The 288,358-nt window shown below is 40.9% G+C and overlaps 8 protein-coding genes and 1 long non-coding RNA gene across 27 annotated transcripts; 5 read left to right on the plus strand and 4 right to left on the minus strand.

Annotated features, from left to right (window-relative positions):
- Nucleotides 1-13,758: 13,758 nt before the first annotated feature.
- Nucleotides 13,759-83,663, plus strand: PPP1R13B (protein phosphatase 1 regulatory subunit 13B). 2 transcript variants are annotated; one of them, XM_053981668.1, is made up of 18 exons: nt 13,759-14,105; nt 39,328-39,475; nt 46,118-46,237; nt 47,724-47,791; nt 65,228-65,329; nt 66,350-66,524; nt 66,895-67,091; nt 68,803-68,967; nt 69,771-69,951; nt 71,625-71,783; nt 74,514-74,683; nt 75,535-76,036; nt 76,564-77,327; nt 78,875-79,012; nt 79,090-79,223; nt 79,944-80,110; nt 81,078-81,277; nt 82,139-83,663. In XM_053981668.1, exons 1-18 carry the CDS (start codon nt 14,097-14,099, stop codon nt 82,178-82,180), a joined length of 3,441 nt encoding a protein of 1,146 aa, XP_053837643.1. In that variant the 5' UTR covers nt 13,759-14,096; the 3' UTR covers nt 82,181-83,663. The 2 variants fall into 2 exon arrangements, with proteins under 2 accessions (XP_053837643.1, XP_053837644.1); XM_053981669.1 differs by lacking the exon at nt 71,625-71,783 and having other exon boundaries at nt 13,763-14,105.
- Nucleotides 83,664-83,962: 299 nt separating this feature from the next.
- On the minus strand, nt 83,963-97,556 carry ZFYVE21 (zinc finger FYVE-type containing 21). 4 transcript variants are annotated; one of them, XM_053981681.1, is made up of 8 exons: nt 92,094-92,617; nt 91,767-91,817; nt 90,286-90,454; nt 88,522-88,597; nt 88,057-88,148; nt 87,201-87,254; nt 85,587-85,729; nt 83,963-84,719 (listed from the first exon to the last, which is right to left on the minus strand). In XM_053981681.1, the coding sequence occupies exons 1-8, from the start codon at nt 92,247-92,249 to the stop codon at nt 84,684-84,686; spliced, it is 777 nt and encodes a 258-aa protein (XP_053837656.1). In that variant the 5' UTR covers nt 92,250-92,617; the 3' UTR covers nt 83,963-84,683. The 4 variants fall into 4 exon arrangements, with proteins under 4 accessions (XP_053837656.1, XP_053837657.1, XP_053837658.1 ...); XM_053981682.1 differs by lacking the exon at nt 92,094-92,617 and adding an exon at nt 97,294-97,556 and having other exon boundaries at nt 83,964-84,719; XM_053981683.1 differs by lacking the exon at nt 87,201-87,254 and having other exon boundaries at nt 83,965-84,719; nt 92,094-92,612.
- Nucleotides 97,557-98,049: 493 nt separating this feature from the next.
- On the plus strand, nt 98,050-108,040 carry XRCC3 (X-ray repair cross complementing 3). The gene is made up of 8 exons (XM_053981680.1): nt 98,050-98,452; nt 99,730-99,842; nt 100,150-100,287; nt 101,152-101,364; nt 103,870-104,024; nt 104,857-105,069; nt 106,166-106,212; nt 107,266-108,040. Exons 2-8 carry the CDS (start codon nt 99,788-99,790, stop codon nt 107,486-107,488), a joined length of 1,044 nt encoding a protein of 347 aa, XP_053837655.1. The 5' UTR covers nt 98,050-98,452; nt 99,730-99,787; the 3' UTR covers nt 107,489-108,040.
- Nucleotides 108,041-110,063: 2,023 nt separating this feature from the next.
- KLC1 (kinesin light chain 1) lies at nt 110,064-156,354 on the minus strand. 8 transcript variants are annotated; one of them, XM_053981676.1, is made up of 17 exons: nt 156,026-156,354; nt 155,418-155,494; nt 139,190-139,451; nt 135,790-136,020; nt 133,742-133,820; nt 131,663-131,888; nt 131,055-131,142; nt 130,298-130,399; nt 129,505-129,678; nt 129,261-129,360; nt 128,371-128,420; nt 128,215-128,282; nt 126,769-126,877; nt 125,383-125,544; nt 120,027-120,157; nt 115,408-115,474; nt 110,064-114,075 (listed from the first exon to the last, which is right to left on the minus strand). In XM_053981676.1, the coding sequence occupies exons 3-17, from the start codon at nt 139,448-139,450 to the stop codon at nt 114,010-114,012; spliced, it is 1,914 nt and encodes a 637-aa protein (XP_053837651.1). In that variant the 5' UTR covers nt 139,451; nt 155,418-155,494; nt 156,026-156,354; the 3' UTR covers nt 110,064-114,009. The 8 variants fall into 8 exon arrangements, with proteins under 8 accessions (XP_053837651.1, XP_053837650.1, XP_053837652.1 ...); XM_053981675.1 differs by lacking the exon at nt 155,418-155,494; XM_053981677.1 differs by lacking the exons at nt 155,418-155,494; nt 156,026-156,354 and adding an exon at nt 142,791-142,811.
- Nucleotides 156,355-167,411: 11,057 nt separating this feature from the next.
- Nucleotides 167,412-178,404, minus strand: LOC128809589 (cytochrome c oxidase assembly factor 8). Of its 2 annotated transcripts, none has more exons than XM_053981685.1 (5): nt 178,227-178,404; nt 177,110-177,307; nt 175,998-176,061; nt 173,938-174,028; nt 167,412-168,455 (listed from the first exon to the last, which is right to left on the minus strand). In XM_053981685.1, exons 1-5 carry the CDS (start codon nt 178,350-178,352, stop codon nt 168,194-168,196), a joined length of 741 nt encoding a protein of 246 aa, XP_053837660.1. In that variant the 5' UTR covers nt 178,353-178,404; the 3' UTR covers nt 167,412-168,193. The 2 variants fall into 2 exon arrangements, with proteins under 2 accessions (XP_053837660.1, XP_053837661.1); XM_053981686.1 differs by lacking the exon at nt 167,412-168,455 and adding an exon at nt 171,175-171,421.
- A 61-nt stretch (nt 178,405-178,465) lies between these two features.
- BAG5 (BAG cochaperone 5) lies at nt 178,466-183,880 on the plus strand. Of its 2 annotated transcripts, none has more exons than XM_053980950.1 (2): nt 178,466-178,541; nt 179,111-183,880. In XM_053980950.1, exon 2 carries the CDS (start codon nt 179,140-179,142, stop codon nt 180,490-180,492), a length of 1,353 nt encoding a protein of 450 aa, XP_053836925.1. In that variant the 5' UTR covers nt 178,466-178,541; nt 179,111-179,139; the 3' UTR covers nt 180,493-183,880. The 2 variants fall into 2 exon arrangements, with proteins under 2 accessions (XP_053836925.1, XP_053836924.1); XM_053980949.1 differs by lacking the exon at nt 178,466-178,541 and adding an exon at nt 178,590-178,731.
- Nucleotides 183,881-248,582: 64,702 nt separating this feature from the next.
- On the minus strand, nt 248,583-275,617 carry TRMT61A (tRNA methyltransferase 61A). Of its 4 annotated transcripts, XM_053979851.1 has the most exons (5): nt 275,292-275,617; nt 272,172-272,241; nt 268,175-268,539; nt 258,275-258,541; nt 248,583-249,988 (listed from the first exon to the last, which is right to left on the minus strand). In XM_053979851.1, exons 3-5 carry the CDS (start codon nt 268,503-268,505, stop codon nt 249,660-249,662), a joined length of 927 nt encoding a protein of 308 aa, XP_053835826.1. In that variant the 5' UTR covers nt 268,506-268,539; nt 272,172-272,241; nt 275,292-275,617; the 3' UTR covers nt 248,583-249,659. The 4 variants fall into 4 exon arrangements, with proteins under 4 accessions (XP_053835826.1, XP_053835827.1, XP_053835825.1 ...); XM_053979852.1 differs by lacking the exons at nt 272,172-272,241; nt 275,292-275,617 and adding an exon at nt 271,701-271,972; XM_053979850.1 differs by lacking the exons at nt 272,172-272,241; nt 275,292-275,617 and adding an exon at nt 271,156-271,239.
- Nucleotides 270,615-274,017, plus strand: LOC128808578 (uncharacterized). 2 transcript variants are annotated; one of them, XR_008437495.1, is made up of 4 exons: nt 270,615-270,985; nt 271,235-271,343; nt 272,009-272,184; nt 272,737-274,017. It is a non-coding gene; the product is annotated as an uncharacterized LOC128808578 (long non-coding RNA). The 2 variants fall into 2 exon arrangements; XR_008437494.1 differs by lacking the exon at nt 270,615-270,985 and having other exon boundaries at nt 271,256-271,343; nt 272,737-272,815; nt 273,698-274,017.
- Nucleotides 275,618-275,641: 24 nt separating the features above from the next.
- On the plus strand, nt 275,642-285,146 carry CKB (creatine kinase B). Of its 2 annotated transcripts, none has more exons than XM_053979848.1 (8): nt 275,642-275,751; nt 276,640-276,852; nt 277,973-278,127; nt 279,038-279,170; nt 280,022-280,193; nt 281,649-281,772; nt 282,464-282,653; nt 283,168-285,146. In XM_053979848.1, the coding sequence occupies exons 2-8, from the start codon at nt 276,660-276,662 to the stop codon at nt 283,344-283,346; spliced, it is 1,146 nt and encodes a 381-aa protein (XP_053835823.1). In that variant the 5' UTR covers nt 275,642-275,751; nt 276,640-276,659; the 3' UTR covers nt 283,347-285,146. The 2 variants fall into 2 exon arrangements, with proteins under 2 accessions (XP_053835823.1, XP_053835824.1); XM_053979849.1 differs by lacking the exon at nt 276,640-276,852 and adding an exon at nt 277,316-277,503 and having other exon boundaries at nt 275,673-275,751.
- Nucleotides 285,147-288,358: the final 3,212 nt, after the last annotated feature.

Consider the following 288,358-nt stretch of genomic DNA (forward strand, 5'->3'; position numbering starts at 1 on the left):
TGTGGATCTGCACATAAATAATCTTTTGTGTAGGTTTTAGGAGTAAAATGGAAATTCTATACCTTGACTGTGTGGGCGAGGATTTTTTTTCAAATAATAGTAACAACCATTTAATGTAATTACTGAAATCAGCATGATTTCAAGAGTACCTGCTATTTTAGCTATCAAGAAACTAAAAAGTATAAACTTGTGTTTTGAATTCGTATTTTTATAATGTAATATTTAGATATTTAGGGACAGTTTGTTCTGAATTCACACTGGAATTTATTTTTTCATGACCTGCTGCATCTTAGTTCACTTGCTGCAGCATGAGAGAGAACCCATTTGCTCACAGTTGAATTTGTACATGCAAACATTATTTACTTTTTGAAATGTGCAATTAGAGAAAATACTGCCTAGTAGACTTGGAATAATAGTGTAAATAAAGTCCAGTTCTGGAAGAACCATAACAAAACCAAGGAAGAATGGATGTTTGAGTGTAATAGGGCTTTAAAACTTGCAAAAGAGAAATTTTAATATTTGCTAAATTTACCTATGTACATATTCTGAGGGTATTATTTCATTTGAATAGCCAATCTTTGTGCTCAGATGTAAGTACAGTTGTCAGTTCTAGGACCTGCACTATATTCCTGAATTGATTTGCTTTACTGTTTGAACAGCCTAAATTGTGTCTTTGTTTCAGAGTCCTCTGGTTCTGGCCATCATTAAAGATCTCTTCTCTTCTTGGAATATGAATTTGGTGGTTCATCATTTCTGCTGCAAATGAAGGGAGTTACAACCATAGGGAAATAAATACTAGAACTGTACCTGATCCATCTGCTGTAATTGGAAAAAGAATAAATCCATTGAGCAACAAGTAATTAAAGATGTTGGACAATATGTGCTGGACTGCAGTGCTAACCTAATTTTTAGAATAAGCTTCTACAGTTCTAAGTACTATGTTAAACTTTTTCAACAGTACTTTAAAAGGGACCAAATCTTTATAACTAAACTTCATAATGGGATTCCATTCCTCCCTTCCCCCCCCCCCCCCAAATAATAGCTTTTTTGGCTATTAACTTTAAAAATGTCATTTAATAGGATGCCAAGTATGAGGACTTAATCCCCAGCTTTTTGTCATCTTGTGGTTCAGTAATCAAGGGTACCAAAATTAATTTTTAAATCTTACATTTTTAAAGAGTTAATAGTTCTGCAGGGTTTAAAAGCAAAAGTTACATTGTTATGAAAACACCATGCAAAATGTTTACAAATAAACATTTAAAAGGGCATGATTGACAACTATATTTTTTGTCTTTCATATTCAGTAGAGCTAAGGAATTATTCTGAAAGGCTTTTCCTTTAGTCACAAGTTTTGTAAAGGAATAAGTGATAACATGCCCATATCGTATAAGAAAATTGATATTACATGGACTTCCATTTGCCATTGGAGCTTACCTCAGAAAACCTCAGAATTTAAAGGGAATAATGAAATCACACACTGGCAGCAGTTGGTATGAGCACAAACATTTAACTGGCTTCAAAGAGTTTTCCCTTTTCCTGGAAGTGTAGAAGTAATACTTGTGTTATTAGGATGGGTATTAGTGTTTTTTTCAGATAGCTGTTAGAACTCCATAGCAAGTGTATTTTGGAGACTGAAGGAACATAGGCTATCTTATGAAAATCAGTGTTCAGAACTGTGCATACTGAATTCTGTACCAAGGATACATAGTGTGTAAAACCAAAACTGGACTTCATGTCATGTTTTGTTTAAATTTAGCCTAATCTGCCTTTGAGAAGATTAAGAGGCTTAAGTCATTTTAATGACTTAATGCTTACGTACATATTTTTAACTACTTCACTGAAACATCTTAAATCTTTCAGCTTGATTAAAGTTTTGCTTTTCAATGTCCTGACTGCAGTATCTGGCCATAGCTTAAATGTTTAGTATTTGAACACTCAGGAACTTGATAACCTTACCTGCTGATGGTAAACATTCCAAACACTGTTGCCTTTAATTTCTTCAAAATTTATACTTATGCTTAATAGCTTTACCTACTGAGTAGAGTAAAATCTACACTCTTACTTCTCTGAGAGCTTTTTTTTAAAGAAGGCAAGTTTAGCATCACTGGTTTGAAAAGATGACATCTGTCCCTCATGTATTTTTGATATTTATTCCACCTTCCACAGTTTTCTTTGTTACACCTTTCCTTGATCTGTTTTAGCTGATTTCTTTAAGCATTTTTATATGGGTTTTTCTGTTTCCTCACCACAGAAAAATGAATGAGAAATCGAAAGAACTCCTAGATTTTTTTACATAAAATCAAAAGCATCCAAGAGAAGGGAATAGAGAATAAAAACTAGAAGAAAATGTAACTTAAATGAACAGATATTAAGCCAGTGGTAATTACAGGGTGGGTGAGTTGTGGTATACTTAATAAGCAGTTCAGATTGAAAATTTATGCCAAGTAAGGAGCTATAAGAGCATTTGTAATGCAAATTTATGATCACTAAGTTATAGTTCCTAAGATACCACACATACTTCAAATGACCTGCTTTAGCAATTTTCAATTACATAGCTCAGGCAGACATCAGTAAAAAAATACTAATTGCTGCAGGATTTGCTTCACCTTAGCCAGACCATTGTCACTGAGGTACATCAACATACTCTTCTGATCTCCTGGGTTGGAAGGCAAGAAGAGCTGCTGCTGACCTGCCCTTGGAGCGCACTTCACTGCACTTCTAGGTAAACTTCACCTGCTTCAAGTCTTAACACTTCTTTCTATCTGACTTGCTTTATTTTCTAGTAGGGAAGGAAAGAACATATGGGCAGCAGTGTCTGCATTATAAAAATGATAATTTCTACTGAAACAATGCCATATGCAACTGGTTCTTCCATTGTTGCTTCTCTGTCAGGAATTTCTATTAAGGCTACAGAATATTCCCTGCTTTGTGATACTTAACACAAATACCTGCAAAAGATAGAGGAAGTAAGACTGGTGTTTATCTTTAAATAGATGTTTTGTTTTGTTTTTTTACTTGAGTAGCATATAGAAAGAGGAAATTCAGTCAGTGGCTTGACTCGAAAGCAGAAATCAACACACCCATAACATGTAACACCTGTAGTACTCTCTCTATACTTCCTGCTTCTCTATGCTGAAGTAATGTAAAACACAAGAGAGGAAAGCAAACTAAGGCATTGTAAGAGCCATTTCATATCTACAGAGAGGTGTGGAAAGAGTAATCAATTTTCATTGCAGCACTAGCACCTGGAGCATAGCCCTAGGTAGACAAACATTTCAAGGAGTACCCACCCTTGAAGTGAATACTCTTTAGAATATGTGCCTTTCTTACTTTTTAGTAATTTAGCTAAGGTGATTTCTAAAGCTAACTTAAAAATATTTTCTTGTTCCAGGTAAGTGTCTAAACAGACAATACTCAGCTCCTGAACAAACCCATTTGCTATGCAAATGACTATGTAAGATCAGGACATTAATCCATGGATGTAATATTCATCATGATTCACAACTAAACACTGGTGAGGGATATGCTTACTGCACATTGATGGATCATGTTGCTTTCCTTTAGCTGCTGCCTCTTTATATTGCTGACATTTCTAAAACAGGATTACATTTAAACTTTATGTAGTAAAATAGTTAAGTAACTGCATTCTTAATTTGTTGCCTGCGATGAGGCATCAGCAGTGACAAAACCTGTTCACTACCTTTACCATGTTAGTGGAACAACAAACATCTTCAGGTGTTGAAGAACCTCATCCAATTACTGCAGCATCCTTTTGACTAAGTTTTGTTGTGGCACTGGTAACTTTTTTTTATAATCAATACAGAACTTGAAAGCTCAGCAGTAGGAAACTGTATTAATGATGACAATGCTAATGCAAGATGTCTTCTTACAGTACAAGTACTTCTGTATTTGCCCCTCCATGCTGGGTCTTACAACTGGGATTACATTTTGGAGCTTGGAAATTCTTAGAACATTTCAAGTTCTGTCCTACAACTGGGAATCTCACAGTTTCTCCTGCATGCTAATAAAGTATGATAGAATACTCTAGGGGAGCAGCAAAATAGAGTCAGAGCCAAGGAAACATTAGTCACAAGGCCCAACCTACTTAACCTCCTTAATGGCTAACTTGGGAACAACCCAAATGTGTATTCATGTTAATTTAGAGGATGAGTAAAGCTGCAGGAAATGATCCAAAGTAACTAAAACAGCTGAACAGGTCTCCTGTTTATCTGAGTCATGATAGCAATTCAGTGTTTGTAGTCCAAACGCCGATACAGAGCTGGTATGTGCATGTGTCTTGTACTTTGAGTCCTTAAGGAAGGAACAGTATCAGGTGCTTGTCAGACACAGGTGGTTGTGTGTGACATCACCACCAGCTGGCTGAACTGCAACAGAGGAAATCAATGTGTGAAACCTCCATTGTTTCATTCAAAGAAATCTGTGGAATTACTGGGAAGGAAAGAATAGTGAGATGGAGAGTCCCTGAGGCATTAAATACATTAGTTAACAATTTGTTAAATGGAGGAACAAGAAGTGACACGATAGCGCTTGAACAGCAAACTCTTCAAACTATAATTCCATGACCTTTAGCAACTAACATTTAGCAGCTAATATTTTTAAGAACATAAAGCTACATGGCTGATTTGGTAATTTATTAAAATCTTGTAAATAAGACAGTCTTATGTAGTCTACTTCACTGCTGCAGGCAAAGGTACTTGGAAACAATTATTCTGTCCTAACCCAAAACGAACTGACTACCACAAGAATGGATGATTTAGAGGTTTTAATTAAATTCTGTCTTTGGTTGTGGTTTAACAGTATGAGTACTCTTCGCAGCTACACCAGCTTCTGGAGTTTGCACTCTTACACTGCAGTGCTTTGCTTCTCATAGTTGTGTTGTTACAGTTATTTGTGAATCAGATCAGGTGATTTTTTCATAATTTTATGGGGTTTTCCCCCTCTAACACAACAAGCTCATTTTAATTTGGACCCATCTGACTCCATTTACAGCAAAGCTGTTTTATAACTAGGTGATAGCACAGCAGTTGGGGGGGGGGAAGGGGGGTTGCAGAAAAAGGGCAGAAGAATCAGAATTTCTATCCTGCCATTTACTCAGCCAAGTTCCCTAAGTCATCGTGTCCCTCATAACAAGGCAATGCAAGTTTCCTCCTTGTCTGCAGCTCCGCACATGATCAAAGCACTGTCTCTCCTGGAAGAACTGTCATCAGTGTCAACAGTTGGAGCAACAAAAAGAAAGCACAACTCCACCCTGAATAGAAATCAGGAATGACAGCTTGTGCTCCAGCAAAGGCAGAGCCTTGCTTCCTTCCTCTGGGACAGCGCATTGCTTTCTCGAGTTTATACTATCACTTAATTAATTGGGACAAATGGACAAACAGATAGGGAACAGGGAGAACTGCTGGATGATGACATCCTAATGCTCAGTACTAGCAGGAAGAATACTTTTACTTATAAATGATAAAATTGGTAGTGGTTCATCAGATTATGTTATTGGTTGTCATCAAATGAAAATACGCTTAATTATTATGACCTTCTTAAAGGATTGTAAGGGAATGGTTTTTAATTGATGTGACCTTTAACTTTTATATCCATATCATGACAGTACCTTCAGTGATCTGCTGGGAGAAACAATAGAGATTTCTTCAGAGCTAATGAAGTGTGTTTGGTAGGAAATGATAATGGGGATTATGTGGGTGGTAGAACTAAGAGCTGTATACTGAATGAATCCCATCTGTGGTGACTGCTGCCTACGCAGATTTTTTTTCTGCAGTATTAGTTGTAGTCTTCATTTCTTGTTTTAACCTGTTGTGTTTAGCATGCTTTTGATAATATTAAGAATTGTTGCAATTAAGGGGGAATTCTTTAGGTATGAAGTAGAAACTGTTGTGAGGTATTTCATATGGAATGCTATGTAAACAAGCAAACTGGCAACAACTAAACTGAAAAGAAGCAGAGTATTATGGGAGGAAAAAGGAGGGATTAATAAAGTGGACTAGAATGTGAACAGGCATTTGATAGAGGACCAAGAATACAGGGACCTACCTCCCTTTTGGGAGCATTCACTTTTATAATTAACTCTATTGTTTATTTTGTACATATATATGTGTCTCAAGCTATCCTTTTTTCAGCACTCCATTATTGACTCCATACTCATGATGCTTCAGGTATACCTTTTAATTTAGTGCAGTTGTAGAGAGAAATAGTCTTGCTTAAATTCTCTTAAACCTGACATTACAATTCTCTCCTTATACCCCTGATGTTGTATTCCACATATCACATACAGCTTGAAAAGAAAATTCTTCTGGTCTCAGTTAGGATCTCTAGACACTTCTTTAAAATAATTAGCTAAAATTTAAATTCTGCATTTCTTTCAGTAAGCTAAGAATTTGAGTCATACCAGTTTTAACAAAGGACCTGACTCTTGGTTTAAGTAAACACCAAGACATAATACTGTTCGGCATACTTTGATTTAAGTAATTCCTTTGGAGTAATGCAACTAGAAAAGGAATCTTGCAAAAAATATTTTTACTTTACTTTCAAATTATGTATTCTTATTAATGCTAACTATCATACCTCTTTTTAAATTAAGGCTAGTACATTAAATATATACTCACACCTTTCTAGAAGGAAGAAAAGCAGAAGGCAAGAAAAAAATGTTTCCCATAGGAAAATGGAATAAATAGAAAAAAAGATTACAGTACCTTGTACCTTTCTACAGAATAGAAATACTGGTTTTGAATTTGAGACATAAACAGTAGACAAACTTTAAAGTAGTATCTAATCATCCCCCAGCAAGTAGGTTATAATTGGGTGTACTCCTCCGTGATGAACACACTCCTTTCCAGCCTTCTAAATATTCTCAGGTTCAGCTGCATATAATGGTATCTTCTTTGAATAAGTCAACCTAAAATAGATTCTAAATACATACCAGTGATACATTTTCTTCTGTCACTATTTCAGGAGCTTTTCACTGAATATTTTCAATAAGTTTCCATCAATGCCCTACACAATTCATCTGCTTCTACTATTGACATTCTTCTGTTTATGCAGCTAAGGACTGTAGTAAACCTTGTTGTAGCATCACAGTAGTTAAACAAAAAAAAGTTATTCAGAAATTTATTTCTGGTAGATTACAAAACAGGGCACTTGGAAACAGAATCAACTTGTCTCATTAATATTCTCTGGACTAGAATATTGTTGCTTTAAGTAGAAAAAGAATATTTACAGAAACAGAAGGGATGAACTTTAATCATCAATAAGGCACAAACCCATTATTTTCATAGCATACAAAAATCATAATTGCAAATGTTAGATTACATCTGCTGGTCAGATTACCTGAGTGCAGATATTCTTCTAAAATGCACTACTAAAATAGTGTTTGTGACTGAAAAACTCAGATTCACAATAAATTGTATATACCTGTATAGAAGACAGCCATGCTCTGACAATTTTTGGTAATCAAAAGCTCAAAAAGTGGTAATTTAAGGTGGTGTTTATATATATATACACATATCTATATGTGTATCTCTATATAGATACATATGTGAGAGAGAGTGCAGAATTGTTTTCCACAGAGATGCATGTTAAATCAGAACCTCTTGCACATCTGCAATGGTGTTTTATTTAACAGATTTAATACTCTTAGTCTCTTGAGAGGAGTTACCTTGTGTATTCTAATCTGTAAAATTTATCATAAGTACATACACAAAAAAAGGTAAAGAATGTTATTTCCAGTAGTGTGGTCTTAATAATGTAGTTGTTTGAATACTAAGTAGAAACAGATAAGGGTTTATTTTAAATGAACATTTCATTGGGTTTATAATTTTTTCCCCTACTCCACATGAGCATTCTTCTGCTCAGAGGCATGTTTTCCTCTCTAAGCCTCCTTTGCACATCACTTTGTCAGTAATTACTAGAAAATACCTTTCAGTACATCCCAGACTTCATAACTGAGCAGAGGATTTTGCCAATCTGCCCTTCCAAGCTGCAGCCCTTCAAATTCACACATGACCAGGTTCAACAGCAGGAAGCAGGAGCTTCATTACATGATACCCCCTTCATGTTAGTTCTTTCTAGATTTATTTACCTCAAGAAAGGTAACTAAGAAAAGGACAAATTCTAGTAGGAGATGCACATTTCAAATTAGGAATTACTGGATTTGAATATTGCAGTAATACAAATATAATATGAAGACAAACCTGCATCTGCTACAGCAGTAAACAAAAGAAAGGAGGTTGGTTTCAATTATATTAAATAAGTAGCTGGCCATCTAAAACAAAGGAATGATGTGGTTAATAGAAAAGTTGAAGACTAAAAACCCAAAATTTTTGCAGCATGAGGGAAAAACTGATCATGTATCACAGAATTCTGCATTAGACTTTTAGCTGAAAGAGAAAGTATTTGAAATCTCTTCACACAGAAAGTGCAAAAAACACTTAAGAGTTTAAGTGTAAAAAACACTTAAGTGTTTTTTTTTTTAAGTGTAAAAACCACTTAACTAAGTAATGGAAGAGATACGTAAGAACAATTTTAGTCTTACAGTAACAAATTAAAAAGCTGGGCTCAACCTTAAAACATGGCCCATCATTTTCCCCTCACATTAACCAAGTGGTACACCCAAAACACAGTAGCACATAAATAAAGGAGGAGTAAAGAGTGAAGGATTTACTGTCCCTAATTAATGTTTCAACTAATGACCTATCATCTGGCTCATCTCAGATACTTGCACTCATCATGGGCATCTTGAAAATGTCAAGAAAAAGGATTTTTATAAAGAAACATCCTGAGAGCTCAAATGGCTATAAAGCCTAAAAGTACAAGCAGAGAGAAATCTGCTAGGACATTGAAGTTTTTGTTTTCTCTACCTCTTAGCATATGGTTAATGACTTCCTTATTATAAATTACAGAGGAGCAGAACAAGATTTTCCATCTATAAAGATGGTGACATGTCATCTTACAGGACTGTGTCTTCTGCGGCTACAATATAAACCAATACCTTTTAGTGCAGTAATTTTATGAGAGTGGACAGCAACATAGTCCCAATGAGACCACAGCATTTTCAACTAAGTACGTGCTTTTGCATCATGTGTATTGGATTAAGTACACAATTTCTGTTATTGTTTAAAGAAATTATCTCTAATCCACCAAATGCAGGGCTGGAACACATGACATGCCAGACACCCAAATCCCAGGAAGTGCACACAGCTATGCTACACACACACACAATGCTTCACTCCTGCTTTAATTGTTACACTTCTCAGAATGATGCACCAAGTGCTGGGCTAGGGAAACTTCAGATCATGAATCACCTAGTCCAGCATACATTACTTTAGAATATTACAAGGCAGTGATGAAAAAGTATCTTTCTCCTGTTCACGTGTCTTAAATACTGTATACCAAACAGACATCAAAGTGTTTCCTTTAGGTTATTATTTGTAGTTTATTTATCTCTGAACAGGTTTGGTGGGGTTTGAAATGCCTTGGCTGTATGTGAATTCAAGCATGGCAGCATATGACTATTGTTCAGTAGGAACACTTTATTGCTGCAGCCTTAGGAAGTCAGCATGATTCTGGAATGAAAGGCTACTTAAGGCCACAGTAACAAATTAATATATCTTTACGTACACACTCTTACTTTACATCGTATTTCAGTAAAGATTTTAGGCTCCTGCTGTGAAACTCCCCATGAAACATTCAGTCTTTTGTTTGTATCATCTGTTACACAGTACTGCACTGTAGCCACCCCATGAACTGCCTGGCAAGTTAGCAGTACTTCTGTCATTCAGCTTCTTAAATTGCCTACCTACTCAGAGTGAGTTCCTCCTGCATTATAGCAAATGTAAAATAAAATTTTTGAAAGGAGAGTTGTATTCTGTAATAAAGTAATCCACTTACTCATTTAGCAAAGAGACATAATTTTCTTTAAATACATGAAAAAACCCTAGTGCTCCTACCCATACTCACTTTCAGAGATTTTATTCTGCCAGTTACGAGGGAACCCATCTGAACTGTAGCCATCCAAAAGTCTCCCCAATCAGAGCTAGTCATCCAGGCTCCATCCTAAATCAATACAGAGATAGGCACCTTCAAAGACCAAGAGATTTAGATAGTGGGATGAGTATCTCGACGTGAATGAATTACCTGCAGAACTGCCTCTCTCCCCTCCCTGTCCCGATTTATCTGTAGGAGCAGCCTCAATGAGTGATTGAAATGACACACCTAACTCCTACCTTAGTAAAGTTGGATCAGATGGATCCCACCCTAAATGTTTGACCTCTGACACTGTTGCTGGCTATAAATAGCAGTATCTGTTATTTAAAATAATACCACATGCAAAGAAAAAAGTGTTACATTAATTCAAAATTACTTTCCTGTGACACCTCCAAAGCGTGAAAACATTTTCCTATGCTCTGGAAAAGCATCTTAATAAATGAATGCAAAACTGGAGAACACTTGGATCTCAAAAGGTAGTAAAGCTCATTTTCCTCCTTTTGTCTATGCAGAGAAAAGAAGTAGGAGAGATTCAGACATATTAGTTTTTAAAATTTCAACAACATCTAAATTTGAAAATCCTGCTACAAGATACTTAGAAAACACAAGTAGCATTCAGAATTTCTGCAGGTGTGCTCCTGAAAATTTTATTAGTCTGCCACCTTTATCTTTGGGAATCTCTGCTTATCCTAAGAAAAATAACGATCAAATAAGAGGCCTGGCAATTTATTAACAGAAGTTAATAAATTGGTTTATTTTTCCAATAAACCTAGGTTAAATACACACCATGTTTTGGTCATTTTTTTCTATGTACCCATGAATGCCAAATATTTTAGCAAAACACTGAATGACAGTTTATGCATTTCAATCAAATTTCTAGGTAAATACGACTTCTGCACATCTCAAAAACTCACCATACCATAACCAATAAGCAGTAATTCTTCATTTTTTTAATGTATTATGAGTTCAAAAATATGTGTTAAGCTACAGTGGTTTCAATTTGTAAAGTTAAATAGAATTGCTGAGGTTTTTTAAGAACCAAGAGGAGAATAAAAGATACTTGTATAACATGTTTTAATATTTACACCAACAAATAAGCAGAAACCCTTTCCTTTAGAAAGAGGTCGACAAAATTAGAACATCTTTAACAAAGGAAGCGGATTTGGAAGCAAATAATTTGGGTTTAGTACCTCTGGCTTTATCTGCTTCCATAACCAAATACTCTTCCCTTATCTTCTTAGGCATTCTCCAAATCCTGACTGCTTTCATGCAACCTCAGTTATCCAAGAAAGGCAACTGAGTTGTAGATATCACTGGCCCCTTGGGCCAAGCACCATAATTTCTACAAAACTGGACCAGTCATTTGGTATGGAAATGCATGGACAATGGGGGAAAAAATTATATAAGTGATCATTTTTCTGCTCACAGTAAACAGATTTCTGGTTATAAGTTGGAATCAGAAAATTTTATAAAGGCTGCTTTGTCTCTTGACTGCTAAGAGAGTGGTTCCCAAAAAGATTTTTCTGTGGGAGAAGTGTTAAATAACATCCCATGCTGCAGGTAGAATTTTAAGTATTATAATTGGTAAATATTGGTTAATATTGTTTTTTCTGCCCGCATTTCTATAGAAAAATTAAGATGGAAAGAATTGAGACAAGTGATGTTTTCAAGGGAAGCAGAAATGGGAATAGGAGCAGACTTGCATATAAAGTACTTACTCTACCTTTTGAAGACATTTCCTCCTAGCCTTCAGTATCCAGTCTGTCTGGTTGCTGCACTGGCTGAACCTTCATCTGCCAAAAGCAACACAATGACAAACTTTTATACTACAGGCCATTATTCCAACAGAGGAGTTGCGTGGAGGAGTGTCTGCATCCCCAGCAATTGTCTATATCATATTCTCCCACTTTTCATTTTGTAGGTATTCCTGCTGTTGCAATGGAAAAGTAACAGTGGGATAATATTGACAGTATTTTATTATTATTATTATTCATTGAATGCAGGGAAATGTCAGCTATCAAGTATACCTGGAAAAAAATTATATACCATTGTTTTAAGAATTGCTGGCAATGAAAATTAACGTAGTCAATGAGAAAGACTAATTTTTATAGAACAAATGTGACAAAAGGTGCACAAATTTTGGTGTTAGAATTTTAGAATTTCTGATTTTAAAATTAGAATTACTCTAAGTAGTGAGAAGACAAGTAAATTTCTATTCACTCCTATTATTTTGTTGATTAAAATTCAATGTATTTGATGAAGATAAATCACTCCCCCCCTTTTTTAAGATAGATCACTATGAGCATTTTAGAGCCTGTTTTATTCAAGCCAGCCTAGTTGCAGGGTTAATACTCTTCTGAGTAGATCTTGGAGTTCTCTATGGGGTTTGAGTAACCTATTTCCAAAGCTCCATGTGTGTGGTGGAATCACAGTCTACAAGATCCTGAGGATGATATTAGTGTGATTGCCAGCAAGTAGCACTCCCACTGGTACTTGCAAAATAACGTTAAACTGGCAAAGTACTATCTTGTGATGCTAATAGATTTTCCTTTTAGGACTATTTTAGTAAAAGAGGCAGAGGCTTTGACCTGTCAAAAAGCTGACACCAGAGCCTGCAAATGCACTGAGAAGGATACACAGTGAAATCTTAAGCATGTATATATAAAGATAATTGACACAATTATCTGTTACAGATTCTTACATGAATAGGTTATGATTACCATACAGGCTCATACATTGAGATTATTATGCTATTACCACTTACCCTCAAAGACTTACACAAACGTTATCTAAGCTTCTCAAAAACTTGCCAAGTTAACTTTTTTTTTACGTTCCTAGCTGAGATCTGTCACGGTGTTCTGCAAATAAAGTAACAAAGACTGGAAACCAGCCATTTTTCAGAAACAGTTGAAGCACTGGGTAGGTCCGTGTATACTGTAGATTAGAATTTAAGACTCACAGCAATATGAAATTTGTCTACATCGCATGTGGTGCAGTACTAACATATGGTGATGTTTTGACTTCTAGATGAGCTTGGCTTCTTCCAAGCTGTTAAGTTTCATTTTGCTGTTGTAACTCTACAGAATGAGAGACTAGAAAATGAAGGAAACTGAACCTTACTTTCAAACACGAGACCAGATCTCATGAGTCTGACATCAGGACAATACCTTCCCCTCCTGCAGCTAAGCAGAGTTTAGTACATCAGACAGATTTCACAAGGAAGGGACGGTGGAGGGAAGGTGACGCTAGGCATGACGCTATCCAAGGTGTGTTTCCGACCAGGACAAGTTGTCAGGAAGCGACCTCAACTCAGAGGCACGGGAGACCACCGACCCCCGTGTTACCGCCCAGCTCCCCCCGCACGCCCAGCGGGCCGCGGGCAGCCACAGCGGTGGGGCCGGGGCGAGCGGAGCCCTCCCGCATTCCCCGCATTCCGGGGGGAGAGAGCGCCCGGGGCCGCTGCCCCTTCCTCCACCGATGGAGCCGCGGGCCGCGGGCGATGGGCCGCGGGCAGCCCGCCCAGAGGAGGCGGCGCCCGCCGGGGCCCTGCCCGAGGGCAGGGCAGCAGAGCGCCGGGAGGAGGAGGCCGGGTGGGGGAGAACCGGCGTGGCAAACCTCACGCTCGGCACGGCACCACGGGAGCGAGAGGGTCCCGGCGGGGACGGGAGGCGGGCGCGGGTGCCGGTCCCGCATTCCCGGCCCGGCCCCGCCGTCACGTGCGGGCCCGCAGCGCCTCCCCGCGCGGCCCCGCCCCGGCAAGGAGGCGGTGGCGGGGGTTAACCCGTGGCGGGGCGGCGCGGGCGGAGCAGAGCAGAGCGGAGCAGAGCAGAGCAGAGCAGAGCAGGAAGCGCCCGGGGAAGGAGGCGGGAGAGGCGGCCGCGCTCCGGAGGAGGAGGAAGGGGGTTGGGAGCCCGGCCGCCGTCGCCGCCTTCGCCTCTTCCTTCCGCCCGCTGCGCGGAGCGAGGCGCGCGGGAGGCACCTGTCACAGCCGTCAGGGCGAGCGCGGCGTCCTCCGCGGTGAGAGGCGGCGGCGGCAGGAGAGGCCCGGCACAGCTCAGCGGCCCGGCGCGGAGAAGGCTGCGGAGATGATGCCGGTGAGTGAGAACGAGGAGAGTTCGCGTCGTCGCTCCCCGGCCTGGCGCCGCGCTGCCGGGCGCTGGGACGCCTCGCCGTTTCCTGCGGGGCTGCCGGCGGCGAATGGAGTGCGCGGCGCCGCCGTCATCCCCGGGCCAGCCGGGACACAGGGCTGCGGGGCTGCGGAGACATCGGCGGGCTCCGCGCCGGGGGTGGGGCCGCGGGTCATCGCCGTCCCCGGCTGGGGGGGGGGGGGGCACGACCTGCCCCCGCCCCTCCACCCGCGAGGGCTGCACCGGCCGTGACAGGTCGGGGGCCGCGTCCCCCCGGGCTGTGGCGGAGCGGCGCCTCACGCACCCCGGCGGGGAGCGCGGGGGTCGCCTCCGGGTCGCTGCCGGCCGCCGAGGCCCGCCGTGGGGCGTGGGGGGTGCGTTATGTTTGGGTGAGTGGGTGTGCGGGCGGTGTGTCTGTTTGTTCCGGGGTTTTCCACCCAAATCCCGATCCCTCGCCGTCCGGGTGTGGGGAAGGGCTGAACCGTCCCGGGGCAGGCGGCTCCGGCCCTCCTGCCGGGGTCAAGCGAGCGCAGGCTGCAGCACCGTGTCAGCCTGGCTCCCTCCTCGGTTCCTGTCACCGCTTTTGTGAAGCCGTCGCTTATTTATCGAAGACAAACCCTTTCATTTTCCTGCAAACAACCTTGATTGTCTTCTGTGACAGAATCCCTGTCCGTTTCCTGTCCCTCGCTTCCCTCCCTTGTCGCTGTGGGGTGATGCAGTGGTCAGAAGAGAGTTGTTCCTGATGACTGTTCGTTTTATGACAAGATCCTCTGGGACGGAGTAATAAACAATCACATTCCTTTTGTTGATTTCTTTCAAACTCTATTTGATCTCAAATGTGGCTTTATGAGATACTCCAATATAAGGGACTGTCTCCCATGGTTTTTCTAATTCTAGTAGAAATTAGCTTTTTATTTACAGTTCCTCTGCAGTGTTTGCAGCCGAAGCACTGCAGCAGAATGTTTCTCTGTCAGAACATTGAAGACGTCTTTTACAAGATTTTATTGCTCTAAATTTGTTTCGTGACTGAGAGGAGAAAATAAATAGCTCAAACTGGGTGTAAAATTTCAGATTGAAGAGGGCAGGTAGTGTTTAAAAGCCTTTTTAACATCTTGTGCACTTTAACTTCCAGCTGCTGGGTGCCAAAATACTCTATTGATACGGATGAGAATGGCAGTGCACTGGGCGTGTTAGAAACCAACAACAAAGTTCGTGGAGTTAGGCTTGTGCCATGAACTTCTGGATGTTAGCATGTAGAAACAAAAACAAGGTGACAGCTTCATCTTCCATCTCAGCTTGGGTTTTGCTTTACATTCATGAAATTCCTATTGAAAACCCAGCATGCCAATGACATGCTAAGTCAGAACAAATGTATTTGCTCCCCATTACTAACCCATGTGTGGGTTTCAAGTTAATGTCATAACTTGGGTAGTACAGGGATTGACTTCTTCGAAAGTTTCTTCTTACCTATTTGAGTGTTTCTGCCAGTGTCTTGTGTTGCCTTCTTGCTTGTTCAGATGTGGTGGTTGTTTATATTTATTGGAAGGTGGTTGAAGATTCAGACTTTTTACTATGTTTTTGAAACACACTTCAAAGCATTTTTAACTGACGGATGAATTTTAATAAAAACAAATTACCTTGCTACAGGGGTAGTAGTGTTACAGATTAGAGCTTACTGAGTCCAAGTCCTAAAATAATAAATATTTCATTTTTCTAAAGCCATTTTAGATGCTGTTATGGACAGTCTATTAGTCAGGAATATGTATATTTAAATAAATATGTATATTTAAATGGACTTGTGACAGTACCTTCAGTCTTCCAGTTTTTCATCCCAGCTAGACTACAAGGGTGAAAAAACCCAACTCCATTTACTGGACTCATCAATATATAATATCCAAATAATGTGAACATAATGGCTGTAGAACAGGATCAAGTGTTTTAGGTTTTTACTCTTTTTTTTTGTATTCTGAGAATGGAAAAGTTAGTGATCTAACTTTTTACCTTAGAGAATTTCTTGACTTCATATTCATGGAAGCTTCTTTTTTTCCCCTAACCTGTTGGGATTTTGTTTGTGGGTATTTTGGGCTTTAAGTTTTTTTATATAATTAGCAAAAGCCATAAACTAGCAAGAGGAGAGATTTTAATAACTTCTAGACTTACCTCCTTTTTCCAACAGTTCATCACTATAGTTTTGCGTCGACAAATTAAAATTAAATGTTAAACTTTTGTAGTTTCTTAAGATTCACATTTATTAGACTTGCAGTAATTGATTTGGGCCACTTTTGTATTGGTAATTTTTTTGGCATTTGTACAACCATTTTTAAGAGTGAAGTAGTGTCTGAAGTCCCTGTTTTTCTCCTTTGGTGTCTGTTGTGATTTTTTTTTTTCTCCCCTCACATGGGGAACAGTGTTACTTCTCAGAGGTTTTTATCAATTACAGTTCCTTTTGTGAGTGGGATACTTCCCACTCTGTTCTTCACCATCCTTTTCTTAGAAGGATTTTATTAATTATCTTTTTTCATATTGCTTATTCTGGTTCTGAAAAAATACAGAATAACTGTTCTTGGTCCTGAACACAGTTGGGCTTGAAGAAGATTTAATGATTTAGGCTACAGTTTTGTCACCTGGGTTTTTTTTTCCCTTTGCTTTGCTGACAAGATATATCAATCATAAAGCCTTTCATTGCCTTCAGGAGATAAGGGCTATGTGTATGATGAGCTTATGATGCTACACTGAATATCACCTCTGCTAAGTATTCCTATAAGTATGCCTTGATTAGAGGGATATTTTTTCACTGAAAAGTAAAGGTTAGTATTTCTTGCATTCTTTCAATAAAGTGTGCAAACATAGAACTATGTGTATCCCTTCAAAGAGGAAATCTTTCGGGTTAAAACAACCACAGTTATATTTATTTGCAAAATTATTGTGGATAAAGCTCCTTTTTCAGCCATAAAATCTATAACCTGATTGGAGGAACCTAGTTATGTATATTTTTGTCTATTTGCCCCGATAGAGAGACTTTTTTTGTGGTACTGTAGAGTTTGTGTTTGAAAGTGTGTTGGAAACTTTTCCTTAAATAATGCAATTAATGCTTTTTTTTTCTTGCATTATAGTTCCAGAATTACCTCTTTTGTCAAGTATTAGGGTGTGCACAAGAAAAAAGTCACTTATGAGGAGCTCGGTTTTCCCACTTATAAAGAAATACAGTGCAATAAGAAACTGACAGGTTGGAGAAGCGTGTAACACTTTCCTTTTTTTGGCCTTAATTTTGGGTATAATTCTTTCCTAGCATGTGAGGTAACACCACACTAAAGAACTGTGTAGAGTTCCTATACCATCAGTAACATGAGAAGACAGGTGATGGTGGGTGCTGTGTGAGAAATTGTGATGGGTTGAATCTTTCAGGAGGAAGAGTTGGTATTGCATGTTCACCTAGCAGAGCTTTTCTGGTTTTGCCTTTAACTCATGAATATCAGTGAGGCTGCAGCTGTCATTGACGTTTTTGAAAGTGACTGGGAGGAACATTATGGGACTGTGTGTGAGGCTTAGAGTTGCTGGACACGTTTGTGTGTAGGATCAGGTAGTAGTGATGGTTGTTTTCACAGAAGGGAGAGTGAAAAGTTTGGAGTGCTTAGTGGGTTTATTTTTTTTTTTTCTAGTTAATTCTGTGGGACACTGCAAGTCTTCTCTGAAGATGCCCATAACTAATGCATATTTTATGTTAGACTAGAGAATTTATATGGAAATTCCTGACCTATGAAGATGAATACTATGACTGATAAAATACAAAGCAAAGATGGATATCTGCAGGAGTTATTTTTCAATTAAGCTGGTAAATTAAGAAAAAGTGGGGGGTTTGGTGGACTTCTTGTTGTTTGGTTGGGTGATTGGATTTTTTTTCATTTGTTTTAAAATGAGTAGGCACTTGCCCTGTGTTTGGTCTAAAACATTTCCCAAAAAGTCCAAAGTGGGCATTATTTATTGTATTGCTGATAATTTAAAACCAAAATATTCTTAAATCAGTGTCCCCTTTTCTCTTTCCATAGGAAGGTTGCTACTGATATAATTAAATATTGTAGATGAAGATGTGTCACTTTAATACACTTAAATCAATATTATGAATTTTCATTATATTAATATGAGCAATTTTCAGTGATGAGATAAAACATATTGTGATTAATTCAGAACTGTATAGTTCTCAGCAATACTGATATCCTTATTTGCTGAATAAATCTGAACTGACTGTAGAGAATAATTTGCATGTTTATCAGCCATTATTAATGGAGTTATTTATTGCAACAAAGCTTAAAGGCCATTTCATGTTTTTTTGGATCACGTCACTATTTTTTTAGGTTGACAGAATATGGCCTGTTCTGTGGTAAAAATAAGTTCATCAGCTTCACCATGTCAACAAATGTACTATACACATGCTAGTCTGATAATAGAATATTTAAATATATTTATTAGATATGTCTATTGAAATGTATGAGAATTTTGAGGGAAAGGATGCTCTCTCATATGTTAACATAGAAGAGTTTTGTCCATTGCAGATTTCAAAGAAAATAACTATTTGTTTGACAACAAAATTCCATTCCACCAGACTGATTTTTCTAACAAAAGCATAATTTCATATGAAATACATTATTTAAAAAAACCTTGCTTATTCACATATTTATATTTAGATGCATACAGCTGTGGAGCAACCCCCATTTTGCCAAGAGTTGTCCACAGACAGAAAAAAGGCAGTGTTTTTTTGTAAAGAATTTGAAGTCTAAAGCTTGGTATTAAAATCAGTGCTTATGTTTATTATCTTCTTAAATTTCTGGGGGAGGAGGTTTGATAATTTTTTTTTGTATTTGTAAACTGTAAGCATCTTTAAAAATAAAAAATCTTTGCTGAGAACAGAGATTTGAAGAAGAAAACAAATTATTGCCTGATTCGGGGGATGGGGGGGAAGGCATCTTGCTCCCTTTGCCTCATGACTCACTGTTGGAATTTACAAGTCTTATGTGTTTGTCTAAATTAAAAGCTTAGTATTACCATACATTAATTAGTTGTACAAGATAGCTCAAAATACTTAACCTCTTAAATCAGTGTGCTAGACTGGGATATAGGAAGTTCATTCCTGGGTTTTTATCAGACCCCACAGAAGGAGATTTTATAATTTTCTTCTTAAATTGAAAAATTGTATTATTAGGTGATCCAAAATATCTTTGAAATCTTCTGCGTGTATGAACTGTTTTTCTTTCAGCCTTGAATTTGGTGTCTCATTTGTTCTTAAATTGTGGTAAGATTTTTAAATAAACAAATATTCTAAGATACTAATTTTAACACTTCAGGCTGGTACGTTTTTCTGAGAGTTTGGAAATCTGCCATTATCATCTATTAAACTTGAAAGCATGTAATAATCTTGAATGTGTTGGGCAATTTATCAGTGGAGTGTGCTCAATGTTTTGAGGTTCTGGAAGCAATTTTTTTATGACAGACAATAATAGATTATATTGTGCAATAATAGACACCATCTTTCAGAAGCAGATTTGTGTGTCAAAGGCAACAATGGTACCTGGAGGACAAAGCATAAATTCTGCAATAATTCAAAAGACCAGCAGGAATATGAGCTGCTTAGAGGAGGAACAAAAAATGTTTTGAACTTCAAATTTCAGTCACTTTACCTGGGTTTCAGGTTGCCCTGTTATTTTTCTTAGATCGTGCTTGGAAGCAAGTACATGTGCTGTATTGGAGAGCAGGTTTATCACTGTGGTGCAGTAGGATGTCGGAGCAGCTGAATTCCTTTCTGGGCTGAGGTTTCACAATAGGGATGAGCTGGGTTAACCATTTCCTGCAGCTCTGGAAGAGGCTGCTTCCTCTTCCTTGCTGCCCATTCCCACCATCGGCTGTGCACAGACTGCACTGCTTGTCTCAGTAAATCCAGCTCACTAAAAATGTAACAACAGCTGTATCCAAAGAACATTGAAGAGATTGATGTACACGTGTGTGTCTTTGTAAGTGTGTACTTGCACGCGTGTGTGTGTATTGCATTGACTGTTGTCTTGTCCAGGTTGGTATGGGAGGGAGCAGACTGCTTGGCTAAAATTGATAACAGAGAAGGGGATGGGCAAGTGGAATCTCTCTCTTCAAGTATTTTTGTTTATTCAGTTTAGTTTATTGTGGAGCTCTACCCCAGGCAATGTATTTTGAACAGGTGAGTAGAGCAGTGAGGTGAAACTAAAGTCTCTGCAGTGCAGTAATGTTGTTACTTCAGAGATAAGTTATGGTTTCACCAGTTTCCACATCTTTATTGCATACCCAGTAACACTTTACATTTTCTCTGAAATGGGAAAAAGTAAGGGATATTGTTTTTTTGGTTAAAATATGTGGTCTTTGAGGAAATCTTGAGAAACAAATATAAAGTTGGGACACAAAAAAAAGGAAAACCAATAAAACTTAACTGGCAGTTGCTAGTCTATCATCATTTCCCACCCCTCACATTGCAGTAGTGCATTCCTTCTGATTTCTGCCCATTATTTCCTTATTCTCTAGATTCATAGTGTATTCTAGCCTAGTTCTTTGCTAGTAGAAGTACAATTAAGATTTTTTAGTTTCCAGTTCACTGCTTTGCTTAGCAGCAGAATTCTATTTATGTGTGAAGAGTGTAGCTATAAAATACTTTATTTAAGGAATTCCAACTGCAGCAGGAAGCAACCTCATCTAAACTTGCATATGTTGCAGACACTGTATTTAACCCATGTATCCTTATGTTTGTTTGACAAAAGGATTTCAGTGTTCGCATGATTAAACTTTTGTTTATAAATTGGGAATGGGGGAAGAAACTGAGGCTTCAGTTTTGTGTAGGTGAAATGGATGTAACTGCAGGGGTTGCTGAAGTCCTGCATCCCTGCTGCCCCCTCCCTTGTATTGGCTCTCTCTGGTATTTATCTGTTTCTGTATTGAGCTGTTTGCAAACTCAGCAGGAAGTTGTTTGTCTTTACTTTTTTTTTTTTATTATTCCTTTGGAGGTTTTTTTGTTTTTTTTTTTTTATTCCTTTGTTTCTCTTTTTTTTTTTCTTTTCCCTGCCAGGATACTTCTCTGCCATCTGAGCACACTGAAACTGACTCAGTGCAGGGTCAGATAAGCACTGGAAGCAGCCCAAGAAAGGGCAGAAGTGTGTAGATTGCAGGAAGGATGTTATCAGTTTTATCAGTTTAGGTTTGGATCTTGTAGCCTGAAATGACTTCATGGTGGTCAATGAATATGGATGGGGAGATGGATTCATACCAAAAGCATCTAGATCTACGTCCAAGAATGGCAAAGAACATAACTTCCCTGCTTGCTGAAGTCAGAACAAGTAAACAGTGAGTTTCTAAGGTCTCTGCCAGGCTAATCTAGGAGAGTCTCTCCAGTCCCAAATCCCATGCTCAGAAACACAATGCATTGACTACCATTTGAATTAATTCTGTGTTCTAATCTCTTGGGATCCAGTTGGACACTGGGACACCAGTAAGCCTTGTTCTTCTTGAGTCCAGAATGTGTCTGTCCAGACCTGCTAAGGTGAATAGCTGAGAATTGTTGAGAGTTTCTGTATTAGATGAAAAAAGTAGACAGAGCTGCATTAACATGTGGAGAAAAATCTTGCCTGCATTGCTCTCTGGTGTTCAAAGGGAAAGAAACAGAGTGCTTTGAGACTGGCAAGGTTACCACAGCTATTAAGTACAGGCTTACCTGCATAATTTTTTTTTGTTTGTTTCTCTAAGAAGCTAGGTAAAGTCTTATTTTATAGTAACAGGTACAGTTTAAGTTGAGAAGACATACTTTGAATGCATTTTTGCATGAGAAAATCCTTTTCTAATCCTGTTTTCTAATGCAATTTGTCTAATTTATGTTTCAAGACAGTGCTGCAACTGTTGGTATTCTTACTGCTGCTCTGCAGATGATACTTTCAACATACTAATGGTACCTTCAACATAATTCAACTTTTTTTTTTTTCTTACCACCTCCTCCTCCTCCCCCCATGCTTACTACTTTATAAACAAACACACTTCAGAAAGTGTATCTGAGTATTTTCTGAAATCTTAACCAGGGTTACATCAAATCTTAATCAGGGTGGTGGTCAAAATCTGTGCTGAATTAATTCTACCTAGGCAGAAGGGTTTTCAAATTACTTAAATCCCAAACATTGTCATAATATGTCTTTGATAAGTGTTACTAATATCTCAGCCACTTCCTTTGAAAGATAAAATGTAAGGAGAATATTTTCATATTGTTATGGTATAATTGTTGTCTGTAAAATGGTTGGCAGGCTGTTAGTGTTTTACAGAGAGAATAATGTGATAGCCAGAGCATAAACCATGTGATGGTATGGACAGCATAGGAAACTAGTATCCCTAACAAGTTTAAACAGTTCAACCAGTGGTTATTTGACTGAAGCTGACAGTTTAACTAACTTGTTTGGGCATCTGAGAAAGCATCTGTGAAGCCTTTGCTTACAAATCCTACAAGACCATTTTTATACTGCATGGGTATGTTAGATACGTAACTTATTCAAATACACATGTCAAAGTAGTCAAACCTAGTTCTTAGTGTTAAAGTTGCTATTCAGATCTATCCACAGAGAAGTGGTTAGATTCTACTGCTGTGTATTTAAAATTCAAGTTCTTGGAATTGAAATTTTGAATGATTTTTCTGGCTAGTGAACAGGTTAATTACTATTCAGGCACCAAACAGTTGGACTGTAGGTATGTTTTGGGAGATGACTGAGTTCTTGAAACAGTGTCTTGTAAAAATAAACTATGAAACTCTTCCCTGTGTGCAGCTTCATCTCTGTATGCAGCTCTGAATGTCTCAGCATGCCTGATGCTTAATTTCCTAATGTACTGTTTTATTGTCCCAAGTCATCTAAGTTGCAGTCAATTTTAGCTGCAAGTCTGAATCACATACTTCTGATTGCGGAAAAAAGATCTGTAATGGTTGACCTCCTTTACACTTCCAAATCCTGTCAGGATCAATGCAATTATTTAAAAACCATATCACATGGATTTGAGTCTATTTTAGCCCATGCCACTTGGAAATCTTTTCAGTCCTTCTGAACAGTTTTTTTGGTCTACCAATAGTACAGTGTAGCTGTCATTTTATTGTTACTTATTAACACTTCAGCAAGGGTGTGTTGGATATGGGAAGGTGCTATACATATCCAAGCTTTACACTCAAACAAATAAATTTCAAGTCTTGTTTGCAGTGCTCTCTTCCTGCCAAATTCCTGACTGCAGTACTTTATGTTTACCTTTTTCCCCCAGCCGCAGATGGTGGAGAGCAATAGTATTTGTTTTTGTCAAAGTGATAGGAGGTAAAGTTGTGAAGGAGGTTAAATCAGTTTAAATTCTGAATTAGAAACTGTTCTGCTTACCCCAGTGTGATTTTTAAATCCAATTCAATACTTACATTGGAATAATTTTAATTTATATATCAAGTATTTTAGTTCTGCTCATTTTTAGCTAAACATAAAGTACTTTTTAATTGGATCCACTTTCATGTGTATTAACCTGTAGAATATTTTGGCAGAGGAAATCTTATGTTTATGGTTCAAAATTATAACCTGAAAAAGCACTTTAAGGGACATAGAAGACAGAGGATTTACTGTACAATGTTTCTAATATGGTATTTTTGTGTTTCTGGGCGTTTTATAACATTCAACCTGACAAATCTGTGATTTGAGTCTTCAAGGCATTACTGGATTACCCCCATTTGCTGCTGCTCCCTTCCCCCAGCCATCTGAAACTACCAAATACTGCTCGGTTCTCTCTCTCAGTTCTGAAGAACTGAGAAGCTTTGACACAAAATTACAAGGAAGCTTGATCTGGAGTGTGCATGTAGTTGCCCTTATCTTTTCCGAGCAGGAAAAAGCTTTTGGTCAGCTTTCCCTTATTATCTCTCTAATGATTTAGAAATCTTTCCAGCACTTTTGTTTGTTTCAACAGCCTCTTTTCTTCCAGTGCCCAGGGATGAGTGTTCTGATGTATCTGAATTTGTCTTCCTCCCCCCACCCACACCTGAAGTGGGGACCAAAGTCTGTCAGTGATTCTTCTTGTTAAGTAGTGCAGTTTTCCTGTGAGACAAGATGTGTTCAAATCATGTAGATCTGTATGTTTTTATACATCAGTATCTGTAGTCATACTGGAATAAGCAGTCTGATTGCCTGTGGGCTTACGGGTGCCACCATGTTTCTAACATCTTTTGAAGAGCAGATTGTAAAATCCCTTCCATTCATTCCAGCCTCATATGGGAAAAAGGAAAAACCCCAAAGCTCATTCTCTGTGTAGGTTATTGAGTGTACAGTTGTTAGTGTAATCATCATGTTTTTACCTCGTGCAATAGGCTTAAGAAATGCATAAACTTGGTTGTCAGTTTACTGAAGTGGAAGTGATATATAAACCTAGGTACCTGTCTCATTAAGTGTTATTAATTTATAATCTGTGAAAATACTAATTTTGTTGTTATTGTTTATGGGTTTTGTTTTTATGATTGTTTGTTTGTTTTACTTTTCACAGTATGATCTATGGATTTTTGATTGATCCTACTATAGAAACAGAAAGAATACATAGAAAAAACCTCAAGATGTTTGGATTTTTTAAGTCTTGGATGGAAATTATAAGAAGTTAATTTTCATCTGGATATAATATAAAGGTGTCTGTTTAGATTAATTTTCCACAAATGTGGAAAAGCGTAGCTTAGAGAGCCTCTGTGCAATCATGCATATTTGTAGTTAAGCATGTTTAAATAAATTGTACATTTGCACATTTGGCATTTACAGCATGGCTTATATAGACAGAGGAGAGAAGTGACAATAGTGAAAGAGTAAAATAGGCTGGCAAAGTGACAGAAAACTTATTAAAACAAATAAGCCTTAATTTAAAGTTATTGCTACCCTGCATACAGTATGGTGTTATATTCCTTCTGAACTCTTGCTTTTCTTCTAACTTGTTCATTACTTCACTAAGTGTTCTTAGCTGATCACACCTATCAGTTTTCATGTATAGCTTTATATTCAGTAGTTTTCCATTTTGTGTAGGCGTTTGATGCAAAGTTGTATACATTTTAGAGAATTAGACTTTTGAATTTTCTTTATATCCTTTTTTCCTGTGTCATTCCATGTAGTTTTCAGAGATCATGAGTGTGTTAGTATTGAAGTGCTTTAGTGGGATCACAGGCTGCAATTACTTTTCTGCTGAGTGATTTACATAGACTGCAGGTGTAGAGATTTGCTACATATGAGCTTTGTCATACAGGGCAAGACTTCTTGGATCTTACATGGATTTTTTTTTGCATTTAATGTAGGAAAACAGCTTAAGACAGTGAAATAGTGCATGTATCTTACCTCCTTCATTTAGAACATTCAAAACTTCTTGACATTTTAGTAAGGAAAATCCCCTTCTTTCTTTAATTTAGGATTTTGAGGCTGATACATTAAGCAACCAGAGACTAGTATTCTTATCTCTCTACATATACCCTAGATTTGTATTTACCTGTCTGACAGTAACAGTTCTAAAGCAGCCAAATGCCTGCACTGGATCAGGTACTCGGTGTGGAGATGATACTTTCATAGAACATAAGGGGCTACTCTGTGTTTGTGTTGGTTTTATTTTTTATCTGATTTAACAAATTAGATGTTTTCAGTTATTTCAGAAGGGAACTACAGGATGAAAAGGAAATCCAGTGACACATGTTTATTTTAGTTCCTATTCTTCTTTTGAAAGAACCCAGTTATCCAATAGATACAGCAGGCTTTAGTGTTTTCTTCCCATATACTGCTGGTCTGTATGTCCTGTATGTCTGTCTTGCCTTCCTAAGTAAGGCTTTTATATGTTTGGGGGTCAGTTTAGAAGAATTCAGACCATAGCCATGGTTGAAAGAGTGGCACAGTATGTGTTAAAACAGGCCCAGTTTTTCTTCTCAAATATTTATTCATGTGATAGTTTGTTTTTCTGGCAGATCAAGACACAATCTAGTTTGGAGAACAACCAGATTAGATTTTTTCCATCCTTCCTAAAGCAAAACAACCTTTCCCTTTTAAGAAATAACCTTGAGTTTCTCATTTATTTAAAATGTTCTTAGTTGTTAACAGGTTAATATTTTTTAAAGTTGCAGCCTTTTAAACATCTGACACTATTCTACCAATGATATTCTCAATAAATCTCTCAACGTGGTACATGTTTGTTGGGCAGGAAGGAAGAATACTGCATGGGATCAGAATGTTTTTGTTAGTGACAAAATGCGTTATGGGAGGACAGTCCTGATTCTGAATGTCAAAGCACATCAAATAAAGTACCTCATTAGCTTTGCCTGCTCTGCTGCTGTGGGTAGGGAAGGGTGAAGAAAAAATGGTGTGGCTTACAAGCAAAGTTGAGAGCTCCATACTTTTCTGTTCTTGCACTTAATGTGCAATGTGCTACACAAAATGTGGCTTGTAGCTCTGAGAGAGATGGGCTGTCTGGTTCTGCTGGTATTTCATAGTGTGGGTCAGTTTGTTTGCATTAGTTTTGTTTTGTTTTTACCCTTGGGTCCCTCCTCTCTTCATTTGCTCTAGGAAGGGAGTGGATCAGGCTGCAGAACTATGCTTTGCTCCTGCAGTTGTGGAGTAAGGGCTGAATGCTCTTTTGGTGCTGTGGCACTGCCTGTTCCCCACGCCCGATCCTGTACAGTGCTGACAGGAAGATGATAAACATTTGCTGTCCCTTGACATGAGGAGACAGTCAGAAACATAGTTTACAGTTTATATTCTCTGCTGCTTGAATTATGTCCAGCAAGAAGACAGACTTTGCCAAGAATGGAGTAGTGCCTGAACTAAAGTATTTTTAGGCATAAATATATGGTGGTGTTGTTTTTAAGCTGGTTGTTCCATTTAAAAATTCTTTTGATTTAAGAAAACATGTAATGGAAATGTGTTTTGACAATTGTTAGGATCATTTGTTCTTAGGACTTCTGCTCCTATCATTGCCCCTTCAACAGGAAAATCACTTCTGTGTCTTTTGAGACAGTCTTATGTATAAATTTATTTAAGAGAAATACTTACTGTTTGTCACTATTATAATAGCAACAAAGACTACTATTGCACAGTGAGAGGATAGCAGAACTCCCGCACTGCAACCTTGCCTAATTAGGTGAAACTTGATCTAGCCTATCTTGTTCCTGTCACAACTGTGGCCTGTCTTGTTTCTTTAGAACATCTTATCACTGCTCGTCATTACTGCCTGAATTCATGTGCCAATAGACCAAAAATACTCCATTTAAGTAGTTTTTCACTGTAGTTGTTGCACAGAAACTGTTATTAGGTTTTAGCTTTACATAACGTTTTTATATTCACTGCAATTTACAACTGTCCACATGAAGAATATTTTAAGGATGGTTCTTCAAAATATTGTAAAAGCATCAAAAGGGAAATCTTGGCTACTGAAAAAGACTGGACTTAAATCTAAACAGTGGACCAAGGACAGAATTATAAAAAAGAAGGTGGGACAACATTGGTTTTTTGTTTATTTGCTGTAATCTTAAGCAGTTTTGGATTTCTTTTTGTAAAACCAAACAGTGACTATTTATAATGGATTCGAGTGTGTGTATGTGTGTGATTTTTTTACTCAAACATGAGGAATTTCTGCCTTATTTGAGTTTCTTCTGTGTATAAAATGCCTGAAAGTTTTAGTTTTACCTTGCATAGCTTGATTTATTATTATTAGTTTTTGATTCAACCAAAGTGGACTTCCAAGTATAAAACAATAGCTTTAATTTTTAAATCTGCCACCTTAAAACTAAAGAAATGTTTTGGAAAGAGTTATTCCACTCTGATGGAGGGAAAATTCTGCTGGCTTGCCTGTTGAATCCCCAAGGATGTATTCACTTTTCATTTACTATTTTTTTACTAAGCCAGATAACATCTTTACATCTAAGATTGAATGGCTGGTATTCCCTGAAAGCAATGTACTAAACAATCAGTATTTTGTTAATACTTCCTGCTTAGTGGAAGAAAGCTATGGTAGTACTTTCTGCATTCATACTACTGAAAATAAAGGAGAAAGAATAGTGCTGGTTCCATTTACAGCACTACGTATGGTTGTGTGTCTATAGATTTTGTAGAAATTGTTTCTTGTTTGTAAAATGATTAAATTTTCATCAGTGCTGCAAATCACCTTTATTATTTGACAAAAAGCATGATCTTTAGTAAAAATACCATATTGATTGGCTTTGGTTTGGTTTGTGGTTTAGATTTTTTTTGTTTGATGGGGTGTCTTTTTCATATTTTGTTGAACTGTTTGTAAAAGAAAAGATACAAATGCCTGTCTTTGTATCGTATGCTTTTTCAATGGGATGATTTTTCAATGCAGTAGGTAGGTCAAGCTTTTCTGGAATTCAGTGGATTTTGGATGACTTTGCTGTAGCTGTTGTGACAAGGTCGAACACAAGACCATAGAAACATCAGCACCTCCCTGTCCTTAACCTTGGCCAAAGTATTTTTTAATAATTTGAGAACATTTGGTTCTATGGTACAAATTCAATGGGACACTTCTGTTAGATGCGGATTTTGAAAATTGTTTTCTTTCAGGAAAATTGACTGAAACCTTCACACTGAGCTCTGCTCTTCACCTTTGCCTGGTGTTGTCAGACTGAGCTTTCTTTCCAAGTAAATTGCAGTGTTGCCAATTCCAATATGCAAAAAAGCTTGAATGGGACTTTCCTCCATATCCCCACCTAGTAAAAGTAAAATATTACATTTTTTGTCTTTCTTGTCTATCCTCTGCTTCTCAAGTCTTGGTGGAGGGTGTCCTTTTGTGTGGAGTTTGGGGTTCAGGGGGGTTTATGTGTGTGTGGTTTTTTTCTGGTTTGGGTTTGCAAGTGGGGGTTTTTTGTGTTTGCGTTTGTGTGTGGTTCTTTGGTTTGGGTAGGGGTGGTTTTTTTTAAACCTTTCATTTTAGTGAACAAAACTTTTTTTTTTCCCCTAACTTTCCAGCTGAGATTATTATGTAATAAAAGGATCTCTGAAGCTGAGTCATCTTGAATTCATTTAGTTTTGGTTTTAATTTATTGCCTGTGTGTACTGCAAATTTTACAGCACTGCAGTTATGTTGTTCTTCAGGCACATCTTCCATTAATGATTTGGAGAATAAAATATTTAAGAGTATTTTTAACATGTTATTCATATCTCATCAGTTGATGAAATGGAATGGGCAGCTTATACTTTAGGACTGTTTTAGCAAGCTTGTGATGCATCTGAGGTGTGGCATACTGGTTGCCATGTCAGATATGAAAGATTTAGATCTCTGAATATTAGAACTAAGTGATATATGGGATGTTGTACAATGAGATGCAGTTGTAGTGCCACAGTGGTTCCTCCATCCTTTTCCTGAGGTGCTATGAGGCCACACCTGACCTTGTACTGGGGGTCCCCACATAAAACTGAACCGTTTGGTTTGGAGGACCCTGACCTGAAGACGTGAAGAATAGTGAACTATGAGCGTCATGTTCATGTTTTATTAAATAGAGCTGGTGGGGTTTATGGACAATTGGAAAGATCACTGCACCAGTGCAGCCTTGTTTTGATCTGGAGTCTTGCTGTCCTCCAACCTTTTGACCTTTCCTTTGTATTAGTAATATTTTGTGTATTTGCAAATGCAGCAACTGCTGCAGTTTTCTGAGAGTGTAGTAGGAATCCATTGTTTAAGAAATTCTCATATTTATAGGCCTTATCAACTTCCAAAATCCTTTGTTATATGTGGGCTATTTGCTAGTTTCTTAAATAGATTAATTTTTTTTTTTACTTTTTAATTAATCAGCATAAAATTTTGATAGCTGATTTTATTGGTTTGTTTCAAGGTGCTTTAGATAAATCTCATTGAAATTAGGCAGGTAATACTAGATGAAGTTTGTCATTCGAAGATTCACAGAAAAAAAACCATTCCAGAATATAAGAAAGGGTATCCTTTCTTATGAATGAAGACAGCAAGTATAAAAAAAACCTCTGGAACTTCTTCAGAGCTGCTTGATTTGAAGATCAGTCTTCTGCTCTTGGTTGATAAGACTCATTTGCAATAATCCCATAAGAAATCATACAATGTGAATTTTCAAGGTGAGAACTTAAGTATTGAATCGTCGTGAACATTGTAAGCATCAACTGATCAGAAAATCTTTCAAGACAAGTCTCCAGCTTCCACCATTTAATAATAATTGTGTATATCCTGAAAAGATAGCGTAGAGCCCACTGTCTTCTAAACAATGAAAGAAAGCAAAATTTCAGAGCCTTGTTTTGGGGATAATAAAAGTCCATTTTTAATCTATGTTGCCTGATGGAGAAATGTTATCAGCCAGAACTTGTTAGCGTACCTAGAATTATCCCTGTGTTCAAAAGTCTCTTACGTGGTAACCGGTGTCTTGACAGTCCTTTGGTAGAATTATTTGCGTCAGGGAGCAGCAACAAGATCTCTTGCTGTTCTTCCAGATGTAGCAATTTAGGAATCAAGCCAAAAGATAATATGATGCAGGGATGTTGAACTCATTCTGTAGCAAGTGCCAAATTATATTTTCCACTAGAAAACATCACAAGAGGCATGTTTTATAGATTTCTTTAACTTCAGGCTGTGTTGCTTTAGCTGATGATGATAAATATTGCACTTGGACAGATATTCTTCTAAAATAGCAGTTCTATATGTAATGCAATCTCTTTGTTTTTTTCTGTTGTCCTGTTTAAGCTATACTCACTTTCCCCTGCTGTAGTCACACGTTTACTGCCCACCTTTTAAATTTTATGTAAACCTCTGCTCCTGCTTGATTTTAGCAGAACTGTCTGAATCTAAAACAAGGCATTTCAATGTTTTAACAAATAACAAACAGCTTCCCTAAAGATAATGTTCGGAGATCTGGCAGTGGTTCCATTCCCATGGATTGACTCTGACTTCTTATATAGCAAAAATGTAGCCTAAAATCTGATGCAAGATTATAATGCCTAAATGATGTCACTCTTCTGTCCTAGGCAGATACTAGAAACATAACATTTGTTAGGTCAGTTGTTTTTTTAGCCCTGTTGATATCTTGCTTCTCACAGCCTGTAGTCTGTGGGTTGTTTTTGTTGTTTACACAAGTGAACTCTTAGTTGCTATTGTTTTCAGTAGGTATTGTTTTCCTAGAGCTCTGAAAGTCTTTCAGTTAACTGCTGTGTACCTTTCATTTAACAGTTTGTGGATCTGGCTTGCTGATGATAGTTGCTGTCTCCTTCCTTTAACAAAAATGCTGACTTATTTCCCTGCCACTGCAGGAGTAAGGGGCTTCAGATTCCAGACCTACAATGATGCTGTAGCTCTTTTTCTGTCAAAGAAAAGAAAGTGTCCTAAGTATCCCCTCAGCAAATAACTACCAGATAGGTGAAGGTTTTGGACACCTACTGTTGCATATGACAGCTTGTGAAGGGGGCAAAGGCAAAATCCTGGAAGTCCTGAGAGGAAATCTCTGTGGTTCTGTCAGTTCTTTAAGCCTTCACAACATGTAGGCCCTAAACAAGATTTCCCTACATTTTTATAAGATTTTTCTTTTAAATCTTTACTTCTACGTTTTTAAAAGAGGAGTTAAACTCCTCTATAAGAGGAGTTAAATACTTAATTAAAATTACTCCTGTGCTTCAGCAAAAGAAGTAATTTTATGCACAACTATTGTCTGACAAGTTCCTGGCTGTGATTTCTGTGGGCAGGTTGTCTAGTGCAGAGCATGGTGAAGGTGGATCTCAACATGGATCCAATTTTTTTCTCAGTGATTGCAAAATAGCAGGTTAATGTAAATAGCGTATGAGCTGATGCAAAAAAAAAAAGCTTTTGTGAGATAAGTATACTGAAGTACATTTAGGCAACATGGACTTTTCAAATTTGATCAAAATCAAAAATATTGACCATAAATAATATGACCTTGTTCATATTTTTGAGTAACCTCATGAATGCTTGAGTTTACCAGTAGTAAAGTTTAAGGTTTTAATGTTTATTAGTAACCCATAACTGAATTACATTTTTTGTGTCTGAGATTCACTCCCAGTCTTGTGGATTCTTTTGCAGGCCATATGGAGGCAGTTGGCTTCAAATTTCAAAGTATAGTAAGAAACGATTGGTTTCACAAGTCTACATTTTGGCAGAAAATTTTGCTCATTTTTTTATTCTGTGCAAGCTGAAGTCTGTTGGTTGCACTGCCTTTGTGAATTTTAGTAATACAGTCAAAAGCATCACTGGGCTTTAAATTTTGTCCTGAACTCTTAAGTTTACACAGTGTGATGTGAGTAGGATGTGAGGAAAGCTGTTTAGAAATATGGAAATTGATTGCAGTAATTTCTCACCCCAAATATGGGGAATGGATACAAGAAGATTTTAGAGGAAAGAAATCCTCTAGTGAAAACCACAGTAATTGATAGTAAATTTGCTGTATGTCCTGATGCATTAATTTGAATTAAGGCTCATAAGCATGCTGCAAGAAATTCTTCAACAGATTTATTTTTAAAAATAACAGCTTCATTCTGAAGATAAATAATTATTGGAAAAGCATGCTGGTGAATAACTTGTTGATTAGATGGATTTGAAATGTTTCTTATTAATATAGAGAAGTTAAATTGTTTGATCTTACTACTATTTTTCTGGGGTTTCCACATAATAACATCAGAGATTTATTTGGGATTTGTTTCTTCTGAAATCGCAGTAGTATAAAGAAATACTCATAACTTGAGTCAAGAGAGGATCCTTAGGTGGCTTTAATTCAAACAGCTCTGTGGTTATAATTTCATAGTCTGTGGTTTTTTTAAAATGTAATTGCTTAAAGTTTTACCTAATTAAGTCTGTAATTATAAAAAGGGCTGTGTTCCTACTGCAACAAAAATTAAAACTCCACTTTAATGCTTGAAATGTACAACTACAATTTCTACAAGTGTAGCTGATGGAAATTTTATATAATAGCATGAATCCCAGGCAAGCAAACTTGCATGAGATATTTGATAACTTGTAACTTTTTTCCTGACCATTCTACATGCAAAGTTGTGCATATTAATAGATCTCATCACCAAATGGATGATTTTTGTAAGTATTCACACTTTGCCTCTTATTCTGTAATTTTTCTAGTAGCTGAAATCCTAGTCTTACTCAAAGTTCTTATTTGATTGATGGGACGATGGCATTTCAGTAAGATATGGGTTTGGAATTTCCACTCAAAACTCTATTGTAGCAGCAAACTCCTGGGACTCCTGAGTTAGCAAAATGAAGGACAAAAGTTGTTAAAATTCTTGGGACATGCTGAGGTCTCTGCTATTCTAGAGAGATTCACTTTGAACAAGTCTTGTCTTCACTGATTGTTCTGATCTTGCAGTTGTAGGCACTGCTAAAAGCTCTGAAATGGCAAAGCACTGCTAGGTCATGAATGAATGTTTAGGAACTCTTTGTTAGGGGAAAATGCATGGTGAGAAGATAATGCCTTCCAGTTCCTGTGAAACAGAAGGATTAAAGTTGACATTTCTATCAGAAATTGTTTTGTACTTTAACTTCATTGTGTGTCAGCCTTGTATTTGAAATGTCTGTTCAGTGATCTGCTAGAAGAGAAGAGAAGGGTTTTTTGTTTGGTTTTTTTTCTTGTTCATTTGCACAGTGAAGTTCTAGGCTGGTTTAAAGATGGAAAAAAAAAGGCAAAGGGAGAGTCTAATATGACTAAACAGTAGTATGTGACTATAGCCATATTAAATATCTGGTGTTTTTTTAAATTGCAGTCATATGTTTGATAATTCTTAAATTGACAAAAGTTTAAAAAAAATTATCTATTATCTGCTCTATCTTTAATATCATGTAGACGACTTTCTAAATTTGAGTCGTAAGAGTAATAGCACAAAGAGAAAAATTAATGGTTTTCATTTTCTTGGGATGTAGGGGTGTTTCTCCTTAACCTTTGGTTTTTGCTGGAGTGATCTTGCTTCTAAACTTTCCTATAGGTGTCTTTCTTTTTTAAATTTTGGACATAAAATTGCATGCAGGAAAAGTAATGATCCTCAGATCAGTTTTTGCCAGGAACTCCGGTGTTGTTCGGAAACATGGGTTTAAAGTTAAAAAATGGTTATACAGAAAATAAAAGGCCAACTGAATAGTTCGCCATTTTCAGCCACAGGACTCACTTCCTTTTTTTGTAGTAGAATATGCCAATATTGCTGTAAGAAAATAATCTTAAACTTGTTTTCAGTTCTAATGTTTCAGCATGTCCTGAAATAGTATTGTCTGATTCCTTTCTGATAGCTTAAATACCTCAATTTGGTGTGAGTAGGACATCAGGAAATGCCTACTTATATGGACTTATATGGACAGCTGCCTGACATCGTAAATTAGCTTGGGCATCAGGCGATGGAGGTATGGGTGTACAGTTTATTTCTTCTCAATCTGCAGTGTTTTGGGTCTTGGTAGCATGAGGTAATAGTTGAGAGACAGGTAGTTCTTATCTCCACAAAATTGTTAAAGAGGATTTACTTAACTGTATGCTTTTTTTATTCACTGGCTGAAGATGAACAAGAGGTTGGGTTTTTTTCAGTAAGATTGTAGAAAAATGGTGAGGCAATGACTTTGTTCAGCAGTTAGAATTTTCTAGACCACACCTTAACTAAGAAGCAACATGCTATATCAGCTGCTTTTGGGGTGGCAATCTAGTTTTATTCCAGTCATAAGTAATTGCACACTGTACTAGGGGAGTGTTACTTAAATAGCAAAACACAAGTAGTGAGGTCAAGGTGCATTCTAGGACAGCCAGACCAAGCTCATTTAGAAGAAAGGCCATCAGACCCATTTGAAAGATGATTTGTTTCGGCATAGTTGTGTGTAAGGCATTTAATTGTGACTAGTGAGATGTCTGCTGTGGTAGACAAGTTGAATGTATCTCTGGCACAGCTCTTGGAATCTTGGTTAGGGATAAGAAAAGGATGAACTGGATGGTTACAGAAGTCTAAGGAGACAAAACAATATTTATCACCTCACTGGCAGCACTGTTCAGCATATTAATGACTTAGACTTGTGTCTGATGTTTCTAGCCAGAACAGCAGAGGAGGATTTCCAAGGAAAATAATGAGGTTGCTTTGCAGATACATGTAAGGCATGGGGGACAGCACTGAAGAAACCATAAAACCACCTGTTTATGTTAAACACATGGAGAGTAGAAACAGGTGTAAAGGGCCAATTTGACATAAATGTCTTGATAGAGAGTGAAAAGTGATAAGAAAGAAGATTGAAAGTGAAAACAAATAAATAGTGCTTATCAGGACTGATACAGAAAGGCAGCTGGGTAAAGGCTATAGGCATGAAGGGTGATTTTTGTTGTGTTAGATGCCATGAGTGAGAAAGGCACAGCAGCAAAAAGTTGGAAAACGTTTTTTGCAAGTTTGTAAACTGACAGCATTAGCTCTGGACCACTTTATGGAAAAAAAACACCTTTCTCTGTTCTACATATGGTACAGGAAAAGTAGAGATCTAAGACTGAGGAAATGGTTTCTGTCAATGTCTATACTGCAGCTCAGGGTGATTAGGTACCTGTGTGTTATGATGAATGAAATCTAGGGAATCATTGGAGAAACATGGCTAAGGACAGTGTTACAGTCTTGCAGAACTTGAATTGACAGCTAGGCATTCATAAGAGCCAATTGAAGCTTGCCAATATTTCAGTTTCCTTAGCAGGAGATCAGGTCTACATAGATAAAACTATCATCTGTGTGAGTGATGCCTATTGAAATTTTTGTAGGTAACATTATTCAACTGTAGAAAGAAGTGAGATAGTAAGCATGGAAAATGTTCTTGTAGGTTTATCCCTGTTTCTGTCTCCTTGAGAAACTGCAGGGATGATGAAAAGTGTCTTTTAAATAATAGATAAAGTATGGTTTGAAGAGGAAATGGATGAAGGGGAGAGACCATACTAAGAGGAATGTGTGCAAGTGTTAGACAGGGATCTGTTGGACAGAGAAGATTCGGGTAGAATACTGATTCCAAGTCCTAGGAGGAGGTCATCTATCAGCTGGGAAGTGAGATGACAGTAGTTTGGAAGCCAGCTTGGGAGGTTTGCTGTAGCTTATTTGGTGTGAAAAACACCTGAAGTGTAATGGGATACACTTGAGTTTGCATGAAGGTTAAAAAAGAATAATAAACCAGAGTGAAAAGAAATGAGAATTTGTGAAAATTGGAATCAAACCATTGGTTTGGTAGCAGGAGCCATAGAGGGGAGTAATAGGTAATACCCATGTGTGTGCTGAGAAGGAAGAAGTGTAAGGTTTGGAGCTTGATGTTCATTGTGGAAAAAAGACATGATTTAGAATCCCTGAGGTGATTTGCTCATGAGTGTTAGGTTGATCCTGTTGTGTGACATTGTGTTCACATATTAAAAACTGTGAATTGGGAGATGATCAAAGAAATGCTACAATGGTTATGGTCACAATTTTATAAGATGGGTTTTGTTCAGTTGCTTGTATTTAGAAATAATTTAAAATGAGAAATAAAACTTTATCAGTTCTTTCGTGTCCTAATCTTTGGTGAAGAATGTTTTTTTCATGTAACTGGTTTACTTCAGTGTGTATGCTTGGGCATTTTACGTGTGTGCTTTGCTTTTGTTCCTCAGCAGCAAATTTCCAGTCTCCATCAATGCTTATTTGTATTTTATCATCATGTAGTACCTCTGATTCTTACCCATTCCCACCACAAACAGGGACAGGTATGAGAATGACTTGAAATTGTAACTAATATTTCCATATATAGATATAATTAACATTGTAATAATGTTCAATATTCTGAGTCTTGCTGTGTATGTTTGAGGATATTTGTTTTGCAGCACAGTGTTTCAGTTCCTTTAGTATTACTCAACCTGTTACAAACAAATCCTTACTTAATCAAGTTTCCTTGAAGAGTGTTATGCCAATTGTTGGCTGCAGCACCTTGCTTCCTCATTAGTGAGATACCTTTCCCTGGGCTGAAACTGTGCCACCCAGCTTTGCAGAGGACAATACTGCTGCCCTCTGAGCTGAGGGAGTCAAGTGGTGTGATTGAGGTACAGCAAACTTTGTCCTGGTATTGCCACAGGGACTGTGAGTTCGTGTAGTGCTTGAGATTGGAATTTATGGAGAAGTGACGGAGATAAATAGGATAACTCACATCTACAAGGCTTTCTTTCTCTTTCAGTTTGTCTGCAGAAGCAGATATATAATCTTGAAGACATAAAGCAAGTTTTCTGGGCTAGTGTTACTTTTACAGCAATAAGGAAATCAAAACCTGGAAACCATGTAAAGTCATATGATAAGACATTCTGTATATCCTTTCATACCAAGAAAACAGGTCTTCCACACATATAAGGCAGTAAAGCAAGGGTCTCTTGGTATTCTCAAAAAGTTTCAAAAGTTGGGGTTTTGTTCTGAAACTGCTATTGAGTGCTATGGGGGAACTGTTTGGAATACTGGCACTAACAGCTTTGTTAACCTGGTGTTGTTTAATTTAAGTTACTTAATTTACTTACATATTGCACGTTCTTTAAATTTAACTGTGGAGGGAAAAAGAGGAAAAAAAGTGTTTTCTCTTTCCCCTGTGGCTAGAAGAACTAGGGGGTTTAAATGGTGGTAAGGAAAACTTTAACTAGACTTTAAGAAACTTCCTCTTGCAACAGGAATCCCTGGATTTCTGGGGTGGATGGCTTAGGGAAGTGGTGGAATTTCCATCATGAAAGGCTTTTCAAAACAGGTTAGACAAGCATCTCTGCAGAATAATGCAAGTGTAGTTTATCCTGCCTGAGGCCAAGAGACTGCATTAGATGACCTCTTAAGGTTTCTTCTAAGCCTTTTGTTTTATGTTCATATATGTGACTCTTTCTTCTTAAATACGAGGTCAAATTCCACTAGTAGATTCAACATCAGTCACTTGTTATATAGCCATAGTCACTGAATATTGATACTGTCTGAATCTTCTCTTGGAGGAACAATAATGTTTTGAGCTGTTTACAGTGGGTGGTTACAGGCACTTTCATTATTATCTGTTGGCTGCATCCTGTAGCTTCTTCTAGCTTGTATTATAGCTTTTACCATGGCTTCCTTTATGCTGCTGTTGGAAAAGCTCAGGGGTGAGTTCTGGTATATTTTCAGTTCTGGTTGACTGCTTCTTGTGTTGAAGTGTAGGTACTTGAAAACTTCAGGACACAGCATGCAAACTTGGCAGGCTGAGGGAAAGTAGAAACCTGGACTGAAATAGCCTGGAGGACTGACGAGACTGAGAGCTTGTAGCCTGGGCTTTCTTGGAATTTGTCCTGTGTCTATTTCTAAAGTAGACAGACTGCTCTTACTCAGTATCTAGTGTTACTAATGTCAGTCTCCAGTCTGGCTGATGAATGTGTCCCACAGATAAAAGTATTATGAATGTTTTTAGGAGTTGCCTATGGAAATTGGAGCACAAGTTTTATTTACCTGGAGAGTGCTTATTTAATGAAGAGCTGTTATTAGGCTCAATATGTGACGCCACATTTTATTTATGGGAAAGATCTAGCAGAACTTTCATTGCAGGTAAAGTTACTAACTTGATAATAAAGACACTTTATAAGTGTCTTTAGGGACACTTACTGTTATGGTATTTTTTGCCTTCTAAAACACGATGTTCTTCTCTCTTTTCCATCCACTGTTTACAGAACAGTGTTGTCAGTACAGATGGGAGTTAAGGTACAGAGAGAATGTATATAAAATTATTCATTTAATTTTAAGCAGGAGCTTAGGGTAAGGTGTCTTTCAGAGTATTTAGTGCATTTTAGGGATACTTGTCTTTTGAGTACATCCTGAAGCTTCTGGTTACTTTGCCAAAGTGTGAATTTATTTTCAACATTTAAATGCTATGATTTCAAGCATCTAACACAGCTGAAACTTGTTCCTTCCTTCCCAACCTTATTTTCAGACAGAACTAAAGCATTTCAACTGAAGCTTTTATTAAAAAAAAAAAGTCAATTCAATGTACTGTCAAAAAAAAAGAACACAAAGGACTAAATCTTTGTCAAAGTTACAGGAAACTGAAAACAACTTTGGAATGTGGTAACCAATCCTAGGCATACATTTCCATTACAAAGGGGAAAAAAATTTACCCATAATCTTATTTTTGTCTCTCTTTTTTTTTTTTTCTAATATTCTGCTACTTTTCTTCTTATGTCTTTTAGATGATATTAACTGTGTTTCTGAGCAACAATGAACAGATTCTGACAGAAGTTCCAATTACACCAGAAACAACTTGTCGCGATGTAGTGGAGTTCTGCAAAGAGCCTGGAGAAGGAAGCTGCCATCTGGCTGAAGTATGGCGTGGAAATGGTAAGTAAAATGTTCACTGGAAATGGATTTTAATATGTGCACCAATTATAAAAAAAGAGTGACTTCTCAATACTAATTATTTCAATTACATATTGTACTTTTTTTTTTTTCTTCTAGTCTAGTAGACTTTGACACAAAGGATGGTAATTCAAATAACTGTAGAGATTAATGTAATTCTTGACTCTTTTCTGTTTTCTTCCTCAGCATGAAGCATTTGATAAAATGCATGTGTAAGGCCTGTTAGTGCTCTGTATTTGTTTTTCTAATAGGATGGAGGGTGTTTAAATGACAGCAGGGAATCTCGTGGTGAAGTTTTTGCAGTCAGTGGGTGCAGATCACCACCTGCATTCTTTCCAGTCCTATTTCCTCACTGCTAGCATGTGAACACTAGCTGAAATTTAAGAAAGGGTATAGATTTTTTTTTTCCTTCTGTATCATGAATAGCAGATGCTCTGCAGACAGTGTTATGGCAGAATGGGACATAGTTAGTATCTCTCATCTATTAGTAAACATTTCTTCTCAAAGATTTGCCAGCCTCTCTTGGAGCAGGTAGTAGTGTCCATATCCTATTTGTGTTGCAATCATTATTTCACAGAATCATGAGGCAGGCAGTTGTTTTCAGGAATGTGTCAAAAGCCATTCATGGTAGATGGCATTTTTAAATGGATTCTTGTAGTTGCATGTAGTACAAACCTCCAGGTTATCGTTTATCAATGAATGGATGGAAGTACAGTTGGTGGATGGGATAACAGACATGTTCATAGAATCATGGAATAGGACCGTGGAAGGGTTGGGATTGGGAGGGACCTTACAGATCATCTAGTTCCAATCCCCCATTCTTATCTCTTAGTTAATTAAGTGACCCCTATTTAATGTAATTTGTTCTGTATAAAGGCTGATGAGGTCATAACTTGATACTGAATTCCTAAATTTTGTATAGAGGTGTTTTATTTTGATTGGGGCCTGTTTTGCCAGACAAACACAACAGGCATTACTCAGATGCCTTTGGAAGTTTTACATAGTGGCAGTCCAGAATATTTTCTTCGTACAAAAACTATGCTTCTTCTTTTTCTAAACTGTTCTAAGACTTTGTAAAAGGAAAAGGTACCTGAAGAAGTAATTTCCTACCTGAGTGGAAACTCAGAGTTTAGGCAAGAGTGAACTGGGGAAAGGTTAAGAATTGTATGCCTGCAATTCTAGGAACACTAATTCAGTACACAGTTAGAAAACTTGTCTTTAAGGATAGAACTTGAAGAATGGTTCAAACATCTTCAAATTGGAAATTTAGGTTATGGAGTCTATGATGCCAAGTGCATCACAGATTTCTAAAATGCATCTGCAGATTTCAACTACACTCAGATATTCCTAATATTTTCCAATCCCTTGTCAGTGAAAGTGTCATATGTAATATTATTTATTCTTTTGCTTTCACAATACTTTGAAGGTGTACTTCTTAAAAACTGTAGGAAAGAATGTTGTCAGCTAGCTTTAAAAGGTGACTGGAAACTGGAAAAGTGATCTACAGCATCTTCCTGGAACGCTTAAACCTTGCAAACCTTGGACCTTAGAAGCACAAGTTTTCTATGATAACTTTTAAGATTGAGAAAATATTTTATCTGTGGGTGTAATACTTTATTTCTCAAAGTGTTAGATATTGAAAGCTACAAGCTTCTATAAAGTGGGAAATAGAGTTTATCCATCAAGTTGCAATGGTGAGATAAAGACTCTGAGACTAAATTTTGTGTATCTGCCCTGAGAATTATCTTTCTTTGATCCCCTGAAAGTCAGTGGAGATCTGGATATTACTGTAAATAGAATGAGGAGATGTCTGCTTTTAGTTGGTTGTTTTCTGTTAATTCTGTTAAATTTCTGTTAATCTCACTCAGTTTTCTGAAGTGGAGATCTACGTACAGACACTTAGGTGAAGGAGCAGAGACCTGCGCAGAGCTTCTACCTGTTGTTAGCTCTGAGCTTCTGGTAAAACTCACATGAAGGTGCTTTCACAAAGGTAGCTTTACTTGCTAAATTCCAAGGTGATAACTGTATAGATCTATTCTACTGAAGGTGTAGCATGGAAAATACTGAAGAGAATCAAAGAAGAAATAAAACACTGGCTTATGTTTCTGGGTCTTTGACCTGTAGTGTCAGCAAAAATGATATCCTGCACATTGGTTTTAAGGCTCTCTGATGGGACTTTCAGCACAAATGTTCATTTTATTGTTCTTAAATATAGGATGGTGTTAGAAAATCTGTGACCTCAGCTTCTTGACCCAAAGTCTAGGGCACATAAATTTCTCAGTGGAACGACCTGGGCATATATATGATAATTTTTTCTTCTGCTTCTTCTGAGAGCTAAATTTAACTTTTTCCACTGAGATTTTTAAAAATAATTTTGCCTGGAGTGGAGATCTGATGTAGAAAACAAGAGTCTGAACAGTTACATGTGACAGTTACAACAACAAACTTTAAACTATGGTTCTGAGTGGGAAGTGTGAGGCAATTTGCAGTAAAACTGCTGCATGTTGTGCTAGATATTTTATCTCTTTTATTACACTGTCTCTGATCCCTCACCCTTATCCTCAAGAGATCTGCAAGTGTTCTTTCAGAGGACATTTTGGAAAGTAAAATTCAAAACAAAAGTTAATACAGCAAATCATGGGCTGAAAATATACGTTAGATTTAGTCACACAGTGTGAGTGGTCTGTTTTCCTGGCAGTCTCTCCCTGTGGCACAAATGACAAATTACACCTCCCTCCATAAGAGAGAGTCTGCCTGGCCTCTTGTGAATGTGCTGAACTCCTCTGCTCTACAGGTAGCCACAGCTTCTTTTAGGTTGCCCAGCTGAATAATGCATGTCTATTCGAATTCAAAGCACTGGGGCTTGTGGACTGTAATCTTATCATCAGGTACAAATAACAGTTTGCATGCCCAAAAGCCTTTCTAAACTGTATTGCTATAACAAAATACTGTCTCTTTTAATAGTCTTCCTGTTTTGAATGTGTATGTACAAGTAGATGACAAATACTTGATTTTATTTTTAGAGGATAAGAGACCAATTTTCTTCCAGAAAAATCCAAAAATTAATAAATCAAAAAATTATGTAAGATTTCTACAGTGCAGAGGACGATTACAATAGCTTAGCTGTTGGAAAACGTACTGGTTTATTTATTATTGTAGCTTTCATTTCTTTGCTTTTGTGTGACAAAGAAATGGCTGAGGGCTTCACAAGAGTTGTAAAATAGTTTAGATGTTGATTGCATTGGAGTCAAGAAACTGATTCTTCTCAGAGCTGCATGGCCTAAGCATTTAATTTATTCACATTTGGTTTTGGTATTTCATTCTCTGTTCCCTCTCCTTTCCAGTTTCTTGAGATGAAAAAGTAGATGAAAAATCCAATTTGTGCCTGATATATCCTGATATATCCTGATCCTTTGTCAGTTTGAAGCTTACTCTTTTGGCAAGGATTTCTCATTCCATAACAGGAGACAAAACCAGAACGTTCTTCCTCATTCCCCTGTTATTGCAAATAGCAGTCAGTAAGGAGTGTCAAAGACAGGTGTGATGCCAGGAACTTGTAGTATGTTTCAAGATAATTGATTACAACCTTTAAATCCACCCAGTACTGAATTTTTCAGTTCATTTACACCTGGAATGCCCTTCAGCAAATGGTCATAATAGGTATTCCTCAGTGTGGTGGTAACATAGGAGGCAAGAGAGTGTAAAAGAAAGAGTTTCTTACTCTGAGTGTAAGCAAAGCTGAACAGGGAAAAACTCATTCCAGATATCACAGCAAACCCCCCTATGGAGAAAATCCATTTTATTTTATTCTGGTTTCAAGTAGAGGAGGCATAAATGTGTTTATTTCACATAGCAGGATCCTTGAAATCAGGATAAAAACAGATTTTGAAGACTGAAACTTACTTTTAAGTAGTGTAACTCCAGCAGAAGAATTTTGCAACTCTTTTCTGAAACATTGGTGCAGTATCTGTGTTTCAGATTTACAGGGTGTTTTGTTTTGGAATACTTAAAACTAGCCTATCCTCTCATTTCTCAAAAACATTTTAGAATCTTGATCCAACTTAAAATCTAAGGCAGCTTTTTCTGTTAATATTTATGTATGCATTTATCATACTGCTTTGTTATTCATGAAAACAAATGTTCTCTAGATAATTTTTGATATGCTGCTAAAGTATAGGAATCCAGCCTTTTTATTATTGCTCTACATCCATTTTCCTATTTAACTTTTTCTTCATATTCTCAGAATGCTCTCTTCTATTTAAATTTTTTTTTAATTAAAATTAAAGTTTGAAATAGTTTAGAGAAACTGGATACTGACAAATATTTCTGAAGCTATAACAACCAGGAAAGATTTAACTGTAGTGTTTCTCTTTGTTTTGATTTGATTTGGTTTTGGTTCTTAAAGAACAGGGATTTTCAGAAAATACCTCTTGTACTATTATACTACAAATATAAAATAATGCTTTCTTATAGCAATTCTTATGTATTTAAGGGATTTAAACTGTAGGAAGGAATGGTGATTTCAGTTCTAACCATGTCTTGTGTTGTTAATGTCCATTTCTTCTTCCTCTTTGTTTCCTGAACTTGTTTCATGTAGCCAGGTTGTACAGAATGGTTTGTGCTGCTCCACCTTTCTTTTCATTGTTTCAGTGATGTTGGTGATGCTGTTACTACTTTAATCTGTTTTCTGTCTACTTCAGGATAACATCCCAAACTGGTTTTGTGAAAGAACTGCTAAACCAGTAGAAAATGTCTTTGCCATTTTTTTCCATTGTCATTGTCTGAAAAATATTAGTCTTAATTATTGAAGGTGCATTATGTAAATGACACCTCTTACTTTGACTAGCTCCTGGGATCAGGCCTTACTTTTATTGGGAGACCAGCTCAACCAGGAGTGAAGCTGCAGCTACTCCTCACCATTCCATAATTAGTTCATCCCTGTTACAGCTGGGTTTGCCTAGCAATTTTTCTGTTTGGGAGAAATTCCTAAAGATTCATATCTTGTGTTCTAAAGTCTCTGAACTAAACCACTTAAATATTTTTATGTTCAGTGATCTTTAGAAGACTCATGCTGCAATTTTAGTGGATATGCTTCAAAGCACTTGAAACCTTACTTTACTTTAGGAGTTGAAAAACCTGAAAATCATGCTTTTAAAATTCTTTTTCAAGAACTAAGTAGTAATAAGCTACTGACCTTATTCTTGCATGCTTAAACGTTATTGACAATGTTTCTGTGTTACCACTTGAGCGAGGAACAGGAAGAAGTGAAGCAAATAATCTATTTTTTAAATGTAGTTGTTGGTTTGGTTTAGGGGAGTTGGGTTTTTTGGGGCAGGGTTTTTTTTTAAGAAAGATAAGTAACCAGTCACCTGATGAATATGATTAGCTTGTGGTTTGAATGACTCTTCCCACTGAAAGCAGCTAGATCTAGCTGTAGCTAATCACATACCTACTTGACATGACATATTTTGACAAAAGTTTGTTGTATTAAAGTCATTGTAAAACAATTGATTAAAATGTATTGGTTTTTAACAATTAAGTATCCTAAGAGCATCAAGACGTGTACATCTGTGTAGTTCATAATGTATATTAATTTAGGTAAATTTCATTACATAAAGGTATATTTGTGAATTGGTTTGCCCAAGCCTTTCCCAAGATTTCTCTTACATCTTTGAATCATTTTGTCCTCTCATGTCAGGTGAGTGAAGTATGAAATGGATAACAAACTTAGTGGTACTTTTCCCGGTAGGAGATAGTGTGGTTTGGGTTTTGGAGGCTGAAAGTATTTTGCTTTTGCCAACAAAGTACAGTATATAATATAATCAAATTTTATTCTGGTTAGGAGATTTATTTTGGTACCTTAGCTAGTCTAGTATTAGATTCTAAAATAGGGATTTTATTATCTTAATAAAAACACCTGATAAAAAATGCAAATGTAATTATGGAAGCAGTGAAAAACTTGTCTTCTTAAACATATTTTCATTTTGAAACACTAAATATATCTTGTGCAATCTCTTACTAACAATATATATGATCAGTTTAGAAGAAATAATTACTGTATGCAAATATTTTCGTGGGGGAAAGAGAAGAGACTTACTGTTGCATAGAACTTAGTCTTTATTTGTTCAAAGAGTTGCTAGTAATTCCACATATACTGGAAATTAGTGTCTGGCAAAGTGTATTAGAGTGGGAGTACCTGCTCAAGTTCTTAGGAGATGAAATGTCAATATAATGTTAAGGCTTTTTGTCTGTGTGGAAACAGAGAGGTTCAATTTGAATGAATCATTTTAATAAGAGAACAAATTGCCCATTTGGTGGTGATGGGGAGCAAAGTTGCTATTTCCTAAATTAGGGTTCCTAAACACTGGTATGGATTTGCAAGCTGGTTCTGTAGTCCACTGGTTCTGCTCACTGTGGAGCAGTGATCTGTGTTACACTAACAGGCCAGCTTTTGATACCATACATCCAGTTGGTGCCTGTTTCTTGGACTTCGTGTAAGACAAAACAGATCATATAGATTGAATTGCTACCAAAAAGGACATTCTGACTATTAATAAGAGTTCTGTATAGTCCTGCTTGATTTTAAGGAGTTGTGATGAGGTTTTTTTGGTCTTGTACTTCTAGAGCGCCCCATTCCCTTTGATCACATGATGTATGACCACCTACAGAAGTGGGGGCCCCGCAGGGAAGAGGTGAAATTTTTTCTTCGTCATGAAGAGTCACCAGCTGAAAGCAATGAACAGAGTAAGTACATTTATCCTGTAGTGTTGTGACTGAAATAAGTTTTAAAAGATTTCTGAAGTCAGTTTGGTTTTCAGTTCATTCAGTGAACCTCTGTGGTTATATGTAAGACAACTTCCTTGTACCAAAGACATTTTGAACCTTGCTCAGGGGCCCCTTTATTCTTGTTCTTGTGCACCAATTCTCTTCTTTAGAATAATTTTTACCAGTCTGTTGAGTAATAGCAAGATCTGTTTGTGTTCTGCTTAATTTGGATCCAAAAAAGTTGGTGGATATTAAAGACTTGATGTAGTTTTTTCTTATTGAGAGAAAGTCCCTACATTTTGACAGGGTAGAATGGTTCTTTTTTCTTCTTTCAGTTTCACAGAGAAAGACTTGGTAAACTCCTTTGCCTCCTTTAAAAACTCAGATCTATTTTAGAGACATCAATGGCAGAGGTTTCAGTGCCTTTGCTTTCTCAGTACTTCATGTAGGTATATTTAATAGTTGTGAAAATTTGCATCTTGAAAAATCGCTAGTCTGCGTGGTTCTATAGGAGAAGTGTTTATATGAAACAGTGCCCTGTGAAGTGGAGTTTCTTAAAAGACTGGAATAAAAAACCAGAAGTGTTTTAGCTAACTTACTGGTGTAGACTGTGCTTAATCTATGAGAAGAGTTTTGAGGCTGTGAATTGTAGACTTAATGCCTGTCAGACTGTCTGAAGGACAGGAAAGGTGTCTCAGTGAGGTGTGTTTGCATGCCCAGATTATCCTGACTCATTCAACTAATCTGACTACTTTTAACAACAGGATTTCAAGTCTTTGCTGAGTCCTTACTGCTTTCAGCTGAGACTTCTTATTTTAAATGGTTCCTGTTTGTTTTGAATGCAGAAATAGCAGACCCAAAAATGTGTGAGGAAATTTTGTATTAATTAGGTACTTTGTAAAATAGTCTGTTATCCTTTGGGCAATACAAATATAAAGTATGTTAAGAAATTGAAGATACACCTAAAGCCAAAGAATTTCAATGTACAAGGAACGCATTGCTCCTGAACCATGCTTGCAAGGCTTTTGAATTCATCATTGAGCTATGGATAGATTTCTAGATTAAAGTTGTTTATAAGTCAGACATTAGAAGAGCTTCCTCTACTATATTAATTTATAATGTATTCAGTTGAAGCTACTGCTTCTTATGGACACAAAATATAAAACTTGAGTATATTGCGCTTCCTGACATTCTGCCTAAAGAGAAGTCAGGAAAATGGAGCTGCATGTCTGTACTTTTAACTGAGGAATTCTGTGAAGTAAAGGCTTTATTTCTGCTGATTCACTGCTTACAAAAAGTAACTTTACTAAGAAAAAGTTGGAACTAGCAGAATAAAAATTCACAGGTAAAAATTTGATACAAATTCTTGAACAGAATTCTCATAACATATGACAACAGACTCGAGAGTAAAATGCATTTGTGTTGAAAACTGAACTTTGAGCTAAGAGTGATGCTTTACTTTTAGGTGGACGTCAAGCCCAAAATCAAAGAAATGGTATAAATATACCTGTGGAGAAACGAACAGAGAATGGGGTAGGTAATAAATCTTAAAGGTTTGGATCAACACCACTCAATTATTTTGTGTTTTAAAAATTATTACTTTTCAAGGTGTGTTATGATGGGAACTGGGAAAAAATACATTAATCTTGGTTTTGTTTTGATTTTGTTAGCAAGTGAATGGGACAATGTGTCTTTTTCATCAATTACTCTGAATTTTCTGTCTAGGAGGAAATTACGTGATGTGAGAAGCCCCAGAGTCTTATTAATTCATGTTTTAATCTGTTGTATTCAATCTGTGTGAAGTAAAAACAAGCTACATTATTCTTTCACACTTAGATTGCCTGTTCATATATCTTTTCATTGATTTATCTTACTGATACCGATTCATGACATACTGTTATATGTTGAAATATGAGCATGTATCTATGAATTGGGATTTTTCAGATGCTGGTAGAAGAGCTTGCATACCCCTCAGAGCCATCACTTTATACTGTTTTTATGCACTTGATTAATTTCTACACATAGAGGTTTTTCAACTAATATATTATTAGGTTTCTAATTTAAAATGCAAATTACATACCATAGGCAACCTGTGATTCCTGGCTTGAACATTTCTTTTATACATAAACCATAGTATATCTCTTTCGAAATTAACATGGCATAAAAGCCTTCTACTCCTGAGCTGAAACTCTCCTTACTTTCTTCTCTCTTGTCTCATCTTCAATACTAATGAAGATTCTGCAAAGCATAGTCTGTTCTTGTTTGTTCAGGACCATTCTGCTGCCTTTACTAAGACACTCCTGCTATAGTTAGCTATGTTTAAACATTTTAAAATTTCTGTAAACACATTTGAACTCACCAGTTCATAGTTATATTGTCTCAATAAAGCACTGTCACTTTACAAATGTGCATATTGTTCTTTCTCAGAGTAAAATAATACTTAAAGTTTAAAAGTAAACAAATCAGTTTTTTCAGTCTGAGAATCTTAAAAACAATTGCGCAGATTCAACAGTTCTGTGCTTGTATATTGCCTGATAATTAACATTTAAAATTCACACGCTCTCCCATGTAGCAACAGAGTTGTTCAGTCAGTTTGCAGTTCTTTGCAGCTTGTTTTGTGTATGGCATGTGGACCTAGGGCAAGGAATTTTTTTCCCTATTCAAAACAGTTAATCATGTATTGCTTTCTGCGTTCCTTTTCTGTAGAGAACACTGGCTGATATCCTCTGCTGCATGGATCCGTTTATCCTGCTGCCATTGTCATATTGACAATGTAGTGAGATCATGGTGCTGTAAAGTGCTGGGGGAACATAACTCTTTTGTGACCTCCCCTGATCCACTCTTCCATGTGCGTTGTAGCTCAGATACTACATTTGAGATATAGTATATTTGGAAATTAGGACTGGCATGTACAGACTGCCTTACAGTCTCACTTCTTGGCATGGCCAAGCTTTATGATAGCATGGCTCTGTATTGAATTGAATTCGCTGGGAGTTTTATGGGTAAAGCTCAGACTTGATAACTTGAATAACACTTCTATCTTCATTCCATTCAGGACACTTCTTTTTCTTTTTTTTTTTTTTTAAATCCCAAAAGTTGGCCACAACATCAAAATTTATTGGGGAACTGATCACTTTAAAAAAGGACTTTTACCAGATTTAGGAAATAAAGTGTATTAAATACCAGGTTTATGAAAGTAGAAGAAAGACTAAAACCTGAGGGAGTTATAGTAATGTAAAACTGTAGTGGGTTTTATGGTAAAAATGGTACACATTAGGTTTTGGAAGTGTTTAAAACTAAGATTTTAAATTGTGCTAAGTTTTAAACCAGAGGGGGAGGGGGAAAAAGAGGTGGCTTCAGGATCAAGGATTTAATCAGCTTACACTTACATAATGCATTAGGCTTATTCATTGTTGCTGGCATGCTGAATGTTAGACTGGCCCTAAAATCAACACAAACCAATGGAACATTGAAGACAGCTCAGATTTTACCAAATACTCCGCATTCAGGTATATTTTTATTATGTGTACCTGTTTAAGGATGAAATAGTTGATTTTTTACTTAATATTGGGTAGAGCTGTAAGTGTGATATGCATAGAAAACTTTAAGATGAATGTTAATTTTATTGATTGAACTGATAATCTTGGAAAAAATTATGGGCAATCTATCCAGTTAAATTTAGGTGATTCTATTAATTGGCATTTTGTCATATGCAGTAAGTTTTTTTTGTTGTTGTTCTTTGAAATTATATGTGCTTGATCAGCAATTACTTAAAATAATGGTTAGCTTAAAATCACATTATGTTAATGCTTAAATTTCATTAGATTCTTTTTCAAGTTAAAAATTGAATAGGCTAAGTCTCTTTCAGCAGTGAAACATTTGTTGTAAAAGGAATAGTTACCTGTAAGTATTCATCTGGGAACTTTGCATTCTGCATAACAAAGTCTAAAGGAAAAACTCAATGAGGTTTTGTGGACTGACAAGTGCTCTTATTCCAGAGGTAACCTTTGGGGGTTTGCTTTTTGTTTACAACTTTCTTTCTTAAAGTGGAATTATGCTGTAGTCAGGACCTTATTTCTTTCTGCCAGTACACAAAGGTGCAGATGAGTGAAGATCAGACTTACATAACTAAACATTTCCTTTTGCCAGGGAGATTGGACAGTGTCTCAGGAGGGATTCTCTTCTCTGAGAACAGCTGCCTCTTCCTCTGCTTCCTTTCTTTAGCTTGTGTAACTGAGCCAATTGGATCTCAACGCAAGTTGTAACAAGGGGAATTCTAAATAAACAAGGGAAAAATGTTTTATCATTGAGAGTAACAGACATTGGAACAGACTGTTCAGCATCTGTGGAATTTTGATCTAGCTGAAGTAAAGTCCTGAGCAGTCTGAATTGCTCCAATCAGAGCTTATTGAGCCAGATGACTTCCAGAGGATCCTTTCTACCTAAATCATTCTTTGATTCTGTGATTGGTGGCCGTGAAACAGTGGTCATCCAAATGCTGGGTCTTGTTTGCTTTCAGATATCCTAGCATGATCCAAGCATCATTCCATAGCAGCAGCAGCGGTCTGTGAGCAGTGAGGCAGAGCAAATATAGGTGAAACCACTGGGGGTCAGTGGCAGACAGGAGAGGGACTGGGGAGCCCCATCCCGGTTGAGCTGCCAGCTCTCAGTTGGAGATGTGGATCAGATGCTGCTCTTCCAGAAAGAGCACGGACTGGATGATGACAGTTGTCCAGATGAAAAGGTAATCAGATAACCCAGAAATTTCTTGGACATGAGAAAACAGGAAAACAGATGCAGTTCAGAGTGGGAAAAAAAGGATGTGGTACAGGAACATGACAGAAGTCAAATGTATTGGACTGAATAAAAGTAGATTAGTATAATGAAAACAGTCTGTATATGAAGAAATACTCATTTGCTGTATTTACTTATAGATAAATAACAATATATTTTAAATATAAACTATTTTATATGTAATAATTTACTTGTGGAGAATAAAATCTCAGTTTGTGGTCTCTGGTGCCAATTTTTTAAACTTATTTTTGCTGTTTCTAAAATTGCTCCCCTAATTTAGAGAGAATCATATAAATAAGCCTTTTCCTTAATGGATATTGACTGAAGCCTTTGCCAAGAAATACAAAGTGGAACATCATTTTATCTCACTACAGAATTTGTGTTAACATTAGAATAAAGGAAATTTGTGTCGAGGAAGAAAACTTGACCATCACCCCAAACCAGAGACACACTCCTGCAAATTTTCTTAGTTTTGAAGCTGTTACCAGTAGATGAAGTTGAGTGTTAAAAGTTTTGTGCTGATTAGATAACAGAACTCATGCCCACTATTTCTGTTAAAGTGTCTCAAATCAGGCTTTTAGCAAAAATTGCAGCAGGTAGTCCAGCTGTTTTAGTACCAGGAGACTCTTACACTGAGAGAATTCGTAGGGAAATTCCATTAACAGATGAGTTAAAACTTCTACATACATGTATATACAAGGCAGTTTTTTGTAGCACTGATTTAATTTCAGAGAGCGTATGGTTGCTGATACAGCATGGATACCCTCTGAGCAGTCTGTATTCCACTCCATCATGACAGCAGGAAAGCTACACTACTTTTGAGTGCCTGTGGTGTGACTTGTCCCATTCTATGCTTAGAGATTAGATAGATTTACAAATGGGACCAAAATCCCTGAATAGAATTATATATTGTTCATTAGTTTTAACCATTTCATCCATATGAGTGTGACCAGATAAAAAGGCATTGAACATCTAATGTACATTTTGTTGTTGGGGGGCATTTACAAGTATTCTTGCACATACAAAATAATAAAAGTTCCTTAACCTGTCAGGTGAAGATATAACAAATCTAATTGTGAGGAAAAAGGCAAACAAGCCACATTTTTAACAGAAGTAATAAACTCAGATGAGAAATACACTATATGTACTTGCTTGAAGTTTCTCATTTGAACTATTGAAGGATAAAGAGCTTAGTCTGGATAGAAGTTGTTCTTCAAAGCTGAGCTGCAAATTCAATTTAATATAAGCTTGTAAGTATTAAGCACTCTGTTTATAACATTTAACAGTGTGCTTGGAAGGGGCTGCCATTCACATAAGACAGGTTATAATCAAATTTGTTTAAAATGAACAGAAAACGATGTCATTCTTGAAATTTAGATTCAGGAGTCTCATAGCAAAGTCAAAGCAAATAATTCCATTAAAAGATGATTTAAAACAATTTAGGCACAAACAATTCTAACAGTTTGCAGAAAAGTATTTTTTTCTGAAGAAATATTCATGTAAGCTTCCTGGAACCTTTTGACCTTCTAATAAAAGGGTAATTAAATCAGATTCAAGTTTTCACAGTTTTCTGTTGCAAATTTCTCTGTTGCTTTTGTTAAAGAGACAAAACTTTGTCTGCTTCTCCTACTGTCAGAGATGTTCCCTTTTATAAGGTATAGATTCTGAAAATTGTTTATCTGTTAAGAGAGGGAAACCTTGCTGCCCCTACAGCAACCTTTTGCACCATCAAATTCCTAATTCAGTTCCTAGGTCAGAGTTAATAGAGTTTGGATTCTCCACAGACTAATAGAGTTCTTTAAGTCTGTCTGAAGCATTTTCCAGACAGCTGGCAGTATGTTGCTCTTCAAAAAAAAAAAAAAAAAAACAAAAACCCCAACAAACAAACAAACAAACAAAAAAACAAAAAAAACAAAAAAAAAAAAAAAAAAAAAAAAAAAAAAAAAAAAAAAAAAAACCAACTAATCCAACTAAAGGATTTAAGGGAAAAAAATTAAATTAGGAAGCAGGAAAAAAAATTAAAGTCTAAAGCTAGTTTTAATGCATACAAATAGCTTTTGAATTCTTGCCAGACTAGAAATCCGAGTCTTTTCACACCTCAGTAAAGGATAGTTATATAGGGGAGCATCTCTAGAAGATTAATAATTGTGTGATCCCACAGAAAGAATTTGTGTGAAGCTGTAGGGAATTCAAATGCTATTGACCTCATACCTCCCTCTGAGGCCTTTTTAAAACCTTTTAGGCAGAATTACATCTTTCTTGGATTTGGAATGTCATAAAAACAGTGTTTTGACTTTTCCTGTGCAATCTCAAATATATTGCAGTCCATAATGGACAAAGTTACTATGTGTTTAGATTTTATGAGAATAATTTGATAAGTTTCATTGCATTTACTCTGTGATTATTTTCCTGTTACAATTTTAATTATGTTAGGATTAGTTTATGACTAATACTCACTTCTAACATCTGACTTAGTTTGGTTTGAGGAGTCTAAGGATTATTTGACTAGTTGGGACCAGGGAGCATTCAGGGAACCCACTTGGAACCTTGTGAAAGGACTGTTTTCTTCCATGTCTTCTCCATGTAGTTAGGTAATTTTTAATCTCTGTCGCTCTAGATACCAGATACCTGTCTTGATGGCTGTGGATATGGGAGACACAGTATACAGACTTGTATCATGCAGACATTTACACACACTTATTTGCAGTGTACAGATTTGTAGTTCTGCTGCTCCTCTGGGCATCAAAGAGAGTTCTGTTCAACAAATTACGGGAACTGAGTATGTGATTTTCTAGTTCAGAACAGATGTGTTCCCATTTTGCAGAGGAGAAAATACCTAAACTGCACCACTTACTGAATCTTTACCTCTAGTTCCTGTTTTTACAGGTCTAACTTTTCTTTTCCTCACTCATGGCTTTGCAGTTTTATAGCAATACTTAGCTGCAGATATCCATGGGAGGGGGAGGAGGAGAAGTCTGCATGTTTGTTTAATCTCTATTTATTTTCCTATCTTTTTGTTGTGGACATGGAACAATACAATTCACTCTTTTCCCTGGATTTCTAAATAAATGAAACATGTGAAGAATTGCTTTCAGTTGTCACTGCACATACAGATCCTGAGCTGCTTGGCTCTTATATAAAGTTAAAACAATTTAGAATGAGTGTTTCAGCTGATGTATAACATTACACACGTAAAGTCAAAGTAAACGTTACTTAAAGACTGGCTAATTTTCTGAAGTCTTGCTGTGCAGCCCTTACACCTGCACTGTACACTTCAATGCCCTTTGTCACAGCTGCATCCTTTTGCAGTCACATTAATATCATTTTTAGTTAAACCAAATATTTTAGTATCGAGTTATTTTAAGGAATGTGGGACTTGTCCTTTCCTTTATTTCTGTAGATCTTTATAGGAGATTGGTTATGAAATTCACTGCATGGCTCTGAGAGCTTAAATGTGAAAGTTTGAGAGTTTGGGCTGTTGCTCTGCTTCTGAACAGCTTTCAGTTCAGAGCAGGAGACTCTACTGGTCCATGCAAGGCCAGCTGTACATTTTCAGTCCACAGTTAGAGTTCTGTCTTTTATGTAGCTGTGTCATTTGCAGATCAGTGTTTTCTCTCATCTTTTCCATGGTCTCTGTGGTGTTTCTCCTGCAGTGCTGCTGTGGCCTCCTTTCTCTGACACACCTTTCCATGTTTACTGACTTGCTCATTTAGTTTCCTGTCCATCTTGCCTCTGGACACCAGGCATACCTATTTCCCACCTGCATGTTTTTCCCAGGCGAATGCACCTTTCTCTGTTGTTTCTGCAGCTGCCTCCAGATCTAATGGTTGCTAAGTTTGTTCCCCCTGCAGTCTTCCTCGGATCAAAGCCGAGAAAAATGAAAGTCCCTCTGGCTAATTTAGGAGCAAGGGAGTTAAACTTGTTCTTCTTCTCCTATTCCTAGTGGATGATCATAGTCTCCTGCTCATACCTTTACTTGCTTGCTAAAAATAAGCCTGTTCTTTATTCAGCTGGAATAGTCACTGTATTGTGCTTGAACATACAGTTCTTCAGTGTTCTTATGGAGACCCATTTGACTGGATCTCTTGTATAAGTGCAGTGAATTATGCTTGAATTACTTTCTTGAAAGAAGGAAGAGAGGGTGAACTTGTTTTCCTGAGTTTGACAAGGTAAATTACAGCTTTTAATATTTTGGGGTTTTATCTTCTACAGTATCCTGATTTGTAGATACATAAGAAATTGTTAATGGGGTTTAGTATTTTCTGTAATTTTTAATATTTAAAAATCCTTAGGTTTAGGTTTTGGCTTGTTCCAGTCTTCTCTGGCTTGCAGATTCTTGATTTATGCTATTGCACACATGCTTTAGCTTTATTGCTGGCTCATATATTCATCTTATTGCATGGAAGATGTAAGAAGAAGCTGAATTATGTAGGGAAAAGCAAATAGCAAACACTGGAAAGGTTATTTGCATAAGATTATGGTATCTATTCTGACTCTGCTGTTTGCCTTTTATCTTAGGCAGCCTCTGTTAATAAAGAAACTCTTTGTTAAGTTTCAGGTGGTGTGGTTTGCTGTCACTTTAAACAATAAAACTGCATACAAAATTCAATGATTTTTGTGATTTCTTTGGTATTCAGTTTTGGCCCAGCATTGGTAGTACTACAAAAATACAAAGGAACAAATAATCCATGTGTTTTTAAAGCTAAATTGGCTATAGTCTTACACTTTCAGTTTAACTTGATAACTGTGAAAGAACTGTATATTGCTCAACATTTTCCATTGAATATGAAAAGTGCAATGAATCAAGCTGATTATAGTTGACAGCTGGCTTGATCTTGCCGTGATTAGGTCTTTTACTGCTGGCAAAATCCACTAGCCTTTTCCGTTAGCTGATTGCTGATGAATGTAGAGACACAGCTTTTCATATCGATAAAGAGTTTGGGGAAACCTGCATCCCATATGGAATAAGATTAAAAGGCATCCTACCTAGTATTGATTGCACTGAGCCAAACAGCCATGCAGGAACTCATTAGATGTGCAGGGTTGTTGTTTTGGCTTGCTCACAACAAACTGTTAAACCAGTAGTGTAGACAGAACATAGCAGAAAGATGGAGCTGAAGCATGTTGAAGCATCGGAAATGTTTACAGCTGACGGGCAGTGCTGCGAAATAAAGATGTGCTCTCTTGCAATTAGATGGGAAAATAGTGAACAGGTAATGGATTACTTTTCGAAATTTGTTTTGCACTTTGGGCATGTTATTTAAGTGCTGTGTAGCTTTTGCACTTCAATGTAAATGATTGTGGGTTTAGTTGTCACATGACCAGAACGCAGCCCAGCTCGGGTTTTGAAACACTTTATCTCCAAATTGAAATTTATCAGATTTTCTTACATGCATTTGCTATCTTTCCTACGTTTTAAGACTTTATGAAAAGCTCATTACTTCAAAATGTCATGGTCAACTTTTGCTTTTGACAGTTTGGTTTTATGGGAAGTACAAGTTGTACACTAAGGTCACAACACATCTCGCAGTTACAGGATACTTATTTTCAGTGCTTTTGTGTTTTAGAAATGTTTCATTATACTGTTCTCATATGAGCAGTATTACATCACAGAAAAACTTTGTATTGAAACAATTAAGGGCAGAATAAACACAGAATTGGTGCTAAACATATTATTCAGACTAACAATAACTGCATCTTAAGCATCCTTAGCAATCCTATCAGAATAAGCTGTTGCTTTTAGAAAAGACACAGAAAAATACAGTTCTAAGACCATTTCTAAAGGATCTAGACTGCGTATTTTCAGTGTGTACTGTAACTTGTCTATGACTCAAATCACTGTGAGTAAAAGGATTGGTGTTGTTAAAAGGTCTGAGATTTTGTGCACAACTGATATTTCAACAAGAATGCAGAATCTCTTTTAAGATTTTTTTTTTAGGAGTATGAGGTTGATGTTTAATTAAAAATCAGCTACTGGGTATTTTAGCCAAGACTAAAATTAATATATACATGCTTAAGATTTCTGTGGCTGTTTAAAAGTGGCTGCAAGGACAAGGAAGAAAGTAATGCTTTAAATAAACAAGTTTCAGATGCTACTTTGCTAGAAGTAATTTATAAGCAGACTATTTCAGATGTAGCAGATGTTCAATATATGCTTAAATCCATTTCTAATTTTGAAAATCTATTCTAACATGGTTTTCATTTTTGTTAAATTCTGTCTTTTCATAGCTGTTCTGCTTAAAATAGCAGCTTCACTAAGAAAGTAATATGGGAAAACAGGAAATCTGGAGTCTGTAGCTTGTACTGAGTAGACTTTAAACATTTTATCATGGAGTGACTCATAAGCATCAGCAAATTGGAGGAATTACTAACAAGACTGTAGATTGAGAGAGGTTAAGATTTTTATCAACTATAGATAATGTGACATTTTTCAGCAAACTGATGCAGTTGAAGCAACTTTATTGTAATAAACTCTTAGTGTATTTATTTGCATGATGCAATAATATTTTATAATAGGATTTTGGGGTAATTTTACCCCAAAATTTTACCCAAAATTTTACCCCAAAATTTTACCCAAATTTTACCCAATTCTGTTTGTGATGTTAATTGCAGGGTTATTTTATTATCATGAGATAGTACACACTAGGTAGATTTTCTTTAATTCCCAATGTTCTGGGTATCTTTTCTAGGTTTAATTAGCTTGTTCATTTCCATTAAGCTAAAAAAAGGCACGTGCTATTGTCATTGGATTCTTTAAAATGGATTTCTGCTATCGGCATGTTTCTGACCCAATTAAAAAAAAATGCAAGGCTGAGCTGTAGATAAAGCCACTAAACTGGAAATAACATCATCCATGTCGAGATCAGCAAAAACTCTATTTTAGTTTAAATAAAAACAGATACTTTCTTTTGTCTTTTTATAGCATTACACATAAGTTTAGACAAAGGATTTTCAAGTTGTTTGTTGTGTGTGTCACTAAGATCAGGTTTTATGGAAAATGTGGTCAAAAATCTGTTAAAAAACCTTGAATTTGATGATATATAGGGTCAATATATTTCAGAAATTTACAGAGGTCTGAATCACTAATCTTCAGCAGATGCTCCATCTCCTCCTATAGACCTCAGAGAGCAAAAGGAGGCCACATACTTTTCATATAAGACCTATCTGATGCAGGAGTGACTTAATAAACTCAGATATGTTCCCTTTCCCTCATCACTACTGTTGTGCCAAGGACAGGGTACCCAAGGTGTGTGTTGGATATTCTCACCAGCAACCCATAAAGCTTTGTTGCCAAGTGGGCTTTTTAGAGCATCCCCCAAACTTTGTTATTTTGAATGCAGCTCAAGGCAAAGATGGAACTTGTCTGGGCTTCTGCTGCTCATGTCCAAGTTAGCATTGGAGAATTAGGAAGTCTTTTGGTAGATTCAGAAGGCAAAGCAAGCTGTTCCTTTCTTTCCTGTTCTGGCAGTTTGGAGTTCTTCAGACAGAGTTGTTACTCCTTTGCTGTAAATGCCACACAGAGGAGGAAATGGGGGGATGGCCCACAGGGGTGACAGCTCCCTGGTTTGGAGAGGCTGGGAACTGTCAGAGCACTGATCCCTGTCTGGAATTCAGTGGCTGGAGAGCACTCCAACCTACCCCTTTTCATTTAATAGTTGTCATTCTGCTTAGCTCTGGGAAAATGCTCATTTATATAATGCACTTCACTCCCTTTTTGCCCACATGCTCGTATACCTAGTTCCAGATCTGCCAGTTCTGTTTGTCATGTAGCTCTGTAGATTTCTGGGATTTGACAGCTCTGCAAAGGTAAATCCCTTGTCTGGAGATAAGTTTTGTATTCGCTCCTGTGCCCTAGGAAGTAAGAGCAACTTAAAACTGCTGTGGATTATGGAAAGCTGTCTCTTTCACTATGTGCAGTAAAACCTAAGTGTTTATTGTGCATTTCCATGTAGCCATTTTAAGCCTTCTCAGGAGTAGCTTGCAGCATCTTTCTCACCTCTGCTGTGCTCTCCTATTAGGGTGGTGAAGACGTTTTATTTTTGCCATGGCAAAATTGCCATGGAAATTCTCCTCAATGAAGCCCACATGGGGGACGAAAATTCTTTCATGAGCTCAAAGTTGTTGCTTCTTGGAATTTTTCTCTCTTGCAGTTTCTGCCTCTAATAGTACTGTGGTTTTGGTTTGGTGATGGGTGTGTATCCCCACCCCCTCAGTCTTTGATATGCTAGTGTTGTCCCCATTCGGATAAAGAGTGTTTCTTTCACATTTTTTCTCCTTGAGGATATGGTTACTTTTACTATCACAAGAAGAAAGGTACAGATGACTTCAGAGAAGGATTTCTCTTTTGGTTTGGTTTTGTTGGGGTTTTTTTGGTTTGTTTTTTTTTTTGGGGGGGGTGGTTTTTTTTTGTTTTGTTCTTGGGTTTTTTGTTTGTTTGTTTTTTGTTTTTGCTATAAAGGTCATTTCACCAAAATCTTCCTTATTTGTGCAACAGTTTTAGACTGGCAGCCTATGTGAAGAGTAAACAGTGGAGCTGGGCTGCAGATGGGGTATCTGCTGCTTTATCTTCAGTAGCTGCTCTGTATTGACTTTTTAATAAAAGGGTTGAATATTGACAGAATGACAATATTGGTTTAATAAAGATGGTTAAAAGTAGTGCAATACAAGCAAAAACTTTCTGGGTCGCCATTTTGATGGCCAAAGCCAGAACCAGCTCTTTTGGGCTCCACAGTAGAAGCTAAGGCACAGACTTTTAAACCTGTGTGCTGGTTGTTCACATTTTAAGTGACATTGACCTTGGCAATTGGTGGTTTAACCTCAGATTAATTTCTGACTGTTACAAGAGAGGAACAGAGTGGTGGAACAAAGTACAAGAAGAGAAGTACTAAATGAGGGAGAAAGGATGGAGGTGATGGGGGTGAATGATAGGAAGAAGACTAGAAAACATGTGAGAGTTCATAGGACATGATTGAGTGTGCAAAAATATGCACAGGAGAAGGTGGAGCTTGGCCAGTTTCAGGAAGTTTGGTTACTTGAACCTGTGGTTCCTCATGCAGGGTTTTGCGAAGGGAACTTCAGAAGATTTGTGTGGGAGATGGGTGTGAACTAAAAAGAAGGAAGAAATAGATAAGGGATGTTAATGACATGGTGGTTCTTGCAAACTAGAAAAAGATCCGAAGAGATAGTATGCAGGAAATGATTAGTAAGTTCTTGTATTACTCTGCTTTTCTTTTTCAATTAGTTGGTTACATTATGCTTTACTGGCTGCTTGAGTGGCTGGGTGTTGCTGAACAAAGCATGAGACCACTAGTCCTTATGGTGATCTGTAAAGCTTTTGAATATTTGGTTTTTCCTTTAAAGCTCTTTTGAAATCATAACAGTGTGGATTTCAGTGTATGTTTGACAGTGTATGTTTCATTATTATTTTCAAAGTTCTTACTTGTGCAAGTTTAGAAAATTATCAGAAATAAGTATCTTCATGGGTTAAGCGTGGAGGCAAAAAAAAGGGCATAAAATCAGACCACATCCCAATTATCATATTTTAAAAAATAATCTATTCAAAAGGTTGATCTCATGGGGTTTTTATTTTAATATTGACATAATTAGATTCCTCTTAAAAGAGAGTTTTCTGTTGGGAGTAAAGGCAAAAAAACACTGGAATCTGCCCTTATTGCTTCCATCCCTTGACTGTAATACATCCTGCTTGTCAAAGAAATATTTTAAGTTCAGGTGCAATTTTTCATTTACCACTGTGAGTTGCCAAAGAGTAAGCAATTCATAATAGCCCAGAAGTATGTAGACTGAGGAGTTTGTGATATTAAACAGCATAGAAAGGAAGGAGAAATAAGAAAATAAATTTTTGGAGTGACAAGACTAATATGTAGAAATAAATATTAAAGGAGGTTTGTTTCCTTAATTAAATGCCTAAGGTATGATTTGTTTTGAGGCTGCTTGTAAACTGGTTCCCAAACTGTTTAATTACTATTGTACTATTCATCTCACCTGTCTCAAAAATATTAATCATCAAATGGTAAAATATTAGCTTATAGTAGGAGGGTGATGTCAGAAGCTGAAACTCGAGTTCATTACAAATTCTATCTTTCATCATGCCCTTTTAAAGTCCATGTTAAATAACATAAGTATAATTTTTTTAAGATCCCTGTCAATATTAAGAAATTGGTGAATATAGGTGTAAATTATTCTTGCCTACGTGAGACATACACGATACTTCCTCAGTGCCTAATAATGCAGTGTTTGCTCTATGGCATTTCATTTAGGAGTTCATCCCTGTGTAAATGCTGCTGTGAATCAATGAAAAGAAATTTACAATTCAGCAAAACTGTCTGCTTTGATGTATCACCATGTAGCAAATGAATCTGTGGAATCTGGAGGAGTAGGTATTTGTAGTGGCTTTTTAGTACCTCCTTCTGAATTCGGTTCTGTAGGAGGTCTGGTTCCCTTGCTGCAGGAGAAAGGAGGAGGTCTGCACCTTAAATGTGATAGGCTCGTGTTTGTTAGGAGAGGTGAGTGTCTTGACTTCGTGGATGGAATTGTTAATAACTACTAGGAACAGCACAAACGTAAGAATCTGAGGAACCAGCAACCTCATTAAAGAACTGAAACCGCAGCGCTGTCTTTGCCTGGCGTGGCCTGAGGTTCTGGAGAAGGACTGAGAGGCTTTTTTTCTGTGGTGGTGTTTGCATACAGATTATTACAAGCAGACTCAACTAATATGAAGTGCTCTGAAGTAATCAATTTAACTAGATCTCAACAAGAAGGATTCAGTGTTTTTCATGCTGCTTCAAAAATGAAGCTGTGCTGATTTGGAGACCTGAAACCAGCAGCAGTCTATCTGAAAAGAATTGATTTGCTGTATGAAGAGGACTTCTGCTTGCTCTGTTTGCTGCTTTTTGCCATGAGAATGAAAAGGAGAAAACTGCGAGTGAAGTTACAGGTTCAAGGCTGTGTTTCCTCAGCTGTCTATTTTTCGTTTTCCTAAGTACAGTGTAGCTCTTGAAGTGAAAGGGATACATATTGGTATTCAGTGAGGTGAACATTAAAAGATTTCTCATAGGGTGTTTATATTTAAATGGTTAATTATCACTGTTTCCCATGTTCTTGTGCTTTGCCATTTATGAAAGGCTTTTAGACATTAGACTTTATAAATGGAACATTTTACAGTAGTTAATAGCTTTTTTAAGGAAACGCTAATATCTGCATTAATCTTGTAATTATTCTTCTATATTTTACATGATACAAAATAATACAGTACCAGGCATTATGAGAGAGACTTGCAAATATGCCTGTTTAGAGCAGTAAAAATTCTGAGTTCTTGGATTAAACTGGGTTGGTTTTTTTGTTTTGTTTTGTTGTTTTTTGTTTTTTGTTTTTTTAGTTTCTGGTGCTTTTACAAAGCAGTTTCTTACTGTCATTGTGCTTTCCAGGCTACATTATCCATTTATAAAATACTTCATTTTCATGTGATGAAATGCCTTTTTTACTTTGAAATGCTTACAATCCCTATACAGATAGCACTTTTTGAGTCTGGATATATTTTTAACAAGATTACTTAGTGGAATAAAACATCTCTGTGTTTCTTGGACAGTGTTATACTCAAAATTTCTACTGGAAATACAATAGGCTATCAGTGTTTTTAACTTCAACTGGTAATGAAAGCAGAAAGAAAGGAAGCATTGGGAAAACTATGCGTAGTCTGATGCACATTGCATATTTCTGAAAAAGCACATATGTGTATTGAGAAAATACTATTAATTCACACACACTCCTCTTTTAACTTTGAAAATCAGAGATCCAGAGGGAAGCCATCATGCCATTCTGAGCCCCTTTTAAGAATTGCCTACAGAGCCCAGCAGAAGCAGATGTAGAAGTTTATGTTTTTCTGGCAGTTTTTCGTGCCAGCTGAAGTCAGCAGAGCCTGAATGTGTTTTGGGAGCAGCATCTGGTTTTCTGTTTTGTTTTCTTGTCTCAAGTAAGCACATTTTGGTTTGTGAATGGCACTTGTAGAAGCTTCCTTACTTTCTTAGCCAATTAGTGCCTTTTAGTCAGTAATTAATAATAAAATGTCTCTCGGTGGCCACAAGTACGTACAAGTTACTCGCCCTGAAAGAATATTGGGAAGGACTCTTTCTCTGCATAAGTCATGCTAATAAAAAAAGTACACACTAGTAAGTTCTAATTTTTCCTTGTGTCAAAATAGAAAATTATTATCTTGAGTGGACTTCACCTCTCTTAATTACTGCTCTACTCTAAACAATTTTCATTAATGTTGACTAGTAAGAGGAATTTCAGTTTTCATTTCCAGTAAGCATTATAATTTCACTTCTTAACTTACTCAGTGGGAAATGTTCAAACAGGGACAATAACTATCTAAACATTTTAGCTGACATGTCTATATCATGTGTCCAAGATGGAGCAGTTTTAAAAGTTAGTGAACCAAATCTGGCTCATTTTAATGATTGGTGTTTGTCTTATTTGAAGAATTATATGCAGCAATATGAAATATTAATTCAGGTAGAAAAAAAATCATTCAGTTACTTTAAAACAAATAGTATTTTAATTCCCTAAATGAAGCTTAAAGAAACAGTTCTGCATTGTGCATTGGTTGGAGAATTGATACTTAAGTAGGAGTTTGATGTAGAAATAAGTAAAAAGCCATTCAAAGTGCCTGAGATAATGTGGTGTCAAAAAGAAGTTTCTGAGAGTGAAGTACAAATACTGCCAGCTATACATGCTGGGTATCAGTAGGGTGGGCCCAGAAAAGCAGAGCAGCTAAATCAGTTTTCCTATGGGGTCAGGTGTGAGCAGATCCATAATCTGATGTGTGATCTCTTTTGGGCACTGGGGGGTTGTTTTGGTTTGGGTTTTTTGTGGCAAACCTCATTCCATTTTATAAGCATTTGAAACAATATTATTTAGCAATATATCCAAAATATTTAATTATCTTTTCTTTTTCATCAGTATTGACTGTTTTGTGGGTAGCAAGTGATGTAGTTTTTGTTTGGTTGACTAATAGTATAGTCATGTAATTTCGTGAAAAAATTGTTTACTGAATTATTAGTACAGCTTTTACATTGGTCCAATAAATTAACTTAATTACACGTAAACACTTTGAAACAGATGTTGGGCCGTTCTGAACTTTGCAGCATAATTTTTTTAAAGACTGGTATTTTCTTTCTGTGGAAATTCTGAAGTTGTGGTTAAACCCTGCAATTCTAAGGTTACGAGTTTTGGTTTTCTGAATAGAAAATGTCAGCTTCTGAAATTTTTCTTGATACATTGCACTCTCTTGAGATTGCATACAAAAAGTGTGGTTGAAGTAATTTGGTGTAAAAATGTAAATAATTGTTGATAGAATTATGGATATATTGAAACAATGTGTTCATGTTTTAAAACATACTAAATTTGGTCACACACATGGTATGAATTTTAAAGAATTTTCATCATTTGTGTCTCTATCCTAATTTTGTAGGTTCTGTTAGTTTTGAAATGCAAAAGGAGTGAGCCTTGCTAATACTTTACATTTCATTCAAAGTAATAGTCACTTACTTATCTGAAGAGGATCAGCTTTTCTTCACTTGTACAGACTGTTTTTCACAGATCCTTACTCTGAATGAGCCCAATATATCAGAATTTTCACCATCTCTGAATGTTATCTTAGTGACCCTTTATCTAAGGGTTCTCATATGGTCTTGTCTTGTGCTAGGTCAATAATGTGATCCAGCAGTTTAAGCTGCCAAGGCAGTTATGCTGAAAATATTAGGAAAGGAAAGCAGCTTCAGATTCTCCTACTGCCTAAATTCCTGCTTGCACACGTGTTACCATGTGCCTTACCGGGACTGTGTGCCAGTGCTACCAAACATCTGAACAGAGAGGAGTTAAATGTAGGATAAGGGCTCTTATTTTCTCTTGTTTGTTTTGTCTTTTAGTGTTCTCATTTCCATCCACTTTTCCACTTTTTACTTTTTCTGCCCCTCTGCATGGTCTGTGTCTCTCCTTTCTGCTCTGGTGTTCCTCACTCTTTCACAGGTGCCCATCATTCTTCCTCTGAGGACTTGGGAGGAGCCTTTAACCTTCCTCTGATAAGTGGGGGTTTAGGTTGTCTGGTCAGAATGCCCTGATACGCAACACATTCATGGAACATTTTCTGTTCTGCAGGTTGGGAATCCACGTGTTGAGCTCACTCTTTCTGAACTGCAAGATATGGCTGCCCGACAACAGCAACAGATTGAAAATCAACAGCAAATGTTGGTTGCTAAGGTAATAATTATATACAGACCCATTTTTTTCAATATTGCAAGCATAAGTTTCGTGGATAGAGAAAAACACACTTAGTCATTTCAGTTGAGCTCAAGAAATAGCTTGAGAAATCCATCATTTTACCAGAATAATCTTAGCCTAGGCAGTGCACAGTCTTCTGGCATAAATACTGCTAGAACTGCCTATGTAATGTGTCATTATAAAAATAATGCTAGGGTTTGTTTATCTCTCTTGTGTGGCCCCCTTCATGATCTGTAGCAGAACAGGCTTGACTCTGTGCTCATCTTTAGTGGCTCATTCAGTAGACTAATAGTGGGGTGAGGTAAGAATGTGCCAAATTCATAAAAATTTATGTATTGCATTTCCCAGTCTCAGAGACAGAAGAATCTAAGTCTGCAAGAGTGGGGAGGGGGTTTAATGGTTTTGACATTGTTGTTGATGTTGTTTGAAGTATTATGCAGCATGCCTTTGATGCTTGGAGTACCTAAGAGTCAACCTACTGATTCTTTTGTTCTTTCTTGATGGAAATAATAGTAAAAAATATATTTTTCCTTGTGTGGCCAGCAGAAGAACTATTATTTAGAAATTGAACATTTTCTTACAGCAGGTCATCTTGCTTAAAATGGTCTGTTGGACATACTTTGTCATCTTTAGGAAGCTGGGTAACAGATCTGGAAATTTATTTTGCCAACAGCAAGAAAACTGTTAATAGTGCCAGAGGAAGTGTCACAGATGTATTTGAATGAGTGTTCAGACTAGAGCTGTATTCGCATATATATGTAAATATGTTATTTTTTTGTCTAAAAAAACCCTTGAATCTCTGCTCTAAAACAGATTTGTTAATTGATGTTAAAGACTTTTTTCTAGGGCTGGTACATATTTCAATGAACTACAACATTTTCTGATTTGTGGAAGTAGAAAACCTGATCAAAATGATAGGGTTTTCTAAGTTAATGTGTTTGGGTTTTTTTTAAATAAATGAGAAACAGATTTGTCTTGTTTAAAACCTCCTTTTGTCAGGAACAACGTTTGCGTTATCTGAAGCAGCAAGAACGTCGCCAGCAGCAGTCTGTTTCTGAGAGTGAAAAGCTCCAAAAACTTAAAGAACGTGTTGAAACCCAAGAGACAAAGCTGAAAAAAATCCGTGCCATGAGAGGACAAGTGGACTACAGCAAGATGATGAATGGCAATTTGTGTATGTGGAATTCTTAATTTATTTACTGTTCACTGCATGACTAACAAATAATATATTTTAAGTCACTGTAGCATTGAAGCAGGTTTTCAGGTACAACGTTTTTTGTTTTATGGAGGTTCTGTGTGTCCGTGGCATTTGTATGCAACAGAACTTCTGGTTAGTTTTATGTAGTCAAACACAGTCAGAATAAATCTATTCTCCAACCATTAGGAAATCTTCTTATTGTTAGCAAATTTGCAGTACAAATATTTTATATGTATTTTAGATGTAAAGCTAGCATGGTGTGTTTATTAGTACTTGTAGAATTAAAAAATTAACAACTTCTGCTTTATTTAATTGGTTTTTGTTATTTTTGTCTTGTTAATTTTAGCAACTGAAATTGAGCATATAAGTGCCATGTTCCAGGAAAAGCAGCAGGAACTGCAGGCTGCAGTGTTAAAAGTGGATCAACTCACTCAGCAACTGGAGGATTTAAGGAAAGGGAAACTGAATGGATTTCAGTCTTACAATGGACAAATGACAGGGCCTGCAGCAGTAGAATTAAAAAAGTTGTATCAAGAGCTACAGGTAAGTAACAAAAACATTCTATTTGAATTACAACTGTAGATTTTAAAAGTTTTATTACTGCTCTTATGAGTGGCAATTTGTTTCTGTTACACCTTATGAAAGCAGTATGTTGGAATGCTGTTAATGTGTGAGGTTGTAGTTGGCATACAGACTTTTTTCAGAAAGAACTTCATTAGCTTTAAAAACTATTTTGTTTCTTATACACATAATGATGCAACGTGTGCAAGTGTTTTGAAGGGAGTTTCTCAGGCTCTAATACTGAAATACTGCAAGTCCACGTAATTTATTATTTGTTTTAATCTCTCAAAAAATTTTTGTGAAACTAATTTTGGTACTTTGCTATTTTGCACTGATCTGGGTATAGCAAGCTCACTTACATGTCATCTTAATTTGGAGACATGACTGTAATTTTAAAAGCATATTATAAAAATATAGCTATATTGTCTGATGTGAATAAACAAAATATATAGGAATTAAATAATACATTTTAATAGAGTACTTAAAAATGCAAGCTGCACTATATTCCCTGCACTAGATAGTGCAACATAGTTGTGGTATATTCACACAGTATTCCCTGCATCAATATTGTATATCTCCTGCAAGAACATTATTACATCTGTAGTGAAGTATCCAGTTTACATTGAAATTTTGTCAAATTGTGTGCTAATGTATCAGGACTTCGAAGGCTTTTTTTATTTACTCTTGTGCTTTATTGTGATCAAAGTAACAGCTCTAATATATTTAATATTTTAAAATTAATTTAAATTTCAAAATTAGTCTCATTTATTTAGATTAGCAAATACAGCATACAAATTAATCAATCCTGTTTTCATGCATTAGGAGTAAGTGTTCTTTTTTTTCTTCTTTTCACCCCTTCCGCATTTATATCTGCCTTTTGAGTCTTTTCTAAGAGCAATGATGCTCAATAGATGAAGATTTCTCTCTTGTGCTTTGCAATGATCCCATATGTGTTTATCAAGACTTAAATTTGCCTCAGGTGTTTTTTGCTTGTAACATTACCATGAAAATTGGAACAGTGAGACAATGTCTGAGTTATTGAAGGTGTGAAAAAATGCCAACAGCAGAGTAAGAGAAATAATTATAAAGAGTGTCATGGTTGATTTAAACCATAAAAGTAATCCACCTCATAATGTACTGGAAAACTGCTGTGAAGGTTTCAGTTTAATCCCCATGCAGAGAGGAAAATCTGTGCAGAGCCCCTGCACTAGCAGTTCAGTTAACACCCCTTCCAGACATCACAGAGTCTCATGTGGAACTGGAAACAGAATCAATAGCATAATTTCTGTTACAAGTTTTGTATCACTTAGTTTTCATGATAGACAAACTGTCTCGAGTAAGCATAACTTCAAACAACCATTTTCTTTGATTTAGTTCTTCACAGTACAGTTTTCTGAGATGTCTTTCTGACTTGTTCCTCAATCCATTTTCAGTAAATGGGATGCAGTCTGTATGTATTTAATGGGCATCCACTAGTTTTTTTTAGGATATTTTTTCACTAAGAGTTGTTTATGATTGCAAATGCTAACTTGACAGGATGTGTGGAAGCATAGAGACACCAGAACAAGTTGTTGATTCAAATTCCTTTGGGTTTTTTAACACTGCATTAAAAACCAACTTGCCAAAAACAAGAACAGAACAAGAACTGTCCTAACAAGTGGGGTCTTATTTGTTTTTTTGTTTGTTTTTGAAGATCCGTAACAGGCTTAACCAGGAGCAGAACTCCAAGCTCCAGCAGCAGAAAGAACTCCTGAACAAACGCAATATGGAGGTGGCCATGATGGACAAGAGAATCAACGAACTGCGCGAACGACTGTACAAGAAAAAAGTTGAGGCACGTCAAAAAGAAAACATTCCTGTAAGATAAACTGTTAAAAGGGCCACACTTCAGTTTATCAAGGGCCTATAAAAACTAAGTAGAATCTCCCTTTTTCTCACTCAAGTAATACAGTTACCTGTGATAAAAGTAGCAGGTCTCTTAAAACTATTTTAATGTTTCACATAGATATCCAAAAACTGTAAGACAGAATATGTTTCCTTTTATTTTTCTTTATGGCACAGACAATACTATATTAAAAATCAGAAAAGTTTATATTTCTAGGAAGGAAAGTATGACTATAGTGCTAAGTGTTTAAAAGTATGAATGCATTAAAAAACTGGGTTTTATAAAATACTTAGCTTCCAGTATGAAAAATGGATAAAAATATAAACAGTTTGATAAAGTTAAGCTTAATAGTTTCCTGGAGCTTCAGAAAGATTTTAAGAGATGAATTCTGGATTTCCATATGTATTCCTACCTGGAGGTACTGTTCTAAAAATCCCAACACATACATATTTGATCATTTAAGAAGTCATTTTAGACCATTTGCTTGAGAAAGGCACAGTGAAAGAGACCTTACAGAGATACAGGTATCTACAAGAGATGTATGTGCTGTGACTAAAAAATTTAATTTTTGAGGTGTTGATTTTAAGGAACAAAATTTGTGCTTTCTACCACGTTTTTTCCTCTTTTTGTAGAAGTGTAGAGTATGGTAACTTAATTATTGAGGTGTCCTAGCTACAGTGCATGATTCTAGATAATTAAGTTTAGACGTCCCTGTTCATGCAGGAAGGTCTGGATTAAATGGGCATTCACGTTTCAATTTGTCTGATCGTTTTCAGTTGAATCGCATTAATGGAACTTCATCGCCCCAGTCATCCCTGAGTGCTTCAGGAAGGGTGGCAGCAGTAGGACCTTACATCCAAGTTCCAAGTGCTGGCACTTACGCTGTACCAGTAGATCCAGTTAAGCCACAGTCTCTCACCATTGCTCCCAACTCAACACATGGAAGATCAAAATCTGGTAAGTACTTGTATGATGTTTATCAATGCATATGGTTTGAAAAGGGGCCATAAAGGAAAGGAGTAATCTTAAGAGACCCAGTGTTGGCATAATTGGTGTAGGGGAGGAGGCAAGTTTCAGATGTGTTAATACTGTTCTGTGAATTGGACATCAGTAATTTGATCTGTGGCATTTTTGTTTCTTTCCATGAATTTTTCTTAGGAAATTCAATGTTTTCTTTGAAATTTTATTGGCTGGTACATCCTCAGAAGGAGCACGTTTTCTTCACAGATTCTAGCTTGTGTCTTTAATAACTTTTTCAATTAGTTTGCGTGTTTGAATATAATAATGAAATCAACTTTGTGAAAAACTGTATTATAAATAACTATTTACAGTATGTTGCTTTTTGTCAAGTAAAACAAAACTAATGAGAATAATACTTCTCAGAAGAAGACTAAATAGGAAAATAGAATAAAACTATGAGAGGTTTTTGCTCCATCGGGGATGTGGGAATTTTTAGTCTTTGAAGCATTTCTGAAATGGAATAACCATAACATTGATGTTATTTACTTGTTTCTGCCCTATTTAGTGAAGAAGCTGCCCCTCCAGAACTCCCCACAACTTTGTGTCTGAAATTGGCTCCCATGCCTCCCACCATTAATAATTCCATCTAAAATTTTCAAATAGAATTATTATTTAATTTGTGCTGGAGGGTGAAGGAAACAGGTCATATTTGTGCCTTAACTTCTCAGTTCCAGCAAATCTCACCTGTATGTTCATACCATAGAAAAATCTTAATTCTTAAGAAATTATAAGCTAGGAAAATATACATAATACAAATAAAAATGCATGATCCCATTGGTCTCCTAGGAGAGATCGAAAAGGGGATAAGGAATTACTAGGAGACAAAAGCTGTTGCAATATTCACATACATTAAAGTACTTAAAACTGAATATTCCAGAAAAATTTGCATCATGATTTCCAGATGGAGAGGAAGAGATGGGAGAAGACAATCTGAACCTCTCTGTAGGGAAGGATGTCAGAAATGCCCTCTCCCCACCCCCCCAAAAAAGCCCTAAGGTCAGAAATTAAACTGGCCAAACAGAACTTAAAAATAAGACTCCAGCATTTCCCATTGATATTAGTGATTTAGCAATACCTTTATCAGCTAAAAGTATTCAAAATCTGTACAAACCCTATCCCTGTGGTTTTATGGAAAAGTCTCAAGAAGATGGAATGACTTAATTGTGGGGTTGAAGGTACAGATTTGCAACAGTTTTGTTTTCAGATTCATAGATCCTTCTTCCACATAGGGAAAAGGAAAGTTCCTAACTTTTAAGTTTAGCAACTAAAAACCACGATTTTGTAATATCAACCTCCCAAAACAAATGCACCCACTTCCAGACCTACCTCGAGACTTTTAATATTATAAAAGCAATTATTCTGCCTTAGGACTGACTTTGTATTTATTATTTTGAAGATACTTGAATGAAGTTCTGTAAAATAGATTCATGTAAGAAGCGTATATGCTCCTAGGAAGAAAAGAAATTGAGAATTTATTTCAACTGTCATGCTTTTATTTCTCATTATCTGAGTGTTCCTGTTCTGATATTCTCCATTGTCATTGTTATAATTTTTCCACCACTTTTTTTCTTTCTTTTTCTGTGTAACTGGATCTGCCTTGGTGTGTCCAGTAGAGACAGACTGTGGGTGTGTGAAAAAATCTCCAGACACCTGGAAGGTTTCTGATTTAGACATAATAGTGGATCCTATTCTGTCACCTCCCACTTCTCTTCAGTCTGCTGTTCACAATGTCATCCGCCTGGCACCTACTCTGTTTGACACCCAGCACTGTGAGTCTGTAGAAGATCTCTGGCTAGCTAAGAACTCAGTTTTTAATATGGTCATCTGAGCTCTTTCACACAGATGCATATTAAACAGCATCTTTAGAACTTGTGTTGTGGTCTGGCATGTAGATGATGCTGTTGAAATGTAAATTGATTAAGAAGTTGCTTTTCATCTTTGAAGGAAACAGATTTGCAGCAAATTCATCCCAGGAGTACTGAAGTAGTGTACTAGGGATGAGTTTTCTTCCCTAAAAAAACCTCAAAATTTTCTCAATGTTAGAAATTTCTGGCAATCACTAAAGTGTTTTAATATATTTTGGATTGGATAGATGTATAAAATACAGGCTTAGTTTGAGTTATTTTGTGGGAAACCTCAAGTTTCTGTTTTGCACTGACCCCAGAGTTGGGATAAAAGCTCACTCTGCCCAAGTCAATACCCAGAGTCTTGCTGCCTTCCATTGGACTTGGAGCATGCTTCAGTTGCTGTAGTAAGTAACCTGGATCCAGACCTACAAAAATTTTAGGGAAAGTCAGAGAAAATGCACAAAACCTTTTGTGTCTGTGTGTCACTGTCTTATTTATGTAAATGCACTATGGCCTGGTGAGAGCTGAAATACACTGGGAGTTACATTTACAGGCACAGGCAAGAGGGTGCATTTGGAGGGGTAGATGGAGCCAGTTGGCTGTGGGGTGGCTGAGAGCAGCAGCTGGGGTGGCCTTGTCAGGAGGGTGTTGGCATCAGATTCCCCTAGACCAGGTTGCTCAAAGCCTCATCCAGCCTGGCCTTGGACACCACCTCCAGGGATGGGACATCCACAGCTTCTCTGGACAACTTCTCTGGACAATTCACAGCAACGCTGGCCACTGACTCCCCACCCTCACAGTGTAGGTCAGAGAGAGGAGAGAGAGTCTGAATTTACTTCCAGTCTGTTACCTCAGAATCTGAGGATAAACATGCTGCTTACTATAAGTTTTTGTGTATCTGTCTTTCTAATAGAAGAGTGTTGAATTTGCAGGTAAGATGTTTAACTGTGTCATGTGTGTTGTTTCTGTAAGTGCTTTCCTCATAACTAAACTTACAGATCCAGATGCTTTCATGTTTAGCATGAATCAATTATAACACCTTTCACTGATCTTCAAAACAAAGGTTTCACTGAACTGTAACCTTACTGGAGGTATAGAATGTCTTGTGTATTTTGTACAGTAAGCATTAATTCAGTGCATAGTTGGAAAATTTGCCATTATTTAGGGCCTAACTGTTTAGACACCTTTTTGGACTCGCTCTTGATAACCAGATGATTAGAAAGAATAACAAACAAAACCCACAACATTTTCAGTTCTTGTATAATGCCAATATTAAAACTGGGCCTCATTACTTTACTTGCTGGCAGTTTGCAAGTGTGAAAAGTGATTTCTAGAATGTGTACTGTATTCTCAGTGTAAAAATAAACAAGTGTTAATCCTGTTTTAGAGATACTCAACAAAGAGGGTAAGGCTCGTGGATAGAAAGTAGAGTGGTGATGGAAAATTCACTCATGAGAATGTTCCTATGCAGCTTATTTTGACACTATCTACTACACTAGACAGAGAATTCTAGAAATAGTCCTGCTGATTCTGTTTTCTAGAGGCTTAGAACTGAAATAGGAAACTTGGCCTATAAATATCTGATTTTCATTTGATACTGTATTACTTTGGGGTCCAGAAATCTCACTGAATCTCCACAAATGCACAATCCCCCTCCATTTTAGCTCCTATCCTGTAGTAAAGTCAATTACATGTTACACATCACCTTTACGCATCTAAGGGATGGAGGAATGATCTCCTGTCTCCTTAGAGGAAGAGAGGCCTGAAGTTTAATCATTTAAAGGCAAATCAAATCCTTAGGATCTAACATAGGATTTATTCAGTTACTATGGACCATGTCTAATTATTGGCTACTTAAACTCTTTCGCTTACTTAGAGAACTGAAACTAAATAGTCTCACACAGTTAATAAAGTAACATCAATGCATCTAGGACTTCATTAAAGATTTGTTGCTTCAGTTTATGTGCAGCTATGCATGATTTTTTGCATATGATAAAGATAAAAGCCCATGACGTGTCTTGACACTGTGAGTTAAAGTTGTCAGCTGACTTTATAAATTTATTTAATATTAAGTCTCTGGGGCAATTCTAATCGGGTGAGTATGTTGAGGAAAAACAAAAGGTGTGTTAACCACCTCTTCCAGCAAAGGAATGTGTGCTTTTGTTCCACCCTGCTGTTGAAGGGAGTTTTTACATCCTGTTATGGGTGAATGAATCTGGTAACCATAGTTTAAATTTGGAGTAAGTCCACTCAGGGCTTACATAGACTTAACATTTACTGTAGTTTGACTTTGTCTCTGGATAGTACCCAAAGAATTGTGTTGATGAAGTGTTTCTGTACGGATTGTTACTCTGAATTTGTTAGCCTTTTAATAGCAGAATATGCAACACTCAAGCCAAAATTTTAATCACATTTTTTTCTGTAGAAGTTTTCAGGGCAATTTGAATGTTAAAGGGTCGTGAACAGCACATTCTATGCAGTGATTTGGCTTTCAGTATTGATTTCTGAATCAAATATTATAATGATTTATCTGACTTCTAGAATAAAATTAATCCCACTATAATCTAAGCTATTTTATTTCACATGTTATTTTGCTTGTTTGCAATGATAGTATGGATTATCTTAAATCTAGTATTTTTGTCTGTTTTCAAGCTAATGATGGAAATTGGCCGATACTTAAACAGAGCTCAGCCCCTGTGGTAAAACCCCCTCAGATCTCCAACACAGACTGGAAAGAATCAAGCATGGATACTGCTTTAAAACAAGGAACTATATCCAGCCAGCCTTTGCCAACTTCAGTATTAGGAAGTACTGATAAGCTGGTGGGTTTCATCTGTGATATGTTTATAGATCTGCTTTGCTGAAATTATGAACCTTTGGCTTTCATAGCTGAACTCACTTCAGTTAGATACACATTCCATTTCCCTGCTACTGTTTATTTAAAAAGTCATAAAGAAAATTATCTTTGTATTTCTTCTGTTCCTTTCTATTCTTATCACATTAAAATATGTGGGTTTGTTTCAACTTCAGTACTTTGTATTCCTTCCTGTTTTTTACATATCTAGTCTCCCCTTTTCCCTCTTTGCTTCTCATAATCCTCTCCCCCTCCTTCATATTTTTCTAATTCATATCTTCGTTAGTCTTTTTATTTTGTATAGATTATTACTTTGTCAGCATACTTTTTTTCTCACAAAAATCTCATAAAAGTCATTAAATCCATCCTTAAGTGAGACTACTAGTGGTATCTGTCTTCACTGTTGTGCTAGTACTTTATGAATTCTTTAGGACTATAATCTGTAAAGAATAAGGACTTGGTCTTTAAGTTGTTTTGGTAACCTCTGACAGTATGTGTTGTCAAGATCAGCTAGACACTGAGATCTGGAACCTAGAACAAGTTAATCAGGCTTTGCATGTATGTAAATAGTTTTTAATTGGTAGGAATGTGTTACAGCTGAAAGTACCTTTCAACAGTGGCCTTTGTCTGAGTTATGATGAGATCCTCAGATAAACTTGAGGTAGAATGATATCTAGTGATAAAGGAACATAAATTGTTTATGTTGACTCCTTTTCCGTCCCACAAGATTGCTACTATGCTATGTTGAAAAAGGAATGTTCTTGCTCAGATGTACTTTATTTAATTAAATGATATATATTATTTATTGTTCTTACACAGGGTCTTGACCTGGGGAAGGTGCCACCAACAGTTCCTGGTGTAAGCAAGCAGTTGCCTCAGAACTATGGGACCTATCCAAGCCCAGTTCCCTTAGGAACAGGTTCTACAAACTCTCTAGAAAGAAGGAAGGATGGCAGCCTGCCCAGACCTGGCACCAGTATAGCAAATCGGCAGAGACCGGTTCCGCTCCCGCCGCCCAGCAACGTGCACCAGCCCAGCTCTTCTCAGCAGATCCAGCAGAGAATTTCTGTCCCTCCCAGCCCCACGTATCAACCCTCTGGTCCCCCCTTGTTCCCAGGAGGAGAGGGCAGGCCAGAACTGCCTTTGACTGTGGCAATCAGACCTTTTCTCGCTGATAAAGGATCCAGACCTCAGTCTCCCAGAAAAGGGCCACAGACAGTGAACTCCAGTTCCATCTACTCAGTGTATCTTCAGCAAGCAACACCACCAAAGAATTACCAACAAGCTGTGTACAATACTTTAAATAAGTCGGTAAAAGCAGGTAGAATATATTTTGCTTTTTTTTTTAATTTGAAATACATTAAGATCTACTTGTTTGGCTTAGTTGACTTCCCATATCAGTTTGGAAAACTTGTCTAAATCTGTGAGGAAAGTAATTTTTGTGTATGCAGCATAGCAGAAAAATAATTCAATATATTTTTGAGATTATCAATAATTGATTTACCTTTTATTTTAAAACAATATGCAGTTGGAACAATAAATATAGCCTGGATACTTTATCAATACTTTGATAAATAAGTTGGAAAAACAGTGTCTAAATAAGAGAGTTTTGCTCCTCTTACTGTTTCCTCATGAGAGAGGAAAAATATTCCAGATGCTACTTGTAGCTTATAATTGTAAGCATCAGCATCACCAACAGGTAAGTATTTATTTCTGTTTTGACAGCCCACAGAACAATATTTTTTTTCTTTCTGTATTAGTGTCAAAGTAGCAATTGTTTATTTATGAATATTTTATTATGTAATTTAAGAACAGCTCTTCACTGTTTTCCATCTTTCTTTTCTTCAGTTTATGGAAAGCCTGTATTACAGTCTGGTTCAACCTCTCCCTCACCCTTGCCATTCCTTCATGGCTCTTTGCCTGCCCAGTCTCCCTCACAGCCACAGTCTCAGCCTCAGACCGAGGTCACTGAAAAAGATCAAGAGCTGGAAAATGCTCCACCACCCAGTGAAAACAGCAATGTGGAAAACATTCCCCGTCCTCTCAGTCCTACTAAGCTCACCCCTATTGTGCACTCACCCCTACGGTATCAGAGTGATGCTGACCTCGAGGCTCTGAGGAGAAAATTGGCCAATGCTCCGAGGCCGTTAAAGAAACGCAGCTCCATCACCGAGCCAGAGGGCCCGAGTGGACCAAATATACAAAAATTATTGTACCAGCGCTTTAATACACTGGCTGGAGGGATAGAAAGTGCTCCATTTTATCAGCCAAGCAATCCACAGGACTTCATAGGCAACTTAGCTGACGTTGATAACGGGAACGCCAGCACCAATGGCAATATTGAAGAGCCGATCCCCGTGCAACCTACGGTTCCTGTCCCTGATGAACCACCCCCTTCGTCAGATGCCAATGACAATGAGTTACCTTCTCCTGCTACCGAGGAGTTGATAAGCACTGAAACCACAAATCAAACACCTGAGACAACTGAAGACAACAACAACAACCTTTCTATAGTTCCTTCTACTGAGCAGTCACCCAGTCCCACACCAGAGGTCAGTTCTCCAGTAGAAGATGAAGCTCCTTTGCCACCACTTCCCCCTCCACTTCCTCCAGTAAGTAACAAAGCAAAAGAACAACTTTGTGAACTACAGAATTAGCTTTGTGCTTAAGCATAACTGGAACATGGTAAGCTTGTACTCAGTGGTATCTTTGCACTTGAAGTCTTATGATATTAAAAGGAAAGATAACTAGGGGAGTTCCAGGGAGAATCCTAATGGATTAGTTTCTTTATAACTCTAGCTGCTTAATAAGGAAAATACACAAATACGTACTGGTTGTGTATGTATTTTTCAACTTTTTGGAGATTCTTGCTGTAGAACTAATTTTGGAATTGGAGATTTCCATTATTTTAGTGTTTGTTTTTTTTTTTTTTTAATTTTTTCAGGCCTTCAGAGATAGCTTACCCTTACTTTCATACAAATAGTTATGTCAGTGGGAAGCTTTTTAATTTGCAGGCAAGCTGAAATGGCTGTTCTGGGGAAACTGCACTCCTTGTACCCTCTCAGAGTAGATGGACCAGGGTTAACTCCAGCAGCAGCACAGCTGGCTTGTGATAGCAGAAATGTTGTTCTAATGGGCTTGTCACATACTTTGAATTGTTTTCAAAGTCCATCCTCCAGCTGCACTAAAATCTTCTAAATACTTGTCATTACCAAAATCTACCACATTTGGAGGGAAAAATGGATTTTATTCTTTTTTGTTGTGATATTACTCACTCTTTGAAAGCAAGGATCATCCTCACTTTTAGATTTAGGTAGGAACCGTGCATTCTTCTGAGAATTTGACTGCAGTGTGCAGAAGGCTTTGTACGGTTTTCCATGAGCATAAGGGCCAGGAGACTTCTGGGAGAATGGGATATGCTAACTGATATTATTCATAATATAAAGGGTTTATTTTCCAAACTGAAATAGCCATCCTATATAGGACCATAAGTGAAAACAGATCCTACAGAGCTAGAGACTAAAAGCCTTCTATAAAAGCTGTAGTTAATAATAGATTATTTTTTCCACAGCAAGTGACAAGGACACGTGTAAGGGATTCAGAATATTCTCAAAACACATAGAAATGTGCTTCAGATCTTGAAAATACTGCTTCTGATTACACCTGCTAAAATGTCACATAAAATAGCTTCATGTTGTGTACTTTTCGTTCCTACAACAGAACTCCCAACTTGCCAGGTCTGACCTGCAACAGAGACTCCTGCTAATTCAAGGCATTGATTCCTCTAAGTACAGACTCTGGCTTAATTGTGTGGTGCTTTCCAGGCTAAGCAAAACTTTTCAGTGTGTTAGATAATTCACCAGTAATATGCACAGCTTATATTAGATACAATTAAGATGATGATGTTTAAAACACTGACTTTAGTACTTCATGCCTTGTACTCAATATCTTTAATTAGAAGCTTTGAAACTATATTGGCTTGCTTTTTCATTTTTTAACTGCATAAAATGTAGTTATTTATCAAGCCTTTTATTTAGAGACTTAAATAGAAATGATTTCATAGCTCTAAATATCATTTAGGAAGATGAGATTCATAAATGAATCATATTTTCCACTTGTACAACCTGAAATGATTCCTCCAACCTTCATCTTTACTCAGACAAAACGTACCAACTTGAAGAAACCCAACTCAGAAAGAACAGGCCATGGTTTGAGAGTGAAGTTCAATCCCTTGGCTCTCCTCCTAGATGCTTCTTTGGAGGGTGAATTTGATCTGGTACAACGAATCATATATGAGGTAAGCTTTTAAACAATGGCAACCCCATGCAGTATTCAGGAAAAAGAAAGTGCTAAACTATTTTATGTTTTCAACAGGTTGATGATCCCAGTAAACCAAATGATGAAGGCATTACACCTTTGCATAATGCAGTGTGTGCTGGTCATCACCACATTGTGAAATTCCTTCTTGATTTTGGTGTAAATGTAAATGCAGCAGATAGTGATGGGTGGTAAGTGTCAAGATTTTTAACCTAGTATCTGGGAGAAGCACCATTTAGATGCACATTCAAAATTTAATTGAAACCTTCAATTGTTCTGGGAACAATTTCCTTCCTCTTTATCCCCATCAAATGAGTACTCTCTAAGCTGTAGATGAATTCAAATGCAAGGTTACAGCATGTTCAGCTCCCAAGCAAGCACACTTAAACCATAAATTAGATTACGGTTTCTGGTAATTAGTAGTAGAGTTGCATTTCTTGTTGAGATGATGAAAGAATTAAACTATAAATAACAAATGACAGAAGTTATTTTGCTTAAGTTTCTTCATCATAGATACCACTACAGATGTTGGTGTTCTTGAAGAATCTCACCTTACAAGTAGCTGTAGCATTCCTGAAGTCTTTTTGGGGGGAGGAATGTGAATCCTCAACTTTGTTTTACTTTTCAGGCTTGCTTGTATTGGTAAATACTCTTTCACACCCAATAGCTTTGTAAGCTGTGAAAATTATTAGTTTTGCTATCATCTGTTTCATAATGCTTGGCTTTACTGGAGTCAGGTAAATCCTGAAATCCACCCTAGCTGCTTGACGGGTTTTAGACAATGCATACACATACTATAAACATAAAGAAAATTTTCCTTTTAAAATAGACAGGCTGTAAATGGCAAGATGAAAGTTAGGATTCATGGAAGCTTCTTTTTTCACATGTACATTTTTTTTGCTTTATTTCAGGACACCTTTGCATTGTGCAGCTTCTTGCAATAGTGTTCATCTCTGTAAACTACTGGTTGAATCTGGGGCAGCTATTTTTGCTTCAACTATAAGTGATATAGAAACTGCTGCAGACAAGTGTGAGGAGATGGAAGAAGGTTATATTCAGTGTTCCCAGTTTTTGTATGGTAAGCTGTAACACCAGCTCTTTCCTAAGATTTATCCTGATTTGTCCCTCTGATCTGTGTGAAACATCTGCTTAGGTCCCAGACTGGATCATGTGGCCCATCACGTCCCTGTGCTTTCAAAGTGCTAAAACCAGCATCACCTTTTCACTGTGATGTTGGTCTTAGTCCTTCTGGGTTTTGAATTACTTCACAGGCTCCTTCAAATGTTAAGATTTTAAAAGTTTTAATTTGGCTTCATTTCAAGGAAGTGCTTCTACAGGGAGGTTTTGACTGTAACAGTGAGTTGTCAAGTATTTTGACAGAGAGACTCCTAACTTCCAGATGCACAGGCTGTTGACTGAATTCTAATAGCAGGAACAGCCTTTTGTTTCCCATAAAATGCTGTTAAGAGTTGGTGTTTCCAAGGCATTTTGACAAGGCAGCATGTTTCTGTGTTGTGGTGCTGTGCTCTGATTTTCATCCCTATGCTGAAATTCAGAGCTGTTCTATTATCTGGGTACCTGAGATCTATACCCAAATTTCTAGCAGATCACATAAAGAAAGAAATACACTTTATGAATAATTAATTTACAGAAGATGCTTACTTACTAAAACATGTTTTTCAAGAAAAGCACTTCAACGGAGCAGAAAAATTTTTAATTTCCATCAGAGGATTTAAGCTTCATTAAGGCTCTGTCAGATCTGACATTGTGTGAGTTCCAAAAGCCTCAAGTGTCCCTGTAGAAAGCCTGCTGTAGGAAGCAGTTTCCACTGCATGTATAATAAAAAAGAAAAACCTCGTTCTCTAAACTATTCTGTAAGATTGTTTTATCATGCAGTTAAATTTCTGACAGCATTTCATCATGGAAGTGCTGAAAACTGTTCATGAAATGTTATTAACAGGAAACTAATACTGGGGCCTCGGTGTCAATAGTAAAAATCTCAGAGGGGAAAAAGAGGCTATTTTACCATCTGGTGTTGTTAACAGGAGTGCAGGAGAAGCTGGGAGTGATGAATAAAGGGGTGGTGTATGCTCTGTGGGATTATGAAGCCCAGAACAATGACGAGCTGTCATTCCACGAGGGCGATGCCATCACTATCCTGAGGCGCAAGGATGACAATGAAACGGAGTGGTGGTGGGCCCGCCTCAATGACAAGGAAGGCTATGTGCCTAAAAACCTCCTCGGGGTAAGTTCTTTCACCCTCTCCCTTCTATTTTTCACATGCACCTGGAGTAGGAACAGAAGGTGGATCTTTAGTCAGAATTCCTCTGTGCCCCATCCACAGCACTGTGAAGTAGTGTAAAGCACGTTATTCTCTCTGGCCTTTGTGCCATTATAAACAAACAGGAGAGGCTACTGTTAGGAGATTGGTGCTGGTTGTCATTAAGCAAGTTAGTAAATTTAATAGAGTTTATGCTTTAATGAGACTTTTTTTCTCCTCCTTGGCTAAAATATAGAGCGCTTATGGAAAATGTGGTGGCTCTATTAGGCAGCTTGAAGCTTTGGTTCAGAAAGTTCTTTGGGAAGGTTTTTAATACCTGGCACAAGATAAAAACATAGGTGTGTGTGTGACTTTAAAACAGGAAAGGGCCTTGAAGATGACAACTGTGGGCACATTGTTTATGCTGCTCAGAGAGATGGAACACTGTCAAGAGAGGCCAGGAATGTAAGGTGACTAAGTAGAGAGCTACTGAGGACAAAATGCATAAGAGAACCTTGCAGAGCAGGAAATAAGCTCTCTGGAGTGCTCAACAGGGAATTTTTGTACTTATGTAAAAGCATCCATTGTCTCTTCTGGATCTTGAGCTAAATGCACCATGTCATTTTCAGAGCAGCCATGTTGCTGCCATTAGCAGGAGTAAATCAGCCCTTTTCCTCCTGCTTCTTCTTTTTCAGGAGTGGCCTAAGAACACCCTCAAGCTTACAAAAACCCCACCCCCCAAAACACTTCATCACCGAGTTCTGCCTAATAAGTACCCCTTAGTTATAAATTATTTAAGTTGGCATTAACCTTGCAAAGCCTAATACTATTATTCTATTTTTTTAGTTATATCCACGAATAAAACCTCGACAACGAACCCTTGCTTGAACTCAGTTGTACAACAGTGCAGTACCATGCTGGTAACTGGAAACCTAGAACATACACTGGAGCCATCATTTTTGGTCATTTCACACAGAGAAATAAAACTATGATATTTAGTTTTAATGGTGCTTTCTCTTGTTAAATGGACAGCATCCACGATTTCCAAGATCTGCGGTTTGTAAATGAGGATTGTTTGTGTGACCCAGCACTGACGAGGAGAGCGACACCTCCGCTACCGCCAGTGTTGCGCCAGCTCTCGTCTAACGCGGTGTTTGAGTCAGAGTTCCGTGGTAGGAGCTTTCTTGTGTTCCGTGTTCAGAGGTGTCATTTGCGGAGTGCAGATGCACTGTCCAGTTTGCTCCAACCCCCCACAGCAACTGTCCCATGTCGGGATTTTGGGTATTTCTGTTCCATACCAGTGAATGTTGAGTTCTCATTACCCATCAACTCTTTGGGTTCTAGGACACAAGATCTTCACCTATTACATGCATAATTAAGTAGTTACCAAAGCTCAGTGAGGGCTAGGATTTTAGGTGGCAACACGGTAAACACTTAAATCCTAGTCTGGACAACCCCAACGAAAGCTTTACCTAGTCTAGCATCTTGCAGTATTTGCATTTAGAATCAAGCCAGAGAACTAACAAAAACCAACAGTATTTGTACACTTCTCAAAGTCCCTACACAATATTTCACTTGGTGTTTTATTTTCTTACTATTCAGCCTACATCACCGGTGTTACCTCTACGAATGTAAAGGTTCTCCTACTAACCCCCCGAGCTCATCCAGCCTGGACACAACAGTTAGTACTGAAGTTGCAGCAGCTTAAGGGATTTGTATGTCTGCAGGGATGAAAGTGCAATAGTTGAAAAGGGTAAGAGTCTGGTAAGGGTTATACTGTGTCACCTGAAGTCTGCCTGAGTCAGTCTAGAAGAAAATATGAAGGACTGGATAGAAGTAGAGAGAGTCATGTAGATGCCAAGTCAAGGAGAAGAAAGAAACAAGGTTTAGAGAAGGATTGAAGAAAGGCAATAGCTTATTTGAGGACAGTTTCTGTGGTTCTTGGCAGCCTTCAACTGCTGCCAAGGCAAGTTATGCAATAACCTGTTCCACTACATTGTAGTTTCAAGCAAAAAAGAAAAACCCCAAAACAGGCACTTCACTGGAATTGTACATGATTTTATATACCGAAAGTATATTTTGAATTTCCCATTATAAGTTTTAGCCATATTTCTTGTAATTTTCTCCCATTTAACAGTATGCAATTTGATTAACTCTTCATGTACAAGTTCTGTGTATAATTTATATATCCATTTCTGCAGTGCTGTAACTTGCTTTTACCACAGGTCAGCATTAACTGTATATATTGTGGTGAAAAGTGAAAGGGTATTATTGTTGAAGAATTTGCTACATGAATGTGATGATTTCAAGAGCCTATGATACACTAATTCAGAGAACATGTAAATGTGCACAATAAAGTACTGCTAAGGCATGGCTGCATTCTCCACTCTCTTTATAGAGGTCTCGACAGCAGATGTGGCTTTGGTCAGAGTCTGCATGGAAACACCAATTGTAGCTTGCCAAGGTTACAGCTGTCAAGCCATCTTTCCTCCTTGTTTTATCAGCTTCACTGAAGATGTGCTTACACACTAGTATCCCAGTATTCCAATTGGGACAAATCAGCTTAGAACTAAAATTAGTGTTTACTTTAGGAAAAGTGAAAATTTTCAGAGTTCAGGGACCATGGCGGCCATTACTATAGAAGTTGTATATTACAAAATTAAATAGCACCTCTTTTTTTAAATAAGTGAATTAATTTATTCATATTTGTACATTAAATTGTATACAATTTCAGGTAGCATAACAGATTAACAAAAGCTAGTTACCAAAAAAGAAAATACAAAACTAAAAATTATTCTGGAAGCTTATTACAGAAGTGAAGTTTCAAGGTCAAGTTCATGTAAGTCAATTCGGTGGTATTTGGTGAAATATTTAGATGTTTAAAATTAAATGTTTAAAAAAACTCATGTGATTTCTATAAAATCATATCTAAGGCAGATTTTTTTGTACATTGATTTTAAACATTTGGATAGAGGGAAAAACCTGAGATCTATACCCAAAAGCTATTCTCTGCAGAAGAGATATACACATTTGTTTGCTTCCTGTAGCAAACAGTATATATAATGGTTACTAAAAAAGTTGTGCTGTACATTAGCTGTAGTGCAGGTCACTTTCATATTAAGTGCCAGTAAAGGCTTAACAAAATATACAAAGTCTTAGAAGGTGAGGCTGTTTAAAGCATTAACTGTATACATATTGCACACTACCGTGAATACTCATGGTTCAAAAAAATACTCACATTGCATTTGCCAGTTCTTACATAATGAACCACACTGGAATGAGAGAGACAAGAACAGCAAATATTTCCAGCTATCAAATCAGCACAAAGTGAGAGGCAGGTCTGTGGAGGCTGGTGTCTGTGTGTGCCCTCAGGAGGCCACATCTGCAGTTCTCACTGGTCCCGAGACTCGTAGAGAAGTTTTGTTGCCTAACAGAAAGGGAAAATGTCAGTTTAAACTGAAGTTTCACTTGCAGCCACTTTATCTGCTTCCTACGCCTCCAAAAACCTCCTTTAAATCCAGGGCTTTCAATTCTTCTTATTTTTCTAATTTCCTAATTCTTCTCTATTTGTCTCCATCTGAGGCATGTACTAGCATCCAGGAAGTGCTGAATGCACTTGCATGGTGATAGGAAGTTTGAGCACACTGTGCTGAGTTGAGTAAAAGCTGGGGTAGGGGGACCTGGGGAGTTCTAAAATGGCAATAAAGCAGCAAAGAGCCACAAACCTGCCCATATACACTATAAATTACAGCAATCACCTGATCAGCAATCGATCAGGTGACTGATTTGAATGTAGCTTTAGTTTGTTTCCCACCATAACTCTGATTTAGGAAATATGAACCCTCAGTTTCATTACCCATGCAGGGCCTAGCACCAAAAAATTAAAGTCTTCCATTTCCAAAAATAAACAACTTCTTTCAACCTTCATGAAGTAGTAAAAACAATTAGCTGAACTTAGGGTCAAATGAGTATTTCATAGTGCTCATTCTTCAGCCAGTAACAAAATCCAAGTAAGTTTAAAGCCACATTCTTAGTTCTTTTCATCTAATAACATACATAAGATCTTGGGAAACCCTTCAGCGTGCATAAATTCTTCAGGTCTCTGAGCAGGAAGTTAAAGTCATGTTCATTACACCCAGCCATAGCTTCTGTTTTCTAAGCAACAAGGCCCTGAAGTCCTTGATAAAAAAAATAACAGAAGTACTCCTAAGGCTGAATGCTCTCTCTGGTGCTGCTAAACACCCTATATAAAGATTTTCTTCATCCTTGTCTAAGTTTTGGCTACTTTGCCTACCTTATGCATAGCTGCAAGCCAGGCTGCTGACAGCTTCTTGTTACAGCTGAAGTCTTCACCAGCAGTAAACTTCATCTGTGTCACCTCCTCCGACCCTGGTACCTTGTACTGCAGGATCATTCCTATGGCACGAGTGTTGCCTCCTGAAAAGAGAAATAACATCTGGAACAGCAGCAGGTTTTACCAACTAAGTAACACAACATTTTCCAGCTCATGAGTATGTTTGGAGAAATGTGCTCATTGCTCAGTTCAGAGCACAAGCAGCTGCTGGATCTGAGGAGCTCATGACCATGGCTCATAGTGCCAGGCAGTAGAACCTGCAGCCTCATATTGTTTCATTTTCTCTGCCAAGCACCAAGGCAGAACTTGAATCAGCCTTCAGGTAAAGCCACACACCTGGAACACCCTCGTTATTTATTATCACCATGGTAAGACATTGATACCACGGTTTCCTATGGTAGCCTGCAGTCTGTAGGCTTAGGGTCCAACCAAGCTGATGGCAAAGCAGGGTCCTGCTGGATACAGCTTGGCACAGCAGGCAGCAGTCCCTCCACACCTGGCAAAGTTTGGGAATGATGCTTACATAAGGCTAGAGAACAGCTGGCAATATCATTTACTTCCTGAAGGAAATTGCTGCCAAAGACTCTGCTCTGCCAAGAGCTCAATAAGCAAGGTGTTAGTATCTCTCTTGCTGAGGCTGCAGAGATGAAGATAAACCAAAGCAAAAATAGAGACATTTAACCAGAACTTTTAGAATGACACATTACTGTCATTACTTCCTGCAGCAGTGGAGCATAAACTAAGCCCTAGGAACACAGGACACTTCTTACACAGCTCTTTTTAGAAGTGTCTGCCTGAGAGGGCTCCTGGAGGCTGTTACTGCATTATCTGGGGAGCCAAAACAAATCACAATCTAAGCCAAACTCAATCTAGTTAGTGCTGTTAGTACACCTAACCCAATCAGAAGCCCACAGCAGGGTTTATAAAAGAGCTGTTTTCTACTCTCCTAGGATAAATGGAAATTCAACTTCATCAATTGCTTCTCTGCACCTACTGATCAGAATAATGGATTAAGGCTCTACTGAAGGATAAACCAGTGGAAATCACACACCTACAACCTTGATCAGTTTGCCCATGTCTGGCATTACTAAGACAGAATACACCTTGCATAACAAAGAGGCTTTTCTTTTCAAGTTGTGTAAAAGCAAGCCATTAATTAACAGTTTCAGTGCAAAGCCTTTCCAGACAGCACACAGGGAATATATTCATTTCTAGTATGCCAAATTCAGCAACTTGCTGAAGCAGGTGATCTGTAACATTGTGTACTACTGCAGATACCATTTCTCATCTTTCCTTCTCCCAGCATGGACAACAACACTTTGGTCTAAAGAAGGCTTTGAGTACCTTAGTTCTCCTCCAGAGTGTTACAAAACATTCACTCTTGGTTTATTAAACAGACATATGGGAAGGAACAGATACATGTCAGACTTATGAACATAACTCAAGTTGAACAGCAATTATGGATCAAGCAAATAATCAGCACTACAGAGAAAAAAAGAGGTGAGGGGGTCATGACATGCTTGGGTGAGTCATGCTGAAAGGCACTGCAGATACCTTCAGTAACAGGCTGGCTCTCCAGAAGGCTGGTGTAAGTGTGAGTATCTTTTTCTACCATCAAGAAGGAAGGCAGGCAGAAGAGAGATAAAGCAGTCAGAAGAGTAGTGAACAAGGAATTACAGGAGCATTAAGTGACTCAGCAATATACCTGGTTGATTTAAATACCAAGGTAAGTTTATTCAAGTTAACATGCTGTACTGACTGAATAATGCACAGATGGGCTGTGCAATTAGAAAAACCCAGCAGTGACAGAAGTGCTGATAAAGAACAATTATTGAAATTCCTGACCTTGTTTGTTCTCATTTCAGTCAATTCATATTCAGGTTCATCCTGAAATACTCTAAAATCTGGTAAGAGATGGGGCAGTAAGTTGCTGCACTCCAGTTTAGATGTTACCAGTTTCATTTGGCCACCCCTTCGTCTTGAATGAAATTAAGAAAGGATAGTTCAACTGTTTGCTCCCCCTCCCCCATTTCATTCTGTTAACAATGTACCAGTCAAGGCAAAATCCCAGCTGGATTCTGAAATGGAAGCTACCAAAGACTAACGGTTCCCTCCTATGAGCTCTTAAATCAGTAAATATTTGTACATACCCAAGGGAACAGGTACAACCACCCTTACTCAGGTTTATCAAGAGGCTCTTCCAGTTTAAGGCTGTAGGGGAACTTCTCAATCTTTAGGTGTTCCCCCAAATCCCAGCAGCCACCTGGGACAGGGTCTCACAAACTCTGCTCTATTCTGACAGCAGTTGTAACCAACACAGTTACACACTGAATGCACTGTCTAGCTCAATAACTGCAGCTTCATTTCTTTTTTTTTCTTAATAGTTCATTTATATTAAAAGAAAATTTACCTCCAGGAGTAAATCCCTCTGTAAGTATCTGAACAGTTGAAATCTGTATAATTTCAATTTCATAATGGCTGTCTCCATCCAAAATCAGGTATCTACATAATAGAAGAAAAAGGGTTTTTTCACTTTTTTTTCCCTACAATATCAATTCCAAATCAAAGGAAAAAAATAAAACAATCTCTCTGTGACACTGTTTTTGTGTTCTTTGGGGTGAGGAGGGATAGAAATCAAGCAGAAAATACTACTTTTAATTGAAATGTCACCCTTCCAAGACATTCTGATCCACACTGTTAGTAAATTCAAACAAACATTCCACTATTGTTGGATCTACCCTTTCAGACCGATTACTCTGTCCAACATCCTCAGGGCATGTTACTCTCCTATTTTTTTAGGCTATTATGTAAGAATAGAGCTGTAAGTACAACAATGCTATAGTTTACAAGTGCAGTTTCTATAAATCTTTCTCACCTCTGGTTGTTGGAAAGTCGACAAACCATGAGCTCAGATTTATCAGATGCTCCCAGAGTTACAAAGAATGTAGCACCTGGAAAGAAATGTTTTAGTATTCTAATACAGAATTCAAGAAGCAACATTCAAGTATCAGAAAGAACAGCTAACTTCTACTTACTAATACACTGAATTGAGTGACATAAGAATAACTGAAATATTAAACTGTTTAACATCAGCAAAACACTCAAGTATAAAAAGCTGATCTTTAATTATCATGTTCTGACTTACAGGACCTTTTATGCTATGCAATTTCTCCTATGTGAGAAATTTCTCCCATGTGCAGAAATGCAGATGATATCCAAGAGGAATCTTTTAAAAGTGAGAAGAGATTTGGAGGTGGCAAAGACAGGCAATTAAAGACCCTCTGTGATCACTGTAACACAAATTATTGTTTCTGTATTAAAAAAAAAAAAAACAATTTAATAGCAGGATGTGACCTTCAGTTCTATGCTTAAGAAACTGTAAAGACATCTTTTTTTCATTACTGAAGGCTGGCTCAGTCTTATTGTGAGGTCAATGAACTTCAGCCTTCATGTTGATTCTTCCCCTTCAAAACTGCTTTGGCAAGGGGAAAGTCACTGTTGCTACACTAGAGAAGTGACTCAGAACTCCAAGCAGCCCTACACGCCCGACCCCTTTGCTTCCTCCATGCCTCATGCTCCCTGTATTACCTAATCCCAACACTGCTGGCCTGGGAAATGAAGAAACTAACATCCAGCTCTGCCAAATGGTCTGCAGTCCATCTCCATAACATGAACCATGCAGCCTTGGTGTTTCACCTTGTTACTTCCCAGTTCACCCAGGCTCACAGACCCCGTGCTGCTGAAGTGAGACAGAGATTGCAGCACCAAGGCTGGAGAAGGACAGTACAGCCACCATCACCACCTCTCTGACCACGATCTGTGGCTCTACAGCAAGTCAGAACAACTTCAGAACATGAAAGCAAACAGGACAAGCTTTAAAAAAAAAGTCTTCAGTTTTAAAGATGTGATTTAAAAACTCATCTACGCCTTCATGGCAAAGCAGAGTGAAGAATGATTTATGTGCTCCAGGATGAACACACTCCCTTCTGAACCCAGGATCTCCCCAGGAACATCCATGGCCATCACATGTGGGGCTTAACTTGCCCATTATGCACATTGGCATCATGCTGAGAGATCATCAAAAAGGCACTGAAGGATCACAGACTTTTAAAAACTGAAGTTTCAACTTTCTTAATATAACCAGAACATGAATTACTGTATTGCATGAAGGTTTAAACCTATGGAAAGTTGAGTACTCTGCCATCAACCACAGCTGTAGGCCATGGACAAGATCAAAGCTCTCACATGAAGCTTGAAACAAGCACTATATCTTGTCTGAAAAGATTAAAATATTCTCTAAAGTATTTTTCATCCTTGTTTAATGTAACAGGAATATGGCTAAAAGATGCATTATTTCAAGGAAAATGCCAACTGCACACTCATCTGTTCTCACAGGTATGAAATATTTGTCATTAATTAAATCACTCTTCCTAAAGACCAAGAAGTACAAACTGAGGTGCAAACATTGCCTACAAAGTGTGAACCTCTCTCTAAATAAACCAGCAACACAAAATCATTAACTAAAAAACAAGAGGCGTGACAAAGAGGAGACAAAACCACAGCTTGGCTGGAGAAGAAGCACTGCTCTTGCTGCTCACTGCAATTTGAATAAATGCAAAGAGGAGCACTGGGTGCTTACCATTCATGAGCACTTTGAGCTGTCTGTCGTAGAACTCCGTCTCCTTCTGCGAGACCAGGGCGCACTCCGCACACTGGCGCACGGGGTCCACGAAGCACATGCGAGGCAGAGGCACTTTTTTACTGCAGCACTTGTCACAGAAACACTTCCCACACCTTCGGCAGTGATGCTAAGCACGAGAGAACACTGCCTTTACTTATTTACAAAGCAAATGGATAGGTTACTACAAGTTTCTCAGGTGTGAAATGTGCATGTTGAGGGACAGGTAGAAGAAATTAACTGCTACAGTGGCAGACAGGAAGCTCTTGAGGTTGAACACAAAATACTGAGTATAATATGAACAGCAGCACTCTAAGCCTTTGCTGGCACTCTGTAAAGATGCTTCTGGAGCAGAAAAGACAGGAAAGGGCTTCTCTGGTGTCCAGTAAATACTTCACCTTCCTGTCAATAAAAACCCATGAGAAGAGTGGTTTCCAGGTCCTTTCCCACTTCTGACAAAAGATCTTGGAGAACTTCAACTGAGGTTTCTGTTCTTCTTCAACTGAAAATATTATTCTTCTCTTTTTAAAACTTATTCTCAAGTTTCTCCCAAAGGAAAAGTATAAGAATCTTCACACTTAGAACCTAAAGCTTCTCCTTTTATCAGAAGTATCAGGCAGCACAGCACAAATCCAGTGAAGTTGTGAAACCAGAACGAGTAGTGCAGTTTCACAGCCCCTAAATCTGCAACCAGTGGCCTGTGCTCCAGATCACTGCTGGGGTGTGACAGTGCCAGTAGATCTTCCTGATGCAAGCTCTCATGACAGAACAAGTACTCCCAGGCAAGCAGGAACTCATCTGTGGCTCAAAGCAAGCCTGAAAGTTTGATACAAGGAACGGATAACACTGCACTTTTGGTCAGTGTTAGGCTTTCCTTCCTAATGTTCTGCAAAACTCTCTGGAGTACCTATTTCCTAAGGCTATCTCCAATTGCTTCCAACAGCTAACACAAGGGAAACCCAGCAGCTTGTCATCTGGTATAATATGAGTGTGTCTGGTTTAAAATTTCTCCTTCCCTCTCCCTCCAAACAATTAAATTAAAAAACATGGACTATGTCACTGCGCTACAAGTCACACTTCCACATTTTTCTTCGCTTTTGTAAGCCTGTGTTAACAAAGTGTCAATGTAATTATACAAAGGAATTATGTTCCCTCCTAAAAATCACTGCTGGCCTTCCTTGGGAGGGTACTTTGCAGAATTCTGCATGTCATATTCTGCACACCAGTCTGCATTCCACAGTGACCTCTTACCATTAATAAACAGAATTTAATGTTAGTGTTTTCTCTTCATCCAGTGAGTCTAATTATGTAGTTTACACTTTCTACTTTAATTGGAATTTCTCTCTTCCAAACTAAAGGCAAATCCTGGTTTACTTTTCAAAATATGTCAATTTTAGTATTTTGCAACATTTACGGCTTCATATTTCATTAATTTATCTTACCTTTCTAGTTATGAAGTCAAATTTTGTATCACACTGCATACATCTTGGGCACTGGAAAACAGTACAAACTAAGATTAGTCTACATTTTTTTTAAACCTTTAATTCTACCACCATATACAAAGAATGAGCTTTATATTATGCCCCATAAAGAAACACCTCCAACAAATTTCCATCCCTTATCTTTTCACTATGGATGGCTTTCATTTAATATTGATGTAGCAAAATAATGTCATCTCCATTTGCAAGACGAAAAAAAAGCTGCCAAACTTCCCCCTAATGAATAGTGCATCCTGCCAGCAGGCAAAACTACATCTCAGAACTACTTACCATTCTTGATAACGTTTGGCTATCCAGACAGTCCCATATTCCAGAGTCAACTGGTTTTCTGTAAGTTGTCCTCACTTGAATACGATGCTCTGCTGACTCGCCAAAACGTTGTTTACACAATTTAATGCTCTCAAGACTCACACATTTTCGAAACATGCTAAGAGATATTTGGTTTTCTTCCAAGCCACCAAGACCTAATGCTTATTCCAGCTACAAAAAGTCACTTCCTGAAATATCTCTTCCTAAAACAAACTTACACCCACACTCCTTTCAAAAAAGTGACAGAAAAAAACTGAAGGAGTTTCTCTCTTCCAACTAAGTAGAGTTTAAGGGGTGACAGTTTTGACTGTGTTAACGACCAGAAGTGATCAGTGACTGTTGGACAATCAAAATTTTCTGTACAGAAATTCACCTACCACAGGTCGATACCCAACCCTTAGGTCAGCGGATTTTCAACAAAACTTTACATATTTTTATCTACCATATCAAACCCCAGTGTCTGAGGCCTATAATACAATTCTTGCTATATTTACTTGCAAATATTAATGCAAAATTATGCCTGACATCTTACTCAGGAGAACATGGTTAGATCCTGTACTAGGTTTTATAACTCTATAAACCCAAACTCTTCAAGCCAGACTATCTCAGACTACAGCAGAATGTCCTCTTAACCACATGCCCTAAGCTGAGCAGGTGCTATTTGCTAAGCACACAGTAATCACCCTTTGCCTTTAATTAACATATTTCAATAATTAACCCTTTTTCTTCTATAAATCCCCTCAGGCTACAACAGCTTCTATTCAGGGACTTTTGCTCCAGCAGATGCTCAATCGCTGTCACAAGTTCAACATCTGCAGTCAAGAAAATATTACAGCAGCTAAATTAAAAATTCTCCAGAAATTTTTCATGTCCTTTTGAAGTGTAAGCTTGTTAACAATTGGCAATAGTTTATATGAAAGGCTCTGCTGTCTAAACAGACGTTTAACACATTAGACAGCAATGGCAGTCACTGCCGTGGAACGTAAACACCTACTTGCAGAATTTGTTACAACAAGCTGTTTCTAAATCCCACACAGAAGAGCACCACAAGTGTTCCTGAATTGTTTTAACTAACACTGAACTGAGGCATCCAAACACATCTTTTCACAATGGCTGCAGAAAAGGTTAATTCAATACTCACTGATAAGTAAGGTCTGCGTGAAGCAATTCCAGCATACACCAGGTTTCACCTCTGTAACAAGTAGAACTCTACAGCTAATATCATGTTCTGTTCTACCTTGTTTTAATTTTTGACATGTAGTTTAATAGCCTGCCTGGGAACTGGACCTGGCAATAATTTTGGTATGCCTTGAACTTACCCGAGTTGTAATTAATTTTCTTAATGAAAATATTTGGGATTTTTTCGTTGGGTTTTGGTGGTGGTGATGATTTTTTGGTTCGCCTGGACTGGATTTTTGGGGGGGGGGGGGGGGGGGCGTTATTTGGTTTTTGTCAAAATGCAAAAAGCACAAGTCACAAGCTAGAGGTGAAAAAAAAAATCAAACCCAAACTCCTCTACATAGATTTCATACAGAATGCTATGCTAAACATAAAAGTAGTTTTTAGGTAGGAACAAAATTATCCATCCTCGTATTTAACACAAACTACAGAAAAATATTTCTGAATGCCAGACCCATGATGATAGCCCTGCCTGATACAAACAGCAGTCCTAAATAAATCACAAGTCAAGTAGCACACGGTAGCTGGCATTGCAAAATGGGATTTTCCTAGGAAAATGTTCTGACACAAGCAAGCTCAAGATACTGTTCCTTTGAGGTATTTCTGCTTTAAGTAACCAGAACAGAGTGAACCATTTGCATAATGTCAACTTCTGCTTTGCCTGGGACAAGATATTTATTGAGAACATGTTGAAAGATGAATCCTTCCTATTCATCCATACACTGACATAATTAGAGAGCAACTTGCATTGAATTAAGTTTTATTGCTTGGAGGGGTTTTACCACATTAAAAAAGAAGGAAACACAATGTCCAAGTTACTTCTCATGTGTTCAAACAAAAAGATGTGAAGCAAGAAATTAAATAAGAATTCATGTCAGAAGTAAATTCATTTCACGTGCACTCAACCACCAATATCAATATCAAATTACTTCATCTAGAAAGAGGAAAATAGAAGAACATCCAACAGCTGTTGGATTTTGGCATTAATTTAAAAATACCAAGAGCTGGTTCACTGCAAACTTCTCGTGGGTTTGCTCAAGTGTGATAACTTATTTCCATAATCCCACAGATCCAGCCAGAGGTGAGAATCCCATCGATGGACAGGAATCTATAGTTACACTTCACATGCTTTATTTGCATAAATAGTAACAGAGTGGTTCTAGAAGTGATGCATGGGAACACCTGGCTGAGCTCCTTAACACAGTGAACCTGTGCAATCAAGGAAGTTCAGGAAATCCCACCTGAACACACCTGGCCAAAGCAGCTGAGAACAGAGGGGGAAAGGGCAGGATGCAAACACAGGGCAGACAGAGCTCAGGTGCTCTCTGACACTGCCTGAGCCTGGATTTTGCCAGGAGTCCAAGGGCAGCTCTGCCACACAACCAGTGCCCCTCCCAGAGCCTGAGCCAGGAGAGGAGCCAGGAGAGCTCAGTTCCCTCCTGCAGCCACCGAGGAGCCCAGGGAACCCTTCCACCACATCTGTCAGCTCCTCTGCAGCACACAATGTTCCTCAGCCACAGAAACATCTGGTACACAGCTGGATATCACAAGGTTTGGCCACCTCTGCAGGCAAACTGACACATTTTGCTCAATTTCCTTAAGAGAAATATCATCAATTAAGCTCTGCTGGTGATTAACAAAGAAATTCTGAGTCAGACAAGGCACATGCAGAGACCAACATTTTAAGCTCTGTCCTGATGCTCAGCACCGAATTTCATAAATCCCCCTCAACTCATTACCTGTATTACAAATAAGATTACTTTAAAAAGTAAAGTTTTTAGTAGTCCTGCTTCAGCCTTGCATTTCAAATTCCTCATGGTTACTGATATTTTAAGACTGCATAAACTTGTGATTAAAAAAATTTAAAACTTTTTGAAATTATATTTCAGTGCTGTATGAGCTGCACAAAACTACCAAATGCCATAATTCTTAGGTGGCCTTAATTTAAAAAAATAAGCCAATTGACTCTTCTTGCATAAGAAAAATAAAGCTACTGGATTTTGTGAGTGTTACTGGCTGCACAGCAAAAGCCAATGGATTTGAAAAGCCAGATCAGAATTTGCTAATACCACTCAAGGTCTTGTCTTGGACATAGACACTTCATTTTTAATTATGTCTGACATGGTAACAAGAGCAAGCATCCTCAACTAATCCACTGCCTAAGTAACTCTGTCTCTTTAAATTTAATTGTTCTTAACAAAAACATGGAATTTATAAGATACCTGGTGTATCACATACCTCCTATATTTAAGGGAAAAGCTTGTAACATGTTTGGCAATTGTTAACCAAAGGTATGTCAGAACTCTAATATACTTCCAGAAACTTAGCAAAATAACTAACCACAAAATAACAATTCATAATCTTAACCTTGCATTAACAAATGCATTTAAAATATTTACCTCTATCACACTTCCTCTCAACAGCAAATATCACAGAGCACATTCAGTCACAATCCAACACCCTCAGCCTATAGATCAGCAGACTACAGGGGAAAAGTTGAATTTTAAGGAGAATGAATACCAACAATAGAACTGTAATATAAAATTCAAACTAACAACACACATCAGACTGATGTATATAAAATATACAGACTTAATTCTCTATATATATCTAACTAGTTTAAACAGATTCTACCACAATCCCCAATCTTTAGCTGAATTAAGATGGTTGTGCATATTAAAAGTGCGTTAGAGGTACTTTGGTTTCCTTAATGAAACTGGTCTGCTATAATCACGGACTACCGAGAGGCTGAACTGCACTCCGAAGGTCAGGGACAAAAGCAATTTCAATTGTTACACGAACGAGATTCCCTGATGAGGACGGTGTCAGCAATCGGGTTTCCAGGTGAGTGCACGGGATGCAGCACACGGGAGGCAGCACGAAGGGAAAACCTTTGCACAAGAAGTGCTCGGAGCAGCACACACCCAGACCCCAGAGCACACCGGCCCCGCAAAGGACACTCCACTGAAGATTTATTTACCCTAGCCACGCTTCCCTAAGGCAGCAAAAGCTGCTGCTGATGGCCCGGAGGTTTTAATATGCATGGAAGAGACCAACTTGAGAAAATTCCCAGAAGATCCTGCAGCAGATCGCTTGTTCAGAATGAGCTGAACACTCACTCGCCAAAAAGGGCTGCTCTGGGCAAACCATCAAGCGACTTACGGCTCCCACCCTTTATAGCAGCAGAGACTGGCCTGAGCTGCACAAACTGTGCTGGCAGACCGAGCCTCCAGAATCATTATTATTATTATTATTATTTTACACAGAACATTCTGCCTTCAAGAGATACCAGGCAGAGGAAAAAGTTTTCTTCTTCATTCCTAACCAAAGGAGGACTCCGTGTTCCCGTACAGAACAGACCAAACACGTCCGTATCGGCTCTGTTGGATGAGTCCCCGCTTAAATTCACACTGGCTCATCTAAAATAAATCTTCATTCCGGTCACATTTAAATGCACTGGCGTGTGTCCACACCACAAAACGTTGGCAATAAATAAATAAAACAAACAATGGATTCTATGTTGTATGTGCATCTGGATGCAGCGACTGGCAACGATTAACTCTCATTACGTGAAATTAAAAATATCACCATCACATTGTTTGCTTAGTAAGTATTTAAAAGCAAAGTTGACTAAAACAGACTGAGTTGTTCGACAACTGCTTAACACTACGAACACCAGGAGCCAGAAGGGCTGTTCTAACTCAGCCTTATCGCTTCAATAATTTATGCAATTAGTTTTAAACGTACACGGCCTCCAGAACCACCTTTATAAGCATTTAAAGTAATACTGCACAGTTCGCTACACTTCTAATCACCAATCGCTGGCGAATTTTCGCGACGGGGCCGCACACCCCTGAAGAACGAGTGACAGCCCTATCCTCGCGTCCTTTAACCCATTAATCTAAGGGAAATAAAAAAGCGAAGGGAAAGGGGAACGGGAAGGAGGGAAAGGGAAGCGCGGCGCCCCTGCCCCCGGCGGTACCTCCTTGTCGGGCACCCAGGGCGGCTCGTCGAGGCCGAAGGGGCTGCGGGCGGCGCGGTGCTCGGGCACCATGCGCAGCCCGCTCGGGGAGCGCACCAGCTTCTTCGCGTCGCCGCCCGACATCTTCCCCCGCGCGCCGCCGCCGCCGCGGGACGGCCGCCGCCCCGCCCAATGGCTGCGCGGCGCTGCGCGACGGGCACGGCAGCCAACCAATGGGAAGCAGGGCGCTCAGGCCCCGCCCACACGCCCCGGGCCTGCCAGCCAGTCCCGTGTCCCTTGGCGTGCTAGTCCCGCCTCCTCCGTGCCCCGCAACCCGGAAGCGAAGGGCGCGGGCGCCACAGCCGCGTCCCCGAGTTCCAGGAAGCGGCACACCGAGCCGCGGGCCCTCGCGGCCACGAGGGGCGGCTCCGCTGAGAGCCCGCGGCCGCTGCCGCAGCGCCCGCCCGAGGCTCTGACCCCGCCCGGCCGCGCCGCTCCCGGCGGGGAGCGGGAGGGGAACGAGCGGCGCCCTGCCATTGGCTGTCCCGCCGGAGCAGTCACTGAAGGGAGCTTTGATTGGCCTGCGGCGGAGAAGCTGCTCGCTGATTGGCTGCGCAAGCGGCGGGGGATTCGTGAGGCGTGAGGGCCCTGTGGCGGCGCCGCGCTCCGTCCGTCCGGCTGTCTATCCGTGTGTCCGGCTGTCCGTCCGTGTGTCCGGCTGTCCGCCCGCGTGTCCGGCTGTCCACCCGTGTGTCCGGCTGTCCGCCCGTGTGTCCGGCTGTCCATCCGTGTGTCCGGCTGTCCATCCGTGTGTCCGGCTGTCCGCCCGCGTGTCCGGCTGTCCGCCCGCGTGTCCGGCTGTCCGCCCGCGTGTCCGGCTGTCCATCCGTGTGTCCGGCTGTCCGCCCGCGTGTCCGGCTGTCCATCCGTGTGTCCGGCTGTCCGTCCGTGTGTCCGGCTGTCCGCCCGTGTGTCCGGCTGTCCGTCCGTCCGGCTGTCCGCCCCTCGCTCCCTCCGGCCGTTGCCGGGTCCGTAGGACACCCCTGGCTGCACCGTGACCCGCTCCCGGTGTTTCGCTCTCTCCTGGGCCTCATCCGTGGAGCGGCTTCCTGTGAGCGGAGAGTGCGCAATGGTTTTGGAGCCCTTCAGTCAAGGGTCGTCGTAATCATGATTGATTTCAGTAAGTTTCGGCTTCTAAACCTTCTCAGAATGTTGTTTCAAATGGGTGTTACTTAAAAGTAACTTGCCTCTCTTAGATTTACTCTGTTATTAGCACCCATCACAACCTCTCCCCCCCATGCTGAAAAAGGGATTGTTCGTAAAGTCATGTATTCTCATATAACTCCTGGGTGTCTGCTGCAATCCTTCCTAAAGTTTGTCAGAATAATGCTAAGAACCTCTTCTAGGCAGCCATGGGGCTAAACTGTTGTGTTTCGGACCAAAGTATTAAAAGAGCTGTTTAATGTCCTTACAAGAAACAAATAGATTTTACCGATTTATATTAAATTTACTTTTAGCTAATAAATGTATATTTGAATGTCCAATGCATGAATAATCCTGGGTCATCCTAAATTGCTCGTGTGTGAGGTTTTTTCCTATTTGAAAATGAAAGCCTCGTGTGAAGACTGACAGGGTAGGAATAAATGACTGTCCAGCTGCCTTGTGAGCTGCAGACCAGAGCAAAAGCACTATGCAGAATTACAGGCAATTAAAACTCCCAATAGCTCTTAACTGCAGGATTATTGGTTGAATTCTTTAATAGGATAAATGTAAACAGCCATCAGAGAAAACTTCTGCCAAAGGGCTGGGTTAGAGAATAGCCAGGGTTGGAAGGGAGCTCTGGAGATCATCCAGCCCAATCCCCCTGCCAAGGCAGGCTCACCTAAAGCAGTGACACGGGAATGAGTCCAGGTGGGTTTGGAATGTCTGTTCCAGTGCTCTGCCAGCCTCCGTATAAGAGCTCTTCTTCATCTTGAGGTGAAGCTGAAGAGAGTTTGACACCATCCTCTTGGCACCCAGCTTTGGGATTGTGATGTGCATTGGTGAGATCCCCCCTCTGTCTTCTCTTCTCCAGACTCTCCTCATCAGAGAGATGCTCCAGACCCCTCAGCACCTTTGTGGCCTCTGCTGGGCCCTGTCCAGTAGCTCCTTGTCTTTCTTGTGCTGGGGAGCCCAGAACTGAACACAGCGCTCCAGATGTGGCCTCACTTGGGGCTGAGTAGAGGGGGAGGATCACCTCCCTCAGCCTGCTGGCCACATTCTTCTCATAGTAAAATAATATCAATATATAAAATAATAATAATAGCAATAATTCTCATAATAGCATAATAACCCCAGAATAATTGATACTTCTCTAAGATAGCTGATAAATACATTGTTAAAAATAGGGAAAAAAGTTCTGGAAACTTTTGACACTGATTTATTCCTATTTTTTCTTGCCTGTGTCTGTGATAAAAGCCACTTTAATCACAGATAATTATGGGATGTGCTGCTCACTGCTGTGCTGTGTCAGGAGATGAACTGGGACCAGTTTGACTTGAACCCTAAAACAATTGCTGCCCTGAAAAAAGGTAATTTAATTTGCCACTGTGTCACCACAGTGACATCCTTGACATAATTGTGTGTTTGTGGGTATAAGCAGACAGATGGACACTAACATTTTCGAACTGTAATTAAGTGTTTCATGAAGTTTTTTGAGTAATTAAAAGTGTTGGGTTTTGCCCAATAAATTTCCAAACAATTTTACGGCTTGTGTTGGTACATTCCACGTGAGTGTTGCCTGCACAGATAAACCTCAAGTAAATGAGAATTACAAATTGGGAAAACTTTGCTGTGTAAGACAGCCAAAAGTATTTATAAAAATTCCTCTTGTTTCAGCTGACATAAAATCAGTAAAAGAGATTTTAAACTTGTCTGGAGCAGACTTGCAGAGATTGATGAAGCTCTCCAGTGCAGACATCCAGTGCCTGCTGAAAACAGTCTCTCACACACTGAGGAGGAACAGCATGCTCACAGGTAATGCAGTCAGGGCATAAAAAGTCTTCTGTCTAAAGCTCAAAACAACTGTCACTGGGAGAAAATAGGGTTCTGGCTCCTTCATGACACAGAAATGTGGGTTTAAAATGAGACTGGAAAGAACAGCTCCCCTGGGGTAAATGGAAGTGAATGGGTGTCATTTTTCAGGATTGAGCCTGCTTGAAAAAGGACAAATGTTTCTCCAGTCTGAAACACTTAAATACAGGAACAAAATATTTCCTTTTTCTTTCACACTCTCTTCCCCTCTCTCACTACTCTCCTTTTGTACTAAGACTAGTTGAAAAATTTATATCATATATTAAAAGCATCATAAACTGATTTTTCATGAACACCTCCTTCTGAAACAAGCAGGACCTAATAGCTCCTTCTGTACAAATTCTTAATGACAACCCTGTATTTAAAATCTATTTTCTTGTGACTGTGTGTGTCTTCAGGCTTTGACCAGATCCCTGCTGTGCTGTTTTATACTCTGCTGTAGCTTTCTATTTCCATAATGGCTGTGCTTGAACTTTGCTGTTAAAATCCTCTCTGAGTGTAACTTTCCTCAGGGACACCTTAGAGGCAGAGCAAGGAAAAAAAGAGTTTGAGAGGAGGAAATAACTCGGTGTAAATTATCAGTCTTTATAGAGATACTCAGCAGAGGTCTGATGGGGAGAGAGATGTGGGGAAGACCAGGCTGAATTAGGGAAATTCTCCATCAACAAAGAAAGCATCCCTTGTAGGGATAAATCATGTATACAGCATCTATTTTGTATCATTGTGTGTTGGAAGAATAATAACTACCTTTTCCTTTTTTTTTTTTTTTTTAATCTTTAATAATTAAAAAACTCCCAAACCCTGCAGCACTTCAGCTCTACCAAGATAAAGATCATTTCACCTCCCAGCACCAGAAGCTGAGCCTGGGATGTTCAGTGCTAGACAACTTGTTAAAAGGTGGCATTCCTTTAGTGGGAATCACGGAGCTTGCTGGGGAGAGTTCTGCTGGGAAGACTCAGATTAGTTTACAGCTGTGCCTGTGTGTGCAGTATCCTTACAAGTATGGTGGATTAGAGTCTGGTAAGTGCTGAACTGTAAACTTGGATTCCTTTCCCATTTGAGGGAATGTACTGTCTCTGTCTTTAGGAACCTCATTAAAGCAGGTGCACATGTTCAGTGCATGTGTAACTTCAGTAGGAAGCCAGTTAGGGAGTGAGGTGTCTTTACAGAGAGAAAAGCTTGCTGTGCACGTCCTGCAGCACAGCATAACTTAATTCAAAATTACTGTTGGCTGTTGTTTGCCTGCCTGCCACTCTGGGTTAAACTAAAAACACTCTCAAACAATGTAAGAAAAGTGTTGCTGTCATGAGAGCTCATTGACTCCTCAGGTAACCACCTCAGCAGAACAGCTCAGCAGATAACTTTCTACAAACATCTTGGGTACATGGTATATATTCCCTAGCTGAGGATTTCAAATTTCAAAGATTATTTGTTTTGATAACAATAATTGTACTGATTTACAGAGTAAAATTGATAGAAATGTAATTGAAGAAAAGTAATATTGTTTTGTACCTGTGGTTTTCCTGGGTTTACCAAAGTATACAGGTTTATTCTTTTATTTGAGTATGTTTTTTTACCCTTCTGTCATATTAATCTAGCTCCTTTTTTTTTTTTTTTTTTTTTATTATTGCTGCCATAGAAAGGGAGGAAACCTGTGTCACTTCTGAGAATTCTGGTAGTCTGCCTTAGGTGTGTTTTGCCTGTGACCTTCCTGCTCCTTCCACACAGCACTGGCTTTATCTGGCTTTATCTTTCCCCTTTCTGGGGAAACTTAATAATTTCTTGAACTGTATCCACCCATGTGGAAAAATCATGGACTGTACAAATTAAGATCTTGCTTAAAGGGCTGTGAGTAGCCCATGGCTTACATTATATGATGCCATTAATCAGAGCAGAAGCAATTATATTTTGTTCTGTTCCGTTGTGTGCTGCTGCTAACTGCTGCACATACTTTGAATACAAACACATTTTTATCCATGCTCCAGCACTTCTTCCTGTTTGTGTTGAAATCAAAGAATAGAGGTACAGAGGAAGGTGCCCAACACCCTATTGGCACTCTTGTGTTGAGCCTCCCATGAGAAATACAGCAATTAAAGCTTAGGTTAAATGTGAGGAGTTTTAGCCTTTAGGAAACTTGAGGAGAACAGCAATGCTTAGAAACTCTCACAGAACTCTGCACTACCAGTGGAAGATTTTGCTACTGATTTAAAATTCTGGTGCATTGTATTTTTCTACTGATTAGAAACTTCCCTTCTCATAAGTGGTGATGTTGAAATACATTTCTTTAAAGTTACTTCATTAAATTTAGTGCTAGTCTTGTTTGTAATTCTCAGTGCAAGGAGGTTGGCAGCAAAGAAATCCTGAAAGTAAACAAAGGCCTCCTTTGCCTCCAGGATATCTTTCTGCTGTTCTAGGAATGTCAGTTGTGTTTGGTTGTGTTGGCTGAATTTATTTTATATGCCCATATTCATAAGTAATATGTTAACATAATGGGACAAATTAATATCCATATTGGAATTCAGAATTAGAAAATAATGTTTGCTACTGATTCCTGGTAACAACCTGGTTTTTTTTTGATGACAGATTATAATAATAGGAATCAAAACTTGTTATTTTTGAGGTTGAGGGGTTTTAGTGGGTTTTATTCCTGTTTGGTTGATTTTTGGTGGTATTTTTTTGTCAGCAACCAGCATAACACATTTATTGGCCTGAATAACAGATTTGATGAAATTGCTGATTTCTGTATGTGTGTTGTTGGACCTGTGACTGTGTTTTCAGTGTCCTGAATGTTGCAGTAACTCTGGATCAAAATACAGTTATTTAATCAATGGAGCATCAATCTATGTAGAAATGCAAATCTGCATCTGGAAGAACCCCAGTGACTATGAAATCTGAAGAAATGGACATTCCACACTTCTTAAGTAAACCAAGGAGAGGACAAGTGACATCCTGCTTAAGGGAGGTCTGGTTTTCAGAAAGCAGACCTGTGAGCCCAGAATTCATGGTAGAGAAATCCCTGTCTTTCAGCATTAAAGCAACACTGTGCAAAAGGCAGTGAGCTTAAGTAAGCATGGTAAGCATGGCCGGAATGTTTTACTTAGGAGCTGTTGTCTCAACACAAGTTAGCACATGTTTTTTAGCATGAAAATCACAGTGCTGTGTTTTGGATTTCTGACCGAAGCAGGCAGACTGTGCAGTGTCACTCTGTGGGTTGGATAACTGGTGATACTCCTGATCCCCAAGGGCAGGTGATCAGGTGCTCCACAGCTGTGCACAGAGAGTGTCACCCAGTGGACAGTACAAAATCCAGGTGTCCCAGCTGGTGCTGAAGAAAGGACCAGGCAACTGCAGGAGAGTCACAGAAGTGGGGTTTTTGTTCATCACTGATTCAACGTGGTTGCAAAATAACCAAACATGAATTTCCAGGTCTGTATGTGTAGCTTTTAAATGCAGAATGTGTGGTATAATTTGTGTGCTGTTTAGAAAACTGCATGTGTAAGAGCCCTGTGGTTTCCTTGGCTACAGGAGCTGTCTACATTTGTACAGAAGATGTGTTCCCAAGCAAACGTTTGCAGCAGCTCATAGATCAACAGCATAAGCTGCGTGCAGATGTTCCAGCTGAAATCATACAGAAGATCAGATTTGGAAACAGTATTTTTGTTGAGCAGGCAGCAGACCTGGTAAGTAGTAGCACAAAGAATGTTTCTAAGACTCTTGATCCATATGGATTTGAGGCAGTATTTTACTGTTAAGGGGTCATTAGTGGAAGAGCAGCACAGTTTGTAACTGGTTTGGAACAATTAATGATAGTCTCGTGTCCTGAGTGTTTCAGTGAGAACCACTCCTTTACCAGGCAGGCTGAGAAAGTTGGGGCTGTTCAGGAGAAGAAAAGGTTGTGTGGGGACCTCATAGGAGCCTTTCAGTGTCTGAAGGGGCTGCAGGGAAGCTGGAGAGGGACTCTCTGTCAGGACATGTAGACAGGGCAAGGGTACAAATTGAAAGAGGGAAATTTAGATATTAGGAAGAAATTCTTTACTGTGAGGGTGCTGAGATACTGGAAGAGGTTGCTCAGAGGAACTGTGGATGCCCCATCCCTGACAGTGTTTAAGGCCAGGCTGGATATGGCTCTGAGCAACCTGGTGTGGTGGGAGGTGTCCCTGCCTATGGCAGGGGGTTGGGAGTGGATGATTTTGAAGGTCCATTCCAACCCCTTAACATTATATTACTCTATGAAAACAGAACAGTTTAGGAGAGTAGTACTACACCCTTGAGATTTAAAAGTATCAGTGAAGTCAGAGCTGCAGATAAATGCAGGTTGCAGTTTTGTCTCTTCCGTCCTCTCCTCAGTAAAACCACCAGATATGGTTACTGGTGAGACTTAGAGATCCACCAGCTGCCTTCATGATTCAAAACTCCCTGAGCTCGTGCTGCAGTGGTGATTGCTGTAGTTCAGTCTCTTGATGTCCCAGCAGGGTTCTTCGCCCTTTGTCACTGTCCCTGTGTGTGTGGCAGGACACGTTCCAGCAGTGCATCACGAGGAGGCTGTCCCTGCTGCTGGCTCGGGGCATGGTGCGCCTCGTGGTCATCGACTCCATGGCCGCCCTGTTCCGCGGCGACTTCGGCCCTGCCGAGTCTGCTCTCAAGGCTCGCTACCTGCAGACCTTTGGGGCACAGCTTCACAGCTTGAGCACGAGGTTCAGGACTCCCATCGTGTGCATCAACCAGGTATGATATCAAATTGCTTCTTATTCTGTAGGGACTGTTTCATAAATGGCTGGAGGGTGATGGAACAGTCTGTGTAAATACAGATTTCATGGTTGTGTGTGTATTTACCACCGTCAGCTGGCTATTAATGACTGATGGAAACTGAAGCTTCCTTAAACTGATGTACTTTAATAAATGTTAACTACTCAAAGTTTATTATTTAAGCTTTTATAGGCTGTTAATGTTCTCAAAAGTTGTCCACTAAAGCTAACAAAAATAGGTATGTATAGCAACTGCACAGAGCATCAAAGCAAAATAACAGAGTTCTTTCTTATCACTGGCTTCAAATGCCGTTGTCAGGAGGATTGCTCTGGGAGCTCTGCAGGCAGTTATATTCCAGGAGACAGTGAAGCACCAGGGACTTTGCTGCATTTCTGTGGAACTCAGTTCTGTGGAACGCAGTTGCACTTTTGTGTAACTGCTGAGATTACTGAAGCACTAAAGTGCATGCACTGACTTGAGCTGGACCAAAACAAGCCCATAATGATATCAGTCACAAAGAGTATTTTTTTGAGAAAACAAGGCAAGACACTGCTCTTAGTCCACTCACAAATTGAAGGAGGATCAGAATGCCAGAGGTGAAGCATTCCAATGTCGCTTTGGGAAGGGGTAAGTCAATGTGCAGGCAGGCCACTGAGAAACTTCAAAGGTATTGAAATCATTGAGAACAGGGCACATTTGGGAGATCTGGGCTTTTGTACTTTTTATCTCCAGCTACATCACTGGAACAGTTTTGTGAATGTGGGGGGGTTTGTTTATGGTTTGGGTTTATTTTTTAACAAATAAAGCATCTAGTAGTAGTTTAATTAATGTAAGCTGTAGCTTGCTAAGTAGTTCTAACACTGTAAACTCAGCTTGTGATTCCCAAATCATTTAGTTTTAATGATTTTAGTTTTACATTTTAGTTTGCCTTGACAGGATAAGTGTTTTCTAACTTGGCTTAATATATGCTCTGATAATTTGGATTTTCTTGCCTTGGTTCCCTTCCCTGCACTCCTGCTTGCTGAATACAAACCCAGAACCCCAGGTCAGCTGCAAACCTGTTTTTGTGCTTCAGGTGACGGATGCAGTGAGTGAGTCGGAAGCTGCTCAGTGCAGTTGTAGGTGAGTCACCCACACAGAGTGACAATGTCAAACACAGCAGCTCTGAACCACTCTGATCTTTGTCACTCCAGGGTAAGCTACAAGATCATGTGAGGAGCACTGGGGCATTTACCCAGCAATGCTGGATTTGCTGGAGATCAGCACTAGCTCGTGCTCTGAAGGGGAAGAAACTGTCCTATACATTTACATCGCAATCCCTAATCACAAATTAGCAGGAAAAATTCCCTGGGGTTAATGGCTTGGGTACCTCCTGACACGAAGAGTATTTTTGCATCTTGTCTTGTCTTTGATGTAACTGCGTGCACCTTCTGTCTGCTTAAAAAATACAGCAACCAAACCCTAGCAGCTTTGTTAGTGAGCTAAGAAAAAACCCAAAATAGTATCTTCTGACACCAAGATATTAACAGGATTCAAATATATGTATTTGTTGTTTGAATCCTAACTATAACCTTGATGTACTGCATAAGTTGGGTGCTACATAAATGGGTGTCTGTGAGAAGTTCACTGTGTCCTTCAGATTCTGGAACTGACACAGAGAAAGGATAAGGTTCAATTATTATTTTTGCCTGGTTATCTTGTATTTCTTTTACTGGAGAAATTGCACTTTTTCCAGGAAAAAAAATTGTTTTAAACCTTAAGTTGAAAGTCACATATATGCAGTATTCTGTTTACTCAACATTTCTAAATAGACTTGCAAATGGAATCCAAGGCCAACAGTTACACACTTCAAATATTAAAAGTTCAACTATTTTCTCTTGTGGTTTTCCTGTTGCAAGAGAGGCCTGTCCAGATGGAGGTAGGTATTCCCCCTAGCTGTAGTTGAAAGAATGACAGCTGTTCTGTACAGAAGCACTTCTCCTCCAGCTTTTTCCTTGCCGCAGGGAGAACCTAAGTTTTGTGAGTAACCCCTGTCACCTCTGTCTTCAAAGACCTATAGTTTTCACTATATGTTAGAGAACCAGTAAATGATGCCTTCTAGTGCAGTTTTGTTACAACAGAAGGTATTTCATATGAAATCCATGCATGCAGAAATGTGTCACACTTCCCTTACAGGGTAGTGGGTAGCAGAGTCACTCCAGCACTTGGAATAACCTGGTCCAATCAGCTGCTGATGAGACTGATGGTCAGGCGGGTCTCACTGCCCGGACGCTCACCTGCAGCGGCGTCGCACTGCGCTGGAAGCACGAGGACTTTAAGTGTCGTTTTTGCTCCTCATCTCCCTCCATCCTTTTGCTACTATACAGTACAGCTGGAAGGGGTAAAAGGAATAAAGTAACACTTTTGCACAGTAAAGTGTCCTGCTCCAAAAATGTACCAGGACTCTGCTTCAGGAAGAATTACTGGTGAAATGCAATTCTTCCTAGATGAGAGAAATTGATGGTGAAGTATATGAACAATAGTATGGCTACATTTAGCCTTGTCTGCATTGTGAAAGATGATATTTTTACACTTGGATATTCAGCTTTTCCTTGTCAGATGAGTGTCCTGAAGGTTCTGAAGGAAAGGGAAGCTGTGGGCAGGGGGAGGTTGCACAGTAGAGTGGGATGTAGTAATCCCCATGATGGGGGAGACCTGATGTCTAATTTTCTTTTAACAGCATGCTCATCTAGAAACAGCATTTACTGTAGTTTTGTACCCTCTCTGTTTCCAGACCCAACAATACTTGAAATTCAGGCAGTTTATGTTGCCTGCTGGTGGTTCTGGGTCTCATGCTGCCAATGAAGGATAGCCATTCCTTGTCACAAAGCAGCTATCCTATTTTAAAACCATTTGCTATTAAGATTTTAAAGAAAACAATCCAATAAAGGTACTTTATTTTACCATCTTACTGTACGAATTAAAATTGCACTGCCTTTGTACTAGATGAGTGTATCTAGCTTCACAGCACTCTTAAATTTTTTTAATGGTTCATTTCCACTCTTTTGCTGCTTTCTAGTCCCTTCCCTTGATAGCAAAAGCCTCTTTAGTTTCTTTTATTTGAAGGACAGCAAACTACATCCCCCATCCCCTTGTTCTCTCTGCCCATTGCTGAAGCTGTGTAGCCTCAGGGCAAGGTCTTTGAGTTCTTCCTGATGCTCTTCCCTGCTCGGTGTTTTGCTGGATCAGCATTCTTCATGGGCTTCTGGATTGCTGCCTCTCATGTCCTGTGTCCCTGCTGCTGGGCTCTCAGCTCAGCTATGATCCTGAAGGGTACCTTCAGCTCTTTTCAGATGCTATTGCTCTTCTGAGGTGATTTTTGTTGTTCAGTTATAGCTTCATATGAGTTTTCTTCCCATCTTTTTGCTATTTGTCACATTTTTCTGCTGTCCTCAGACCACTGCCATGACATCCTCTCTTCCTATGTTCCGTGTGACAGCAAGCCAGGTGAAGCCAGAGGCCTCTGTTCTGTGGGTGCCTGCTCTCCTCAGTGAGTGATGCTCACTTGTATCACACACTCATCAAGCTCTCCTGTTTCCCCTCCTCCTGCTGCTGGCCAGACAAGAATTCCATGTGTTTCTGTGGAGTGACACTGCTCAGGTCTCTTTTGGCCAGGAACCCTATGTTTGTGAAACAGCTGCCTCCTCTGCCTTTCCCCAGACACACTCCTTCAGGACATTCATCCATTTTTCCATGTGGAAGCATGCAGCTGGGTAGCTGAAAGGGAAAGTTTTGTCTGGCTGTAAACTGCCTCAGCTGGAACTATGGCAGAAGATTTCCCAAGGGACAACTGAGTATGACTTAAGGAAAAGAGACCCTGTGTGACTGCCTGGGGAAGATCCAGAGTAGAACAGGCACAGCTTGAAGCTGAAGGAAGGAGATCATAAGCAAGCAGAAAGGATGAGTTGCTTTCAGTGCCTCCTGCAACCCCTTCAGATGTCTCAGGGGCCCTTGTGCAAATAGCCCAAGTTGTGTCTAAATCATCTTCCTAAAATGTCTTAATTCTCTGTATATGGAAGTGACCTCACAGCTTCTTTTAATAAAATCCAGCCATGAAGCTTAGAAGCCTTTGTGTACTCAGAGGAAAAAGAGAGAATGCCACAGCTCAGAGACAAGGCCACCTCCTCCTTCAAACCCTTACCTTCCTTGCCACCTCCCTAACAACTTCAATAAAGATCAACTAATGCAGCACAGGTAACACTCCAGTTCTCTTCTGTTCCTGCCCTGTGTATCTGGGCTGGAACTGCAGCCAAGGTAATGTTCATCCTCTTGTGCTGACTGGGAAAAGCAGCCACAGAGATGTAGCTGATTAATGGGAGTCATCAAACCCTACCTGGATACTCATTTACAGAAGAGCCTCATCAAATGCTGGGCTCCAATCCCAGGAGTATGCCTCACTTTGAGCCATGTCCAGAACAGTGTGAAATCTCCAAAGGCTCAGTCTGTAGTATTTTGATCACTCTTTTTTGCAACTTGCAACTGCTTGCTGAAATGGCCCCGAAGTGTTAAAAATCACAGATGGGTCTGCAATCAAAGTTCAAGTTTATCTGGTGAAAAACATTTTTACCCACAAACAGAAGTAACATTTTGCCTGCTCAAGTGTTCTGTAATTATCCCGTTGGTTTGTTGGTTATTTCTCTCCAGCCAAGTCAGAGTACATTACAGTTTGTCTCCTGGCTCATGAGCACACAAAAACCCTGAAATCTCAAATGCAGCTGAGCCCCACTGAGGCTCACAGCCAACACTCCATCACTCCAGTTCCTGCCCCAACCCTCAGTCCAACCCCCCAAGCACAGCCCAGGTTGTCCATCTGACCCAAGGGCAGCTTTGGGGCTGCAAACCCTCCCAGGAACTCAACACAGCACCTGTCCATTGAAGCCTTGTGTCAAAGTGTTGAAATGTGCATAAGTTTTAATAAATGCAATTTAAGAACCTTCCCTTTATAGAGCTTTATTCATCTTTGGGTTTCACAACTGTGATTTGTATTCTATACAAGAAAAAAAAGGAAGTCGTTTTTACAAAGAAGATTTACAGTCTAGAATGCATTAAGTCTTTAACCTGCAAGACTACTTAAACATTCTTCTACACTTGAAAAAGAAATCTTAAATGACACTTGAGAAACTATGGTTCCCTAAATATTTCTCATTTAAAAGCAGATGTAACCAAGGAAGTGTTGCAACTTCACTGTGAGCACAAGCACCCCCCCAGCGTGGGCCTTTGGACCTCTACCAGACCCCCACAGTCTGTTTGGCTTCTTGCTTTGTTGTTTCAGGTTTTTTTAACAACTGACCTTAACTATTCAGTATACTGGCACAATTGTGAATGGTTTTAGGGGAAAAAATAATCCAATGTAGATGTTTGAGATACTCCTCAATTCTAAATATTTACACACACACACCCCGTGTACTTCTGTAAATCGATGACAATGAAACTAAACTTGTCAGCATCACATCTGTTAACATTTATTCTCTCAGTACAGACTAACATGACCAAAAATGCCACTCAGCAGCCTCCAGACACAACGCGTTGTCTACGTAACAAAAACCAACTATCAACAACTACTGTAAACACAACTGTCAATGCAGCACTGCACACACCTTTGACTAGATATTTACAACAGAACCACACCATTTGCAAAATCTCTGAATTCAAATGATACAATTTAAGTACAAATACTTCTCAAGCTCCAAACCGTTTTAATTTACTGTGATGCAGGAGTGCTTGGGGGATGAAGGTGTCATTTACTGTAAGAAAAAGTACAAACTGTAGATAACTGACTCTTTTTGCATTGTGTAAGTGCAGACACACCACAACAGGTCAGTTACTCCTCCAGAAGAGGAGAAAATCATGAAACAATTACATTTTACAAGACTATTTAGTAAGATCTAAACTCAAGACCAAATATTACTAATATAGCACACAGCCAGAGACAGAAGGGCAACAGGGACCTTTCCATCAGTAACAATTCCATGTACGATTCATCCCACATCCTGCTGTACACCCAGACTCACCACTGGCTGTGGGAGAATCTGAGGCCTAACGTGGAGTCCTCGTGACATTTTTATTCGAGTTCACCCTTAAAATTTTAGTCAAGGACAAAAATGCCAGATTAAAACCACAACTGCACTACCAAGGTTGCAGTTCTCCTAACAAGGTATCTGTCAGTTTTGAAGGTCTTTTCCAGTTTTCTGTTTCATCAAGAGCTGTTGATTTAGTTTGGTGCTGAAGACACCCCAGAATCATACAACTGGATATTTTGGATATATTCTTTATGCAGATTCTTAGCTATAACTACAACCTTACAAAAGAAAAATCTAGAAAGAAAATCCTGTGTAAAAGTGAACTGAGAAGCCCATCTGAAATACAAATGTACATAAACCATGTCCTGACAGTAACTTATCCATGCTTCAAAAACAGGAAATGTTGACTTTAAGTTGGTTTTTGTTTCTTAGACGTTCTCAAACTGCTAACACTCACTGGCTCCTAACAGTAAGGACTTGGCTACATTCTCAAGGATTTATGGGTTAAAGAAGTCTTGAAATTTGTTTCTTCTCAGAAAAAAAAAAATGAACCTTATAAATATAAAAGTTATTTAATATGCATTAGCTCAACAACTTAACCTTCCATCACACTTTAAAATATTATATAAAGGATTAAAACATTCAGAAGCACAGTATTAGTAATGCCACCACCAGCAAGATCTTGACCAGGAAAATTCCCTCACTATCACCATCAACATATCACAGTCTTGCACTTTGAAACTTACTGTACATTGTCATTTGGCATGGTTACATAATTTATTGCTTATTTACACAGGGTTGGGGGTTTGAGAGGTTACAAAAAATCATTCCACTTCAAAGCTGAAAGATGAATGTGGGAATCACATCCTTCAGTTTAAGTAATTCCTTACTACCAAAACAGTTTTGTGTCTGAATAGTTCTGTGGGTATTTTTTGGAAGCCAGACTCCAAGTGGGGTGTGGGCTGCACACGGGCACCCCTGGCCTGGCAGCCTGACACAGTTCTTTCAGCAAATCCAGCTCAGTCTGCCTTTGTGCAGAGAGCCCAGTTAGCCAGCAGGGGCATAGAGCACGTTTTACTTTAGGGGGGAAAAAAGAAGTATATATATTACATATTTTTTTTAATATAAAAAGCTCTTAATAAAAAGATTAAAACTCAAGAGTCAATAGATATGAGATATGAGTATCTATTGTTAAGAAAACCGAGCAACAACCTGTTCCTGCTCGAGTTCATTAATGAATTGCACTATGTGCTAAAACTTCTACAAAATTATTAGCAGCATCATCTCTCACCATTCCTACACTGTCTCTAAAGCAGGTGCACCATGCACAGCTTCCTTTGCAGAGATGCTCAGACGGTACCTCCTGGTAAACATTGTTAAGTGCATTACACAGACAACTTCTGCATCAGTTACTGTAACCAACTTAAAACCAGGTGCAAACCCAGTCAAAAATTCCTACTAAGTACTAATTCTAATTACTTTTCACAGCCTGTTCAAATACTAAAACTTGCCTATGTTCCTATATTTTACCTTCTTCAGTTGGTGCTGACTTTGAATGAATTTTCCAGCTTTCCCCAAAGTTAATTTTGTTCGACATTTTTCAACTCACAACTATGACCACAAATACATTTTTACACACGCTGCTTGGTTTTTTTACTTTCTCATCCAACTTCACACAAATAGGAATTTTTATAAAAGATGAACAAAATTACAAGCTTTACAGAAAAGCAAAAGGAAATCCTAATGTCTGTAAAATCCTTAAAACACACATACATACTTTGTTCCAGCAGCAGTCCTGAATACAGACAGCATATATATATCAACCTGTAACGTGGGTATGTGGTCACACAGGTCACTTACAGCCATCGAGTGCTTCCACGAGGGCCCTCAGTTCCTTGCAGAGCAGCCACTCTGCAGTGTGACATCCTGGCATGCAGTGCCTGCTTCTGCTGTCACCAGCTGGTGTGGGAAAAGGCAGGTTTGGGATCAGCATATGGAAATGTTGAGCACTTTCAGCAAACAGAGAATGGTACTGTGAATTCCAGTGGACAAGCGAGGAAGTCAACCTGAGGCTCGATGCTCCCCTGAAAGCAGCAGCAGCTGCTCTGGGACAGTTGCAGTCCAAAAACTTGAGTATTCTTCAATCACACAAAGTAAAGGTTTTTTTCCATTTCTCCTGATGTAAACAAACCATCCTATATCCGTTGACTATTGTGCCCTAAGACTTACAATATCAGAAGTTATGGTCACAGGTGTTGCTATTCATTCTAAATGTAACTTACCCCCAGCCATCACTTCTGTAAGATTTAATAGCTCAGTCTAGTGGTTAAGTCAGTCATGTCTAAGTGCTGTTTTGCTAGCCAAGGCTTCTACCATTACAAGAATCAGCGGTGCAAGGGCAAACCCCACCACTACAGAATGCTTGAACTGGAATTTCTACAGTAATGCACATAAATTTATCCATTTCGCATTCCAGCACTGTATGTATTTACTGCCACACAGTTTGCTTATATTTTCCAACACTGTTGCATTTTGATATGCATTGAATGTGTTTGTTCTTTTACTCTTTTTTTGGCTGCTGTAACAGTCAGATCTATTAAAGAAATTTATGTAAGTAGCATGAACAGGGGCAGTGCAACGAGCAATATGTATCTATAGTTTTCCCTCAGAAGAAAACACTCACTAATGCTGTGTTTAAAATTGTCCCTATTTAAAAAGTAAAAACAGCAGTCCATTGGAAAAAAAACAACAACATCTACAAACTAGGTGTTCCTATAGACAAGGATGAGGAACCAAAGCTTTGAAGGTCTCAGTGCTTCTTTATTCACACAGGAATATTAGCTAGCTTCTGTCCCAAATCTCAATGCGCCAGATCAGAATGACTGACACTCAGAGCTCGCGAGTCTGTCAGACAATTATTTCGTTCCTGTGTGAAGGGGAAAAAAACAAACAAAGAAATTAAGCAGATGTTCAGATAGTTCAAGCAAACAAACAAAGTATCAGTTTTAACAAATGGGAGCATAAGGAACTACTGAGAACCATTCATGCTGGATACGGGGATGCTTTCCGGAGTCCAATAAACATCTTTTTCCCCAGTTTTTAACTAGCAATACTATAAAGTATACACACCTTTACAATCCAGCCTAAGTCTTCTCAGAAATGCAAGAGCCCATTTATGGGAATTGCCATGGGTATCGATAGAGGAGGGACCACAGAAGCTCACAAGAAGAAAGAACTGATTTTACTACTGTGTTGTACACACCAACAAAAAGCCCCTCCTCTGGAAGTGACACCAATTAAACACACACTGGGGATCCATCCAGTCAGAGGCAACTGGGACATGGCTCTTTGACACCCCTGGCACTGCTGCTGCAGAGAACTGTGCTTTACCCTGGACTTGTTTTGGCTGAACCTCACCGTGAGCAAAGTTTTGCTCACACTTCAACCAGAGAAAACTCTGCAGCACACTTGTTAGGGATCACACAGCTCCAACACCTTTACACCACTGAGGAGTACAAGAGCCACAGCTGGGGCTTTCCCGCTGCTGCTTTAGGTGATGAAGATCCTCACCTACAGTTTTGTTAGTAGAGAAGCAATTTTATCTTCCTAAAATTAGTAGCAGTTACTGTGTTAGTAAAACACACAGCGGTGTTTAGAATATTGCTCACTCATTTGACAATTTAAACAGTGATTTGTTAGGTAAAAACAGGCAATGAGGAGTAGCACTTGGGCACACCATGAACAGTTAAGCAAAATCAGGTTTTACGTTAGCAGAAGCACAACACAGATCAGACAAGCTCTTGAGACTGCTCCTGTGCCACCTCAGAAACAACTGAAGTGTTTATGGGCACCTGGTAACGTACAGCAGTTACAATGACAGGGCTCTTTGCAATAAATGGGCTGAAGTAAAAAAATATTGAAAATATTTGGCTTCAACAGTTCTTTCGTTTTTAAGTTACTTTTATAAGAATGTAATATTCCAGAAGTTTTCTATCCACTGTAATAGAAGTCCAAAGCCAGAGACTGCTTGGTATCATAAAAGCCAATGCTCTTTCCTGGTTAGACTTGAATCCTTTCTTAAAATTAATCATAATTCACAAGTGTCAGAGAATGCCTTATGCACAGCCTTCAAACACCTTACTGAAGTAGGATCTTACAATCACTGTGAGGTTGTTGGTTTATCATTTATCACACTCTTTTTTATCCCAAACCCTACTAAAAGTATTTATTTTTGTAAGAGTATTGTAGGGCTTCTTACTTGAAAATGATCTTCAGTAGCCTTGCCACCCATGTTAAGAACATTCAGAGAACTGGCACGCTTCATGCTGCAACCAGGACAGTGAACATGCAAGGATAAACCGATCAGAATGGCTGAAAACTACAGCTCTAAAAACACAAGTACAACAACGAGCAATGCACAGTCAAGGGAGTGGGATCAATGCCTCAAAACTGATCTGAGGCACAGCCTTTAAGGTAACAACTACAGAAGTTCAAATATATTTGCACTCACTTCTAATTACATATAAACCCCCCTGAAATGACAAGCTCCTTGCAGCTTAAACATTTCAGGCAACTGATTTAACTCAATATCTCCATTTTTAAAGCGCATCAAATTAATACAGCAACTTACACTGAGTTTCAATTAATTAGTTTTCAGGTTCAATTTTGTGTGGCTTCTTACAAAAGCATCAAAACATTCAAATAGTTTAGGAAAAAACATCTGAAACACCAGTTTGTTGTGTAGGCAGCATTTACCTTGAAAAGGCTACAACAAAAGTTAGTTTGGTACTTCTGCCTCATTTAGTTAAGTCTTCAGAATAAATTTTTAAAAGCATTTTAAAATGTTTTATTTTAAGTATTTCAAAGTGAAAGGAAATAAGATGGTTGCTGCTGTTAACTTTGGTTGTGCTTTTGGCTTTACAACACTCCAAGCAGGTATCAAGCACCCTGGAATACAGTATGGAAAGCAATGGGAGAGTAGAAAAAATTCATCACCTACCCAGGAGCTACTGACACTCAAAATATCACTGCATTAACTGCTCTATCTGCTGCTGTTTTAAATGAGGATTAATAATTTATCTACATTTCTCAAATATACACAAAATTTAACATAAAATATTTTCAAGTGTGCGGCATGAAATTCATGATCAGCCCTAAGATTCCTGTCATGGAATGTCTGATGTCTTTTACACCAGTGCCTGTCCATTCCTCAGCATATTCTGCATTTGCTCTAATTTTTCACAAGCTCTTTAACTATTTCAGAACTAAATGAGGGCTTTGAATACGTATTTGATGAACTGGTCACAAGACAATGAGCCCTAACCCTGCAGTGCTACCTGCAGCTTGGGACAACTGGCTAAAGCAAACTTTCCAATGCCTTCCAGTAACATGGAAAGGTTTATCCATACAGAGCAAGTTAGATATAAACCAGATTTCCTTTCTACTGAAGCAACACTGCTAACAGTCAAAGCACAAGTTTTAAATGCTTTGGTAAAGCAAAAGCTTAGGAGGACAATGAACCAAACCACGGGCCAGCAGGTGCCACACAGCACAGCCTGGCTGGGTCTCCCCAGCACTAAATCTGGGTGTTTCCAAAGCCAGAAGCACAGAGTTTAAAACATCTGACATGAATGTTAGCAACAACAAAGCGAGGACTCATGCATGGTGTACACCTCTCATTTATTCAAGGAAACAGGTACAACAGGGGTTATATATGGAAATCAAAGGAAGTTAATCTGTAAAACAAACAAAATGTTACAAAAAACTCTCCAAAAGAGCACAAAGGTTTATGGAAAACATTCCAAGGAAACAGAAAATCCAGCAGTAAAAGTTCACACATGTTCTTGCTAAAGTGCCTATTAAAAAAATATTCATACCTGAAATACTACTTTATTTGTAGGTTGGTTATTTGTTTGGGTTTGTTTAAATCAACATTTTTAAGAACTTTAAGTCTGGCAATTGTACTTTTAGTTCCCTCCACGTTACAAACATGACTCCACAAAGAACATGCAGACATTTTTTTTGGTGCGTAAATGATAGCAATAATGAAAGCTTGTTTTTTAGATTAGAAATCTTAACTGTTCTGCTGAGTGGTCAATATTTTTGAAGTGAAAAAATAACACTAATTAATCAAAGTTAAATTATTACAGAACTGAATTCTGAAACATGATGAAGAACTGATACCATCCTTCAGGTATTGCATGTTTCAAAGACCAGTTTTAAGATACTTATTTGTCAAAAAGGCATTTGCAGGATTGTGAACAAGCAATTTCCCTGATGAGTTTTCCATTTTATTCTCTTCAGCCTTCTGTATCAAGTAACAACATGGACACTAAGTCCTTCCTTCATCCTGTGAGTCATTGTTATTCAAGTATTTCTCAGTCAGTGCTCACACCAGCCCTGTCAATTCCTATTTAGAGAAGCAGAGTATAAACAAGAGGTGTAAATCAAGTTCAAAGTAAAGCCTTCCTCAAGACACAGGCAGGGAATGCCCTGTTAAGGAGGGAGGCACAGAAGTGTTCTAGCTAAAGCAGCTGCCTTCACAGCAAGGAAGATTTATATGTGTGTTATGTCTGTATTGAAATATTCAGTTATCAAACACACTAAAACCCTAAGGTCTGCATGGTAACAACTGAATATGCTTTTTGCTACACTTAGAGGAAGAAAAAGGAATTAATTCTATTCATTAAAGTTTCTTCATAAAATGAAATCAAAATTATTTCTTTGAATATCAGTATGTAAGTCATGCTTTACGACCTACAAAGCTGGTGTTTAATACCAGAAATCTCTGCATTTGCTATTAAAACCAACTAATATAAATCAGAATTTAAAAACTCTATTTATTTATTACAAGAACAGAAATTATATTTATTGTTCTATATACTGAAAGTGCCTATCTACAGAAAAGTCTGTCAATGTAATACTTATTGCAAGTTTTAAGAATAAATTATTCCTTGAGAACTGTGGTGACATCAAAAGGCAAGATGATTTTGTCAGAAAGGGAAAGCAAGGAAGATACTGCTTTGCTTTCAATTTTGTGTCACGTTAATGTCTTCATCTGAGGAAATCTGATCTGGTGCCACAGACCCCAGAGTGTAACTCATGATAGCGTGGGAAGAGGACTCTGGTCAGGTAACACAACTCAGGTGCAGACAGTAACAAGGCAGGTGAGCTCTCACAGGCACTGCAAAGCCTGTTTTAATCTTCAGTTTAATATAATCTTCCATTATATGTAAGCATAATTTTCTACATCTATTAACATGGAGTTACTTTATCTGCAGAAAGAGCTAGCTATAAATACTACAGAGAATAAGGAATAAACCTCCTGGCTTTTGTGAAACTGAAAGTCTTTCCATGTCTCACAAAAATGAGGAGAAAATGCAAATTTAGCTATGGATAAATGTATCTATTCATACAACAATATACCTGAACTATGATGTATGAACTCTGGACAGAATCAAATAGAAAACCAATGTATAAAACTGCTAATACTGAAGAAAAAGAAGGAAATCTCCCTTTTATTCTATTTTGGCTTGCCTTTGTTGTTTTCCCTAAAGCATTTTACATTTACACATTTCATTCTTCTAAACTCGTGCTTTCCATAGTTTATTCCCAACTTCTTATCTCAGTGGTAGTTCTTAATGATTGATCAATAAATGCAAAGGAATTTTGACCTTCAATTCTATTCAATGCTTTCAACACCAAGTGTTTGGCAGTGAAATTTTAAGTAACAACTCTAAAATTCATATCAGGCTGAATTTGAAACAGATATGCAAGTAAGCAAATTCTACATGTACTGCTGCTGTACTTCATGTTTTACAGCCATAAAAACAGTAAGACAAAACTTCAGTGGAGCACTTCCAGAAACACAGTGAGACCCTGCCTCCAGGTCACTGTCTTAAGTAATATCACCATCATCATCATCTACCTTACTCAGATTCAGCTGCTCCATCAGAAGCTATCCCACGTTCTCCAATATGGCTGTTTTAAAGCACAAGTTCACACTGTCAGTCTCCTGTCAACTAAATGAGTTCTAGTTTTTCACAACAAGGGCAAAAAGCCCTGTTAAATTGACTCCAATTGTGTTGGGGGTGAGAGGAACACCCAGAAGTGCCACTGTGAAAAGTAGTAGGTGCATTTTAACATTTCAACTTCTCTGCAGCAGCCATTAAGTGATGATTGATTTTATGGATTTATTAGAATTACTACATATATTCAAATCTATCATCATATTGTAAGTTGGGAAGAGTGAGCAGTCAGACTCAGGAAATGTGGATTTTTACCAGACTTCACTGGGGCCAAAATATTAGTAAGATGCATAACTAGGCTCAAGTTTTTCAACATTCTCCTCTGCTCTCTGACATCTGAGTTTTCCAAAAATAGAAACCAAGAGGGGCTTCACTTGGTAATTCTCTTTATGCTCACAGCAATATATAAAGCTATATCAAGAATATATCAAGATACTAAGCTATATCAAGAATGTTAGTTGCAGGTTTAGTGTATTCACGCTTTTACTGTAAAAACCAGTACATTTATTAGTCTCCACTGCTGTGTGAAAAGAATAATTTTGCAGGTAATTAATATGTATTAGTAGTTCTATGAAGCTTTTCTAATCTTCAAGTAGGTAAAGCAGCAAAAAGAAAAAAAAAATTTTCCATAGAGTTAATTCTTACAAGCAAATATAAATCCTCAGATGTTACAGAATTACAACGGAAGTTTAAGAAGTTATTTCCTATTTTATTTTTCTCTAAGATATAGCTGTGTATGATATGCAGTTAGCTAAGCAGGGAAGGGAACACTGCCCTAGGAGCTACCCTGGGCTCCAGTGGGGCACAGAGCGAGGGACAGCAGCACAGCCAAGAACAGAGAATGAATTACCCTGGGTTCTTTGGTTCACTGTCCCGGGAATTTCCTCCCTTCAGCTTCCTAACCAGCTTCTCGCTGCTGCGCCTAAGGGAAGCTCGGAGCTTGCTAAAGGAACCACTGCGCTTTAGAGATCCAGTGCCATCCTGAAAGAAATCGGATACATGTGAAACTGCAAGAGCCTGCTGCCCTCCCCCAAGCCTGGACTGAAAACATTTCAGTGATGAATTATTACTTTTTAATTGCTATTAATACTCATACTATATACATTTACCTAAACATGTAATACCATATAGCTACAACTTTACCAAAGCAAAAGAGTTCCTTCCAAGGTGTAAAAGAGATTTCTAAATGTGAAGGCATGCCCAAGCCACAATTCATCATTAATAAAACTCCACCACAGTAGTCCAACAATTCAGCACCACCATTTCATATGAGCACACCATGGTTAACAGAGTACAAGCCCCAAGCAAAAGCATTCCATCAGTCTAAGAAAAAACATGTTCCGTTCTTTCTAAATATCTACATTAGTTGCAAACATGTTTAATTAACCCTAAAATCCCTAAACAAAAATACTTCTGATCAGGAATACTTATACTCAAATTCCTGTGCTTTGTTTTTAATTTTTACCAAAAAAAAAGTAAACCACAATGAAATTAATTTTTCATATATTGCATTCATGTTTTACACTGCTGTGCTGACCCAGAAAAACTCGCAAGTGACTACAATTCTATTTTAAAATGGTTTTGCTCTTACAAAACCCCAAGAGTTTAGTAAGATTAGAAGTGACCACTTCCTACTCCACAGAAAACCTATGTGATTATTAAAGAAGAGCTGAAAAAGAAAAAAGCACTACTAAGCAAAGACAGACACCTGAGTTGGAGTGAGTTTATTAGAAGTTAGAAAGACAAATACACAAATCACTGAACACCAAGATTAGTAGAGAAAAGCATAATTGCCAAAATCTCACACAAAGACTAAACAGCAATGCTACTTTAGAATAATTGTAAGTGAAGACATCCAGAGTTCCATATTGATGTTAACCATATAATAGGTCTCTAAATACATTTTAAAGCACTTGGAGAACATGCTTTACTTTTACGGATTTGGTTTTTCTCCTGTAAAGATCACCATCATGCCATTTCAATAATACCTTGTGTGATACTTTTAACTACCTTTATTCCATAGTGAACAGCTATTTATAAAGGTCATTGTTACTTGTTTGGTTTTTTTACTAATGTATTACACAGCAAATGGTTGTAGTAACATTTGGTATGACTAGATACATATCTGGCAAAGCTACACAGGTACAGAAATAGAAAACCAAAAACGACACCAGCACTGAAGGAATGGCCAGTTTACAGGGAAGTGTAGCTCTGACAAGAATCTTAAGGGGTTTGCTAAAACACAGCAGTCAGTACTGAAGAGAGAAGTTAAAGCTTGAAGATGGTGCACGCCCGTCATGCAGGAGACAGTATAAGAATCACAAAAGGCATCTAGGCCTGTCAGAAATGGAGAGAGAAAAACTGAATCAAACTGTTGGGAAAAATTCAACAGTTTTCAATTTTGAACAATTAGTTTACAGTATTTCTAGGTCATGTTCAAAACTTTTTTTTTCCAGAGTAACTATGTGGACAGCCCTTAAGTACAAAGTGCAGGCCCTTGCAATTACCAGAACCTACATCTTTATGCAGTTTCACCTACACCACTGAGATGGGACTGACAAATGAGCATGACTGATGCTGTGCATTCAAGTTAGAATTTGTATAAAATACAAAACACCTTTAACAAGAAATAGCTTTGCTATTACATTTCATAAAAAAAAAAAAAAAGGATTCTTTTTCAGCTGACATTAACACAAATAAAAGGAAAAAAAAATAATAGAGCAAAGTGCATTCATTTCAGCTTTAACTTCTGTCAGGAATTTTCCTTGAAACAAAAGTGCAAGAAGAAAGAGGTCTTCACCTAACCTCCAGACAAAATTCTCATCATTCCCTTAAGGAACTCGAATCCAACTGGCCTGGGTCAGTTCACTTTCACAAGTATTTTTAGAACATATCTGTGTTTGTGTCTATATATATAATCCAAATGGGATTTTCTCTAATGCATTGAGGGGCAGCTGAAAAAATGCACCTTTAAAATAAACTGTAGCTCAACTTGCACACTTTTCATTCTTTGTGCAAGTACAGAGACTATTACTGAAAAGTTCATGATACCTGTCTTGAGAGCCTTTACCTCTAACAACTGGAATGAGCAGTAATTAAAATTATCCTTGGAAATGGCAAAATGCCTTGCTACCGAGTGATTAGAAGATCTAAATCTAACTGAGTATTTATGTTTCAAACCAAACTGTGTATGCTGTTTACACTTAAAAACAAACTTCAGCTTTGCAGGATTGAATAAACTGAAGTCTAAATTACAGCCAGGAGTATTAGATCAGTGAAAAGGCTAATTATTCCTGTGGTTTGCAATCAGGAATACTAGAGCAGTGAAAAGGATCCAAAGGCAAGACAAATTTGGTAGGTATGGAGTATAACTCTATACAGTAAGCCTAACTAGAAAAGTAGGAATAAGCAGACAAAGTTTTGGGTACTTCCAATCTAAAATAAAAATATCAAACTCCTAAGTTAAACACTGACTGCTTGATTAACCCAACATTTCTAAAACATGAGCTCAGGATTTAAAAAACTCCATTCCTGATTCCAGAGTAAACAAAAACCAAACTCATAAGCTGGTTTTATGGTGAAGTTTAATTGCCAATTTTTATGTCATTTAGAATGAGAATCACCTTATTACTGCTGCTTACCATCACCATCTCCTGTACTTTGTCTGCTACAGCATCCCTCTGTCTGGCACTTATTTAAACAAGAGTAACTCTCCAACTCTCCTCTATAGTAGTGAAATCCATAGTTTTCCCTTCACACCTGAAGTGCACTTACATGCCCAAAAGCCTGTCTCTCTGAAGCATATGGCTTAGAGTTATGGGAAGATAATTCCTCAAACTACAAACATCATAATAAGTAGCACAAAGATTTTCATCTGTCTCGCAGCAGGCTGCCAGATCAGTTTAAAAAAAATGCTAGTTACAGGCACTCACTGTTATTTTTTATATAAAAGTATAGTAAGAGATCCAAATCTTGGCCTTCCCCAATCTTGGCCTTACATTTTTAAGAACAAGTACTTCCTTGCATTTCAAGTATCTTCTGTTCACTTTAAGTCATGAACTTTAAAAGTGACGTGTAAAGATGCACTGTAACACCTCACTTAAATGTGTCTGTTTTAATAGTTACTGGCTGATTTACTTCAATAAATATTTCTGTTCTTTTTTAAGAGTGTAAGATACTACATCAAAGCCTACAATGCTTATTATGGATTACATTACATATGGAAGGCCCTTAATTACATCTTCTGACAGAATTTTGTTGAGTTTGTCCCTTTGCATTATCCACCTATTCTCTCAGAGTCAGCTTGACCACTTCAAAAGAATTTTAATGGAAAAGGCCTCTCTTCAGGCTCTGCAGACACAAATAAAAATCCTACAACACTTTATGAATCGGAGTATTTTGTCTGGAGGGAATACACAAGGGTAAAAAAAAAACTACAGAATATAAAGAAGAGGAAAGAACATCACTGAGATAGAAACACTTGCAGGGGGAGGGAGAGAGAGTTGCCCACTTCACGTAGAACATGTAATACAAAATACCTTCTCTTAAGAGAGGTGAAAAAAGAAATAACGAAGATGAGAATGAAGCAATGCCACTTCAGCACACTAAAAATGAAGTTTGCTTACCCTGAGATGTCAAAATTTAGTTTTTCAGACCAGCAAATTTTATCACTGAGTTTGATTCAAATATTGACCTAGAAATACTGTCTATTGCTTTTCCCCAGGAGGCCCTTTCCATCCAAACCCTGCATGCATTAATGTCTATAACAGAAACAAGTTTAATCCATTTAGAATATACAGTCATGCAAAGTGTAGTGAAAATTAAGGGAGGAGTACAGTACACAGTTCTAATGCTGAATGGGCAAAATGAGAATTAAAAAGAGAGTTATTCAACCTGACTTTGGCTTTATTAATGATGTAGTATTAATTCACAATAGATGCTGATTGACTGTCTTGGCACTGAGAACACCAATGCCAAGAAAACAGTAATAAAGAGACAAAAGCAAAGATGGAAAGAACATTCTCCTTTAAGACTAAAGCACTACATGTTTTCTTAAGGTTGCTTTGGAATGCTAAGCTTTGTCTCATGTGGCTTACAAAAAGATGGGGAGAAAAAGATTGCTATTGTAAGAGAAATGAAGCTTCAGAACATTCAATCTTGCAAAGTAGGCTACTTCCCCTCCCATACAGCAAAAGCAACACCACTTTTATAATCTAAGAGAGTATTTTCAGCAGAACTGCAGCTGGGAGTTAGTTAAGAGTGCAATATGTATCCCATTGCCATCAATGGGATAAAGCATGGGAAAGCTGGTGACAGAAGCAAACTATATAAGCCAGGTAATAACTGAAAGCTTGCACTGTCCTTCAAATTAAAGAAAAACAATGGTTAGAAAAATGCACATGTAATCACATTTTATATATATATATATATATATAAATAAAAAATGTATGTTTTTACTTTATGACAATCAGTGTAACAAAGTGAAGCCAATATATGGGAAACAAATAGGAACAAGCCCTGGCTCCAGACAAATTTTAATATGGGAAAGTCATGAAGTCACCATCACACTGTTATGTGATGGCACTGCCTCTTCAAATGGACTGTACAGCAGCTTGGAAAGCTGTGTTCCTTCCTCCAGCAAGCTTGGTAAGGAGGAGATTAGAATTATTTTAGTGTTAGACTGGTCATTTTAATTTACTCTGAAACTGCTAACTCTCGCTATATTTCCACAGCAAATGGTTTTTGTGATTCCAACTGATGGAGTATCTTTTAAATAGACATTTAAATTATAAGCAAATATGGCACCAAAAGGAAAAAAAGCAAAAGTGAGTTAATTGCAAGAATATTCTACCAGTAAAAATAAACCACTGACATGCAATTGTACACCAGACCACAACCAGGACACTCAATCAGCATTACACAACTTAGCCTTAGATACAACTGCTTGGGATTCTTGCAGAAATGTCACCATTTGGGACAGCAACAGAAAGGATGCCTTAAAATATTGTTTTAAAATATTATGAGGGTTTTAGCACTATGACAGACAAAATGTTATTCTTCATTTCTTAACTGAATCTGCAAAATTAAAAAATACAAGGTAGATCAAGCAGGAAACTCCTGAAAGCACAGCAGGCTGGTGAGTGGCAGCCCTAGTTGTTAGGTGATGACTGCCTAGGCTGTTCTGTCCAACTGTGTACTGTACTTACCCCGTTCCACTCTACGCTCATACTCACTTCCTCGCCGCCATCAGGGCCACTCTCGTACTTTACCACATCCACGTTGAGGCTCTCCCTGCTCCGCCGCTTCTCCATGCTCTCAGGGTCATTCAGCACCTCGGCCACTCTCTGTTTGTGAACATTGTCAAGACCCTGAGAATTTGATAGAATGGGAAGAGGCTTTATCTTGTTACAAGCTCTGTTAATCTACAACTTACACACGACAACTGCGCCGAGCAAGAAGTAAAACTGACCCACAATTCCATCACTCCAATTCTGCTTTCAGAGAGCAGCTGAGTTGCCCTTTCTAAATTGCACGGATCAAAACAGCATGAAGTAAACAGTTTAATAGTTTGAGAATTCACTGACTTGCCATTTTTTTCTTCCTTTCTCATCTCTTGTTTAAGCCTCGTTCGTGTCACTTATCTGAAGCAATCTGGCAACCAGCTAAATATTTAACCAATATATAGATCATGAACCATCAATGTAATTCTCAAGTTTTCTGCCCATCAAACGGTGGTATAGGATGCACAGTGAAATTCTAAAGCATCCTTAAAAACAGAGGCAGCAGCAAGCTTCTAGAAAAAAATACAAGTCTTACTTATTCTCATATTAAAAAATGAAATTAGAATTGAACATTTATGATGCTTCTTTACTTGTATTTTCTTACTTTGCTTTCCATTTTAACACCAACTGACAACCCATGTATTCTTGTCCAGTCTTAGACACTTTTAAAACTGTCTTATAAGTCACTTATCAAACTATCCAAAAGGGAAAGAAAAAATAAAAAGCCAATAAAACCTCCAACAAACCCAAACTCTCTTCTACTTTTTAAGAGAAGGGAGAAAGTGTTACTTGAACAGTAGATCCAAGTGCACAAAGAGACTACATTAAAAGGAAGTCCCCACTGAAACTGTAATATCTACCCCATTAGTTTACAGAAGTAACAAAAGGTTTCTGTTAGTCAGTTGTATGCAGCAACTGAACATTTTTCATTCTGACAGCTCCTTATTAAAAATAGAACAGCACAATTGGCAAAGGAGATTTCCAGCAGAACCTCCCCATTTTCCCCCAGCTACCGTCTGTTTCCCAGGACAAGCAGCCAATTAATTGAGGACTGCTGGCCAACACAATGTTTTCTGTCTTTCATTTTCCACATAATTTCACCCCTAGTTTGAATCATGTCCCCAGTACATGGTGCCACTGCCCTAACAATTAACCAAACTGCAAGTGTTAAGATGTATCAGTTTATCATCAGTTCAGTCTGAAATTAGAGGGCAACCAGGCACTGAAAGTTTCTATATTCTGCATACAGGAAGTTGAAAACCTGCATGACCACAATGCAGAAACATCATTAAGGTGAATTTTCATACTTGCCTGTTTACGAGATCTCATTGCTGCCTCTTCTAATGTTTCAGCAGCTTCAAATTTGCCCTGTCGTCTGTAAAGTGCCCCAAGGTTCTTTAAAGTAGTTGTTACTGTTGGACTATTGAAAGAAAAGAAAAACAACTCTATGTGGAACATATACTCACATAGCAAACTCTTCTAAACTAATAAAAGCTTAAATTAATATAGTGCTTATCATATTTTTGTAATAATTTATTCTTGCTTGAAATGCACTATACTGTACTTCATGTACACACAATAACCTGCTGGCCCCTTTCAAAGTGTATCAATGTCTTTGTGATTAGCTAACATCCCTGAAACTGAAATGACAAAACCTTGTGCTCCTCAGCTGCACCTCAAGGTGAAAATTTAGCTCTAGATGAGCATATCCAACTGAATAATTGCTGCTTCCAAAAAAAATGCTTATTCATGCATAGAGAGACCATTAGAGAGACCACATGTAGCATGTGTTAGTCACAAAAGCAATTAACAGCTTCTTTCATCAGCTTTTACTTAACACCTCTTTGCAGTTTCTACACATTCCAATGTGCTTGAACAACAAAAGCAAAAAACTTGCCCATTTCATTAACAAGTCTCACAAAAAAGACATTTTTGTTTCAATGGCACAGAATTAGCTCAATCATAGTATTTTTGAGCGAAGTTTTGCTCCACTAACAGAGAAAAGAACGTCTCGTGCATTAGAATGAACAAGTACACGCAAAACAAACCAATGAAATGTATTGTACACAGAACTCAGGATGGAGAAAGAAAGATATTTCAACAGTACAAGGGCTCTGATTCTTGTTAAACATGAGCATTCAAATACTGAATAAACAAAAAATCCTCATTGACTATCAGTACTAGTTGCAGGTTTTTTCATACACTGCACCACCTACATGTTAAAAAAGCTGCAGTAATGGAACAAAATTAGAGCAAACAAAAAACATTTCACCAACTACAATCCGAAGTTGAAATCCTTGTTTCTCTTCCTTCACTTTAAATACACATTGTCATTCACACAACTCATGTAATGCTTAGTTGTGGCAGTTTAGCTTTGTTTTCTTGTGCCAGCTAGGTAACTAAAGGTGCAGTTATTTGCAGTCTCATTTTTGGCCCTCTCCAGAGGCCTTGCAGGGGGCAGGGAGGGCAGAGGAGTGGTATAGAAGGAAAGGTGACCTACGCTGCCACCCGAAAGACTGCCAAGAACACAACTGGGGCAATTTTATGTCACTTACTGGATCTAACCAGCCTCGAGTAAAAGCAGCCTCAGGACTTGAAAACTGCTGTTGTATTCCTGAAAACCTTAGGCCTGGAATTTTTAATACTTTAGTTTTTATAGTCCTAACCAAGGAGTTGCTTCAGTTCCATTTTTAAAAATGCTTTAATCTGTGACACTGAGAATTAATGAGTTGTTTGTCCTGTGAAGAAGTTACTCACCTATCAACTTTGCAAGCTTTGTACCAGCCACCATATTCTCCAAAAGATGTGCCATCTTTTTGCTTTCCCTAGAACAAAGGTAGTGTTGAAAAAAAAATCTGATTTGCAACTTAAACAAATACAAGTTCCAAAAAAGATTTACGACAATGGTCTTACTTTGCATTCTTCCCTCTCTTCTGCATGCATCCAGATAGGCTTATTTTCATCTGGTGAGATAAGAAAAGTATTTTGTAGAAGAATAAAACTACAAGGTATTGATTGTTTGATTTTCACCACTCTGGAATGAAGCTGAGAACCAGGGAATTATACTATTGCCACCAAAAAACCCTTACTGTCCATACTACAAGCAGCAGATAAATAAAACATATACCTCTTTTACAGTTTTACAATTCTGTCTCTTTTTCTTATCTGAACTTAGAAACAGTTACTTCTGAGAAGCTTTGAAGTCAGTACATACTGCCACCCATTTGTCATGTGTCTAGTTCTGTGCTAGAAAACATGAATTGATTTCTTTTATCCTAACAACTACTTTGACATCTACTAAGTGGTGCATATGCTACTGTCATGGAATGCAGTGAAAATGCTTTACTGGGATTTTTAGTTTATAAAATGCACATTACTTCAATGTACAGTGTAATTTAACGGTATTTTCCCCATTCTTTAAATATGTTAATGGAGAGCTTACATTAACAATGTCTTTATTTATGTCACTAAAATCCTGCACTGACTTTTTCCTGTGACTGGAAAGTGATGTACATCTTTCTGCTTCTATCAAAATACCAAAGTTGGGTTTAGTGGGGTGTAAGATTAATTAGGCCACAAACAAAATCCATAAAACATAAACCCACTAAGTCTACTCATGTTTTTGAATCAAATGTTTGCTTTCTTATGATGAATATTACTTCCAACACATCTATCAGCTCACCTTTTAAATCCACCTAAAGTGGACAACAATTTTAATCAGGACACTATTGACTTCTTGCAAATTTTATTCCATAACTACAAAAATAAAACACAAATTCAAATCTAGGGACTCAGTTTCTTACCATCTACAGAGCCAAACTCCCGTTCGTGAGCACGAGTAAGAATCTCTTTGTATAAAGTTTCCGCTTGCTTAAACTTGCCCTGTTTTAGATAACAGGATGCCTAAAAACAAAATACCCCCCAAAAGATATCAGCACATTGCTTTATTTGTCTTTATAATAAACAAGAAATACAATATATTGCGCATAGAAGTGCATTTCAATTAATGAGAAATTTTGTCTCAGGTCTACTTTGGGAAAGGCTTACCAGATTGTTCTTCGTTTTTGCAACATTTGGATCATCTGGTCCCAGCTTAGTTTGGTAGATTTCAAGTGCCCTCTGATAGTAATATTCAACCTCCTCATATTTACCCTGGTTCTGGCATAGCAAAGCCAAGTTATTTAACTGCTTGGCAACATCAGGGTGATCCTTCCCCAGGACCTGAAAATGAAATACACTGAATTAAAACAGTCTCTAATCATCACATCAGGGTCTAGAAATAAATCATTTAGAAACATCCTGTTGGTTTTATTCCTCCTCAGTTCAACAAAAGCAAAAGCTGCATTTCAAAGATATGAATATGACTCAATTCTATCACAAACTGAGAATGATGCAGAACAATCTGGAATAAGAACAAAGTAAGTAGTAAAACGGTATTATATGGAGAGTGTTATATAAACCAGAAGATGCAGTCTCATGGGCTAAAATAAATATCCACATAGAGAATAATCAACTTAAAAATTTTAGCTAAGTTTCATTTTTTAATTCCAATGCTCTTGTCAAATCAAAGACTATTTAGCTATCAAAGGGGAAGGAAAAAGTTAAAGAAGGTTTCTCACAGAATACAAAATTTAGCATATACCCAGAGTGCTCCAGCAATTCCGTAGCACTACTGGAATTTCCTACTGTTTGGAATTTCAGACACTCCTAACTACCAGGCATTGTTAACTCTGGGGTTTATCTGACAGATCTACCCAACCAAAGCATAAAAAAGTAAGCATTTAACCTTGCTTTCTCCTTCACAAAGTCCCTTTAGAAGCTCTGTATTTGTCACTCATACCTTTTCTCTGATTTCCAGAGCTCGCTTACACAACGGTTCTGCTTCTTTGTACTTTCCCCTTTTACCATAGAGTACTGCAAGATTATTAAGAGTTGCTGCCACCTGTCAACAGCAGAGAAACATTAAGTGCACTGAAATCTGCTGATATACATACTTTACAAATGAGCACATCTGCAAGGCACTGATATTATCAAATTTTCCATGCACAGGATAGACCTCTTGAAATTTACAAGTGAAGAAGTAATTATTATTAAATGCATACATACACAACAGAGGAAAGAAAAACCTAAATCATTAAATAATTTTGCTTCCTTTGTGGAAATGTCATTTAATGCACACATCTTCACATGTTCTTCTCTTACAAAGGTACCTCTCACATCTACACTTTGAGCTGCCCTGCATCCCACAGGCCACGAAAGTATCACATGAATTTACCAAATGCTTAATTTACATTTCATTTACAAGCAGTAGTAAATGAAACAAGAAGTGCCCCTTCAATCTGAGTACAATAAAGTGATTTGAGTAAGCAATCTTTCTTCACAAATTGATTTCCCACAACAAATACAGGCAATCCAAAATCAACTATGGGCAAATTATTTATGGTGAAACAGCACTGAACAGAATGTGGCCTCCTACCTGTATTGTTTAAACACAAGACAGGTCTTAAAAACTTTCCTGTTGAGTTTGATATTAGAATTAGTTGAAAAAAAGTTGAGTGAAAACCAAACTAAAATTAGGCTATCGCATGTATACAAACCGCTGGATGATCTTTGCCCAAAGTCTTTTCACGGATGGCCAAGGCATCATTCAGGAGATTTGCTGCATCTTTGTATTTGTTCTGGTCTCTGAATTGTAAAGAGATGTAATTAACACTGGGGATTCAGGAATGAAAAATCATAAATATTAAGCTGAGTTCACTATTGACCTAAAGATGCTACTACAAAAGAAGAATAATTGAGAATATATTCAAAACTTAGGAAGCAGAACCCTGAAGCCTGTAACTGTAAATAGTTTAGCAGTTGAGGACTGTACTGAGCATGTACCATTTCTACAGTGATGTCCAATTTCTACCCCTAGATTACCCTGAAGTGCATAATCAAGACATGCCCCCTCAGTAGACAAAAAAAACCCAAGTATCAAAACCAGCTTCATTCCCAAAGCAAAGGTATAGGCAAAAATACAACAACTTGTTTGACTTTTAAGACTAAGGAGACATACAAATATTTTAGGAACTTCTTGAGGGTTCTAATAATAATTTTAAAAGGAAAATGGAACAGGGAAAAAATCCTAGTCTGAACGTTAAAAGGTTGGAGCCAAATACTAAGTTTCTATTTCACCGGTATTTATCTATGTCAGTATACAAACCTGTACACCAAAGCAAGTATGTTCAACATAGTGGCAACATCAGGATGGTCATGACCCGAAGTCTTCTCCAGATCTTCAAGAGCTTGTTTACAGAGAGGTACAGCAACCTCATATCTACCCTGGGAAGCATACTGGATAACAAGATTATGTAGGGTCCGTAATCTTGCTGGAATTTCATAGCCACCTTGTTGGGCAGCAGCTGCTGCACTGCTGTGCTGCTGTTGAACTGAAAAAAATCCACAAAATTTCAACGTGTATAAAAGATGACTCTAAATAAAACATCTCACATGAGTGCTCAGTGGCACAAAATGAGACTAACTGAATTTTATTTCTTCAATACACAGAATTAGCATTAGAACATACTTCATAGCAGTCAGGCTGTTTTCAACAGTGACAGTGGAAGTATGACTGTTTTATTCTTCATATCCTGTCCAGTATTGTATTACGATTATTTTTACAATTCTCATAGCTCAAAGGGCTAAATGTAATAAACTAACAAAGAAAGCAGGAAACCATTTTGGCTCAGCAAACCTTTCTCAAGATTATATAATAATTTTGCATTTACAAATATTGCTGTTTTCATATGGAAAGGAACACTAACATTCATAAGCTGAATACCTGCAGAAAAGCTTTTTCCCTTATTCTTCTTCTCTAAACACACAATTTTTTTTGTTTGCCTTTGTTTGCCAAGGAAATTCAAGGTTAGTACATAAAAGACTGAAACACCTTGGATGCCAGAAATAACAGCTGCAAGACAAAAAGCCCTGAGTCAAAGCCAACCTTTAAGTTTCACTCACTAACCCTCAAGCTTAGCTACTTATTTTCCAGTAGCTCCTAACCTTTGGTTGTTGCAACCCTCACTCTCCCACTGCCTCCAAAAATGTACTGCTCCTTTTCTCTTCACCTGACCAATTTCCAAGATTTAGAATATTCTGTCTTGCTCATTTTAATTAAACTCTAGAGAACAAGTTTATCATTCTCTGAGCCTGACTTTATTCTCTCCTTTCTATTAAGCAAAAATCACTCTCACAGAAAGTGGAAGCGTTTTTATGTCAGTGGGATCACACAAGTCCAAGTCTATCCTGTCACTGCCTGCCAAAGCACTGAAGAATTTCAGCATTTTTTGGAAGGTCAGAGAAATCAATGACATGTCAAGTTTGTGTTTGGTAAAGCAAAGTAAGGAAGCTTTGCCTCTCAACCTTCCTACTACAAAATTCTAGGGAAGCAAGGATGAGCTAGGAAAGAGCTCATGATCAACACTGACCCACTGCAAACTCTTCAAGCCTTCCCTTCAGTGCTGGCTGTGGATAGCTTCACTATGCTGACAAGAATGCAGTGTACCTTGTATGCACGCCCATAAAGGAAATCTGAAACTGCTGATTGCAAAGGTAGGTCCCTTCAGACATTTTCCCTCAAGTCATTTGTCCAGTAAGAACCATTCTGCTCCCACCACACTGCACTGACTCCACAACATCAACATGCTCTATGTTTACAAACATACAAAAAACACATCCCACTAAGCAGAGCTTACTTATCTACCAAGAGCTTTTTTCAATCACACTACCAAACATCTACCTCAAATTCCACAGCATATTCCTCACTCCTGCTCACCTGAAGACAAACAATGCTTCCACAATTAGTATTAAAACTAATGCAGACAACCTTAGCAAAGGACAAAAGACTATATGAAAAAGATTTCATACTGAAACCTGCCACAAAAATCTCAAATCAGATAATTAAAAAGGTCATTAACAGAATTCACTATCTGGTCAGAATCTGCCTCAGTCACTTGCAACTAACCATTCTGAGGCCCCAAAGAAGGATAATGGGAGAAATTCTGAATTTAAATCAGTCTGAACTTCACAGCAGCTATTAAACTCTTAAAAAACCTAGGCCCCAGTTCTGTACATAGCAATGTACAGAATGTATATCAATGACTGGATTCCTTATTCTAGCAGAGGCATTCACCACCCCAGCTGTGTTGCAGAGATCCCCAAGCATGGACACATTTTTGTAAAGTGCATCTTTATATTCTGCACTGCAGAAACACACCAACAATGTAATCTGAAGTACACTTACTTCCTTGTCCTTGGTCATCTTCATCATTGGGAAATAGATCATCCAAAGGCTCTTTGGTGGAATCCGTATCTTTATCCTCCTACAGAACAAGCCCAAACCCAACAAATTAAATCTAAGGCATAAGAGTACAGTCCAGTTAATCAGCAATGTTAAAGGAAAACCCCACATTCAGAATTAACAACATTTCTCACTGAAGTTTTATAAGTCTTGTATTTTAATGTATTTACACACTCTGTGCCAAAACAATACAGGAAACCTTCAGAAAGGCCAGGAATAGAAATGAGGTCTCCTAGATTTCAGTCTCAGTTTAAGCACACAAGAACACATTTGCCATTCTCACAAAAGCACTAGGTCTCATGAAAGTACCTACAGAAGAGTAAGCACTGTCCATGGTACCTGCTTTAGTCATACACAGTTATAGTTGGGTAAGGGAGAGGAATAGAGACCTCAATTTCTGAGTACTCAACTTCTGTACAAATGATAAGATCTTGCAATTATAATCTGGAAGGTTCAAAAATAAAATAAAAAATAAAAAAAACCAAAACAAGAACACTTGAAAGGAAGCTCATTTCCAATAGTTTCCATCTGGAACCATATTAATTTCTACACAATCCATCACTTAAAAATTATTTTAAGCATCCAAAGATCATTTCAAATGTAAAACAAAGAGACAGACCATCCTAAATGTTGAGCCTGCAAAATACAAATAGTTGAAGTTCCTAGAAATCATGAGCTCAGTAAGGAGAAAACTCAAGAGCCAGAACATGTTCTTACTTTTCTGGCTCTCCATTCAACAACTTTTTCCAACTGCTCCAAAAAGCCAACTGCTGCTGCTGGCATTCAAATTCAATTATGGCAGAGCAAGGGCACTGTAAAACCAGCAAATTGATGGGACTACATCTTAGATGAGACATTCATAATTTTAAATGTTGATTCCAACCTCATACTGAGCCTATACAACTAACTATTTCAAAGGCTAGAAACAGAGACTGTCCATATGGTTAGTAAAACTATAAGAGATGCTTGGCTTACTTTGACTCTATTTGTTATTAAACTTCAAATAATGGAGCAATTTAATTAATCTGCAGAGTACAGTCTGACAATACAGCACATCACAATCCCAATATTCTCTCCTCTGCCCCTTTTCTGAACAGGCTTCACTGGCAAATCCATCTACAAATACCAACAGCACTGAAAAATTCCAGGTGCAACTGACCAAAACCACTCTCACCACGTTAAAAAGAATTAGTCAAGCAGTCATTTAAGCATGACTAAATCACACCCATTTTCAACCATTAAAATTGCTGAAATAATTAGTTATGAAAAACTGCACTTTCCAAGACACCACTGAGAAGATCTGAAGACACAAAATTAGATCCTTCTCTATAGTGCCACCTAACCTAAGGAAGCAAAATTAAATTATAAAATGAAAGGCAAATAAATCAGAAGTCTTTTTAAGTAGCAAGTTTCTTCTGTAAATTAAGGTTGTGTCCATTTTCTCTCTGAACCTAAGAATACGTAACACAATGGGCTTGTATACAGGCAGATGATCACAGTAGATGGTCCTGAAAGGAGATTCAATAACATCTTACCCTTGTGTAAATTCTCAACAAATACAAAAGCTATACAGTGATTTCACAAGACAAAAATTAAGTATTTTTCCTGCAGTCAAAATAAGCTAAGTCCTCTAGGTATTTAAAATGTCTCACAGCTTAGATTTCTCACTTATTTTAACTGCTGAGTTTATAGAAGTGAGATTTTTGCTTTAGTCCAGTTCTTCACATTTTTAAGCTACTAAATGAGTATTTATCAATTCTGTTCCTCATGTATTTTATTATCTGCAGACAGTAAAATACATACTCTCTTAAAATAAGAATGAGCTCTCAGAATCATTCTGCAAACTATGTGACACTAGTAGAAGGTAGTATTTTAATGACAAATATATCTAAGGGACAAATAAAATGTATCTGTTATTTCTTGTTAAACAGGCAGATTACAACACATGTAAATGTAAGGTGCTTTTACTGTTTTACTATGGAGGTACTTACTGATGGTGAAATATCATCGTCGTATTTTTTTAATTGATTCATGAATTCTAGATGTTTCTTTTCCTCCTCCAGCTGAGCCACAGACTGCTCACTTTTCTGTAGTTTCTGCTGTGTATTGGCGAGTTCATCCCGCAGCCACTGATTCTCCTGGCATAGCCGGCGAACCTGAGCCCGCAATTTCTGCTTCTCTGATTCCACTGCATTTAAGTGATTTGACAAGGCCATCATTACCTGAAAAGCAGAATGTGTCACATGACATACCTCCCCTAGAATGCAGTCCTGTTCATAACATACAAGGCTTTCATTATTTAAACCTATGTCAGCTGTGAAATCTGATAAACATTCCCATTCCTCTTCTTTTTAGATATAGTTCTCATTTTCCTCTAAACCTTTTTACCATTTATAATGATTTGGGTTGGAAGGGTCCTCTAAGATCATCTCTTTCCAGCCCCCTGCCATGGGCAGGGGCACCTTTCCACTAGACCAGGTTGCTCAAAGCCCCATCCAACCTGGCCTTGAACACTGCCAGGGACAGGGCACATGTTCCACTACCTCACCACCCTCACAGGGAAGAATTTCTTCCTAAATCCAATCTAAACCTACTTTCTTTCAGTTTGAAGCCATTCTGCCTTGTCCTTTTACTACATGACCTTTGAAAGTCCCTCTTCAGCTCTCTTGTAACCCCTTCTAGCTCTGGAAGGGGCTCTAAGATTTCCCTGCAGCCTTCTCTTCTCCACCTTTCTCAGCCTGTCTCCAGAGCAGAGGTGCTGCAGCCCCCTCACTGTCATCATGTGCCTCCTCTGGACTTGCTCCAACAGGTCCATGTCCTTCCCTTGCTGGGGTCCCAACCTAGGAGAGCTCTTTACTAAATAATTGTTTTCCATGACGCTATCAGAAGTTAAAATTGTTTCAGAATTCCCTGAACATTAAATATAATCTTAAAATACATGAAAAGTTAGAACTAGATTACTGAACTGGAAATCTTTGTTCCATTAACATAAAATAGAGCAGTAATACTTTCAACTTGCAGAATCACAAAAACAACCTAAGAACTAACACAGAGTTCTAATTTAGCACCTTCCAGACAAAAAAGGGATTTGTATACATGCTTATAGCTCCAAAAGATGAACACCTCAGCATAATGGTAACACTTCAAAGGGATATTTATTTGACTGAGATCTGCATGTGCAACTTAACACACAGTTTATAGATGCACTTTATGCTACTAATCATACGCTTGAGAGTGCAGACTTTCAAACACAGTCACATTAATGGCAAAACATAGAACACCCATAAAAGCAGCTTACTTGGACTGGGGCTTTTTTTTTTTTTTTTCTGAGCAAAGTTAAATGAAAAAGGAGCTTATTAAGTGAAAGCCAAACACTACCAGCAGAAGATATTCTCCCTTCACTGTTTATGCAATCTCCCACTGACACATGTAGGACAGCTGGCAGCAGTCCCAAAATGCGCACCTTGCAAGAATGGACCACTGGTGAGAGTACAAATCTTTCAGATCTGTCAGACATCCCCAAGTTACCAGTATTTCATCTTCTCAAGTTCATGTTTTTTTTAAAAACAAAGTTATCTTTAAGTGGCTTTAAATTAAGTATTTCATGGGAAACAGATGGTATCCTTAGCTGAAATTTCAGGTATCAAAACAGTCATTAAAATATTTAGAAACTAATTTTTCCTATAAAGGTAAGGAAAACTCCAGGTATAATTTCCTAATACCAGTCCAAAACTCCAGACTTCAGCACCTAGCTATTTACGTATTTTTAATTACTTGGTCAATTCAAACAGTGGCATTTATATAATGAGAAAGCATATTTAGCAAAATTGTGATAATAGGGTCAACATATTCAAACACTGAAGAAGCTACAACGGCAAACTAAAATATTTTGTAGTCTTACTCACTAGAATTAACTAAAAGAAAAGTCTGATTACTTCTTCAGCAAACTTATTTTCATTTTCATGGAAATAACACATCACCAGACCTACATGCTTGCCACAAAAAACATCTATTTCTGTATCTTAAATTTAAAAATTAAAAAAAACCCCAAAACTACATTGTTACAACTCAAAGCATTCAGGAAGAGTAACCTTATCAGGTCTGAGAGCAGCAGTTTGAAGTGTAATTGGCTTCCTAACAAAGGCAGCAAATGCAGACTTTTTTGGCTCCTCACCACTACAGTTCACAAAGTACTACGGGAGGCAAACAAGGCAGGAACATCTGCATCTGAGGCTCCTGACAGAGTCAAGAATCAGAACTGGCTTCTCAGAGTCCTAATACTACATACAAGTTACTCCTTCACTTGCACATCTTCTACAAACAACCATTAACGGTAACTCAACTATTGCAATTTTACTCCGTGTATCTTCTAGCACTTTCCTCCTATACAAGGCATCAAAGTGTGTACAATGTATACACTAAGGTCTGACAGTTTGTCCAGGCCTTCTCTACATTCCCCTGTCTGATAACCCACATTTCATTCTCTCAGTCTCAATTCACCATGATCCAATGCACACAACTTCCAGATCACCACACAATAATAGCTCAATCCAGAAGAGAAGTCTGAGCAGCTACAGACCAACAGAAAGCCTTTTAATGTAGAACTAACTCATTGGCATTTTCAACTCATTTGCAAACACACTGCCATTTTACAGTGATGACTGTCATATCACATCATTTCAGGTTTTTGACTTAGTACAAAATATCATAAAGCTGTACTGTAAATATAGTCCTGACAACCCAATAAACATACAACTTTTCACTTATCTTCTGCAGATGCTATCTTCATTGACTTAAGTCCACAGAAATTAGCTCAGAGTCCTCTCTTTAATGCATCAGTCGAAGTTGTTCAGATTCTGTACTCAGGTCTTAAAATTTAAAATGCTTTTAGTTTCAATTTTGGTTTAGTAAAATGTTAAATAAACATTAGAGATTCTTAAGCTCTAAAAGCATCATGTCATACTATAAAAAAATCTGAGTCAAGGGAATATAAACATGCATTTAATGCTACACCAAAGCTCAAAGGCTGGAGCAAATACATTTATTATATGTGTGCTTGTTTGAGACCTTCCTGTGCCATCTTTTAGAGTTAAAATGCCACGGCTCAGTTCTTGAGCTGCTCGAACATTACCTGCCTAATGCCTGATGTGGAAAAGTCTAAACAGAAAATGTTACTGTCTCACTGATGTAAAGTGGAGCCCAGTCATGAGTTTCAGTGCTGTAACACTAACCCCATAATTAGTTCTGTAACACAGCACGATGTACAGTAACTACCTCTATTAATTACAGCATCTTTTGTTCATTATATCTAAGAATAATGTAAATGTCCCAACATATTACTAATATCTGGAGAGAAATGTCTGAAATGCTTCATTTTTACCACAACTTTACCTGTGCTTCACTAAGGCCAAGTTCCAGCATTTCCAGTGACTTTCGAATCATGTTTGATTTTTCTTCAACCAGATTAGTTTCATCATCTTTCTTCAAACATTTCAGTGTTTCAAGTAAGCTCTGTAAAATTGAATTGTGTTCATTCTTCAGTGCCTCTAGTCCATTAATCACTTGCTTCGTTTTGGCAATGATTTCATCTTGAGTAAGTTTCTCCAACTTCTCTTCCTTTAAATACACCATTGTGGACATGTTTTCATACATTCTGAAATGGAAGAGTATGCTAGTTAATACAAAAGGAAAAATAAAATAAGTATATAAGTCTGTAAGTGAATAAAGTCTGAAATGTATACTCAGAATTCAGTTATATTTGTGAACAACTTTTACAATGTTTCATGTCCTGAGTTTGAACAGTTTCAAGTTTTCCAGTTTCTATTTCCAGATTTAATATTAACACTCATAGATTTAATATTAACACTCATAGATAAACCAAAAAACAACACATAATGAAGCACAGACTATGACGTGGCATTAGAATTTGTAGCAACTGCTGAGGAACAGGGCTGCATCTCCAGGATTCTGGTTTGTGAGAAAGCAAAGGAGGTGGTGTATAAAACACATACTACAATAAATATAGCTATTTGCAGATGTCACTGTAGTTCTCTAAAAAAAAAAAAACCCACAAAATGGAGCTTGAGGAATTTGAAGAAATATCACCCAGCCTTCTGAAAGAGTTCATCAGTCAGTCATGAGAAAAGTCATCTTTCTCCTGTAAAAAGGTAACACCAGCCTCATCCTGTCCCAAGGACTACAAAAGCTCTTGCCACTATGTATTTTGAACATCACAACTACCCCTAGGACAACTTTAATTCATTATTTTAACTCTACACTTAACACATAGATATTCAATTGCCTACAGGTCTAGATGCAGCTGTTTGATGAAGATGCAACACCTGTCTCATGCCAGAAAAAACAGTTTGTATAGTACAACCCTTGCAGCAAGAATCATTCCACTGTGCTATTTTATCAGTATCTAATGCATTACACTAAAGATAGTATTTTTTCGATGTTTGTCAGCACGTCCACCAAATGCAAATGAAGACTCAAAAAAGTTTAGAAACTCACATACTCTAATTATCACACATGCTGTTACTGAACTGAGAAACAAGCTTATAAATGTAAAAATGTAGAGAGAAGACACACAAACCATTTGACCATTTTTAAATGTCACCAGAAAATGTTCTATAATGAAAATAAAGACTTGAGAAATTACTCCTCTATATCTCAGTTATTTAAATCTTTGAGTGAACCAGGAAGTATAGATTAGAATAAAATAGGAAAGATTTTTCAAAAGCAATAAATTATCCCATCTATGTGAAGACATCTGGGTAAGCATTGACAAACTAACATTTTAAATGAATTAAAACTGTATTAAAACTTTGTACTACAAAAGCTAGTCTATTTTTAGGAGAAAGCAAAAAAAAAAAAAATAGAACCACTTGAGTCTTGGATTAAAACTGCTGTAAGAAGATGCATATATACACATCATGACAAAAGCCAAAGGATGTGCTCTTATGCTTTTGTATTATATTAAAAATCAAAGGCTGTTCTTTCTGTTTATATGGACTCAAATTACCCTCTCTGTGATGATCTCCTGTAATACAATACCCAAAAGGCATAGTCATTTGTTACCAAACAAAAGCGGTAGATGACAATAGGGTTTTTTTGTAATAATCTATTGTCTGAAAACACAGAATTTGGGGAATCGTGAACTTGGTTTTACCCAGATTCAATACAGTAACTTCATATTCAAAAATAAATCAATATGAAACATATAAATCTGTATAAAGCAACTAATCTAGCATGGCATAAGAAATTAACCCATGAAGACCTGATGAGGAGAATGATATTTATACATTTCCCATTTCTAACCTGAGATCTATGACCCAGAATGCTTAAAGAGACAGTTTTAAAGTACAGACTCTCTGAAGTTGTGTAGGAAAATGAACTGCAATTTAACATGGACCAAATTTGCAAATAAATGCTTCTAACACACAGTCATATAAGAAATTGTTATGGATTATGCTAACTTCAGCACACAACTCAACCCTAAGTAGCCTTGGCACACTTTCACAGCCTCAGTTAACAATTTCCATCCTGAATGCACAGAACTGAACCTTTGATTATAAGGAAGTAAAACAAGCAGAGACATCTAATGAAGTGACTATTTGTGTATCTTATGTGAACACAGACAGCAGCAATTCCTTCTGCATGCCTCAATATTCTGTCATTTTACAGCAAAAATGAAAAGATGTTTGCATACATATATGTAATGCACACATAGATAGTCTTTTAAAAATTACACATTTTAAACACTTCAGTAGAAACAAAATTAATTCTAAGTTATGAATACAGATAAATTAACACCCATAAATTAACAGATAAATTAACAGGCCCATTGTACTGGCTGAATAAACTGAAGCTGCAACTAAGGATGGCTAAGCCAGCACAGCAGCTTTTGAAGAGAGGAAAAGCAGGTTAAAACACGATGGGGCAAAACCACACTTAACCCATCCCAGCAGCAGACCTGCTTTATGAATACATTCCTCCTGTCCCAATCCAGTGTGCCAGATTTTTTAGCTGCCTCATTCCAACCCAAATGTAGCTAAAAGCTTCCACTGCCTCTGCACTACCAGTACAAGGGACCTACTGGAGCTGGAGCCAAGCCAAAAGCTGCATCAAGACACAGACTGACATGGAGGTCCTTGCAGCCTGCCAGAGGGATTCTCAAGTCTCCTCTAGTGAACACTGTTAGAATCCCAATCTCTCCCGCTGACAGGAAAGGAATAAATCTTTTGGGATAAGTTTTGAGGGGTGTCTGCTGGTGTTCAGTTTTATAGATTGTGCTTGGTATAATAATTTAGAAAACAGGAGGATAACAAACATATAATTTGTCCTGCTATCAAATCTGACTCTTTGTTGGAGTAAAATTCATGAATAAATATCTAATAGCCTTTAAGGGTAATAAGTGAAGGTATGGCCCTTTCATGATTTTTTAAAAATGTATTTTAAAAAAGATCATTGCCTGTTCACCATATTTGAATACATAATCATGTAACTGGGGATGGCTTTGTAAAGGGCAAGGACTTGGATTCAATGATCCCTGTGAGTCCCTTCCAACTCAGCATATTCCGTGATTCTGTAAATTAGATTTGAATATCCTGAGGCAGCAAATGCCACACAGGAAGCAAACAAATGAAGTTTCTATGCAGGATGTATACAGAGGAAAGGAGACAAAACCTAGCCAGCCTTTCTATTGTCACTTCTCAAAAAATGTTAACCCTTTCTTCCTACACATTTTCCCTACAGAAAAAAAATGTAGGCAAAGGCTTCTCAAGCTCCTGTAAGCTTTGTCCTGCACTCCACTGCACTGCAGATTTTATCTGGGCAGGAATTCTAGATTCAAATACTAGTTTTTAGCTCAGTGTACAACTGAAAACAAAACAAAGATGTACAAAGGTTTATAAAACAGAATTTTGGATGAGGAAATAAATATGTAATGCAGCCAGAGTTACAGACTCACTAGCTGGCTTAAGAAATTTACCTATTAAGTATGTGTCTGTGTCAATCTTGAATATTATCCTCCTCCTTTGTTTGTGATAATATTGACTATGCTGAAGTCCAAAAGTCACTTAATGCTTTCCAGCTTCTAGAAAAATCAAGTCACTGCCTTAAAACACACAAAAAATAGTTAATTTTGACAGATCAACATAAGAAGCCCTGCAACACCTTCTACTAAAGAGGTTTCCACAACATTTTGTAACATAAGCTCAAAACAAAGAAATGGACTGAGAATAGCAAGAGTCTGAACCAAAGAAAGCAAAGCCACTGGGATAATCTCATCATATACAGACAACTTAAGTGTCTGTTATCTTTAATCAGTTTAAGTATTTTGTTATCCATAAAACTTTCAAACCTACTACACTAGTAATGCTGACATCACAGATTTCTGCCTAAATTCTTCCACAGACATGTGCATATTACAGCCAGCTACTAAGCTCTCCACCTCATATTTAAAGATCTCTTACAGAGCTTTTCCTACTCAGCTGCTTTTAAAGAAGAGTCGTTTTCCTGCAGATCACATCAAAATATTCTTGTGCCAAAACATGTCTGAATCCCTCTATGCATGAGAAAACTTATCAAGGAAGAATTTCATTCTAAAAACCCACAATTTTTTTTTTCCTTGAGTAAAGATTAGAATGGATCCTAAAAACAAATAAATAAAACCATTCTAATTTTTCTTCCTTGTTATGAATCCCTAAAGACTTCCCCTCTCTGTATTGATATTTTTATTATTTAATGGGTTTCAAGTACTAAAAGCTTGGAAGATAAATTTTTAATGTACTTCGCATCTGATGACAATTGTTGCAAAATACAATTTTAAATAAATAAATTATGAAACACCCAAGTCTAAACTGCTTTGCCAAGTGAAATTCTCCCTAAACATTTTCTCTGAATGTACAGCTAACAGGCAACATAGCTGAAAATGCAACAATAATGTGCTTGCATATAAAAAAGAGTAAATCATCTTCCCAACAGTAAAAGCTGCTGCAAGACTGGCTCAAGCCATACCTAGGGGCTCTGTCACCTACATGCACTGCAAATTCCACAAAGTTACAGTGAAAAGTTAAACTAATTTGATCTTTTTGTATCTCTAATAGGGACCTAACAGTTCACTGTTTCCTAACAATAATCAGTCTATTCAAGGCTTTTAACCCTAATTTCACTCTTAGTTCCTCCTAATTAAATAGCAAGGTTCAGCATCCTACATCTGCCATGTACTTGTTTCAATTTTGTATGAGCTGCAAATTACAAGTCATTAATTCCCTGCTCAGAGCAAGAACACGTCTCATTACATCATGGAAGGCACCATCTTCAAATACTACGAGCTAATCTTCATAATGTGGAAAACTGCCTGCTCAAACAACACTCAAAATATTACAGGCTGTTCCAAGCACAAAAAGAAACTGAGCAACAAAGGCAAGAGATGAAAAACAGTTTGGGAAGGACTGAGCAGTGTGTCAAACACTGTATTCGCCGCACCCCTCCTGCCGGCAGCTCAGCAACAGCAGAAATGACAAGGATGAATCACTCACAGATGCCTTTCATACGCTGAGAAAGGTATTTGTAAAGCACTCAGATAACAAACACTCAATTTGGACTATATTGCTGTTATGGTTTTCAGTCGGAATCTCCAAGTCTGAAAGAACAATGATTACCTGTTGTTTTATTCAAATTTAAGATGTTAAATTTCTCTTTACCTGCGAGACTGTTTCTGCTGTCACAAGTCATATCCTCATAAGGAATATTTATTATCTTTCCCTTTTTGTCTGATTTGCCTTCCTTTTACTTAAAATGATCCCTTACAGTGAGGAATTTTGTTCCAACATGATCTCTAAACTCCCAGAAGAAAGTAGCTTTTCCCTCTTGACATATTCAGGACTGCAGCTTTCCTGCCAGCGCTAGTCATCACTCTTCCCATCATCTATATTTGAATCTGCATAAAATAGAAAATCTGGAACTGCACCTGCAAACAGTGTCCTGGTGGAGGTCAGACTTAAGGCACACTGGCTGACCCAGTTCTATAAACAGAACACTGCTGCACTTCTGCACTGCCTCGGGTTTCCAAATGCGTGAGCTCAGAAAGCACCTTCAGCATTTAACACACAGGTACACGAGCTACCTTAAAAATAACTCGGTGAGGACAATTAGCAGCACATTCTGGAGGCTGTAAATCACTGACCAGATGCAGGTAAGAGCATGGGGTTGCACACAACCTAGCAACCAGTATTAAGCTACAGAGAAACTCCCCCTCCCCAAGTGGAGTAATTTTTTCTACCAATTACCAGATAGTATGCATATGAAATTTAAAAAAAAAGTCTTAATGTGCTCCTGCCAGCCTTCAATTCAGAGCTAGGCCTGAATGTAGAAATCTGCCCTACTACTAGGTTTAAAGTGAAGGTATGCTAGGTAAATAGTGTAAAAAGGACGTTTGTAGTCCTTTAATGTCAAGGGCACATATCTCAAGAAAAGCTCAGAATCACATCTGGAATTTGACCTACAGCCCTAACATCACAAAATGTCTGTGTTGGTAAGTAAACTGGACAAACACTCAATCTTTGCGAAGTTTTGACAGTTCTAAAGGCAAACCCAGAGGTTTTTGAAGAAATGCATGGGACATTAACAATAAGTAAAGGACAGATTGACTAAAAGGAGTAAAACAACAACAAAAAAAAAAGCCTTGAATACTGACAGAAATTTCCACATCTCCAACAAGGCTGCTGTTTTTCCCTTATGACTGCCAGGAGCAGCCTACTCTCCACATGGCAGCAGTGGGAATAGGCTGTGTGGCCTCATGTTCTACCCCTGCATCACAGCAGCATCCACCTCTGAAAAACACTGTCAGCCTCTAGGAAACCCCAATGGCTACCAATAAGCCCATGCACTGCATTAAACTATGTTTAAGTGAAGAGGATTATGTACTTGTTTAGCTGAAGAATACAGCCACTGTACATCTACCTTTATAAATCTTCAAATGCTTTAATGTTAGGGGCTGCTATTAAAAGAATTTAAAATCATACCTTTCAGGGGAAATCTTCAGATTCTTTGGAAAATGAAAAAATTATTACGGAGAAACGCAGACTAACAAACCATATTTGCACAAAAAAAAAGATATGATAGCAAAAATAGCTCCTATAAAACCCTAAGCAAGGGTGATGCTGACAATTCTCTTTGAGAAAGCACAAGCTAAGATGATTTGCACTGCTGAGAAAGTACAAGCTAGGAAGATTTGCTCTGCTGCAGAGTCCTTTGATTTAGATTTCTGAAGCATGCTACTTCAACACTAATGAACACTTTCTTAGAAATCATACCTGGATTCTTAAAGATAACAAATTTAACGCTATTTTGAAAAAATACTTTTGCATATTTCAAAGACAACTGGCAAAAATGCCTTGAGAGTTATTTCAACCCTCAGCCTTCTTTCTTCTGTAGCAAGCAAACTCTTCATGAAATTTATTACTTCCTGCTGAAATAGTTAATTGAGTTAAAAATCTGTATACAGTATAAAAGTATTCAGTAACACAAAAGCTTTCTTTAACTACATGGATTATTCTTCCTCTTAAAGAAAAGATTATGGTGTCAATCCCTTGACCGTACTGCACTAAATAAACACTGGCTACTAGCTAGCATTTCAATTATCATGATACAGCAAATCTGTATCCTTTTAACTGCAGACAATCCAGATGACCTGTCCATCTAATTCCAAAATCTCTTTTAGACTCAAACATATCTGGAATTCCATAATGCTGCAGGCCAAATCCCATCTTGCTTTTCCTGTTCACATACTGCAGCAGACTGAGACCCTCAGATGACGTGACTGCCCCTTACACATTATTATACCTATTCCAATTATTTGTGTGAAAGGAATCAAGGGAAAGTATCCTCTTTTTTGCATATCTCATCAACTGCATTTTACCTTTCCAAAGGCCTAAAAATATAGTGATTGAAACACAGACTAGCAACATATCCTAAAATCACTGTAGATTCTCTGAGAAGTGTTAGATACTACAATTGGTCTGGATGTATTACAAGCATGTAAGAGAAAATTTCATTCTCTGTATACATTCCCAAGCCCTTCCAATATCTCAGATTTCAAATTAAACTGGATGGATATTAAGACCCTTCTATGCATTTGTTATCACATCAAAGTTTACTCTTTGTCAAAGCTGAAACAAGTGCAAAAGAAATCTGACAGGTGTGTGTGCCTAAGGCAGTTCCCAGACCCAGTCAGGAGTCCAGAGGAACTACACTAAAACCCAAACTTTCAAGAAGGTACAGCTTATAAACCCTTTGTTAATCGAGGCTGCTATCATCTGTTACATGCTGGTGGTACATAACTTCCTTACTCAAAATCTGAAACAGCCCTGTGGCAAGATCCAAACCCCATTCTTTTCCAGAATAATAAAACTGAACACAACCTTCTTCTGCCATTTGGATTTTTCTTAATTTTAGTTATGTTCATGGAATCTCTGAAGGCAGGCAGACTGCAAATCTCCAGGCCTCCTACCCCTTGGAGCAAGGGAGTTGTCTCCCTTCTGTACCACTGTTGTGTCAACAGAAGCAGCGTCTGCAAAGCAAGCACTTCCTTAGCTTCTGTGAGCACTAATAAACACTTTCAGCCACCAATGCATCTTGAAGAAGGAGAGCTTTCTGCCTTCCCTAAAACACTGACACAACATACCAGTTTAGGCCACAGGAGATTTGCCTTCTGCATAGGACAACAAAGCCCACCTCGCTGGTTCACTTTAACAAAAAAGATCATGACTGTATTAAGAGCAGTTACATAAAGACAGAATAAACTTACTTAAATTTATCAGAAGGCAGAGATGTAACCACTTAAAAAGTAGTTATAATTACCTTTAATTATTAAGAAGTCTTGTCACAAGAATCAAAGATACATCAGGAAAAATCTAGGCTAATTGTTCAAAAATTGTATTGTTAGTTTAGCATTTTGTAGCTACAAAGAAATGCTTCATAAAATATCAACTTTAAGTAGATTGAAAGGAAACTTTGACTGTATTTTAAAATAAACACTGTCAAGAAAGTCTGAGTAACAGATCCATCATCACTATCAAATTACACAGTTTTTTTCCTCAATATTCCAAGAATCTGCATTGATTTCTGTGTGAAAATAGCACTTAGCTCTTCATGGACTGGCCACCTTGTGCAAACAGGTCTTCAATGAATTTTGATAAGTGTCTTGATAAGGCTGGTTCTTGCTGGTGTGAGAGACTTTGATACTGGAATAGGGTTAGAACACATAGGATAAGAGAGGAAATACAGTAAAAATCTACCTGTCTTACAATTTGAAGCTGCCTATAGTGTAGACAAAACATTTTTTCAGCTTGACTCTAGTTCTTTCATTTTGCATTGTTATTTTTGGACTTTATTGACTAATCAAAGTAAGCATCCATTTATGTTATCTATTTATCTAATCTCTAAACAGCACTTAAGTAGAAGCACAGGAATGTTCCCATCAAATCAGTCTTCCAGAATACATTAGAAACGCCATCAGCTTCCACTTACTAACATCAATTCTATTATCTTAACCAAATCTACCTTTTATAGCATACCCATAAAGCTCTAGAAAATGCATCCAGGAAGGGCAGAGAAGGCCACAACTTGCCTCATTTCACTGGATCTATGTGGGAAGCTCTGCTGACAATTTGCTGTGAGTACTGACTACAATGCTCTTACATGCTTGATGACATTGAAGAAAAGGGTTATTTGGACTGAAACAAGAAAAAAAAGCAATTTCTTCTGCAGACAAAAAAGGAACATCCACTAACATTGTTTCAGCACACAGCAGCCTTTAGGTTTAACAAATCCTTACATTGGGTTTTGAAGCTATTTAATAGTTTGCATTAAGATGCACAAACTGTGCAGTGTCCTTCTTCAAGCTTTAAGGAAAAGTCTTCCTCCTACTTATCCTTCAAATAATTAAAAAAAATGCAAAACCACTAACCCAATTCTTGCAAAAAGACCACAGAAAAAGTTTCACAATTAAACTGTTCAGGCATAATCCTTAATATTGAGAAAGAATTAATGCTAAGCCATTCAATATTACATCAAAATCAGTACTTTCAATGGCACCTACCAGTTATGAGAATATTTTTTTTTATATCTAACACATTTAAGCTCATAGAAAGCACAGCAAAGGATACAACCATCTACAGAAACAACCACATATCACTCACTGTTTCTTACCTACGACTGCAGAGAGATGACTTAGCTGTAAGGTTGGAAATCATTTCCTTGTTAAGTACTCCATAACCTGGAGGTTTTATTCTGATGTTCTGAACTCTCTTGGGCCAGGAGGTGCTGAGCAATAGAGCAGGCCCTAACCCAACACTTCACAAAGGCACCTTAACATTCTGTGCACTCACACCTGAGGACCAAACCATAGCTCCAACCCCTTCTCTAGTGATCCTTCACCTTCCTGATTTACCTTAGCTAGTGCTGGGCACAGAGTGTCCCTGAAATCCTCACTGTGGCTACACCACTCCCGTGACAGTTCCCCCCACCCTGCTGCAGCACACCGCTCTTCTGGTGGACTGACACAGAACAAGAGCACATACTAACTGAAACAAACACAGAAGCTCAGAGTTTCATTTGAATATTATTTTTTAAACCATCTCACTTGGATAATCTGTTTTGAAAGCATCCCCCTCCCGAGGATGGCAGAACAGTGGCCTCCTAAAACAACCATGCCATTAAAAGCACCGTATCATGCGCTTGCAAGCATTGCTCCATGTGCAGCCAGACTACAGGCTGCAAAACAAAAAAGGAAAAGAAAAACCAGAACCCAGCAAGCATATTTTCAAGCTATTTGTTATCCTAACAAATGGGTGTGGATCAAGATTCAATGGCCACACAAAGTACAAGCAGTCACTGTAATTCAAACCCCACCAACTGCTGCCTTCAAAAATGGGCTGTGCATCTTTGCTCTCCACCTGCATTCAGCACAAATTCCAAACCCAAGATATTTTTCCTTAGTTAAACAATGTATTCCAATAGCAATATTTTAAGTGTGGGCTAAAATCAACATCCAGAGTATAATTTTTTCTTAAAACTCCTCGGAGAGAAATAGATACTGGCTGAATAAAAAGTATTTAAAAGAAAAGTAATTGATTAATTAATCAGCCTTTATCTGTTTTCTGAACAATGGAAAGGAGATGTATTTAAGTAACAGCAAATTACTGAGACAAAGTCACGCTGTGGTGCCTCTTGTCTTTTTCAAAAGGTATAGAATGGGTAACATTCTTTAAAATTTGGACATCTGGCTATGACACCTATAAGTACCATAAAAAAACATTACATTTCATCTCTGTACAATTTCTTAAGCCCTTGGGAGTGCCTCCAGAATGCTCCCAGACCAGAATCTTATTAAGCAGTTTTGTTACATCCTCTCTGTTAAACACAATTCTGCCTTACCACAGCCATAGTCCTCAGGTTCACACATCTGATCTTCCCAATACACATCATTACTCAAAATTAACATGCCTTTCTGGGGATTCATTCCCTTATACCTCTAATAAGACCTCTAAGTCACTATCATGTAAGCTAACACACTGCCAGTCATCATCATGACTTCTGCACCCCTCCGTGTTTCAATACAGTAATACTCATTATACTGAATGCTACTATACTGAATTGGGCCACTACATCCAGGAAAATGGTAAATATAAACAACAGCACATTTTCCACACACCTTCTATGTCCAGAGGAATTGAGAGACAGAAACAGCCACTGAATCATCTGGTCTGGCTTCCTGCAAACACCAGACCATGAGCACACTTTCACTCAGCAAGGCTATGGCTAGACATCATAACCTGGTGATGCTCCTCACCCAGCCACACATTTCATTCGCATCCCTGTCCATAATAAATCAAAACAAAGGTATGTGCCTTTTACTGGATTATTTTACTGTCAGAAGTGAGGGGACAGAAAAGAAGTTTCTTTTCAGTTCAGGCCATAAACACAACCAAAATACACTTATTTCCCCAGGCTGCCATACAGCAAGCTGTGTTGATGGAATGAGGACAAGGGTAAAAGCAGCTGGACAGTGGAACTACATAAACCAGTACTGAGATTGAAGAACATTTCATCTACATCCTTAGAGTCCTATTCTGTCAACAGAAACATTATAGGAGGTTGTAGTCCCCCTCCTAGCTCAAAACTATAACCTCCCCTATGTCCTCACATATTACCAGCCCACTAGATGGATTATCTGACTACTCGGCCACTGTGAGGGAGAGATGAAACCACTTCTTTCGTCAACCCTCCTCCCTTTAAACACACACTAAATGTGACTGGGAGCTGGGGGAGAGCAGGGTGGAACATCCAGTTTAAGCACATGAACAAGTGAAACATTGAAGGTGGGGATATACTAAAATCCACTCAAGGCAAAGAGAGGAAGGACCATACAGTAACAGCAGCCAACAACAGAAATGGAAGCTGCTCAAGCCAAAAGAGAAAGACAAACTCTGGCTTTCCCACACTATTCAGGCTGACATTGTTTGATAAAGGAACATCCATAAAAGCACTTAATCTTAAAACAATATTCTGTTTAGAAAAACAAAAAGAAAGCAGCAGAACCACACCAACACACACTCTGCTCCTCCCTGCCAGTCCCTAATCTGTATGACATGGTTTGCAAATCATTCAGCTACTGTCAGCTGGAAGGAGCAAACTCAAGATACAGTGCAGGAATGCAGTTACTGCAATCCTTTACAAAGCTTAAAACCACCACCCTCTGCACTGAGGAATGGCTCACAAGTTCGAACCATAGCACACTGCCAGTAATCTTAATTTTTTGTTAACATTAACTACTACATACAAACACAGATAAGAATGAAGATGATCATTTATCTGGTAATCCTGAAAAATATATGTATTGTCCTTTAAAAAGACTAACTTGTAGATATAACTTTTTAAGTAGTATCAGAAAGTTGGTTTATGGCAGACATTTCTTGAACTTCTGAACATTAATAAGTGCAGTGTTAACTTTTCAAATGGTTTGCTGGGGTATATCCCATAGTAAATGCAATATAATTAGCCACCACCCCAACCCTACAGATATGTAAGGAAGCCAATACTACCCACTAGATTGGCAACATCCTTTGTTCTAATCACTCTAAAATTTAATAAAATCAGCTAGGTTTCTGACATAATCCCAGAAAGAAAATCTAAACACGATGAATTTGGTTTATGGTGGGTATTTACAAAATAATTAAAATATGAAACTGCTCACTTTTAAGTGTACCCACAAAAGATATTCTACTGCTTTCACTTGTAAGGAAGACTTGATACTGAGAAACCACGTACAAAATATACCCATTTAAGCAGACAACAGAGGGAAAGCATATTGGAAATACAAGATGGCATGATCCCATGTTTCCTCATTTTCAGCAAGAAACACTACCAATAATAAGTATTTGACAAACTAAATTCATTTTAACTCTACATACATGCCAAATGCCAAAATACAGCTTCCAGAGTAAAGATTGTTTCTTACTGCAGTTAAATAGCAGCATCCCTGGGAGATAAGCTGGATTCAAAGAAACAAACAGTGATTAAATCAACACACAGATACTATTACTTGCATCTGTTTTCGTAGCTGAATCTGAAGAAACTGTCAACTATCAGAGACTGTCTTTATACATTTAAAGAAATTAGCATCTCTAATGTTAACTGTGCTTTAGTGTTCATCCTTTGTTCACACTCCCAAATGTATTATGGGTACTAGAAGCATACATACAACCTTCAGTCCTCATGCTTGCCCTTTCAGTATGGCCTCTTATTATAAAGTATGTTAATTGTCTAGCACAAAAAAGCCCCATGTGTAGTGTCATTTCATGCCTCATGACTACAAAACACCTCATATAGAACCCTCTGGAAGTAATTCCTGTATCACTGAAAGCATCTGCAATTCTGGCTCTAATCCTCGTAATGAAGTGCCCAATTTAAATCCCGGAAGATGACGACAACAAATATCTCAGCAAATCCAAGTCAGAAAAAGGGCACCTTTCTCTGGTCAGGCTTTTATTTAGTAACTGTTCAAAGGAACCACACTTTCTTCTACATCCTCCTTTCAGAAAGGAAAATGTTTCACTAAATAAAACACTGGGAAGACTTTATTACCTCAAAAATACCTGAAACTGGCCCTGACTCAGGATAACTACTACAACCAATTCTATTTTGAAGTCAAATAGGATTTCTTTTTAGAGTGAACAAGGTGTCTCTGACTGGTACTTGGGTACAACAAATATATCTTAGACATTATGTTCATCATGCTTTTGCTTAAAGGAAAATCAGAGTTAACACTGAAAATAAATGTTTTCCTCAACTTTGGTCAAGGTAAATACTGTGTTCTTGTAAAACAATTAGAAATACTTTGGAAATATGAAATATTATGAAGGCTGAATTAAGAGAAAGCTTGTGGCTACCCACTTTATTGCGATGATGATTGAATTGGTGCATTTTTACAACAGTTGTGTCATACTGAACAGCACCCTGGAGGCACACTGACTACTAAGAATGTTAGTTTAACTAGACCTACCATGCTTGCCCCCATCACGATCTGTGACTCTGCTCTTCAACACTGAATACAAAAATACACTTTGCTTATTTATGAATTTACCCAAATTTCTGTATTTTTTACTCCTCTTATAGACACTTTATTTTACAAGTATTTGTACATTGAATGAGTTTTAAAATAATCATGAGCTATGCAGCTGGAGAGATGCTATTAATCCCAGAGTAAATTCAACTGCACGTCTGCCAGAGAAGTCAAACAGAAGAGATGAAAGAGTGGCTGCACAAGCCCACATTTCAAGAGAAACAGAAGATGCATTAAATGGACTCAGAACTGAATATAAGGCTACAGTATTTCCCCAAAGTCCCAATTAAATAAGAGACATATGCAGGTATGTATGCATACACAAAAAGATACAGAGAGAGAGATATGTGTACTGTATGAGCAGCACATGAGTGAGAGGTTTCTGACATTAGCATGGCAAGTTCTCCATAAACATAGGAAGCAGCAATTATCCTTATATGCCTTAAACATCTGTACAGTGTATTTTGTTCTATGTCAAAAACATTCAGATTGTGTTTGGGACTCCTGCATATTTAATTACAAATTATGTATGTGAGTCCTCTGTTGTATATTAAGAGACCTTTTAAAAGAATCCATTTCCATTAATAAGGCATTACTAACCATATCATAGGAATTTGACAAACCATGAGGCTACTTCACAGGACCTTTGGGGGGTAACTTTATTCCCTGTTTTAGCTATATATGGTAGCAAGTAAAGGGAATCTGTGCTGTTAGAATTTCTGATGACTGGAATTCTCCAGCTCCATCATCATCCTTCAGAAACATGAAGGTTGCCAAACTTGAACTGCAACATGATGCAGAAGCAATACTGCATTGATGAGCGAGTTTCAGGAACAGACAATTTACATTCCCTGCATTTACCCACATGCTTCTCCATTATGTGAAATGTCTACCTAAATGGAACAGTCAGAGTTCTCCATAGCTGTTCTAATTTAATGGAAAAGGTCTTCCTAAACCATGTGGTCACAAAAATAATTGTGCAAGTGACTTACAAGGTCTTCTGCTCAGCCTCACCAGATGGATCAGCTTTCTCTCTGCTGCCAGTAAATGCTGAATGTGTAACTTCCAATTGTATCTGTAATCCTAGGGTTATACATCCTCTATCATGTTTCGCTGAAGCTTTGGAATTTATATTCAATTAAGATAAAGCTATCTTCCAAAAGAGTTTTGAATCAACTGTGCACTCTAAAAGGTGCTGCTTTCAGTTTTGTAGGGCTTTTTTTTTTTTATCAAAATACTAAGCTGTCTAAAATCTCAACAGCTCCTCTTTAACTTCCAATGGACACCTTTTGTGCGTAAGTTTCCTATTTAAGTGATGAGCAAATGCAAAAGTGGAAGTGAAAGAGACAATTACTTTGCAGAGCAATTTTCGTTAAACCTTCTGTCAAGCACAACACAGCTAAAAATGAATTTTAACTGTTTTAGTTTCCTGTAGTTTTATGTCTAAACATGAAAGCATGTGATATGAATGACACTGGCTCACAATTTTGCTGTTGAAAGCAAACTATAAAAACAGACTTTTGCTTTTTCCTAGCCAGTTTTGTTTTCTGAGTCTGTATTCTGACTTCATGACCAGTATCTTGAGTACTGATACTACTTTTACATCATATCCATTAATAGAAATCACTTAATAGAAAAAAAAATATAAAAGGATTAAGAGCTCCATCATTGATTAGCCACCTTCAAAAGCCACACAAGAGAATTACACTAGGTGATGCCACCTTGGTCATTAAAATGTGCTTCAATATGCCTAGAACACAGAATTCAATAAAGTGTCAAGAAGTTTCCTTATTCTGATTACATACAACTGCTATGCAGATCTACAAATCTGGCATCTCGTTACTTAGAAATATCAGAAAGACGAAAGCAAAATGGGTAAGGTTTTAAAGTGTCCTTCTAATCAATCTCTGCTCTAAAGATACAGTTACTTATCAATTAAATAAATTCTGTATTTTTGCTAAGATTAACGTGTTTCTAACCAATGCTTGCCTTATTTTGGAGGTGCAGAAATCCAGGCAAGACCTAAGTCTATATGAATCGCCTCCGACTACGGCACGGCAGGTGACCTACAATGTATAAATCCGGTAACTATGTACAAAGCCCAAAGAAGACCTGTCCTAGCCTCGCCTTCCACCAGTTCCGACCTGGCAGCGGCACAGCCCCAAAGCCGGGGGGAGCGCAGACAAAGCGCCGCACGCCCGGAGCCGCAGGCCGAAGCCTCCCCAGCCCTCTCTGCCCGCTCCCTCCCAGGGCGGCGCCCGCCGCAGCACCGAGGGGAGCCGGGAGAGGAAACGGGGACAAAGCCGAGCCGATCTCCATCCCGAGGCACGTACCCCTGCCCGCAGCCGAGCGCTGAGTAGAACTGACAAAACGCCCAAAAACAGCCTCCCCAAAAAGCCACCCCGCCCTGGGCGCGGAAAGGACGGGGCCGGCTGTCAGCGGCGGCGCTGCGGGGGGACCGGGCGGCCCGCGCAGCCTTTTGTTGTTTGCGCAGCGGCGGATGAAAAGGAGAGGAACTGAACACCCCACGCACCCGCACCCAAACACACACACCCCGGGTCCCGGCCCGCCGGGCCCGGCCGGCTCCCCCCGCTCACCGCTCGGTGCTGCAGCTCGGGCGATGTGCGCAGCGCTCGCTGGGGCGGCGGGGGCCGCGCAGCCCGGGGCGGGGAGGCGGCCGGAGGAGGATGCCAGCGATGGGCGGGCGAAAGGGAGGAAGGAAAAGGGTTTTTTGGGGGGAGAGAGGACCGGAGAGAGGGAGGGAAGGCGAGAAAGAAGCGAGTCAGCACCACGGCGCACCCAGTGCTCTCCGCAAGGCGCTGGCAGGGCCGCGGTGGTCGGCGCCGGCGGAGCGGGCGCTGACAGCTGCCGGCAGCCGCCACCACCGCCCCGGCTGCTGCTGCTGCGGCTGCGGCCGCCGCCCCTGTCCCGCCCCGCGCTCCCCTCCCTCCTTCCCTCCCGCCCCGCCTGACATGGCGGCGCCCCCCCTTCTCCCACAAGCGCCCGCGCGCCCTTCTCTCCCAGCGCCCCCCCTCATGGCGCCGTCCCTCCCCGGGAGCGGGGAAGCGCCGCGCTGGATGCTCTGGGGGAGCTCAGGGCTTCAGGTGCATCCCCGAGGCTGCCAGTGCGGGCCACGCTAAACCTTGCTAAGATTTGCCTCGTCCGCCTCAAGTGGATGTCAGTGGAGAGCAGATCCCGGCGTTTCCTCAGGGCGCCTCGGTGACACTGGGGCGGTTTCGCTCCACTGCTGATGCTCTTGGCGCTGGTTTGACCCACTGTGGAAAGATGTTCAGGGTTATGGTGACTGCAGGACTCGTGAAACTGATGCCCCCATCTCAGTTGGATGCCACTGGGAAAATCTTCCTCTCCCTTTGAAAAGGACATTGGGGTGCTGGAGAGTGTCCAGCAAAGGGCAGCAAGGCTCGTGAAAGGTCTAGAAAACGTGTTTTATGAGGAATGGCTGAGGGACCTGAGTTGGTTTAGTTTCAAGAAGAGGAGGCTCAGGAGGAACCTCATCACTCTCTGGAATAGGTTGCCCAGGGAGGTGGTGGAGCCACCAGCCCAGAGGAGTTAAGAGGTACCAGGATGTGGCACTGGGCAATGTGGTTTAGTGGTCATGGGGGCACAGGGGCAGTGCTGGGTGGATGGTTGGACTGGATAATCTTGAGGGTCTCTTCCAACCATGACTTCATGAAATGCGCTTGAAAATCTCCGCAGTGTGCAGTGGCTCATGGAGCAATCCACAGAGAAATAAGCTGAAGAACAAGTTCTGTGTTGAAGGTTGCCCACCACATAGAGCTCAGTGAGTGTTGCCAATATATTTCAATGCTCTTGTCTTTGTTCTGCATGGAAGTGAAAGATCCCTGCTCTTACACAGGTTTATACATGAAAAGTAAGACTTCTGTGAGAACTCGGTGACACTTGTCACAAGAACTATTTCTTTGCAGCTTCCAATTTCATTCCCACTCTTGCTAGAGAGGAAGGAACAGCCACAGTATTTTCTTTGTGTTATTTTCCATTAGGTAGAAGTTAAGCCCAGAAAGGAAAGATGGAAGGAACTGAGGTATAAGATAGAAAAAAAATTAAAAGAACATTTTAAGAAAAAACAAACAACACAACAAAACCAAAAACCCAAAGAAACCAAACACCCAAAACACTAAATATTGCAAAGCTGTAAAATGTACACTGTAAATCATCGGGGATTAGTGACAACCTAACTTTATGAAAGAGTTGTATTGTGATGCATTATCACCTGAGCTCCACATAGAATAGAATAGCATTGTTCAGTGGGAGGGGACCTGCAATGACCATTTAGCCCCTGCAGTACGTACAGGGTATGAATCATAACCTAATAGAAGAACATAGAGGTATAGTGGTAAATCAATATATGCAGCCTCACATAGGTGGTAATGTTTAAAATATTCAAGGAAAGCAGAGCCTATATATGTTTGCCCTCATGTACAATGCTGAGCAAGTCTACAGAATAGCAGATGTGAGAACAAGAGTCGGGTGAGAAAGCAAAGCTCCTAAGAATAAGCAGAAAGTCGGAAGAGGAATCAAAGCTAATGTTGTCAAAGAGGCAGAAGAACAGGAAGAGTCAGAGAAGCCCATAAGAAACAAAGCAAAGTTAGGGGAACATGGATAGTCTTCAGACTGTAAATACAGAGAATCATTGCTGGATTGGAAAAGCTGAGCGAAATAAAGTATACTTACTGAATTCCACTCTCCGATTGATATCTTACACAGATCAAGCTGTCCAGCAAAACCCAGTTTTGATACAAGTATTTCCAAGCAGCACTTTCTTGCATTCTTCATCTCCATTTAAAACTTTTCTCTGTCAATTTTATATTAATGGTTTAATTAACCACATTCTAGTTTTAACAGGCAATACAATCTAATTATAACAATGTGAAATATCTCTTTGCACACTAATATGAAAGGAGAAAAAAGATTGAAGGGCATTCCTTTACAGAAACTACATTTTAAAGAGTTATGCCAATTGGTTCACAGGTTCAGATTATTCTCATGAATATGCAAGAGATTTAATTAAAAATAGAACATGCCCTAATTACATAATTATGCAAGAGAACTGATTCAAAGGAACCACTCCTGCCTTTTGAATAAACAATATTCATTGCTTTCTTCCTATCACACATTTGCTTTAAAAGATTTCCTGCAATTAGCTGCTTACCCCAGGGATGTGAGCATCTCTGAACGAAGCAACTACTCCAGCTATGACCCTGATTCATAATATGCTGGCTAATCAAGTATATGCATCCTGGCAATTTCCCACATAAACAGCACACACTATAAGCTCCCTCCTGCAGGAAGGTTGATTAGCTCAATGGAGCTATAGTGCAGTGTTACTCCTCTCTGTTTATGGCACACAGCAGAAGTTAGACACAGGAGAGACTTGGTGAAGATGATTTTTCCTCAAGCTACTGCCTGACCTGAAATATCCGAAGAGTTCCTCTTCATTTCGATCTTGTTTTTCCTGTCTCATCTACATGAGAATTATCCAGGTTCATCTAGCAGTAAAAACTATTCACTGCCCACATTTCCATTTTCTCTTAAGGAACTAGTTATGCTGCAAGCCCTGATTTTTTGATTAAATTATCGAGACATGCTGTCTCTAGTATATTACAAAATCACAGAGTCAATTAGGTTGGAAAAGACCTCTGAGATTATCAAGTCCAACCTATGACCTAACACCACCATGTCAACTAGACCATGGCACTAAGTGCCAGTCTTTGCTTAAACACCTCCAAGGATGGTGACTCCTATGATCCTTTGCCTATCACCGGCAAAGTCACCATGGTTTTCTGCAGACTCCTGAGTGCATACCAAAACAAAACCCCAAAACAAATTTATTTACAATGCTGGATTCTTTAGTCTCAATACACCAATTTCCCTCTACCCCCAGAAGAGAGAGGGAGGTTTGTAATTCACAGTGGGAGAGCAAAAAGCAAACAGTTCAACTAATGCAGCACAAAGCTCTGTGGTTTTTGAAGTGCAACAGTGTGAGAAATACACACAGTGAACTGAGGTCAGCTTAACTGACATCCACAAATGGGGCAAGCCTCTAAAGAAATTCAGGTTCACTTCATTTAAGAAGTGTGGGTCATTTTATTTTACAGTTTGTGATGGGTTGACAGTGGCCAAATGCCACCAGCACACCATTGTACTAAAAAAATACATCCTTCTTTCTTAGAGATCTTCCCACCAAAAGAGAACTTAATTTTTTTTCAATCTAATCTTATAGTTTATAAAATCTATGACATCATTTTAGAAATATGGCCACAATAAAGTACTATATTGGAGTAATTTCAACTGCTGCTAAAGTGCTATTTAAAAGCATCTTGGCAATAATAAATATTGAAAGGCCAGATTCAGCAACCTGTCTGGTTTTTCATCACAACCATTGACACTTGCATATGTTTTAGTTTGTATTTCCTACAAGAACATCCTTTATGGAAAAGAGGAGACATAAAAACCAGTGCTCAAGACTCAGAAATGTCAAGTACCCAGTCCTAGGCACAATTTTAGCCCAACTCTTTTGTTCGTATGTACAATTACTGCATGCAGAGCTACCTTTTGTCAGAGAATTCAGGCACTTTGGGGTAAAAGGAGTGTATTTTGCTTTGCTTGACTCATTGTCAAATGCCTGAACTTACCATTGGGAACCCACTGTCAGGCAAGGCATTAATTCTAAATAAAATAAACACTGATCATGATCCTGCTTCCCAAGTCAATAAGCTTTATTTACATGCAAGTGAATTCTCCTTTTTCAGAGTCACAAGGATTTCTAGGAAGCAGTAACAAATGGAAGCCAGTTTGCTTTTCCCTGCTGTTTTCTCTCCACAGAGAAATAACAAGGAAATAAAGCATGCAGTGTTAATTCAAGTCTTAACAGTTAATTTCTGTTGTATTTTTTAAAACGGAGCAGGATATACTTGCACTGGATATTTTGTTAACAAGATATTTTTTTAACTCTCAGTCATTACAGAGTTGTGCTGCTACTAAAGAACATAATATACTGAAATAAAGGTTTAAGCAGCACATTCAATTAGCTTTAAAACAGTTCTGTTATGAAAACCTCAGGTAATGCAGTTAAAATAACCACTGGAAAGCTAGAGAATTTGCATGTCAATATTAATGTGAACATAGAGGAAAATACTAGAAAGTTTCAGCAACACAGCTATATTTATATATCCCGACTTCCATTGTTATCTTCAAAGTAGTAAGTGATCAAGGAGCTAAGGATTCCACCCTTTGACAAGTTCTAATACTCTGTGCTATATGAGTTTACAGACATTATCAGTGTTCTCCAAGATCCTACTTTAAACATCAAAATTCTGAACGGGTTAAGGATTACAGAGGAGAGCTTGTGGTGATAATTAGACTTGTATTTTTACTCCTTGCATTCAAGGAGTAAGTTGCCACCTCTACGAGGGAATGTTTACACCACTACACTCACTATGCTCCACCAGCAATTTCTGTTCTGCCTTCTGTCATACCTCTCATTTCATTGAAAGATGAACCAACTTTCTTCCTCACTTGTTTCCATGCTCCATAGTTAGCTGATGGTTGACTACCAGCACCTTTCTGGCTTGGAATATTCTCTTCTCCATATTCACTCTGCATGACTTTTAGTGCTTATGCATGAATAAAGATAACATTTCATCTAGGTTCCTCCTTTCCTTCCTCCATACTTTCACTTCTCAGTGAGTTTATTCACCCCTGGGGTTTCAGTTGCTCATTCAAGGTTATGAGGATTATTAATCTCTGCATATGAGTCACAGGAAGTTACATTTATTTCTGTATTCACCTACCTCAGCCACTGAACCATTGCAGAAGTGTATTAGATCCCCCAGAGGAAATAAAAAACATGCTGTTGATGGAATATCACACTTGGCCACTACTGGAATAATAACATTGTCTGTGGTACAGTACTTCCTGTTCACCCTCCTATATCCTTACTTCCCAACTATGACTCAGCTCCCTTTTTTACCTTTATGTTAGGATAAGGCCTAGTATTGATGGGGAAAAAAGTTTATTCCACAAACACAACAAACAGACCCTTCCAAACACAAAATCATGTGTCTTTGTTCAAACCCAGGAACATGTAGGTAAAAGCAGGGGGAAAAAGGATCACCTTTACTGATTTCTAAGTGTCTGCTTTCTTACTGCTTCCCCTTCCCTTTCTTAGAACACCAGCTTTTAATTACCTATATGGTTTGTCAGCATTCCTTTAGAGCTCTGCTAATTCATCCAGTCTGGCTGCCAGATTACTTGCAATTAGATTAGGTGAGACTCTTTCCTTGGTAATTTCAGTAGTCATTGCAGGATCCTTAGCAAAGGAGACTTACTGATAACCTTTTATCATTAAATCCTCCAGAGTTTCATTATGAAAAATGCTTTTTCCTAAAAAAAAACCCAAAACAAAACAGCCAACCTGTGAGGGCTGTGAGGGCTGTAATTTCAGTGACACACTAGTGTAAATCTGGGATAATTTCATTAAGCAGTATGAAATTTTTCTTATTTTGTGAAGTGAATCTTTGAAAATGTAGGAAAATCACTAATTTTTTTTCCAATCAACATCAGGCAGAGGCATAGGCTAGAATATAAACTTGCCTCAGCACCAGGAAAACTGGTGCTTCCTCACACAGATATTGGAGATCTATTCTCTTTATTCTCACTGAAGTTCCTACATACATTTAGAGAAGAAGGAAGCTGTGATTTTTCAGATCTGTCTTTTATTAAAGCTTATGCATAAGCTAATCACAAGAAATGCTAATGCCAGTGTATGGCTGTATGTGACCTTTTCCAAGCAGAAATTTGCACCTACTGTTGAAAGAAAGACAACTAAATCTCTGAAGTCTAAAAGTCATTACAGGTAACCACCTAATCAGGTCTTTTTCTAAATGTAATTATCAAAGTCCACTGAAAACCAAGCAGGCATCTTGCCCTTCCTGCCCAAGACTCCTTCACTGAGCATTCTCAAGGGTAATATATACATACAGATATTGTGCCAAATTGTGTTATTTTTTCCCTGGCTCTTTTCCCTGGCTAGTGATTGGCCCCATTTCTCTATGTGTTTGCATTTTTAAGGAAGTCCTCACAGGTAACACTTCTTCTTTATATGTTTAATTAAATTATTGTAGAAAAAGAAGGGTCTTTCTTGCTTAACTCTCTTAGCTGGTTCTTCCTCCACTCACCTGTGTTGCAGAATCTGCACACCTTTCTCCCCTCATGACCATCAATTTGCTTGGCTAAACAAACCAAACTCTTAATATCTTTAAAAGAGATTCTACATCTCCCTGATTATTCAATTTGCCCTTCTCTGCTGTTCTTTGCTTCATCTTTCTTGAGCCTAAAGAGCTGCAGTTGTTTGTGCCATGGTCACTATCCAAAATGTTTGTTCCCAAGTCAGATTTACCAGTAAGTCTCCCTTACATTTGATGTATTCCTTTTCTGCACACAGTAATTGCCAAAATTCTATACCCTTTTCTTCCGTTAAATGATTTTCTCTCTTCCTTAGCTAATGCTTTTTATGGAATTATACCAAATTCACTTGGCATTCAAGGTTGATTGGAAATTCTCATTTTTTGTGGGAGGCCATTGTACATCCACTTTTCATTGTAGTTAGAGTTTGTCTTAAGTTTGTGTTAACAGGGTATTTCAGGGGCAGTACCCAGCTGCACTGGACTGGGGACTTCATGGTAATACAGTTTGCCCCAAGGGAAAGGGAAATGGAAATGCTTCTGCTGTGTGACAATAGTTTCTGTCGTTTCTGTGCCAATGACCAATTATGTCTGTACAGAAAATGGCTTCTCTGAATGTGCCTGTGGCAAGATGGATGGTAGACAGGACATGGGGCTGAGAAGGGCAGAGTCACTCTAAAAATCAATAGCAAACAGAACTGTCTGTGCTAGATATTTTGTTCCTCATCCTGTCTCCTGGGAAACTGAGCAGATGCAGGATAAGGACAGATGATCTCCCACCATGGGGCCCATCTCCAACCTAGCCTCCCCACACGCAGTGTACCCTCTGTATTTAGGGGATGTGAAAGGAGGCCTTAGAAAGTAGCCTTGTAGGTGTCTATTTCTGAAGAAAGCAATTCCTCCTGCATCTGTGTAGAGGTTTTTTATTGACCAGTATAGGTATTTAAAAAAAAAAAAAAAAAAAAAAAAACAAAAAAAAAAAAAAAAAAAAAAACACTGAGGGGATGAAATTAGTCTGCCAAGTTTGGAAGACACTGCTGCATCACATCATATTCTGAAGGTTTTCCTTGTGCCAAAGCCTAGATTCAATTTAGGTAATTTATGCAGCAACTGGCTAAGAAGGCTACCAACTTCATTGGTTTGTAGGTCATTACAGATATTCTGAGGCTACAATTTTACTTCAGAGGACAATTATAAATAAGAAATTAAAGCAGGACTCCTTGGCCTTTGACTTTGATGGCCAGCTGGGCATAGGAAAATTCACAGAGTACACCCTGTAGTAATTTCCTTGAAGGAAAAAATCCATGCTGCCATGGTTATCTATGACAGCATTGTCACCTAAAACACCTGGACAGTTGGAGGTATTTTGATTACAGAGAGCGGTTCACTCTGCCACACCAATTAACTACAGCCTCCTGGGAAAGTTCTGGGGAATTGCTGGAACATGCCATATGCAGTACTTTAGATTTTGAATCCATGTATTTTAACACAAGATTAATCCTTAATATCTAAAATAATTATTTTAATGAAAGCTCAATTTGAAATGTATTAAAATTGTTTCAAAGGCATATATAGAGCGGGTTTTTATCAAAGTCCACCTATGGAAGATAATGTAGCTGCAAACAGGAACTGACACATGCCTCAGTTAAAACTAAGACAAAGCTGGGAACAACTGATAAATATAAATTAGCCATGAAAGTGAAATGCACTGCCTACACAGTGTTACACTTCATATTACATGCTGAAGGGCCACAAAGTACACCATCACCATATGTTTGAAAGCTGCCATGATTCACACAGAAGAGGCTGATGAATAACTGTATCTTCCTTCCCCAGTGTATAACACTGACCAGAAATCTACCCTGTAAATGGTTCCATTGTGGGCAGCAGTTTAAAGTGCCCCACATCCTTGTAATTAACTACATAACTGTAAAATGGTGCTGCCAGGTTTATTGTGCACCAATGCAGAAATCACTCTAAATTCATTTAAAGGATGGTTCACACATTTGTCAGTTCCCATCCCACTCATTTTGCAGCCAAAAGAGGCTGGAATGCTGTGTTAACCATCTTTTTAATTAATTTCACTTTTTTTCTATCTCTTTTTATTTATGAATTCTGAATGAATAGTCATATGAACACTCATATGAATTTGGTTATGAATTTTTGGTTATGAATTCTGTTGGGTAGTGCCCAAAACCAAAGTCCATATTGTAAACAAGTGAGATTGCTTTTCTAATTTACATGTAAACATATAGTAGCTATGAATATGGAAATGACATTGTTAATTACATACAAAATTGAACATTGAGTGCTGGGTGGCTGTTTGATAATACCTGCAAATTATAGACTCAAGTCAGTAAGTTAGAAGCTGCTTTGTTCCTTTTAGACAAACTGTGAACCTCATGATTTAAAATCCTGAGAAAAATCTTCCTGAGATGGAAAAGTGCTCTGCACCGTGGCAGCTCTTCAGTCACATTGTCCCAGCACCAGCCAGTTTTACTCAGTCCTCTGGTACTCAGATTTAGGGCTGAGATACTGTGGTAACTTAGACATGCCCAGCAAGGCCTCAGGTGTCCCACTGAACAGACCCCTTTTTGCCCAGCAGCAGAAGCAGCACCAGGGGAGAGGCAGCAAACAAAATTAATTTAGAGCATCTCTTGTCAATTCAAGTTGCTCTATAATATCCTATGGCAGACCTGATTTTTTTTCTTTGAAGTGAGCTGGATTTCTTCCTTGGCACAAGTTGGCACCTGTGGCTATTTACTCATATGTCAGCTTAGTATTTTGTTCTGTTTTCCATGGTGGAATTTTTCATGAGGCCTGAGGAAAATGGAGGTTTTCCAGACATGACAGTAAAAGTGAAATGCTATTTTGGTAAATGCGAAAAGAAGATTGATAAATTCAGAAGACATTTTCTTACATATTCATTGTAACTTAGTTTCCATTTTTGTCTTCCATTCTTATAAAACCTCGAACAAATAAGTGTTTTCTCCTATTTATTGTAGAGCTACTAAGGTCAGAAATTACTTGACTTGGTTTGTTGCAGAATATTTATGCTGTGTCATACCAGCTAGTTTCTCTATGACACTCTATGATAATACAATCACTTGGAAAGCAATCAAGGCAGTCAGACCCTTTTGAAATTTGAAATTCATGGATTTTGTCTTCTTAAATAGCCTTAACTACAAAGTCTGTTTTGCAAAACAACACATACCCCCTCTGCTCTCTCCCAAGAATTTAATTATTTGAGTCATTCCAGGAATTAAAGTCTGTAGCTTTTCTGGAACCCTTTAAAAACAGCCAATGTATGCTACACCCCAATCATCATATAAGAATTTTTCCATGGCAAGGATTTCTTAAAATTTGTCAACAGGAAGTTCTTTTACAATGAGATATGAATAGTGACCTGAATTTCTTATGATTCCGAAACTTGTGTTTTGCCTGTTAATGTGTTTTGGCTCAGCTTATGAAAGTATCACAGCCAAGTCTGCAGCTGAATCATATCAGTGGGCTCTTTGGAGGCAGCGGTGTGAACAGAGCCCTGCTGAATGCCAGAAAGCCTTGATGGCAGGGGGGCTGCTGGAAAATCATGCCCCACATGGTCCATCACAGTAGCTTCACTGTGCCTTAGGCTGGTGCTAATTGCCTCCTGGCAGCCTCAGGAGATGCACAGAGACATTTTTGCTGCCTCCTGCTGTCTCAAGCAGTCACAACACACCTGGGATCACCCTAACGATGAGAACCTGCATACACCAGAAAGCAAAATCACTGTGCCTTTCCTTGCAAAATATAAGAAACTCAATTAAATGGGTATTTGAACTGCAAGCCACAAACACAAGCCAATGTATGAAATGGACCATGCCTTCAGAGCATTTACGTGGCTTCTAGAACTGATTTGGACTGTAGATAAGTCACTACATAGTAATACTTCTTCTGAGTAAGATCAGACTTGAAAAGGGATTATGTATTTTTCTGCCTTTATTATTTCTAGCCCAATGTACTACTCCTTGCATTTCCACAGCATCTGCTGTTTGAATATATCCGTCAACTAAATCTTACAATACTTGGGTAAATCTTAATCCATTAATGAATGCAAAGCCAAGGCACAAAGAAGTGAAATATATAATTGTGAATACTAATGAGTATGTGCTTCAAGATGATTACATTCCATGCACTTATAAACTCTTCTGAAGACATAAACTGCTAAGAAATAAAATGAGCTTCCCTTACTAAAATGTGTTTCCCTTACTAATTTTTTTTGAGAAATAAACTTGAATATTCAATTATGGGTTTATTATTCTGTGAATCAGTTTACAGTGATCAGTGGATATAATTTTTAGTATGAAAATGTTACTTGTGCATATTACAGTTCCAGGCATATATTATCCTTTCATGAAAACATTTCAATTTTCAAGTCTTTATGCAAAAGATTGGCCTGTGGGCTCTGCACAGGATATAAATTAAGTTCTTGTTTGGCTAAATATGATTACCCTGTAGGGTACCAATCTTGCTTAGTGACAGTGGAAGCTAAAAATTGCAAGCAGGACAGTCCACTTGAAATGGGGCCAGGAAGGGTCAGTTTCCAAACAGCAAATCTGAGGTTTGAACTAGATTTTAATATTATCCCTAAGAATGTTCAGTTAAATAGAAACTGTCTCCTCCATAGCTGCTATCATTGCTATTAAATATCATAAAGAATTTGAGAAAAGCTTATTTTTTTAAGTACAAATTTTTATTAATCATATGTAAAGATGCTGCAATCATTTTAACCCAGCCTTTAGTCAGTCTGCTGTATAATTCCCATTTGACACTTCCCCTTTCTCCTCTCATATTTTATCAAAATTAATGCTCCAGTAGAGAAATTCAGTGAATAGCAAAATGCCACGCAGACAATCAAAACAAAACTACCTCAAGTTAATACAAACTAAAACTATTTGAATATTACTAAAATACTGATGCTTTATTGTGGACATACTGAGCACTTGAGAGCGACTAAAAAGGCATATGCTGACAGTACTGAATATGAAAGACTGCTGTTCCTTCTGACAGGATTAGCTAAATACTTAAGTGATAAGAACACTCCCCTGTATTTTTCCTATACTCAGAAAACATGCACAGAAAAGTCACTCTTTGATCTATTTTACTAGCTTCAGTTACTGTAGCAGGCTTTTGTACACATAAAAATTTTATTTTTAGTAGTCTTTGGCATCTCCTTGGCTTTCCTTTGAAGTATAAAGGTTTTATGATCAATAATATGTAAAAGCAGCTGGTGTTATTGCAATTGTTCTGAGTCAAGGAAAAAAACAAAAGTAATGCAACACTGGTGAAAATTATATGGCTTTTGGCTGTTCAGAAAATGTAATTATCTCAGTAAATACATGTAGGTTTTAGTAATGAGATTCAAAATTTCAGACAGATTATTTTTAATAACATCTTTTCACAGTGGTTCTATTAGATATTTTAAGTCTATTTAAATCAGACCTCAACACTTACCTAATGGATAAATATCTCACTCCCTCAATAGGTTTTAGATGAAGGGACTCAGCACTCCACACTGAATCCTAATGAATTTGAAGGGGGAAAAGGATAAAACCAGGCCTGGAGATAGCCTGGGAGCAACACAGAGAGATGGTGTGCTGGGGAGGTCCTTCCATCTGTTATCTCATGGACACTGGGGATGAAGATCCATGTGGCAGCAGTGACACAAGGGATATTGATGTGTTGGAAACCACAGAAGTGCCTGAGAACGATCACATGGAAGGTCCTGCTTGACTGACCCAATGTCCTTCTGTGACAAGATGACCTGCAGAGAGGATGAGGGGAAGGCTGTGGATGTTGCCTTCTAGACTTCAGTAAAGCTTTGATAGTGTTTTCCACAGTATTCTCCTGGAGAAACTGGCTGCTCATAGCTTGGATGGGTGCACTTTTCACTGTTAAAAACTGTCTGCATGGCTGAGCCCAGAGTGCTGGTGGATGGTGCTGCATCCATTTAGCATCCAGTCACAAGCAGCATTCCCTAGGGTGCAGTGTTGGGGCCAGTTCTGTTTAGTATCTTTATCAATGACCAGGATGAGGGGATCAAGGACACTCAGTCTGCAGAAGACACCAAGCTGGGCAGGAGTGTGATCTGCTGGAGGGCAGGAGGGCTCTGAACAGGCTGGATTGATGGGCCAAAGCCAATGGTGTGAGGGTCAACGAGGACAAGCACAGGTCCTGTCAGTAGTGTCTGACCATGAGGCAAGAGTGTGCCCAGGTGGCCAAGGCCAGTGGCATCCTGGCCTGTGTCAGCAAAAGTGTGGCCAGCAGGACCAGGGCAGTGACCATTCCCCTGTACTCAGCACTGGTGAGGCCACACCTCAGCTGCTGTGTCCAGTTCTGGGCCCCTCAATTCAGGAAGGACAAGGAGGTTACTGCTGGAGTGTTACTGCTCTCTACAACTACCCCAGAGGAGGTTGTGGAGAGGTGAGAGTTGGGCTCTTCTCCCAAATCACAAGCAGAGGAAATGGCTGGAAGTTGCGCCAGGGGAAGTTGAGATATTAGGAAAAATTTCTTCACCAGAAGGGTTGTCAGGCAGCTGAACAGGCTGCTCAGGGACGTGGTTGAGTCACTGTCCCTGGAGGTATTTAAAAGACAAAGCAGCTCACATGCTAGCATGGTCCAGTGTATGCTGATACTGTTTTTGGGTGACGAGCACTAAAATTACATGTTCAGAAAAGAGTTTTAACTGTGAATTTACAGAAGCACAATCAAAACCTTCCATTTGAATTCCCACAGCTCCCCCATGCCAAATAACACATATCTGCATGATGAGGCACATTAACTCATCTGACATCGAACAGTTTTTTCCTTGGATTAGTTTGAGTAGTGAATCAATTTCCTGATCTGGTTCAGCAGGCAGACACAAAAATATCTGTGTTAATGGAAGCGAGCAGCTTAGAAAATGAAAATGCTTTTGATTGACCTCTACCCATTTAAAGCAAATGTGAAACTACCTTAGGGATGTTATACACAGGCTGTCAGAACATATGGCCATTAACCACCAGTCCACTGGGGCTCTGGTCTCTCCCTTTCTGGGATATTTTCTTGTATTATCCAATTACTCTTTTACATCAGAACTACCTATTAAAGTGTGCATTCCCATTGTGGTCAAAGCTTATATACTGTAAGATATAATTTACCATAAAGCCCTGAAGAATTATATTACATACCCACAGTAATCTATTTCAAAAATTTATTTTCCTAAACATGGCATTTTGTAAATGTTTAATAAGTATATAACCTTTACAGTACTGATGCAGTGTAACATTCACAAATATTTTGAAAGTGTTGGTTATTATCTCAGCAAACACCATTAATGACTGTTTTCATTTATTAATAACACATAAAATCACAATTCAGTGGCCACTTTAGCCCAAATAATATCATAGTTGTATGAAACACTGTGATCTGCTACTGCATCAGTAACATTTATTTCATTTTGCAGACAAATTATTATAGTTGATGTGGACAAAGCTCTTTTTGCTCCAATTGAAAAAGTCTGTGAGTAAACCATGTCATGTTTAGATATGAAAAATAGGTCAATGGCTACTGAGATGATGCTTCCAAAAGCAGAACCTTCCCTACAGCACAGCTTTAGGAAAACATTTCATCTGACAGCACACATTCTTTCTAACAGAATCCTCTTAGTAGGTACTGGAAAAAAAAAGTAATTTAAAGAGAGAAGATAGGGAGGAATGAGACTTCTTTTAAATTAAAAAATGGCATAGCATTTTAGGACTTCACTTGAACCAAGCTCCTTCCAATTGATGTTACCTACCTGGAGGCCACAAAAACAGCCCTCAGGCAAGTTGTTTTCAGTGCCTTGGAGAAGCTGGTGAGAACAGCACATTTTTTTGGAAGAAATGAACCAGGAGAAAGCAGTGCATACTTGTGTCATTCTTCATACAGGTGTTACCAGTTTCATCTTCTATCAAGATTAAATAACAGGCAGCACATTTGTTAAATTGCTCAGCAACTAAAACATTTACAAGCCATGGATCAGAGGAGCTCTTGTCCACGGGAGGCACATTTCTCTTAATTAAAAAAAAATCCAAGAAGATCCTATTGCATTAACACTTTATATGAACTCATATCTTAAATCTTTATCAAAAAATAGCAGATAATCACACTGAAGAAAGGATTATTCTAAAATGATTGTATATATACTCTCAAATAAAACTTGTTCCTTCACCCATATTGTATTACTTACAGATAGCTACTGCCCCAGACTGGCAGCTGCTGCAAAATGAGGCATTTTTGTCTTTATATACTAATATAGTTAGTGGAGACATCATTCTGAGACCAGAGTTCAGGTGCAGCACACAATGCCACATTATTTAGCAGCCATAACTCTATAGTAAAAACAGGACATTCATTACCTATTCCATCTGACAGGAACAAAGAAGAGCTTTTCTTCGTTGTGTTTCAGTGAGAAATATTTTAGATATTCTTGGAATAAAGGGTAAAGGAAATCAACATAGTGATTATAAATTAAGTGTTGACTTTTATTTACATAGTTTAACAAACAAATTCAAGTAATTATTGCATCAATCATTCAGATTTTGAATATTACTATGAACCACAAGTTTATAGCATATAGTGTTGCATTCTTCATGGAGCTGTGATTACCGTTCTACATTTTTCTTTCTCCGACGAAGCCACCTCAGAGCTCTCACCAGTGCTACTTGTCCCATGAGGAATGTGATCCTAAAGTTACGTTTATACCAATCTCTAGGATTCCAAAGCCAAGAAAATCATCAGCACACAGAACAACAACATGAAAAAGATACACAATTATATTAAAATATCCTTTGACATTGACAAATGATATTTCATTGATGACCTGCATTTTCTGTTCTTTGTGGTAACACTTTTCCTGCCTAATAAGAGTTAAATAACCTATGAAAAAGTCTATGTGGATATCCACATCCAGGAACAGATTACACCTGGATTACAGGGTTGCGACCGTATTTGAAATCCGTTGAGATAAAATAGTTAAAACCATGTCTCATGTTTCAGCAGTAAAGCAGATCACCAAGCTATCTGGACTACCTGCCAGTGCTGTGCTTCAGGTAAAATTTGTTTGTGTGTGGATGAAGATGCCTGTGTTAAAAAGGGTAGAGTTGGTCTCATACAAGGGTGGCAAAAAATAAAACCAAATCACACTTCAAAGGCTAATTATATAACCCAACATTACCCTTCTACTGCAGTATCTTTTAAAGATAATGCCCTTAATATTGTCAAAGTTACTCTTTATATCTTTAAATAATATTTATGAATCATGCATGGCTTCTGGAACCAATTAAAATTATTCACAGTATAGTCAGCATCAGCCCTTCTTAACCTCTGCAAACTTGCTTCAAGTTCTTTGCCCCTGTTACAAATTAAAGTAATATAATTTTTTTTTTGTAGTTTCTAACAAGGATCTCATTCCCATGTTGTAAAATGCTCACAAGAAGCAATAAGATATGAAGAATTCTGGAACCAGAACACTGGGATTTAGGTCTTCTCCTGAGATGTCTGGGGCAAACCTTGCATGCACAGATCTAACATAAGCCTGAGATACCAACCTCTCAGTGAGGATAGCAGCCAAATTCACACTGGCAGGCAGCACTGAGCTACTTCTTCAATTGTCATGTTAAATAAAGTATCATGCTAACATTGCAACTGTTTCTTTTCCCCTTTCACATTTAATTTCCTATATCCTTCTTGAATTTTTTTCCAAAATTAAATTATATTTCCAGTCTAAGTACCCCAAACTAAATATTCAAGGCATTGATGCACAGTCATTGCTTCAATTTTAGCTACATTTTAGAAGTTGCAACACTTCAGCTGCCAGTTTTCAGTCCAGCTGGCAATACTGCAAAAGAACATACAGCTAAATACATAAACAGATTTTTATAAATATGACCCTTCAAAATCAGACTGCCTATAAAAAGCTCTGCTGTTTTCAGGGCTGTGCAGTCCTACTACAACAATGCAGCCGACACAACCTGACTTTACAAGTCAGCAGCAAGGAAAGTCATGGTTAAGCACAAAGCCTGAATTATCTTCCCCTGAAGATGGGACACTATCCTGAGGTCACTGCAACAATGGCAACTGGTAACCAGTTCTAAGATGAACTATTTGCATTCCCACTTATCAATTATAGGCAATGTATTGACAGTCTTTTCACTAAAAACAATTTCTTACTTTGCATCTTTTCACACTGTTACTTTGAATTATGGTGAGGTTCCTCCTTGCCCTTCCATGGGCAAGATAAGATGTGTATATTTAAATATGTGTTAGTTAAATTGTTCTTACAGGATAGTATTTTATGGTTTATGCACAATACACACAAAGAAACTTAAGCCACCATTTGTTACAGATCAGTTGCAGTGATGGCAGAACTCTCACCAGCATTACCCCTTGAGGAACCAGTCACACCTGACACTTTTGAGCCTCCCAATCCAGTCCAGAGAGGAAACTGCAGTTGTGCTTTCACATTCAGTGGTCAGTATTCCTGGATTAAATGCTGTCTTCCTTCACTTTCTCATTCCTCCCTCATTTCTAGCCCTTTTTCAAGTGTGCACCACTACTTGCAAGGTATGTGTGTTTGCAAGTAATTTTTCAACCCTTTCAGATCCCAAATCCAGTTTTACTGAGTTGTTGTACACACAGTAACACTGAAACAATGCAGGAGATGCTGTGAAGAGTTGGATGTGGGTTTACCAAGCTGTAGCTGAGGTTCTACCCAGCAACAGGACAAGTGATCAGTTTATGCCTTGTCAAACTCAAAAGCTGATCACTTTTTTACTAGACACTTGCAAAATAACAGACCTAGGATTATTAAATATTACTCCCATTAAATGATTTTCCTTTGAGATAAATCACATTTACTTGACCTTATTTAACAGTCAGTTAGAATCTGTTATATAGAACTTCCAAGTGGTCTATTTGCATATTTATCAGTTTCAATTAGCAGCATGAAAAGACCTGTGCCCCAAGATAATAAAATGTGCCTGATCTTGTCTCTTTTAAGTCTCAGACTTGAGCTTATCTTTCCACTAAAACAACAATAAGCGGCAGAACTCAAATGATAATGCAGATTTGTCAAATGCTAATAACAGCATAAAAAAAATTCCAAAATTACAGGGGTTTGTGCTGTTTTACCAATTACAGAAAAAATGTTCAAATTTTACACTTGATCTTATACCTTTCACTTAGACTGTAATGTATATATGTCAACATAAATACCTTCTACATACCTGTTGTACTGCAAATGCTTTTTTAAATTTTTACTTAGAAAGTCCTTGTAAAAGTCAGCCATTTCTTCTGCATTCAGTGTTGCTTTTTGACCTGAAAATAGGTTTTGGTGTAAAAAAGTCAAGGCAATTCTTTGGATCAAAACACTGGTTTCAAATGCTAGGTCTAACTCCTTGCTCCTACAAGCTTTCTGTGTAAACCTCAACAAGTTAATATGCCTTTAACTTCCAACCTTTTAAAACTTATCTAGAGAGCACAGCAGATGAAAAACACTGATCATCTTGAAGCTGGTATAGTTCTTAAACCCCTATTACTTGTGGAAGTGATAAAGTTTATCAGCTCTTAGACTACTTAGGGAACCAGTGAACCCCTACGAAAATGTACACAGATCTAGAAGTATCTATCCTTTGAATAAAATAATTTCTCACAGGCTGAAGTCTAAAGAGCACCAATAAGGGCATTTAGTAACAATTTCACCCCCTAAAGCAAGTCCATAAATATCAAAAGAACACTATCCACAATTGACATGGTATTTTCAGATGTAATTCTTTTTATATTACTGTTAATAAATTTGAAGTAACTGCAGGCAAAAAGTTTATGTTCTGAGATGTCAGACTTCCAAATAATCTAGTAAGCAATTATTTTGAGAAGAAGCAAATACAAAAGATGATTTTGAATATATCACCCATAACCAGAATATAAAAGGTCCAGGAAGACCTGTGGCTACAGCACAAGATGTCTAATCCTGAGAACCAGCAAATATTCTCAATTCTACCAGACAATTCCTACACAACCCTTCTGGCACAAAATGTCCCTAAAATGACAGTCAAATTTCAATGCCCCAGGGAACATGGATATGATGAGGGAAATGGAATTGCAATATTCAACTTGTTACTGTTCCAAAATGCATTTTAAGGCTCTTGAGATTGACCACAGAAATGTAAATTATTGATTGGTTCTATTTGTCACTATTTTAAAAACTAATATACCACAATGTATTAACATACTATGGGATAAATTAACTATAAAATCATTTGAAGGCTGCCAGCTTAATACTTATAGTTAACTTGTTTCTTCATACTGGTATCAGCAAAACTGATTCATTACATAGGAAAGTAAGTTTCGTTCCAAACTTCGTTTGTTTTTATTTTTACAAACATTCACAGCTGTATTATAGAATAGCTGACCAAAGGCATGCAGCTGATTTAGATTTATTTTTAATGGAAGTATGTGGTCACTTTCCTCTAGAGATTAAAAGAAAAACAAAAAACCCAACAAAATAGGAATATAAAAAGTGGTTTTGAAACAACATAGATCTTAATTAAAATTACTCCTCAAGCACACACTGATCATCAGAATACAAACAGAAAAGAAAAATAATGGTCCGTGACATACAGAATGTCAAAGCAGATGCTTCACTGAACTCAAACAGATTATTATTCTGTGAACAAAGTGTTCAACCTCATACTACAACACCCGATTCACTATTATTATGAAGGCATTTTGCTTTCATTTTCACACAATGAATTAGAGGGACAACTATTTTACAGCAACTGTGCCCAGGCAGAGACAGGCAGATAGCAGCTGCCATCTCCCCAGAAGCTGCCTTACTCTCCCTCAAGGAAAGATATGGTATTCCATGGACCCACCATGGACCTGAAGCCAAAGACTGTGAATTTATCCACCCAACCATAACGTGCACTTGAGGCAAATGCTCTGTATGTTTATCTCAGCCAGCTCACTGGCTTAGGAGGTGTGAAAGTAAGAAGTCCTTTCCTCCTTAGGCTGCACTATTATTATATTACTGGGCTAGGATTTCAGCACATTCCCTCTGGCTGCGGGGAAGGAATTAGGGGGAGAACAGTGCAACAGATGATCTGACCCCCACATACACATCTCTGAAAAGCTTCTTGTCTCTTTTATTATCATACTCCTGAAAACACTTCTAAATCCTACCCCTAAGATTTACTTGTGGCAGAACACAAAGAGCATAAACTAACAAAATTCAAAGTTAAGCAAAATTCAGAATGCATCCTAAACTAGTAACAAAGATCTCACTAACCTGATTCATCTCTCATTTCCAGACCCTTGGCTTTCAGTCTTGAATAAATAAATTCTTCTTTTTCCTAAAACACGTTTTTCCACATTAGAATGGGATGTAGTCAGTCCTTGAAGTTAACCATTGTTTTTAATTACATAGCAATGTGGTGTTCAACACCCTTTGAAATAACTAGCAATACTTGTTACACTTGGAAGTGTCAACTAAACACTTTACTTAGTCCAGGGAGTTAGTTAAACTGGTCACTTAGCTCCTGCTACCTGCATGCATCAATTAATTAATGCAAGTGTCTTACTGATACTTATAAAACTGATTTGTGGAGTAAAGCTACAGCCAAACTTCAGTGCTGTTTGACAGGAGTCAAACTTTCAGTTTATTAAACAAATATGGAAATGTGCTGTACAATATAACAGAGATTTTGAGCATAGAGGAAAAGGTGCAGCCTAAAAAAAATTAGAACTATTTAGATGGAAGCATAATAATAATTTGTGTGTGAGTATTACGGACTAAAAAAACAGTTATGTGGTATTAAAAAAAAAAAAAAGCTTTTTTTTTTTCTGGGATCTTTGCAAGTTTTAAGAGGATATGATGTACAACATCATAAACAGTGGTGAATTACTGAACTGTTACTGTTCTTCCAAAAAATGCCACGTTGGTTGGGAGATGCTAAAATCAGGAAAGACACTCACTTTAGCCTTCCTAAGATATGCTGCCAATGAAATAGGACATATCATTTATTCTCATTTAGTCTTTGTAATTACAAATTTCTTTCACTTATGACAAGAGAAAAACCAGCCATGAAATCATTTTCCTCAGCTGCTCTAGTCACAGACAGGCCTTGCACGTAGGGCCGCTACAACTTTATACATTCAGTGCAAGACAGGAAAAAGGCAAATACTCTATGCCACTAGGCAGCAATAAAACGTGGGATTTTTAGTTTTGTGCACAATTTAAATAAATGAACGTCAAAACCATAATTTCCTCCGTGACCCCGAGCACATTAACAGCGGGCAGAACCGAGCGCCACCTCAGAGAGGCCGAGCCCCCCGGTTTCGGGCAGGCAGGCGGGCGCTGAGCAGCAGCAGCAGCCGCAGCGGGTGCGCGGCCGCGCTCACCTGGCGGAAGGCGCGGTTGTGCCGTGCCCAGAAGCGCTGGTTGCTGGCCTGGGCCTCCTGGCGCGCCTCCCGCAGCCGCCGCTCCAGCGCCGACTCCTCGGGGGGCACGTAGAAGATGACGGGGCGCAGGTTGGAGAGCTTGTCCGGGGGCCCGATCCAGTCGCTGTGCGAGTGCGCGGGGGGGCGGAAACCCGGGCCCTGCGAAACACGGACACAACGCGGGATCAGCACCGCTGCAGAGCTCCAGCTCGGAATAAATTCCCAAACGCCACGGAACCTTAAAGCATGCAAGCATAGCGAGTTCAGAAACAAAGCACATTTGTTTACTGTGACCAAAAACAATGGCGTACATTTACAATTTACTTTTACTTACAAATGCACTACAGAGAAGATACCGTTAACTCTTACCATGAGTATGAATCGTGAGATTTTTTTTTTGTTTTGTTTTGTTTTCATTTTTCTACCACTGATACTCTGTTAAAATATTTCACGGATGGAACTAGCAAGTATCCAAGTTTTTTACGATGCTGATCTCTGCCCTCTGGTGACCAGTGACAGCACCCCAGGGAACAGGGTGAAGCTGTGTCAGGGGAAGTTTAGGCTGGATATTAAAGGCTCTTCACCCAGAGGTGATGGTCAATGGAACAGACTCCCCAGGGATGGGATCACGGCCCCAAGCATGACAAGCTCAAGGAGCTTTTGGACAACTCTCTCAATGGTGCGATTCTTAGAGCTGCTCTTTCGGTGATCCTTGTGGGGGCGTTGAAACTCAGCATATTTTATAATTCTATGATTCTAAGTTTTCCTCAGTTCGGCGTTCTTTCTGCATCCATGTGCCAGCACACAGGCGTGTGCCTGCCCCAGCCGAGTTCGGGAACACCTGGCGCTAGCCCACAGCCCAGACCTCAGCGCCCCTCCAACAAACAACACCGGGAGCCTCGACAAACACATCAAAACCAGAGGCCGCGGGGACCCCGGTCTGTTACCGGCCACCCCCGCCCCGCCGGCGTTACCGGGAGGCAGCCGGAGCGCTCCCCATTCAGGGCTCCCCGGGGGCGGCGGCCCCGAGGCTTCCCCCTCGGCCCCCGCAGGAGCTGCCGCCCCCCGCCGGGTTTACCACGCTGTCCGGCCGCTCCCCGCGCTCAGCCGCGCGGCCGCTGCCGGAGGAGGCGGAGGAGGAAGCGGAGGAGAGGGGGCGGCGGCGGTAACAGCCACCGGCCCGCAGCACCCGGGCGGCCGCCATGGCCCGGCGCTTTACGACGCTGCCGCGCGGGGGCTGCGGGCGGGGCGGGGCCAGGTCGGGGCCGGGCCCGGGCCCGCCTCGGCCTCCGCCTCCCTCTGCGCGGCCGGGCCGGGCGGGGCTCGGGCGGTTCGCGGCGCTCGGCCCGTGGCGCAGCGCCGGGCCGGGCAGCGGCTCCTCGCCGGGCGGCGGGTGAGTGAGCGACTGGGGCGGGTCGCGGGCGCCGCGCGGGTTCGCTGCGGGGCCGGTGGGGACCAGCCTCCCGCAGGTGCCTCGGTGGTGGCCCGGTGTCATTTCCTCTTCGCGCTGCGCCGGGCCCCATCGCGGGGGAGGCGGGAGGTTGCGGCCATGGAGGGGGCGGCGAGTCCTGAGGGGCAGCAAGGTATGTGCGGGGAAGGAGCGCTGCCCTGCGGTTGTGGCGCCCGAGGGCGGTCGGGTTCGGCCGCTCTTCCCCCCTCGCTGCGGGTTCTCCCCTGGGCTGCGGGTGCCCTGTTTGTTCTGCGGCGGCTTCAGCTGCGGGGCGGAAGGCTGGGGGTGAACATCCTAGAGCTGGGCGTGTGGCAACTAAAGCGTCGCCCCTGCGGCCCGACCGGGAGAAAGGTGTAAAAAAATTAAAGGGTTGTGAAACATCAGCCAAGTGGTTTATTTGTATTGGTGAAGGTACTTAAAATAGCTGTAATGCTGAAATGCTTCAGAATGTAGAAGTTGTGAGGTGTCCTCGTGTAGCACTTAAGCAAGTCTTGTTATCGTTTTCCTTGTAGTTCATCTGAAGCAGGACGAGGGAAGAGGAATGGATATGGGTAACCAACACCCATCCATAAAACGGTTACATGAAATACAGAAAGAAGTCAAAGAGATTGAACAGCAAGTGGCTGTCTTCAGCGGTCTGTCTACCGACCGAGATTACAAGAAATTGGAAAGAAGCCTTACAAAACAGCTGTTTGAAATAGATTCTGTAGACACCGAAGGGAAGGGGGATATTCAGCAAGCCAGAAAGCGAGCTGCCCAGGAAACTGAGAGGCTGCTGAAGGAACTGGAACAAAATGCAAACCATCCGCGCAGACTGGAAATAGAGGCTTTATTCAAGGAGGCACAGTCACTTGTGGAACGCGAGATCACACCTTTTTACAAAGGAGGAAACTGTATAAGTGATGAATTTGAAGAAGGAATTCAGGACATTGTGCTGAGGCTTACCCAGGTGAAAACCGGAGGGAAAGTTTCTCTACGCAAAGCAAGATACCGCACTCTGACAAAGATATGTGCTGTTCAGGAGATTATAGAGAGTGGTGTAAAGCAACAGCTGTCCCTGCCACTCTCCAATGATGCTCATCCTTCTGTCTCCAAAATTAACTCTGTAATGTGTGATGTGAACAAAGCCAGAGGAACTCTCATTGCGCTTCTAATGGGAGTGAGTAGTAATGATACCTGCAGGCATCTGTCCTGTGTGCTCACAGGCCTCATTGCTGATTTGGATGCTTTAGATGTCTGTGGTCGCACGGAAATAAGAAACTACAGAAAGGAAGTAGTAGAAGAGATCAATAAATTGCAGAAATACCTGGACTTGGATGAAGAAGCAAATTCTACCCATGCTTATGATTTGGCAAAAAATCAGTCCATTCTAAAAATAGAAGAGATCCGTAAGAAGATGAAGGAAGTTCATTCCTTACTTCTAAAAACAGAGAATGCTTCTGATTTGTATCTGGGGTCCAAAGCAGAGTTGCAGGGACTAATTGCCCACCTAGATGAAGTAAGTCCAGGAAAAAATCCCTGTATTAGAGAGGCCAGGAGAAGAGCAGTAATTGAAGTTCAGACTCTTATAACATATATTGATTTGAAGGAAGCACTGGAAAAAAGGCAAATGTATCCAGAGCAAACTGCTGCTGAACATCAGTCTCATAAAGCAGTTTGGACTGTACTTGGACACTTGTCTCAAATTCAGAAAGAGGTGATTTCATTTGATGGAAACAGAACAGATAAAAATTACATGAGACTGGAAGAACTTCTTACAAAACAACTTCTAGCCCTGGATGCTGTTGATCCTCAAGGTGACGAGCGGTGTAAGGCTGCCAGGAAGCAGGCAGTAAAGCTTGCACAGAATATTCTTTACTATCTGGACATGAAAACAGATGAATGGGAATACTGAAACAGCCGTGGCCTGACACAGAAGAACATTTTTCTCTTTGGCACTTTATGAAGATCATTGGCAGCACATAATAAAGTCTTCTGTGCTTGCTGAAATCATGGAAATTGCATAAGCAGTTGACTTGGCTATATGTCTGCTATCCCACGCAGTCACCCACTTGCCATGACAACTGTCAGTACACCATCAGCAATTCTGGTCACTGATATAAGCAAAGAAGTGCAATTCTCTGAAGGAATAGCTTAATACTTGATCAAATAGCCTCTTCTTTTTTTTCTTCTCTTTTTCTTTCTTGTTCTTATTTCAGTCGCCTTGTGCAATGTTCAGTGAATGCAGGCTTTTCAAAGACACAGAAACTTCCTTATGGTACAGTACTGGTAAAACTATTTAAGGAGACTGAACATGAAAATTAGCATTCAGGCATGAGGCTCCATCCAGCAACTTCACAGCAGTCTGGATGTACTGTTAATGTGCTGTCATGACATAAAGTTCTAAGGGCAAAAAGCCTGCTGGCTTTTGGATTGTACTTGATTTATTCCATCCATCATACCATCTAGGTATCTCAGTTAATGGAGCTATAATGCCAGCTGCAAATTAGCATTTACATAGGCAAAGCCAATTATGTCAATTTTTGTAATACCTGAGCCCTTTGATTTGCAAAACCAGGTCTTTTGTTGGTGTAAATTCTTTCAAGTTATTGCTTTAAGGTACTGAGACTTGGAAAGGAAAATCTGTACATTTACACCAAACATATAAAGGGGATTTTGAGGATTTCAAACTGCCATCCATAAACCCTTGAAAACTGCACTGAACTTTATTTAGGCTGATTAGGTGTCTTTTTAAACTCTCCTGTTGCATCTGGTTTTCAAATTTGGCAAAAACATAAACAGACTTCACTTTGAAGTGAAATGTGCATTTTAGAATTATTTTTGTAAAATTAGGTAGCCAGCTATAAAGATGTCCCTCATGATGTAAGTGTGTGCTACATGGTCAGGTGTGGCTTCAAGCATGTCTTGGAAAGACTTGTGGCAAATGTCTCTCTTTGCAACTCATTCACTTGTTTTAGAAGCTTCATAAATAAGCTTGCTTGTACTGTTGTATGCACCTACCTTTTTATTTGTGGCTGCTATTGCCAATCACATTTCTACTATAGCATGTTTTTTGGCATTTTTTGAGAGCATGGCATTAAAATGATTTGAGTATATATAGATATATAAAGAATATAGATATATATAAAGATATATTCAATTGTGGATAATTTGCACTCAGCTCTTTCAGGATGAACTAATGAATTAGTGTTCTATAGATGATGATTTGCACCACTTTAAGGAGTAAAAACCATTTCAGATGTTACAATAAATATTTTTAAGATCTATTTTTGACTGATTAGAGAAGACAGTACTGTCTGTGAGAGACAAGTGCCTTTATGACACTGCTAACTTGCACCGTCATATGTAGATATAGGAACTCTTTACTGGCAGCTTGATACATTTGTAATCTTTGCAAACTGGATTTTTCAGGTATATATCTAATTCTACTGTAGTATATGTCAAGCTAACATAATACAATAGGTGACAGTTGCCCTATAGAGTCCTGAGAATGAGTATCAAATTTGGGAAATATGTATTCTGCTTAAAAACTAAAGCATTGGTGTGGAGGTGGGGGACTTTGGGCAGGTCTTCTGTGCCTATTGCTGCAAGAATAATGTGTTTGTTCATAACATACTAGGAGATGTTGATTGAAGGCTGCATACCTTCAGAGTGTGAATAGATTTTGTTTGTGATTGTGCAGGTGATTGCTTTGCAAATCTACTTGCCAGAACCGACGTAATTGAGTACAGTGCCTAAGGCACAATTTGGCAATGACAGAATGTTTGTTGGAGGATTCTTCCTGCTCCTTCAGAAGCATAACCCCATTAAATTTAACTCTCCTTCACAAAAAAAAAAAAAAAAAAAAAATCCCCTAATTAATATTCTAATCTCTGTTTGAATATTATGTGGCTAACACAGAATATTAATAGTGTTATACATCTGAATTATTTTACTCATTTCAAGCTCTCTACATGTTTGAATTGCAACTTGTGATTTGCACTTACATTTTTAGGAAAGATAAGGATTTGATATTGTAATGATATTAATAATTTTTCTTTAGTATTACTGTCGGGTCTGCAGTGGTTACTTGTAGTTTGTTTGAACAATTTAGTGTCTGTGTTCTCTGGCAGGTACGTGTAGTTTTATAAGCGTTTGAGCCTCTTATGTAAAAATGAGTAAGTATAGTTATCAGATCTGTTCTATTTTAAATGTGTCTTCTAGTTTTCCTGAATGAATTGTTATGCCTGCATCTCTAAGAATGCAAATGTGTAAAGGTAATTTGACTGACTGAGTAGAATTCAGATATATAGCAAGATATTATGTGGATTAAGTTTTTTTCCTTTGTTCTGTACTCTGATAAATTGACTCTTTCAATGTTACGGTAAAATCCTCATCTGGAATGGGATTAATTCACAGTTTTTGCATGAATGAAAGTAATAAAATATATGTGCTTAACCAAAAAAAGCAAAACAAAAAAAAACCCAAAAAACCAAAAAAATGCACAGGTTTCTCAAAATTTGCTTTTATGCTGAAGAATGTAATTTCTCTTTTTTTTGTATCCAAAGATTGAGAGACACACTTTTCTTTCCAATACAGCAGGCTAAAATAATCAACAAAATGTAAATGGACCAAATGGCAAAAGCCTGCATTTTAGTACTATACTAAAATAGAATAACTTTTCTGTGTGCTGTGTTATGTACCTTAGAGCAAAATAATCAAGTGAATATTCTGGGGGAGAGGTAATCCTGCATCGTGATTCCAATTTGTTAGCCAAATGTCTTTTTAAACTAGTTTTCTTTTGTTACTTCAGTATTTATTTTTTGTTGTTTGCCACTCAAAGTGGTTTTTCTGTGATTTTTCTGGATTTCTATAGCACAGAAATCCAAATCTTTGGAGAAGATTTTTGTTAAGTACAATTCTTACCTTTTAAACTTAACAGAAGTCAGTGTCTGTGCTCCTAATGGTGTACCTGTCTTCAGTTATTGCTGTGTAGGAGTTGACATTTGTGTTCACAGATCCAAGATTAAATATTGCAGTGTTAAATTTTTGATTATTAATACAAATACATTACTGCTTTTACTAGGTATTAATTTGAATGTTACGCCCTGATGCCTTTCTCTAATTATTTTTGAATGTGAGTTATCAGAATGTAAATTATTTCTGTCTTAGAGCAAGTGTTTTTATTAAACATACAGACATAAAGCTCTTTCCCCCCCCCTTCTTCTTTAAAAGTTTGCTTTTCACTGCTGTATTGATTGAAATAAAGTTCTTTTGTGTGGATACCACCCCTACTTGCTAAATCTGGTGCCTGTTGGTTTTCTCTGCATTCCTCAGCAGCAGCTTTGCACCCTCCAGGGTTGCACTGGGATATCACTGCAGCAGTGCTTGTGGCAGTGTTCAGATCCTGCCCCTTTGCTGTTGGAGGTTGCTGCCTGAGCCGATGAGCTGGCGGAGCTGATAGCGTGAGTCTCTTCGTGCGAAGTCAGCGCGGATCCCAGAGCCTTTAGCAGGAGCTCAGCTGATCTGGTTTTAGGCTGTGCACATGAGGCAGGTTCCCTGATTGCTCTGTTGGCTCCGTGTGTTTTTTGGAGATGCAGTGAGCCATGTTACCGGCTTGCTGCTGATGGAAATTGGGAATTCTCTTTCTGCCCAGAAAGCTGCCGGCTTTGTGCAGTTCCTGCTGCTTGGCCAACTCCAGTGAGCTGATTTAATCCAATAAAATGTGAGAAAACAAACAACAAAAATGGAGAAAGGGGTTTAATGAGCCAAACTGGCTTTTAGAAATGCATGTGGGCCAGAGCTACTGCAAAATGAAGGGGTGGGTGGTGCAGCCATGGGCTAAGGAGCAAATGGTAAGAATTTCGGTAGCAGCAAGTCATTAGATCAACTTGCATAGCTAAATAACTGAAGGAGGAAGAAGGAAAGGTGTCAACTGTCGACTCCTACAAAGAAGTAGGAATTTTCTGCTTCACTAATGGGATGTGATGAAGGCAATACAAATGAATCATGTATGGAAAATAAACCAGTAGCTTTCAACTGCACTTTCATGATCATGTCACAAGTGATCATAGAATCCTTATAGAATCGGTAAGGTAGGAAAAGACTGCCAAGGTCTGGTTTTGTATCTTTGTACAAAGTACAATCATGTCAAACTATTACACAGGCTCTGGAAAAGCCCTACCCTGAAAATACTGGATAAGAACAGGGTTTATAAAGGTTGAATGTTCCCATAAGTAACAACTTCACTGTATCTTCTTTCCCTTTTAACAATAGAGCTTATTTGAAGGAAATATATTCTTCAAAGACCAGTAAATCCTCTGGGCCATGGCTCTAGATGTTGCTCAGCCAGCTGCTGACCAGTTTGTCTTGATTGCCTGTTTACTTGTCAAAGAGAATTCACCTTGTAAGAATATTTTTTGTGTGTGTTTTGGTGCCTGAAATGGTTCAACTGGAAAACCAACATATTTTATTATATTATTATATTTATATATTATTATATTTATTTTAGGTGTATCCTCTCCTTTGGAGAATTCTCAGCTGAGAATTTAAGGAGTGGAAGGACATTAGTACTAAGCTCATGGATTGAAGGCCTGGGGGTTCCAGCTGGCTGCCAGCAGGAGACATTTAAATGGCAGGATCCAGGGAAACATTCCTGCTACAGGAAACTTCTAGCAGAGACATGACCAAACGTTTTTCAGAGCTGATTTTTGAGTGAGCTCTGTCTCTGTTCCTCTGCTGCTGATGAGCTTTCATCGAGAAAGTGGATTCTTAGGGGAATATTCCCTGAAACACTCTCGGGCTTTTTGTTTTAGATTAAACCGAGAAATTAATGTTTAAAACTTTTGCTGAGCTGTGATGGGGCTGACCTGGCTATCATTCTGATTTGCTACATGGAACAATGATGTCCACAATGCTTTCAGTTGTATGGATATGCATGTACATGTCAGCTAAAAGCTGGTCATTAACTGAAGAAGCTGAGAATGAGCTGTGCATTTGTTGAAGGCTTTGCACAACACTTGTCCTTTCTATACACATTGTTTGGTTCTGGGGACTGCCAAGTGCAGATGATTGCATGAGTTGCACTGCTTGACAGCTCAAAAAATAATGAGGACCTTTTCTAAGTCTGCAAACTCTTCCTACAGGACATACATTGTTGCAGAGTTTGCCATTAGAAATGGAAAAGTACAATGAGTTTCTTAATTGGGCCATTTCTCCTCAATTAGTTTTGCCAGACAAACTTCTGTGCCACAGGAGTTCCTTGTGAAACCTGTATTTCAGGCAGCTAATCAAAAGCATCTCATGAGGGAGGAAACACCATGATGTAGTGCAATGTCCTTAGTAAGGTCCAGAACACGTATCCCAAACCAATCTGTGATCGTGGCCACCAAGAGTCCAAACCAAAGAAGCAGAGAGACAAGAAAGGCTGGAGGAAGACAAAATGAAGAGCTAGGGTAGTTGTCAGGTTTGACCAATTTAATTTAGTTTTATGACAAGAAAAGCAAGCAAAGCAAAGCTCCCTTTTGGCTTGGTGCAGTTGTACCTTGTCTACACCCTGCAGTTCCACATTGTTTTCCACCCTATGTCACCCTAAGTGCTCCTCCTGGGCATGATGTAGCTGATGGGGGTTAGCCTTGGAGTGCCCTCGGGCAAGAGGGTGCCACCCATCTCCAGGGATACCATAATTACCTTCATTCTCTCTGAAATGTGTGGTCGTGGCAGCTCCTAGCACATAGAATATCAGCATGGCTTGCATAAGGCTGTGTGCAACATGAAGGTTATACCCTCTAATAAACTAGTAATTGGAAGGGGTTGTGTAATTGCTAGCAAGTCTGAGTAAGATATCTTTTGTGTGTTTATGCTGAATTTATTAGGTTTTTAAAGAAAATTCTTCATAACGTTTTATTCAAATCAACCTGGAGCCTGTGATCAAGTGTCTCTTACTTACCTTCCAGATGCCTCATGTTAATACCACATGAAAAGGAGGTTTGAAGAGCTCCATCGTCAATGGATATTTATGAATGGCCTCTGCTCACTTTCAGACATGCAGTAAAACCCAGATTTTCCAAAAGACTCAGCATCCAAAGTTCCCACCATGACAAGTAAGGGCATGTTTTGAAAAGGAGCACATCCACAGACCCAAACACTGTCATTTCTTGTCACAGACAACCACAGGATCATCCCTGCAGCTAATCAAGAAGCTACTTAAAATGGCTTTGCCTCATTTCTCCAGTGAAAGGTTGTTCCAAAGCATCATTGCTGTGAGGACTGAGTAACCTTCTAATTTCCAGCATAAACATATTCATGAGAAGCTTTTCATCTCCCCTAGTGTGTAGTCTGCAATATATTTATAGGCCACAGCTGAATTGCCTCTCAGCTCTGGATTTGCTCGGCTACCAAGCAAATACACCCAAACAGGCTGAGCTCCTTTGAAAATCTCTATTCTCTGAATCCAAAACAAATTATAAGTAGCACTTTGCAATTTTTTTCAGGAGTTTTTCCAGTTATGACAAAAACTTCCAACTTGGAGTGCATACATGTACGCTGTTGGATGTATTGTTTCAGAGGAAATAGAAAAGAAATATTTATTCTGTAGCACTGTAATTGAAAAGCTATTTTCAGTACTTTCTTCATGGCATTGTCTTCATGCCCAGTTTGCTTTGCCGTTTGAATATTCTAGCAATTGATAGTTTTGAGTGCAGAAGAGGATTAGAAACATTTTCAACCTCTGCTATGTTGGAGTGGTTTTGCATCAATAGTAGGTGTGTTGTTGTTTGAAGGCACTGTGTGTGAGTAGTTTTTATATCAGAACCTCTCATTGACCATTTCACTCGACTGGAAGTATGAGTTTACTTAGGCAAGTGCAATAGATTAAATAGATTAAAAGATTCTTCATGGAGAGTCCACTCCATTTCATGGCAAAGGTCTTTGAAATCATGAGTTAAAACAGGAGACTGCTTAGTAAGTGTGGCCATAGTGTAGAAGAATGATTTGCATTGCTGTCATGTATAGATATGTTCAAATGTTCATTATTAACAGTACTAAAGTCTCAAGAAAAAATATCTAATAAACTCAAAAACATCTTACTGCGCATATATACACAAGTGGTCATTCAGATGAGTTGTGCACTGTGGTTTTCAACCTTCTTCAAGTTATAAACTCTGAAAATACATATGGCTAATCAAAATCTGCTGACCACTGTTGCCTTTTGGGAGCTTCTAAAAGTGCCAGGGATCACTAAGAGTCTGCAGAATACTAGCTGGAAAGATTACTGACATGCAGTAAAGCCAGTGGCTGCTTCAGAAAGCCTCAGAATAGCCTCATTTCAACTCAGTGTTTTGGAACATTTCTCAGCATCCCTATTTTTAAAGCAGAAGCCAATTTATTGTCTCCTTTATTTCTAAAGAGCTATTGTGGTTCTGCTGTATTTGTCTCTGTCTTTTCATTTATAACCATTAATTCAGTTTTGTGGCAAATTTCATCATATCTGGTCCATCTTGTTCTTCCCAAGCACGAGTTTCTTCCCAAGTTACTAATTATTTTGTGGGCAGTGTTTCCACCACTTCACTGATGGCTTATTTCTCTGTCCTGGTGCAAACCTTTCACCTGACATTTAGGGTACATTTCTTTGGAAAAGATAAATTTTCCTCACTTTGTCAGACCTGGAGACACTGAAAAAATACATATTCTCCACATGAGTTACTGTGTTATATGGATCTCTGGGACCCAGGTCCTGGTAGTTGAGAAGAAGCTGTTTGAGATACAAGGCAGCTGGGAGGACTTTTATGAGCTTCATTCCCTGTACAGAAAAAGAGAATATTAGGAGGCTGCAGCAACAAATGAGAAACCATGAGGAGGTAGAAGAACAGCCAACAAGGTGACTGAAAATACTAATATTGCTGATATACTCAGCTGATGGAAGGTAGGAGACAAAATGGAGAATGGCATGGGGCTCCAGGAGGCAGCATGACAGCAGGGCAGGGCAGGTCCTGAGACAAAATCCAGCCTCTGCCAGGAGTCCAGATCCCCAGGCAAGGCTAAAGCAGGTCTGAGGGTAGGCCAGGAACAGCCAGGGGACTGGGGTCAAGGCCCCAGGTCCAAATAATCCAGGAGAACAGTCAAAGGTGCCAATGTTTTAGACAGACTCTGCTAAGCAGTTAGGGACCACAGGATAAGGTTAAACCATAGGAAATTTGGTGTTGGTCTCAGGTCATAAGGACACATTCCTATAAATCCAGAGAGCAAAGTCAGCTGCTGAATACCTCAAGGATCTGAGCGTGGAAAAGGTCTGGACCTTCAGCAAGTGTGCATTTTCTGATCACATGATACAAATTTAGCCACACACCTGAACATCCAAAGTTCATGATGCAATTGCATTCTGACTTCCTCACTCTGGGATGATGCTATATGGGATGATGATTTATAGGATGATGCTGTATGACTGAGGACTAGCACATGCAATATTTGTATTTCATGCAAGGTCAGTTGATCTTGACTCACTGAAGCTGTACAGAGCTTCATGTGGAAATTTGAGTGGTCACTTCCAGTACCCATTTCAGTTTTGACACTACCTCACAGAGAGCTTTCTGGGGTATTTCTAGCTATCCCTGTGGTATGGCCATAAAGATGATGGAGATGTTCCTAGAAGGCACCAGAGATAATATCTCCATTACAGAAAGTGAAACATTACTGTAATTGCACAAAGGGTTAAGGAACCCCCTTTGAGATATCATACACACTTTTGGTCATTCCCACTCAGTGAACATTAATGACCACAAGAGATGCAACACAGACCAGAAGAGTGAAGAGCCTGCTTTGGCAGAAAGCAGTAAAAGAGCTGGGTTTTGTAGCCCAGGAAAATGAAAACGGAGGGAAAAAAAAAAAAGTAAGATTGCTCTCTCTAAATAGGTCAAGTATCAAAGATAAAATAACAATCACTTTAGCTAATGGATGGTGTGGGCAAAGATACAAATAGATGAAAACGAGCCAGGCTGAAAATGGGAAAAAAAAAAGACAGTTTCTGAAGGAAGCTATATGAGATGTTGCGTTAACTTGATTACCCCAAAGATAGCTTCGAATCCTTGAGTATCTGCCTTAAGTCTTCTGTGGATGTGCTAGTACATATGGATGTCATGTATTTCTATTTAGCTTACCCTGCTTTGGAAATAGTGTCAATTTCAGAGTAGCTGTAAGGTTCTATTAAATTCTTATAGACAAGAAGCCATCCTATGATGGTAATGTGACTTTCTTTTGAAACTCCTTATTCAGTATCTGGCTCCACATTTATATAATTTCCTGCAAATAATGTAAATCTTACTCTGAGCATACCATGACTAGTTTTGTCACAGCCTCAGCAGATTTCACTGACATTGGTGAGTTTGATTTCAGAGCACCCCCGGGGAGCTCAGGCTGTTACTGTTCCTTGTTCCTAATTGGCTTTGGAGACAGTCAGTGGGAGAGGCTGCAGCATACCCAGTATGCAGGGTGTTAAAATTTAGATGATCATCTCTAACATGCCTTCACTGTCTGTGTGGGAGTACACTTTTCAGGAGCCCACAGCCACCAAATGAAGGCATTTTTTTCATAGGAACCTGGGAAGCAGAAGTCTGGCAGACATTAAATTACAGAATTAGTGATTTAGGCCACAAAAGAATTAGTAACCTGGGAGGGATGTAAGGAGAGCATTTAATGAAAACATTTGCATTAAGAGAGGATTTATACTAACAGATGATGAGTGACCAATATCTGTGTAACCTTCTCAGAGAATCCACATACTCTGCTGGCAGCCTGTTCTAGGTCTTTACTTCTATAATTAGCAAGTTTTTTCCTAACAGCTTGACTCTTCATCTAAAGATTTAAATAGTGCTGATTTTTTTTTTTCTTTGTGCTCTATCTTCATGAGTCTGGAGAGTAAGTAATGGTTAGTAATAAATAACTAATCCTTTATTATTCACAGAAAATAGTGTTTCCTCAGCTCTCCTTTTAGCAATTGCTTTTATAGACTAAGCACCCAAACAGCTTCAGTATTCCAGCACAGAATAACCCCACATTATTTAAATTTCTATTGCTGAGGTGTCTCTCCCATATATGCTCCCTATTTCTTGAAGTACTATTACCAAAAATGGACACAGGACTTCAGCTGGGGAGTCATTGACAATTAGTAGCATGGCAAAATTGCCTTTCATATTTTAGCTATTACAGTCCTATAAATACAGCCAAGAACCCCTTCTTTGCAAGAGCATCACAGAGTTGACTCACATTCAGCACAGGATCCTGCATGAGCCCAGGCCTGTCAGATCTCACCCATCATGTGCAGGACTCCTGGCACTGGTTCCTGAACCTGGCCTGCCCACAGCAAGGGTGAGAGCTGTGCTGGGCACATTTCAGCTTTTTGATCTGAAACGTCCAAATGAGGCCTCATTCAGAGATAGTCCTCAAACATCTTTTGAAGAAAAAGAACTGCTCAGAGAGCTCTAACAGGGCACTTAAAGTGACGTCCATAGTCACTAGAAACTTCATTTTCCTAAGCCTTCTCCTTATTCCCACACCCTTCCTTAGTGTTACATGTTCAGCTGCTGAAAATAGGTGTGCCTTCTGCTTTCTGGCATGGTCTGCTCCTGCAATCCAGAGCACTCTCTCTGGGGTTTTATAGGCTTGTGTAGCTCTTTGGCAACGGAGACATTCTTTTCCACATAGTCTGGATTATGGCAGACAGGGCATTGCATCATTTGCATTAGTGATTGCCAGGTTGTGTTTTAAGGAAAAGCTTTCTCTGTGTACTCTGTATTTCAGATCTGTGTTCTAGCTTGGAAGGGAACGATATTTAAAAGGAAGAAGATAAATGTGGGTGACAATCATTACTACAGGAATGGGAAAGTCTGTTGCTATCTGGCCCTCAAGTTGCTGGTTCCTGGGTTAGTGATGAGATCTTTCTATTTGTTCAATACCCAGCACAGTGAGGAATTAGACTGGTGACCCTAGGGAGAAGGGTAGATTTCTGTGCATGACTGCAGTACCTGCCTCAGTCTGAAGCCATGGGCTGAACTGGAGTTTCCAGCCTCACTTCAGTGTCCTGCCACAGCTCCAACCCTGGCTGTGTCTGCACAGAGGCATGGCAAAGATAAGCCAGAGATAAGCCACCACAACTGACAGCAAAGCAACCCTTTCCCACGGGTCAAGCAGTTCACAGGCCATACTGTTTATAGTATGGTTCTGAATGTAAATATTGGGATGTCAACTTTGGTCTCTCCAAAGCCTTTCCATGGGATTCTCACCTTCCTGCTCAAACACCTGCAATGCAATTCCCACTTGTGATTGCCAGCTTTAGCTTAATCCCAGACTCTCCCTCACATGACGTCATCTCGTAGGAAGAAGCTCCTTCCCTCCTCCCATTGTGGATGCAAAGGAGGACCTGGAGAAACACAGGACTAAATTGGCAACACAGGACTAAAACCTGTGAAACACAGGACTAAATTGGCAACCCCAGCTCTTTTTGAGACTCAAACTGCAGAGACTTTGTACAGGCAAAAGCCTCTGACTGTGGATGAAAGCAACCCTTTCCCTCACATCAAAGAGTTAAAACACTTCTTTGCAACAGGCACTTGGATGCTTCCAGGCATTGTATGAGCTGCTGGGTGTGTTGGGAGTGTCTGCTGTCTGCCTGGACCATTGTTCTTTTCTTCAAGGCAGCACATCACTCTGCTGTAGGAGATCTCATCTCTCCTCCTCCGTGTAGGTGGAAAACCCACCCTGACAACACCTTGCAGTGTCTTGTGCTGCTCCTTGATTTTCCTTCTGATTTGGTATTTGCTGTGACCTTTTAATCTCACCAGGATGGCTCTACTTTGAAGCCACATGGTTGCTCGGTCGAGGTGTCACTGCAGTTTGGTGGAAATAGGTTTTGTATGGGAAGGAAGGGGGAGGCACAGCACCAGCTTTCTATTTCTGTACATTGCTCCAGATCCTTGCTCTCTGCTGTGCATGGCTGAGGCCTTGCAGGGTGTGAGAAATTATATTTCTTATCTCCTTACCCATTTTTTCTGACATGGTCCTGTGCTTGGGCACTAGACTTGTGCCTGGTCCCCTAAATCTCATGAGAGTCTTGAAACAGGGCACAGCCTAATCTGCTGTTTTCTCTCTATAACTGGAGTGCATGACGCACTTCTCAAAATAAGCTGCAGTACTTACTGGCTGCTGTACTGTCACAGGGTGCAGAACAGGAAAAGCAGTTCCTCAGCTTTCATCAGGGCTTTTATTGCCAACCTGACTTGTCACTTTTCTAACTGAAAGCAGCAGGGCTTTTATTGCTTTGTTGGCTTCACCTTTTTGCAAAACAACTAGTAGAAGAAATAAAACAAACATGGCATTTTGGCAGTGCAGGAAGTCAGAGGGATTATTGCATGTGGATTGGTAGGGAACACGATTCAGCTCCTTCACTTGTCTAAAGAACCCTGACATTCATCCCTAAACACATGGTTCTCCAAAGTGATCTGGAATGCAGTCTTGCAAAATCCTCAGCCTCTCCTCGCTTCAAGTGGCCTGGCCTGTGCAGAGGGAGAGGAGAACCTGTCTGCTCACAGTGCCAAGAAAGCACTGGCAGATGTTTAGAGGGTGCAGATATGTCTTCAGCCACTGGTGCTAAATTCCTGAAGGGGTGAGGCTGTGAGGGGTCTGATAAATGGCTCAGACAGGGCACTGCAGCTGGTCTCGTCATGTGCCCAGTCAAGAAAAGATTGTGATTTTCCAAAATTGAAACATGAAAGTGGAAGAAGATGCATGTGTCTGCATTTTTCAGACTGCGTATATTTCTTAAATACAACTTAACAACATAAATGCTGTCATGAGGGATTTTTTTAAAGCCCTTCACAAATGTAAATATTAGGAGAAGCACTAAGCAACTCAGTGAGCAGGAGGTTTAGGTTAATAGAGCTCCTTTCAGAAAATATCATGACACTAGTGCTTAGCTAGCTTTTTTTTGTCTCTCTGTTGTTTCTGGCTTATAAATGCAAACTCTGTTACTTCAGCCAGCAAAGTCATTTGAATGTGCAAACCCATGCACAGGAGATGGCATGAAAGGCCAGATGGTAACAGCATTATGACCTGCTTAGCAGAACAAACACTGCCGGGGACTGTGAGCTTTTACCTCAGGGTCAATATGAACTGAAGACCCAACCCAAGACAGCTCTTACTGACCAAGAACACCCTATATTGATGACAAAATGATAGGAGATTTGCCTTACAACAACAACAAAAAATAAATATAAGCATGGCCAGAAGAGAAATGGGCAAGAAATAGGAAGTCTCAGTCAAAAATTTGAGCCTCAGTTTCTGCTTGGTGTGTACTTGTGAATCACAGTGTGCTGACCCCAGGGCTTCGTTCTTCCACTCCTGCTGGTTCAGCATATGGAGAAGGGCAGCACTTCCAATAATTGCTGTCCATCTTGTTTGTATAGCAGGGTAAGCAAATGAAGGCAATCGGAGGCCCTTGGTGGCGTGATAAGCAGTGGGACACGCCCAGGGCACCCTTCCAGCTCCTGGGCTCTATCACAGGCAAACAGCTCCAGAGCTGCTGGCTGTGAGCACAGCCCCTTCACATGAGATCAGCCAGAGTGGGGCACACAGCTCAGCCACCAGCCAGGCACTGCTGTGCCCTGCCAAGGACCAGAGCCAACACACACACACCTGCACAGCCTGGCTGGCTCTGTGCAGATTGCTGCCTGCTGACCCTGGCTGTGGCAAACACCACTTCTTTCACATCCCCTCCTTTAACTCATCAAGCCTCCTCCCAAAATACTCCCATCAGCCTGGTCTCGAGCCTCCCTGCCAGTTGCAGTCTGGCCATGTCCCACCTAAGATTGCTGACAACTAAGTTTGTCCTTGTGCTGGCTTTGTCCTTTAGATTCCAAATCACATCCTCCCCTGGGCTGGTTTGTGTTTATGTGGCAGCTTGTCCCAGCATAGTCTGTGTAGGGTTTTCTTGGGGTCTTTGTCTTCAGGCAGGTGGGCACATTTCACCAGCTTGCATGTTCCTCAATAAACAACTTTCTCACTGTTTCTCCAAAGGTCTCTCATGTCTCACCAGAAAGAGTTTTACCTGTGCACTAATTCATTCCTGGCTCCTTTGCCTGCTGTGATCTCTGGTCCATCTGTGTGAGTTCAGGCTGTGTCACAGTGGCCACCCGAGGTATATTAGATAACACTCACACAGAGGTGTTCCTGCCCTCACTGCATCCCCACTGCCCTGGGAAAGCCCCAGCCTTGCCTCTGCAACACCAGCCTGGCTGCACACAGCTAATGCCCAGGGCACTGAGAAAAGTAAATCCTCTTGCTCCTCCACAGGAGGCTGGAAAACTGCCCACTTTCTCTGGAGATGCTGAATATAAGTGGGTAGGTGTGAGAGGTGCAGATGCTCTAACAGGAATGTTTTGTCAAGAACCAGCCCTACTGTCTGGAGACGGCGCCAGAGTGTTGTGTTTGCTGTTTCTGACTCAAAGAAGAGGGATAAAAATAGGCTTGTACAGGGCTTACCACAGAGGGAGTACTGCTGTCACACTGGTACCAGCACACAGCACTGCTTAATGTTCAGTTACCTTTGTTGATATTGCATTCCCTAATTTTTTACCTCACCAGTGTCCACTTCTCTAGCCCAGTATTTAATGCTTGAAGCATGGATTTTTCTTCCAACCTTCTTCACAGCACAGAGTGCACATACCTGGTACCCTCCTGATGAGGTGAATCCAAATTTAGAAGCATTTCCTTGTGAAGCAAATGACTTTTCATTTGATGAGAAACACCTGGCTGAATAGCGATGGTTTCCTTCTAGACCTTTCTCAGAAGTAAAAAGCAGCTGTTATCTTTGTGCTGAGTAGTCTCAAACAATATAAAAAATCTGATAGTTATTGATCTCCTGTAGTTAACTCCACAAATTTTGCCAGTAAGCAGTAGAATTTTTTTAACATCCCTGAATAAAAGCTAAGAAAGGAGGCAGCAATTTTCCATCTTTCTGCCTCAGGGACTTGGCAGGACAAGTGACAGCCAGGCCTGACAGGCCTGTCTGCAAACAACAGGAGATGGTAGAAGGTCATTTAACACATTAGCTCCACCTGTGAGGAGAGAGGGCTGCACTCACACTCCTGCTGCAGGCACCAAGTGGTTGTGGCTCCGGGCTCAAGAGGGAAATCCACATTCCCTGCATAGCCAGGGAGCTTCTGAGAGCTCTGCTGTGAGATATTCAGAGCAGTCTGGAAGTGGCAGGCATGGCATGGCAGATAACCACTGCTTCACTTGTTTCCAGGAGTGTCTTCTGCCATGTCATGGTCCTCCTGCCCTGGGCTTTAATTCTCTGAGTGATGGGTCCTTTCACTGTGCAAGCTGTGGCTCCATCTGTAGTCACACAGCCAGCTGAGTGTTTGTGCTTTTGAGTGCCAGCTAAGGGACACTGGCTGAATGGAGAGAGAGCAGAGCATTGTTTGTGTAGCTGGGATGGATATGAAGAAGAGGAGACCTGGCAAATGTCAGGGGACAATGATGAGGATGAACAACCAGGTAAAGCCAGGAAGAAAAAACAGGCTCTTCCTGGATTTTCCCCCATGGCTGAAATCTGAAAGCATTCACATTTTTTTATGTACTTCTGAGGAATAAACTAAAGAAATTTGGTGCCCTGACCTCTGCTCTACATGTATTTAATTATTTTTTGCACATTCAGCTGCTAACAAACCAGCCAAGGCTCAGCCTGGCGGCCCTGCCTGCCTTCCTGAGGACAGCAGCAGTGGCAGCCACAGCAGCAAGCAGCTTCCTCTTCCCCTTTGCACTTCTGCATTCAAGGGTCTCAAAGCATTTTTGTAGACAGGGCACAGCCATCACCTCTCTTTTCCAAGAAGGAAACCACAACAAAAGGGGAGGAAGTGAGGGGTGCAAGCTGACGTGGTGTAGCTCCATGACCCTTCAGCCCAAAGAGGGTGGGGGATGTTCCAGGGGCTTCCAGTGACCTGGGACATCCAGGCCCCATCTCTCCTGGGGTGTGCTATCCACTTCAGATAGCCTTTTCTGTTGTTCTCTGCAATGAGAAAGGGACTCAGAAACACCAGCTTTGTACAAAATAAAAGTTTACCTCCATGCCCTGAGCTGCACCAATAATTTTTTTTGTTTTCCTGAACCCACTGCTGGCATTTTCTGCACTGTGCTTCCAATGAAGGAGTCCACACTTATGTCCTTCACATTTTATCCACTGTGTTTTCCACCCTAAGAGCTTTCTATCTCCGAAGCCCCCAAGGAAAAGGTTTGCAGCAATTCCTTAGTACTGCAAGCAACAAATGTAATGTCTCCTCTGGTTTTGAGACAATGCCCTGTAACTGTTCAGGAGTCTTGAATTAAGCAGCCAAATCAGTGGCAGACATGACAGATCCTTTTCAGGAGTGTTTAATCAAGTATTTAGGCCCTTTAGACACAGATGAGCAAGCCAGCACCCCTGCAACCCTGGGCCTCTTATCCACCTGCCTCTGTCCCTTCCAGCATTCCACCTCCTCCCACAGTCCTTTTGAGCAACATGGGGCATTACATGTGCCCCAGCAGCCCCAAATGGAGGGACTGAGTCCCAGGCACTGGGTGAACTCACCCCTGCCTTGGTGCTAGGAGGCTCCATGGGGCCCTTGAGATGCTTGAAAGAAGGAGCACAAATTGTCCATGCCTCAGCCCATGTACACTTTATACAGGTTATCAGCTCTTCCACAGATGTTCCAGAACTGGGAATTAGCAGGGAGCTTGCAGAGGTTGTTTATGAACATGTTCTGTGGGTGCTTAACACTCCTGCAGCCAGGGATTGCCTCTGCAGGCTGCCTCTGCCACCACCAGCTCCTGAAGGCATCTCTCTCATTTCTGTTTCACCTCCATGGAAGTCAGGGCTGTGATTGCAGAGATGGCTTGTGGCTGTTTGTGTGAGCTCCTGGAAAGAAGTGAAGTCAGTTATAAAGAGCTCCTGGGAAGAAGTGAAGTCAGTTATAAAGTCAGAGCTTGCAGGGCTGGTTCTGGTTTGGTGTTTCAGCTGGCAGGTTTGTTTCCAACGTTGCACTGATGAGGAGCAAACACAAGCCCTCAGCCAGTCTGTGTCCATGTGAGCAGAAATGTCAGGGCACACGGGCTCATCCCCTCCCTTCCTTTCCCTATTAAAACCTCAAGATTTTTGAAGAAGAACAAAGTGTCAGCTGGTGGCTCTGCTGGTCACGCTCTTCTCAGAGGCAGTAGGAAACTCTGGTGCATTGCCAAACGCTTTGGTGACCTTGGTGAAGGAGGGTGGTGACCATGAGGTATCAGCTGGAGGTTGATGTGTCCCAGTGCCTCCTGAAGATTTTGCTCACTGGGGAAGCTGGGCTACTCAATATCCATTTAATGAAACTCTGGGCATGACACACAGCCCGTTTATTTTTCTTATTGGTAACCCTACGTGAGGCAGCACGTCACGAGCTTGAGTCCCAGCAGATACCTGTCCACATCACAAGTCAAGAATAATTCTCTGCTGCTGGGGTTAGAGGCAGACACTTTGGTTTGGGCTACTCAGGAGTCACACCAAAGTGCTGCAACACTCCCTCTGGTTTTCACAGTCTGTGAATCATATCTGGCATCGTGAGAGTAATTTAAATAGGGTTATGAGGGCAGACAGTGGGTGCTGTTAGCCCAGATCTACTCTGATCCTGGGGGACCCCAGTGGCAGCAGAACTGGGGAAAGGTCCAGTCTTCCTTGCTTTGGGCATGTGCCCAGCCATGTGTTTCATGCTGTGAGGTGCTAGCTCACTCCTTGCACCATCAGGCTGAAATCTGTGAAGTCAGCCATCACCCATAAGGAACACTGAGTGTCTTTTCAGGCATGTCCCTGTGCTCCTCCACAGGCCATCTCTGAGGTTTTCAGACCTTGAAGGGCTTTGCAGTGCAAGCAGTTAACTCTGAGTAGCTGTAAAGTCAGGCAACTTTCACTTTATAAGTGAAAATTGAGCAGAAAAAGGTGTTAGGTCAGGAATTTTCCAATCCAAAACAGTCAAAACAAGCAGCAGAGATCCACTGTGCAAAAGTAATCATTTTCAGAGGGCCAGGTGTTCACAGGTTTCAATGACAAAGCAGAAATAACTTAGATAATAACTGTAAAATTGACCTGAAGGGAAACTTGGGAGTGTTTTCTGTAAGATAATGGAAAGAAGGCATCTCTTGGAAATTCATATTTTGTCCATCTCAGAGGGACTTTAAGGAAGCAGTCAAAACCAAAAGCCATCTGAGCAGAAGAAAGGTCCACACAGGCCCAGCAGGAGCTGCATTTTGGCCCATCTGAATGTGCTGACAGATGCAGTTAATGAAAAAGTTTTGCTTTTGGATGCTGAAAAGGGGATAATTTCTGATTTATGGACTGGAGGAAGGTTTTGTGGGAAAGCTAGCATGATGAGTAAGAAATGTGCCTACATTTAATGGGGATTTTCAAAAGGAAAGGGTGTGCTATATGGTCCCCAAACTTTGTTTTGTCAGCTGGATTTGAAACACTGTGTTTGCTCAGTGGTAATGACCTCTGTGAGTTTGCTGTAATGTGGGACGACACACAGGCACGTTGGGCAGCCTCAGCCAGAGGAGATTCCCAAAGGGTGATGCTGCAGGACTTGGCCTGACATGACTGCTGGGTGAATCAGCAACTCAGTGTCTGCAACCTTCCCATGGAGAGAGAGGCAATGCTAAATTCATGAGCTGCTGCTCAGAGTGAGAGGGTGTCTCCTTGTCCACATCATAGAAACAGGGAATGATCCAAGTGCAAGGGACCCCTGGAGGTCATTTTCCCCAACCTCCTGCCCAAAACAGGCCTGACTGAACTCAGATCGAGGTGCTCAAGGCATTTTCCAAATGAGTTTTCTCCGGGGATGAAGAGTCCACCTGTTTCCATTCCTCTGCTCTAGTGTCCTACTATTGTCATAGTGAAATATTGTTTTGTTATAAATCAGCTTGGATCGATATCTTCATCTGTTATAAAGACTGCTGCCCCTTCTGTTTTTCTGTAGAGAGTGTGATATTTTAGAGGGATTTGTGTTTTACCCCCCAAGGATTAAAATAAAGTAAGATTGTCCTTGATGTGGATTTCCTGCAAACAGTAGCATAATGAATGCTTATTTTGAAATCTTATCTGATCATGCCCTAGGAGAGGAGTGAGAGACACTGTTTAAAAGACTAAATACAGTTATTTAAAAAACAATGATGAGCTTCTTTCTTGCTTCCTTCTGGGAAAGATAAAACCATGGCTTACTGTGTGTAAGCTTTGCCTGCAGTTTCTCCTGCAAACCAGAGATATGTAGGAGCATAAAGCAATATTTCAGTCATTCTTATTTTGTATTCTGGCAGCAACCTCTGCAGCTGTTCAGGTACAAAGTCAAACCTCAGGCTGCACTATGACTTGACAGGTGCTGGCCCATGCAGGTGGCAAAGTGGAATCACTCTACATTAAAACTGGGTATCAAGCAGAACGAGATAATTTTTTTAATAGAAGTCAGTTGGAATTGTGCCTCTCTCTGGAAGAGGACCTGGACATTCCCTCCCCAGAAAGCAAGTTCATGCCTGCTGTCCTCAGTGGGAAGAGCAAATGCTCTCCTTCCCTCTGTCAAAACCTGCAGATGAGTGCAAGGGAAGGTGGGAGCATGGCCCTTTTTCCACCAGGCATTCAAGGACAAGATCTCATTTCTGTGTGGAGTGCTGAAGGAAGAAAGAGGCTGCTCTTGGTGACTTGGCAGAGGTCAGGCAAGAATCTCACATTTTCTCTCCAGTGTCAATAGAGAGGAATCAAATGCAGGCTGCAGCTCAGTAGATTTGACCTGGCCCAGGCAGTGTATGCTTCCAGAAGTCGTCCTCAACTGCAAATCTGGGGGAATTTTAGAAGGCAGAATGAAGTATTAACTGAGGGTGTCTCTATTTAATCCACAAATGTGGATTTTGAGGCGTCTTTTGAAATCCATAGGACCCTGGTTGTCTGAAGCTTGGAGCTGTCTCCTTCCTGTCTGGAGGTGACCTGGAGCTGTGAATGACCTCCCAGGCCCATCCTCCCTGGATGTGGGGTGTCCCCCACCTCAGTTCAATCCCTGGCCCACTGACCCCCACTGAGGGCCACAGTGTGTGCCCCAAATGCACCTGCTGAAGTGAAGATCCAGAGTCTATTTTATCAGGCTGGTGGGAATGTAACACCGAGGATACACCTTCCAGAGCCAAGGAGTATTTGCAAATTAAGCAGAATACTTTTCTTGTTACTTAGGGAAACAGTGATGAGCCCAGGGATGGCCCTGTTGCATTTTGGAGGCAGCTGGATGAGGAAAAAGCAGGGCTTAGCCATCAGGTGGCACTCTGAGCATGCTGTTCAGCAGAGCTGTCATTCACCATGTTCCTGGGATGGAGGAAATTCCTTCAATTCAAGAATATGACATAAACTTCATGAGCTGTGATTCATTTCAGGTTAACTCCCTTTCTTTATTCCTGCAAAATTAATCATCCAGCTACTGCATTGTTTTAATGCACAAAAGTCCAAGAAGAGAAGTACCAAAACTATATATTTTCCTAATGTTACTTTATCTAAATATTTATTATGTGGCTTAATATTTTTGTCAAAGTAATATAATTTCACAATTTGTTCTCCTGTAGTAAACTAGCACATCTTGGCATCTGTTCTGTGTTTGTGCCTGTCTTTGTCTTAATCTGCTATCATCAAGCTGATCTCAAAATAGGAACCTGAATTAATGATCTCCAGGGTTTTTTTCCATAAATCCTTTCTTAACCTTTTCAGCCATTTAACGGTATTTGCAGTCTCTGCTATTGTTCTGCATGAGGCTTTACTTGGGAAGAATTTCACTTGAGAGGTTTTTTTTTTTTTTCCCCTAGAGTTACACATCTAGTAAAAACATAATATTTCAAACGCCTTCCTGGTTTGTTCCTTGATCGTTTTTTAGCAGTAGAGCATTTTCAACTTTAATATACCAGCAGCAGTTTATTATTAGTGTGCTGGCTCTACATTAGTGCTTCTACAGGAAAAATTGTAGTCACAGCAATTGAAGGGTGAAATGAAAGGACTCGTGGTTAGCACTGCAGAACAGCACTGCAGACTATAAAATTGCTGTTCTGCTGCTTAAAGCCAGGATTTTGTAACTGGCATCAATGGGAGAGAGATCAGGCTCTGTAGCAGATGGCAAATACTACTTACACGCAGAAGACAGCAGGGCTGAACGGTTTTTGCACAATATTCTCCCCTTCTGCCCAGCATATTTGTAAAACATATTTTTTAACTTTTCTGACCTACTCACCACAGAAAACAATTTAATTCCTTACTCCTGAGTCATCTGACCCTGATATTTAGTGTATTCCCTGCCATTCACGGCTCCCATCCCCGGAGCCCTGAACAAAGCCGTGCTTGTTACAGGGAAAAGCATGAGCTCATCCATTGTAATCAGCCGGCTGCTTTAGCTGCTGCTCCAAAGGAGGTTTTATGGCAATTTCTGAATGCCTTCAGACAAGCCAGCACTGGATAAACTTTGGTTGAATCTTCAGGGAGCAAAACTGAGTGGATTAAGTGCTCGTAGCTGCTGTAAGAATAGGTTTTCTGAATGCAGGGAAGCCCCGGTTATTCAGATAATGCAGTGGGGTTTTAGCTCCAAACACCTCCTGGAGGCTCAGGGAAGCAAGGTCCCAGTGTAGGCTTCAGACACCCCCGCAGCCAGTAACCCAGATAATCCATTGATCCTCTGACATTCAGGGCTTCAGGGAAACAAAGGTGAGAAAATGAGAGATGCAAGTAAGTAATTTTGAAAGTGTGAAGAAAAGGACTTGTTGAAGCTTAAGCTTGCAAAAAAATAGCAGTGAAACAACTTCATTTCATGCAGATGAGTTATAATCACATGTAAATGACCTTTTTTTTTTTCAATTGGATTCACTGTAGCTTTCAATTTAGAGACCTGTTCGAGGTCCCTGAAGGTCTATAATCTCTCCTCCAGCTTTGGCTCCAAGGAAGACTTTGCTAAAATTATTCATGTGCTGCCTGGCTCCTGAAAAATCGATCAGCCCATACCTTTCGTGCATTAACTACCTGAAAGGGCTTGAAAGATAAACAGAGGGCACTGTCCTGTAGTGATTCTCTACAAAGAACAGAGATAACAAGCTTGTAGGAGTTTTCCCACTGCACACCTGGGTACAATGAAGCAGCTGCAGCTCTGCCTCCATACCATCTTTTCGTTACCTCATAGGTTAAAGAATAGACCAAGTTCTGAATTTTTAGTAATATATATTCTAATTAAGTTACATAATCAAGAGAGAAGTTCAATGTTGAAGCTCAAGAAGAAGTTCAAGAAATCTTCACAGGTTGTGGGACCTTGAGGCATTGCTTTGCTCCTCTAGACATAATTTTCCCCAACCATTACAAATTAATGTGTTGTTACATTTTTGGCAACACAATCTGCTAGTGACAGAGGAAGGGCTGCTATAGCTTATTTGGGATTTCCTACATCTGACTTGTCTCTGTTAACAGAGAGAATTAAAAGGCTTGCAGACTTTCTCCCCTTTCTTTGTAATTAGTTGTTAAACTTCCCTATAACTGAGGTGAGCCCACAAAAAAAGTCACAGATGCCAAAGACTTCATCCTTTTCTGATTTCCATTTTATTACATGAGCCTGGCTTTGAATCTAAAAATTAGGAGCTCAGACTCTCCTCTTAATGTTGCAAGGGCAGTAATCCCTTTACATAACATGGGGAAATGGCATAATTCTTCCTGACGGCTGCAAACGCAGTGGGGAGCAAAGCATTCAGACCATTATCTATTGTTTTCCTATCCTGACTCATCCCAAGTAATTTTTTCTATGGTTTCTTCTGATTTTCAAATATAATGTAATTCTGGTTTAACTTTTTTCCTCCTGGCCACACATCTGTCTTTTGTAATAAGTGCAGGTTTTTATTCAGCTGATGCACTCATTATTGGTGACCTGAGAGAGATCCACACTGGAATTGCAGATGAAATGGAAAATAGAGCTACAGCAAAAAGTACAGTAGCTTAAATCTAACTCATGACCTTTTAAGACTTGTGGGTTAGCTCTGTGCTGCACATTGTGATAACGTGGAATTTCCTGGCTTTAGCAAAGAGATACTCAGCTCTCTTTGCTCCAAAGTGCAAAGCATTTACTGCCAAAGAAAAGGGAAAATCTCCCTTGCCATCTGCCAGGCTGGTGAGCTGTGTATATTTTCCCCAGCAAGATGGACACATACATATTTGATCGTAATTTCTTTATGTTAAATTAGATATTATATAACATGCAGTCAAGAGCAACAAAACAATGAAATCTTATAGTACCCAGAAAAGTAAATAACTGCTTGTAATATTACCAGCTTACAGGTGGTAGGCAGGGACAGAAGCTCGGAGGGATTTATGTGACTCGCCAGACGTCATGAAATGCAGGTCTGCCAGAGCCAGAGATATCCTCTCTCGCAGTCTCATGTTTTAATCCCCAGTCTTTCTTTCCTTCCATTAAGATAAAATATGTTTCCCTAATCCACAATAGTTAAGGGTTTTTCAGGTAAGCCCTGAATCACTAGAATTCTCTGAAGCTTCCTCTGAAAAGAGCAGGGTGTTCAGCTAGCATTCATGAATATTTTAGCTGATGCTATTATTTTTTTAATACGATAAATATTACAGGGGAAAGCGGAGAGGCAGTGAAACTTTGCATTGGGAATAACAGTGAATGGAGACAGAGAAGTCAGGGCAAGCAGCCCCTTGTTGGTCCTGCCTGTTTACTAAAGCATCTCTCAGTGTGCCAGGGCGGATCACCTTCGTCTGTGTTTTTAATCGCACAACGCCTGTGCTGTGCAGAAATTCACATTCCCTGTGCATCGCCACGGGTCCCGTGCAGCGTCCCTGTCCCCTCCTCATGTCACCAGCCACCACCAGGTGATCTGCCACCACCTTCCTCACCGCCCTGCTTCCAAAGGGAGGGTGTAAACAGCCAACAAAATTTTCCACAGAGATGCTATTCATGAAAATATTTTTGCACGCGCTGCTTTGCAGGCTGCGAGCTGCAGTTTTGGGTTTCCTGGGAAGAAAGCCTATTAAGCTGCCTTTCTGCGGGATTGCCATAGCAACCCTCGCACAATGCCAATGGCCCAGATTCCCTTCAGCCCTTCTTTCTCAACTGACAGCAGTGATTTTAATGCTCCTTGAACCAAATCTTTGCATGCGGAGACCGCTTTGGGAAAAAAAAAAAAAAAAAGCAAAAAAAAAAAAAAAAAAAAAAAAAGCGCTTTTAATCAGGACTAGTTGTTCTCTTTTCTCTTTCCTTTCTTCCCGGGAAGCAAGTGGGAAGACCTTTAGCATGGCATCCCTCTTGGCCCCTTAAAGTCACAGCTGGATAGTGACCACAAAGCAGTCCCATGTTCAGTTTTATTCAGAGCTGTGGGACACGGTGGAGATGGAGCTTGCACAGGGATTGCTTTTTACAGATATTTACATCTTCAGGAAGGGATGCTGGGAGCACAGCAGGGAAATAGAAACAAAGCAATCACAGGAGCGAAGCAAATTCCCAGTTAAGTGTGAGAGCAGGACTGGGACTCGGAGCAGCAGCCCTCTGTAAGACAGGCCAGGCTGCTCTGCTCATTTTAAGTATCCCAAAGAGGCCAATAGGTGATTAATGCCAGGTCTGGAAGCTGTAGTAGGGTCCCCCAGTGACACTTGGTAGGGCATAATGCCACAGTCAGGGATGGCTTGTGGTGAAAGGTGGTGACATGGGAGATGGGAAAGCAGAGCCAGCACCTGAGGATGCAGCTCAGAGCCAGCTCCCCACAGGGTGAAGCCACTTTCCATCTGACCACAGGCACAGCACACCCCGGGTGCCCAGAGCTGCCAGCGAGCCAACATATGGGCAGGCACTTGGACACAGCTCAGGCAGGAAAAGAAATAAATGTCACTCAGTCTGACTAATGTAACCCATGCTTTATGGGAAGCAATCCCTGACCAGAGTTGGTGCTGGGGTGCAAGGCTGACACAGCCCTCAGGCACCCCCTTTCTCTTGCCACTGTCCCTGTCACCTCCCCTTTTCTCCTGCCTGCCCTCCGTGGTTCATTGCCCGTGGCAATGTCATGGGGATGGTGGCAAGGTGTGGGTAGCCTGGAAAGGGCCCTGGAGGTGAAATACCAGGTCAAATGCTGGTGCATTGAGCTGCAACATCCCAGGGTGCTGCCACCACAGCTGCAGAGGGAGCCTGGGGTGCAAACCCCACCTTCTGCAAGGGGAAATGAATCAAAGCTATCTGTGTAATGCCATTCCTGCTAACAGACAGACTCCAAGCCCTTCCTCTCAAGTGCTCATTGTATCCATTGGCAGCATTCCCCAGCTGCATCCCTGTTTGCTGTAAGCATCTGGCCCTCAGCAAACAGTTTGCTGCACATTTACGTGCAGTGCTTAGTGCTTCTGGATTAAAAGTCTGTGCAAACATTAGAAACAGAGGGAGCTCCTCAGCCACTGAACCCAGCCCTGGCTATCTCAGGTAACCATGTCATGTATGCTAACTAATCCCCCCAGCCATGCCCAGATGGAGGGATGAGCTGCCTGAGTCTGTCTGGGGGAGGGAACCAAAGTGCATAGTGAGCAGCTGAGATCTGCAGGGATTCATCCCCTCCCCATCTGAGCCTGCCCTGGTCAGTAAATGTGAGTGGTTACTGCCCAGACAGGGTTCATGTCATCGGTCCAAGCAAATGGAGCATGGACACAGAAGTGATGACGAGTGGAAACATGCTTTAGGGGAGAAATAGAGGCCAAGTTCTTGTCTGCACAAAACCAAAGGAGCTTTGGGAGCTGCCCCAGACTGAGAAAGCTGAGCTCTCCTTGCATCCCCTGTCTCCCTGCGGATGCTGGATTGGCCTGCTCAACCCTGCTGTGCTGTTTAGTGCTGGTGTCCTGCTGCCACTCTCCCCAATGCCTTTTTCAGGTGAGGATGCCAGGCTGCACCAAAGCTGACCTCTCTCTGCAGCCACATCCTCACATAAATCCTACCTTGGCAAGGGCAACCTCCCTTTTTGGGACCTGGGAGAAATAATCTCCCTAAAGCAGGAGCCTGCAGAGCGGCTTGCAGGAGCAGAGGTGATGCAGTGAATTCCCCTGAGCTGTAAATGTATTTATATCCCCTCCCATCCGCTTGTGGTGAAAAACCCCTTACCAGTGCTGTGGATGGGAAGGAAACCATGTTTGCATTTATCTGCACTTTTTCCAGCTGGTGGTTTGATGGTTTGTGGGATCTGTCTTTCCCAGCAATCCTCTGTGAGCTGATTCAGTGCTGGGAGGGTGGGAGAAGGAACAAAATGCTCATTTGCTGGTTCTCCTCCTGGGGGCAGAGGGACTGGGGATCGTCCCCATTGCCCCTCTGCCTGGGCAGCCTTTGAGCAACACTGACAACAGCAGTGGAGGTGGGAGAAGGATGGGATGGATTGGACAGTTTGGGGACATTTCCATAGTCTTACATAGATTTTGAAGCTTAGAAGCTTTTCATTAAATTTGCCTCATATATCTGCCACTAATTCTGCCTGGGTGAACTATAAACAGTATCTTATTATTTCTTAACCAAAAAAAGAAAAAACAAGGAAAAAGAAGTTCCAAAGTTCCTATAGGGTTTTACTTAGTATAAATATAACCTTTCCTCCTTCAGGAAGATAACAGCCTGTATGAAATGAATTTTTACAGGATTATTTGCCACTGTTGGAGCCAGGCTGGGTCCAGTTTGACCACTCACATTATCTCTGTGCCCATATGGGGCTGGAGGAGCTGTGTGCAGGCAGAGCTCCTGGCTCAGCTGGCTGGAGAGGCTGCTTCACTGCTCTCACTCAGCAGCTTTCAAAGACAGAAAAGCACAAATATTTGTGTGTGAAGTAGGAAATAAATCCTGCATTTTTCTGGAGGATTGGTGGCATTTGTTTTATCATGCTATGCCTTCAAATGTTTGTAAACACTGCATCAAGTTGCCACACTACAGCAAAGAATTAGGATTCAGCACTTTAAAGCCAGTGTCGAGGCTTGAGATAATTCTCTTTTTAATGAGGTATTTAAGGACCACTCATACTCCAAAAAGGATGGTTTGGGTGTGTGAGTGTACCCATGTTTTCACTCTGAGCATGCCACAGCTAAGGGCAGTGAGGGAGATGCACAGCGTCCTGAATGTCTCTCTCCAACCAGGGGCACACAAATGCCATCTCACCAGAAAACACAAGTTTCTGCCATTGCTCTTCATGTGGTTCATGCCACAGACAGGCCGAGTTCATGGCCTCACACTGAAATCAAGGCTTTTAAGCAAGAACTAGGTTAGAAATTCAGGAAGCTGGAGAAAGTCCATACAAAACCGGCAGGAGAAACACAAAGGACCCCAAATATTTTCCCCCTGCAATTGATTATAAATCTTGAGGTTTATAAGCCAGGCTGCAGAAAACAACACTTGAAATCCCATTTTTCCAGGTTGCTTGTCCCACTGGTGACGTGGAGCCTCCAGCACATGCCCTGCTCCTTCACATGCTGCTGGTCCCCTTCCTAGGCCCATATGTGCCCCACAAGGCTCCATCCCTCAGCTGCTGCTGGGGCTTAGTAAAGATGGAAAACTGCCAGAAAGACAGGGAGTCAGCTCCATGGAGATGTGAAAAGTTGAACTACTGCATGTGTCTAACCATTTGCACATCGGAGAGGAGGCAATGGCCCTTCCTTGGGTAACCTTTCCACAGGGTGTGGTGCTCCATAGCTTGGAGCAAGCATGCCTGAGGGAGGAGGGAATCTCCTTCCCAAACCTCTCCTGAACTGATGTTTGCCCCACATCCTACTGGAAAAGGTGCTGAGCTCATCCTCTGCTGGGAGTACTCCTGGCAACTTGCTGGCTCATGCCAAGTCTCCTCTGCCAGGCCCTCACTCTCTCACAGCAGCAGCAGAGGAACCACAGGGCTTAGGGCAAAGTCCCCCAGAGCCACTGAGCATCTCCTTTGTGTATGTCCAGCTATCCCATCTGGAGCTCCAAGAACTAGTGCAAAGATGTCAGTCAGCTGCTGGGCTGGCACTACAACCTGCAGGGTGATAAGCCCTCATAAATACCGTTGGTCTAAGCTGTGAGGGCCTATCTGTTGCATCCCGAGTTGGTTTAGTTAGGGGTTCTGATAACTGTTAATTAACCGGTTCTATGTACCCCAGATGGTTTGCTCCGGGTCACTCACCATTGGAGCATCCCCATGTCTGTCTTGTGGCCACCGCTCTGTTCACTCCTGAGAGTTCTGTGTCTGTTACCCCATCCTGTGTTCCTGTTCATCCCAGAACCCTGTACATGCCCCTGTCGTGTTCCCATTGTTTGCTGCGGTCCACATCACTCCTCCATTGCCTGTCCCCATTGGGCGAGGGGGCTTCCGCCCGTGTCTGCCCGCCCCCTACAAAACCCCCATGGTTCCTTTGTTCGGGGCCATCTTGTCCACGCAGCGCTAGGGAGCGGTCGCTGCTCTCCATCGCAGCACCACGCGGCAATAAACCCTCCCCAGCCAACCGCGAAGACAGGGTGGTCATTCCTTCACCTCTTCATCTCCTCCCAGCGCGGTTACAGAGCGTGGCCAGTCCACGCCAGAGCGCCCGGACCACGCGGCCACCCCGGTCCAGCCGAGAAGTAGCGCCTTTAGCCGGGCTTCCCAGAGCTGCCCGGGACTGGAGAAGAGAACGCAAAGCCACACCTATCTGTGTTTCTTTTTATTGTGGAATAAAGCTGAACAAGCTGAGAGCCTGAGTCACATGGGCGTGTAACTCTACCAACAGTTTTTATGAAACTGAGCCTTTTGGCAAGAATCTCACTTCAACTGCTTGCTTGACCCAACTGAACTGTACCTGGCATTGAGATTGTCAGAAGATCCTGGTTCTCCATGATAAAGTCAATGCGTGAGATACAGCTACCCACCTTTCATCTCCCTGATTTATAACACACATAAACCATGAGATTATTAATTTTGTCTAATTTACTTACATATTTAAAAGGTGCCATGTATTCAAAATCTGATTGTCATGTGGGCCCTGGCTTTACTTATAGCTGAGGGTCTCACCTCTCTGCCTCACCTGGGAATTTTCTATTACTGCCAAGTCTGTCCCTATTTTATTTTTCCCTTTAAAGCTGGCAAAGTCTAACTCCACTGTTTGTTTGGATTTTGTTTTGTTTTTGTTTTTGTTTTTGTTTTTTTTTTTTTGTCATAAGTACTGGAAAACAGGCAGGAGGTCTGTTTATGACTTCTTGTTGGCCTTTAATGAAATACTTCACATTTTATGCCCCATTTTTTTCTGCTAACACTGACTAGTGAAGCTTGCTTTAGTACTCCCAGCTGTACAGCGTGGTTAATCTGTGAATGATTCTAGAAGAGCAATGGAAGATGAGAGATAAATATATATATATTCCCTCACTGGGACCTGCAGGATTTTCCCTGATTTCTCTGGTAAGACATCTTCATATACAGCTCTCATGTCTTGCCTGCATCCAGAACAGTGCCCGATCCAAGCATACACTATAATTTGTGTCCTGTTGGAGCACATTCCCAGAAAAAGCCCTACATGAGTCATATCACTCTCCCAAACTCCCTGCCTGCTGCCAAGACGTCCAGCTGCATGAGGAGGAAGCACAAACTGTCACATGGGGATCTTTCTGGCGGTGCTGTCCTGTCAGCCTTGTGCTTGTCAGAGCCTCCTCAGGCAGCGCTCGCCAGGCTCTGCTGCCTGATTTGCAGCAAGGCTGGCTTTGCTGTAGGAGATGTGTGGTAACGAATTCCCTCTGGGTCACCTTCATCTGCAGCAGAAAACCAGGCAGATGGGGCCTGAGGGAAGTGTTTCCATAATGAAGCAGAGAGGCAGAGTGCCTCCAAGGGTGGCAGGAGTTCCCTTGTATTAATAACATTCTTCAATAACAAGCACTTTCAATAATCTTTTCTCACTAGCTACTCTCCTCAGAAGTCCCTTCATTCAGTTGTAGTGCATCCCCTTTGATGCACTTGAGTTTTCTCACAGCCTCATTCAGAATTTTTGATTGTATTTCAGTTTCTTTGTGGACTCATTCATTGTTTGCTGCAGCTCCAGCATGGCTGTTAGTGGTGCAGGTGTGTTGCCATCACACACATCAGAGACTCCTGCTGCAGATGTTGAGTTTAGCCTGGGTTACACTCAGGCTGTTGTTTTCCCCATGAGATGAAACGAAACAAACCAGATTCATTTGAAGTGCAGGGTAAGGAGCTGGAAGAAGGCAAGAGTGGGAGGAAACAAGCAAGTGGATTAATATCTTTCAAATGTCTCATTTTCTGTCATTTAAAGTACAAGGACTAATGCACAGTAGGAAATGTCTTTATTCCAGCAGTATTTCTTGACCACCCACAGTCCGAAGTCTTCAATGTGTCATGTCCTCCCATGTATGTGCATGTTTACATGAAATGGTAATGTCCTATTACTTAGTTTTCCAACGATAAACCACACCCCTACCGGTAAAACACTTAGTTTCTTGTCCTTTTAAGAATGAGAAGGATAATGCCCACCTGTGTAAATCACTTTGTTGCCTTCACTGGAGTTGGCCTGTGTTAATCTCCACCCCAAAGTAACCTAGACCACTGGAGGAGGCTGATGCCATCTCATTCATTTGTCCAATTTTGTGGTTTTGTGCATTTTTCTGTCACAGACTCTTTGGAGAGTCATGAAACTTCTACAGAACACAAGAATGACAATAAAGACTCTGATTTGTTCATTGTGCTGCCGGCTGCAGAGGGCTAGAAGTGAAGAGACTGACTTGAAAAACACAGATCTGAAATAATATGGGTTTTTTTTTTTCACATGTTTTTCCTCCTCTACTTGGAGCCTCCAACTACAGCCAGTGCCACATATTCAATTTTTACAGCAAAAAGAGTGCAAGTAAAAAGGAAAAAAGAGGGATGGGATAATTTTCAAGAGGTGAAACTTGTGGGAAAGCAACAACTACCGTGAGCATTGAAAACCCAAAGAAGGTGGTAAAACTGCTTTAAAAACAGTTTTGGAATTTAATTTTAAACTCTGTTTCACTCCTTGTCTTCTGTCTTTACCTAATTTTTAATCCAAGCTAACTCTGCTGTTGCTAAGACTTCCAGGAGAGAAAAATCGTGTTTCTAAGGGCCATTACAGTTGACACAGCAGGACTTCAGCTGAGAACTAATCTGAAGCGAAGGTTAGGTCTGGAGGACACCCTGGCGCTTATTGCCATGCCCCTGGCTACTGGGTCACAGAGTATTCGCTGGGGCTCGGCTCGGAGTATAAGGGTTGCAATTGTGCTGGTGTGGTGGGTGGCGAGAGACAGCCTGTTCCTATGGGCAGGGGGGGGGGGATGGGGGGCGGAGGGGGCTGGGTTGAGGAGAACTTCATTTGCCGCTGCTCCCACGGCTCTTAATTGCAGCGGCATACATGGTGATAAGCCGCTGAATTGCCTTTCACCGGCCGGGAAACCCAGCATGTGAAAAAATTCGGTCTGTCATTGTGTGCTCGCCGCTGACCCGCCAGTCTGCGCACAATGCGGGAAAATAAAGGCAAATATTGCTGCTGGTCCAAGAGCCGCCGGCCGCTGCCTCGGCCCGAGGCAGGTGGAGGGATCAAGGTGGTGGAAATCAGCTCACGTTGGCCACGTTGCCTGCTTCATCTGTCCTCCTGTAGGGCCACAACCTCCGTGGCAAAGCTGTTTCGGCAGCTGCAGGTGAGCAGCTGGGCCGTGCGGCGCTCAGAGCCGGGGGCGGCACACGCGTGAGCCGCTGCCAGTGGGGACAGCTTCCCTCGGATCTTACACTTCCCCAGCTCCTGAACACCGACTGTTTGCAGGGAACCTGTAGTTTGCTTGTTTATTTATCTAGCTCATCCTGTGACTTCCAAGGAACGCTTTCCTTGTCCTTATGCTAATTCAAGCCCTGCTGAATAAAGAGGCTTTTTTTCCCCTCATCCCGTCCTGTGAGAGGTCATCTTTATTCACGAGCCGTGAATGATGTGCGCGGGGTACTAATCGCGCACAAAGCGCCCCGTCCCGAGCCAGCCAAGCGTACAGCTGTCCTTTTGTTCACGAGGATGGAGAGGGAACCTAAAAAGTGCTCCTGCCCCAGGGACAATAGCAGCGGCTCCAGAGACGCCTGAGATTTGGCAGGGCCCCTCTTTCCTGGCGCTAAAAGGGCCTTTATTACACATTAATCATGTCAGCTGCTACCGCAGCCCTTTCTCAGCTTATAAAAGATTCCCCTTTACTGCTTAAATGACACGATGGAAAGGAATTGCTCCAAAATACCCCAAAGACCAAAGCAGTGTGGCAGGCTGGGGACAAATGACACTTCTGACTGTTTAATAGTAATGCTCATCTGTCGCTGTTACAATGATGCTTGTAGCTGGGTTCTTTTTTTAAGCTGGCTGATGATTCAATGTACTTTATTGATTTTGTGTTGTCTTGAAATGTCACGAGGTCACAAGGACAAATTTTATACCTGGGAGTTATGAAGAATAACGGGGAGCCCTACAAGCCCTGGGATAAATATGCTGCCATATGTTATCCCTGGGAAAGTGTGATGCCTCAGGCATAATAACTAAGTGTAGAGCATCTCTGCAAAGAGTGTTGTACCTCTGTCAGGGGAATAATTATTTGACTTTCTTTTGCAGTGATGTATGGCCTGACTGCAGCATTTCCCTGGGCTGGGGAGCAAATGCTCTTTCTTCTTCCCCTTGTAAATAAAAGGGGGTTCTGAATATAAGGAACAAAATCACTCATGGAAAAATGGGTAGCTTCAGGTAGTGCTGTTGGCAATTCCTGTCCCTCACTGGGCAGCGGTGCTTCTGGACAAGGAGATGTCACTGGGAGTGCAAGACACGGCAACCACTGAAGCTTTGGGCAAAATGAGGATGTGTCAGAAGGAGTTTGACATCCCTCTGGAATTTCAGGCAACTGGATGCTGGTTGTGACTGGAATTAAGTAGTGCATAACTTGAAGTCTTACCTGGCAGGCTCCCTTCAAGGTATAATTGTCTGGGCTCATCTTCTGCTTCTCATACAGAGATGTACCAGCCAAACCCAGGCAGTTCCCAGCTATGCACTCTGTCTATAAACATGGATATCAAATCTGCTGGTTAAATTTGCACTTAAATAGCAGTGCTAGATCATTCTGACCGTGCCTCAACATCCCTCCTCCCCTCCTGCTGGCATTCACCTTTGTTTCCCTCGAGTTGACACACCTGGCTGGGCAGCTCTCTTGCTTGCCACAGACAGCTGTCACAGGGATGGCATTTCTGTGCCACAGGGTCCTCTGCCCCTGTTGTGCTCGCTGTTATTCAGTGTCTCACTTACTCTTGCAGGCCAGGCATGGCAGGGCTGCACAGCCATGGAATCAGTCCATGCATCTACACTGCACACTGGAACAGGTAATTCCATAGGTGGCATTAGTCCCCTAGTTCAGTATCAGTGCCATGCTCCATGATCATCACCTTGTGGAGTCAGGGAAAGCATATTAGAAGTTTTCACAGGTGAGGTCCTGCTGGCAGTGGGTAACAAGCAGAGCTCCTTGTCTGTATAATGAGCTCCTTTCTCATGTTTTCAATGCATTCTCAGGTTTTGACAAGGATCCCCACCAATCTCTCAAGGATTCATAAATAACTGAGCCTACAGCTCTATGCATCACGTCACAGCTCCTCTCTGCAGAACAAGCCATTGCTCCAACCACCCCAATCACCAGGTTTGCAAAAACTGTGTTGACTGTTCCATATTTTCCAGGCTGGATTTAGGTCTGATTTGTTCCTGCCATATTTTATTGCAAGTTATTCAAGTCAGTGAAGAATTGCTTAGTTTGCACTAGCAATAACTTTGGCCCTGGATCTGCAACAATTTATTCCCATTTAAAAAAGCAAAGGTATTGTCTGCACACCACTGGGACATTCACAGAGTATATAAAGCCTCTTATCCAGTGGCTGTTGCTCCTTGAATTTGATATTTGCCTTGTGAAGTTCTGGGTGACATGGCACTCAAATGAAGATTATTCAGAAAGACACATTTTTCCTGACATGAGTAATAGGCTGGAAAAAGAGCTAATGGAGTGTTAGTAACCCAGAGACCAGTCATCACATTGCTATCTTCACAAAACTCATCTGTATGAAATGCTCATCTTTTTTAAAGGTGCCATGAAACTTAGATTTTCTCCTAAATAATATACCTCAGAATTTACAGATGTTAATTGTATATTTATTACTATTATTTATATACTTACTTATACATTCTTTATCTCTGAATTTTTATGTATGTATAAAGATATTTAGATTATATATATTTGTATGTCAATGCCTATCTCTTATGCATAATACGTAAAGCTGAAGTATCAAAGCTTAATTTACCCAAGTAAAGTTTAATGGAGTTGATGGCAAGGAAAGGCAGAGAGAAAGCAGTGTATTAATTCCTTTGTATCTTCAGATTTATTATTTCTGACTTGCTGCAGACCAAGATAAAATTCATAATAACACAGGTAAATCATTCTATTTCCTCTGTTTACACTGAGAAGCTTTAAACAGTTTTTAAATGCCTTTATTTTATTTAGACTGTTTTTTCAATTGCTAGGACGCCCTGACTTGAGTTTCAAATATCTTTTACTCACTCGTTAAACAGAAGAAGAAGGACAACAAATGTCAAAGTGAAAATGTGCAGAGGATGGGGAGATGATTCAGCCTCACTGATCACTATTTGCCATGGCAATTTGCTTTATAAGTTGCAGATGTAAGTTTTAGCAAAGTAGGATCATCTCGGACTGTTTTTCCTTTGTGTTTTAGTGTCTCCACCAGTTAAAAAACTTTGCAAGGGCTGAATACTTAACTTGTGGTTAGCCACACAAACACAAAGGCAGATTCTCACAGTTGGTGTGCACCAAATTCAGCCTAAGTGTGGCCACTCACTCCCCCCACCCCAGGGTCTCCTGCATTCAGCACTCATTCTGGAAACATCTGAGTTGTTGGAAGCATGGGGGACTTGGCAGATCTTCCTTGTTTGGGTCCCTTCTGAGACTGCAGATGGCTGCACATGTTGAGTTGTGTTCCTTTGCACCCACGCAGGACCACTGAGCTCTCTTCACATGAGTCACAGCCTCAGGAGCTGGCCTGAGGCACTGACACTGGTGGCTTGGCACTGTGACTCCAAGCAAGTTCTTGGGAATTTAGTACCGTGTCTCACTGCCAATGGCATCCACAGCTTTTTGCATGTGAAAGTATGAGATGTGCTCTCAGGGATTGCTTGAGTCAGTAGAGCACAGGTGCTCCCAGAAAGCTCCTGGGGTAATGAAGGACAGGGCTCACTGCTTTTTGGGGAAGGATTGCCCTTGGTTGTATGTGCAGTGCTGAAATAGCCGAGCATCAGTATTTCTGAGAAACAGTCATCCAGTTATTGATCTATGAAAGATTAATACTGTAAAAAGGTGATCACAGATCAATAAATGGTATGTCCCTTGTGAGGTCCTGATGAACAGGTGTGTGTCTGAGAGGGTGTATAAGTTCTGACAGTGGCCTAAAAAGTGATAGGAAATAGTAAAGGATTCACTATCTATTTTTTTTGTTCTTATTGTACCAAAGGATGTAGGTTCAGATCCCTGAAACTGATGCCACCAGTATCCCATCCTAGTGAAAAGGAGAACTGATTTTTGCCTGCTATCAGAGCACATCCCTTTCTCTAGATGAAAGATATAAACTCACTACCCAAAGGTGTACTTTGATCTGCACTTAGGTGCATTGTATTCTTCTGCTGTCTCCTGAAGTGCTCCTGATAATTTGGATCTTTCTACACCTTTAGCCCCAGAAAAACTGAATTATGGACACAAAATTACCTGGCCTTGCAGGGGAATGTGCTCCTATTGATTTTCTTTCCACTCAACTGATATGAAGCTCCATTAATCCTGGCAAACTTCTTAAACCATTTTCCCAGTCCAAGTAGCACATGCTTGATTGACACTTCTGCAAAAAAAAAAGGGATCTGAAAGTGAAATCCTCGTTTTTTTAGCAGCATCATTCACACATGGGAGCTGCCAGATGGCTGTGCTCTCCTAGGCCAGCCCATTGAGGGAGCAGGAAAGCGGCACACAACATTCTGGCTCTCGGGTGTGTGGGCCAAAGGAGGCAAATCCCACCTCCTCCCTGCTTCAGGAGGCAAATCCCACCTCCTCCTTGCTTCAGGACACGCCATCAGCAGATGACTCCTGCCTCTGCATGTCAACCCTGCCTCTGGGCTACAGGCAGTGAATTTGTCAGCAAGTTCTGGAGAGAGAGCTGCCTCAGAGCATTGGGGATACCAATGGGCGTGGTGGAGAAGGGACGTCAGAGCCTGGATTAGGAGCAGAGCAGCTGGAAGGGGGTTGGCAGGTGCTGGGGGTTCATCACAGCAGCACAGGAGGGCGCCCCACTTATTTAACAGCTGCAGAAATTCCAAGGAGCTCTTTTCTCCCCTGTCAGAGCCCAGGAGCTCATCGTGCCCCCTGAAAGGCTGGGTGTGCACGCCTGGGGCAGCACTGGCACTGAAAAGGGAAGCAGGGTTGTCTGATAGAGCCAGCTGAAGAAACAGGAAGGGGTTTTGAGCTGGTGACTGGGAGTTTTCAGGGTACTGCAGGGCAATTTTCAGCATCTAGTGTCTTGGTCCCTACGTAACAGATCAAAGTGATAAGCATGAATTCAGACACCATCGTTTATATTTCTATCTATTATAGAAACTAGATCCTTTATTACCAATCCCTGCTGTCTGCAGGTGAAGGCACCAACTTCAGTCACAGAAAAAGTGCTGCCTCCATTTGCCTCAGCCCTCCCCACTGCCCTTGCCTGCAATGGTTGCTATTTTTATCCTCTGTAAAAACAGTACAATCAACTCCCTCTGCTACCAAAGAAGCTCTGATGGATAATTTAATACCAAACACTGAGATGATTAGGGGTGCAGGGCGGCTTTATTACACTCAGAGAGAAGCTGAACAGGCGAAGGTTGTGCTGCAAGTCTGAAATCTCCCAAAAATAGCAAGGTGGAAAGCCCACAGGGGGGGAAAGCTCTACGGAAGTGTCAAATGCTGAAAGAACCTGGTGGCTCAAGGGAAAAGAGAGGCTCCTTAGAATGGGGGCTGCTCACCCATTAAACCCCAGCCTGCAAACAGGCTGGCTTCTGGTGTGGTCAAAACATGAGGTGGCTGTTCAGGCTGTCAATGAGTCAAACAAATCAGGCCATGCCTTTAATTACACCCACTGCTGGACCAAAAGAGGCGTAAACAACTCTACTTTCCCCACAGGAGGAAGGACACAATTTCTTTGAAGCTCTCTTGATGTCAGAGGTCATCTGTTTTACTTTTTGTTCAACACTGGCTTTACTTGTTGTTCACCTCCCTGTGTTGTTGGAGGAAAGGGACTCACAGGGTCTTGCAGAGGAGCACGTGTTATAGCAGACTGTATTTTCTCTGACAGCTTCTGCTGACTGGAAGGTGCCCTCATGCTGAGCTGTACACACAGCTAACATGGCAAAGCTCCTTTTGAGTGGGGTAGATCTGCTCTCTTGCAGATGTGCTGGTATAAATACATCTGTATTGGGATAGCTACTCATGTAGATAAATTAAATTACTCTTCTAGTCTAAAATAGATATACTCGTTATACCAGAACAATTTATGCAGTAAGGGAATTAGTCATATAACTATATACAGTAGTTGAAATGGGATTTACCAGCTAGTGGGATGAATATTTATTCTTATCCATATAGAAGTAAGTACAGGTTTATTATTAATCTGTCCTATGTAGCAGACACAGTATGGACCATATGGCTAGCAGCATGAATGTTAAAACAGAGAACTTCCTATATAGTTTGTTTCCAGAATGTATCAATTAAAAAAAAAAAAAATAACACCTTGCAAAAATAATTATGGCAGGACAAAAAGTGCCCATGCCCTGTCTGAACAGCTATCTTGAAATAATTATGGCCAGAAGTGGGTTATAATCCTTCCTTCTGTCCAAACCCCTTCTGGCTTTGAGATTTCAGTCATACCAGTATGATAAAGGAAAAACCTTTCTCTTCTTTGGTGGCATTTCAATAAAATCCTCAGCTCATGTGAATTCTACCTACACCAGCTAACAGAGTGGCTTCTTAGTGGGAAACCCTATTTAAACCTGAGGCAGATCATCCTGGCACTGTGGGGAGAACACCCATGCTCAGTTTCCCTGTCCATCTTCCTGATGCACTGGGCACAGTTCCTTGCCCTGGTCCTTTGCAGGGGGTTGGCACAAGGGTGACACCAGGGATTGCCCTCAGCATTGATGGGTCCCAGTCCTGGGGCCAGGGCAAACTCATTTCTTTTCTCTTGGGTGTGCTGAGGAGCAGAGACCAGTGAGCATTAATACTGAGTTGGAGCATTCACATTCCACCCACTCCTACCACTTTAATCATACACTGAGGTACCCCAGCCTTGGGGCTCACCAGATCTGGCCTTTGCTAGCATTTTGCTAGAGCCCAGCAACAAGACTTCTATTTTGTCTGGCAGGGCTCATTTCAAAGAGGCCTGGTCCCTGGAGAGGCAGCTGACATTCTCTTTCTTCATTTCATCCTGCCAGCTGTCTTCTCAGTTCTGTCTTTTAGACCTGTTTTTGTTCCTCGGCAGAAATACTTGTGCAGGTCAGCACTGAGCTTTCATTCAGTAGCAAGCTAAAGAATTTTTCAATGGCATAATGTTAGCCTATTTTAATCCCTTCATAAATTCATTCTCCTATAGCCTGGATACATTTAATTTAATGACAACATTGAGCCACATCAAGAGAACAAATGGAAGTGGGAGGGGTAAAAAAAAAAAAATGTCCCAAACCTTTTCTTTTGGCTGTCTCAGACTGCAAAGTGGATGAAGAATGCAGAAATACACCTTACACTGCACCACCTTGGTGACTTTTCCAGGCCAGCAGAGCAGTTACTCAGTATCTGCTATTTCAGTTCCTAGCTCAGCCACAGATGTCACTACAAAGATAAATTTTCTGCCTTTTGCTGGGAGTTGCTGACGTAAGGAGTAAAACGCCTGGTTGCAGAATCCAACCTTGTGTCTCCCAAACCAACATGGAATGATGCAATGGTTCTCTGAGTGTTTGGCAGTTCACCAACACCATCAGGTTTTCCAAGTATGAATGCCAACCAAAAAAGCCTTCTTCCTGGCTAAAAAAATCTCTCTCAGAGCCATCTCCATCTCTGCTTCCCCAGGGTCTCAATTACAGCCATGTAAGAAACTCTCATCTCCCTTTCCTTTGCTTGCAGCCATGTCTTTGTGGTGTGGGTGGAATTGCTCTTTGTAGGTAGCAGTGCCCCGGGGCTTCGTTCTGTGAATCTCACTACAGCAGCCACCTCTTCTTATCTGCCAATCAAGGTATTCTCCCACTAGTCATTTTATAATCTACCATGTAAAACCTTACAATCTACTGTAGGGTAGACTTTTGACAAGACATTTCATGGTTTATTCAGAGTAAATGCACACTAAGCTCATTTAATCTAAAATCCATGCAGTTTCCAAAATTTCCTGTGCTCCCTGTATCCTCTTTATAAAAATACCAGCTTTTCCTCCTGCAGCTTGGATTCTAACAGGACTTTATTTAATTCCTCTACCTTTTCTCTTCCTTCTTTAACTGAAAGTTGCTACCAGCTTCTCCTGAAGACAAGGGCAAAGCTGTGATGGACTTCAGCAGGTGAAAGGCTGGGTTTTTAGCTACCACACTCACCTACCAGAAATGAGACCAGCATCACCTCCATAGGACGTGAGGGCACCTTTAAAACCCATTATCCACCATAAAAAGCAGGCCCTCCAGCAGCACAGCTGCAGGCAGACCACTCAGTCAACAGCAGATCGAGTTACCAGAAATCACACTTGTGAGTTACCACACTCACCCTGAGCTTCTTCACACATTAGTCCTGGCAAATGCTGAGAAAAGAATCATAGAGTGAAAGTCAAGTTGTCGTTCCAAATGGACGTGCTCCATGCCAGCAAGTGAGAGGTTTGGTGGCTGCAAATATAATGTCTTTGGGGGGCATTCTTATGTCCTGACTGGTTTGAGAGAGTTTTGGTGACAGCAGCATTTTGTTGGACACAGCTCCTACAGCGTGGCTCCCTGTGAGCAGCCTGAACATTCCCGGGTGCCCCTCCCACTGCTGAGCAGGGCTGTAACTCCCTGAGCACCACAGCTGAGGGTTCCACTTGGTGCCAGCACCTCACTGGCACGAGGGTGAGTGATGCTTTAGAGGTGTGTATTTTCTCCATCCCTGCTGAGCAGTAAAATCAAGCATGTGGGCTTGCCCCAGGGTTTCTGCAACTGGGCTCAACTGGTCCCATCTGTCACCACCGGCTGCGTTAGACACGCAGTGCATACCCTTACCCTTGCTGCAGGGTAAGTCCTGGTGTCAAGGGCCTGGGCTGCAGCTGCTGCACACCCAGATGCCCCCAGATCTCAGGTATCAGAGGGGGATTTTGTGGAGGTAAAGGGATACATTGACCAAATTCCTTGCCCCTAGTTCCTCCTTTTGTTTTCACAGAATATACTGAACTGGAAGGGACCATTCAGGATCATCAAGTCCAGCTCCTGACCCTGAGCAGGACATCCCAAGAATCTCACTATGTGCCTGAGAGCATTGTCCAGATGCTTCTTGAACTCAGTCAGGGATGGTGCTGTGACCACTTCCCTGGGGAGTTTATTCCAGTGCCTAGCCACCCTTTGCATGAACAACCTTTTCCTGATACCCAACAGAAACCCACCCAACTCAGCTTCAAGCTATTTCTTCAGGCCCTGTCACTGAAGAGATTGATACCTGACCCTTTGCTGCCCTTGCGAGGATGTTGAAGGCCACAATGAGCTCTCTCCTCCAAGCTGAACAGGCCAAGTGACTTAAGCTATTCCTCGTAAAGATTCCCCTTCAGACCCTTCACCGTCCTCATGGCCTCTTTTGGAAGCTCTCTAGCAGCTTTATGTCTTATATTGTGGCACCCAAAACTGCCCCCAGGACTTGAGGTGAGGCCGCCTCAGCTCAGAGCAGAGCAGGACAATCCCCTCCCTTGCCCGGCTGGCCATGCTGTGCCTGATCCCCCCCAGGACACGGGTGGCCCTCCTGGCTGCCAGGGCACTGCTGGCTCAACTTGCCATCGACCAGGAGCCCCAGATCCCTTCCCACAGCACTGCTCTGCAGTCTCTCATGCCCCAGTCCATACACACAGCCAGGATTGCTCTGTCTCAGGTGCAGAATCCATCACTTGCCCTTGTTAAACTTCATGCAGTTGGTGATTGCCCATCTCTAACTTGTCGAGGCCTCTCTGCAGGGCCTCTCTGCCCTCGAGGGAGTTGATGGCTCCTCCCAGTTTAGTGCTGGCAGAATTATTCCTTCCAGTCCTGCATCCAAGTTGTTAATGAACATTTTGAATAATTTTGTTGGAATTACTTCTTCCTCACGTTCTGAGGAAGCCTCTGCTCTGTGGTAGATGCTCAGGACATCGAGCTGACACACAGGCAGTGAATGACCCAGAACGTTGTGAGGCCACCATGATTTTGCAGATTTTTCCTACCAGGAGGTTTTGTGAGGAGTGAAACGTGTGGGAATGGTGAGCCCACAGCAGGGGGCAGTGCTCTATGGAAAATCCATCCACCGTCCTTCAGCCATTTTGGGCATGGAAAACGTGACATTACAGGGCCTGACCCAGCAGCCTGGAGCTTCTTTAACATCCCTCTTACTCCCTGCCCAGGAAGAATTATTTCAATCGAGAGAGGCTTGTACACAACTCTCTCTGCACAACTCAGGCTTTGTTTCTATCTCAGATACATGCTTGGTTTTGAGGTTGAAGAACATGATCAGATGTTTCAGTGTTTAAATCCATGTGTGTGTTTGTATCTGGTGTCTCTTTGGGTCATTCCTAGAAAGAAAACTCAAAAGGCCAAGGCACCTCCAGAGCACCCAGAGAAATGAGTCCTTGGCAGCTGGCCTGTCTTTATCAGCCATCATTCAGGAGTCACATGCTACCCCAAGAGGGGCCATTTTAATTAAACTTGAGACTACTGCCAGCCTTTCCACTGGACCCCAGCGTCAGCGCTTTTCCTGTGTTTACTGCAGACACATCCTGCCTGGAACTCTATCCAAACACAACAGCATGTTGCAAATAAACACTCAGCAGTGAACTCCAAACCTTTTCTCCTCCCTGTTTGCAGTGCCCTGTGCTCGTCCTAGGAGCCAGTGGCTGTGCTGTGGGATGACAGACCACCAGTCTGGGAGGGAGCAGGGACAGGTGGCCCTGGTGAACGAGTTGTAGCTCCCTCCTGCAATTTAAACCAAGTCAAAGCTTTGCTGAAGTTCTGCTGCTGCAATTTAGGGTAGAAAGTGGTTGTTTTCTCATTGTTTTGGACCATGTTGCCACGGGGAGCTCAGCTGAGGGTAGTAAGGAGCTCTCTGTTCCCCTTTCCATCTCCTCTTGCCATTCTCCAGCTTGCAAAGGTCTCAAGGGGACACCATGTGTGTACTTTCACAGTGCTTCCTGCAAGTGCCAGGGCAGTGACAAGATTTTCCTGTCTAATCTGTATCTGTGTACTTGTTTAGACTTGTAATATATACACGAGAGTGAGACTGCTCTTGCTGGTTCTGCCCATCCCACCCAGGATGCAGGGACCTCTGCTCGCTCTCCTGCTGCTGACATTTCCATGGAAACCACTGAACTGACATTCAGGGTAGAAGGGATTTGGAAAGGATTGCAGGTCCTTGAAGAATCCTTTCACACCATAGGCTTTGTCTCCTTCATCCCCAGAGGTCCCACAGGTCCCTGAAGCCACCAGAAGAGGCATGGTGGAGCTGCCCAAGCCTTCAAGGGCCTCACAATGTTGGCCCTGTGCTTTGCTTTTTGTTTTTGTGATCTCTGCTCCCTGACTTATCCCCTGATCCCTTTCTCCTCCCTTCTCTGACGTGCCTCTCTGGCTTTCCCAAGCACTATGCCAAGACACTAATTACATTCCTCGTGCTCCTGTGTATTCCATTAATGGCTGAGGACTTGGACCCATTCCTCTTTCCTTCTCTCCTCCCAGCATACCTGTCCCTGGCCCAGAGGTGCCACATGGGATGGGGCAGGACTCCAAAATCCAAGTGAGCAGAGAGGAGACAGCCCAAACACAAATGTGAAGGGTGGTACTTGTCACCCCAAGGTTACACAAGCTCAAGAAGCAATTAGACAAACTCACTGAAGGCAAATATGCCCAGGGCTACTAAACACACAGCCATGACCCCTAAATGAGAACGTCCCTGAGCTGTGGGTTGCAGGGCCAGGTGAGTGTTCTGGGAAAGGAGCCCATATTTCTGCTCTGTTGGTAGCTCTTCTCTGTGCTGCACCAGCAAGTTCTCTGCAAAGTCAGAAAAATCATATGAGATCATAAATTCTCTTCCACAGGAATTTCTCTCAAAATATCCCCTGCCAAATTCTCACTTACTTGCTTCCAGGTTTTCAAAATATGGGAGCTAATCATCCACGACAGGGAGCAGGGAACTGGCTTCACCTTGTGAATGGTGTACCAAGGTGGCAATGGTTTATCTGGCAAAAGAGCTCATGTGGACGGCTGCCTCTCAGTCCCTCTGTCCAGAGATGCAGGGTGCACCATTTTAGTACCAGGAATCCTCCTGGTTCAGTGGCTGTATCCAAAAAGAAGTTTTTGATATCCAAGAAGAAGGCTTTCAGTGATGTGCTGGAAGCCACGCAGGACTTGATGGGAAGCTCCCCCAGTCAATCCCAGACCTCAGCATTGCTGCTCAGCCTGCTGCTGTTCATCCAGGAGCTGCTGCTGCCCATCTTGCCTGCACCCATCCTGTCCTCTGGGCGGGCTGAGCTCCTGCCCCATATTCACCCCCATATCAGGCTGCAGCCTTGGGGTGCTCTGGGGTTCCTGTGCCTCCCCTTGATTGTGCACCCTCAGAGGGGCAGTTCTGGGTCCCAAATTGTGTCTATATAGAGGAGGGGACAGCCCTGGGAGAACTGCCACTGCATCACACCAGTCCCCCAAGACAAGCTGCACCAGATCTGCTTAAAGCGATAGTCGCCCGAAGGCTGTGCAGCGTCGCTCCCAGAAAAGGCTCAGGAAGCTGTTGTGCAAAGCTGACCTAATTTACAGCTTTCGGTGCTATTCTAGTAGTTTGGGATGTAGTGAAAAGGAACCTGGCATCTATCCTCATTTAATACACATAGCTTGACTTTGGAATGTCCTACTGAAAGTGCAGCCAAGGGAAACTTTTTTTTTTTAACAGACCAACAGCCAAGGGGGGAGTAAAAAACAGGGAAGAGGGAGTGAGAAAGAAAGCCACAAACAGCAACTAAGGATTTAGGGACTGCAAATAGCTTCATGAATAATACTATCCCCTGGAAATCAAGTGGCTGGAAACACTTGTCTGACCCAATATGCAAATCTGTCCTGGGAGGGTATGGGGCAGACAGTATTTCTCATACCCAGCACTGGGCTGCTGCAGGGGGGACTCAATCCTCATGGGCTGGGCACAGCCAGAGGTCTTCACCATGTGTGTCACCTTTGGGGATGCCCCTAGGAATGAGGTCAGGTTTGGTGAAAACTGGGGGGGATGCTTTGAGGAGGAAGGGTATGCATGTGGTGGGTGAAGGTCAGCACTTGCCCAGGGGAGCTCAGAGCACCTTGTGGTGGGAGCCCCTGTGTGCCCACAGACAATGTGGATGGGGCTTCAGGGACAGACAGGGATCCCTGGCAACCCCCCTGGGGAATGTGGACATTTTCTGAGCACAGCAGAGAGCCTCCAACGCCGTGGCATGGCTGTGTTGGCGCCGTGCCTCTAGTGCCTGTCTTGCAGCACATGAAGGGCGGATGCTTCACCCTCTGCCCTGCCAAGGCAGCTCCAACCGGCCCAGTCGGGAACCAGCTGCAGCCAGCACACCTCTGTTTACAAAGTATTCATGGATAAAGGCCCTGGGAGGGCACTAAGGGAGGCAACAGATCCTGAGCAAGGCAAAGGGCATTTGCTCACCTTGTCCTTGTCCTTGTCCTTGTGACATGGAGGGGCCTTTGCTGCCGTGTCCCTGGTGCAGAGGAAGGGCTGTCCCTCCTGCTGGCTCCATGGTGCTTACTGAGGGATGTGGCTGCTGGATCCAGGCCCCTCTGTTCCCAGGAGGGACCCAGACAAGGACTGTGCTTTTTACCGGGAAGCTTCTCCAGACATCTTCATGTGTGCTAGACTTGGCTCTCCAGGGCAGAGAGGTCCAAAATCAGAATGACTTTTGTGAGTAGAGGTTATTAGGTTCCAATGACACATAATGTATCTCTAGACATTTCCTCATCCCCAGTGCACACATGTGTACAGCATTCCCAGGACACAGTGTTTCACAGTGGCTGTCTGCTCTCAGTGACACACAGGGACTGGCATGCTGGCCTGGCACAGTAGGTAGAAACCACAATAAATGTGTCCTGGCAGAGGTGTTTGCACTAAACGGGCATTTTTACCCTCAGAGTCCAAACACATGTGGTCATACTGTAGTCTATCAACGCTCTCGCTGTGCCGTTTCAGATCCTTCCAGGGGTTGGTCTGCTCCCAATGGCTCGGCTCTCTATGAAGACTTTTCCTTAATTTCTAACAGGAAGATTCTTCTCTGTTTCTCAGGACCCTGTTTTGACTTCCTACCCTTTCCTCTCCTTGGATAACCTTGTAACTTTTAAAATATGGAATTATTGCCTCTCTTCATGGCATGGAGCTTGGGGATCACAGCAGTGCCTGCTTTTTGTTTTCATGTGACACATCATTACATGTTCTGCACTTTTTATGTTTATTTGGGGAGTTGTCTCCATGGATGTTACAGTGGCTCAATCCAGCTGCCTCTGGTGCAAAGAACTCAGAGCATCCCTTTAGCATCAACATCCCTTTAAAGTATTTGGCATTGGAGAGTTAAGAGAGCTCCCAGAACTGTGATACATCTTGTCAGTCTCACATGAGAGCCCAGGACATTGAACTTGAGCACAAGGTGCTGGGACTTAAATCAAAATTAGTTTGTGTAGCACATTGGTGCCTGCAGTGCACCTGATAAGGCTGGAGCCAGCAGACACCATCAGCAATTTGCTGGGGTGCAGCTCGTTGACCTCTCTCCAGATGGACCCACAGTGGGCTCATTCCTCCTTTGGTACAAGGAGCAATTGCAAAACTTCTAAAGACTGAGGTCTGATCTCAGCACACTGGTTCACCCTTTTGTATGCCCAGGCAATTTGCACAGATCCTGAAGGATGAATCCTGCAATGGCTCCCTTGGGTATCGAGGTACCGATGGGACTAACGTGTATCAGTTGTGCTGCCTGGCACACCGCTGCAGAGGGTAGGTTCCATGCTCTTACCAGAGCCTCTGTGCTTTGGTCTGCAAATTCACAAGTGGCAGAAACCAGCCCTTAAGCTACAGAGTGCTGTACTTGAGCTCCTTTCTCAGCCAGTTCCACAGTGTTGTTCTTCATTTGTCTAGGATGGATTTTTAAATTTTAATCACTGGTCACACAGCAAAACCTGAAGGGACTGTTGTGTAGGGTTATATGGAAAAGCTTCTCCATAATTACAGTGAAATTGCTAATATGAAGGTCAGTTTTAACAGAAGCTTTAATTTTAACCACAATTGGTTTGAAGACTGACAGACACAAAAGGGATCCAAGCCCGTTTGAATTCAGATGTGAATTCTGCCCTGTGGTAGGACAAACAAATGGCAGAGCTCAACATCTCCAGGTGTAATGCAGTTTGATTTTCTTGATACCACAGCTGAAAATCCAAATCTGGTCTTTGCAGCACAGGTGTCGCTGACCCTGGGAATGTTTGCCTGGGTGTAGCTGTGTGGAATGGGTCTGGGTGAGGCTTTCAGCATAGTCTGAGTGTGGTTTGCAGCGTTGCATTAGGTTTGCAACACAGGCTACAAGGCCAGGAGCAACTGACCTCATGTATGGCTCCCTTCTCAGCCAGTTCTGTAGTGTTGTTCTCTATTTGTCTAGGATGGACTTTAATTTAATCACTAGTGTATGGTTCCACGTGTCTCCTCTAAATATGGGAGAGATTTGTAACTCCATCAAAATAAATACCCCAGGATAAAGATCTCCAAACCCAAGCATACTTCTAGGGATGTATGGGATAGCTGTTTTCTTCCACCATCTTCTCCCCTTGCTGCTTCCACTTTTCCTCTTGTGCCAGTAGAGTGAGGAGGTTTAAAGAGCTGGATAATCTGAAAAACTAATCCCACAAGGAAAAGGAGGATATCTGTCTGGATCCTCCACATACCTGGAGAAACCTCAGTGCTTCATTATAGATGAGAGGAGATGGGACCACCATTTTCAGCTCTACAATCACCTTTGTTGTATTGTCCTGGAGTTTTCCTTTAATTTTCATTGCTTTCCCCCCTCCCAGGGACATTCCTGTCATTTTGTATGTGCCACTAAAATATAGAGAGGCAGTTTCCAGAAGGCAAAAGACAGGTAGCATCAAATGACTTGAGAAAACAGACTAGGATTTTTAGAGCATGTGCTGTGATAGGAATCTTCTTCACCTGCTATTGGGAAGAAGATACTTCAGCAGCTGTGGATATAAATAGAACTTATCAGGCAGTGAAAGGGAAACAAAGGCTTGGGTAATTACAAGAAGAAATGTCTAGGGGAAGATGGTTTTTTAAAGAGCAATTAAATCAGCTCACATGCAGCTGGTGAAGGTAGGAGATGTTTGGCAGCATGGTACAGAACAGCCAGGTCTAAGAAAGGTCTTTCAGTAAATGTCAGATAAGAGCAGGGGCCAGGAGCTTGTGCATATATTGGACAAAAAAATAAGAAGTAAAGAAACATGATTGTGACTTCAATAACTAAGCTGGGTTTTATGTGACTGAGGAATAAGAGCCTGACCCTCTTTCAGCTAAGGGCTATTTTTTCCACAAACAGCATTTTTCTTGTACCTTCACCTTCCAGAGATGGGCAGCATAATCTCTCTGATTATTGTACTTCCTCTTGATTTCTTAATTTAAAAGAAAGATCTTGGGAGTGACGTGTATGCCAACAGGCCTCTGCAGTGTGCAAAGACCCTTGGCATCAGCAGATTTGTGCTCAGGATGAGGCTCGGAACAGGGCAGGGGGCAGGTGCAGTGGTGATAGAGAGATGTGCTGCTACATCCTTTCAACACAGGGGTTTTGAGTGGGCCAAAAAGAAAGTTCACATGAACAGGCAGAGGGCAGTGGAACCAGTGGAGCTACAACCATGAAATCAATAGAGGCCCAGGTTATTAATTCAGCGTAAACCACATGGCAGATCATTTGTTTGACTGTGTTCAGATTGACTGTGCTTACCTCGGTTCTGCCCAGCTTACCAGTTTTGCCCCTATTGAAAAAGGGGACAGGAAATATTTTCCTAGAAAAAGGACAACCTGCAAACACACAGCTCTCACTCAGGCAGCTATAGCTCAGTTTATCATATGTGGGATTACATTTGGCTCACAGAGTGCTCAGATAAATGGTCTGTGTTGCTTGAAATGTCAGCAAGGTCACCCAAGGTGCTGGATGTGACTGGAAGGAGAGCTGATAGTGCAAAGCCAGGCTGTTACCTCTGCTGCTCCTGCTGCCTGGAGCAATGCTTTCTGTATTTTGGCTGTGCCAGTGATTTGTTGCAGTGCACATGCTGCTCTTCAGAGAACAACATGGTAACGTGGCTGCATAGATAACTTATCTGCTAATAAACCTCTTGCGATGAAAATTCAGGGAGTGGAACACTGCTGATCATGTGAGAGTGAGCGAGCAACTGCAAATATCTCAGCCTGTATCAATCTCTGGAAAAAAAATACATTCAGGGCCAACATAGTAGCAGAATTGTTGGTCACTTAGCTCTGCCCTAGAACAGTTTACTCCCAGCTTTTTTTTTGGTTTTAGTGACAATGAAGGACAAATTGCAGCTGCATCATGTGAGAAAGAATTACTTAATGGTGCTACAGTGTGTTTTGCATTAACTGTTGGAAGGCTGAGGCTTAGTGGCCAAGATTCTGGTGCATTTTGAAGTCCCATAGTATGAGTAACATTAGGGAAATAAAGTTTCTCTGAGATCCAGTGTGAAGACTTAAGTCCGTAACAAAACTTTGCCCCTCCTCTCTGACCCTGCCACACTTGGTGTAACGGGGCCAAGACAAAAGCAGCAAATAACAATGAAACTTTTCTCAATTCTTGAAAAGTGTATTTTTCAGAAGTGATGCTGGTACCTGGCTCTGGTCCTTGCTTGCCTCTTTAGAAAGCCAATCCAAATAATCCTGTTCCCCCTAGACAAAGGGCCCTGCCTGTTTTCTGTTGCCTATAGAGATGGACTTTTCTTGAGCTGGGGACAAGTCCATCTGCAATGCCAAGCCCTCAGCCTCAGCTCCCTGTGACTGGTCTCATGGGCACTGTGGAAAATGCTGGGGATCTCAGGGTTAAAACAAGTTAGGATCAATTTTTTTTTTTTTTTTTTTTTTTTTTTTTTTTTTTTTTTTTTTAGTAAGGCAAACAATTCCAGGGCTGCAGTGCCTAGAAGCAGCTCTGCCTCTTTCCATTCTGAGTGCTCAGGCAGCACTCAGGCCTGCCAGGCATTTTTTCCCTTTCAGAGCTACACACTACTCTGCAGAAGTAAACTTAAAGAGCAGAAGGAAACTCTGCATTTCTTGGTATAAAATTCCATGGTAAAAGTTCTTACTGGTCTCACTGCATGTTGGGGTCTGGGGCAATGTATCTCTGTTCCTGGGGAGACCATTGGGATCCAATGGGATGTGCTGATGCTTTGAGCCCCCTGAAAGCTGATCTGTTCAGGCCTCATGCAAGGAGGGTGTTTACCATGAGCACTGGTAGAATTTCCTGCTCACAATATAACAGTATGGATCATGCCCTGGATTCTTTAAAGCCTTTAATTTCTCTTCTCACTGCTCATCAATGACATCAGGAAAGATTTTCTAAAGCTTCCAGCCTCCCCCATGTACACATGCCCACATACCTTCCTTGAAGATGTGGGGCCAGCCAACACCCACCATTACTGAGAGTAAGGACCCTCAGACAGATCACATCAGCACTTTGCATCCCGTGGTCCAGCCTAACACCTGCTCTGAACACAAGTGGAAACTGGAAGGCAAAAGAGGAAAGTATATCAAGGAAAATCAGAACTACCAGGAAAGCCTCAGGGGTTTTATCGAGGAGTTCAGCTCCAATTTAGTATAAAATTCACAGGGCTGGATCACAGTAGCACCATAGTGACGGACTGTGATTTTCCTGGGTCTGTTTGTCTGCCACCTCCTCTGGGCACAACCCGGTGAGAGGAGCTAATGAGGTCTAGACAGATCCAAGTCGGAAGGAACACACAGTCTGCTTCTCAGAAGGATTAAGAATTAAAGACCCACTGTCAGGTCCCATAAGTGTAAGCACGAGGTACAAAACCCAGCAGCCCTGAGCTGCTGAAGCCAAAAAAGCTCATTGCATTCTTCATGGCAGGACATAAAGGGCATCAGTCCAACAGCGTCTGCAGAACAAGAGCTGGCACTGTGTCAGGAGGAGGGGCTCTGCCAGGCAGCTTCTTGCAGCAGGTTGGAAATGCAGTGATTGCCAGAGGTGGATCAACACCTATTTACCCAGGGGCCAACTTCAGCCTGAATGTCCTGGTGCCACACTCTTCTCTGAATGTACAGCTTTGTTGTACAGACCTGGTGTGTTCCAAAGTGTGTCTTGGAACAGCTCATCCCAAGTGCCCAGGTGGTAGCATGTCCCCCAGTAGGTAGCAGAGGAGCAGAGGTGTTTTTGGAGTTGTCCCAGCTGTGGCCCCTGTGTGTCCTGAGTCACCCTGCTCTGAACCTGGAAATCTGAGTCACGGTCCCGCTTCCCTGCTGGGCCAGGAGGGTTTGAATCAGATCACAGCAGCATGAATCAGGACTGGAATGAGCCCTTCTCCTGAGGGTCAGGAGGCTCTGAATCAGGTCATGAATGAGTCCTTTCCTTCCACACAGGGAAAACCTGAGTCAAGGTCTAGGTTGATGCTCCTGCTCCAGAGCAGAGGGCGTTTACAGAGCATGATGGTGAGAGCCCCTGTCTGGCAGAACAAGAAGGAAAACCATTGCATGGTTTGATTTAAAACTGCCTGAATGCTCTCATTCTCTGCCAATTTGCTGCAATATCACAAGGCCCTCTGAAGTGGAGACAAGAGAGAGGAATACAAAGACCAGTAATGAATACTGGACCAGTAATGATGATTGTGCTGGAGAAAGGGTACTAAATAGGACACTTGCAGTCTCCTCACAGGGATGTCCTCATTCCAGAGAGGACATCTAGCAGTCTTCAGCCCATTACAGAGCCCCTTCCCTCACTGCCTTTGTGTGTAATTCAGCCAAGCACAGGTTGTGGGGATTTTTACTTAGGTTTTGAGGACTCTTGCCTAAATGTGGGAGTTCCTGTGTGCTGGGGAGAGAATGGTCACCTACCAGGGAAACTTGGAAAAATACCAAATCCAGATGAGTACCAGTGCAGAAAAGGAGGCACCATCCATATTTTGTAGATGACCATTGACATTATCCAAAGTTACCCAAGGGCACAGTGTTGCCAGCACAGCTTCAGGCTCAACTTTTCATACTGCATTTGAAGCTTTGTTTTGCTGACACAGGCATTCTCCCTCCCTGTTAGGGAATAAGGGATGCTTTCTTCAGCTGTACACATTTTTACACACATTCACTTTCATGCTTTGATTCATTGACTTGTTAGTGATGGCAGTAATGAGAGTGGGCTGCATGTGCTCTTCTGCACTCCTTATCTTCTTTATTATTGCCCTTGACACTAATAGTGCTCTTGGGCTGGGATGGGGATGATTCATGTGACACATTTTATCATCTGAGAATGGAGTTTACAAAGTGTTTTTTCTTCTAAGCAGTCCTGTGGTAGCATCTCTCAAACTTTTGTTGTACCTAAGAGCTGCTGCAGTGGAGTGTTGCTGTCGTGTGACCCATCCAGGGAGATGGTTTGTTACAAGAGAAGATGGAGGAAGAAGGAAAAAAAAAATGTTAAAGGTGTGGGCCAGGTCCATTTGTGCATGCAGCTCTCTGGTTTCAGAAAATGCATGGGACAGGACAACATGGACAGCCAGTCACTGCTGACAGCTGATCACTGGCAGACGTGGGGGGATCAGCCAGGATTGCCTGGATATTTTGTCTCCATCTTGGCAGCTGCAAATGTGACAGCTGGGTGCCTGCTCCCCACTTCCAGTGTCAAGGCAGAAGATATTGGATCACATTTGGAGAAGGAAGATAGAGAATAGTGTTTCTTTAGGAGAAGACATATTATGGTTGGAGACAAGACTGACTAATACCTGGAAGGAATGAAAGGATATTTTGAGGTATCTGTGTAACCTTCTGTTTCCTTTACTCTTTTCCTACAATATTTTCCCCTTCTATGACTTGCAGCTGCTTTATGTTATATCTACTTCTGATCTGCTTTAGCAGTCCTGGTAATCCCTCTGCTGACTTGGAAGGAACTTCTCATCTAACTGTCTCTGGGGTTTGCAGGAGAATTGTCATGTTTGGGTCAACAGTGATGATCAGAGCGTAAGTATTGAATTAAAATAATAACTAAGTGGCATCTGCCCCTAGAGGGGTTTCCCAGCTCCCATCACTGAGCACAGAAACAAGTTTGGTCTTGCAGTTAAGTCGGTACACCCAGGGACAAAGTGGCTGTGCTATGGCCCTTTTATGTCACATTTGGCACATCCCAGAGCATGCAGCTCCTCCAGCCCTGAGGAGTTGGTTTGGCACTTCAACAGCCCCAGAAGGGGTAGCTTATGTCCCTGTTGCTCACCTAATGCCAGGTTTATGCCTTATGATGTTCATCACAGTGGCATTAAATGGCATGGAAACATCTGCTCAGGAGCTGAGGCCAGACCAGAGCATGGTGACCCAGACACTGACTGATGGGCGCTTTGGCCTTGACTGAGCCATCTAAAAGCGTTCCATCATGGCAGAATAAAATAAAACTGATTTCTACCACTTTTTTCACCCACCAACCCTTTTCCAAGCGTTACTAGTTGTGCCAGCAGTGGAATTAACAGCTCTAATTTAGGTTGTCCTTTCAAGACCCACTTGGTACATCTACTTAATTGCCAAGTTACAACAGGAGGCAACTTCGCAGTCTGGACCACGACTTTGAATTTAACTGCAGTAGCCAACACTCAGGATTGCTTTTGCTTTGTTGTAGTCTTTTGGTATTGTCCAAGTGTAAAATGCTGGTAAGAAGAGTAATAATCCCCCTAGTTTCCAAAGGGATGGCTGGCAGGAGCGAAACAACATTAGTTTGCATCCAAAGAATCCTGACACAGGAGGCTGGGAGGGCAGGAGAAAGGGGATGTTGCTTGCATCTGAGCAATGTTTGCAGCTCTGACAATAGCTATGGGTCTGGAGGCTTTGGGGTGCTGCTCAAGGCCAGAAAGAAATTCCTGGCTCCTGCTGATGAGCTGCAGCAGGCAACAGGTGGGAAGGATGGACCAACTTGGCACCAGCTGTCATGATGGAGAGGAGACCAGCTCCTCCCCCCTTCTGAAGGGGCAGCAGCTCCAACCTGCAGGTCCAAGGGCTACTAGCTGTGGCTGTGGTCACCTTGGATTTGGTTCACTTTGATGTTTGGCTTGCAGAGCACCATGCTGATGTGCTGCTGCCATGCCATGGGCCTTCCCTAGAGTGTGGCCTGCCTGTGGGATGCTGTGGGGCTGGGACATTCCAGCCAGTCCCAGAACCTCCCAGGTGCTGGGAATGGGGATGGGCTGCAGGCACCCAGCCCTCCCCAGGGAGAGGTGTCCTGGAGGTGTGAGTCCAGCTGGGAGAGGAGACAGCTCAGCCACGGGAGCAGTGGCTGTTCCTGTGTGTGGTTTGCTCTCTCTCCTCTCACAACCCCTTTGCTTTGGGAGGCAGAGTGTGTGTGCTAATGGCAAGCTGACAAGTGAATCAGTGCATATGTGCAATCAGCAGTGCTGGGGGAAGGAAACAGGGATTTATCCTCTCCCCATTGCTTTAGACAATGCTTCCGCTTGCAGCCTGAGCTCCAGTTAAGGACATTTATTGATTGCTTCCCTAGTTTACTACTGGCTGCCCAGGGAGCAAATAACAACATTTTAAATGAACAGGCTGAAATATGGCAAGGCAGGAGCTGACAGGCGGTGATTAAGCAGCTCCCTGATCTGGAGGAGGGTGAGAAACAAATGACAGTATATATAGATGTATGACGGCTAATATAGCAGGGGAGAGAATTAACTCATTGTAGGAAGGTGGAAGATCTTTCTGCTACTTTTATTCCTGTCTGATGATTAAGCTGCTAAACTCGAGGTTGCCAGAGGGAGAAATTATCCCAAATATACATTTTTTTAAAGGCTGCTGCCAGTGCACTGTGTATCCATGTTCCCACAGCACCCACAGAAATGAGGGGCTGATTCAAAGGCTGCTGAAGTCAATGGGAGGGTTGCCAGTGATGTCTGTGGGTGGAGGTCTGACCTCCAAATTCTGAGAATGGTTTCATTGAGAAAAACACTTAATACATGGCACCCTTAAAAACTGGTCCACAAATTACTGTCATGAGAAGAGAGGAAGCTTTGCTGGTGACCTTCTGGGTGCCACAGTAGCAAGCACCCTCGATCATAGACGTGCAATTTGTATCACACACATTTATATTATTTTGCTAATCTCAAGAGTTTAAGGGAGTAAAGCCACGTTTTCCACTCACCCCACTTCTGAACTGGCACATATAGGCTACGTTGGAGGGTCCACTGAGTGGTGGTCTGTAAAGCATATTGCTCAATGGGTCATTTATGCTAAATGGTTCATTCCTTATAGTTAGAACAAATAACTTTTTAGGTGGAAGGAGTCCAGCTGCTGTTCTGCACGGTACCATGTGCTACCACAGTGTCACCTCGAGCCCAGGGTCCCTAATCAGATATGTCTGGTGCTGCAATTGCGTTATCTGCTGATAAGAAATATTTGCATAAGGCAGATTGAATTTTTAAAAAATATATCTATAACTTATATAAGAGGAAGTAAGTTCCTGGAAAATATTGGCAGAGAACTGGAGAGATAGCACAGTTCCTCTGAGACACGCCATCAGCCTTTAATCTCCCTCTATCACCATTTTTGTATTGCCATTTGCAACGGGGCTGAAAGGCATTTCAAAGGGCTCAGGTGGTAAAAGAGCTGACTACAAGCTCCAAATCCATGGCTGAAGGTTACAGGCAGAGGTGGGGCCAGCAGTGGCAGGTCTGAAAAATGGGTTGAAAGTCAGGTGCTCACTGTGCCTTTGCTTTGCTAGACATGAACTCAAAAGCCCTTGAAGGTCACTGGATGAGTTTCATAGTAGGCTGATGGGAAAAGACTATCTGCAAATCAGGTTTTCACCAAATACAATGTTACTGTAGAATCAAAGTCTTCTTTGTTTAACAAGGACAACAGGTTTATAAAGATCTTATCATTGCCAGATATTACTGGTTCTCTGCAAAAGCACACAGCAGGGTGCCTGAGAACACAGGAGAGACATCATATCATCTTAAAACCTGTAATTAAAAAATAATTATTGTTTGGAAAAAAAATTAACAAGAGAATGTCAATTCTTCAGTTTTTTTTGCAGGCAGGCAGAATTGAGAGATATCATGCAAGATGTCCATGTTATGTTGTGTCAGGCTGGACTTTAGGAGAAAAAGTTTGAGAGAAAGCTCAAGAAGGGTGCGTGTATAACTCAGCTTCTCTGAGTGTGTTTTCTGGGTGTCCCACAGAACCAAGTGGTTTCCACTGACAACACAAGCTGGCTTTGACTTTTGTCTCTGGGCCTTTTCTTCTCATTAAAATTAACTTTCCCTGCTGACACTTTCTCCTTGTTGCCATTTCATGAGTTATTGGACTTTCCTCAGGGAGAAGCAGCTGCAAGACCATATCATGTATACTGCATAACATGGACTTTGGAGGAAAGTGGGAGGCAGAAGAGTTGCAGATTTGGAGAGATGCAAAAGACACATTTAAAGCTGTTAAGGAAATGGCAAGCTTTTAAAAACAAGGCATTTTTATGAATAAGAAAAGCTCATTAAGGCTTTTTAAACATTGCGATCTCCAAGGAAGGGGCATTTTCATTTACCTTTGTGTGTGAGGGAGAACTTTTTGAGATTCCTGATATTTACATTGAGAACAGGCTATATCTTGTGAATATGTGGAGAAAAATGACAGAACACTTTCTTTACTAAAGGGAAGCACTGCCCCTGTGTAACCCAGGCCTGTGGGGTGCAGGTGAGAGGAGACGCCCCAGGGCCGCATCCCATTAATCCCTTCATGATATGTGCTACAACAAGCTCACCTGCCTCCCTGATGGTGCGTGTTAAAGATGAGTTCGGCTACTGCTACTCCAGAGACCTCCAAACACTTTGCTCTCTTATTAGATGAAGAGTACAGACTCCTTATTTTGTGCAGAGATGGGGCTGAATTATATTGGAACTTTCCCTGGCTTTCAGAAATATGAACTGTAGACCTGAATGATGTAATTATGAGACATCTTTGTTTCTGTGTATATAAGCATTCTAAAAGACATAAATTTACTGAATAAACCCCTAATAAGCTGACTTTATAAAGCACCCTTCACTTTGCTTTTATCATATAATTGATCATCATGTCCATACGGCCTTCGTAGAGTAGAAAGTAATATTATAAACAAGCATGTTAGAAGGTTTTATATGAATAATAAAAGTACAGTAGAACACTAAGGGCAGAGCCAGCAGCAGTGCCTGGCCCTGTGCTGGCTGACTGCAGAGCCCTTGCCTGTGACAGTGCTGTGCTGGACCCAAGTGACCCATCCAAGGTCGGACACAATCTGCTCTGGCAGCAGCAAGCAGGGACACTGGCCTTGCTCCATCAGCTGAAGCTTTCCTGTAGGTAATCACTTTTTCCTTGATTTCTTTGTTTTGATTTTCAAGAAACTGTCCTGCTAATGGAGGGATTCATTCCCCAGAGGGAGGCGGGGGCAGTCTCCCTGCCTGTGCACCAAATCCGCGCTGGTGTTGCTGGAGTTAGCGTTTCCTCAGTGACAGGCCTGACTGGGAGGAGGAGGACTGGCAGAGAAGTGGAAAGACTAATTTCAGCAAGGAACATGGAAAAAGCCTTCCCAGTTCTGGGGTGTGAGTTTCTGAAATTGCCTCCTCCCTCCTCGTGAGCTCCTGGTGAGAGATGTGGAGGCAGCATGGTTCCTCCAGAGGGATAACATCCGTTCCCTGCAGTGTCCCACGAGGTGACAGGGACATATGGGCACAGTGCACATGTCATCCTCCTGCTCTTGCAGCTCACAGCAGCATTGCCCCTGGGGAACATCCACCTCAGGGGGGAACTTTCTGTTGCTTTGCAAGTGCGGACTGATGGCTGAGTGGGATTATTTGTGGTGGAGGTACAACTGATTTGTTTTCCCCAAATAAAACTTTTAATGCAAGAAAACCCCACCCAGAACTGATGTCTGAATTCACAGCACATGACCCAGGCAGGCAAAGCTGTACAGGTGATTCTGGAGATAAAGCAAAGGCTGCATGGCCTTGGCACATGCCAAAGAGCCAGTGTGCCTTTTGGGGCATAAACCAGCCTTTCCTGTGCCTACCAAGATGTGCAATGCCATGAAATGGGAAAGTGCTGCTGCTGTGAGAGCACTTTGCACCGTTCCTGCTCTCAGGCATCAGCCCCAACGCCACCGCACAGCCCGAGAGCTGCCTGAGGAAGGGGAAGAGATTTAAACTGACACATTAAAGAGACCAAAATGAAAAGTTGTGGGTGCAATTGGGAATAAATGCTTCAGAGCTGCTAGAGATTGTGCTCGAAAATAGCGCAGAGGAGGGGGGTTTAAGCCCTGCACAGTATTTCCAAGTAGCCCTTTGGATCAATTGACACAAATTCCAGAGGGATTTTAACTACTAGGACAAAGATCCAGAGCCTCTGCTCTGCCTGTGCACAGGCTTTAACCATGTAATGGAAAAAGCCTGATTTCAGTTCCATGGGGCAGGGACAGGAATTTGGGAAGGGAGCATGCTTACAATGTACATGCTTGCACAAGCTTTATTAGGATTACTTTTAGGAGTATTTATTGTACCTGGCCAAAAGAGTATGAGCAACACAAGCTCCCTTCAAATACAAGACTACATAATTTTGTGAGAAAGGACAAAATAAATATGTACCTAGTGAAAGGCTCAGGAACAGGGTTAAGTTTTATTTTGTCTTTGGCTTGTTTTTGCTGTTAAATAAATAACACTGCTGTTAAAACTTCCTTTGCAGAGAAATGTGGTTTTATTTTGAAACCAACTTTAAGCTGCATCATGGGGAAAGCATCTCTTGGACTTTTGGACTTCCCAAATGCTTCTCTTTTTGTGAGGTAGTGGTGGGGGATGAGCTAGGAAAGTAAAACAGATGTTATTAGGATTCAGTTTATTCCTGCTGACTTTCCTCAGCTCCTGTGCTGCAGCACAAAGCTGCTCTGCTCTGAACTGTGGGAAGGCACAAAGCCTCACTGAGCAGGTTTACTCCAAGGTCCTCAAGAGGTGAAAGAAGAATTTGTCCTTTTGCTGGCAAAACCCACTGCTTACTCTGTTGTCCCAACAGTTCCCTATCTGTAGTTAAATTCCTTACAAGGCTGTTCCATCACCCACAGCCTGTGCCTCTCAGCCCAGCACTCCCCAGGTGCTGGTGCAGTCCTGAAATTCAGACTCCAGCAGTGTCTCATTTGTCATATGGTTTTGAGGCTGTCTTGCTTCTTTTATCCGTGTTTCAAAGATAATGAGCCAAACACATTTCTGATGTTATTGGTTTAAACTTCCTCATTAATTCTAATTGCACAGCATAGGGCAACAGGCTCTAATTGCATTGGGCATGGGAATGGGGGCTCTGGGCAGAGACATGGCAGCTTCCTGCTCTTGGAAGCCAAGGAAGGAAGGCTTTAGGTGGTGATGACAAGGGGAAATCATTAGAGCCAACTTATGTACAGGTATCTCCCAAGTAAGCTCAGAAGGTGACACAGTGTGGAGTGTTAATCAGAACAGAGCAAAGAGCAGAGTCTGCCCAGCCCATTCAACCCCCATGGGCAGTTTAATAAGCTCAGTGCCAAGAAATGCAGCCTAGAGATCTCCCATAAAACTGGTACCAGTGAGATCAGGAGGACATCCTGATTGTGTGTGACTAACCAAGCAGGAAAGTAAAAACACCTCCTTAAGGCACGTAGGAATTAACGATGTCAATTTATGCATGACAGTTTTAATCCCAGAGAGACCTTTCTGAGTTTGTCTGTGTTATCCCATCAAGCCTGGGAAGGGAGCATCCTTCTTCCAGACCAGCACTGAACCCACTTTTCTGTTTTTAGGCTCTTGCCTGTCAGTGGCAGTTTTTAGACAGGGCTTGAATTATGGGGCCATTCCTGTCCCCTCATTGTGTGAACGCTGCCGTTGCAGGCAGACAGCTGGTTTTACCTCTTCTGCAAAATTCTGTGAATTTTGGACCCTGTTCAAGACTGAACAAATCAACGGGGACTTTCCATTGTTTGCAGTGAGCTTTGGAGCAGCTGTTATTGTTCTTCATCATCTGCTGGAACATTTCTAATCGAGTTATTGTTGTCTCCTGAGGAAACTTTTAGAAGACTTTCAGAAACCTTCATATATTGGCAAAGCAAGTTTTTGGGTTCATTCCCAGGGCAATAGTCAGGCTTTTTCCTTTTTACTGACGTCATGGCTTTTGGATGTGCTCAGACTAACTCGTGGGTGAATTCAATATTCATCTTCGCAGCTTCTGCTACTTTTTCTTTTTTATCCCACGGTGGTTTATGGCCTCTAGTTCTTATAGAACCATGTTTAATTTCCACAAAAGAGTGAACTAAAGACAGAAAAAGCAGAGAAGTGAATTTATTATTGAAATATTTAGGGAAAAAACCCAAAATGCTGTTGCTTATTATCCTAATATCTTCCTGTTATTGTTTTTGGTTTTGATTTTTAATAATTTTCCTTTGCAAAGATTTGTGACATGTCCATCAAGATATGTCCATCTGTAGCCATTTTTCTTGTATGTCTGGGTTTTGCCTCTCTCTTGTTGTGCGAAGACTGATCAGCATTATCAGCTTTTTCCAAAGCTGTGGATTTAGAAATCCAGAAATCTACTAATTAGTTCATGTTTAATCTGTATGATCTGCAAGAGCAGTTCTGAAGTCTTGTAGATTTGTTCCAGCACAGTCAAATTACGCTGATTAGATTGGTAAAAAGCCAAAAAAAAAAAGTCATAAATAGCAATTATTTTAAATAAATTCCAAGCACATAAAGACTGATTTTAGCCTGTGCTGTTGAAAATTTTTGTGCAAATTGTAGTATGTGTTTCTTGCATTTTTTTTTTTCCAAAAGAAGTGGAAGGGTTGGACCTATAGTTGTCATAAATACACTGAAATATGATGGGCAGCTGTGATCAGGAGCAGTGAAACAGATAAACCTCACAGCTGTGTGGTGCCTTGCAGGGGAGAGCACCGTCACCAGTGTTTGCTGTGTCACCTGTTCCCAAGGCAGAGTTGCCTCTTAAAAGTCCTTGTAAAATCCCCGTGCCTGTAAACAGGCTGCTGCTGCTGAACTGTGCTACCTCCCAAGGACACTGGAGCTGCCAGGAGGGGGAATGGGGCTGCTCCCCGCTGCAGCCACGGAGCCCAGCCCCTGGAGCAGGCACTGGGCTGGGAGGGGCAGTGGCAGGACAGGGAGGGGTGCCCAGCTCTCCACCAGCCACTGCAACCCAAGCTGCCACCTGGCAGTGCCCTTCCTGGTGCTCCAGCGGCTGCTGCCCTCGTTTTTGGGATGCAATGGTGTTCAATTAAGTAATTTAAAAGTCTTACTCTCTGGTCCATCCCAGATTCAAGCATGGAGCCAGGAGGTTTACCTCCCCAGGCTGCAGTGCAGGTAGGAGGTTTCTTCCATCATCAGTCTCTGAGGACTGCTGCACTTGCTAAACAGCAATATGCACACACAGAGGATAAATACAGGGTAGAAAAGAAGTCAAGTATAATTTGAATGTTTATGGACACAGCTGAGCAAGCCCTCTGCTTTTCAAAGACTTTCAAGTGTTTAGGAAACAAAGTCATAACGATCTTACAAGTGGGCAAATGTACTGTTAAGAACCACTAAAGTTTTGCAAGATAAATCTTATTATGTGGTTGAAAACACAACTGGAACTTGACTCTGACTTGCAGCAAGCAGCCATTAACATGTTCGGGAAGTGTTACGGAGCTTTAGACCATCACTGGCAGGAAAGTGGGATTGGAGTAAATGGGAATGATCTTAGTCACGCTCTGCAAGGAGGTTTCAAACAGCTCCTGTGAAAAGGAACAAGCCTGTACTTACCTCAGAGCATGACAGTGCTCCTCTCACGGTGCTCCTCAGCCTGGAGCAGCCAGCTGAGCACAGAGCTCCTCTGCCCTGGTGCTGCAGCCCCAGCAACCATCAACTCCCAATTCCCAAGAGGGCTGTCCCCTGGTAACCCTTTGCATTTATCTGCACGAGTTCCACCTGCACGTTATTGCCCAGTCTGTCATGAGGCAGGACTCACCCATAAAGTCTTTCCATAGTTCCTTATAACCTGTCCCCATCCTCAGTGCCATAAATAACTGTGCACCATCAGCAGACTCCCCTGAGGAAGTGCTCAGCCCTTTTTCCAGGTCATTTATAACAACACTGAGCTGCACAAGTACCAGCACAGACGCCAGGACGCCACTGGTGACCTCCAGACTCCCCTGAGACCCAGCTAGGACCGCAACCCTCTGTCCCTTATCCCTGAACTCGTTACTCAGCCTTATTTATCCTACAACTAATGGCTTCAGAAAGTGCCTTAATTCTATTAGATTCCCTAGCTTTTTGCATGGTTGCTCTGCAGCCTTACTCATGATCTTCTAATATTATTTTGGGGTGTATAATTGAATTCAACCACTCTTAGGTTTTCTACAACAAAGTGGGGCAGGCATGGAGGAAAACTGACTGTGTTTTGAGCAATTAGCAGCCTTTGTCATGTTGCTGCTTTGTTGATTTTTACTTGAGAAACTATTCTGTAAAAGTGCAACAAAATGTGACTGTTTTCTTCTTGTGTGACTGCTTTGGATCCAGACTATACAAAACCAGTGCCATGTTTTAGCTGGTGGGGGAAGAGCATGGGATCTATCTATAGTCACTGATCCTTCTAATTCACAGGGAATTTGGGAGGTTTTTTTCAGCTCTGATAAAACTAATGCAGCACATAAGCCTCTTTGAGTCACCCTCTCTGCTATAAGAACTACCATAAACAGCTGATTTCTATGAGGCAGATGTATTTATAGGCTTGGGATAGAATGTAGATTTTAAAATGCCACTTTTCTACTTCAAAGAGATTGACTTACATTTTTAATCTGTATAAAATTAATGCAACTAATTAATGAAAATGGCTACAGAGTAAAATGAATTAAAGTTTCAGAAGATCATTAAGCATTGATATGGCTGCATGCTCTGATTTGGTAATGAGTTGTGACATGAGTCAAGACATTATCTAACTGTATTTGCATCCAGGTACTGTAAGAAGTTGTGGGCACTGGGGTGCTGCCATGTGAGAGTTTTGCTCTGGAGGAGATTCTTGCTGAGCATTAGGAGAGCACTGTTATTAAAGAAGGAGCTGTGAGAAGATCTGGGGCGTCAGGTCCTGTGTTTCATTCTGCCACTGCCTTGTACAATCCCCTCACGCATCAGCCTTTGAAAGGAGCACGGTGCTGGGCGATTCCCAAAGAAGCCTACACAACCAGGGCCCAGGTAATCAAAGGAGTTGTGCTGAAATCCCACTGAAATAAATAAGAAAAGTCAGTAGGAGCTGGGGCATGAAATCCCTTTACCTTCTTTGAGAAACTGCTCTTTCTTCATGCAGCCAGCAGCTCCCTAAGGTGGAGGTACCACCACACTCTCACAACAGCCGCAGGTATTTCCAATCTCCTGCCACAGCCATTTTGCAAATCCCTTCCCCTCTCAGCAAATGTTTGCAGGATCAAAGTCAAACTGCATGATAAAAGAGGAATTGTTTCCTTATGAAGCAGAAATCCTGTCTCACACAGAGATATACCATAAGGAAGAACTGCAGTTTCTTTTCCTAGGCAAGCACGCTGCACCTTGACTCTTAGAGTACAGCTCTGTCAGAAGTGGCACAGAAGTGGCAGGTGCAAAGGCACTTAGTCTGAGGGGAATCGAGCCCTTGTGTTCCCTTGGGGGCAGAAGATGCTCCAAGGGATAATGCTCAAGGCCCAGCACTGTCCCTGAGGTAGAGGAAGCCCCAGGCCTGCTGTGGTGCCACTTGGTTGTGTACAGGTCACACTTTGCTGGTGGCTTTCTCAGTTGTGGCAGGTTCATGTGTTCAGCCCACCTGGGCCTCTTGGTGCTGCTCTAATGCCAGCAGTGCACAGGGCTGGCTGTAATGCCTTCAGAGGGATTCAGTCCCATTTATAATCTGTGTAAAAACCTAAAGGAGCCCAGTGCTGCCATCCTTGCTCTGACATGTGTCTGCAGGCTGGTGATCAGCTGTAACCATGAGAATATCTGCACACCCTGCTGCAAAAGAGCACTTCCCTCTCTCTTTAAAGGGCTGTTAAGATCAGTGAGGAAATGTTAGCAATGGAGGATCCTCCTGGGAACACTGGGTGGTAAAAACTGGAAGTCAATCTGTCTGGGAAGATTGATGTGCTTGTGGGTTCTGTATTCCACTCAAGTATTACCCATATTCTTACATGTTTCCACCTTATCTGACAGAGGACACAAAAATACATCAAGAGAACATGCAGAAACTGTAGCTAGTTTTTTCTTAGTTAAACGTGATTTTTCAACATAGGCAATCAAATCTCTCATTCAGTGCTCTTGCCCAGTAATGTCCTTAAATGGATGATTCTTTATTGTATAATACATAACTACATTCTGTATTTTGCTGATGTAATTTGAACCATACTGAACTCCTCTAACAGTGTGACATGATGCACCTGTAATCCAACAGGCTGAGCTGACTGCAGACTTCTTTCCCTCTCCCTCCCTCCTTTCCACTCCATCAGCTGTAGATCCCACCCTACATCCTTTGTTATAAGAATCTGATTGAACTGACATCCTCACTAATGAGCATTTCATATCCACAGCTTTAAAGAGGAGAATCTGGAATTTCCTGGGAAATTGCCTCTTTATTGCAAAAGGCCAGGAAAGGAAGAGCTTTCTCCTAGAAATCATTCTCCACCTTACTACTGCTCCTTCCCCTGCTTCCTCCAAGCAGATTTGGTTCTCAAATCCAGCTGATTCCTACAAACAGGTGGCCCTTGATTATTTTAATTGTTCTGAAATGGTACTTTATGGATAATTCCTAAGGGAATGGGGGACCTGTGTAAAAGGCATCAGAGCCTACAAATTCAAAGCCTCATCCCTCAAGTGGAATAAACTTCTGGCTCAGAATATTTTGACATCACAAACTTTCATTCCACATTGAAGACACATGGTAGGCAAAACTACTGCAAATGTATTTTTGACTCAGGTTAAGAGGGGGAACTGCAGCTATCCCAAAGCAACATGAGGGAGAGGAAAATCCCACTGCAGGCTTCCCCTTCCTGCCTAATACAAAGGGAGGTTGCTAAAGCAACATTTTCTCTGAGCTGACTAGACCTAGTCATGCACATGGGCTTCATGGTGAATCAGGATCAGCTTTCAGAGAGATGGAAAAGGCTCCTTCTCCTTACATAGCTTTGACTACTCAGCTTGCACCTCTGGGAACAGAAGCTCTGAATTCACTCAGTCCTGGTCTCTGACATATCCTGCAGCCACCTGGACCCCTGGGGAGAGCTGCACAGCTCCACTGGAGCCACTCATGCAGATTGCCCTCTTAACAACTATAAAGGAATACAATATTTAGCATTTAGGAGGTTTAGGAGGCTAAAACCTCCTACCTGCACTGAGCCCCCATGGAAATAACTTCAGGCTGAGGTCTTCAGCAGCTCAAACATGCTGCTCTCTGCAGGGAGCCTGGTCAGGAGCACTCAGCTGTACCTGCAGGTCCTGATGGAGTGGCAAGATACAGCCTTTGTCCTGCACTCCAGTAAAGAGGAGAGGAAAATGCTCTGCCCAAAGCCTGGCTGTGCAATCTCAGTGGGCTTGGAGCAGCAGGAAGAGCTGGTGCATGCTGTTGGAATGGCTGTTGGCTTTGGGTCTGAGGGCAGGAGCAGGGATGATGGGAAGGGACCACTCACAGCAAGGAGCAGCCCAGTTGTGGCCACTCAACCTTAGCAGCCAGGGGGAAGCACAAGGTACAGTGAGATGCCCACAGGACTGTTCCCAGCTGGCCTTTGTGGTTGTTCCTATCAGCATATCAACCAGTTTACCTCAGAGGTCAAAGCTGCTGCCCTGCAGCAGAGGATAACAGCCTGCAAAAGGACACAGATCTCCTGGGTGAGATATGCAGGTAAAGCGTTGGATACCAGTGAGGAGAATTATTTTTATTTCACTATTTAATTCAAGGTTTCTCTGTTCCCTGTGTTGATACTGATGCAGATTCATTCCAGTTCAGAAGCTGTCACGTAGGGAGAAAGGAAATAACAGTCTGGCTCCACTCTTTTGGCATCTAAACATCGTTCCTCAGGAGCACTCGAGAGGCCAAGCAGCATGTAAATGCTTTCCCTCATGGTGACACAGACAGAACTTTCTGGTACTCCAGAAACCCCTTTCCTCCCTTTGACTGGTCACAGCTGTACGTACCTTTGGTGTAACATCATGGTTATGCAATGCTGACCCTCCCACTCTGCTCTTATCGTGCCTCTCTCCTACTTGTGCAAGCAGAAGCTGAGATGGAGTCCAACAATGGCCTCCAAGAGCTCAGGCATTTCTCAACCTTCCTTTTCCAAGTCTGCACTGCTCCCACTGGCTCAGAGGTGAGCTGGGACCACCAAACACCCCCGAACTGCAGCCCAGGAGGGCACAGTTCTCTGGTCTCAGACCAGAACAAACCTGGAAACACCCAGGCTGCCCAGCACACTCCTGAACCCAAGTGATGCAGACCCTGCAGGGATGAGCACTCATTCCCAAATGCATCACTGCATCTCTGGGCCCCCCTCATTTCTAGGTCACCATGACTTCCGCAATCATCCTGCTCACCAGGACTAATGGAGCACAGATGTACTCTCAAGGGAGTGAGTGTGAACCAGAACCCTCATCTCTGGAACGCTTCCCAGGAAGAACCATCTCCTCACCATCACGTATCCCAAAGTACCTAAGGAGAAGGGAGAGCAGGAAATGAAGCAAAAGAGTGAGTTCCTAGAATTTTTGCCACTTTATCCCTTTAAAGTTCTCAAGCAGGACTTACAATCATCAGAGAAGAGTGTTGTGCTAACAGGTAGGCAGGAAACAACCACAAATCTGTGATGCTTTAATTAAAGCACAGGTAAACTGTGAACAGCAGCAGAGCTCTGAGTGTTGCTTATGTCACTCATCTTAGTCACTGCTGCGTGCCTTGGAGGCTGCCAGGTGTCACAGCCTGCTCTACACGCCAGCCTGCAGGGCACGGGGCACAACGGGACCTGGCTGTTGTGCAGAGCTGTGTCCTAGTGCTTGTCCATGACTGAGGGATCCTGGTGCACAGCAGCAGTGAAAAGGTGCACCTGAACATGTGACTGAACTGCACCAGGGCAAGAAGAAGTGTTTTGTTCCATACTGCAGGCTAAAATGTATTCAGAAGAGAAATGAGTCTCTAAAAGTATAGCCCAGGCAGATTCCCCCAGTAGGGAGGGAAAGACCCATCTTTCTGATCCACCACTTTTGGCAGGGAGTGCAGCCAGAATGTAGGACACAGGTGACCATAAGCAGCATTAAACAGTGGGGGGTCTGGCAGCACCGTACTGTTCACACTGGACAGTGTGGGATCCTCCCTGTGACCCTGACAACAAAGCAACAGCAGGAAGTGGTGCAGTGCTGCTGGCCATGGCTGCCATCAACAACAAAAACACAGAAAGCCTTTTAAAGATTGCAAAGACAGAAATGAAATCCTTCTCTTCTTATGCAATGCTTGCCCTTCCTCAGCAGAGATCAAATCAAAATGGGACCAAGCAAAGTAATGGTTTATTTCAAGGGGTTTTGAATTGGGCTTTGTAGGCAAAAAGGCATCAGCCTTGTTTCAAACTCCAGGAAGACACATTGGTATTTCCATTCCAGATCTATTTGTAGCACAGAAATGTGACTTTGTTCCTTTTTAGTCCTGTTTAGATGTTACATTACTTTAAAATAAGTTCTGTCTGGAAAGACCAATCAAGTTTGGGGCTGGAATTATCCCTGGAGAAGCTTGGGGATCCCCCTTGTTAGTGAATGAGGACCACCTTGAAGGAAGTTAAGGAGAACCTTGTGGCTGCAATTCCCCATCCTTTCTTCTGGGTCTGTCAGTAGCTGTGCTGTGCTGCTGGGTGGCGATCCCAGCACACACACACATGTGCACACACAAACACACGCACACACGTTCTAACAGAGCCACCAAACCCCATGCACCTCATCAGCAGCTTACTGCACAGCCTGGAGAACATGAACAGCAGCAGAAAGGGAACTTTCCCATAATTTCTGGGGATATGCTGCAGTTGTAGGCCAACTTACATAACTGATTTAGCTGAACAGAATTGCTTTCTGCCTTTAATCTGCTCAACAGTTTATCTTTGCAGTCGTGATCGGTTGAGCTCTCTTTAAACCGTTATGGATTAGCGTTCTGCTGAAACACGTTAAAAGCTTAGCTTTGTTTATTTTTGTCCAGAATGGGGGAGGGATATCAGGTTAAATGTTCGGGCAGCAGTTTATGAATGGCTGTTTCTCTTGCACAGCAATCAATATGCTCAAGTACCAAATGCAAGGCACAGCTAAATGCTTTGAGTGGCAGCACTAGTTGCTGGAATAGGAATATTTGTGAATTTATTATTAAAAATAAAATAAGAAAAAAAGAGGGAACTTAATTAATTTGCATTATTATTTTAATCTATAAATACAAAATGTAATCCAGCATTCAAACAGTTCATCACACCCACCAGCTCTGTATGGAAGACCAAAGAGTAAATGATCTGAAAACTTAATTAATAAGGCTGGTTGAGGATTTTACTAAGTGTGCATTATTAATGTAATTTGGAGACAGAAATCCTGCCAAAAGCAATCTTTCTGTCATTCAGCTGCAGAAAAACAATACAACATAATGGAAATAAACCACCAAACAACTGGAACCTCATCCACACCACTTACAAAGAGGTGCTCAGATAATATTAGCCAGCTGTTCAGTTAATTTTCACAGTGGATTCATTAACTATGCAAGTGGTTGTTCTATTAGAGCATGACTGTATGGATCTAGGTTCAAATTTCTACTACAAACTGATGAGGACAATATACCAATTTAAATTAAATCCAACAATTACTACACTTCTTTGACCTCTGTGTAGTCAAAATGATTTGCAGATGCCAGCCTGGAATGGAGTAAGAGGTTGTGTGTTGCCAATAATCCTCTGCAACACTATTCCATGGAAACACTGATTCTATGAACAGTTGTGCTGGCAACCCTATAATCTTGGAACTTTCTTATCTAAAACGGAGGAAGTAGGCACTTGCACATTCTTCAGAGCAACACAGACACTAGAGAAGTTAAAAAAATAGTGTCCAGTGGTGCTAGGAAAAAAAATAAAAACATAAACCTGGGAAAGTAATTCAGGAAAAAAGGAGGAAAAAATCCAACTTATTTGTAATTTGTCCGTTGTTTGTTTTGCTTTCTTGTGAGAGATCTTAATTCTGTACATTCCAGTGAATGGCTATTTGCTATTCATTTATCTTCTTTCTGACAGCAAGTGGAGCACCATTCCAGAGTTCCAACATTCCCTTGATGCTGCTCTGCTTAATGCGTGTGTGCTATTTAAACAAAGCATATTCCAACCAAATCTGACTATATATGGAATTCCCTGACAAGTAAAACTTTGGATGCCATACAAAAAAGAGCCATGAAAACAGAATACACACAAACTCCACTCCAGACTGCACAAACTGGGCATGTACTACACCAGGCTCTTGGTGGCAAAGGTCAGGTACCCAGTGTGCCCAACCACCTCCCTCAGTGGCACGCCACTCTTGAACTGCACAGTCCCTTGCTGCAGATTAGCACACGGGCTGTCTTGATGTGATGGGTTGCTGCTGTCAAAGCCAGTGCTAGAATTATCCTCAGCTGCTTTTCCAAGGTCAGGGATTTGCAAGCTAACTGTCCTTACATTGTACACTCGGAGCAGAATTTCCAAGGTGTTAATCTCTGTAAAACCATATTCTTCCATCGCTAGGCAGGTTCTTTGAACTTGTTCAATGCAGGGGGAGAAAGAGCAGATGCGGCCACCTGCAAAATAAGACAGGTAGTGGAAAAGAGGGCAAAAGCCAAAATAAAGCACTTTTAATATTTTTTCAAATTCTCCCAGATTCCCACAGAATTACAATTATACAGACAAAGTGAAAACATTCTTCAAGAAAATCTTCACATGGTAACTTTGTTGGTTTAAAGTGTCAGTACGGACATCTCCACAGGATGCTCAGACCCTTTAAAAACGACAACAGCAACTTCGTTCATCTCCCACATCCAATGTTGCCCTCGACGTTTGTTCACAGCAAAATTGTTAAAATTGATCCCTTCCGAGCAGCGACTCTTTTGGAATCACTCTCCACTGTTCTGGACTGAGGCACCAAACTGCAGCTGGCACGTACACAAAGCCAGAAGTCATTCTCCACACACTGCGCAGCGCTGGAGCCCCAGCGCGCGTGCACGCGCCCCTGACAAAAGCGGCTGTGTTTAGCTGAGGACGATGGTATGCGTGGACAGAATAAAGGGAGCTCTCCAGGCCATAGATGGAGTGCTGTTAAGGCTTTACCCTTTTAGTCAAGCTCACTAGCATGTCTCCTGAGCATTGAAGTTTACTGGATATCACATTGTGCAGGCTTACAGTAGATGTTGTAAAACTCTAGGACAGGACTTTTAAGTTAGTTATAAACTAACACTTGTCTCCTTGTCTATGCACAGTTCTGATTTTTGATTTTTAATACAGACTATTAATAGGCCCCCTACACCTTTCTAAGTGCTACAATGTCACCTTAACAGCTGAGAATAGAATGATTCAGATTTACTCTGAAAAGCCACAGCCAAATCAGATCAAAGAATTATAAGGACACTGTCTACCATAAGGCCAGGGCATGTGCTTTCACCCAGGACACAGTGTCCCCCAAGGCAACTGTCCTTCCTGAAAAGCTTTTGTGCAGGAGGAAGGAACACTGGGCAATGCAGCTTCAGCTATTGTTTCATTTATAACAATTAGATGAAAATGCCTGCTGTCCTGATTTGCATTCCCCCCCAGTCCTCTCCTGGGCTCCAGTCAAACCTTCCAATACCAGTCATCTAAGTAGTTAAAGAACCTGTGTAAGCCAGAGCAAAGCATCCTGCTAAAAATAGAGGCAATGCTGGGACTACATGAAGCCTGCTTTATCTCAAACTCCCCTTTTTTTTTATCTTTTTCATTTCTAAAGTCAGATCTCTAAAAAAAGAAAGCATCAGGTCTGAAAGCGTCACTGTAGCACTCTACTTACTGTGCAGCAATGATGTGCTGCGTACTGCCTGGGGAAGAACACTTTCCACAACCATTAATCCACCATACGCTAAGTAGGATTTAATTTTAGTTCTCAAACAGTGTCTCCACACCAAGGGGTTCTTATCATGAATCTTCAGAATAAAGTACCCTGGACAAATAATTCCCTGGAGTGACAATTAAAACCCAAATCAAACAATCACCTGCAAAACTAATGCTGGTATGTGTCTTTATGAACCAAGTCTGTTGATGCTGATTTAATTGCACGCCCAGTCCATTAACTCCCATGAAATTAGATTTTTATGTTCATTAAGATGGCCAGCACTACAAAATGTTCCTGAATCTGACAGCTAATCTTTTCTGCCCAAAGAACTTACACACTCTTCCATGGCTGCAGATGCAAAACAGAAAAGCTCAGGAAAAAAATTCTGTTACATAATAAGAAAGCTACTATGATGCACACATGTTACAAAGAAAGAATTTATATTCTTATTGTGTAGGGAACTGAACAAATGTCTGACTTAACTAAATGTCAGTTCACAATAACTCTTTGTCTGCAAAGCAAGAATCTGAGAGACCAGAGACTACTACTTCATTCAGGCTTTTTGGTTTTGAGGTTTTATATTGCAATAAAAAAAGCAAAATATATTTACATTTACAGTAAGCCTGTTCTTATTTATTCTGACTCTAAGGGCTTGAAGATACGTTTAGGCTTTTGAATTCACACGCTCTGGATTTACAGTCAGAAACTCAAAGCCTGCACACAGCTGTTGCCATACAAGCTGCAAAGCCACCTACGGTTCTTGTCAAGCCTTCAATTAAAGGCAGAGCACCCTTCCTCTTGCCTGGGGCTGGTCAGCTGAGCACAGCACGTCAACACCAAACTTGGTGAAGATTTATCAGGCTGCCTCCTCACAACTGCTGGGGGAAGTAGGGTTACAAAAAACAGGCTTTCAAGCCGTTTGGTAAGGAAGAAAGCTCTTGCTTGCAGTAGCAAATATCCAGAAGGCAAGCACAAAAAATGTTACTTCCTGCACTGCTGGAAGTTTCTCAGGGTGTGACAGATGAGAAAACAGTGAACTGATGGTATTCCATCTACCTGAGACCATCCAATGGGTTTTAATAGTTCTGTCAATTTTGTTTTCCCCTTTCATGCCTATAGTTCTCCTTATTTTTATACATCCCTCCCAAATAAATATACCTACAAAGGGCTTAGAAGCAAATCCATCAAGCATCTGTCCTTACAGATCCCAACAAGTGGGAGAGGAGTCCCCTCTGCTTTTTCCTGTACCATCAGGCAGGCCAGATCTGACTTGCAGTTACAGGCTGGAATTACGTGATTAAGCAGATATTAGAAGCGAAGATTGGAAAGCTACAATTAGCAGAAGGCTGGAAGACAAAAACGAAATTGCGGTTCCAGACTGTGAGAGGCTGTCTAAAATAGAAATATTTGGGAAGTTTCAATTCCTATGATGTGTTTAGACCAGCAAAAAAGAAGTAGAAAACCAGCACTCAGAAGGACATGCTCATCTGTCCCAGGAGCAGAGACACTGTCATATTTAACAGAGCAGATGCTTCTGAATTCTGCACACTGTGGGCTGCCCTCTGTACCCATCTGGACTACCAGCTAGGCAACACCCCTTGTCACAATCACCAAACAGATAGAAATCTAGATTTCAGCATTCACAGTTCTCAGACTCTTTGAGAGCCCTCTTGTCTTTTAGACACCAAGAGGCTTCTAGGGCTTAAAGGACTTGAATACGCATTGCTTTGTCTTGCCATGCCAAGTGAATGAAGAAAAGACATGAATCCCTCCCTCTCCTCCCTGGGGCACATTGCTCTGTCTGTGGATCACAAAGGGATGGACTAGACTAGAGAGCAGTGAAAACATCTAAATGGAAACTTTTTTGTACTAATTGGGTTTGTATTCTTTCAGAGCTCTCCTTTTAGGAAAGCTACCGTTCCTAAATTTGGTTAATGAGATCTGTGTGTCATCATAAATTGATATAGTAATTAAGAGAGATTAATCCTGTTCACATTGGGAAGCTGTGTGAGCTTTTTGATCTCAAGACCTGTCTAAAAATGTGTTTATTCATGTATAATGCATCTGACAAGTGCTACAGTTGAGAAGAGAATAATGAGACTGTATGCAAGACTCAAGTTTTTTTCTACCTTCAGTTTTACAGGGAGTGAGTTAGTTTGAGGCATTAATGGAGAGGTTAAATGTCCAGAATCCATAGCCTGGAACAAGCCCACACAGTCCTGGCAGTCATTGTAACCAGCAACAGGGTCGAGAGGACATGAAAATGGAAGTACAATTCAGACTGGAATGATTAGAAAAGTGAGCTTAAGGGAAGAGGGAAGTAGATTTTCATCCACACAGTACTGTACATTTCAACAGACTGTATCTAATTGGTAATTGAGGGACCCACTGTTGCATCTCTACAAGAAGCCAGTGCCTCAAAATTTGCCAGAATGTTCCTGTGCAACTCTAACAAACAATTTTGTTTGTGGTTTGTCTGAGCAAGGACTAACATCTCTACCAGTTCTGTTTAGCTATTAAGAGCATTAGGTTTCAAATGTGGAAAATCTCAGTGCTTCAATTGACAAGAACTCCAGTGGGTGCTTATGATACAGAAAACATATCCAGGAAATGTGCTCTTTCTTTTGTAGGTTATTGTATGTGTTACAAGTGCTCTGACAGGTTCTTTCATCATTCCAGTATTATTCAGATGATGCACATGTAGTGCAGCACCATTAAGTTTTAGGGAAAAGGGCCAGTAATTTTAGAATGATTCTGTGACATAAAGAATACAGCACAAAATTTTTACCTCTGGCAAAAGAACACAGCTTGGGTTTTGGGACTTCAATGCATTGTCATAATTGGAAGATTACGTTACAAAGATCTCAAGGAAGAAAAAAAAAACCACACATGCATTATCATTGTGTAGGGGTGAGGCAGGAGAGTCACTGAACAGCATAATTGTGGCATTTACTCTGTGCTAGTAGGACACTAAAAATATTGTCTCTGCAAAAGGGGACAGAATGTCCTTTAAGTGCGTGTGCTCGTGGGCGATTTGATGTAGCTTCCCTGACAAGTGAAATTAGAGGATTTGGCTGTTGCAAGAAATTAAAGGATGTTTCTTGATTCAGAAAAGAGAATTTTCTCCAAATCACTTGCCAGCTCATTAATAGAAGTTTGATGTGATTTTCTGCAAATGTGACCTTAACCTCTGCACTTGTAGGTGCATCATTCAAAAGGAATGTATTCCTGCTCATTATTATGGGCTGGTAACAAGGAAATCAAAGAATCAGTTGGCTCCATACTGGGGAAGAAAACCTAACAACTTTCCTTAGGGATCCTTTCATCCCAAACTATTTCCTTCAAACTATGTAGAAGCCAGTAGCTTTGGCTGGCCTTCCACAGTGAGGATTTTGATGCAGGAATCCTTCTGCTTGACTCTCTACGTGTGAAAGAATCACTTGTACTTCAGGCAGGCCCACTGTGTGCACCTGACCTACCAAGCCCTGACAGACCCAAGCTAGGGATGAATTAATAGTCCAAGTACTTCACATGGTGAGGGACAGAAGCTGCACCTCAAAGCCACACCTGGGTGGTTTAAAACTGGGACCATGAATAACCTCTGGAGCTGAAAAAAATAGCTAGTGAGGCTTCCTACATGGACATGGAAGTGCAGAGGCCCAAAGAGGGAGATGTTCAAAGTGAACTTTACCTGCAGAGTTTTGGGGGCGAATTGACAGCACCATGTTACCTGATTCAGTTGTTTCCAAGGATCACAATTTGATAACTCAAAATTTAGAGGTTTTACAATGCTCCAGAGGGAATGGAAAATCTGAATGTAAGAGTAAAATCTTTAAAGAAAGAAAGGAAATAAAAGAGAGCTGGTTTTAACAATTTTGTGACTCAGACTGTTAAACACCACAAGGAGCAACTTAAAATACAAGAGGCTAATCCACCCTAATACATGGCTGTAATTTTCCATCCCCCTACCTGAAAATTTAAAATCTGTATGAAAATTATTGTACCAGTGGGTTTCTCCCTCATCTTCCACAGCTTTGGAAGAAATAGACAGTATTTATGAGAGTAGAGTAGGTGGGTGCAGAATTATATTCAAAGCACTACAGTATTCAGCTGTGAAATGACTGTGAGTCAAAGTTTCAGGGCATTTAAGAACTGTAGAATATTGAGGATATTTTTGTTACCTCACAATCTTCTCATTTTCCTAATTTTTAAAAGTTTAGCCTGAAGGGGTTAATGTCAACTTTGCAAAAACCACCAAGGTCAAATATTGGGAACAGCAGCTATGACAATAGAAAAGCAATAATCAGCAGATGCTGCAGAAGAAAAACAGTGCAGGTCTGGAAATGAAAGGAAGTTCTGCAGTGCAGTAGTGCCTCAGAGATGCTACAAGCGGCTTTTCTGCTGGAAGTGTGACTGGTGACATCAGCACAAAAGGATGCAGCTGAGATGCAAACCTGAACGTCGGCAGAGAGCATCACCAGAGAACAAAAACCTTCTAGTCACAAATGTAGTGTGCCATTTTATTCGTTCAGCTCTTCAGAGGCTGGCAGTGCTTTAAATGGGAGGTCAAACTGCTCTAAGTAGGGTATTTACAGCATCCTGCAAGGCATAACGTGAGTGATAATTGCACTCTGTAAAGAGGATCATTAACACTCAGCCTCGTAGGAAAGGCAACTATTCAGGACCTTGAGCTGAAGTGGAAGAGAAAACACTGATCTGATGTTTTGATCTGAGGTTTTGTTAGGGTTGAGAACTCTCCCATATTGTCTCAGCTGAACTCTCTATTGCGAGTATTGAGGTTTTGAGGAAGAGAGTAGCTAATGCTATATATTGAATTTGCTTAGTTCTCATTTAATTCAAAATACATTAAGACTTTAGGGACTAAATTACCAGTATCTGGCAGTACAGCTGTGATATTTGCATGGCACATCACAACAAAACCCACAGTGTGAATGGTTCAAATGTGACCCTGTCCAGATTAGAGAGAGAGGGCGTGAACAGAAAAGAGTGGAACTCATTTCCTGCAGTGATGCTTTATCACTACACAAACCCTGGAACGGGGTTCAGTAACAGCAGAATGTGCACAGGCTGTACTGCAGAAGAGGTTTAGCTCTTTGAAAACCAAACAAAGGAGCACTGCTAAATTATCTGCCTGTGGTAGGGAAGGGGAAGTAGTCACAGATAACCTTCTGCCATATTTTAGATTTAACAGCAGTAGGAAAACCACAACAAAACTACCCGCACGACTCAGGATAAAACGGGAAAGTGTGTAAGTTTTTACATATTACTACTACAATTAATTATATTTTATATGAAAACCGGTTTTTGTTTATATGCAAAATAGCAAAATTTTAAAAATGCACCCAGTTAGTCAGGTACGAAGTTGCCCAGAAGAGGAGCCTTAGACCAGTACCAGATCTCAGACATGGGAGACTGGTTGCAGCAAAAACTGCAGCAAGGATCAGCAACTTCCTCTTTTGAGTGGTTCATAAAGTGAATGACGCCACTTCAAAAACATAAAAATGTGGGATTTTGAAGTATTATTTATATTGCCTTAGCAGATGTAACCTTGTAGCATAGCACAGAAAAGCATAGCCAGATGGTATGGCCGGTTTGGGACTATATTACATTTTCTAGGATTTCAAATGCTGGAGTGAGACAAGGATTCAAAACTTGGAACTGTTCAAGCAGCCCTGCTTAGTATTCTAAGCATGCACCACTTAAATAATTCAAATTGGACTGCGCAATGCAGCGCCTTCTAAGCTGGGAAGTCAGCTGAGTGTTGTGCTCAGTAGATTAGATAATTTGAGCATGGGAAGGGCATTGTACAGTGCAGTGATTTTCTTTCCCCCCAGGACACACTGGAAAGCTGCTACAAATTGAGCTGTAACCATTGCAGGTACAGAGTGCTAACAAGGCTCACTCTATTTAGTCACTTTTTAAAGAAAGTGTGTTACGTGGGTATCACAAAGCTTTCTAGAAAATTTTCAGTAGTAGCTGAGGTAGCCTAACAGCAGGGCTGGTCCTGACTCAGCAAGGCAGTGCACATTCAGTGACCTTTAAGAACAAGCTTCAATCTTGTGATTTCAAGAAGACTTAGGAATTCACTTGAAGTCCAGCCTGTGATTACATATTTTAACAAAGAACTGGGCCTTGGCACATAATCAAGTTTTTTTAAACTCATGTCCCAGCATGGACACTGTTCAGCACTCCTTGCTCTCTTTATTAGAGAATTCACTTTTGTAGATGGAAGCAATTGGCCAAAAGTTAATTCAGATCCACAGAATTGTGAAATTAATTAAAACTTATTTGAGGATAAAAGAATTATTTATTCGATTAAGCTTATTTTTTGATAGGGAAAAGAGGGATACTAAAGTGATGAAATCTGTGCAAAATCTCAACATCAGTTCTCACTTGCTGTCACAATCCCAGAGTATCTGGCATAAGCTAGAACATCCTTTATGTTCCATTCCCACTGCATCCAATGGCAAACTTCTCACTAGCTCCAACCACAAAGATTTAGGACATAAACTGGCAAGCATATTTCAGTGTAACCACATTTCTTTTAACATTACCACTGGGGTGCTCTGTTAAATGGGTACAAATCTGCAATGATTGATGTGAACTGTGGCTGAACACCTTTTATACAAACACCTTTCCACTGAATTGCCAAAGAAATTTGCTTTCAGCATTTATTGTTACTTCTGCTTCCCACACACCTCATATCTTGCAAAATGCACTTGAGAATGGTTCAAAGGAGTTTTTATAAACTGCTCATGCTAATTGTAGCAGCTCTCACGGGCCTGCAGGAAAAAATTGTTCTTCTCCTTTCAAATCTTCCACTGTAAATTTAAGATGCCTTTTGAAGGTTTTATAGCCTTGGAAATGCCTGGAGACTGATATTTGAGAAGACTGATCACACAAGGGAAGGGAGCAGATCTAGTGTATGGCTCAAAGGCAGAAATATGTGCACTGTGCTTTCTGAACAGAAAGAGAAAAATCCAGTTACCTTCAGCTTTTAATGCTGACTTGGCATGTCCTATGGCTTCCCATGGAGATGGAATATCTAGGAACACAGCATCTGCAATGTTTGAGACCCCAAAGCCATTTTTGCAGACATCCTGGTTGGTCACAGTGACCAGGTGCTCCACCCCGTGCTCCCGAAACTCCTCCCGCGCCTTCTCAGCCCTTTGCTGGTGGAACTCCACTGTGTACAGGTGCCCGGTGGGAGCCACTGTCCGGATGAGAGCATGGGAGAGGGACCCACTGCCTGTACCTAGGAAAGACAAACAAGTCATGAAATTGAGTTTGTCAGAGCCAAACATCAGAACCAAAGCCTTCTCCATTCATCTTCCTGCTTGGAACACTTGTTCAAAACTCAAATGAACACAAACCACTGGCTCAGCTCCTGAAAGAGAAAAGTCCTTCCTTCACAAGGAGGGAGGGACTAGGTGTCCTAGGAAACAGTCTTCCGGGTCCTCAAAGCATTCATTAAAAAATCTGGCAAACCCAGCATCTGTCCTATCTCCCTGGAGTAGGAAACTAATGCCAAGGGTCAGCTATAGCTCTAACAACTGCCACTAGAGAACCTGAGGAAGTAAATGTAACAGGAAAAATTCAGCAAAATTAACTGAGGTTTTTTTCAAAGTGTCAGACTCTTCTAGGGTGAAAAGAGATTAAGGCAAATTTTAACGGATTTTCAAAACCTCACACTTCACTAAACAAAGAAAAGATGTTGGCATGGGTCCGTGCTTGAAAATCCTATTAATATCCATGCAAACAAATGGCCTTCAGGATACAGTTTGCTTTGCACAGATCTCTTAAGAGACATCCTCAACTCCCACTGGAATTACCCCTTGGCTCCTTGCAGCCACACTGATCAAACATCTGTTTTCACAGGTCACTTACACACATACACACCTACACAAACTTAACTTAGTCTAACAAAATCTATCACAAAACTGTAGGTAACTACAATTACCACATACAAACAGGGACTGACAAGACAAAGATTTTTTTTTTCCCTTGTTTTAGTTTGATAATTTAGGAAACTTACTTTAAATGATCCATTGGCATATTAAATAGATGGATGACTAATAACAAAGATTTTCACTTAAGAAAACACCCATATACCAATTCCCATTGCAAATTAGTCACTCAAGTGGCATTTAATGGAGTAATCCCCCAAATTCAAAACCGCACAGCAACCCCAAATTCTCTGTGTTTATTGATTCATAATTCTGTGCTTGTAACACATTTCTCCTGTAGAAATAAAATCTATTTCTAGTTATTTTCAATGACTGTTCAGCCTGAGGCAAGTTCTTTCAGCTAGCATAAATCTTAAAAAACTTATAAAGGACAGAATCTGAAGTACAGCAGCTCAGAAACAAGTAGAAAGGAAATTAATTAGGGGGCACAGGGGCTGGTACAGCCGCTTAATTGGTGCAGTACTTTCCATAATCATAGAGGAAGTCTGAGTTCACTGGCAGATCCCAGGTTCTTGCCCTCTAGTCACGTAAGGGGAGGAACACTGCTGTGGCACTGTATTTAATCCAACAGCTCTGAAAGGGGAGACATTCAGACTGTAAACAGAGCTCAGGGCCCATGTTTGCCACCGGATCAAGCGGCTGCACCGCGGAATCCGCACTGCTCCTCTGCTTCCCTCTGAGAGGGCTCTGACCCCAGCGGGCAGACTGGCACCCCGCCGCAGCTTCAGCAGGGCAGATTAGAGAGGGAGGGAGGGAGGCCCTACAGATTTTAGCAAAAACTGCCCCGTCACAGCACTTAAAGGATCTAAATGTCAAAGTGAACTTTTCCCTGGTCAAAGGAGTAACGGTAGCACAGCAGCCATGTGGTTGTGAAAACTGAATTATGTATGTACATAACAAAGAAATAATATTCCATTTATATGTTTTTAATGACAAAAGCAGGGAACTATTGCTCCCAGGATGCTAAAGAATGAAATTCTGCCTTTGCATTTCATGCCAAAAGGGAGGATTACACAACTGAGAACTACTGTAAAACGAGGGAATTTTATTATTTTACCTCTCAAATGTGTAGTGCTGCACACTTTCTGCATCTCTCTCTGCTAATCTAAAGGAGTGAACAAGCCTGGGCTGTAAGCAGAAGAGCGAGGCAGCTTGTGCATGTATCCAGTTTCCTTGTTCATATTCTTTTACATTTTTAATCACTTTCCTTTTAAATCTGCTCTTAAAAACACCACAGAAGATACCATTTGTCTCCTCCATAGGAAAACCCATTAAGATTTTTTTGGCTTCTTTTCTAAAACTCTTCTTTTATTCACAAACACTCCAAGCCAAACCCTGAACTAAAACCAAGATGTTAGAAGCCACCACTTGCAGGTGTATTACAGACAGAGCTTTTGTTAAACAAGGTTGCCAGGAATTATTTATTGTTGACTGGCTACCACAAACATCAGAACAATACATATGTATCACATTTTAACATATCAAATTCTGTCACATTAATATTATTAATAAGAGTATTTCTGAAGATGCTGCCTGCCTTCTCTGTGACAACACTCTCAAAGCTGCAGAAAACAAGGAACAAGATGGTTATGAATCACCCACTGTTGTAAAATCTCTCCTAGAAAATATATTCTGAACCCAGACATGTGACATGATGATGACCCTTAACTCTCATGTGCCCAATAGATCAGCACATTTGATGTGATCCATTAATATGAGTCTGGCATGAGTCCATACCTGCTACAAGCCCTAAAGCCCAATCAGCACTGTCTGCACAAGGCAGGGGTTTAACCCTCTGTTTTTGTGATGTTGTAGAAGGGGCAATTAATGTTTATATTCACCTTTTTTCCTGCAAATCTGCAATATTCGACATTTTTGTCCTCCTGCAACCATCTCAATTTCTCTTTGTCCTTATTTCAAAATCACTTCTGATAAAGAGCAAAATATGACTCTAGGAGTCTTAGGCATCAGTTTGGAGCAAGTTCTAGTCGGATACAGGTTTCCTTGGGAAATGAAAGGTATCCTTAGCATGATACAGAATCAGTCAGGACAGCAGCAAAACCCAAGGAGTACTACTGCAGACATACTAGAATGCTACCAAACCAGAAATAACATACCTGAATTACCTGTATACAAATGAACCAAAACCTAGAAAGCAGAAGGTAAGACAACTAGAACAACTAATTTATAATTTTTACAGCAGGATGCTCCCTTTCTGACAACCTGCACAATAAATAGCCTTAGAAACTGTTTGCTCTCTACCACAGGACAATGCCCACTTGACTACCATGTTTTAATGAATGGACTCTACAGAAGAGAAGTAAAACAACAGTAATTCAAACTGTACTGAAGACAACCTTAACAGCACAGCTGCTGCTTTAGAGCTCACTTAGGTGAGCACTTATGTCATTGGTAATTTTCACTTGGAAAATGTGATGCTCTTTTACATTGACTGTTCTGTGATCTCAAACATCTTAGTCAAAAAGCAGACATCTGCATTGCAGGCATTTAATGAGACACCACAGGGGCCCCAATATGCCACACTCAAAGCTCAACATCTGAGGAGGCAGCACTGTGCAGGGGATCAGCACAGTGTAACCCAGGAATGGGCTCCACTTCAGTCCAAAGGCAGGAATTAAGCTCCTGTGTTACACCCACGATTCAGGTGGCTAATGGCCTTGCACACTGATGCAGTATCCTTTCCTTCTTCTTGGGCTCAGGCACATGACATTCTCCTTCTCTGATATATACAAGCTCTTAGGGGAGTGTTTTTGCCCCTCTCCCAAAACAAGCAGAACACTGCAGTTTTAGGATTTCTGTCCTAACAAGCGGACATCTATATAAAACACTCTAGCTCAGCACCTACTGATATTTCCTTCTGATTTGCAGACAAGAAAGTATTTATCAGACAAACTTCTCAACTGCCCTGACCTCCAACAGATCTGTTCTTCTCACTCTCTGCTTATTCAAGTGATAGGTTTTCCACAGAGCCTCTACACACCTCAGCCATCTTGAAACAATGACCATGTTAAAATAAATTCTCACCTTCTCAAAAGTTGCAGTGGACAGTAACAGTGAGCTGTTAAAAAATAAAGCATGTTATTTCAGCACAGAATACTGCCAAGACTGAGTGTCACCACTGCATTGAGCACAGCGCTTAACTGATATAGGATACAAAGTACATTTTACACTGCTTTCTGTTAGTCTGGTTTCCTTATTGCAAAGGATATTTGTCTCATCTCCTGGAATCCTACCCAAGCCATAAATATAAGTGACCTGATTCTGTGTTCCACTACATTTTCTCTTTGCAGGATATTGCTTGGCTTGTCTTCCCTAGAAGTTTCTCATCGTGGTGCTTCTTTTTAAAAAAGGAATTACAAATTGTCATTTAGGATTTATAGATGTGTACAGCTGTGTGTAAGCAAAAGCATTTTGGAATAAAGCTGAATAAGCTCTTAAGCGCATAAAAAGGTTCATATTGCATGGAAACAGGAATAAAAGAAAACTATGTAAAGTGTTATTTAATACTGGGTCTCTAAAATATCTAGTAACATTTTAGGAGAACTTAAGCTTCTGATGCAAAATTTGGGTACCTAAGATATTTTGAAATGTGTAAATACAATAAAACAATGACAGTGTTGCTCTATTTGTCTCCTAGCTACACCACTTAGTCCTAACAAATAGTAAGATAGGTCATGAATCAGCCATGAGAACGGAAGGAGCCTTAAAATCAAGGGAAAATTAATCTTGAGACAGAGCTAACAACTCCACAGCTAAAATCTGTCAAGAAACACTGAACAGACAGACTGCTCACTCTACATGACAAGTTTGTGTAATGACTTGTATAATGAATACATGAAAAGATATTAAGCATTTGATGGAAATTAACTCAAATATCTTCCTGGGAAGATAGTCAAGGGTCCAAATCATGGTAACAGAGGTAAGACACAGGAGGAGCAGGGACAGAGAGAAGGAAGAGAGGGAGGGACAGAATTTCAAGGAATTGGACAGATGGATGAAAGAGAAAACACCTAATCAAAAAAGTTCACTTTGCAGTCAAGAAGTTCCTATGACAGAAAATTACCTTATCTGCCTATCTGTCATGGACACCATGCTGAAGCAGGCATTTTAATTTTAGGCAACAGGCTGGAGGTTAGAGAGGACCACTGCTCACTAACCAGACTGAGAAGCTGAGTGAAGGATAATAGGGAGGTTTTCAAGGCTGGCACTGCCTACAAAAGAATATGAAGAATTAATTTTTCTTTAGAGATTCAAGTGAAGAAATACATTTTCCTTATAGATTCAAAGGTCTGAATTTTTTAGGAAGGAATCTTCTACAGAATGGACATAATATGGTTAACAACAGGGTTAGGTTCAGAGCTGCACGAGAAGTGTACTTGGTGGTCAGGTGAAATTACAAGATCAAAGTGAGTCCAGAAAGTCTGGAAACAAGTGCTTTAGGGTATGAACAGCATTCCTCATCAGCTCCGTGACAGCCACAAGTCTGAATACATTACAGTGATGCCTCACATGGTCAGAGGTTTGGTCCATAGAATCATCATAGACTCACAGAATGGTTTGGGCTTTAAGATGTTTAAAGATTCTTTAGTTCCAACACACCTGTCTGGGGCAGAGACACCTTTCCACCAGACCAGGTTGCTCAAAACCCATCCAGTCTGGGCTTCAACACCTCCAGGGATGGGGTATCCACAGCTTTTCTGGGCAGGGTGCCAGGGCTTCAGCACCTTCACAGTAACGAGTTTCCTCCTAACACATCTTTCAGTTTAAACCTATTACCCCTTGTCCTGTCACCCAATGCCCTTGTAAAATTCCCTCTCCCCAGCTCTCTTGCAACTCCTTTAGGTAATGGAAGGTGCTATAAGATCTCACTGGAGCCTCCTCTTCTCCAGGCTGAACAAGTCCAGCTCCCTCAGCCTGTCTCCATAGGGAAAGTGCCCAGTCTCCTGCTCATCTTCATGGCCTCCTCTGGACTTGCTCCAATAGATCCACATCTTTTCTACTGCCCCTTTGTTGGGGGCCCAGCACCAGTTCAGTGCTTTGGTGTGGCAAGAGAACGTTGTGGTTTATGACATTTCTACTGATGAGGCCTTCCTAATACTTCAAGAGGTGCTATACAAAGATCAGGTTTTCTAATTCTTCTCTCACTCTAACCTGAACAGCAGCTAAGAGGCACATAAGGGAAACATTATAAAACACAGACATAATTAGTTTGGGCACATTCCAGAATCAAATTAACTTTGATCTGTACTTTACACTAAAAACAGAGGTGCAAACAATTTAGATGTACTTATAACACAAAAATAATGACGACATGAGCAGTGTTTGTCAAAAAGTCTACAAGCACTTCAGAAGAGTCATAAGCATAGAGGTGACTTGCTGGGACTCCACAATAAACTCTTAATCATTTATTAAGTATCCATTAATCATTAAGTCCTCATTAATGTTTTAGGAGTGTACTCTTTAACAAAATCTATGCCTAGGCTGTGAGTTTGAAAATTTCATAATTGTTTTTGAGAAGCTCTAGCATAAGGCTGGGTGGCAGCTCCTATTAGTCCCTCTCTGAGAAACCATGAGAATCCAGAACACTGCTCTCAGCCTTCAGAAATCCAGTCCCTCAGCTCAGAAACCCAGTGCTGTGTAGCAATGAATAGGGTTTAGCAATTTTTAATTTGGGATTTAGCTGAAGGGAAACAAAAAATCCAATTAATGTTTTTCTCACATGAGCCTGATTTTGTGAATGCTGAAGGATCACTGGGATGGTGGTTAAAGTACTTTTGACTAAATTACATTTTGTCTAAATACTACGCTCCATCGAAGCCAAAATATTTCTGAGATTTATCAGATTAAATGAGATTTCACATGCTGTACTATCAAGACAGCCACTCATTTACATCTCACCATGGAGAGAGGACAGTAAAAAAAGCCTTGATGTGTGGAGACTGGAAAGAAGGGGATTTTGCTTGGAAAAAATATTTGAAAGGTTTCATATTGGTTCCAGTATAGTATTAAAAATAAATGTGAACCCTTCAAAATCAGTTGTCAAATGGAATTATCCTAAAGAGAGCCTCGCCTGGAAAGTTGACGATTTGGAGAGTGGGGTGAGACAAAAGAGAAAGATTTATCCAAGATTTATCCTTTTCATTTATCTAGGCATTGCTGCACATGCAATAAACACAAATGGGATTATAAGAGTTACCTGACAAGAATGAAACTTTCATACTATTGGGCCACTCACAGCAGATATTTAAACAGCTATTTTGAGTATCAAAATTTTGGAAAGATAGGGCTGTTAAAAAATGTATCCAAGTGCAGAATTTCTTAGAGTAGGGACCAATATTTTAAAAAGATATTAGCTCTACTAACAGTGCTAAGAGTTTTAAAACTCAACATACCTTTATAAATTAGAAATTAGCAGAAGACAGAAAAAGGATCATATTCCTACACCTCTGTCATGAAACATAAGGTAGATGAAGAGTCTCCTCATAGCCTCCTCAACAGAGTATGCCTGGGTCATTTTAATTATGCATGTGCTGCTGACAAGCTTGCTCTTTATGTGTTTATTAAAGATGATTAAACATAGTAAAAACTGTATTAATATGTTTGTTTGTATATTTTAGGACAAATCACAACTAATCAATTTAAACTATATAATTAAAGTGACATGAAATGAATCCCTCTGGTTATTCTACTCCATTTTTATAATCACATGCAGAAAATAATTTATATTCACAGCACTTCAACATGACACAGGGGGTATTTCCTCTTACTTTTTCAATAATTTCTTCTCACAGTTGAGGAGACCAATACAAAATTCTGCTAGCTTACAATGGCTAAATACAGGACACATTTCTACAGTTGAGTTAGTAAGACAAGAGGAAAAGAGCCCAGCATTTTTTATAGAGCCTGCTTTGCCAGTCCATACAGCAACTATATATCTAAGTTCAAACAATAAAAAAGACAGACCTTTGTGCTAATGAATGTTTAAAATACACCTAAACTCGGCACCAGCAGGAAGCAGATTCAAGTTTTACTATACCAGATTTCCTGTCTTGTTTCTACTATCACCATTGGGCTGGTTCTGTCTAGCCCACACAAGGCTAACCTAGAGCTAATGATTTTGGATCACCAAACACATCGAATTTAGGATGGCACCAAAGCAGGCTCCATCACCACACTGGAGGCTCCAGTTGTCAATACCTGTCAAGTTTTTAATTCAAAGTAAATCTGCACTAAAGTGTCTTGCTTCAAGGTTAGCCAGATGGATTTATCATAGTATTCTTTCTTCTTTCCTTTCTTTTTGAACAGTGAACCTTGCAAGCAATACAAGCATAACTATAGCTGTAAAACTGTTCACTTTGCCTGGAAAGCTGAAGTTGCAATATATTGTCAGTACAAGCATTAAAAGGAACCTGGGGACAATTTCCCCTTAGCAAAAAGGATTGATTTGTGGCTATGACTTTTGACTCACAACATTTTTGGAAATCAAGTGTTTCCATTTCTTAGCTGTTTAGATAAGCAACAGATTAAACATTTTCATCCTCTCTAGGGACCTTTGACATTATTGAAAATATTTTATATAGAGCTCTGTACATTTCACTAGTCTGAATGAGACAGGACATGGAAGAATTCCAATCTCTTCCCCCTGCCCCCCAAATAATTTGTTGTTTATTTTTCCCATCCTGTCTAAACATAGCAGGGAGGGGAAGAGCTAATGAATACAGAAACTTCCCATGACAAAACTAAAAATGTCTGATCGTCCAGCAAACCAAATGACAAACTCACAGGACCCTGCTATTTTCACAGTACCAGAGGCTTTTGCACAGGGCTTTGCCTGCTTCGAGTGCTGCTGTACAGCAACGAGCCAAATACACTGCCCGGTCCTTAACGGGTGGAACTGGGTGCAGAGATAAGTGCTGCCTCAGTTGTGTTGGAAAGTGGTCATTATGCCTGAAAAGCTGCCCAAAATTATGCATGAGTGGGAACAGGAAATGGTAAATGTAAGAAAGCACAGTGCATCACAGTCCTATCATGCTGATCCTTTGCCATATCTATGCTTGAGAGGGAGGTGTATGAAACTGCTTCAAAAAATGCTCACAGCCAGAAAGACAAGAGCAAACTACTTCAGTTGCTATCTCTCCAAACTACAGAGATTCACTCAAATCAAGCAAGCCTCATACTGCCTGTAGTAATAAAGTTATGACGACATTATTATAAACTCTATGTAACCAAGAAAAGATTTATATCCATTTTCACTCCTTACTTCCAAATTAAGCAAAATCATGAAAGCTGTAGTAAGTTAAACCAAGTTTAGAAATAAAACACAGCCCTGGTGATGAACACATCATCCATTGTATTTCATCAGTGATTTTGCATGAGGTTCTGGTGCTACAAGTAGATCACACCTGGGAAGAAGAATGAAATTTATGTACTTACATGGTACCATATATAAATACTGCCAATTTATTTCTCTTGTTAGTTCAACACCCTATCACCAGAGTCTCTTTCACCAGGTTATCTCAACTACATCCTCTGAAACTGCAAATTCAAAGCCTGAATCTTGATTTAAATCATGTATTTACAAACATTTTTAAGTACTTAACAACAGTTATAGAAAAGGGAAATGAAGATGTTTACATATTTGGCCTAAGAAGATGAATTAACCAAACACATGCTCGGAGGTATACCCACATAAATGAGTCTGCACACCAAGGCAGCACCAATTTTTGAAGAAACAGCAGTTGATAACATGCGCACAATACAGAATTCTTCAACATATGGGCACAGAAAATTATATCATAGTGGAAAATGCAACTTTTTGCAAAATTTAAAGAAAACCGTGTTTTTTCATCAAAGTGTTGGTGTTAGTTGCTAACAAAGGATTTCAACATAGTAATTATTACCTGATTCACATACTATGGAGCCTGGCTTCAGTTCCAACATCATGGTGATTATGGAGATGTCAGTGGAATACAGAATTTGCGTCCTGTGTGGGAGATTCATGGTCCACAGTTCTGGAGTTGGATGAAGAATGAACACCCATCCTCCTTTACTGCAGGTCACTTTGGAGCCATACTTCTTGCCTATGAGGTCTGTGGAATGCCTGATGACCCCATACTTAGTCTGTGTTACAGAGCCATGCTGCACTTTCACAGGAAACATGGACTCGTGGCCCAGGAACACAATAGCCGTGTCACCATCCTTTATCGTATCTCCATATTCAACAAAACTCATGGTGACAAGCTTGTAGTTGGCTGATGATTGTCACCTAGAGAAAAATAAATATGTCAGGAGAGTTTCACAGGACCACAGTGGAGCTGAACCTACAGATATAAAACCAAGTAATTTTATTTTCTCCAATACAGAACAAAACCACACTGTGCAAATAAGATGCTAGCAAGAGAGCTCCAGGAAGTTCAGGGAGCTGCTCTCCACTGTACTCTTGATCCAATTGCAATCAATGGAAGGATCCCACAGATTTGAAAATAACACATATTTTTCTTTATGATACATTTTAAAGAAAAATCAGGAAATACATTATAATTTACTCAGCCTGCTCCAAAATGCTACTGCATTTGGAGTAGCATTTCCACACCCTGTTCAATTACAGTTCCTGAGCACTCAGAGCATGTTATTAACTTTTATTCCCATCTTCTTGCTTATTTTTTGATGATTTATAACATAAAGACATTGTGCTACTTGCCTGGACCTCAATCACCAGCTATTAGGACCACTAACAAAAGTATACTTGAAAGTTTTCCAAATGAACATTTAGAGATAGGCTAAGGGCATAAACTTGACTAACTACAAAAGAAAAGAATATTGTGGCCTTTAATTTGCCATTGGGGGTGCAAAGTAATTGTCTGGGAAGTGATCTCTGCTCTAGATAAATGTAAACAACCACTTGCAAGCTAATGCCAACAGTCGAATCACTTCAGCCCCATGGTCTCAGAGCTGCTTTAGAGAATTACAATTAAATTTTGATGGCTTTGAGAAGACAATCTAGAAATCAGAAGGCGGCTTACAATGAAACCTGACATTGCCTTTCAAATAAAGCAGCTAACTGTCTAAGCTGCAGGTTGATCAGTTCATGCAAGAACTGTTTAATGAAATAACAGGGATTCCAAACTTAGAAATTAAAGCCTATGACAGAAGGCTTTGAAAGTCAGATTTCTGGTACACCATCCCTGGCAGAATAAAAAGCAGTGTTACTTTTAGTTTCAGAATAATTACTGAATTCCAGCACTTTTGTGTTGAATGTTTAGGAGTTTGGTCCTGCTTCATCATTTCAATTAAAAACCTTCAGTTCTCAAAGTGTAGTCTGGTGTCCTTAGACTGGTTCCTGCCTGGAACTCCATGTAGCTCAATTTGCTGTTTAAACAGTTAGATTTATAATTTTTCCACTGCAGTCACTGAGGTTGATAAACAGATGTGCTTGTGGCTGAAACTTCCAAAGCTTACAACATGCTTATTGCATAAGGTGTTCAGATGCCAAGGCAGAAGAGGCTTGTCTGAACATCTGGTGAAATAGTAAGAAGGGCATCCCATGAATTCAGAAATGTATACATAAAGGACTTTGTGAGACAGAACAAATGTTGTCTTTTATAGCTTGCACCCTATGATTATGTCCATGTCTTAATCTTTCATAAATGACACTTAAGAGTTCTCATTCCAGATACTTTTAATGCAGTGCAGTTTTCAGCTCTCACAAGTGTCATCTGAAAGGACCTTGAATGGAATCAGTTTCTTTCACAGTATTTACTGCAGCAACACCCATGTAGCAAGCCTGCAGGAACACTGAGCGAATTCCTCTCCCTTTGATTACACCAACTGGCTCCCAGCTTCCTTGCCTTCCTTCAAGCCACTACACTTACCACAGCTAATAGTCACAGCAGTGAATCAGAATCAAGGCTAGAAGGGATCTTTAAGATCATCAAGTCCAGCAAGTCCATTTGTATCAGTGCATGCTGACATCCCAAGTGACACATCTCCTAGGCTCAGACCTCACCTGCCACATTATATTCATACATTTGGGGTGGTAAAATTGGCATCTGTGAGGAATTTTGGAAGTTTCTTTGCCTCGCCCCCTTGTCAAGGAGCACAGTGAGCTACCACCACTTCCAGTATTCCCCCCTGCCTGGCAGTGCAGAGGCTCCCGCACTGTTACATTTCCCCCCGGGCAGCAGGCAGGGATTGCTGCAGCAGCGCTGTCACCACACGGTGTGGGGGGAATGGCGGTGGGGGGATGGCAGTGGCGGGAAACTGAGCCGGGGCCCCTGACACGGGGTTAGGACTTATCTCTGGGTTTCCCATGACTGCAGCGACCTAAACCCAACGCCCCAGGCGATCCCTCGCAGCCTCACAAATAAAACCACTACCATGATTCTGTGTTCCCTTCAATCATACCCCAGGCACACATCTCTCTTCCCTGACCAGCTCCCACAGGGACCTGGCAGGCTGCCCCTTCTCCCTCCTGAAGCCTGGCTGCTTGGCACGGTGGCAGGGGAACCTCCCGCAGACGAGGCAGGCACAGCCCCCTCCCCGCCCAGACACACGCAAGCTGGGGAGTCGCTCCGTGCCCCCGCTCAGAGGTGACCCCGGTGCCAGGGCTCCCCTCAGCCCCTTTCCGTATCCCGAGGGCGGTAATGCGGCTCCTGCACCCCAGCAGCGCATCGGCCCGTGCCGGCGGACCCGGGAACCTCAACTGCGGGCAGGTGAGAAGCACGGACTGGAACGGGAAGGGCTGAGAGGCGGCATTCGCCTGCGGGAGAGCAGCGTTAACCCGTAACAGCCCCGGGCGGCCGCTCCGCGGGGGAAGAACGCCCTCACCCCAGCACCCCGCATTCCCGCGGGGATGGTTCTCCCCGTGCCCCAAGCCCTTTACCTCCCCAAGCCCGGCCCGGCCCGGCCCGGCTCTCCTCACACGCGGAGCCGCCCAGCGCCTCTTTCCGCCTCGGTCGCAGGCTGCTGACGCTCCCGCCGCCTCCGCCCACGCCAGCCCTGCCTGCAGCCGGGGAGTCGCCGCGGCTTGTGCCCGACGCGATCAGACCCAGCTCCTGCAGCCCTCCTGAGGTGCCCGTTTCTCTCAGCCCGTCATGCCTACACCTCCATCAAGGCTGCCGTTCCCCTGAGCCCGTCATGCCCACAGTCCCATCGAAGCATCCACCCCCCTGAGCACACCCGTCTCCTCAGCCCCTTCGAGGCGCCTGTCCCCCGCAGTCCCTGCTGACCGCCGCGGCCCCGTCCTCTCAGTGCTTCTTGCTGGGTCCTGAGGAGTGGGCACAGTCACTGACCATCCTCAGCAGCCCCCCAGGCACCCCGGCTGCCTCGGGCAGCTGCCCTGTCTGTGAAGTTTGAAGCGTCCCAGTGGGTTACTGAAAAAGCTGCAATGGGGACTGATAGCCCCAGTGGGAACTCGGCGTTCATCACCTGTTGAACGTGTAGGGTGTCTCGAGGGCCACCGCCAGCAGGGCTGAAGCCCCTTCCCCAGGGAACGACTTTGCCATTGGCAGACCTCGGCCTTGCCTCCATGGCCCCCACGCACACAGTTTCCAGAAAGTTCTGCATGCCCTTCCCCCAGGGCAGCCTCAGGGAAAGGCAGCTCCAGGCCAACCAGGCTCTTCACAGGGATTTCATAAGGCTGCAGGAGAAACCACACTGTGGGCTCAGAAGCAGCAGAATTGTTATCTAACCCCCTAACAGCATGGTACTAACTCCTACTTCTGTCTCGTGTTTAGGATTGAAGTGATGTGGAGAGCCCTGCCTGCCCTGGTGGTACGGGGGCTGTAGTCAGGAGGCAAGGTGGAGCAAAGGAGGAGAATATTGCCTCATCTGCTCACAACAAGCCCAGGCCACCTGGCATGGGAGCGGTATGGGCATAGCAGGGAGCATGTGAATCACCTTGGACGTGCAGGTAGTGTTCCCAGCTAAATCAGATAACCCTCTGTACTGCGTTGCATTCACCAGTAACCTGTAATACACAATAATGGAGAAAAAGTCATCCTTTCACAATCATAAACCCAGTAGCGGAGAGCTGTTTAGATGATGATCTGTGATTTTTTAAATTAATGTGGTTCCACCAAGAATAAGGGATTTTTTTCCCACTACCTTCGGTGAGAACATATTTTTGTTATGGTGTTGACCTGCCCATAACATAATTGCAGTAGTCTTTGTTAGTTATGAAACTCTGCTCCATCTAATCTAAACATAATGTATGCAGTTTCAGAGGTTTCTTAAACTGCAAACTCCTACTCAGCTGTTTTTCTGACTGGCAATCATGGCTCTACTGTGCCTTTATATTTGCACCCACTTTGTTTAATTTTCTGTCATTTTTAGTGTCATTGGTTATATTTGTCATTGTTTATGTTCTCATGTCCTTTCTTTCCCATGATGGGCTGCTGTTTAGATCACTGTGGGGCTGACTGTGTGCAAGATTGAGACACTCAGCAACTCCTCATTTCCATAGGTACTCAGTTTACTGGAAACAATCAGTAATTTTCAACAGCCTACCTAAGCAGTGAGAAAAAATGCACCAAGGATAATAAGTAAGCAAATACATTTTAAGTGATAAATGGGAAGAGAAATTTCATTTGACAAGTTAAGCAGATGGAGCTACGGCCAATTTCTGCAATCTACTGGTACATGAGTGTTATGCTTAATTTTCAAGTGGTGTTTAGTTGTAGATTAGGAATTGGAAACAATTCAGTTGTTCACAGCAAACCACTTTCTCTTGCTGCTTCCTAATTTGGAATATTGTTCTGTGTTTCCAAGATGATATTTATCCCCTAATTCTTCAGGTTTGTATTATGTTCACGCAAGTAATTTCAGAAGACACATTCACTAGCTAACACCCATCTCCTCTTGCACTTGCACACCACACAACATTTATAATTAAGCCTCTTAGGAAGTTAGCTGCATGGCCCTTGATTAACTTCCCTTAATTCTTCATTGTTAAAGCTCAGTGCAAAGATCTCTGGAGTAATCAGGCCACCTTTCCAACTGGAAATGTAGCATATAAATCAGTATACACTAGGATACCATCCCAGCATGGAAAGTGAGTATTGGTGCCTTTATCACAGTCTAACAGGCCGTACAGGCTTATCCAAAGCCAGTGTTTCCCAGCAGATGAGGCAGATAAAGGGGGTGATCAGAGGCTGTTGACACAGGGCACAGCATCTGTAATTAAGTCACTAGGGAAGCTGGCACAGAATGCTGTGACAAAGATAGGATCCAATTTACACACAGCTTTCAGCAAATCTTAAAATGCTGTCTGAGTAAAACCCAGCCCCTCCTGACTTACTGCGTGCTAGAAATTTGTCAAATAGTGGTGAGAAGAGGGGGGTAGAGGGTGCACTGTTTGTCAAACATGTAAATTGGATATATTTTAGTGATTTTATGTTCCTGACTCTCTTTCCATGTCGCCCAAGTTCTGTGAAGAAGAGGTGTGTGTTTGTGTTGGAAGTGCTGTAATGTTTGGCACACTGAGACTTCTACCTGCTCACCATGACTGGTATTCCCTGTTCTGCAAGACTGGGAGAAAAAGAGCATATGCAATGAAACGGATCCTTGGATTTTGGATCTTGAGGTGACCTTGACTCCACAACTCTCCTGAACAATTAAACTACAGAACAGTTGATTGCTTCTTTGTTTGTGTGGCAGTAGATTATGGAATAAGATAAAAGGAGCCTTCAGAACCTACCCTGATTGTTTTTTTTTTTTCTTTTTGTGGAGAACACCACCACAAAAATATGCCATAATGTAAGAAAATGGTTTTAGTATATTTCTATTTCAAATTAAGAATAAAATATTAGTGTTTTACATTAAAAAAATCCACATCAGAATTATGTTTGCAGCTGAGGCAAGCCAGTAATATTACATTTATATTGTAATTTACTGAGGACATTAGGTACAACTTTACACTTATTTAATACTTGTATAGCCATGCATTATTTGCAATTCACACTATTCTGAAGCATGAGCATTGTGTGAAACTATTAGTGTGTAGGGGAAGACTTTGTGAGGTTAAAAGTGCAGAGGAGACCAAGAGAGAGGATTTGTTCTTTGATCCGGAAGCTAAGAGACCGGACTTGCACAGATGCCGAGCCCTTGGCTTCTCCTGGAGATCTGTATACTCAGCATCTCAGTCTACCAGACCTGGAATAACTCAGAAATCTGGATGGCAGCCAAACACAGCACATTTTTATTTGAAGCAGTCTAGGCTTTTTATTTTGCAATGATTTCCTCTATATGTATGTTATTATTTTTAAGTCCTATGCAGTTCTGTAAGGTGCACATGCTTCTTGTTGTTGGGGTGAGGGTACTGGTCATGGTGCTGAAAGGACTGTGATGGGGAGAGAGTTTCAGGTGATGTCTCCTGACATTAACAGCTCATGTCAAGGAAAGCAACTTGAACTCAGATCTGCACTCTCATGGATAAGTACACTCTCTTTGGACAGGAGGATAAACAGGGGTTCTGCTGTGAGAAACATGCCAGAGAAAGATAAAGATACTATTATGTAAAGGTGAAAGTCAAATCAAGATACTCATTCACATTGTTAAAATATTGTAATTTCTGCAAACAGCAGAATTCTCAGCTGCATCTTAGCTTTGGGACAAAGCTGCTTATTCCTACAAAAAGACCAGTGGAAGTCACTATTTTCGTGAATTTCAGGTGAGCTTTAGATGGGTCAGATCCCAGAGTTCCTGTGCCTGTCTTTAGCAGGAAATCACCCTCTCTCCAATAAAAGCTGAAGATTTTTTTTTTTTTTTTTTTTTTTGGCACACGACAAGAGCAGAGGATTCACTGTGATTTACACAATCACCCTACTTCCTTTCAAAATGAACTGTAAAACGAGCCCACGGTTTCGCAGGTGCTGGAGGCGAGGTGCAGGTCCTCCCTCTGCAGAACCGGGCTGCCGGGGGCTGGGCGCCACATCCGCAGCCGCCTCAGGGCTTTCTGCCAGCTCGGGGCACTCGCCACTCGCCAGGCTCACAGCACGGCCAGCCCGCACACTACGTAACTCTCACTCTGGGATATTGCATTATCAGATCCGTGTTTGAACCCTCGACCAAGGTGTTGGCAAAGGTGTGAAGCCTGTAACCAGTGACATTGGTGTGCGGCGGCACGCCTTGGCCGGTGGCACACGAGATGGATTCCTGCCCTCACGCTCGCAGTAACGGGCGGCGCTGGGGCCGCCTCAGCGCCGCGGGAGCGGCCCGGGGGGTCCCGCCACCCCCAACCGACCTCCCCGACGCCGAGCAAAATGGCGGCGAGCGCGGGCCCGGCCGGCGGCGCAACGCCCGCCCCGCCCGCCGCTGCGCGGCCCAATGGAATGAATGGGCTATAAATAACGGCCAATGGGGCGCGGGCTTGCGCTCTATATAAAAGACGCGCGGCGGGGTCGCTGGAGCTTCACTTGGACTCGGGTGGTGCAGCGAGCGGGGCGGCGCGGAGGTTTTTGCTGTAGCTGCGAAGCCCGCGGTAAGTCCCGGGGCAGCCGAGCCGTTCTGCAGCCTTAAAACAAAGGATTTTCTTTTTTTTTTCTTTTTTTTTTTTTTTTTTTTTTTTTTTTTTTTTTTTTTTGCTTCTTTGCTTTTTTTTTTTTTTTCCCCTCTCCCGCTGTGTGGGGTGGAGCCGGTCCGGCTGAGGAGGGGCGGCGCGGGGCAGGGGCGCAGCCGGGGCGGGGGGCGCGGGGAGCGGCGCAGGTGCTCGCCGGGCTGGTTGGGCTCTAAAACCAGATTAACCCGGTATTTAGCAGGGTAGTTACATACGCTCGCCCCGTCCAGGTCCCCTGAGGGACCTGTCTGTTGTGTAAGGGCTTGTTGGATGCTGCCCTCCCCTCCCCGGTCGGGGAGCAGCCGGTTGTCCGCGGACGCGGAGGGCGCCGTCGCTCCTCCGGCTCCCCTCGCCCTTCAGCGGCGAGAGGAGGCGCGGCCGCGCGCCGAGGGTGCAGCGGTGCCGCCCCGCTCACCTGCCGGCTCGCGGCGGGTCCCGGCGGGGCCGAGCACCCCCCGGCTCGCGGCGGCCCGGCCGCTCCCCCTGCCCCGGAGCCGCGCGCGGGGTCTGCCCGGTGCTGCAGCGGCTGCTCCGCGCGACCTTGGGCGCGTCCCCTCACCCGGGCGGTGCCCCGGGAGGCGGGAGGACCTCTGCCCCTGCCGCCGGGGTGGTGGGGACGGGGCAAGGCTAGTGGAGGTGAAGAACTTTTTCTTTCATCTTCCTTGGCGCTTGTGGAAGGCGATGTAGCGGCAGAGGTGTGAAAGGCGCGGGTGGAACGTGAGCCAAGGTGACCTTTTGGGTGCCTGGCGTTCCCCCGGGCGGTCCGGAGGCTGCCAAACGCCCAGTGATAGGCTTCCCGTCTTTCTCCCCTAGTGACTGCGGTAGGGTCAGCCATGCCCTTCTCAAACAGCCACAACCTCCTGAAGATGAAGTACAAGCCTGAGGAGGAGTACCCTGACCTGAAAGTTCACAACAATCACATGGCTAAGGTGCTGACCCCGGACCTGTACAAGAAATTGAGGGATAAACAGACTCCCAGTGGATTTACCCTGGATGATTGCATCCAGACTGGGGTTGACAACCCAGGTAATGGGATCGTTAGGTCTGCATAATGATCTGTTCTCCCTCCTGACTGGAAGTGCTTCTTGACAATGCTACCCAAAGTTCTCAAGCTACTGAGGGACAAATCTAAAGAACTGAGAGACTGCTCTAAAGGCATGGCTCTGTTGGGAGGCCATGTTTCCATCAAGCTGTGTTTCATGCTGTGATCTGACATATCAATTCCCAGACACTTCAATTATGTAACTGCTCTGCTAAATACTTTCAATCTGAAGAGGGAAAAAAAAAAAAACAAACCAAAAACCCAAATGCATTCTAATTATAACTCATCTGGTGTGGGGTGGGAAAAAAAAAAAAAAAGTCAGTTTACCTGGCTGTCTTGGTCTCTTCCTCTTCCAGACTGGTTATGTGATGTTTTCTAGCACTTCTATGAAAAAGGGGGAGCAGATGTGCTTACATGTTAACATTACAGTATTTATTTTTACTCTAGCAATATCAAAATGGCCCAACTAAATAATCAGAGACTGCCTCCTGATGAGGAGTATCCGGACCTGAGCACCCACAACAACCACATGGCCAAAGTTCTAACCCTGGATTTATACAAGAAACTGAGAGACAGAGTCACGCCCAGTGGCTTCACCCTGGATGATGTCATTCAGACTGGGGTTGATAATCCTGGTAAAATGCATTGAGAATATTCCGTGTGAACCAGCTGAAGTAACTGGTGCTTTTGAATATGCTGACTTAAAACTAATCTTGTGGAGGTGGTATTTATGAACAGACTACAGAAATGTAGCAGAAGGAGCAAAAAGCAAAGCATGCTTGCAGCAAAGCATGATTGTTTAGACATAAAGTTCTATGCAGTGATCTAAACTAGCTAGTCAAATTAGATGTGCTGTGCAAATTTGTCCTAAACCAAGCTTGACAAATGAGCATGGTTTAATGACAATAGCTATGGGTTTCCATAGCACTGCATTTGTCTAACTGGATGAAATGTAAAATGTAGGGTCTCTCCAAATGTTTCTCTGTAAGAATGAAGTTCTAAGTGACTAGACTTGCCACTAAAGAACTTGCCTGGTTAGTGCTGCACTGGAGTACAGCCAAATATCACCCAAACTTAGCTCTTCTGACTTTATTACCACTCCAGGCCATCCCTTCATAATGACAGTAGGATGCGTGGCTGGTGATGAAGAATCCTATGAAGTCTTCAAGGAGCTCTTTGATCCAGTTATTGAAGACAGGCATGGTGGCTACAAACCAAGTGATCAGCACAAGACTGACCTGAATGCTGATAACCTGCAGGTATAAAGTTTTGATCAATTACAGATTATTGGTCTAAGGACTGTAAAGTTGTTGGCAGCTACCTAAACTGATTGCTCAGGCTCTGTCCCCTTGCTTCCACCAAGCATGGACACTTGGGCTGTGAGTCTGGTGCAGTCAGCCTGAAGAGCTTGCTGCTGTGGGATGTCAGTGGCTGGGCAGTTTGTGTGCAGCAGGAGCTTTTTTCAGGTGCTGCTGCAGCGTGGGTTGTACCAAACACCTTCAGTGTGTATTTTCTGGGCAGTGGGCTCTAGCAGTCAATCTAAACAACACTGTCCTGGATGTCACAGGCTGTCATAAAATTTAAACTTTCTTCTGTCTGATCTTGGATCTTAATTAGCAGCTGATGGTGTCGTGCTGTTGAAGAAATATTTTTACGGCTATGAGTAAGGATTCTTAATCATTTTATGGATTTTAAATGTTACTGTAAACTAAACTCTGTGAGTTCCTAACTTCATATTGATTTGCTAGCCATAAATCATATTGAAAATAAGAGACTTGGGAGAACAGTAATGAATAATTTTCATATGCAAGAGTAAACACGTACCTAAAGAAGGTTTTGCCTCATGTTGATATCTCTAGATTGCAAATCTATAAGGGGTAACAGAAGCCCAGACCACAGTCTGAAATGGACATGGAACTGATGTTCTGGTGATATCCCTGTCCCTAGGACTACTTAGTAGCTGTAGCCTTGACCTCAGAGCAAGAGTTGTGTTACACAGGTACTTGATGTGATGCTGAAGAAAGTAGACCTGAAATGAGGCACTGGCTTACAGGCCAGGGAGTCAATGCCTCAGGTGTAAAGTGCATTCTTAAGTGCATGGGGACTACATGTGTTTAGGGGAGGTATCTTGGTAACAGGGTTGTACTTGCTGATTTCCTAATCTTGTAGGGAGGTGATGACCTGGATCCCAATTACGTGCTGAGTTCCCGTGTCAGAACTGGCAGAAGCATCCGTGGATTCTGCCTTCCCCCACACTGCAGTCGAGGAGAGAGGCGGGCTATCGAGAAGCTCTCTGTTGAAGGTAAAGTGAGAACTGGGTGCCTCAGGGACACCATTCTGTCCTTTGCACAAGAGGTGTTCTTGGCAGTTTGAAAATGGAGGCACTTGGCAAAAGCCACCTCCCTGGAGACTTAGTCTGAACATGGAGCTTTCCCTGGAAAAGGCTCATTGCATTAGATCTGCCTCAGCATTGCAGCTTGTAGCTGACAGCAAGAGCGCATGGCAGAGGGAAGTTGGACTGTATTAAAGTTGACCTCTGCTGATCTCAAAAGTTTGTGTCTCTGTGTGTGGGGAGAGAGGTTGGTTCATCAGGGCTCAAACCTGAAATGTAACAGGTATGTAGCAACTACAGGGCTTGAGTCATGGGGTACAGTGTTTTGTGGCTGCATTTAATTGACTTTCATTAACATTCAGCTTGCTTAGAGATGTAGTCTTGTTCCAGATCTGCAGCTGACTAGAATAAGCCCTGGTTTTCAGTGAAGCTCTTCAGCTTTTTTTTTTTTTTTTTTTCCTGTTGCCTTCCAGTGCTCAAGGTGCAGTTCTGGTCCTTGACTAGAATAATACCGATTGTTACATCCATAAACCTTGGTTCTCCTTGGAAGAAAAGCAGTCTCCATTTGTACAGTTCAGCAGCAGTAATGATTCTATACTGCATGTAAGGGAACAAAGGCTAGTTGTATAAGTCTAGAAGGTGCAGACAAATCATCTGATACTGCCTCAGGTTCTGCCAAAAGGGCATTGCCATTGGAGATGAAAGCAAGGGAGGAACCAGACCCAGCAGATCAAACATTGCCATACTTTGTGTGTGGTCTCCAAAGTGCTAGGAAAGTGTAGAACCTTTAGCCCCATTCTAAAAGAGTCTCTCTCTTTCAGCTCTGGGTAGCCTGGATGGTGATCTCAAGGGGAAGTACTATGCTCTGAGGAACATGACTGATGCAGAGCAGCAGCAGCTGATTGATGACCACTTCTTGTTTGACAAGCCAGTTTCTCCTCTTCTGTTAGCATCTGGGATGGCACGAGACTGGCCTGATGCCAGGGGTATCTGGTGAGTATGTCTGTGGGGAGGCAGTCATAGAAGTTAAAGTCTTGCTGTTTCAGTGGTGACTTGTACCCTTGGGCAAAATAGTAACTTCTCACCTTGTATTACTGTATTTGATGAAAAACTTCTACGGAGAACTTGCAGTTAACCAGCGAAATTTGGACAAGTGCTCTTATGCTGGTAAGAACAAGCCAGCTTGGTCAATAGCCCAGAACCAGAGCCTGCATGGGTTAGTGAACTACCATGCAAAAACTGAATCAGCTTATGGAAGTAGATCACTTGTAAAGGAGCAGATGTGCCACTGCAGTTGGCTCTTCCACCAAGAGTTGAGAGTAACTTGTGGTACAAACCGTAGCATTGTCTTAGCTCAGGGTTGATCTTGGATCATAGTTACTCCCCTGTAGTGTCTTCACTTCTGCTTGCAGAAACTCACTGGGGCTGACCTAGTATGGCTTCATCTGTGCTAGTGATGAGATCTTCCCCCTGTCCTCAGAGACTTGGTGACAGGAATTGACTGATGCAGAGGTGTGGAATAGAAGTGCTTGTTTTAAATGTAGGTCACCTACATAAAACTGCATCTCAGGAGCTTCTGCAGCATAATTAACTTGCTCCCTTGTAAGCTAAGGGCTAGGTTTTTATCAACAGAAATGCTCCAATCTTACTACTGCAGCTGTTTCAGTACAACCCAGAGGGAGCATGCTTTGTTTCTGTAGGTCACCTTTAAGATTGCATCATCTACCTGCAGATTGCCAGCACCAGATAGCGCTGTCATCTGAGCATGACTAATCTACAGACTTGAAGTGTGTAATGTCTTAGTGTTGTCTGCATAAATAACTTTCCTTGGGTACTAGCTGATTCTTGATCCTAATCAAGTTCAGAAATTACTAGCAAGATAAACATGGATGATAGTACTTGCTGTCAGCTGCAAGCTGGGGCAGGAGGAGCCCATTGTTCAGAGGATTTTTATATAGCATCTCTGAAGAGCCCTGATCTAAAATTCATAGTGAAAGTAAGGTACAAAGTCCAGTTTGTCATAGTCTGACAAAATACTCCTAAAAAGGCTTGTTACACATGGTGTCATTATGAACATCATTGTACAGGATGCCCTCAAAGTCTACTGATCACCTTTCTGCAAATTGCTGAGCAGAAATACCTTAATTTGTAAAGTGGAGGCACAAGGGAGCTAGGGGGATGAGGGGGTTTTAGGTTTTCATACTGTAAGACTAGGTAATGCCTTGCTATTACTCACTCTGTAAAGGCCAATTCAAATTGCCTCTTGAAAAGGGCAGGGTAACAACTACCAGCTTAACTCAGGTCCTGCGTGGGCAAAAGAAAGAAGATCAATCTTGTTGAAGCAGTTAAGTGAGCATCTTGAACTAAAAACTGCAGTGATGAGCAATTTGGGGCCATCTTCAAAGTGTGAGGTGGGCAAGACAGCAAACTGATTGCTTTGTCTCCTAGGCACAATGATAACAAGACTTTCCTTGTTTGGATCAATGAGGAGGATCACCTTAGAGTTATTTCCATGCAGAAAGGTGGCAACATGAAGGAAGTATTTAACCGCTTCTGTACTGGACTAACAAAGGTAAATCACTGCTGTTGGGGCTTCAGTTTCAAATGGCACATGGTTCTCTGGTTAGATCTGAAAATGCAGTTTTCAAGCCCCCTCTGGAGTCCTCCATGGTTGTGCTTCATAGTCTGGATCTCTGGGAACACCCTGATGAGATCCAGGGCTGTGAGGGCTCCAAAACAGGTGTTTTGGCAAAAAGCCTTGTAGCTGTGTAATCTAGAATGTTTGCTTGATGTGGTGGCACCCTTATCCAAATATCTCAACTGCATTTTAAAGAAATTCTACATAGTTCTCTAAAGCTTTGAGACACCTTGGGGAGGAGGAGAAATTCCCTGAATGTGCATGGGCAATGCTGGACTCAAGTTCTCTACTTCTAGTCTTGATATGAGCTTGAACTTTACCAGCCCCTTTCCTGATCCTAGAGATGTGCTAGCTTGACATGTATTCAATCCAGCTTCCCAACAAATAGTGACATGAGAAGCTTAGCTTTTAGACTTAGCCGCTCTCACTGCTAGGAGCAAGATGAAGGCCTTAAAAGCTCCTTGTTGGTGGCCATTTTTTCCATAGGGTGGGGGCTTATGTGGCTAAAATATCTGTTCTGAGTGTTGTGGCTGTTGCTGAGTGACTGAAGCTGCAAGTGAGCACTAATGGATGTCCTATAATCTTGAGGCAGAGAACAATCTCTAAACATTTATTCTATTTATAGATAGAAAGTCTCTTCAAGGCCAAAAACTATGAGTTCATGTGGAATCCACACTTGGGCTACATCCTGACCTGCCCATCCAACCTTGGAACAGGGCTTCGTGCTGGTGTGCACATCAAGATCCCACACCTTGGGAAACATGAGAAATTTGGAGAAGTCCTCAAGAGACTTCGGCTGCAGAAACGAGGCACAGGTGAGAATGGATAACACTGATGGGCTGCCCTAAGACACCAGCAAAAGCCTGGTTATGGCCAGAGCCATCTCTTGGTTCACACTGTCAGTGCCTGTCACTGGAGGAGTTGAGGATGGCAGTGGTCTACTTAGTATGTACTTTGGCTGTCTAGTTCATGTCCTGGGTGTCATTTTGAGCACCAAATAAGGGGGACCTGGTGGCAGCTGTTCCTGTTCATAAGCAAGGGTGGGAATCGTGGGTTAAGCTATGGCTAGGAGATGGCTCCAGCGGGTACTTGTGACCTCAGGTTGGATTGCCCGTGGGTCAGAGGAATAAAGAGCTGGCCTAATTGCATGTTCTGTGGTTCATGTTGGCAGTCACACATGGCTTTATCTTCCTGCATGTAGGAGGAGGCACCAGTGGCAGCTTGTAGAGAATGGTCCTGCTGTGTCCCTGCCTCAAGCTAGTGAGGGAAGAAAGGCAGACTCACCTGCTCTGGCTGAGGTCAATGTTGTAACTGAATCTCTTGCTGCAGGTGGTGTGGACACAGCTGCTGTTGGCGGAGTGTTTGATGTCTCCAATGCTGATCGTCTGGGCTTCTCTGAGGTGGAGCTGGTGCAGATGGTGGTGGATGGAGTGAAGCTTCTCATTGAAATGGAGAAACGCCTTGAAAAAGGCCAGTCCATTGATGACCTCATGCCAGACCAGAAATAAAGCACTTTATTCTCATGCTTTCCTAACTTATTGGATGAATAATAAAATGTCACTCCAATTCAAACCCTTGGGGTCAGAGCCCACTTAGTTACACTGTAGAGAAGTCTTCCATCCATCTGTGTTAGAGTTTATTTTTTTGATGGTTGAGATGTTGCTGAAAATGAAATGAAATAAACTATTGTTTGGCCTGAGATGTCTTAGATATGTTAACTGAATGTCTTTGAGATTTAAGTGACTTGGTTTTCATAGTTACCCTAGGTGGTCTGGTTTTGTGTGCAAGCACATCTTCCTAGGTGTGCTGCTGCAGACCAGCTGAGTTGAAATGTTGTTAAAGCAGTTTCAGAAGTTGAACCTCTTAACTTGATTGTAGTTGCTGTAAATTTGAGAATTAATGTTAAACATGAGTCACTGCAAACATGCCCTACCTCCAAGGCTTTGACTTGTGCATCTGCTCATGCCAACTGTAAACTGTCATTATCCTGAGTACTGCAAGCCAGGCTGGCTCCTGTAAGGGAGGGGAGACCAGGCTGGGTACAGAGGGCTGCTGCTCTTCTCAGAGCAGGGGTGCACCTCATGGGGTGCAGGGCAAGGCTCTGTGGTCAGACTGCAGCCCATGGTATTAGTGACCCTCAGCTGCTTTGTGGGGAGAAGCTTGTCTTCAACCTAGCTAGTGTAAACAACCAGTTGCTCTTTTGAGGGTAAAGGGTAAGGTGAAATCTAGATTAATTCAGCCCCTGCTTCTCTCAAGTAATTTCAGGTCAGCCAAGGCAGAGATGGGGGCTGGAAGCTGCCACTTACAGGAAAATACCAGCTTATGAGCTTTAGTCAGCTGACTCTTCTTGGCCCCTGCACCAGTTGCCCCCCATGAACCTAAAACTGCAGAATAGTCAAAACATGCTAAATAGTTTTTCTGAACTGGGCCTGGCTTGCAAGCTCAGGTAGTTCTCTGGATATGAGCTCAAGGGTGCATCAAGTAGGTCTGTTCTCCAGAATGGCTGTACACGTGTGCTTGCTGTGTGGAAGCATCACGTTATTAATATACAGGAGCAGCATTTTCCACAAGTATTGCTAACTGGGAGCATCAGACCCTTGGGAAGAGCAGCCTTTGCAGCTCATGCAGATGCACCTGCTCAACAGCTCTACCCACTGCTAAAACACAGCTTTGATGGAGGGAGCGTGACGAGAGGTTGATGCAGACCTCCTTGGCGTGCAGCTTTATATAGGTTTGTGTAGATAACTGAAGCTTTCTTTTGTAAAGGCTGTGATATTTCTAAGGCTGTGATTGCAGGCTGTCACTTAGCTGAAGAGATGATTCCAGCTGGGGTAAGCTAATTTAATTTTGGTGAGAAAAGGCTGAGTGAATGTTTCAGATAAGATTTTTTTTTTTTTTTCTTTTAATACTGCTTTGTATGTGTTTCAGAGTTAATTGGGTGGGGGAGAGGAGATCATATGTAAGAGTTTTGTTCTGTACTGGCTGTTCCTGTATTTGAGTTAATCAGCACGGGAGTTTTCTGTACGAAGCTTGTGAGAGCAGGGAAGAGAAAATGGTGCAAGAGACAACCGGTTGGTTCTGTATATTCTTTAGATCCCCCATGCTGTGCTTCATGTCACTGTTCACAGACGCTTGGCAAATAGCTGGTTTTGCTTCTTGTAATCAGAGTGTTCATTTAGTGGTGCCTCTCCTCAACACAGCGTCGTTACTGCGCTCACAGCAATTACCTAATGGAAGGAGTTGCCTGAAAACTTGTCTATTTTTTTCTAGCTATATCAGCTGGACTAATAAAAACATTTCTCTCTCTATGCATCTTGTTTCTCCTATGTTCTTAACCCAACTGAGCTGTTATATTTGTCTGCTTTCAGCCCCTGAGTCCCTGCAGTCTGAGACAGCACCTGTAGCTGGCTAAACAATTGTGCTCAAAGCAGCAAGCCAGTCTTTAATGCCTGCATCCAAGTAGAAAATACTTCTTTTTAATTGGTTTTCTTTCCCACGCACTACCTTTGCTGTGTTCCCTCGTGTTGCTGCCATGCGACCGTGCTTTTGTTTCAGCTTGTACAAAGCAATTGCAAATATTTCAGAGAAAGAATGTGTCCTGGCAAAAGGTGGATAGTGTGACCAACCCCAGGTGGGACTTTCTAAAAACCTCTGATGAAGAAAGAGATTAAAGCTCCTGCCCCCTCGCCTTAAAAGCTTTGGTTTGGTCTTTGGCATTACTGACCCTTGTGCCCTGGGTGCCCATCATGGATGGTATGGAGCAGCCACTTGCATGTGCTCTGGGCACTCAGAATGGTGCCAGGTGCTGGCAGTCTGCCCTGGGACAGGAGAGGAGAGGAAGGTTATTTATTGGTCAGTGCTGTGCTTTATCCAGGGAGCCTGCATTAACCACCTGTGTCCCACAGCTTTTGGAAAGGAGCTGTGTGGCTCCTGCTCTCATCACACCCACGGTGATGGCAGTGTCCTCACCAGGCCTGGAGCGGGGACTGCTCTGTTGGTCCCAGCAGTGCTGGGGGTGTGGGTTGGGGGAGGAGCGGGGCCAGGAGCCTTTTGGGCCATCTTTGGGCTTTCCTGTGACATTTCAGCTGAGCTTTTCTCCCCCATAGACTGGGGAGTAGGGATGGTTGCTGCCATCCCGCTGCTGTGAGGCAGCCCCTTCTGTTGTCCTGTTTCACTGTCCCTGCTCCTACAGGCTGGCATGTTGTCCCATGGATGCTGTGAGACATGCACCACTTTTATAATGTTCTAAAGAGAAATTTCTGTTTGTCATTACATTTTCCTCCTAACTGTTTCTGCTTCCCTCAGGGAGCAGCTGCCCAGCCCTGGCTGGTGTGGTGCCAAGCCTTGCCTCTGGACACGTGTGGCACAGGCAGCATGCTGCCTGCTGGCACCCCAAGGTCCTTGCTCAAGAAACGAATCTGTTTGGGAAACCATTTGCCTCTCGTGTTACACTCACTGGCAGCATAAATGCTCCTTCTCCCACATCCGTGCTATCTACTGGAAAATGATTCATGGTGTCTCACCCTGTTGTGGACTCGGCACCCCAGCACCGGCCCTGGCGTGGGAGGCTCCCAGCCCTCAGCGAAGCGGTCAAGCTCCCTGCACGCTCCCTTGTGCCTCTGGCCAGGCCAGGGGACAGCACGGCTGCTTCCCGAGCAGCTCCAGCTGCTCCAGGGAGGCTCCTGCTTCCTGGGACAAGGTGGCCAAACCGTGTGCCTCCTCTCTCACAAAATGAGGGATGGAGCAAGGTGGTTTTACCTGCTGGATGCCTGGTGAGTGCTCTGCCTGGGGCACAGGAGGCTCCTGCTCCAGTCCGGCTCTCCACAGAGGATTCTTGCTCAGCTCCAACCACAGCCTAGGGCAGGGCAATGCTTTCTTCCAGCTTTCCATTTTGCCCAGCATCCATTGCTAGGCCAAGAAGGAAAAGGAAGGTGCTATTGCCTAATGTCTCCAGCACTCACCTGGGAAGGTTTAGGCTCCAGCCTGTCCTCAGATGAACATTACCATATTTTTACGCAACATGGAATAACTTGAGCAGAAGACTTTGAGTGATCTTTGTTCTTTTCTCCACCCACCCACCCACACACAAAAAATGTGGTAGTGTGGTAGGCAAGGCACTCTTCTGAGGATGGAGATGGCATCACAGGCTTTTCATCTCCTGTTTGCTTTGCTTTTCCCCTGGGGAAGCAGCAGGCCAGCAGGCTCCTTTGGCTGCTCCACATTTCTCTGGCTAGTCTGCCTTCCCTCCTCCTAAAAAAAACATATTTACAAAGCTGGAAATAGCTTGGGTGGCATTTTCTCCAGCTCTCCCTGAGTGGGGCAGGGCACTTCCCCACCATCATAGGGCTTTGTTGGGCTTTTTTTGTCTGCAGTGGATGGGAGCCCAGCCCAGCGATGGGGAACACCCCACAGCACAAGATGAGAAGCTAATCACAACTGGGCCTCTTGCATTGCTTGACCCTCTTCCCCTGGTTATAACATGTTAGATTTATTTTCTTACACAGAAATCACACAAACCCCAGACCAGCTGCTGTTCAAGGCCCATATGGGCCACCTGCCCTGGACTCCCAGTCCCCGAGCACCTCACTGGCCACGAGCCACTGGCCAGAGGTGAGGGCTGCCCGAGGTGTCAGTACTGAACCACTGGGCTTTTGAAAACACCTTTTGAAACACCATGTGTGTGGGTGTTTTTGGTCCAAATGCTGCACAGAGCCAGGCTGAGTGTGCCAGGTGAGGAGTAGTACCTGCTACACCCACAGTGTGAGTCTAGTGTTCAAATTGGCAGCGTGAGCGCAGCCTGGGATTGACAATTAACATGGAAATTCTGCAGTATCAGACAGGGTAAAAATAAACTCAGATGCATCCAAACCTACGAAAGATTTTTGTTTTTCTCCTTCAGCTGGTGAGTAAGATTCTGAGAAACCATTTTATATATATATGAATTAAACTTTTGAAAGGGCAAAATGCCTCATGCTCAACACCCAGGAAAATGGGTAGAAAAATGTTAACGTTGAAGTTTTTAATGAATGTGAAAAGTTCAGCTAAAAATATACAAGAATGGGCAGCCCTGAGCTTTCTTCAATGCAATTTCAGAATAAAACTAAAACTGAAGTTTAATTTACCAAATACATGCAAGCTCCAGATCTTTGCAAAGATCTCAGCTTTTCCCTGTGTTTTGTGCAGGTGGGTATGAGGTTTGGCTGACAGCTGCAGTCTGGTTGCTTTTTCCACCTCCATTATTGATGACCAGCAAGTGAAACTAAGAATAACCTGGAAGACCTTGGAAATGTCAGCTTATGTATTTGCAGTGCCTTATTGTGATGGTGTTGGATGGTAGCGCTCAAGCACAGCAAAGCTTTCCTGGATTAACTGAGAAAGAGTGAGACTGGAAATTACTGAATTAACTCACCTGAAACCCCATGCCTGGTCCAGCAGAGCAGTGAGCACGTACACCAAGGACAGGTTTGCTGGGGTGTGAATAGTGTCTGTCTGCAGTTCAAATGCTGCTGCACATCCAAAC

This window comes from Vidua macroura, chromosome 6 (genome assembly GCF_024509145.1).
Source record: "Vidua macroura isolate BioBank_ID:100142 chromosome 6, ASM2450914v1, whole genome shotgun sequence".
NCBI lineage: Eukaryota > Metazoa > Chordata > Aves > Passeriformes > Viduidae > Vidua > Vidua macroura.

Bases quoted from the DNA above. Each gene is read 5' to 3' on its own strand.
- PPP1R13B (XM_053981668.1), top strand. The intron at 39,476-46,117 runs GTAAGTAAAATG...TTGTACTTCTAG, and splicing joins TGAAGTATGGCGTGGAAATG to AGCGCCCCATTCCCTTTGAT. The intron at 77,328-78,874 runs GTAAGTAACAAA...ATCTTTACTCAG, and splicing joins TTCCCCCTCCACTTCCTCCA to ACAAAACGTACCAACTTGAA.
- BAG5 (XM_053980949.1), top strand. From the start codon at position 178,698: ATGGAGGGGGCGGCGAGTCCTGAGGGGCAGCAAG. The intron at 178,732-179,110 runs GTATGTGCGGGG...TTTTCCTTGTAG, and splicing joins GAGTCCTGAGGGGCAGCAAG to TTCATCTGAAGCAGGACGAG.
- LOC128809589 (XM_053981685.1), bottom strand. From the start codon at position 178,352: ATGGCGGCCGCCCGGGTGCTGCGGGCCGGTGGCTGTTACCGCCGCCGC. The intron at 174,029-175,997 runs GTTAGTGAGATC...ACCTATTTTCAG, and splicing joins GGAAATGAGAGATGAATCAG to GTCAAAAAGCAACACTGAAT. The intron at 168,456-173,937 runs GTATGTAGAAGG...TCCTCTCTGCAG, and splicing joins AAGCATTTGCAGTACAACAG to GTCATCTTGTCACAGAAGGA.
- KLC1 (XM_053981675.1), bottom strand. From the start codon at position 139,450: ATGTATGAAAACATGTCCACAATGGTGTATTTAAAGGAAGAGAAGTTG. The intron at 129,361-129,504 runs GTAAGCCTTTCC...TTTTGTTTTTAG, and splicing joins CAAAAACGAAGAACAATCTG to GCATCCTGTTATCTAAAACA. The intron at 128,421-129,260 runs GTAAGAAACTGA...TTATCTCACCAG, and splicing joins GGAGTTTGGCTCTGTAGATG to ATGAAAATAAGCCTATCTGG.
- ZFYVE21 (XM_053981681.1), bottom strand. From the start codon at position 92,249: ATGTTTCGAAAATGTGTGAGTCTTGAGAGCATTAAATTGTGTAAACAA. The intron at 91,818-92,093 runs GTAAGTAGTTCT...ACTGTTTTCCAG, and splicing joins GCCAAACGTTATCAAGAATG to TGCCCAAGATGTATGCAGTG. The intron at 88,149-88,521 runs GTGAGAAAGATT...TCTATTATGTAG, and splicing joins CGACTTTCCAACAACCAGAG to ATACCTGATTTTGGATGGAG.
- XRCC3 (XM_053981680.1), top strand. From the start codon at position 99,788: ATGAACTGGGACCAGTTTGACTTGAACCCTAAAACAATTGCTGCCCTG. The intron at 101,365-103,869 runs GTAAGTGCTGAA...CCTTGGCTACAG, and splicing joins GTATGGTGGATTAGAGTCTG to GAGCTGTCTACATTTGTACA. The intron at 105,070-106,165 runs GTATGATATCAA...TTTGTGCTTCAG, and splicing joins CCATCGTGTGCATCAACCAG to GTGACGGATGCAGTGAGTGA.
- CKB (XM_053979848.1), top strand. From the start codon at position 276,660: ATGCCCTTCTCAAACAGCCACAACCTCCTGAAGATGAAGTACAAGCCT. The intron at 278,128-279,037 runs GTATAAAGTTTT...CTAATCTTGTAG, and splicing joins TGAATGCTGATAACCTGCAG to GGAGGTGATGACCTGGATCC. The intron at 281,773-282,463 runs GTAAATCACTGC...TTCTATTTATAG, and splicing joins TCTGTACTGGACTAACAAAG to ATAGAAAGTCTCTTCAAGGC.
- TRMT61A (XM_053979851.1), bottom strand. From the start codon at position 268,505: ATGAGTTTTGTTGAATATGGAGATACGATAAAGGATGGTGACACGGCT. The intron at 258,542-268,174 runs GTAATAATTACT...TGTCTTTCCTAG, and splicing joins CTCCATAGTATGTGAATCAG to GTACAGGCAGTGGGTCCCTC. The intron at 249,989-258,274 runs GTAACTGGATTT...CTTATTTTGCAG, and splicing joins GTCAGCATTAAAAGCTGAAG to GTGGCCGCATCTGCTCTTTC.